The sequence below is a fragment of the Dermacentor albipictus genome, chromosome 4 (genome assembly GCF_038994185.2).
Source record: "Dermacentor albipictus isolate Rhodes 1998 colony chromosome 4, USDA_Dalb.pri_finalv2, whole genome shotgun sequence".
Lineage (NCBI taxonomy): Eukaryota > Metazoa > Arthropoda > Arachnida > Ixodida > Ixodidae > Dermacentor > Dermacentor albipictus.
The window spans coordinates 143,700,135-143,954,675 of NC_091824.1; the positions used below are offsets into that span (position 1 = coordinate 143,700,135).

Genomic DNA, 254,541 nt, shown 5'->3' on the forward strand with positions numbered 1-254,541 from the left:
ATTACATAATTGGTTTTAACGAAAACTTCACGTTTGCTGCAAGTAAAATTGTGTAAGACGCCTCCGAGACAGAAAGAGAATGAAGGCAGGGGGGTTAACGAGACGCATGTCTTGGGCTTGCTGCCTTGCACGGGTGAGGGGGAAGGGATTGCAAAGAAAGAAGGAGACGAGAGGGAGAGAGAGATAAAAGGAAGGCCTGGGTATTAACCAGTCAAGAGTCCGGTTGGCTACCCGGCGCTAGGGGAAGAGAGTAGGGGAATAGAAAGAAGGGACAGAAAGAGGGATGGGGATAGAGAGATGTCCACGAACAGCACTACACAGTCAAAGGCGCTCGCTTGTACAAGCCAGACGTTCTCAGAAAGCACAAAGAGACGAGAGAAAGATAAAAAGTAATACGAGCTTCTACAGCACAGACGGTTACGAAATGCCAAAGCCTTCGCACCCCCCCCCCCCCGCAAAAAAAAGAAGAAACAGTAATAATCGTACACTCATAGGTCATTCTTCAGTTGAAGCGGAAAATTACAGAGCCTCTGTAATAAATTGTGAAAGCGTGGAATAGCACACAGCTCAAAAGCTACAGTGAGGATGATGGTAAGCTGTGTTACTTAGAAGCCTGGGCAAGCACAAATAATAGAAACGTAGGTAATAAATTACCTTGTGCTTATGCGCGCGCGGGTGTGCATGTAAAGTCTGAAAATACCGCTAAGAGGTGCTCTTGAAATAAAATGATAGTCGCCGTGAACATTAATATACAACAGGAGATGATTCTAGTAAATTTTTTTGGCTATAATGGTACTCTCGTACAACTAAGCTAAAAAACGAAGTTACTGAAGGTCAGTTTGAAGCTCGCCAACAACAACAACAACAACAAAAGCATCTCGAGCTCCCACAAAAACACAAGCTTTCCGCCGAGGTTTAAAGAATTTGAACGAGGCCGTGAAATTAACACATAACAGTGATTCATGTACTACAATGTAAAATGAATGTATTGTGTAACAATGGCATGGAAATAGCAGCAAACAGAGAGCGCTGCCATTTTTAGAGGTTTTTGTCGCTTTATCTCGGGCCTTTTCTGTCTGTATAAAGGCGAGTATTTCCACTCTGCGACAGGCGACCTTTTTTAGCGGCGTAACTGAATAATTTGCAACATCTTAGTGACTTCGAAGTTAAAAAGGTGTTTCGAAAATGTATTTCCTAAGCTCAGTTTATTATTTAAAAGCTACTAGCAGGCGATCTAAATTGTCTAAACGGCGCGTCGACTCTGTGCCCATGATTAAGCAACGATGTGCTCGACTCACAGAATCCATACGCGTTCGCTCATTGCGCAATGGGAAACAAGCTTGACATTGTGTTCACAAAATGGGCTATTTATAACAAACATCTAAAAACGTTGCAGAATGTTTTAAAGTCAGCTTTGCCGTCTTACATTTCTGCTACGAGGTGAAGCAAATGCAATAATTGTGGTGAAGCTTATTAGGAGTGAAAGAGGCTACACTTACGGGACCATGGTAAGGTTCCTTAATTATACAAGCAAGCACGTGCCGTCTCCGGTCCGAATACGAGCTCTGAAATGTCTAATAACTGCACTGGCTGCCATTCAAAGCTGTTTATGTCATTGCTGTGGTGATTTAAGCCCCTTGTTTTGGGGCGGCAAGTGCGGCTCTAGCTGTAGGAAAGTAATATATTTTTTAGCAAACTGAAGTTCATGCGGTTCATGCTTTCTGAAGTGCTGAATTTTTCTACCATAATAGCTAGGTGCAGTGAATTTTTCATTGTTAGTGACGATAGGAAAATACTGGCGATATTGGGTACGCTACGCTTCACGTGTGCCAATAACTAGGGGCACGAAGACCGGTAACTGATTAAAAGATTTAGAAAATGGCGTTCTCTGGTCCCATGTTCACAAAACTTCTCTTGGGCATGAGCGTTTCTTTATTGTCCGTCATTCGGGGACCAGCCTTTAAGGACAGCGATTGGCGTGATGACAGCACAACCATCGACATAATGGCCATTTGTTGTCGGCTCTAATGTAAAAGAGCCGCTCTGTGGATACAAATCCTGAGCCCTCATTCGCAAAACTCTAACCACGCACGAGCGTTCTGTCATTGGCGGGCGTTCGGGAGCCTGCCACGCATTTTAGCGATCGGAATGGTGACGAAACTGTCGCCGCCGCAACGGCTATACGTGAGCGGCACTTGTGTAAGATTGGCCTCACGAATAAGGAGTTGTTTTGGCAAGGAATGTATCTTTTGTGACAGCCATTGACGAGCAGTGTCGCAACCCTCTCTCCTCTCTCCTCCATCCCCCCAAACGTCCCTTGCGACAAGCAAACCATTGAGTCCCATGCAATGACTGACATGTGAGGGGATCCATCGGAAGCCCACCGTAAAGCCTTTGATGCGCGGTGCTTGCAGAGGGCTAAACCGGGAGAAATAATGCTGTGGCGTGCATGCGTTGGGGGCGCTCTGGTGTTGCACTCGAATTTGTCAGCTATCTGTGCGTAGGTCTCGATTTTGATAGGCTGCTAGCAATACAATGAATATTTTAAGTCTTTCAAAAGGAAATATTTATATTTGAGTGAAAGGTGAGAAGAGTGAGCAACAAAACCGGTACATTTTTGCTGTGAAAAGGAGGACACTGATCACAACTATACATAGCGTAACCACTGCTATAAGTTTTAAGCAAGGAAAAGTTCATCCGCTCCTTTTATCGTACTTCTCGCAATCACCAGCGACGAAAACGTGTCGATTAATACAAACACTGATCCCACTCGTCCCTGCGAAAAACGGCATCTTGGATTGCAAGGTTGTGCCACCGAGACAAAGTATAGAAAGTTGTGCATTACAGAGAGAAAGGTAAGCTGGGCGGGAAAGGCAGGAGACCATTCTGGTTTGTAACCCTGCACTGGGGAATAATGGAGCTTACCGACGAGCAATAATGATCTTTCGGCATTATTTATTTTCCTGTCGTTCGATACATTGCGCTGTCAGTACTGCAGCATGTACAGACATCACAACACTTCGAATAACACAGGAGCATGCTAAGCACGAAGGCAGTCGTGGTCAATGCGGTGAAGTAGCAAAAATACCGGGAGAGCTGCACTCATCCCAGCCTTCAGAAATCGCTCGTAACGGCTGGAAACGAAGAATGAGTGAAGTCACGAAAGCACCGCTTGACCATCTCACAAGAGTTACGGACAAACGTCGATGATTTTGAATTCCCCTCGCCTGGGATTACATCGCACGTCTAGATACAAAGCAGTAAAAACATAGGCTAAGCCAAGCGAGTGTTGCAAGATCCTTCGCATGCGTGAGCCTGTAAGCAGCCAGCGCTCAAGAAGCGCCATGCCACGAACACATAGAGGCAATAAATGGATGAATAAGAACAGGCGAAAGCAGGAGGGGAAAGAAAAAGATAGACAGACTCATATTGTGCAACCAGCAGAAAACGTGCTAAGACAAAAGCGAAACTGAGGGGAACTTAAGTTAACCTGTCTTCCCGGGCACAATGTCCAAACTGTGCAGACAGGGCGCTTGTCAGGGTCGCTGCTCATGGTCTGACAGCCATTAGTGATATGTTTTCATGCCCGTGCTATCGGTCGATGAGGGACGCCTTTTGCAAGCTTGTGCACGACCGGCACAAGAGGAGGAAGCGTGAGAAGAAACGGGCATCTCTACAAATTACGAAACGAAATGACGCGTGACGCGTACTGTGCTGTAAGCTTGCCTTTCTATAGGCTATAGCTTCATTTCGCCGTTCATCTTGCTCGCCCTCTTGCAAAAACTTCCTTGTCGAAAAACGCAGAATACAGCCGCCAATAAAAAAATAAGAAAAGCTAAGTGGCACGGAAAATAAATAACGTCAGCTGTGCTGAATGTGGCAGTGATGTGTGCGTCTGTGCATTATTGACTTGAACTATGGCACAGTTCAGCCCTTACAACTCTATAGAGATTCTAAGAAGCAACGTGAAAAATACGATTATCACGCTTAGCTTAGGCAATAGAGCTGTGCCATCTTTACGACACATTCGTGCTGTCATTGCAACTAGGGTCTGAAGTTGTAGTAGTTTCTTTTTTCGTGTTGAGGGTATAACACAACCTGCGAACTCACGCAAGGTACAGACGCCAGGCGCTCACGCTCACACGTGCATACGCACGCTAGTAAAAGAGCATGTGACTGTCCAGCCTGTCTGAGTGAGACGTCTGTAAAGCCAGACTCCAATTACGGTTTTAGATGTGCTGGCACACAGCAATCTATGATTAGGCAAACGTGGTTTGGAAAGAAACTGTATTTTTGCCGATGCCGTTTCCACCAGAAATATGGGCCCACAAAGCGGCAACGCGAAAGAATGGGTTCTTGCTCTCGCCTGATCGCCAATACCTCAATACGTGCCAAGTGTATGCTCAGTTACCTACGCGTTTACCATGGGACCGAAAAAAAAAGAAATAAAAAAAGAAAACCGGGAGTGACCAAACAACACTAGCAAAGACGAAGACGTATTTTGTGCACTTACTGCCTGGTCTTGTCCGTTTTTCTTTTCCTGTTCTTGTTTTTCTTTATTTTTATTTTTTTTTCGCGCCACCCCACGAATTCACGCAAATAAGTACCAACAAGCTCATTTTGTATCCCTGGCCCTCGTATACGGGTATTTTCGGTTATATTAATGCACAGAGAACATAAGAGCGCCTACTCTAGCCATTATCTAGCAATGCATTACCTTTGTTACCTTTAAGAATGAAGAAGGGAAGCAAAGGCAAGGAGCTTGATTAGGCTAGTCCAGTTTACTACCCTACACATGGGGAGGATGATGGGGAGTGAAAGAAATATAGAAAGAGAACACGTGAGTCCAGCTAATTCACACTAGCTAAGCAAGGTGCTGCGCAACTCCTCTCGGGCAGTGGTTTCATGCATGCAGCTTTAGCTCTGCTTCTCCTCCGTCCGAGAAGCGCTTCGCCTGTGTTACCACTGAGATCGGTCAGTCGTAAATGGGTAATCACAGAGAAGAAAAAAAAGTCAATTTTTACATTACCACTCCGGATTTGCACATGTAAATAGCCTCTTAGAATTTACTCGAAGAGCGGGCTGGCATGCCGCAACAATTTCTTTCACGGTGCATGGTCTATTCCTTTCTGCCTTTCGACCATTACGTCATCTAGTTCCATCACCCGCGGCAATTGACCCGTCAATCCTGATGCTAACGTAGGCCACTTGGACCACTGACGAAGCGCAAAAAGGAAGAGGTGGAATAGAATAAAATCTTTCTATTATTCTGACGTGGGTTTGAGTTGTCGGCAAGTATTTGAATGACATAAAAATTGGAGGCGAATGAGAAGGGAGCGCTGGCAGGTCCAACGACCTAGAACGCAATCGTTATGTTTTTTTTTTCTTTTTTGTGCCATCTTAGGGGAAAGGGATGCAGCTTCAGGGAAGGTGTTTACAGAACAGAAGTGTAAGCGGCTTATTTCAAACAGCGCTCATCGAAATTCAGAGCTGTTTTATCCTCGAAACGGGTTCATAGGGCATCGCTCTGTCTTTGCACGCGTAAAACTTGTGGGGTCGGTAGTAAAACAAGGATATTATTATTCTGCATAAGCGTAGGCGTTCGTGAGACTTTCTTTGGGGTTGCCATAATATGCTGCAACCCCCCCCCCCCCGCGCGCCGCATATTCTTTTTTTTTTTTGTGCGCTATGCACCCTGGCACATTTTGCTGACATAATTGCTGATTACATTTTTTTCTTCTACGCGAGGAGCTAGATGCTGAGCAATGCGTGTTTTGTCTGCAGCCTATTTTAAAGGACCTGCAACTAAGCACCACGCATTATAAGGCAAGCGGCGCAAAAAAAAAACACCATAATAACGGTATAATATTGTTTTACTAAGATATCCACAAATTGTTGATCGTCGCCCTTGGATAATTACATGGGTTTATTTTCTGAACTCTCAATTAGCACAAACCTAAGATACGTAAAAGGTCACTTCTTCCCCGAAATAGAAAAGAACCTTCACGAAAATCTGCTATTGCGCTTTTCAAGGTCGTAGCCAAATTATCAACGCCAGATGCTAATAAACATGGATGACCTGAGTAAAGCTTCCAAGCTTACACCTCCTGTTCTCACCTGTTAAACGCAAAGCCTGCATTCTTTTGAACAGCGCTGAATGACTGACGCACAGCTGGTAGACAGCGCAGTGAACTGCTCAGCAAAAGACAAAAGCAACCATCGAAGGTACGCACGGAACGAAGGGTTGTGCATTCAATATGGGCCTCTGTTATTCTTTTGTATTGTTCACTTATATTATTCTTCGTTTTTTTTTTAGTTTTTTTAAGCCACCGTTTGCTACTCTTCCTAAGTATATTCAACCTTCGAGCTTTCCAGCGAAGTATTACAGTAGAACCTAATTATACATAGTGACGGAAGAAAAAGTGTCGTTTTATCGGCATCTCCTTTATACACATAGTGCTCCATTTTCCATTTTAGTAACTACGATAAAGATTTTCTGATCACAGTTATTTGATTGCCGATTAAAAGATTTCAAATTTGGCTGTTTCGATAGCTGAGCATGCAAGTTCGATTGGCACTCGCCATGGTGATTGCTGCGATAGTTTGATTGGTCACCGTCAAGAAGATTCTCTTTTTCTCTTTCGCACCCTCTTTTTGTGTTTGCGGTTTCAGTTTTCTTCAATGGCGAGACTATTCATGTCGCTTCGGTTAAAGCAAATAAATTTATTGCTTTCTTCCATATATTTAATTCTTTGCTATACCCGTTAGTTCAATTAGAGCGGGTATGCAATACTGTCTAATAGGACTATAACATATTTATAGGACTATGGAAAATAGGACCCTATGCTCTAAAATACTAGAGCACATATTATTCAGTAATATTGTTCACTTTCTAGAATTTAACGCATTTTTCACATCAACGCACCATGGATTTAGGAAAACATTCTACCGTGAAAGACACCTTGTATTATTTAGGCACAATTTAAATCGTATTCGTATTCTTGATCGTTCATCTTTAGCGGATTGCATTTTTTAGACTTCGCAAGAGCGTTCCATAATCTCTTGCTTTATGAACTAAATAAACTAAACCCTGACAGTAACGTCTCGGTGTGGCGTCTATGTTTCCTTACTAATCGCATGCGATCTGTTATTACAAGCGGCTATAACTCATCGCTATAGGATATAACCTCAGGTGTGCCACAAGCATCGATGCCAGGTTGTCACTTGTTTCTTAATTATATTAACGATCCCCCTTTCTCGCTGTCCTCTAACATTCAAAAATTTTGCCGACGACTGTGTTATCTTTCGTGAAATAATTACCGCTGATGGCATTAAACATCTCGAGTCTGACCCTAATACTATAGCTAAGTGGCGCAAAGATTGGTTAAAAAAATAAGCTTTCCAAGTACGAACTGATGCGGGCATCACGAACTAATAGGACATACATGATGTTCTCCTGGGATTCGTCGACACATGTAAGTGCCTAGGTGTGCACATCGCCATTAACATAGCATGGACGGTCCACACCAGCTACGTAATTAATGCTAATAGCATACTAGACTGTCTGCGTTGTAACTTTTTTAACTGCCCCTACGTCTCTAAGCATACTACATTATAAGACACTATCACGTTCCAAGTTGGAGTATGCAAGTGCTGAGTGGAATTCTACTCAAGAGAAACTATTTAGTGCATTAGAACTTGTTCAGAATAATCCAGTTCGTTTAATTTTGTGCAACTATAATAGAACTGCAAGTATATCTTACGTGAAAACAAACTTGGCGCTCGCACCACAACCATCTCGTCGTTCACAAGTTCTACCACGACTCCACGCGGCTAGCTAATTTCTCAACGTCTCTAATTTATCATCGTTATCAAGTTGATCTTGATTAATGTAACACTAAATATTTCTTCCATTTCTTTTCACCTCACTCATCCGCTGACTGGGACCACCTTCCCGAGGAAGTTGTATCTATAAATGACAACTAACGATTTCGAGCCGCTTTAGCTAACACTGTATAATCAGAAGCCTTTGTAACGTTTATTTCTTACCTCACTATATTTTTGTTTATATATTTTCGTTTGTTTCCCGTAACCACTCCCCGCTATAATGCCTTAGGCCCTGAGTTTATAACAAGTAAATAAATAAAGTAAATAGTTATTATAATTAATTAGTTAATTAATTAATAATTATTATCGCTTTCGGTGTGCGGTAAAACGCCTTGCACTTTACTATAATCTGTGAATGTCCGGAGATGGACTAAAAAACACGTGAGTGACAAGCCTTTCAGACTAAACACGTCAAAGTTTTATCTGCGTTTTTCGTATTATCATCCAGAATAGAACACAATAAACAGCAGATTGCCGGCAAGCAGAACGAACTTGCGCAGGCGCCGCCACATAGCTCATCAAGGTTTAACCAGGGTCCTTCAAATCTGTATTAAAGGACCATGATAGTACTATGACGGTGTTGACCGCGAGAAACAGTGCATATAATTTGAAGCCATTATGGAGCAGACTAGTGCGCCGAGCGGGTCTAACTACTGAGAAAATAAAGATGCAACGAATGCTTACATAGAGACTATTACCATTGCCTCGCATATCAAGCAAACTATATTGCCTTCCTAATCGGGCCATTTTCTTATTCAGCGGGTTAAGACCTCGTATTCAAGAATTTCTAAATATTACACAAACAGAAGCGCCAACAACTCATTACGTTAGGGTTTATAGTTTCTTAAGTGGAAGGCCAATAAAATATGCAGATAACGAAAGCAGGCACGTTTTCTTTCCTTTCTTTTTTCTGTGATGCTCGGCAAACAATCTGAATGTTCTCCTTTTTATGCTGCCTTTCTTGGGTGTGAATTATTTGCAGCTTAGGCGCGATTTTCCTGATTATAAATAACATTGAAGGAAGTCGTGGTAATATAGCGTGGTTGATTCGCAGTGAGAGGATAGACTAAAAAAAAAGAAACATTCGAAAACGGCAAAACACTACCGCGAGATGACAGCGAGCAAGACTTGGTTAAGAGGATTTTCCTGCTAGGGACGCTGTGTTTACGGGGGGTAAATAATAAGGATTATTGGACCTCCCGCGTGTTTCTGAGGTCAGTCTAGAACGGTGCTAAATTAAATTCTGATAAAGGTTAGTTTCGAAAATTCGTTTCCTAGCTAGAAGTGCAACCCCTTCTGACCCGTTAAGTATGTGACGGTAGAGAGTGAGAAGGGGAAATAAGGTTGTATATGAAAATGGACTTACTCTTTGCCATTGGTATGTGACCCGGACAGCCCCGAAAGTCCTTCCGTGAGAAGGCGGAGTTCTCTGGATGCGACGGTAACTTGGGCGAAAAAAAAAATAAGAAAAATCAAGGAACTTCTCTATGGAGAAAAAACACAAGTATTACAAGAAATGCGGACACTCAATGAACAAAATCAAAATTATGCAACTCGTTACGAGATTCCCTACAAAAAGGAACGCGAGACACAACTCCCCTCTCACGCAACTATACTGGCGGCGATCTTCAAATAACACACTTTTTTTCAAGGATTCAGTTTTGTTTTTTAGGTGACCTCCTGTAGGAACAATCTGATTGCACTTTTTGACTTCTTTAGAGAAACCTACATCTTTAAGATTGTTTAAGTGGATGGCACTTTTTTCATCGGCATACGTTATTTGTAGTAAAAAGCAAAGTTGACCACTTGACCGATTGGCTTAACTGAATAATAATATCGTTTTAAACATAAAACACTATATGGCGTAACGTGTATAAAACGTACCAAGCTATGGGCAGCGGTGGCGTCGTGTGGAGGAAAGTAATTACTGAGGAAAAACTATTGTTACGTCTACAGAGTTAGTAAAGCCTTTGTAAAATGTATACGAGTATGCAATTATACGGCTAGGTACTGGCACTTTCCTGTAAACATATCTGAGCCCTGTAGTTTCACTGGCGATCCTAAACTACCACATTTTACGTCCATACTGGACGTTGAAATAACACTGCAGCAAAGGAGAAAGTTGTAGATAAGGCCTTTAGTTATTGCGGAACATTAAGGACATGTAACTTTGTGTTGGTTCAATTCTCTCACGTGTGAAATGAGTCAAACGTATTGCAGAAAGAAAGAGAGAGATCGAGATAAATCATCTGAACTCAATCCTAGTCCATCGTGTAAAAACTGTAAAATAAAGAAAAAGATGCGATGGTCGGCACCAACGGGTGTCCTTAGGTGCAGCGGTGCGAAGGCTAACGCCGCCATCGAAGATTTTCTTTCAGGACCAATGAGAATTGAATTCGAATACAAAATTTTAAGCTGCCTCCTCTTTTACCTACGCCTAATATAAAATGCCTTATTTTCATGCTCTGAATAATTTTTCATTTTCGTAAAGTGATGCAGTCTCTTCAATCTCTATCTTCCGATTTTCACTTACCTATTATACAATTTGCCCTTTTATTTTGTACTTTACTTTGACCTACCCGGTTCCTGGCCATTTCCTCAGAGTGGGCCGGTGCCACTATTTCCGATGATCTACATCTACATTATGCGGTCACCGTGTCAGTGCTGAATTTTCCCACGAATGAACAATCGAGAGGACGCCATTTTAGAACAAATAGTTACCATGTGTCGTCTTGAAAAAAATCACAATCAATCAATATATCAATAAATAAATCAGCGAAAGCCGCCTCCTGGTGCTTTTTAATGTAGCATAGATCGCCTCTTTCTTTACTGTGAAGCCCTCGAATAAAATCATGCAAAGAAATAAAGAGGCAAGATCGAGCAATACATGGGTGTATTTATTAATAAAGAGTTTATTAACATAATGATGGCTTTGTGATTTAAGTGGGAAGATGTACGCATGGAAACAAAAAGGAGAGGGACACAGTGAGGATCAGTGGGCGATGCCGAGGCCGTAGAATTCCTGCAAAAAGGCGGAGGAGGCCTGTTTCGCGGCCGTATGCGTACAGTGACTCGTGGGTGCCCCGCGCATTCATGAGCGATCAACTAAGAATGAGAGTTTGTCTGGGTATGAGCCATAGCTTGAGAGGAAGACAACAACTACAAGTCTTTATTTGCAAAAGCACAGGTAAGTGGTCCTTTCTTCATCACATCTTGTGTACGTACCTATAAAAATATGCATGTTGTTCCACGCAATGCCTCGAAGCCTGAGCACGAACTATTAATAACCATTTCACGTCAGCGTGCGTCAGTTGAATTTAGGTACAAAGAAGACGAGGGCGTCTTTCACTCAGGCCACCGCACTGAAAGCAGGGAAACCGAGGCTCGACACGCCTCCAGCGAGCTCCTGGTGAGCTCCAACCGACAGGTGAGTGTGTTTCTAAAGCTGGTACTTGAGTTCCACCTCGACTATGCGTATGTATAAGGGCGTCCATCACATGTCATCTTTTGCCTCTTAGAAACTTCAGCGAGCTCTATTCCTCTTTTGTACTCAGTCCAGGCGGACGACGCAGTGAGCGTACTTCGAGTCGATGCCGTTACTTATGGCTTTTATTGCGAAGAAAACGGCGCACCGTCTATAATTATCGTGTATAATGTCTTATGCGCACGGGGACAAGTACTGCCTCAAATTTAGATAAACGGTCGATTGTACTTCTTAAGAATCAATCTAAGCAAACAGAGCGTTGCATCTTGGACATATGTGCCATTAGGATATCCTTTGTAATGAGTTACAGTTAATAATAATAATAATAATTGGGGTTTTACGTGCCAAAACCACTTTCTGATTATGAGGCACGCCGTAGTGGAGGACTCCGGAAATTTTGACCACCTGGGGTTCTTTAACGTGCACCTAAATCTAAGCACACGGGTGTTTTCGCATTTTGCCCCCATCGAAATGCGGCCGCCGTGGCCGGGATTCGATCCCGCGACCTCGTGCTCAGCAGCCCAACACCGAGTTACAGTTAATCTACCTAAGAAGAAATTTTAATTCTATAGAGTCGGTGGCAGCTACGTGCGACCACTCAAACATACAGTAACTCATATAGTCTACATTACTATGCGTGCGTTCGTAAAGACACTACCTGATAAACAGCTGTCTCTACTGCATGGTAGCAGGCTGTAATAATAGTAATAGCGGTGTAACTACATAGCAAATGAGCTGCCGTCATACTATTACGTAACATAACATAGAATAGAGGGGCCTGATTTTTGGTTAGTCACAGCCATATGATGCCAACAGACGATGAAGCCAATGAAAGAATACGGGAAGTTATTTGTCGTTTTAATTAAAGTGTAGAAATGACGAGCTAAAGGGAAATGGAAGTGGACGAAAAAACAATTCGCCGCTGGTGGGAACTGAACCCAAAACGTCCGCATTACGCGTGCGTTGCACTACCAATTGTGATACGGCAGCGGCTGCCCCAGGTCCATGTACTTAGGTATTTATGTACGTGCACAAAATGTAACAAGATGTAACATGAGCATGAGTTAAACCAGTTTTTTCCTTCTGGTGGCTATCAGCGTTCATTTTAGAGCAGAGCTTTCTGTCGCTCTTCCCCCACTTTGCGTGGGAGGCTGTCCACCAAAGTAAGCCGGGCCTACATCAAATACAGGGTAGTCAAAGTGGTGCCTTGGTATAGGCCGGCCCTGATAAGAGTACACCGTGTGTGTGCCGTGTACACATAGCCCTCGCAAGGGCTTTAATGTGTTTTGTACCGCGGGTCGACCTTGGAGGCAGTGAAACGTCGCAGCACTCACGCGTCTCAATGCACTAACCGACAGAGTTAACGAATAAGTGCCCCCTGCAGCAAAGCTCAGGCGGTCTACCACCATGATAGGCAATATCTCCTAATATTGCCTATCATCCTCCGATGGTTCTGCCATATTTTTTTTTAATTTGCTGTGTTTTGATTTCTAGTAAGAAGGTAAGTGAAGGAACGTATTTCTGCTCTGTGAGGTTTTAATATACCTTCATAGTTCGCGCTCTTGTGCGTGGAGCGGTCGCGTGTCGGAAGCCAAGCAAGCCGAAACAAACGATTGTTGTCGCTGTTTTGATGTGCGGTCGTGCTTGGAGACGTATAATTTGTCATGATAAATGCTGGCTCTCCCGTAATTGAGAGTAGATGTAAGCATGAAATGGCTACCGGCAAAGCAGATTGAATGGAGATGAGGAGATGATACCAGCCACATCTTACACTAAGTATAGTGTATGTTCGCAACGGTAGACCACACCACACTGAACTGAACCTCCCTGCAAGTCTCGTCTTCGGCCAAACAACGATCCACGGCGCGCCGAACGCTGCTGCCGGCCTGGTCACGCAGCGTGGCGCCATCTCTTGAAGGAGGCGGCACAAAAACCGCGCCGCGGAACTCGTGGACCACTGACGTTGAAAAGGAAAGCACCAAAACATTACAATCAAGTGTATGGTGCGCTGTATCCGACTTTTGAACGTCGCTATTGGAAATGACAAAATAAACATCAGCGTACTAGAAGTTACAGCTTGAGTGATGTTGTGAACGAACATTAGGAAGAACCGGAAACATGTTTACCTTCTTTGGGAAGTAACTGGCGTATGCAATGCCGTCCTGTACAAGGGGTCGGGGGCCAGAGACCGCATATTCTTAAGTTTTGACTGGTTGCCCGGATGATCTCGTTTTGCTCTCGCAACGATGCCCGGATGTTCTCGTTCCCTTCTCGCCCCATTCTCGTCTTGAGTGCCCGAATAACCGCTCTGGATTTCGGCTCAAGGTCTCTTGAAAATCCCAGACAACGGTAGCTAAATTCATTTCATGCTTAAAACTATAAAGAGCGCCACCGCTGTTGTCGTAAGAGTGGACGACCCGGATTTGTTGGCAGCAAAGTTAATGCTCAGTGTTACTGCGAGAGATTCTTGGTGAGTGCAACGCCAACGCATGGAGGCAGTACACTGTGGCAACAGTGTTGATGGTCTTCAAGTTTCTGTTAAAGATGGTGCAACGACAACACTTGGTCACTGCGTAGAACAATCTTTGAGTGTCTGCGCATTCGAGCCCGTTTCTGCTTAGCCGACCAACTAATCGAACGGAGGTACCACGCTTTCATAGATGGCAGCGAGCACGAGAAATATCAAAACTTGACATTCGTGAACAGAAGACATGGCCGTGCCGTAGAAATAGGAAATTTTCGGGTTGATTGAGAAACCATTTGAAGCATCACGTGCGTCCGTGGACACGAGCGATATCCGTTTGAAGAGAGGGTGGAGGGAGGGTAGCTCAAATAAACGTCTCTCCATACAAGAAACATGACAGGTTGGAAAGTAAAGTTGTGCATCACCCTCAGGTTAGGCGCAAACTGAACAGAATTCGGAACAAAGCAACGAAGAACGGCACACAGACAAGACCAATGAAGTAATGACGGCCGCAAAAAGATGTGTCATTTATGAAGGTACAAAAAACACCATGACAGAACTGCAGAAAACGTGGAGCTAACAATCGTGCCTTTGTTGCAGTTTTCGAGTTTCCATGCACAACAACGAAAAAAAAAACAGGCTTGTTAAAAGTTTACGTTCTTCTTGGGAAATGCCCGGACAAGTTGTAATTTTCCTTTAGTCATGTCTTAACAAGACAGTGTGAAAATTACTGCTAGAAAGGCATTTCTTGCGCCTGGTCGACTACGCTACGGAGAAGGCTTCAGCACTGTTAGCTCCGGACTAACTAGACCTGTAAGGCGAAATAGTGCATCTTTTTCATTTAATGTCTGGAAATGTAGCCAATACTGCTATATGGAAAATACCACATGTCTGCGGCTTCTTATACAGTATAGCGCATAGTAGAATCGTATTCATCCATTCATTCACAAAACTTTATTAGAGTCCTGAGGCCCGGTCTTTTCAGACCGAGGCGGGCCGCGTCCACGTCAGCACCGTCAGGCCGAGCCTTATGGCACCGTCGTGGACCCCCTGGACAGCCCGTAGTTGACCTGGATATGAAGAGCTTGATAACATCTTGGGCCAGTAAAGCCATTCTTCGGGGTCGGCGAGAGTCGCAGGACAGCCCGCCAGCATGTGTCTGATATCAATGATACCATCGCATACGTTATATTCTTTCCTAATTCCTCTTTCGAGGTGAATTTCATTTGTGAAATACGGAGTGCGGTACGTCCCGGTTTGCAGTAAACGTAGCGTGACTGCCTGAGCTCTGTTCAGCTTTACGTGTGGCAGTGAGGATTGCCTACACCCCAAGTAGTAGTATTTAGTGATGTCGTTGTAAGTTAGTAAATGATCTTTATGCTCCCCGGAATGGTAGTGGGCGTCGGTTCGGTTCTGACCGGCACGGCAAGCAAGTCCTCGTGCCAGGTCGTTCGTCACCTCGTTGAGGTTGAGCAGAGTCTCGTCCACTTGTCCCCTATGTGCAGGAAACCATCGAATTTCAGTTTTGACAGTTTCGACCTTGTCGATAATTTTAGACGCAGTCCCAGCGACATAGCCTTTGTCAAAGCTCTTAATTGCTGCTTTGGAATAGCTATAAATGAAAGACCATTTACAGTTCCTGATGGCTAGAGCAATCGCTGTTTGCTTCGCCACCGTGGAATCCTTAGTGAAGATGGTGACGGCGTCCCGTACCTCGCCCTGGCTGTCGACCACCACGGCAGTGTAGGCCTCTCTACCTTTGACCCAGGCAGCATCTACGAGCGCCGCATGTTGTCCTAGCTGCACAATTTCTTTCAACAAAGATTTCGCTCTCGCTTTTTCCCTGCTAACATTGTGGTTGGGGGTGGTTCTGATCGCGTCTGTAAGGTCCGCGTCCGCACTCAACTCTACCTCGGCCTCCTACGGGTTCATCGATCTATTGGGGTCTGTCCCTATTGAGTATCAGCTTGCCCGCGCACTTTTTCGTCAGTCTTTCCTGCTGCACCATCTGTTGCGCTCCCGCCATCTCTTCTATCGTATTATGTACGCCTTGGTTCATGAGCTTCACGTTCGAGGTGCTGATGGGTATACCGAAGGTAGCCTTGACCAACTTTCTGATCATAGTATTGAGCTTGTTAAGCTCGGCCTGCGACCATTTAAATAGACGTGCCACGTAGGTGAAGTGACAGAGAGCGAAGGCGTGCACTAGCCTTAGAGCACTGTCCTCACCCACCCAGGCCTCTGTGTCTTTTGCTGGTTCCCCTTAGTAACCTGATGACTTGGTCCGTCTTTTTTGAAATGTGTTGAATGACATTGATATTGGTACCTCCCGCTGCTATGTGGAAGCCTAAAACTAATATTTTCGACCTGCTTGATCGCGGGTCCGTCGTGACAGCGTAAGATAATCTTAGGTTCCTCCCAGGGGACGTAGCTCGTGGGTCTTCGACCCCTGCCTCGAAGGTTTAGGACCAAAAGCTCCGACTTGCCACCGAACAGTTTAGTCCCATCTCACGTAGCGTGCTTTCCACGATGGGTATGCTCTCCTGCAGTCTGGTCTCCGTTTGGCCTACGTTACCGTTGGCGCTCCATATGGTTATGTCATCGGCGTACATTGCAAAGTGTATACCTTCTCTACTCTCCAGTTTTCTCGGGACTCTGGTCCTTGCTAGATTAAATAACATGGGCGAAAGCACGGCCCCTTGCGGGGTACTCCTATTTCCCAGGTTCATCACCGTCGATTTTAGTTCTCCTAGCGTGAGGCTCGTTTGCCTACCCCCCAGAAACGCCTTGACTACGCTGAATAGCCTGTCACCCGACCCCAGCTCGGACACGACATCGAGGATGGCCTCGTGCTCTATGCGATCAGAAGCTTTTCGACGTCTAGTCCCACAATCGCTCTCGCGTGCAACGGGCTAACTTGTATGAGCTGATCAGGAGCATGGCGTCCTGCGTCGATAGCCCGGGGCGGAAACCGATCACGTTATACGGGAGCATGTCATTTTGGTCGACGTATCTAGCGAGTCTGTTGAGAATAACGTGTTCCATAGCTTTACCTATGCACGTTGTAAGCGAGATTGAGCGTAGGTTATCTAGATGAAGCGGTTCACCCGGCTTGGGTGTGAGGATGGTGTTCGCCATCTTCCATTCCTCCTGATAGTCTCCCTTTCTCCACAACACGGTGAAATGATCCGTCAAGAATGTGATCGAGTCATCATCTAGATTCATTAACAGTTTATTAGTAATACCGTCGGGTCCAGCTACCGATCTACTAAAGAGACCATGAAGGGAGGCCCGTACCTCGCCCTCGGTGAAATCGTGGTCCATTTCCTCGCACGGTCCTCCGATGTACTCTACGCGTTCGTCGCTATCACCCGGTTGTTTGAACGGGATATATTTGTCCGCGAGCTGTCTCATGACTACCTCCCAAGTCCTGTACTGACTTACTTGATGTACTAGTTTTGTAATTGCAGTTCTCTTGTTCGGCTTAGTTTCGCTCTCGTTCAATAGATGTTTGAGGATGTTCCAACCACCCCCACGTTTGATTCTACCGTCTGCCAACTGGCAAACTTCGTCCCACTGTTGTTTCACGAGTGTTCTCGAATGCTCCTCGATCTGTCTGTTTAGCAACGCTATCTTTCTCCTGAGCTTTCGCTTCAGTCTTTGCGTTTTCCATCTTTGCAGGATGGACTATTTGGCCTCGATCAGATGCACGAGCCTACTGTCTATGCTCTCTATGTTTTCTTCGGTCTTAATTTCTTTAGTGGGCTCCCTGAGGTCCTCTTCGAGCTGGTTGACCCAGGTCTGGAAGGAATCTCTGCCCGCTTCCATCGGTTCCAATTCTAGTCTCTTCGCTCTAAATTTCCTAAAAAGGTCCCAGTCTGTGCACCGAAAGGTTCTAGTCTCTTGTTTCGGCATGCCTATACCTGTGTGTATGATATAGTGGTCGTTGCCTAAATCGGTGCCCGAGTTTTCCCAGCTAGCTTGTTTCGAGTTGACGAAAGTTAGGTCAGGTGTCAGGTCAGGTTAGGTCAGGTCAGGTCAGGTCAGGTCAGGGTCACGTGGACATGCCACAGCGGGTGGGGAAAGCCGGATCGGTGATCAGGCACAGTCCCAAGTCCGTGGCAAGGTCCCATAACCCCTCACCTTTCTTTGTATTCCAAGCCTATCCCTACGCGCTGTAGGGGGCATTAAAGTCCCCTCTGATGATGAGCCGGGAGCTTTTTGCGAGTGCCAGTGCCTTGTTGAAAAGTTCCCTAAAGCTTTGTTTCTTGTCGGTGGGACTGCCATAAATGTTTAGGCAGAAGATACTCTGCGCCCTGCCCTTGTGCATTTTGAGTACGACTTCTACTAGGGTATACTCGATTTTACTCAATCCGAGATGGATATCGTGTTCGATAACGGGTAGCTTTTTGTCAACGAGGGTTGCCGATCCCCTCCCGCAATCTTTCTCGGCATACCGATTTGTACCCGGTTAGCTTGACTTCGTCCGCTAAAGTTTCCTGCAGCATAATTACTTTTGTTTTGACCCCCAAAGATGTATTTAATTGGCGCAGCGATGCCTTTTTGTTGAAAAATCCGCGGCAACTCCGCTGATACACACTAAAACTGTGGGCGCTATTTATGATCATTGGATGGGTTAATTTTGCTATTACCAGCGATCGATCTCTTTGGAGCGCAAGGTTGTATTTTTTTTTTACATGTTCACAAGCATCTGGAAAATCAACAGGAATCCATGAAGCGTTAGCGCAAGAAATTACCAATGACAAAAACAACTTAAATTAGTTAGGACATTTCTTCTTAACCATTAAGACAGAAGGACAAAGTAATTTATTAGCCCCTGAAATGGCTATCTTGGCTGTCTGCTGGGATATTGAAGAAATAGCGTAACGAAGCCTACGAGTTCACTATTGCAAGGTTTAGTTATGATCCAACGACGTTAGTACAAGGCGAACGTTTGTTCACTTTACCGTGATATACGCACAACAAGCGGTATTTTTACAATCACACGCGCCCGCTTTACAACAGTTGCTAAGCGAAGCGTCTGTTCATTGTGCACAGATATCGAACGGGACAGCAGTTTATGTCCTGGTCACGCCTGCGAAGAAGGACTTTGATTGCCATGTATGCGTTTATAATGTCACAACGTGGGATCCTTGACGACAACCTTTGGTCGATGCAACCATAGCAATATCTCCCAACTTTGTGCTTTGAAAGCCTTAGGTTCCACAGCAGGTCGTACAGGGGCGTGCGTATTTTATATTCTGTATTCTTTTTGTATAGGTATGTTTTTGTATAGGCGGTGTAATAATGTTGTAAACTTTAAGTGCTGCGCATAACATATCATTGAGAAAGGATCAGTCGCCGGTCGATGGATTGGTGGCTGGGGCCGCCACCCACACGAAATGTCACAAAATAAATCTCCACGGACAGTGGCGACAAAGGTTGCTCTCGTTGCACGATCGCTTCCCCTTTACGCGCATTTCTCAATGCGGAGCCGCCGTAAATTATACATGCGCAAGGCATACAACACGTGCATACATAAATGCTGAACCTGTTAGAGATGACAGAGGTTATTTCTACGCAAACGTGACCTTTGTGAATACGCACGGGAATATTTCGGGAGTAGCGCTGCTGCCGCGTCTTTGGTTCATTTCTATGCATGCCATTACAGACGGCTGCCTAGAGCCATTGTTCTAAACTTCAATCAATATTTATGGAATACAAAGCTATTGGGTCTAACCAAGCTCACAAACGTAATGTGGAAGCATGATTGAAAATTTAGACCTAAACGGCCCAGAGGCCCTATGAAGTGTAGAGCTCTAAACACCTTTCATTATTTACGCACGAGCCAGTACACGGACTGTGCATGTACTACGAAGTTGCGGGAATTACCGTGAATATTTGCTTGCCCAGAATTTATTGCCATAGAGGTTGAATATTTTTTACGCTAGTCTGTTCCAGATACATTAATCGATGAAACATCGGATTAGTCACACAGAGCCCCACGCTCTCTACAAAGCGTTTCTGAATTCACGCATTGAATAATTAAGGAGACCACGCGGAGCACAGGACGCCGCTATAGACGCCGCTGTAGACACCGACTTAAGGTTGATGTATGCCCCGTTAATTTTGGGGCGCAATATAAATATCGATCACAAAAATCACTGCTGTAACAGCAGGTGGTCAGAATACCGGTGGGCATTAACGGAGACCAGCGACCACTGCGCTTGAGGTTTGAGGATAGTTCTAAGAGAGGACGCCAGCCTAGTCTGCTGACCTGGGGCTCTTTAGCGTTCACCATATTTCAGTTTGCGAGCCCCTTTGCCTTATGCTTACTTGGAAATGCAGCCTAAGCGAGCAAGCATCAAACGTCATTGCGGTTCCCAGTTGCAGCGATCTCCGGGTTAATCAATGTGGACATATGCCTGTAACAATTAAAGGACACTTAGACAGTCTTTCATCGCATTTCATGTATTTCATGTATATATCATCGTAACTGCTCCTGCTGTACAGATCCTTCAGTGCTCATCGGTGAATAATAAATCTACAACTGTCCTGTTTACTTGAGCGAGACGGTGAAGTGTGCACATAAAATTCTAGATCCAAGACAGTTGAAGGAAACAAACAAAAATCTGTGGCTCATCACAGAAACTGCCAAGCCCATGCGGGTGAAAGCCTGCTTTACAATGCTCTTTGCAACACACCTTATAGTCCCTTCGATGGATGGATTCCCTCATTGGAAGCTCCGCACCGACGCCGCTCCCATGGTAAAATTCTTCGCTAACATAGCAATGACCTTCAGAAACTGCTATGCCCCGCTGACATTACCGAAGTTTCAGAAAGAATCTTTTATCTGCTGCACGAAGACTTCTTCAATTAAATAATTGAAATTTCTGACAATTAGATTTTCCAAATTAGCATGTACCTTTTGTTTTTCGCCGTGTCATATATGTTTTGCAAATCATTATGGTTTGTACAGGTGTCACTGACCTAGCAAAGCTTTAATGAACGATAAACAAATATATTCCGCTAACCTGGTGTCTTACCATCCTGCAGCTCTCTAAATTTACTCGGGGAAAAAATATCGCTTGTTATTGGTGAAAGTGAAAGTAAAGCTTCCGTTTTTGCATTTATAGGCAACAATGCGGTTTTGAAAACGCCAGTGCAACGTCTGGCAGGGTCGTCGTAAATTCGGGAATATAACGCTAATGTTAGCTATTAACAATAACTTAGGCACTACTAGACTATGCTATTACCTAGGACGTCATGGGGAGGTGAAGAAGGGATAGAAAGTTGGTGTGAACGGGAGTTTTCGATGTTGTATCACTCGTGGTGTAAAGAGTGATCTTTAGTGGGAGTCTGCGACAGTCTAGCGGAACTTAATTCATTAGTGGCGTTTCCAAGTCACAAAGAATCAAATTCCGCGCGTGCATATAATATGTCACTATTTCCTTTAAATTAGTGAAGTTACAGGTCATATCTTCGGATTAGGAAGCACATGTGTTAAGCTAATTCGCTGCCTAAGAAACCATAGCCAACCTAAGACCGAAAAAAGGGGAAATGAAAATCATGTCAATTTTGGCGCTAACTTGAGAAAAGTAGGATCGATATGTTGATTATATGATTACACAGAGGATAATCTCCCCGAGGTGTGTTTTACTCGTCAGTTTTTCCCAGCAAACTTAGTGTCTCTGTAAACATAACATTATGATTCATTTGATAACTGCTCGGCGGCCTACGTGAAAGTGCTTAAATGCGACGTCATTCAATACCCACCTGTTCATCTGAAACTGCCGAATACTCCTGTTATATACAGTTCCTAAAATATTAATTTTGCCCTATAGGTCAAAAGTACTATAAAGTGTAACGACCTCCTTCGTTATTGGGACACTGAAAAGAATTAGGATAGTTAGAAGGGTATACCTGCACGTCCATGTGGTTGACTAAGAACGCTTGTGAACATATGACCATTGGCTTGATAAAAGCACTGAGTGGCGAACTCAGTCACCACCGGCCTTCGTGCCACCTTTTTATGCTAATACTTCTGTGTCTCTTTCACCAAATATTCGCGTGCGATTTTACAAAGGAGACAGCTTTAGCCGCTGGACATGTGTCACTGCGCATGCGCCCGAGTAGAGTACTTGGTCCACCGGGTTTGCGCAACTGAGTATGTGCCACTGTGTATGTGCCCATTCTTGACCAATACCCCAAAATGGGAATGGCAATGTGACAAGGGGTACGGAAGCTTTAAATGTATTTACTTCCTGCCGCACTTCTGCGTGTATATGCGTCTCACCAAAACTCTTCCCTCGGCAAGCTTCACATATTACCAGCATCCTCTAGGCCCACAGAGCAAACATATATAGGTCACGATGCCACGGGCGTGTCGTGCACTGCCGCTGCTAGCTGGATAACTCAAAGTTCACATCATTTAGACTAAAACATCGAGGTTTATCTTATTAATGCATTGGCATTCTTCGGGTATATGAAACGCACTTTCTGGGCGCTAGCTGTCTATGTACGTATGTATGTATGTTTTTTATCTAACCATTCTCACGCCTACCTGGGTCACTGGTATAGTTAATGGTCGAATGGGTAGCGCATCGGGTTGCTGTGCTGAGGGAACAGGGTTCAAAACCAACCATCGGGCCAACTTGGGTCACTGAGAAAGTGGCAATGAGTACATATGTGCAGCTCTTAACGAACATCGTTCATGCCAACGTGAGCCAATGTAGATGCGGGGTTGGGTAGGTACCGCTGTTCAAAGAAACTTTTTAACGCCGACTCTGTGCACTGAGTACGTGCCACTCGGTCTGTGCTGGTCTTCGATGAGCCTCTTTCATGCCAGCTTCGGTCACTGGATATGTTCCAGAAGGTGTATGCCGCTCTTCAATGAGTGCTTTGACGCCAACTTGGGTAACTAGATGTGTGTTACTGGGAATGTGCCGAAAAAGATCCCTAATGACGGCAACGACGAACAAAGATTCCTTAAATTATTTCGATGCTGATCGGAATCGAGGCCACGTCACAAGGGTCCTTCAAGGACAGCAATCCGAGGCTTTAGCAGGCTGCGCTACAAATGCACTGCGTATGTGGCGCTCTTTAATAAATGTCTCGCCAACTTAGGACACTGAGTATGCGCCACTGGATGTGCGGAAAGCCAAGCAACAATTCCGAGCGTTCACAGGCACCGGCGCGCCACGCTTCTGGTCTCGGGGGCCACGCGCGGACTTATCGATAGCGCCACGACATGGCGCAGGCTGTCCAGAAAGAAGCGGGAAACAGGAGCGCGGTTTCCGCATAACGCATTTCTCTGCGTTCGCACGCAGCGGTGCGCGATGCATCTCGGAGACCACGCGCAAGCTTCGTGACGGCGGCGCTAGATGGCACTGAGTGTTCTTAGTGAAGCGCAAAAACGGAGTCCCGCCGAAGCCCACGCGTCATACATAACTCGTTTCGATGGTGACAATACATTGTGTCGCTATAGTGATTCAATGCTAAACGCATTACCACAGACATTCATCGTGAGATGGGTTCAGTCTAATTTTTTTGTTTATCTTTCATTTGTTTCCACACTGCGAAGCTGTATACGGTGGCTGCACATTTTCCTTAAATATAGAGCGGAACGCGTTGCTATAGCCGTAAAGGTCGGTACGCGCCGGACTGACTCGTACTCGCTTTCAATTCGACGCCACCAGCAGGTCGGTGGGGGTCCGGCAGCAGCGCGATGGCGAGTATGCCGGCGATTGGCATCGACCTGGGCACGACGTACTCGTGCGCGGGCGTGTTCCGCCAGGGAAAGGTGGAGATCATCGCCAACGAGCAGGGAAACCGCACTACGCCCAGCTATGTGGCTTTCACCGATGATGAGCGCCTCATCGGCGAAGCTGCCAAGAACCAGGCGGCGCTCAACCCTACGAACACCATCTTCGGTAAGCTTTCGCGCTCAGGTCACCAACGCGCGACGTAAGCTCTACGCAAGTATTAGTTGTGCAATACTGCTGCTAGGATTTGCGTGCGAACTTGTTGTGGCCTGTATATCACCAGGCGGAACACCAATAGAATTAACGTCACAAATCTTTTCACACGCAGTGTAGATTGCAGGCATCAAGGGAAAAACACACACGCACGCACACGCACCCTGCCGCGGTGACTTAGCGGTTACGATGTTGCGCTGCTAAGCACGAGGTCACGGGATCAAATCCCGGCCGCATTTGCATTTCGATGGAGGCGAAATGCAAAAAGGCCCATGTTTCCTGAATTCGGGGCACGTTAAAGATCCCCTCATAGCCAAAATTAAAAAAAAATATGGGGTTTTACGTGCCAAAACCACTTTCTGATTATGAGGCACGCCGTAGTGGAGGACTCCGGAAATTTCGACCACCTGGGATTCTTTAACGTGCACCTAAATCTAAGTACACGGGTGTTTTCGCATTTCGCCCCCATCGAAATGCGGCCGCCGTGGCCAGGATTCGATCCCGCGACCTCGTGCTCAGCAGCCCAACACCATAGCCACTGAGCAACCACGGCGGGTCTGGCCAAAATTATTCCGGAGTCTCCCACTGCGGCGTGCACCTCATAATCAAATGGTGGTTCTGGCACGTAAAACCCCAGCATTCAACACACACACACAAACGCACACGCACACGCACCCAACACGTCTAGTTTTGCTGTATCTTCTTTTCGTGCGTTTATTCTAGTTACTATTAGGAGAAAAAACAATGCATGCGTTCAAAAAATTTAGATGTGTGGAATACGAACCTACGCTGATGCCGATGTTCTGGCCGACAGATGCGAAGCGGCTTATCGGAAGAAATTTCAATGACCCGGCGCTGCAAAATGACATGAAGCACTGGCCCTTCAAAGTGATCAACGACGGAAACAAGCCCCGGGTCCAGGTCACCTTCCAAGGCGAGACCAAGGTGTTCCACCCAGAGGAAATCTCGTCCATGATACTGTACAAGATGAAGGAGAGCGCAGAGGCCTTTCTCGGCGGGCCCGTCAAAGAGGCTGTCATCACCGTGCCGGCCTACTTCAACGACTCGCAGCGGCAGGCGACAAAGGATGCCGGAGCCATCGCAGGCCTCAAAGTGCTCCGCATTGTCAACGAACCGACAGCGGCTGCGATAGCCTACGGGCTTGACAAGGTTTGTTGCCTTTCTGCGAGATGTACGGCCACCCAATTAATAATATTAGCGTCCTTAACAATATCAGCAGGTCGGTACCTACCGCAGGGGCAGACGTGGTTGCAGTGAATGGAACGGTCTGCCGGACTACGCCGTGGCCCCCGTGCGTTTTAATGCGACCATGTATGCCCTGCCCCAAGCCACAAGGCACTGACGTGCTGTTACTGTTAATGATTGGACAACCGTGCACGCGCTGTTAGTCACTAAGGGAACACAACCGTGGCACTCGACCATTCTTGACCGCATACCAAACCTGCATCTTCATGCGGGCTTCCGTCTTGTTTAGACGAACGAGAAGGAACGCAACGTGGTCATCTTCGACCTGGGCGGCGGCACGTTCGACGTGTCCGTGCTCTGCATCGACAAGGGAACCTTCGAGGTCAAGGCCACGTCGGGCGACACGCACCTGGGCGGCGAGGACTTCGACAGCCGCATGGTGTCCTTCCTGGCGCAGGAGTTCCTGCGCAAGCACAAGAAGAACATCGAGCAGGACAAGAAGGCGCTGCGCCGCCTACGCACCGCCTGCGAGAAGGCCAAGCGCACGCTGTCGTCCTGCACGCAGGCCAGGTGAGCCACCCGCCTGCACGACTCCGAGCGACAACGTCCGGTACCACGTCGCGCAATTGTCGGCACCGAGAAGCGCGTAGATCCAAATCAGTGTTAGAACGTAGATGGCGCGACACTTGCTTGAGTTGGCGAAACAGCAGAAGCGGATGACGCGAGCGCAGTTTCGTCGCCTGTAGCTGTTAGCTTGCCTGTGTCACGTGGGCCGGAGATTGTCTGTGGACAGACAACTTTCAAATCAAGGGTCGTAAAACAGCCGAAAGCCGCGTATTTTGAATCATAACTGCATCATAACTTTCCGCGATAACTTGACTGTAATTCAACCATGCGCGTGCGTGTCACCTAGGCGAATCTCGCATTTCGCATTTCGTCCTATCTCACCGTTAGCGAGTTACAATCTTCTTTCAAATCATCAACGATCTGTCTTGCATTTCAACGCGCGCAGTCTGCGCAAACGCATGGAAGAATTGTGTAGTCTCCTTTCTACCTTCAACTTCCCATTTTCAGTCAATGGAATATCTGAAGCTTGATTGAGTGACCACGATAAACACCTTTCCTGCCTTTATACTTTTGTTGCTGAATACTCCAATCGTCTGTTGAACAACCACGGCGGAGCAGCACTATATATCCATTCTGTTATTACATAAATGCAAAACATCAGTGATATTGTGTTTAACCTGAATAATTGTGAAGATATTTGAATTGAATTAAAAAATTACTTCCTTAACGTAGCCAACTGCCAAGCCAGCTGTCCCCAGCATTGCTCTATACCGTTCACGTAAATTAAGCAACGCAAGGTGATTTATTTAGCTACTCTAATGTATCACGGAGATTGCAAAATGGCTTAAAAGCGTTTACTAGCGGCAGTGCGACTTTGCAGAGTATTGTAAGACAATAGCATCCGCTAAAATAAATTGGTTAATCAAAAAATATGACGTCTGCAGATGAAACACTGATGTCCCTTGCCTGCGAGAGTCTCCTCCGTCTTATTCAGTCGCCTCAGCCTGGTGGCTTTGGCGCCCATCCTTTTAATGACTATGTTCATTTTAGTGAACGACATCGCTAAAGTTAAAGCGCGGCATTTAATGCACCGGCAGCGATCTTCTCTCCACATAGGAACCACTAGACCACGTCCTGTTATGCAAATAATATTTTCCCATCTACATTCTTTTATCTGCGTCACACTGTTTTACCGCAAGCAAAAAGTACAATTTGGCAAATATCTCTATCCAGCATCGAGATTGACTCTCTGTGCGACGGCGTGGACTTCTACACGTCCATCTCACGAGCGCGGTTCGAAGAGCTCAACTCGGACTTGTTCCGGTCGTGCCTGGACCCGATGGAGCGCTGCCTGAACGACTCCAAGCTGAACAAGTCAGACATCAAGGACGTCGTGCTTGTAGGTGGCTCAACCAGGATTCCCAAGATACAGAGGCTCGTCCAGGACTTCTTCAACGGCAAAGAGTTGAACAAGTCCATCAACCCGGACGAAGCTGTGGCGTACGGCGCTGCCGTCCAAGCCGCCATCCTGACGAACGTCAAGACGGTCGAGCTGCAGGACCTACTGCTCCTCGATGTCACCCCTTTGTCGCTCGGCATCGAGACGGCGGGTGGAGTGATGACGGTGCTCATCATGCGCAACACCACCATACCCATCAAGAAGACCCGCATCTTCACCACATACACGGACGAGCAGCAGAGCGTGCTCATACAGGTGCCGTATAATACTTCGTGTTGTAGATGTTGCAGGCGTATGTATGATGTTGGTATAGAACCTGGCTCAATGACGTGATGAACAGCGCGACAAAAACAGAGTGCGCAGAGGAGTGTTCACTCTGTTCCCTCCTCTGTATCCTCTGTGCTTTCTGCGCTCTTATTCAAAACATTAAGTGGAATTGGGAATTATTTTTCTTTGCAATATACATTTATAAAGTCAACCAAGTGAATTCACAGGGGAACGAAAATATATAGTTCGTGTTTTACTTCAGCCCGAAAGCGTAACGGGGCGTCGTTGGCATGACGAGAAATTTTGAGCCATTTTATCATTGCGTTCACGCATTACCACCATTGATCAAATCACTTAGATACTGTAAGTAAAAGTGAGAGAAGCCGCCCTGGAGGGAATATATTGTGATGCTGTGATTAGTAATCTCCTAAGAACCCACTCGTATTGCTTAACTTCTCATGCATAAAACAACGGCATACTTTGCAAAAACCTTCAAGTCGCTTTAGATGCCATTATGTCGAGGCAGATAATCAACGGTCAATCGTTATCAATAAAAGCAATGAGGTTGAATTACAGTGGTATGAGCCCGGTTAACGCTCCAACAAAACAGCCAAGCACACTCGCACCCAAAACAACTAACCCAGCGACGGCTGATGGTTTAGGCTCTCTTTTATAGCGCACGAATCCGCGAAGACTCAGAAGAAACGTTGACAGTTTACTGAGTGTCATATTTGTCCGGCTCGCCCATTCAGGTTTCGTTGCGTTGTCACTGTTTTCGCCTACAAACACCAAATTTTGGAATTCCTTGCTGCGGTTTCATTGCGCACGCAGGTGTTCGAAGGCGAAAGGGCACTCACCAAGGATAACAACCTGCTTGGCAAGTTCGTGCTGAAGGGCATCCCACCCGCGCCGCGGGGTGTGCCGCAGATTGAAGTCACCTTCGATCTCAGCGCTGACGGCATCCTGAACGTGTCGGCTGTCGAGAAGAGCGTGGGTAAGCCCAAAAATATCACCATCACGAACGACAAGGGCCGCCTTACTTCTGACCAGATCCAGAAGATGATCAAGGAGAGCGAGAGCTACAAGGAACAGGACATCATCGAGAGGAACCGCATCGCCGCCCGAAACTCACTGGAGGGCTACCTATTTCAGGTGCGCGCAGCCGACCGTGGCTCTCTACTGTCAGAGTTTGGTGCCACGCGCCATGAACTTCGGGCTCTTGTAATCGGCACACCCAACCGATCGAACGGGCAATAATCATTTGTTAACAGGTCACTCCTGATTGAGATCACTAAAACTGTGGCGCACGAAAGGGAATATAGATGATAATAAAACAAACATCACGACTGAATTGCAGGCGACGCAGTCGGCTACTTCGACATTGTGCTACGTTCGTCATGCGTTCGCCTTTAGTCTACAGATCCCAATTCATACGAAGATCCTTCTCCACTCTGTTCATACTACACTGCAGCGCAGGCAGGCTATGCGAGAGCCGCTTTCTCTGTAAGTTGGCCCACACTCCCGATCGTCCGCACGGCGCCAGTGTAGCACGCTGCCTGATTAGCACCCTCGACGCGTTTTATATTGACCTGTTCTCTAAATACGCATCTTTGCGTGCTTTTGAATTAGCCGACGGCTGAAGCGTCCGGCCGTCGTATAAACAACACATCATGCGCACACAAGAGAGTTCTAAAAACGCCGTCAGCTGTATGTGCGCGTACACATTGTTCTTTCTTCTTCACTCTCATACCGCCTACTTTCTCGCTCTCCTCAAGTTTAGCGAGCGTTCACCCAGCTCTAGTCATTCTAACCTAAGGTCTACCATTCTTTCTCCCCTTCGCTCATTCTTTCTGGTTGGCTTTTTCCCTCGTCGCCTCACATTAGTTAACAAAACGTAAGCATCAACTTTGCCATTTGTGAAGCGTGTACGCTGCTTTCTGAATTTTCCTGATTCAGCTGCCACTTTGTCTCCCAGAATTACAATCATTTACCGCATATATTACAAAACTGCGTACCCTTGTTATGGCCGCTTACAGCAACGCACGAGCGCGTTGTGTTAACTGTCTTTGAAGCCCTTACAGTGTTAAGCGTCTACGTTTCGCAGCTGCGCACCAAGATCAAGGAGGACCCGGCCGTGAACAAAGTACTCAAGCAGCAAGAGATGGACAGCGTGCTCAAGAAAGTGGACGAGATAGAAGGGTGGCTGGAGGTCAACGCGGTGAGCTCTATTCCGCTTCGTCCGCCTTCTCGTTCTCCGCGTCTGCGCTTTCGTTTTCTTGATTTTCTTGTTTGTTTGTTGTTGTTCAGTGGTGCACCGGTGGGAACGGGGAGTTGAGGGAGATTAGTATGGGAAATTGTGGCTGACACACACACACACGCACACACACACACACACACACACACACACACACACACACACACACACACACACACACACACACACACACACATATATATATATATATATATATATATATATATATATATATATATATATATATATATATATATATAAACTAAGTAGCTAAAATCGGTAATTTGCTTGTTATATCGCAAATAAGTACAGTCGACGATATCGTCTCAGCGGTACGAATTAAGCGAAGCCCACCAGGCCAACCCCCGTGGCTGATTTGCGTCGTCCCGCAGTGAGATGACGCTGTCATGAAAAGTGACGGCAGCGGAGAGCGAATGCTTGTCTGTCTCTTGCTCCAACGAGTCGCCGAAACTCGAGATTACGCAACCTCCAATACTAAACGCGCGGGAAGACAGCTTACATGATGCCCCACCGTCTCGGCACGCGAACTCTTTGCACATGCAGTAAATTACCTCTAAAGTAGGGTGCGCGGTTGCATATATGCTCAGCCGCGCTTACAGCCATGCGCAGCCACGGTCGTAACGCGCGCCAGAAATCGCGACGCGCTCCCCCCCTCCCCCCCCCACCCCCGACCTTCCCGCGCGCTTGACCGCGTTACCACGAGCCCGCTCCCCTCCCCATCTTTCCCTTTGGTCGCACGGCAAGGCGGAACTCATGAAGCCACCATCTTCCTATCTCACCCTCGCACCCTTTCACTCGCACCTAAAGCACAAACTGCGCGGACTGCTACAGGTTCTTATCGCGCTTGGACTTTATACGGAACATAATGCCCGGCTCCACTTCAGCGGCCGCTCTTGTCGCGCTGAGCGCGATTTGAGAGGTGTGTTTGCAAGCAGCCGCTTGTAATCCATCATTTCACCATCTGCGAGCGTGGATGTTTCCATTTATTGTCTCGGCATTCCATTGCGGCGGAAGCGAAATTTCGTTATATTGAAATCGCATACACAGTTCTTTATATTGAGGTTATATATATATATATATATGTATATATATTTGGTGGAAACAGAATCCACAACCTTCGTATCAAGCGTAATGCTGACTTTGTGGATTCGCTTCCCACGGGCGACAAGTTAGCTTTTCGTCGACTTTCATTTCCCCCTGTTCTCTATTAATCTCTACATTTCAATGACCATTTTGCTTCTTTGACTTCATTGGCTACTGGCATTTGTGGTTTATTTAGATGTTTACTTAATCGAGGCTTAGGCAGGAGGACCGGCCTTTCTCAAGACTGAGTATGCTTGATACATGAGATATTTATTTATACAGGCTTAGCTATGGGCGGAGCGAAAGCGCTTCAGCAATCACTTTCGGACCGTAAGTGAAAGGAACAAGAAATTGGGCTTGCAACGGTATTTCATCAGATGTAAGAGGGATGAAAGTTGACAGGAGACATTGCGCATGCTTTCTTGAATTAAGAAAGTGGGTTTGGTTATCCAATAGACGTTCAACGAGTGCAAAGGAAAAAAGAATCAAAGCCCCTTTCTTCAAGAAAGATGGTTGAACGCGAAACTTTCTCCCAATGCCAGCTGAATCAAAGTCAAAGTCCAAAGCCAACGACCATGCAACGAACCCAAGAAATGCTCAGCGACGACTCGATGCTATGCATACGTGAGTTGATTGCTTGTTTAGGATTGTATTTTTTTAACGTTGAAGTTGAATGAAGACACATTTTGTTAAGATGCACAGCCTTTTTTTAGAACATGTAGCCGTTGATTACGCGCGCACACACGCTTTCACGGACGGCTCTACACTTGCACAGTGTTGCCTTGTGATCACTGTGGTAGATGGTCGGAGGCTCTGCCATCGTATATACATATATAACGTGACATAGCCTGCTTACGTGAGATCAATGCAGGCACGGTGTTGTGTCGTGGGTCTCTGTAGCGTCTTCAGTTTCCGCGAGTAGCTAGCATGAAACTCTCGATCCGTTTGCCGTGCTCTTTCGCCCCATCGATGTTAAGGTGGATCGGCGACCGCACAGGAGGATCGGCGTATTATGTGGCGTTAGGGTCTTCATCGCTTCTGCCAGGAACGTTTACGCCTCACAACGAGACGTGTTCGGTCTGATGTACACGCTGACGATCACAAAACCAGTAGGCATCTCAACTGCACAAGCGTTTCCCACATGGCTCACTGCATGCCGTTGCCGATACACGGGATCTGCCTTGCGATCACAATCGCGCTTACGTTCGCGTACGGCAGCCTCTTCTGGCGTGCGCTGCACCCGCGGCCTACCCATGGTGACGGCCGGAAATGCATTGCGTGACGCGCGTAATGTAATGCAGATATATACAGTTCGTCTGGGTAGCGTGGCATTGAACCATCTTTCGTTAAAAAATGGGCTTTGATTTTTTGTTTCCAGATCCTAAGACGAGCCCGTGTTCACGCGCACTTGCTGTCTCCGATGAGCAGGGAAGCTCAGTCAATCGCGACAGGGGTAGTGTCATGGCCGGCATACGCAACTTGTGCTTCCAGTGAACTTCGTGCGCATGCGCTACTCTTGCTGAGCTCCTCGCTTCGCGCAGCTATCAGGCACTGACCGAGCGGCTAGTCGACGCTGGCGCGGTACTGCGAGTGTAAATTATAGTGTTCTATGCAGATGCGTGAGTTGGCTTTCCTGCAGTGCGTTTTCTGCGCTAACGGACGAGTCAGTAAGACATACAAAGCTTCGCTTTAAAAAGGTGGGCCAATCAGACGTCCCCTTCACGAAGTGTGTGTTCTTCAAGGTGAGTGCGTTGTACTGCGACGAAGTATACAACAAGCGGCAGTTAGCATGCAATCTTCGTCTTGATGTCGCTGTCGTTGACTGTGTCGTTATGCTTGGTCGCCATCGTCATTGTCGCCGAGTAGTCGTCGTCATGCCTGCACCTCAGTCCTTGTACACTGTTGGGAGAGTCTGCACAGCAGTTCAGGAGTTTCGCACTAATTTGGAGCGTTGGCGAGAGCCGGAGGGGAAGGTGGCGTAGTTGTAGAGCTCTCATCCGGAGAAGTCGCTGAAGTCTGATGATATATTTTTATATAATATTTCGACAGAAACCATCTCAGGAAAACCGCCGACGTTAATGCGACTAGCATTGAAGCAATGTAACGACACGCCGCATTGTCACCGCCGATACGCACTTGTATGAGGCGTCTACTTGCGCCGTGTAGCGGTACCGGGTCGAAGTACACGTGTGGCGCGAGTTTGAATGTACAGGGTGTTTCAGCTAACCTTAGCCAGACTTAAAAAACATGCCGATACACTCTAAGGTGACGCGAGCAAATGCATGTTGCTCACTTTTGTATGTAGTATGTCAAGCTAGTTTTTTAATTTTGTTTATTTAGGCAATTAGTCAAGATTAATTACCCTAACTTCTGAAGCAACGAAGCTAGGGAAAAAATTCCAACTAGAAAGTTGCAGGACAGTTTTAAAAACGTCCGAATAAACAGTTTCTATCTTTCTATCTATTAAATATCATTGTTTTTCAGCGTAGTGCGGATTCCCGCAAAAAAAAAAAAAGACCACGCGACATGCCTGCTTGCGCCTCGTTATTGCAATGCTCCCAAGCGTTCCGCGCACAAACGAACATAGCACTTAGCCGGGTGTGCTGCCGCTGCATCTGCTTATCGCTATCATGAACAGCCGCGAGGTGTAGGGGTTGAGGGACGGACTTCGCGGATGAAAACCAAACTTGGGAGGATTTATTCTACATTATGTACAGGGAGGTGGGCGACAATTAACAGTAGTACAGTCATTACGGGCCGGCAGCAACTCGGACGCTGCGGCCCGCGGCAAGAAGTTCGAGAGAGGTGAATCAGGGAATCAGGGCATGTCGCAGAATGCTCAGGTCTCTCTGGAAGGCTTCTTATAAACCCTTCGAGCACTGGAAGTCACGTCATGTTCGACCAATAGGAGAGTCCGCTCCGATGACGCCACTTTCCGCCAATGGTAGGCGCCCGTGTCGCGGTGTCACACCTGGCGGCTCTCTGCGGTCTTGCCTCGCAGACCGGCAATGCACTTCTAACGAGGAAAAGGAGGGGGGGCGCTCATGCTCCATTGTACGAGTGCCCCCTTCTAATCCCGGCGGCGCACGAACTTGTTGGCACGTGAACTTGTTGCCTTAAACTTGTTTGCTCGGCCGCTCCTCTGGAATGCGCTTTCCTGCTTCTGCATTCCTCAATTAGCTGTGCTGCAATCCGATGTGGTCTGGGGAACTCGAAGTAATCGCAGGAAACAGCTCCATATCTAACAGCTCGTCCTCGCCCCGGTTGTTCTGAATGGCCGGTGAACTCAATTCGCTGGCCATGAGGAACGCTGAAAGAAGCTGCAGGGTACTGGGGTCGAGCCTCGTTTGACAACCCTCGGGATCCTGGGCCCTGGAGAACATACGTCAAACAAACCAAACAACACAGCGCTGCACCACGCGTAAGCGCAGGCTCTTCACCCCTGACTCGCCAGGCTATTACTGAGTCAAAATCAACCCTGATCTTTTAGTTGCGGAATTTTGACAAAGCAGTTCCAACTACCCTTCCAAACAGCTATCCATTTCTCCTTGATTGCCGATAAGACCAGAGTACTATTGTTGTTGCAAAACAAAAGGGTCGTTGACGATGCAAACAACAAATGAAAACAGCCGAACATAACTTAAGTGGTCTAACTACACGAACAGCATGTTTCCAATCTATCGCAGTGGCGTACTTATCGCACGTAATGATGCCACTGAACAATCTGGTCAACCTCACAAGTACGTAATCACAAGCGCACTAGCCTTGTGGTCACTAAACAGAACGCGTACTTGCGTTGTAGGCAAACTTTTCATTCACGCTTACTCACGTTTCTTTCCTGAAAGTCCTACAGGACACGTGACATAAACGAACAATTAAACTTGCGGGACTTACACACTCCGCAGAACTCTTAAAATAATGCGTCTTTTAATAACTCGTTCCACGCATACTTACTAAAGAAGTCAGAATACGGCTGCCCTCCACACACACTAGCAACCCAGTCATAAAGTCTGCTTCCTTCCGTCCACACAGGACACGCGCTAAAGGAACTAAAAACGCTTCTCCGTGCAAATCATGCACTCACTTAAAAACTACGCGCTTAACCTTAGAAAATTCAAAAACGCTTAAAAAGAAAGAAAGTTAAATAACACACGCGCGTTACGATAGGCCTCTCAACAATAACCTTGACCCTCAGGTTACTCACACACACAAAAAAGCCTATCTACTTATTAGTGAGCATCTCGCGAGACTACATGTTTACTTAAAACGCATCTTTCAAATCTCGAGCTTCTCAAACGAAAACACAAACAAAGCTCATACCTTTACCTTGAAAGAAATCCTAGTCTCAAATCGCGAAAACTTTCCGATGCTCAAAAATAAAAAACGAACACACTTCGTTTCTACGGAAGCTCTCTTGACCTCCCTTCCAAACGCTTACGTCTGACTCATACTTTGAGTCGAACCCGCGGTGGGCGTGGTCTCAAAGCTACTCTGGCTACGGAGGAACAACAAAAGGGCTGACTCACTATCAGCTCCTTCAAGACGTTACAGTCTCCTGGCAATTTGCGTCCCCGCGCCCCGCTTTCAACACAAACTCGATTGACCGCGTCGCTATTCCCCACCTGGTCTCGTCCTGCCACCTTGCGTTTCTTCGAACTGCACGCTGAGCTTTGAAAAGAACTACGGAACGACGAGGAGTTTAACTGTCCCGTGCCCTTTGTCCGCGTCCGCGCAGAACATGCTTCGCGGTCCCCCTTTGACCGGTGGCTCGAACGTTTTCGATGCGTCAACATCGTCCGTGACGACCGCACCTTCTTCCTCGCGCCCTGCCCTTTTGGGTTTCTCGCCATTTTTGGCGGCGCTACATTAGTTACCGACTTTCGGTCTCTACCGCGCTTCTTTTTACGGCGCTTTCTCTTCGCACTCACTTTCATGTCGCCTTCTCGTGCCTCGTGCTGGCCGGTACACATTTCGTCGGCCCGGATCGGTCTCTTACCCGCACAGTCTGATTGATTTTCCTTTAAATCAACATTCTCTCTGCCTCGACTGGCGGACAGCTCAACCGACTCTGGCACAATGCAGCAGGCTTTACTCGAGTTAGACAACTCGCACTCTTGCGAACTGCCCTCTACTACATTGCCCAGCTCACGCTGTGAATCGGCACACAGCCCGTCGGTATCGAACGCTGTCTCACGCGCACAGTCCGAATGATTAATAACTGAATCATCCCTATCTAGGCTATCTAGACTGGCGGAGAGCCGCACCGATCCCTGAACAATGCAGTTGTTCTCTCGTGGACTACGGAGGTCGCCATCCCGACAACTACTCTCAACTGCATCGTCCAGTTCGCACCTCACTTCTGCACGCAGATCTGACCTGACATGGGTGCCCGCTTCTGTCGGGTCAGAAGTACCCTTTGCTTCGCTAGCAACCTCGCTAACATTACCAGCGACGCACACACGCGGTAACTGTGCCAATTTGTTCGCAGCTGGCCTAGCTGTCTCCACAGTCATCTGTTGGCACAGCACCTCGTCGCTCTCCTTGCGGCCTTTAACGGCCTCTGTTGCCACTAAGGCATCGTTAGCAGCTAGCCTTTTCCCTTCACTTATGAATCTGCAGCTAATCTCACAGGCACTACTCTTCTCGTCGGCTTTTGGCGAAAGTCCGCCAGACACTTCCTCATTCTTTCGCTCTGTATTACCTACAGAATTCTCAGACAGCCGTTGTGTCTGTGCCAATAACTGATCACAATACTGTATATCTTTGATCAGTGCTGCCTTCTCTCTCTCATACTTTTGCTCACGCTCAAGCTTACGTTCCTGATACTCACGTTCGCGTTCATTCTCACGTTCGTGACGCTGACACCTAAGAGTAAGTTCTTGAAGCTCCTGCTTCCGTTCATTCTCGCGTTCTTCACGCTTAAGCTCACTCCTAAGTTCACGACGCTCCCGCAAACGTACACGACGCACACGCTCCCGTGGCTCCTGTATCACCTCCCAAGCAAGCTCAATGCTTTTATCATAATTGCCACTATCTTCAATCGCCTTTATGATAGCTGGCGTTTTCATCCGTTCGTCCGCCTCAACTCCCAAATCGTCGCACACCAACAACAAGTCCAACCTCGTCAATCTTCTAAGATCCATGGCAGCTGCCCCGACAGGTGGTTAGAACTGTTTTCCTTAATTAATTTGTGCAAACACACAATGCAACAAACTCCCGATTCCCAGAACTATCCAAATTGAACACACAACCTTTGAGTCTGGCGAATCATAAGGAAAAAAACCACGCGCTCACTTACGGTTGCAGCACCCTGCCATCCGGTTCATTCGTCCGCTGTTCCCGGTTCCTCCGGACTCCCTGGGTCGAAGGCTCGCTCCTTCTTCGCTACTCCCAGTTTCTTCGGACCTCTTTCGACGAAGGCTCTCTCTTCTTCGCTCTTCCCGGTTCCTTAGGGTCTCTCTCGACGAAGGTTGATACGTAGCGCTGCCACCAGCTGATGCATTCGGAGGCGATCCTACCGCTGCCAACCAGATGTAGGGGTTGAGGGACGGACTTCGCGGATGAAAACCAAACTTGGGAGGATTTATTCTACATTATGTAGAGGGAGGTGAGCGACAATTAACAGTAGTACAGTCATTACGGGCCGGCAGCAACTCGGACGCTGCGGCCCGCGGCAAGAAGTTCGAGAGAGGTGAATCAGGGAATCAGGGCATGTCCCAGAATGCTCAGGTCTCTCTGGAAGGCTTCTTATAAACCCTTCGAGCACTGGAAGTCACGTCATGTTCGACCAATAGGAGAGTCCGCTCCGATGACGCCACTTTCCGCCAATGGTAGGCGCCCGTGTCGCGGTGTCACACCTGGCGGCTCTCTGCGGTCTTGCCTCGCAGACCGGCAATGCACTTCTAACGAGGAAAAGGAGGGGGGGCGCTCATGCTCCATTGTACGAGTGCCCCCTTCTAATCCCGGCGGCGCACGAACTTGTTGGCACGTGAACTTGTTGCCTTAAACTTGTTGGCTCGGCCGCTCCTCTGGAATGCGCTTTCCTGCTTCTGCATTCCTCAATTAGCTGTGCTGCAATCCGATGTGGTCTGGGGAACTCGAAGTAATCGCAGGAAACAGCTCCATATCTAACAGAGGGAAGCACATCGCTGGTGTAAATCGCAAAGCCACGCCTTCGTCACTGCCCTGTCGCCATTTAAGCGGCAGCACGCCCTGCTAGATGCTATGTTCGTTTATAAGGGGAGAGTTTAGGAGCGCTGCAATCACGGCGTGCAAGCGGGTATGTCACGTGGTATTTTTTTGTATTTCGCGAGAATCCGCAGCAAGCTGAAAAACACTAGTACTTGATAGAAAGTTAGAAACTACCTAATCGGACGTTTCGCAAAGCGCTCTACAACTTTCTAATTGGAAGTGATTGCCTAACTTCGTTGCGTCACAAGTTGGCTAATTAAACATGACTAACTATATAATTAAGCAAAATGCAAAAAAATAGCGTGACACACTTCATACAAAAATGATCAACGTGCATTTGATCGCGTCGTTTAGAGTGCATCGGCATATCTTTAAGCTCTGGCCTAAAGTTAGCTGAAACACCCTGTATATACAGACACGATTGTCTGAATATATATAGACGCAGCTTCGATTCCACCCAGTAGCTCAAGTTGGCGTGGAAAATGTTAATTGAAGAGAAGCACATACTCCGTGGCCCATAGCCAGTGATCCAAGTTGGCGTGAAAGAGGTCAGATACAGACAATACCTACACTTTGGTGAACTTCCCAAAGAATGCTGACCGCATTGATAAGTACGACAGCTGTCGACGCGATCTGTTTTGCAAAGTTTTGACAGACTGAAAGGCACTTGCGCAGGACTGTATGCTCGACTGTTTCAGGTATACCCTGGTGGCACTAATTTTGGCTCAGCCACGCTCAGACGGGAACAGCTCCTTCAATGAATGATTTATTGCGAAGTTACGAACGGGAGCGACTGTAATGGAATCAGTGGCTTCCAAGCGTAGCTCTTGAAAGGATCAGATTTGAAGTTCAGAAAGAGCGCCGAGGCGAGGCATGGTGGTAGATGATGACGATGACGACGACGACGAGGACCTTGCGACATGCTCCTTGAATCGGGGCGGCGACAAGTAGTGACCTAGACTGGATCCGAGGGCGGGAAGTTCTTATTACAGTTTAGCATTCTGCTCATCTGCTTTACCTTGTAAAGCCTGTGAAGACCCCATTCCCATTTCTTCTTTGCCTAAATGTTTCGAGCATTTTCTAACGGCAGACATATGGCTGTGCGTTCGTTATCAATGTTTTAGACCGTTGTTGTATCCTCACACGCGCTTGTGCAATTTTGTTTCCTCGCAGAAATCTACCAGGGACGAGTTTGAAAACAAAAAGAAAGAGATGGAGACGATGTGGGAGCCTCTCCTCTTGCGTGTCAATGCCAGCACGCAAGGAGGAAGCTTGAACACTGAGTAGGACGACGAGAAAGACGCATTCTAAATATTTGCGCATAATTAAATTTGCTTTAGGTATTGTATCCACCTGCGCTTGAAATACTACTGTTACATTTCGATGATAGCAAAATACGTTCTAACAGATACATACAGCCACATTCGCGCCTTCGCTAAATAACTCTTATGCATATTATTGTCATAGATTGTCATAGAATATCCCATATTGATTTCAGTTGGCTCTATATACTAAATGAAAGAATTTGTGGTTGTCTCTCCCAGAGTTGTAATGAGTGCTTGTAGCCAACTTGTGAGAGGTATCAATAAAGTTGTGCTAAGACCTCTTTGCAGAAGTTTCTATATAGAGAGCGTCTGAAAAATTTCGCATGCACAACACACAGAACATTTAACGGCATAATGTGATTGGGCGTACGGGGTCAGTGGCACAAACTCGTGCTTGCAACGACACTGAATACCTGCTCGTGTAACAACGCGGTGCTCCGACTAATCAGCGTATATACAGGGTGCCCTATCATTACCGAAACTTTGAAGAAAAAATGCCATGTAGCTGGACAGAACAAGGGTAATGTTGTTTGACGTCGCTTGGAGATACACAAATTATTTTTTCATTCCGCCTAATTAGATAATTAGCCTTAAATAACTAATCAACCTCTCGAATATTATAGTGAAATGAAAAGTGTCAAAAGTGGACATCGACATGAAAAACTCCCGATACAGCTTTATGTTGCTCAATACGTGCTACATGAAAGTGTTCTTCCGATTCTGAAAGAAGCCCGCAAATGCACTCAAAATTACCGCGCGACTGGCCGCTCGAGACACTTTGCGATGTGTTATGAAGCTTTCTGTTACAATCAGGTACGCCAGTATTCATGAAGTATGCATTGAAATGTTCAGCCAGATCTGTGCCAGTAACACGGTGACCGCTTACCGTAATACTTTCTGTAGTAAAGTGTTTCTTGTCGCGACCCGGAACGGTGCTTACCACTTTCCATGCAGCATCTGGGCGTTTCTTAGTGATATCTGTGAAAAATGAGTGATAATAGATAATTTTCGACCACCTTAACTCACTGTTCAGTTCGTTTCGCAGCCCCTTAAATTCTTTCAGCGGCGACGGGCATCGTACGCACGGGAAATGATGATACATATTATAAACCGTGAAGCCTTCTCAATTTTTGAAAGAGCAAGGCACTCTGACGGTAAACGTGTCATTACCTCTTTCCACCCCACATGCCCACCCATCCTCAAAACATGCCCTCAGCCTGGCAGCTCGCGTTCATTACGAACAAAACTGGTGATATTAAACCCCCAGGTCCGGTCATAATTTTCCTTATGTTCATGCTATTTAATTTTCTTTTATTTGATTTAAGGTCAGCGTTCTGCTTTTATTCCCACTATGCCCTTACTTTCGGACCAGACGAGATTTCGTCAAACTCTTGATTTCATTCAGCTATTTTATTTCTGTTGCTATTTCGGCTCTGCACGGTATGCAGCGGGCTCTTAGATACAGCGCCGTAGCCTTCATTAATCTTTATTGTACGAGTGTCTGAGGTTACAGAAATAGAAACCAAACAATCCAAAGCGTGTTTTGGTATCTTCTTATTACGGACACTGAATTTGTGTTTCGTCAGTCCGTCCAGAGCAACATAACCGTGAACTTCATTTGCCGGCTGTCCTTTTATGTTAGTAACATTTTCTTGTCTGCGCGATTTCTCTTGCTTTACGTGGTGGTCATTGCAAACATCTGTCACGTGCAGGTGACACTGAATACCCGTTTCATGCTGCTACTATATATATGTATGTACATATACCACAGGGCAAAACGAAACCGAAGGGGGGAAAATCGGCCAAGTCATCATGAGTGGAATGAGAACAATAAACCGGACATCAAAGGTTTCCACTTACGTGGCCATCTCGAGAGGAAACTGTTGTCCAATCCATTTACACATCGATTTTCTCCTAGACAATACTACAGTATTCTTTTTCTTTATACCGCGCACAGACTGCTTCAGGAGAAATAGTACTGTCAAGAATATGAACAGAAACATATATCAGGTGCGCATAATAGCGGCTGACGAGTAGCATCATTTAAGAAATTCTTGTCAAGCAACAGGTCGCATAAGTATTGCAAAATTGTATGGCTCGTCAACAGTACCAAAGCATTGTGCAAATTTCAGCACTCTTTCTCTAGACAGTGCAGATGAGGTGTGTAACGAAATGTAACTATACATGTTTAAGCTATAATACTTACTACACACAGGGCTAACAAACAAGCCTCGTGTTTCGTAGCCCACAGTGTCCACAAATAAAACATTTAGTTATGGTAAAGCCTACCACTGCATGTCACAGCGAGGTGAACTGAGAAGCGCTCTTGTATGTTCATGTTGTGCTGAGAACAATATATAACGAGTGGCTAGAACATCGAGTTTTTCATTCCGAGTTAACCAAACACAAGCCTCGCCTGCAGCAGCTCAGTCGCCATGGGAACGGTGGGGCCGAGCGGCTTCGGATGAACGCAAACTTCGGACTGAACGCAGACTTCAGATGGACACTTGGTTGACTCGGCTTGGCTGTTCCTCGCCAAAAAAGAATGAAAAAATACGCCGTTACAACGCGTTCGCGCCATATCGTAATAGACGTTCTCATATGGTGAGCTCCTTCACGCCGAGATCTCAAGACTGTTCGGGAGATCTGCTGTCACTTGTTGCCACTGTCGTGTAAGCACAAGAACAGCGATCATATGCAAGCGTTGAGAACCTCGAAGACAATTCGGTCATGCTCACTTCACGAGCGACTTTCATAGTGACAGGTTTTTTTTTTCCCTATTTTTCTGCCATCTTTCCTTTTCCTTCTTTTTTCTTTAGTAGACAGAAGTACATTGAAGAACAATTGTCTAAACGGCAAGGTATGGCTTCAGCTTCAGCTGTCGTGTCGCATAAAAGGAACTACCGTGACCGTAGCCGCATTCGACACTATCACAATATGGCTAAAATGCGACGTGGTCGCATTGAAGTCATATCAATGCACGCCCTCTTCACTACCACACGGAACGCTCTAAAAGTATGATAGTTTACAAACTATGGCACAGTAAGAAGGCACAGTAAAAATGGCGTAGTAATATCTTTACTTAAAGGAAACCAAGAAAGAAAGACAAAGGGAGTGATGTCAGTCAAGATTTCTTGGATTTATTACTTTTTTTCTTATTTCGCCCTGCGCGTCGGTTACCTTGAGTGGAGAAGTACTGCGCCGTCCTGCCAACCTTAAAATCCTTTACGCGTGAAAATTGAGAGCGCATAGGAAAAGAAAGTCCCACATTTTTCATTGTGCCAAATTGGGCGTTGCACGCAAATGAGCCACCCCCGGAGTCTCACTCAGTCGCTGCGTGCTCACTGCATAGAACCTACACTGGAAAACTTAAAACACAACGCCACAGTGACCAATGACGCACGGTGCGATCAATGTTTCTTTTATTTCAGCTTTTTCTTCTTTTTTGTTTTGTAAAGCAGGCGGCGCATTTGCATGTTGAGGCCATACTCAAGGTAACCTTCTTGGAAACCTCTTCTTATCATCACCGTAAACATAAACAGCGTCTGATAACACGCGCGACGCATCATTGCTTCTCTATTATTAGAATTCTTGAGCGCTGAACACTGAAACACTAGTTGAACTTTCGCCTAGCTACAGTTTTGTTTTTCCGTTTCGCGCGACGTATAACTTCGAACGCTTACTCGTTCTCATTTTTCTAACTTTTAAGGCCCCTGCTTGCTAAGCTTTTAATAGAAACGCCAAGTTTAAGCTTCTTAAGGTTAAAAATGAGGCTCCTCGGGCGGCGACAGAGATTCGATAAAGAGCTCGTATTGCTTCCTAATCAGCCCCTGCCTGGAGTGAAATGCGTTTTTATATGAGCGGTGCGATCAATATACCGCTCCCCGCGCGACTGAAGTTCCGAAATTGGTTTTGCCTTTTTAAAGAACGGCCTGCTGCGTTATCGCACCAAACTGAGTAAACCGTAACCTCATTATCTGCACAACAAAAAAACAAGAACGAAAAATTAGCGCGCGTAATTCTCTGTTATATTCTTAACATTCAGATTAGGATCACTCGCCGGTTTATTAGTAAGACATAGGAACCGTTCCATTTGATATGAGCCACGATAAAACGCCTACAATTCCAGACACGGAATAACCGAAGGTAGATTAGACGTTTATTGAAGAAAGAGCATTGAGTTTTTTTTTTTTGTTTCTTTCCTATTAGGGGTTTTAGATGGAAAGCAAAGCTTTACCTATGAGAAACCCAGCGGGTACCCGCTGCTGCAGCGGCAAATAACCGCTCTCTCTATCGAAACAGAGAAGACGCGCGTGAAAATCCGCAAGTGTAAAGCAGTGCTCTTAAATAAAATGTGTGATCGAGAGGCGCAATTCCAACATACATACAGACAATGCGCTGCTGGCTCTAAACCTCTCATTACCACTCCGATCTCCTCCGTGTTTTTAAAGACCGAAAACGCGAAAAACGAAAATGTCTTCTAGGGCCACAATATCGGTGAGCGTGGGAGTACATTCGCGAATAAGTACAACCGCCCCTAATCCTTGCGTATAAGGAAGATAGAATTGTCCGTTCAACCAAGGTATAGCGCAGGCCTGGTTTCGATGTTCCCCTGTTTGAAATGTAAATTTGGGAACGGGGGCGTTGTCAGGCGGCATCTACTACGAGGGATGAATAACAAACTCGCCCGAGCGATGGCGGCTCATGCAGGATGCCGTAAATCGGGCCTCGACGCACCGCTCTGCGAGCCGCGCTGAGATCTAGTGAAATATTTTTCCGCAGCGGAGTACATTTCTCTTCACCGCAACTCCCGAGACAATCGTAGTAACGCCGCAATAATTCGTGTTACGCAAACCGTCTCCCTTGCAGAATCGTCATTCGGTATGCGTGAGGCCAGAACCTCCTTCTGAAATTAAGGTTTCGTAATAATTAGCGCTGTCGCAATGAAAGGAACAGCCACTGAAGACGGCGCGTTGTGCAGCCGGCAGGCTAGTATTCTGTCTTACTGCTTAGAATAGCAGAAAACACTAAGTGACTCACTTATTTTTGTCCTTGGAACTGTTTATGAGCCTACGCGACTAATATTTGTCAGAAATTATGGCTGGTCATTTTTTTTTTTTAAAGGAGCGGTCGTTGTTCCCAGAAATATTTCGAGACACGCAATCATTACTGGTAAGAAAAGTGAATCCGCCTACTCGAATAAAATTTGTCAAAAATGCTGGCCGACTTTTCAAAACAGAGTTATCATTCCTAGCACTCATTTTAGTCAAGTAAAGGCACAAGTAGAGGGCACCTTTTTCACGCAAGTCCGCTTCTGTGCCGCCTTTTAAGCATGCGTCCTATTTTTGGCAAAGTAACTAGTGAAGCGTCTAACTATTAGAAGTGTTGGAATAGTGAAGTTTTTGAACTGAACATAAATGTCATGCAAATAAAAAAGAATACACCACTTAAGTGCGAACATAGTAAATTTTGTTTTGGAATATCTGCCCTGAATCGGTACAAAATATCTGCAGAGATCCTGAGGTAAAGAAATTTATTCCCAGGTAACTAACTACAAGTTATCGTGTAACAAAAAAAACTACCCAAACAAAAGGAAGTATGCGGATTCAACGCGCATGTTGGAATCCACACGAAGCAAAGCTTAAGTAGAGCGGTTAATTATATGCTTTACCACTATGGCGGACGAGTAAAATGTCGTGATGAAAGCTGTATGCACTGTAAAGTACGATGCGTATAAAGCCAGATTTAGGAATTCTGTACCACTTCTGTCATGATGGGACATAACCATTCTGCAGAAATAGCCACGAACGGGCACACCACAAGTGGCACATATACCTAAAAGCTAAATGAAAAGTAAGTAAAGCAAATCGAACGATAGTGAAATATAGTTAATCATTATACTAACAGAATGGTGTGCTTTAGCGATATCTGAGCCGACGTTATACCTTCATGTAGGAAATAAAGATACTGGGACATGCCCATTCTGGAGGATTGGCCAAGAATCTAGTGGCACATATTCAGTGGTTAAACCAAAGAAAATGAGGTAAATCAACGAAACCGTTGAATATAATTCATCGTTCCAGTAACAAATCAGCGTGCCTTGGAGATGCCTGTGAGCCGATATTATATTTAGTAGATACTGATGGGCTAGTTGGCGAGCCATGATATCTGATGAAGCGGCGAACTTAAAACAGACAAGTTCACGCACACATGAAGGCGGACACGCACAGACGCTGGACTGCAACTACTGCTTTAATGCTCAAAGACCCGACTATCTTGAGTGTCGTTTGAGAAGCGCATGCGCTTTGACAAATCACGCCGCTACCTTTAACCTTGGTTATATCTAGGGCGCTATTCCAATTCTGCAATCAGCCCACCGCGATTGGTCAAAAATGTTTTGAGACCACCCCTACTTTACTTGTCTGTCACGCGACGTCACGAAAACCGCGATAGCTCCTCATCTGATATGACTTGTACACACTGATTATGCGTATTTGACCGAACTAAACAAAAATACTTATTTCTGATTCGACGCCTTTTGCCATTAGCCCTCGGTTATTGGTCAAACGTTTTCGGGCTGCACGAACTTCACCTGCCTCTCACGCGACGTCACAAAACCGCAAAAACTTACCGCGTCGAAGTGACGCGTACGCGTTAAAGATGCATTAATATGCCGAACAAAACTGAATTTTTTTCTGAATAGCCGCAGGCTGCCCCGTTCCTAAAGGAATAAAGGATGGTAGCCACCGATCGCTCCGGCACTGGCTACTCGCTCCTGCCGGAGAGCATGCGTTTATTTGCGTGAATAAAACTTCTTGCGTGGCCGTGTAACGTTTCAGAACTTTCGGCACGTTTACGACCTCGTTCTGCCAAGTCTTCTTTGCTGAGGATCCGTTTTAGCGTCAATCTTAAGGTTCCGTTGCATTCCGACGTGATTGTCGACGAGTCACCGCAAGCTAAGTAAGAGAAAGCGGACCAATCGAAGACGCCGGCACCACCCTCTTCATCCGGTTATCGATATTCAGTACAGTGGCTCGGCCTCATCAAATCCATCTCCACTTGAGCATGCTCCTCGCCTCTTGTGAGCCAATTAGATAAGACAAGCCGCTCAGTGCAGGCAATGTTGTTCGTTTTTCAAGCAAACAAAAGTGACTTCCTATGAACGAGGGCAGCATTTGATTGGGTTGTTCAGACAACCCTGCGGGTCACCGCCTGATGCTTGCGTCGGCGCTTACGCAAATTTGACATCAGGAGATTGGAACAAAAACATATTGGAATAGTTTTACCTTATACGGCCCCTAGAGTGGGAATTTACAAAAAAATGTCATCTTTCTCTATTTCGCTATAGAATACCAGCTTGGGCTTGTTGGTTTTCCATCCTGGTGTACAGCGTTTGTGATGTCGTCTTCTCGTCTCGTGTCTCGCCTGCGTTTTGCGCTGTTAGCACCAGATTTGTCTATTTGTTGTTCTGGGTCTTGTTCACGCCTCACTGCCGTCACAAACCACGCTATGCCACTCCTATGGGCTTCCTTCAATGGTCAAGCGGAGCAGCAATCGGTTCAGCCGTAACGTCACAGTGTCAGTTCCGCGAAACACCAAGGCGGCCACTGGTGCGGAGGCATGCTTTTGCAGCGCTCGTTTGAAACGTGTCGGTCGTTCTAAATTGAGGTTTTGAGGCAATCGAAAACTCCGAGGCACATTTTGGACCACTGACGCTTGAGAAAGGACGTCAGATTTACGACTACAACCATGTATATCGTGTCGAAGAAGTAAACAGCACGGACATCACAGCGAGTTGCTTAAAATAAATTATGTGGTTTTAGGTGCCAGAACCATGATCTGATTATGAGGCACGCCGTAGTGGGGGACTCCGGAATAAGTTGGACCACCTGGGGTTCTTTAATGTGTACTTAAATCTAACTACACGGGGGTTTTCGCATTTCACCGCCGTCGCAATTCGACCGCCGTGGCCGGGATTTGATCTCGCGACCTCGTGCTTAGCAGCCTAACACAATATCGACTAAGCAACCACCGCAGGTCGCGAAGTGTTTGTCACAACAAACCAAGCATGCTTACGACGTCGAACTCGAAGTAAGTTAACAAATCATTATTTTATGCGACTTAAGTGAGCGATTAGGGCCGTGAACGTTATTCAACTGTCATTTGTGGCTTCATTACTTGGAGCGTGCCTGGCACGTACCTCACAACTGTAGAGGCGGAATGGCAGGTAAGTGCTTTTTTCTCCGTTGACAAAGTATCTCGAACATATTCTATAGCATTGTCGCTCGGGCTCGAATGTGAGAGGGCATTACCGCTGAAGCATGATAGAGAGCAACCAGCTGAGTCTAAACAACATGACTGAATATGGGCTAGCGTGCGCGAGAGAAATGCTAATTTTCGAATACTTGACGTGTATTGCGGTGTACCGCAACCTTAGGGCCTGTTGTTCTAAGCGTGCGAAAACATCGGCACGGACGAGCCCGGTTCCAGCAGTCACGTCTTATCTTGGCGCAGGAAGAAACACAGCGCGTACAAAGCTCCAGCACGGAGCGCTTACGAAGCTAGATTTGACACATAACAACCACTGCACATTTGTTTCGGAGTAAGACAAGCTAAACAACTATATAAACTAAATTACAATAGCAGGAATCAGTTCACGCGTTTTTATGCAGTTTACGCTTTATTGTGTGTTTTTACGGATGCCACAGATTGTTTTTGTTCTTGCTTTCGCATTTACGTTTTAGTTTGTTTAACAGAAATTAGCAAGACTTACACAAACCGCGACGATCCACTTCAGCCACCGGGGTGCTTCCCCCGGTTTTGAAGAGAACATGTTAAATTTGTTGTGGTTGTGGCCCCTATTCCAGAGCTCCACTCACGAGCGGCCATCCTCCACAAGCCATGTCTCCCGCTGCCTATTCCTCATTAGTGGATGTTGGTGTATTATGGGGCTGTCTATGCGCGGATCCTTCTTTGGGCACTCTCATGTGATGTGCTTTAGTGTGGGTGTTCTGTGCAACACGGGCACTCGTCAGCGAAGCCCATGAACATGGCTAAGCAAAACGCGCCGAAAAGCGGGTGCTTGCGCTGTCACGCTTTGGTCATTGAGAATTATAAATGGGCATCGGCGGAGGACAGAACCTAACCGCTTGATGTGGATAAATTTCGGAAAACAAACTCCCCCCGAAACAAAACGAATAAACTTGAGTTTGAGAAATATGACTATGCGTAGTCGGTTTCGAGCTCCTTGCATTGGTTGTGCAGAAGAGAAGAAAAGGAAAATCTCAGAAACTTTCTAGTTTAAAGAGCCATTTGAATATGTCCAGACTATACACGTAACCCGCTGTTTCAGCGAACGTGCGCATGAAATTCTTAGCGGCCTTAAAGGTGTTCAAAATGAGCTACGTCGGGTGACCCTTCTCACTTTATGGTAGCTCGCTTGCACCATATGACGTGCTGGTATCGCCAGCATCATTTCAACGCACCATTCTCATTGAACAATGCACGACTAAGTCGTTGTTAAAGAAATCAGAAGTGTGCTGCTCCAGCTCTGGCAATTAAATCAAGCAAAAAGCACTATTTCCTGGTACGCGGATCACCCGTTCTTTCAAGGAACAGTTGTTAGGACGACGGCTGTTCTGTAAGGAAGTCTAGCACACTACAGCAGTTCACTGCAAGCTATACCATGGTACGGGTATTTAACCCTTTTGTGTTTGCACTGTTGAGGCCGCTCTTAAGGTACCCGCGCGTAAAGAAACGCGGATCATTTGGCACGTACTTTTTTTACTGCACAACAATCAGAGCCCAATATTTTACAAGGCACGGCAAAGGATGCATAGTGTGGTACTGTTAGAACCTTTAATTGGCGTCAGGAACTTGAGCTGCGTGAAGTCCACGATGTTAGATTCTACAATGAAACGTAGAGCGACCACGTGAAGTAGGCGCTGTCTTCGGATCAGGGATAGGCGTCCGCAGAGGTTTATTTACGTATGCGGATCGCCCGTTGTTGTAGCGACATTTTTAAGGGAATTCGCCATCGTGAGTCATGGTTATTGTCGGGCCATCACCATAACGATCACCCCAACCACGCTGATTATCATCGTCGTTGTCACTAACGTTGTCAAGACGCTTGCTGTTGTTTTTTCCTGGTGATTGACTATTTCGCTTGAGAAGGCTTGAGTACATAGTTTCCTTACTGTTCTTAAAAGGATAGTACGTTGAGGGAACGCTTATTTCTTTTATTTATTTCTACCATATCGTTTCCCTTCACCCGTTCCCTCGCAATCAAACTGCTTATTGTGGCGGAAGACAAGTATTGTTAACGTTTTGCTCTGCCAAATAACGCTGCACATGCTGTTTTTACATTGACCACCAATCGTGCGTCTTCTTCGTCACCGAAATAGCTTTTGCAAGCTCTGCGTTACGCCGCTGAAAAGAAGCGTGTGTTTGTGGCCTCGAACATCAACGACACGAATCACTCTGACAACTGCCAGAAAACAAAAACAAAAAAACGGAGGAAACAGCAACACGAAGTTTCAAATTCCCCTTTAGAGAGGCTCAGTCCACTGACAGTTTCTAGGACCCACTACTTCTGACAAGAAAGAGGCTCGCAGAAAAGTGGAGGCTCGAAGTGACGAACAGCGGTCGAACAAGGGATGTCGTTTGGGCCAAGCTTTGACACGGGAACTTTTCGGTGCTCCCGACGAATACAAGTCCTCTCGTCGGAAAGTTGGCTCAAACGACATCTTTTGTAGAACCACTTTTTTGGCTACTACTAAGCAGGGCCTCTCTTTGTTGGTATCGGTGAATTCGAGAACTATAGCTAAGCACGCGCGAACGCTACACGCGCTAAGCATGGTTGTCGACACAAAGTAAGAAGACGACTCGGCTTGACGCACGACCTGTGCAACAGCTTTCGGTTAAGTTGCGTCGTAAATGATGTGTGAGTCGCCGTTGTTGCCTTCGTCACGCCGTTGCCGTCGCACACGACACCGTTGCTTCTGGCGGCCTTGCAAAGCCTTCCCTCGGTCTGAAGCACCATATTTTCCCCGTAGTAGGAGTTAGCTACGAGAAGTATCAAATGCTAAGTTAAGCGGGGTGATTTTCTGCCGCCCTTACTCTCAAAGTAGGCACTTTGTTACGCAGCATCAAGTTAGAACGATGCTGTTTTACTTGCAGCCAATATTCGGAGCTATGAACATCATTAAATTTATCGTGTGCGCCAATCAGAGAAGAAATGCATCTCATGCGGCACGACGACACCCAGTAATGATTCGTGGGCCTAGGTATGTCTGTCTGTAATTAAGTGATCCCGCCTTTTCACAATGATTATTCGATTTATTGGGTCCCACTTTCGTAATGTACGATAACGCCATGTATATGTGACTTCAAGCACTGAGGAAGAGATTACTGAGCGCAGATTGTTTTTTAAAGCTCCCGCAATACGTGCGTTTAAAAAAAAAAACGGGATTGTGCGTGTTGCTCCTCTAATGTGGCTCAAAACTAGACCATCAATACGGGTGCAGGTATTGTGTAAAACGATTCGTTTCGCTGTGTCACTTATCCAAAGTTCTATAAAGATTTGTCGAGTTCGGTATAGGGGCTTTACACGATGAAGTTGGTTTCACTGAATCACCAAGATGAATACTAAGCCGACAACAACACCAAACCTGCTATACAATGCCATGTCATGCCGACTTCTTTGTCGCACTTTGTTTGTGAACATGTAGTCCTCTGTTATAAAATACATTCGACGGAGTCTGAAATCTTTATGCTGCTTTACAAACCTCGCTTTCTGTATGCACAATACAAGATAGCACAACAATGACAAGTGAAAATTACCATGCTGTTGCGCCTTTGCATATTGCAGGGGACAAAAAACGGCAAATGAGCCCAGTATTATGTTACTTAAATGTACGATTGCGTGTCACATTCAAAACATGCAAGGCTTCTGAGATTTACATTGGCTTCAAGAAAGGCAACGAATGATCGATATTGACCGAGAGAACATTCTCGCTTCGCACGCTAGCAACTAAAGCTTAAAGCGCAGGTTTGTCATTTCGCCCTTGCAAACTTGATGAAGGAATATTTTAGCCAGCTTTCAGAACTGCTCTATTCCACAAGAATATAGTAGAAGGCATGCGCTCTTGCACAAGTTTGTAATGCTATTTATTTTTTTATATGTCAGGAATGGCAGCCAGCAGAATCATAAAAAACGGGCACTTTTTGCTACGCAATTTATTTTTTCAATATAGCGATGATATACATATTTTCTTTTAATATAAAAAGTGTCCGACGTCATGAATGGTTTTGGGGGATCGCACATATATAGAAACCGAGACAGAAAAAGCAGACTCGAAAGCAGTTTAGGCAATGCTGTTAGAGCAGGCCACAAAACCTTACAATGAGGAAATAACTAGACCCGCCGTGGTCTTGCAGTGGCTTTGGTGTTGCGCTGCCGAGCGCGAGGGATGGAATCCCGGCCGCGGCAGTGGCATTTCCATGGGGGCTAAGTGCAAGAACACCCTTGTACTTAGTTTTAGGTGCACGTTAAAGAACCCCAGGTGGTCAAAATTATTCCGGAGTCACCCACTACGGCGTGCCTCATAATCATATCGAAGTTTTGGCACGTAGGACCTCATAGTTTATTTTACTAATTAGAAGCGCTTAAAAGGAGTTGCGAAGCTGCATCATACAAATGCACAGAACGCACTTTTGAGATCAACGCGCATAACTGTTCGCTACACGCGCGCAAAGTCCATAGCACGTATATTTTTGAACGGGTACGAGTCTGTGAATCACGTGACACAATAGGAAAAAGACGGAGAGTGCTCATTTGTTCTCAGGTCTCTTGTGTGTAACCAAACCTGGCCTGAAACGCCTAGACACAGGCTCGATCAAAGCATTTCCCAACAAGCTCAGTGTGCAAAACAATGTACCTAATAAAAAAGAAAAACAAAACTGCGATTAATCCCACAATCGTTAAACGTGGCCCATTGCTTCCCTTTCTTTGCACGTCAATCTTCTCGTGCTCTTTATTTGTAGCACCAGCCCTTTTCACACGTACTGCCTACCGTGCCGTTCTGCGACCTTTTTACTCCAGAACCTGTGAAAGGCAGCTGTAATGTATTCTAAAAGTGGCCTGATTTAAGAGCGGCAAAGCATTCGAATCACGCTCTCGCCAGGGTGGGAGGTCGAAAACGGCTACTAGACCGGGGCGATGATCAATATTTTCGGTGCCGGTATTCACGGGGCCGACAGTTCTTCCTTTTAATGCAAGCTGAGCCCACGAAAGCAGCTAAAAAAACTGGCCAGACAGAGGAGAACAAAGACGAAATCTTGGCTGCGAGGTAGCGGGCTTGTGATCAGCACGATCAGGTCGAAACTCGGCGGCACTGGCCTCACACTGGCGCCAGTTCCGTGCACTGATGATGGTTTGTTTCGGCTACGCTGCAGAAGTAGCCCTTCTAAACATGCAGCTTTGCAACCCATTATACCTAAGAGGTAGGGTACGCGACTGGCAAAGCCATGGTCACTGCTGTGACAGGCATACGCGAAACTTAAAATTGCAGCCGATGCATTTTTTTTTGCCCACACATGCTCATGCACACAAAAGCTTTCTGCTAGTTTACATGAATGATTGGTTCGTAGAGTTCGTAGAGTTCGTTCGCCAGCTGATGACATCATGAAAAAACAAAAAAGAGATGGACATTTCACTCCTATCCTTCTTTTTTAATCAATTTGGAAGGACAATAATGGCCTTAGAGTTGGCGCTATTGAGCCCAGTCCGAGGGAAATATCTGTGTACATATGTGTATGTATACGTATAGAAATGACAACAACGACAGAGCTACATATAGTTACTGTAAGCGCGTGTCACGACTCCACCGTTTCGTATGTTAGATGTGAGGGATTCAAATGAGGCTCTACAACGAGCGCAGCATGAGCCAGCTTCACACCGCTACCTAGATATATATTGCGTAGAGGCGAGGCGAGCTCCCCCCTTTCATGAAACGATATTCGCTTCCAGTCATAGCTGATCTATCCTAACGCGCTTTTCTACCAACCATCCAGCCACCCTTTACTTACGTCCACGTTTCGCATAATATACTTCCCTCCTACTCTTTAAATCCCGCAGCTACCTCTACGTCTGTGCTAGCCTTGCCTATTTAACGCTCAGGTGCACCCCACTGTAATGACTTCCACTACGCCCCATGGATGGATGGATGTTACGAGCGTCCCCTTTGAAACGGGGCAGTCGGTTGCGCCACCAAGCTCTTGCTATTGCACTGATAGCCTATGTCCTACCTAGGTTAAAAAAGGAAAAAAGAGAAAGAAAAACACTATGAACTCCCACAACCAAATTTTCTGATCCCCTATTGCGAACTTTGCTTTTGTACGTCTCCGTTTTTTGTCGCCTCCATACTTTTCCTCCACCAATCCTGCAATCGCCTCTTACTCCACGTAGATCCGCATTGCGCCCTCTGGCGGCGAGGAAATCATACGGCGCTGCACGCAATTCAGCTGAGGTATCGCACACGCACCACATAGCGCAGGTTCTCCTTTTCCTCACGCTCTTTCACGTAACGGTGGCAGAGAATCCCGTCGCGAAAACTTGCGCACGCTGGTCGCCGCCGCCAAACCGTGGGGCACTTTGTCAATCAATAGCGCGAGCCCCTCGGGGCGACGACAGTTATGGCGCGGGGCACTTAAGGCCAGGCGCGGCGGGCGGCCAGCCGGGCGACGTGCGAGGACCTCTTCTGCGGCTTGGCGGTACTCCCTCCCTCCGTCCCTCGACTGGAATGATCCTCTCCGGCGGGCCCCGGCTGGCACTGGACGAAAAGCGACACCACTGCGGCGGCGCCCAATTCGGAGTCCAGTCACTGCATCCGCGACGAGAGCGCCCATTGTTGGTCGCCCCGGGCGCTTGCCCGACTCCTCTGTTCCCCGACGAAGAGGCCGCGGACAGACTTACGGGACAAGTGTGCACAAGAGCTGGTACACCTAAAGGGCCCCCGAGTGCTCCGACCTACTTAAGTGTTTAGCGCCCTGCTTAACGTTGATGTGCCGTCGTGGGCGCTCTCCCACGCCGACTGAGTTCGCCGCAAAGTTCAAGGAACAAGATCTTCAAAAGGGACGCTAGAAATGTCATTGTTTTTGCGAAAGGTGGCGGGTAAAGTGGCAGCGTTAGCAGATGAAGCATCTTCCCGATAAAATGAAATGCCTAGATCACGATCTGGATGAGACACAGCGTTTCTGAATTCCAGGAAAACGCTTTTTTTCTTTTACACCTTAGTGTATGATGTCAATATTTTCTATTCCTTAGAATTATGGGATGCATAAGAGAAAGAGAGAAAGAGAAAAGCAACGAAAGATTGACTGACTGACTGACTGACTGACTGACTGACTGACTGACTGACTGACTGACTGATTGATTGATTGATTGATTGATTGATTGATTGATTGATTGATTGATTGATTGATTGATTGATTGATTGATTGATTGATTGATTGATTGATTGATTGATTGACGGACGGACGAGCATACATGAATACATACATACATACATATATAGACAGGTAGACAGACAGGACCGGACCGAACCAGAGCCGACCAGACTCAATGTTCCAGGTGTCGAAGCGCAAAGGTCCTGCGCTTACTTTCTGGGAATGTGATGTAAAAGTAACGTGAATGGAACAGTGAGGAGCAAAGGGCGTCAACCTTAAAGCACGCACCTCAGAGCGTGACTTGGTCGCATGTATTAGGTAGGCAAAATAAACCGACTCCAAGCAGGTTTACATCAAGTTTAAGAGCAGCGCCAGGCAAGCGCTTGTCGCGAAAATGCATCACTCTTAAATCTCGTCAGATCAATAACGGGAAGCCTCAAATGCGGAGGTGTTGTGTAAGCTGTAATATCACTGGTGCAGGTGTAAGGGAGGTTCGCATATGAAAGCAATCAATAAGAAAAAAAAAGCATTGCTGCAGGACGTTCCATATACTGTTTAGAGCATTCCTTTCCCGTTTTCGATATTGTTTCGCGAACCGGCTCTATGGGACGTTGCCCTTATTGCTACTGCAAATAGTGATTACATGAGCCCTCTGCTACCCGCTTAATTTCTTCTCGCTTAGCCGTGAAAAACTACTCACTGATTGAAATAAAAGCCTTTAAACTATTTTGTCTCGAGAGAGATAGTAATTGTGACGAATTGCTATGTGCGTTTCCTTGCCATGCCTTAATAAAGAAGAGCAGGTAATTGTGCTTAAACGCTTGAAGGACAGAAAGCACTTAAAACTGCGGTCTTGTTTTGCTCCGGTGTGTTCCACGATGCAGTTGTCTCTCTGACGATGAACATCAAGTTACTTGTGTTAAAAGTGCACATGTTGGGAAAATTAACAGCGTCTCTGCGAGGTTTATTAGAAATAAGATGCCAAAGCTATGGACACTATGACCCCGTGTTCGGCAGGTGACCACGGCCCTTACTCAGGCCCAATACGTTGGACATGCACCAAGCTCCAAGATGTGCCCTCGTCTTCTGCTTTCAAGGTGAATTCGAGTAGATGTGTTTTTTATCGTATCTTCAGCATTTCAGTCTGAAATAAAAGCTTATGTGACATACGACATAGAATATCAAACCATTCTAAAGCCATTTTAGAGTGATATCTATGGTTTGTCACCGCATGTGTTGCTCAATAAATGCGCGGGTAAATGCGTTCACTTATAGCTGGTATATTGCGTTTGCGGAGTGAGTATTCCCCCATATCCGTCACATTTCAGGCAGGAAAGTGTTCATTTTGGAATATATGACCTAGAAGACTTCCTTTACATGGAGTTCCTTCTGGCAACAGCTAAAATTTCTCCTGACCACCTATTCAAAACTGCCACCTACAGCTCTTACGTACCGAAGTGGTGCCATTCTCTACGATAGTCAAGAACGTCAAAGGACAAGTGACAAGGCACGCCGCACTGCGATAATCACTATGCCACGTGTTTCAGCAAAGACTTCCAACTTTCTTTTTTCAATTGCCTCTGGCTAATAGCATGATTCCAATCTATAAGTTAGTCTAGCCGAAGAGGCGGACATTACTTGCACAGAATTTTGAAAGAGATATCCCACTAATTAAAAAAATAACAATTAAGCATTTACCTAATTACCCTATCGCCCATACTGCAATGTACAAATTCTAGCTGGGGAGTTCGCAAGGCGGGTCCACTTGGAACGAATTCTCAGGATGACACAAGTATCGAGATATTCATTCCCGAACTTTGCGGAGAAATGCATTAGCGTCCCAGTTACTTTTGTGCGTCATAGCATAAAACGACCTCTTGTTAAGAAAGGAAGTGGAACGACTCAACATTTTTACCGCAAGTTTGGAGGCGCATATCTCGTAAATGGTGTCATCCACACAATTCCTCTCAAATGGATGTGCCTTCAGTCTCAACCGCTAGAATTTGTATATTGATATATTTGCTATAATGTAATTAGTTCAAAACCTGATTTGCTCATTTTTGCTAATTAGTCAGTTATGCATTTCAATTAATAATCATCTGAATATAATAACCTCTTGCATCCAAAAGTAAACACTGAGTAACTACGGCAAAATGGCAGCTTTCTTTGACATACGTCAATATGTTAGCCTATATATATATACATATATTGTTATGCATTGTTATTTCCTGGTTTAGGACCCTCGATTATTAGCTGTTTAGAAATTTATTTTGTTGCTGTGTTGAATTGCTCACCATTGATGTTATATAATATTTATATTGCTATTCAATTGCTGTTATGCTGGTACTTCCATGTGCATTTCAAAATAGAATTATTCTTCCCCATTTATGTATAATGTTCAGCTACCAGATGTTTGATTAATAGCTTCTATTATGTTGATTTGTGTTTTCCTTAACCGTAAGCCTACGGTGACATGATGTCTTGCTAATTTACTTCTCTTATGCTGATTTGTATTTTCCCGCTATTTTTATCTTAGTTGCTAATAGCACGTTCTACATGTTTATAGGTGTTCTAACAGGGAGGTGCCCCTGGCAGTATTTACTTTGGGACTTTCATTGATATTACAGTTACTTTGTAATTGTATTGATGTCATGTGTCTAATGTCTGATATTTTGTGCAAGTAATATCCGGCTCTTCAAGTAGACCAGCTCAGGGACTAGACTCGCGCTATTCGCCACAGGCAATTGTTTTTATGCGAAGCATACTAGCCGCACAACCACGCTCTTCCTGGCTGCGCCGCGCGTGGCCGCGTAGCTACCATATGACGTCATAAGAGCTGCAAAAGCGGAGGCTCAACTCGTGCGCTCGCTTGCGGCCGCGTAGCTACATAGCCGGGTCTCAGCTCGTGCGCTCGCCTGCATGAGTTGTTTCTTCGTCTAGCCGAACCAAATATAGCCAAGCAACAGCAGTTCACCAGGCTAAACAGTGGTTCAACAACTAGAATAAAGGCTAGTATGCTTCGCATCCTGGGCTTAACCTTAGATAAGCCACAGCCATTTTTTTAAATTGGAAGTGTCAGCTAAAACAGCCTATATATATATATATATATATATGTGTGTGTGTGTGTGTGTGTGTGTGTGTGTGTGTGTGTGTGTGTGTGTGTGTGTGTGTGTGTGTGTGTGTGTGTGTGTGTGTGTGTGTGTGTGTGTGTGTGTGTGTGTGTGTGTGTGTGTGTGCATGTGCGTGTGTGTACGGAGGGGGTGAAACTTCTTTTGGTACTTGTGAACTATACATACTCCATATGCTTTAGAGCGCAGCTCTTAGACACCTGTTCCTAGATTGAGCGTCGCTGTCCCTCGGTGCAACCACGCGAACGCGCTCGTGCCGCTGCTCACGCGTTCGTCGCCGCCATCTTCCACAGCTAGTTTCGATGCCGCTCATCATGCAAGCGTTCCCATACTGCCCCTCCCTCTGCGAAGGAGCTGATGGCACTGGCCCATTGCCAGTCGGTGCGGTGATTTCTGTATGGTGGCTAGAAGGGGGCAGTGCGACGGGCGGCGTATCTGCGCCGTGCGAGGTAGAGGCGCGATGAGTGATGAAATTTCCCGGCGCCGCTAGGAGCGCTGAAGCGCGCTGGTGTGCAAGGACAAGCCGCGGCGCAGCCCTTGCCAGTGTAGCGCCAGCGAGGTCTGCCGGGCAAGCGTAGGCATGTAGACCATGTAGACCGCGCTTGTTTGCACGTCGATCGTGATCGCTTGGAAGCTGGGAAGCGTCGCACATGTGCCAGTGTGATTATTTTGTGCTGCATGGTGCGTGATATTGTGCTGTTCATGTGTTATGGATTAGATTACGCGACGTGCCCTCATGGCGTCGAAAGCGCGATGTTTTGTACACGGGTGCAGAAGCGGGTACAGAACATGCAAAGCCAAGGTCTCCCTTTTTAGACCGCCTAAGGGCGCAGCTCGGCGTGGATTGTGGTCGCGACTCGCAAAACATCAAACGTGCTGACAAGGAGTCGACGACAGATTGTGCCCTTTGCGAACGGCACTTATAAATCAAGTGCATCGAAAGGACCTTTCGGCATGTGATAAAAGGGAAAGTAGTCACCAGAAAAGCAGTTTAATGCAATGCAGACAGCGCCTTCACGCAAACATTTTACAGGGGAGGCCTATTGTATCCTGGATATGAGTTAGTCACGCTCATTAAAGTGCTAGAGGATGCATTCACATTATTTTTTTCAACGGAGAAGCCTAATGCTTTCAGTGTGCGTTATTTTATGCAGTTCAACTGAGCAGTTTAACACTCCGCCAAGTGGTATGTGAGCTCCATCGCAAATACCTCACGGCCAAAATGATCCATATTGTGGTGTTAACTAGGCTGCACTTTTTCACACTGAACAAGGACAAGGCACTGCAAAGTGAGCGACAGAAACATTTGAAATTAAGGAGAATGAAGTAGAGCACACCCTCCTCTCGCGCTATCTAACAACTGGTTAGCCGGTGAAAAAACTGCACCGGAAAAATAAACAAATGTCCGGTCTGATGTATGCATGTTGATTGCTGTACTAGTAATAAAGTGTTTCCTCTCGTCTTGTGGACCTGTACAACAAAATCAGTGACGGAAATTATTTAGTGCTTGTTGAGGTTAGCCAAAGGGTCCACATATCTACCTAATTTTCTTCATAAAGCTAAAGCTTTTTAAATGACATTGTTTCACCCGCCGTGGTTGCTTAGTGGCTATGGCGTCGGGCTGCTAAGTACGAGGTCGCGGCATCGAATCCCGGCTACGGCGGCCACGTTTCGATGGGGGCGAAATGCGAAAACACCCGTGTACTTAGATTTAGGCGCACGTTAAAGAACCCCAGGTGGTCAAAATTTCCGGAGTCCCCCACTACGGCGTGCCTCATGATGAGATCGTGGTTTTGGCTGTAAAAACGATATAATTCAATTTAAAGGACATGTTGTTGGCGCATGCGGACGCAAATAGTGAACTTAACGACGAGTTGACATTATTCTCCAGTTGATTGTGTGCACTCCCGGCGTTGATTTTGTCTGTTTGCGTGTGCGATTTTCTCTGCACCCACTGGCTACATTTGCGGCACATGGCCGAAGCTGAAAGTCGGCGTTTCACGTTGCTTCTGTTCACGGTCCACGTTCACTTGCGCTGACACCATTTAACATTTTCAGAAGAAAAAAAAAACTCGTCCAGAGTGGCCTTCAAATGTGATAATCCTCCTTTTTTAAATCGCATGGCTAAATATCTCCTGCGTGATCCGGTGTTGTAAATAACGAATCTTCCCATTGTCTGGTCTGTGAAGAAATATCACCCTTCTTAATAACGCACCTATGAGCTGCAAACACTTCGTGACGTTTTCATCGCGCTTTACATTCAAAATTCAAACGCGACCTGGTAGCCGCCGTGCGCCACCCCCTTCAAAAGACGCGAAAGCTGGACACCAGCTGCAAGTAGCGCCATCTGCAACTTTCATCGCTTCTCTGTGCAGCCAACCAGTTCCCGCCCGTCACACTGCCCCCTCGAGCCACCATAATTTCGATCTCAAATTCTTTGCCTCAATAGATCGCTCGCGCCTGCGTCGTTTTCTTCTTCCACAGCTTGCTCCGATGCCACTCATCATGCTAGCGTTCCCATAGTGCCTCTCTCTCTGCGAAGGCGCTGACGGCACTGGCCCATTGCCAGTCGGTTTGGTGATTTAGGTCTCAAATTATTTACCTCAGTATACTGCGAAAAGAAGATACGTATACAGCTGCGCTTAAATTTCGCATTAGGGAGTATTGTAGTCCTCAGACATTTTTTTTTTAGTAAACATCAGTATACTTATTATGCTGCGACTACTTAAGCTTCTGCAACGCTACGGCTGCAATTAAACGCCATTGTTTCTTCCTAATACTCATAAGTTTAAGATCGACGGAGATGCTCTAACTTTTCGGATACAGGGCCGCTCACTCGTACGCGTTCGAAAAGCCTACGTTTGGTTTCGCCTAACGTGATTTTCCAGGCCGAGCCAATATTGCAGCCTAGGTCAATCTAAGCCAGTTGCGTGAGGTTAAAGCGAACGTCAACTTTCCGAACGGTTACAGGATAGCGGCCCAGGTTACAACTGCAAGACAGTTGTACCAGCAACTCTCTTGCAACAAGCAGCACCATGCCGACAAAGTCCTCTTATCGTGCATTTTTTCCATACGCTCATGGACACCGACCAAAACCATTTCGAAGGCACAACAGGAGGGGCTCGGATGGAGAAACTTGCGCTGATCCCATTGTGCAAAAAGATTTTTACGTTCTTCACAGCTGCCTTTACTTTCAGAACGCTGCATGCAAGACAAAGCAGCCATCTTGTCCCACAGCAGGCTTCATTTCGTATGTGCATTAAACGTCAAAAGGGTTCTCGAGCGGGTTGCGCCTTTTGAGCCTGTCTAAAGTGCTGCTCTCTGTGTGAGTTATCGTCACGTGATTCAATAAGACATCTCTAGTGGATGTCGACAGAAGCGTGGCCTCCGCTATATTTAGTGCCTCCCCAAGGAAGCCTCAAGGCAGCCGAGGACCGCGCGCGTGCTCTGACATGAGCGACGCAGAATGTTGATGCGAGCTTCGGGTAAGCGAAGCCCAGGGACCGCCACTGGCAACGTTTGTTCTCGGATACGGAATGCAGAGGCTGCGGCTGATGCATTCTTGTTTGAGAGGGAACCCGGTCGAGGCATAGAATGCATATGCTTTCTACTTTTCCTTTTCTTTTTTTACTTATCGTTGATTACAGTTTGAACGAGTTCTTTCTCGAAGTGCGCTTGTAATCCTTGAGATAATTCGAGTCCGTTTTCGTCAGTTCCTTGAGAGGGAAAGAAATGGAAGCTGACAAAATAAACACAATCCAAATATTTACCAGCTGAGTACCGAGCGCACTCATTTTAGAATCAAAGGAAGAAAAGAAAACTAAACAATCCTTTTTTTATATAAAACTTTAAATCATGCACACGCAGTTGAAGAAGCTTGTCTTCGCGGAACCTGTTTTAAAATGTAAGCGTAAACCTGAAGATGCATAAATGTCACCTACCGATGCACGCTCTTTCGCTCGCCCTCCCCACGTATAGGGTAGCAAATTGGACAAAGTCTATTTACGCTCGCTCTTTTTACTTCCTCCCTTCTCTATCTCTGTCTCTCTACTGAGACACTCAAAGTGGCAGTGTCCTCTCTGAACTTTACTTAGGAAGGCGAAGAAAGGGCCAGCACAGCCTAACTCTCATTATAGGTCGGTTGAGGAACGGTAGAAAGAGGCGAAACTTCCTTTTATCTTGATAGATCCTGTAATATACAACCGGATACAGCATCAAACCCTCCTTCCTGACGAGTTATTTGCTGCCTATCAAGCCGACAACAATACATGCAATGTATGTATGTATGTATGTATGTATGTATGTATGTATGTATGTATGTATGTATGTATGTATGTATGTATGTATGTATGTATGTATGTATGTATGTATGTATGTATGTATGTATGTATGTATGTATGTATGTATGTATGTATGTATGTATGTATGTATGTATGTATGTATGTATGTATGTATGTATGTATGTATGTATGTATGTATGTATGTATGTATGTATGTATGTATGTATGTATGTATGTATGTATGTATGTATGTATGTATGTATGTATGTATGTATGTATGTATGTATGTATGTATGTATGTATGTATGTATGTATGTATGTATGTATGTATGTATGTATGTATGTATGTATGTATGTATGTATGTATGTATGTATGTATGTATGTATGTATGTATGTATGTATGTATGTATAGGAACGTACGAATGTCGACACGGCGGCGTCAACGCTTTACAGTGGTTCGGGAGGAGAGTATAACGCCTGCGTCGCCGCGCGCTGTATGATGCTTTCGTAATGGCAGCTACGACGAAAAGTTTCCGGAGAGCGCTTCATTTAGTGCAGTGGCAGACTTTACAAGTACACACAGAAAAGTCCGAGCAATGTATTCCCCTTGTTTTTGAAGCCTCACGATTTCGATTACTGGTTGCTGCGTCCAACAAAATTCCCCGGGTTTCTCATTGCTGAAAACTTGACACCCAGAACTGAACCACTGAATGTAAGTGATTTATTACGACTGAATTTGGAAAGCATGCGCTTGTTTGAAACAATCGGGTACCTCAGCACTCACCCACAATTTACGCATGAACAACAACACACTCTGAGGAAAGAAATTCACCTCGTGTGCATATTTTATTAGCAAGGCGTGCATCGATGCCCAATGTTATGCACTGAAAAAGTGAAACTCATAACTACGCCCATGGAAAGGAAGAGTGGTCATTATTACGAGTGCTCGATTTGTCATGGAAAGTTGAAAAACAACAAACCTGTCTTTCTCTATTCTATCTTTTCCGCAGATTTCTAGTGATAGTCAAATATTTTGTAAGGGGCCCGGTAAAAAGAAAAAAAAAGCACGAGTTAACTTGCATTAGGGAAGTAGGGTCGGTCCACGAAAGCGGCCAGATAGTTGCCATGTAGTTATCACAGTAGTGCACCATGCGCACTACTGCAAGGGCATCGGCCCGATGCTCAAGAAGTGGTGCAAAGAGGAGGAGGAGTATGAAAAGGAAGGAAAGAAATGTAGGGAGGTCAACCAGACGTACGTCCGGTTTGCTACCCTACACAGGGGAAGGGGGTTTAAGGGAAGAAAAGAAAGAGACGGAAGCAAGAAGGTACTATCTGTGCGAGTACATGCGGATGTCCATAACTTCCTGCCTATAATCGGTCACTGAGGCCAGTCGCTTTCATGAAACGTAAAGTGGTGAAAGAGAGGCGAAAAAAAAAACGTGCTCTATGGAGATGTTCGCACATAGAACATAGGGAGAGCCACAGGAAAGACAAAAGTACAACAGAAGTGAAGCGTGCCTCAAGATACATGGACGTAACCGCATTACCTACAAATAGGAGCGCAAACATAAAAATGAAGCAATGAAAAATAATGTCACGAACGCGCACCAAATGGTTTCATGCGTACGACGTGAACTATGTCAGGCCTCGGTGGTTACCTACGCCATGCTTGTGCTACAGTGCCCAGAACGACTTCGTAGTTCACGTCACTGATGCGGCGCAGCACTTTGTATGGACCAACATCTGGCTCAGCGACTTCTCACAAAGGCCACGGCGGCGAACAGGGGTCCACACCCATGCTTGTTCTCCGGATCTGTAGCGCACTCTGGTCTGTGCCAGATGTTATAACGCCGTCCATCTGCGTACTTCTGCTGACTGATGTGCAGGCGCGCAAGCTGGCGAGTTTCCTCAGCGCGCTCAGGAAATTCTTCGGCGTCTCTACATGGAAGCATAGCGTCCAGCATCCTTTCAATTTCGTGACCGTAAAGGTGACAAAATGGTGTGAAGCGCGTTGTTACTTGTATTGCGGTATTAGACGCGAAGGTCGCATAAGGCAAGATGCGACCCCATGTTATTGTGCTGGAGGTCGATGTACATATAGATCATGTCTGCGACGGTCTTGTTTAATCGCTCTGTAAGTCCGTAGGACTGCGGATGGTAAACAGTCGTCTTTCAGGGCCCGGTGCTGTTCAATTGAAACATTTCGTCCATGAGTTGTGCGGTAAACACCGTGCCTATGTCTGTGATTACAGCGGACGAGGCACCGTGACGCAGTACAATGCGACACATGAAGAACTGCGCTACCTCAGAAACCATGGCTCGTGGGAGCGCCTATGTCTCGGCAAACCAGGTTAAATAGTCAATCGCAACAATCACCGACTTGTTGCACTCGATTGACAAAGTAAAATGCCCAAGGATGTCCCGGCCGACTTGGTCGAATGGCTCATGACGTGGTTAGATGGGTTGCGATTACCCGGCGGGCTTCACGGGCGGCGACTTTCGCCACTGACATTTACGGCAGCTTTTGACGCACTGTTTGACGTTTCCAGACAGCCCAGGCCAGTAATACATCTCGCGCACTCTGGAAATATGCCGCACTCCCAATCAGTCCACAACATGTCGCAAGCGCATTAACTGTTCGCTGTAGAACAGATATTATTCATAAGAATCATTCCCTACCAAACCGTGAATGATTCGCATTACGCAGGTGAATCTCCTTAATTGTTGTTTCTTTCTTCTCATCTTTATGCAGCTCACCTGCTGGCAAGCCACACCACCGAATATTACAGATAGTGAGAGCTGTATACCACTCTTCATCTGCTTTTCCTTTTTTTTGTATGTGTTATTCTAGTATATTGCGCTGTAACGGCGAATGCCTCGCGGCAGACGGTTTGCACAGTATTCGTAAAACGCGTGTCTCCAATCACGGTCACTGTCAACTTTTCCCTCTTCTGCCAGTTTTACCATCAACATAGCACATTCGGTCAAACATCTTTTTCGTTTACTGCTTCATCTAGTGAGACAAAACTAAAAAAATCGTAAAGGACGACACCTCTGCGTGTTTGTATCTCCACGTCGTTATTTGCATTCTTTTTTGAAACACTAAAGCGGCGCACCCAATCGAAATCGATGTACAACACAGAAATAATGAGGAGGTATGCCCCGTTGTAGCCCACAAGCTTCGGCAATGCCATTTAACATCTTGAAGCACTGACATCTGAACGAGCAAACCGACAGCAATCCCAAAAATGCATGCGGTACCAAAGAGCATCAGCGTCGGCAACGGCATTACTCTGCTGAAATACGCACCTCAGTATGAACAGGATGCTTAAGGTTAAATCGTCAGGTGCCTGAAACCAATCAACCATGTCTTACGGTACAAGCTTGCTTACCTTTTTTCTTTTGCAGAAAGCAGGTAGGGTCGTTATTACAATTTGTTTGCCCTCTCGGGAAAAGACAGAAAGCAAGAAAAAGAGGATGCGGAAGCTGGTATAAATAATGTCGATACATTTTATCGTTTTGTAATGAAGTACACGTTCTCAAAAATGGTCCTTGCTGCAGCAATATTTCTATAGAATTCGCTGAGAATACACGGAATCTATTATTTATGTTTAGCTTACCATCACTCAAATATTGCGTTAAAGTACTTTTGCTGCACAACCATGGTTGGTTTCGTTGTCGTGAGATTATTCCATTCAAAACAGGTAACATCGTTACTCGTCAGCTGTAAAAAGCTGCTGGAATGTGTAATTTCAGAAGCATTCCTTTTTACTAAATATTTAACAATATCATACGCCCTCTACTAGTGATTAAAATGAGCCTGAAACTTAGCATCTATATTTCAATGCGGAGCACCATGTCGAGAACTTGCTACCAGTTTTCATGCATGTCAAGCACCAGTCTGAGACTTACAGCGTTTCATGGTGTAAAAATCAAAGACCACTAATATAACCAATGTAGTTCACCCTCCAATCTATACCTATTGCTGTCAGATGGACTGTGTTGTTCAATATATTGAAAACTGCGCTCTGCTCAAGAGCACGAAGTATTATCTTCAGTTACACAAGGCTGTGGCCACATAGGTAGAAACACTATGCAAAAAGGCTCATGCACTTAAAGGGATACTAAAAGCAAACACTAAGACATTTTAGACCAGCAAAGTATTTTCTGAAAACTTCTCTTTTTCATAAAATTCGTGATAATAAATTAATTCTGCAAAAAAATAATGGTTAAATTTGAACTTAGTTTTTTTTTTAATTTCTCGCCAAAACACCAGCGCCGGTACTTCTTGTTGACACAAACTTCAATTTATTGTTCTTTTTTATTTAATTTTTTTTTTACATTGAAGCTGTTTAAGGCTTGGTTCTGTCAGATCTCGTTTCAATGGACACAGACGAACAAGCTATCCCCCTCTCCACCGATGACGCCTCTTTCCCAAGTTGAGTATTCTCCTCGCCTCTCCTCCTCTCTCCCGACATTGCGCAATAACGCGGCGCGCGCTCTTCGGCGGCCACCTGTGCGGCGCACAAGAGCGCGCGCCGTGATTGGCGCAGCCGCGCTACAATAAAACGTCATTGTCTCTATCCACCAATCGTGTGTGACCGTCTTTTGATCGCCGGAGACTTGGCCACGATCGGCCGCGTGCGTGGTGCGCAACAGCATGAAGTGGCCGCTGATGCGTGGCGGCACTGCGCCGTCTCCGAAGACGTGGACCAAGGGACTACGTGTGGGACGTTTCGCGATAGAAACGTTTGTGGTGCATGTCTTTAGGAAGATTAAGCCCGCCGCCAATAAATCCATCATTATCGTGGGTGATTTCAATGTCGATGTGAGCAGACGTGAGCAGAGAAAAAGGACATGGAAGCTTACCTTCATCTTGGAGCGCTTTGGCCTCAAGTGTCTCACCGATGCCCACCACTCATCAGAGATCGCACATCGACCTAACCATCGGGAAGAACATTAACACTGTGAAAGTGGAACCACTTGCGGTCTGCCAAAGTGATCACGAGGGAATGATTAAAATGGTCACGAAATAAATTATGACAACCAGAATCTTTGAGTGAATGCCTCTTTACTCGCCCAATACTATGCTCACAATAGTCCAATTCAAGGTAGCAAATCACCAACATAGAAAAACCCCAACATAGCAAAACCAACCATAGCGCCAACTTCGCTGGACATTTCTCTTCAAAGGGTGGAAGGGCTCTGAATATTTTTCGTATGTGAGTTGTCGTGCCTCTGCAGTATTCATGAAACTTGCCAAGTTCAGCCTTTGTCCTATTTGAATGCAATGTAGTCTGTCTTTACTAGCAGAAGTTTAATAGGACCGAGCAGGCTCCTTGAAGATTCAGGACGTCAGGGTGAACTGGTGCGGCAATTTCAAGGCAGCGTAGGCCATCCATTTTTATTTTTCGCGTCTTTCTCGCTTACCAAGGTTCCTCTTGCGGAAAAATATATTTTTTAGCTTTCGTTCTATATTTTTTTTTCTGGGGGGGGGGGGGGTAGCGAGGAAAGGTAGCGTAGTAAGGTACTTTAGAAATGCAGCTTAAATAGCCTAATTTTAGTGTCCCTTTAAATTCATTTTCACCGTAGGTTATCGTCAATGGCAAAAATTAATCCCGATTTCCCGTGTTCCCGTACTCACACAAATGTGTATACGTGACGACAAAGTGATTGATTGCAAGTTCCCTAGTGCTAGCGGGGGTAGACATAATGCCTCCATGGACGAAGAGGCTATCGTTTGACAGAGTGCTTTCGGTTCACTCCATCACAGAATTATGTAGTGGCCAAGGTCCCAGTTTGTGGACCAGTGGTCTGTGGACAAGTGGTCTGTTGTGCTGAGGACAGAAAATATTAAATACTGGGACCCTGTGCGTTAAGCATTCGGTATCCCGAGCAAAGTTTAAAATCGTGATATTTTTTTCTTTAGGATCAGAAAACGTAGTGTAATTTTGCAACTTATAAACCTTTCAATAAAGACACCGCAAGGAGGTCCTTTACTGAGAACGAATGTCCTGGAGAAAGATTTTCTGCGCTTAGCAAAGGTGTGAAGCAGTCCTACTGGCATTTCGCACACGCTTTGAATATATGATAAGTTTTCATAGGTTTAAAATCTTTAATTTTATTTATTGACCAACATTATTTTACAGACTACCTCTTTACATCTTCCTTCATAACTTTTCCTCCTGCTCCCTCTCTTCGGCTGCTTTAGGCTGCTGTGTTTCTTAGTCGAGTCACCATGCATCTTTGCTTTCAAGAAGAATCTCTGCTTATACGTTTCCCTCTGTACTTATATTACCCTGACAAGGTATGAGTCCATTATGTGAAGCTTACTGTACATAATCTTCATGCAATGCGTTTACAGGACCTAGTGACAGACACCGCAAATTGTTTCACTGAATCAGCCCTTTGGTAACTCATCGCTGGAGCTTGTGAAGTAGCGTAAATAAATAAATAAATAAACCATTTTTTCCCTTGAGGACCCCTGCATTAAGTTTTTCTCAATTTTCAGAGGTTTCATATTCACAGCATTATTTATTTATTTATTTATTTATTTATTTATTTATTTATTTATTTATTTATTTATTTATTTATTTATTTATTTATTTATTTATTTATTTATTTATTTATTTTCATATTAAGCGGGCCAAACTGAGCACACTTTTATATCGTGAAAGAAACTTGCAGCACAGCTGAGGTCGGTGAAATCCCAAGTAAGCGCTACTAAGCACTACATCGCTTATAATGGCAATGTATGAATGCTAAAAAAGAAGAGTAGTCTTGAAGCTAAACAAGTTATGCTTTCTGAGGGCGAGATCGCAAGAATGAGACACTTGACTTTCCCGAGTATAAGGTTTACGTCTCATTAAAATTATTGCATTTCATTGCTTGCCTAGAAGTCGCTTTCTCTATAGGCTCCATTCGTCGGCAGAATCCCTATAACTGGTTTAACTTGATGCCGTCTACTTTGCTTGATTCAGTCCAGGGGCCAGGCTAGATGCAGTCCATTTCTCTTGGACCATTTCTTCTCATTCACGTCACAGTGTCCTCGAGAGACAGGCACTAAACGAGAAATAAGTGCTTTTGTAATGTGACAGAAGTGTCCATTATGCTAATTTGCTGGAAGTTCAAGCAAGACACATGATTCCCGCGGAAGCTTCGTTTAGTTTCGTCCTCTGGGCGACGAAGACCAGGCACCCCGAATCGGCATGAGACACTGCAGCGTACCGTTCATTCTGTTATTTGAGCGCAGTTGTTAGGCGGCCGCTCCTGCCTTTCATGTCGGCGTCGTCCCTCGGCGTAGTGGAGAGAGCGAGCACAGCGGAGGATGAAAGCGCGTACGTGGAGCGTAGCGGGGGATGAAAGACGGCGAAAGATAGCGAAGAGAGCGCGAGGAGGAAAACGGAGGAGGAGGGTATGGGAAAAGCGTGAGACGAAAAGCGTAGTGGCCGCGCAAGACGGGCTCTGCGGGATGCGGCGAGCACGTGCACTGATGCCATACGCATGTATGGAAACAAAGCACTGCGTGAGCGGAGGTCTGTCTGTCTGCGGCGGCTGCTGTGAATCGCGCCCCCGCGCCACTCACGCGCTGCCTTTCGCGATCTCCCGATCTCTCGCGCCACGCCACATTTCGCTATGTTTCCATTGTGCCACACGAGACAGATTGTCCGTGCAAGCCAATATATCGCGAAATGAAAACACGTATAGAGCTGCGCTCACATTTCGCATAAAGGAGTATCGTAATCGTCGGTAATTTTTTTTTGGATAAATACAGCTCTGCGGCATGGTGTCTGCATTGGGGACGCAAATTATTGTCAAACTACGATACAGATTTTATCAATGTTGCGCTTCATAATGATATCTCTTTTCGTGAATCACTCTTTACCAATATATGTTGCACCACGGATGCTTGAATATTCAAACAGATTTTTGTCGGCTTTTCTAAAATGCTGAAACACTGCAAAACCAGCTGCAACTAAAGTTAGCGCTGATTTTAAATTGTTTGTTTGCGTCAGCGAAATGGCAAAAAATATGGTGCTGCAAAGCATGCGAACGAGATTACTGGTCCAAGTTGACGCCAGTATAACAACAACGACCACGACGACGACAACGACGATGACGACAACCACAGCTACTACAAAAACTACCGTAGCTCTTCTTTTTTCACTTGTTGTATTGGCAGCGTTTTTATGCAGGCTCTTCCGCTGTTATCAGAGAAGTGGCTGGCTCGCTCTACGTAGGCCAACATCTCCTTAAACACAGACAACAAAAAATGTAAAACGCCCGTGACAAGAAAACCAACTTCCTTTCCGCGGTGAAGTTCAACCACGAAGCTCTTCGCATTGATCTAAAATTAAAGGAAACAGGTTCCTTCGTCAAATTTACTCGGACTATTTGAAATGGTAACGCACTAACACGTAACTCTAAAGAATAAAAGAAGCCCAGGTGGATACATACAGAGAATTGAAAGGTTCACGTCTCGTGTCTGTTATTCCTATTCTGACTCTGCCCACGAGAGCCCTCGAGCATAGTCGAAAATACTAATCCATGGGAAGGTAATCCCTGGCATCCATGAAAGGAAGCAGCTTCCGCACAATAAAACGAATCGGGAATCGCAAATTTGCTAAAATAAGTCGCAAAGGTCTCATTGAATTCTGACCTCCGCGCACGTCTGCATAGGGTGCGACAATGTCCCGCGCGCCGCTCGCCGCCTTCCATCTTTCCCTCAGCCCCGCACTTCGCTCGCCACCTGTCCAGCCGCATCCCCAAAGCCTTTCCCCTGTTCCCTATTTTTCCCGCGCTGCCGTCAGTGATCCTCTCCCACGCACTGCTCCACGCGGGCCCTACAGCGGTACCACCACGTGACAAGTACGTCATCAACGGCGCGGCCAATGGCGTCGCAGCGCGACGCGCCCTCCTCCTCGATTTAGCTGGGGCTCTCGACCCGACCGTGTAGGGAAAGGGGAAGGGAATGGCGCGCGTTGGAAAAGGCGAGGGCGGCCCGAAGCAATGAAGAAGGTAACAGGCGAGCGGGAGCATCCATAAAACCAACTGAGCGAAAGGCGCGAGGGTGACCGCGGAGTTGACTTCGAGCCACAGGTTTCGACGGGACACCCCTTCACGAAAGGACCCGAACGTCGAAAGCGAGCGCGAGCGCCCGTGCACGCTTCCCCTCGACGCACAAGTGCGCGGAATAAGTGAAGCACGCATCGCGGAACTTTTTTCTCCTCCTTCTGGACACCGCACGCTCGGGTCGAGAGTCGCTGGACCGGGCCACGGAGCAGAAAGGAGCGCAATCGCACTCGCCAAAACTCTCGAGGCAGTTAGCGCGGCACTCATCTGCCGCTGTGGTTCGTCTTCTTCGGCAGGTCGGCCGGGTAACCGGAAAGGTTCAGGAGCCAAAGAGCGATTCGGGCCATAGTCTCGCGGTCGTGCACTCTAGTTGCTCGCTGCTCTCAGCAATCTCGCAACTTTTCGAAGAAAAGTGACTAGACGGGGGCTTTTCTGCGGCGTCGTTACGCGGTTGAGGCCTGATTGACCCCGTGCATTGGCGGTGACTTCCAACGAAAAAATAAGAGGAAGTCTCCGGACGCAGCGGACCACGGCTATCAACCACCTGCAGTGCACGAATCTTCGACGCAAGCCACAGCGGAGACAGCCGGAGATCACGTCAGAGGCAACCATGCTGAGAGCGAGGAGCGTCACTCTCGGCTACTCCCAATTCGTACTGGTGTTGGGTGTAACGCTACTGCTCGCAGCATCCGGTGAGTCCTGCACCGAAAGCAATTTTGTCGTATTCAATTTCATTCTTTTGTAGACTGGGTTTGCTACCTCCGTGGTCACAAATGATACATTTGGCTAAACATAAGCCTCACTCGGAGTCCATATATATTGCGGACTTCTTTGCATCAGGTATTATACGATAAAGCCTGTCAACGACATTTACATCGACGATCTTTTCTTAAAGAAAAGCACAATGCACGCAAATTCTGCAGAGCAGTAAAGGGGTGTTGCTACTAGGAACCTCAATCTACTATATTTAAGTACATGTACGAAGTTATGGAACGCACGGATGCGCTTCCAAGCAAAAGGTACAATACATATTTTAGGGTTTTATTTTTACTCTGCTTTTTTTTCTCTCTCTTTGGGGGGAGGGGGGGAGTTGAGCAACGACATTTGGACCCAAAATATTATGGACCTACATATTCGCTATCAAAAAGATTTTAAGGGCGGCGATATTGTGCAAGAAGATCAATAAAGCCTGGTGACGTTTTGCTACGGGCTAACAACACTTTGTTTCCAGCAATGATGTATAAGCTTGTGGTCACGAAAAGCGGTATGTACCGCTCACTCACGTACGTGAGTATTTTTTTTTTTCCTCTTACAAGATGCGAAATACACATGTGTAAAAACAAGGCACGAACATTGCTTCAACAATGCAACGAAAACTGATTCTATGTACCGGAATGTTGCGCGGTAAATAAATTTAGGGTGCCCCAAGCAACCAAATATCCCTTCATAACTTTTTCCGTATGACGGGGGAAAAATACAACGTACACTGTTTGGTGTAACTTTGGTGTGAAGTTCTTCCTACAATAACATTCGCTTCAGTAATTTATGGAATTTTTAAAACACGGCCTACAATCTTAGCGCAGACTTGAGATTAAGTAGAGAAATAAACTTGCCTGTTTAAATATTTATGTTTCTCCTGTAAAGCGTGCTTTTTCCTGAAGTGACACATAATGCAACAAAGCGGACTTGACAGCTGGTTTTCAGTGTGTACTCGTAGAACACCTCTTTGTACGACGCCTTAAACAAGGTTTAAGTAGTTCTGCTATAATTACTCACTTTTAATTTTCCCTTAGCTCTGTTTCCTGCCAGTTAGTGTTGCAATTGTGCGCTTATTAAATTTGTCTTGCGTCATGAGCACGGCAAGCTCGAAAACACTCTGTGTTTGAGCTCGGTAGGCCGGTCGTTCAGAACGCTGCCCCTTCCCTATTTTATGAAATAAAAAATATTACAAAGAGCAACAGAGATATTAAAACACTAAATTATGTGGTTTTATGAGCCAAAACTACGATCTGATTATGAGGCACGCCATAGTGGGGGACTCCAGAAATTTGGTCCACCTGGGGTTCTTTAATGTGCACCTAAATCTATGTAAACGGGTACTTTCGCATTTCGCCCCCATCATTGTCGGTGCGACAGGGGTTCGATCCCGTGACCTTGTGCTTAGCAACCCAACACCACAGCCATTAAGCGAGCACGGTGGGTCAGAGATATAGCAAAAAATACTGTGATTTCTATCAAGAATTTAGATAAGCTGTCTGCCACCTACTAGCTTTTCTTTCTCTGTTATTACTTTATAACTGCAGAGAGGGGGGGGGGGAGGGGGTTGTAGCAGAGGGTTCTACTATTTTGCATACATATGCAAGATTTGGAAAAATGCAGGATATTTAAGTTACCCGAAGTTTCCACGGCAATAACTGAAAACGTAGTTTGACAATGCAGGCTTCTTATACAGTAATAACTAGCTTGCTTTAAACATTTAGATGTTGAGGCTCATTTCACGCACTAGAAATTTGAGGATTCTTTCCCGGAATATGATCAAAGATAAGTGTAATTGAAAAGGAGGACTAAAACTTACCGGCTTGAGTGTTTTCCATATATTATCCATAAACATCAATATACCTGTGATTGTAAATAATTAATTGCATTTTGCATTCACAAAATGTTCTTCCAACTATTTTTACTCGGCCGTCCAAGGTAGTGATATATTTAGGAATCTGCGTTTACGGCGTTCTTCAAAAAGCACAATATAAATCTGCTTTTCAGCGTTTGTAACAACAACAAACAAAAAGGCTAAATATTAACAGCAATTAATAAAATCAGTCACAATGTTGTGACCTTGAAAGAACAGTACAGAAAAGCACAAATCACAATGTAGATGTACAATGATACTTGTATTTAGCAGTATGTACATTAGATGAAAATGAAATTTCTTACTTTTAATAGTGCGCAGTGGTGCGTGCACCACGAAAAAGAAGTATCTCGAAAACATTCACTGTTTTAGAAATATTAGCCTTCATATTAGGCCAACAATCACTGAAAAAATATTTGCTAAAGTACTGCAACGTGGTCAGACATTTTGTCGCATACTTGCTTATTTGCAATAAATTGATGAACATGTGTTAACCCGTCTCGCGTCCAAAAGAAATGCTCTCAAGGTAAAGCAATCGCCGACACATATGTAGGCAACGCAGACATAGTTGGCAACTATAGGCGTTGGTCACCATCGCATCATCGGGTAAACATCGGCAAAAAAAAAATTTTTACAGAACAAAGCACCATAACCCAGTAATACGCTTAAAACATGCTACAGGAAGCCTTCAAGGACTCCACACAGCTTCTATGTCTTATCAGTGTCAGTTGTGTAGATGACATCCCCATTTAAAGTCGTCCCAAGTGCCTTGATTCATCACTATAGCACAACACGCAAGTATATCGCATGTGAAAGGAGGGCTTTAAATATATATAAAAAATGAAGAACTCCATTATGTATTAATTAATTATTTCATTCATTCATCCATATTATTCGTCATCATGTAACACGGTTCCAGGAGCACAAACAAAATGCCACAGGAATGCAGCTTAACGGAGATATGTGCTGGATACATTAGATAATATAAACGACATCACATGTTATTGACTACAGTTAGCAAACGAGCATTTTGAAAGCTCCGTGAAATGTTCTAGAGTTATAACAGCACCGCAGGTGGCATAAGCTACATGACTATGAGTACGGTCTCTGACCACAGCCAAGAACTTCTAGTGCGATCAACCTTGCTCTAGCGATCCCGCGATAAGAACCTTGTAGCTGTCACATTGTGCTATTAGCGGTCCAAACACTAAGCAGAAATTTCAGATCAGCAGGCTTCATTCTATCAATCACGTACTAGTATCTGCAGTTGTGTTTACGAAGCACGTCCTTTAGTTCGCTGGACGGCCGTCACCAAATAAACGTTACACTGTGCCCCAATTTGGGGATTACAAGGCAGGAACATCGTTTTAGGGACGTGCACAATGTTCGCTGATAAGCGAACTAAGCCGAAGATACATACTCTTAGCAGCCGGGTACACAAACGAGATTCACACGACCTGCACACCGCACGAAATTTGGGGCAGATCGAACAATATTACGAGCGTGCTTCGAAACGTGGAACGAGTCGTGGCGGCCTTCTAGAATGTCCGTAATTAGGGCTCCGCTTTATAGCATACTTTCCTGCATTGAAGAGTAACGGCTTCTTAACGGAAGACAGATGCCGGCAGCTTGCAGGTTCACGGCTGCTTGCAGCACCCGGCACAAACACACGCGCCCCTGGCCCAGATCAAAACAAACAAGAGTGAGAAAATGTTAGACGTTAAAGGAAGAACTGGACATGTATATGCTCCCCTGAGTCTAATTCATTCATATTACTTTTTTTGCACAAATTGTAAACCACCTTCTTTTTCATTAGATAGCAGTGTCGTCATACAGAAGGGTCGAAGTGTGACAATCGGAATATTCGCTCGATTGTAATAGATATAAACTATACTTTTCTTGCTTTCCGCATTGTGTCACAAAGAATAAACACGTCAAAACATTCGACCAGAACGACGACAATGAATTTTTTTTTATTCTGGGATTTACGGCCCCAATGTTGCACAGCGGGCTCAGGGGGACGCTGTAGTGGGGGGTTCCGGAATAATTTTCGTGTACGTGTGCGTGTCATGCACGTGTACATAAAGCACGGTACGAAAACTTTATACATTCCACCCCGATCTGAATGCGGCACCGGGGGCAGGGGATCAAATCCGCGACCTCGTGCTCATCAGTGCCACGCCAAAGCCACTGAGTCACCGCGGCAGCTATGTGACAGTAATTCACGTGATAGTTATAGGGTGGCAACTGTAGGCATTGGTTATCGTCGCATCACAAAGAATAAACATATTAAAATCATTGATCAGAGTCACGACTATGACACTTTTATAATTAAAAATATTCGACTACGATGTACCATTCCTACTAGATCACTGAGAACTGTTTTCTCCAACAATGTCCGCAAAGTGACGTGCGTTTTTCTAAGGGCCAGACAATGAAATCTTCCTTACCTCAGTAAGGAAGCCTTCATTGCAGTGAGGCTACCTTATGTCACTCTGAAAGGTTCCTTACTGAGGCGCCCTCGGTGAAGGCTTCCTTGGTGCTTCCTTGGTACTTCCTCAGCATAAGAAGCCAAACAATGAAATCTTCCTTACCTCACTAAGGAAGCCTTCATTGGGGTGAGGCTACCTTATGTCACTCTGAAAGCTTCCTTACTGAGGGGCCCTCGGTGAAGGCTTCCTTGGTGCTTCCTCAGCATAAGGTAGCTCCAAAGCTACCTTCATGCGTCCTTACGCCGCTCCTGGCCCTGAACGAGCGCTTCACCTCACTGCTTAACCACGTGGCATTCGCTTGCGCATGCGCACTGTCGCCCACCTGGGGAGAAGAGCGAGCACGGTACGTCTTGCCAGGCATGTTCGTTTCAGTCACGCGTGCGGCATGCAAGCATTGCTAGGCGTTGCTAGGCGTTGCAAGACGCCGGCGTGCCAGCGTTGCTGGAGCACATCAAGTTTTGCACTGTAATGCGCAACTTTTTTTTAACTTTAGTAAACGAAACTAGAAGAAAGCGTCCACGCTTCTCTATATTAGCTATTCAATTTAAAGATTGTGCGACGATACAACATTTTTTAATAGAATAATGGTGTTCGCGGAAAGATTTGAAGAGATAATCTCGAACCCAGGCACGCGGCAACCGCTCCTTAAGTGAGGACGGGTGAACGGAGCTTTCAGAGTACGCTTGCTTCCTCTATCAGTCCTTCGCTGTAAGGAGGCCTCACGTAAGGTTAGGAAGCGCTCGAAGGAAAGGAACTAGGGGTGTGCGAATATTCGGAATTTCGAATACGAATCGAATATTTTCCATATTCGAAGCGTATTCGATTCGAGAAATGCATGTTCGGAAATTCACGAATATCCGAGGACGGCCGAATAACGGTGGAAACGGCGAATATTCGGATAGACTGCGAATAATTGAGCAATTAACCAATTGTATGCTTGCTCCGCATTCTCCTAAGAACATGTTTATTAACTGAGAACTTCGCATGATCCGCTCATTATCTGTATGCTCTGTTTCAGTCTATCTGCTTCAGGCATTTGAGACATGATCAATTTCGGTTTCTTTTTCACCAAGCTTTATAATTCCAATTATTTTGGAATGCCCCATTGCCTTGAAGGTTGCAGAGGCAACTCAGGGTTGCAAAGGCAACCCTGAGTTGCCATTATCTGTATGCTCTGTTTCAGTCTATCTGCTTCAGGCATTTGAGACATGATCAGTTTCGGTTTCTTTTTCACCAAGCTTTATAATTCCAATTATTTTTGGAATGCCCCATTGCCTTGAAGGTTGCAAAGGCAACTCAGGGTTTGCTAACATTGATTCAAAATGTATCAAGGCTCTTTGTGCGGAGTGGAAATTTGATGAAGTGGCCAGCCTAGGCATGTTTCTTGATCCGCGCTTTATGGCCACAGTTCATCAGGCATCTGGTCAGATGATCTGGCTGAAAAACCTTGTGACAAGGGAGCTCCAGGAAGCCGTCGTGGAACACCGTGGGGACACCGCCGTGCCAGCGTCGACTTCGTGTCCACTGGTGGCATCGAGTGTATGGAATGCTTTTGACGATCTAGTGATGAACAAAGAGAAGACACATTTGGCATCTGCCCCTGAGAGGGAAGTTACAGACTACGCGCAAAAGCCTCTTCTGGAAAGGGGCATGAATCCTTGTGAGTGGTGGCAGTCCATTGGCCGCTTCAGGTACCCGCTTTTAAGTGCACTCGCCCGGAAGTACTTGGCGATCCCTGCCACTTCAGTTCCTAGTGAAAGAGTCTTTTCTACCGGTAGAAATGTGACAGTGCATAGAGAGCGTTTACTTTCTGGCCATATTGAGCAGTTAATTTTCCTTCACGACAATCTGTAACAAGCGTTTTACCTGACTGAGGGCATTACCTGAGTCCGTTATCTATAATTGAGTACCTCTTTAATTTGAAGCAACCTTGTAAAATGCAATGTTATTTTTAAAAGGGTAATAAAGCTATTGTTACCTCTCTTGCAATTTTTTAATACTACACATGTATTCGATATTCGATTCGATATTCGAAGAGAGTTCTTCGTCTTATTCGTATTCGATTCGTAATCGAAAATTTCAATATTCGCACACCCCTAAAAGGAACGTTTTATTGTTTGGGCCAAGCTACCTTCATGCGTCCTTACGCCGCTCCTGGCCCTGAACGAGCACTTCGCCTCACTGCTTAACCACGTGACGTTTGCTTGCGCGTGCGGGCTGTCGCCCCCCTTCGGAGAAGCGCGAGCACGGTACGTTTTGCCAGGCACGTTCGTTTCAGTCACGCGTGCGGCATGGAAGCGTTGCTAGGCGTTGCACGACGCCGGCGTGCCAGCGTTGCTGGAGCACATCAAGTTTCGCACTGTAATGCACTGCTTCTTTAGATTTAGTAAACAAAACTAAAAAATAGCGTCCACGCTTCTCTATATTATCTCATCAACTTAGAGATTGTGCGACGATACAACCTTTTTTATTGAATAGGGGTGTTCTGGTGTTCGCCTAAAGCTTTTAAGAGATAATCTCGAACCCAGGCATGGCGGCAACCGCTCCTTACGTGAGGACAGGTGAAGGGAGCTTTCAGAGTATGCTTGCTTCCTCCATCGGTCCTTCGCTGTAAGGAGGCCTCACGTAAGGTTAGGAAGCGCTCGAAGGAAAGGAACGTTTCATTGTTTGGGCCTGAGAGCAAATGAAAAAGCAGGCTGCAGTGCATACCACGGCTCTGCATCTTCTCTATTTCGGCAACGAGATTTCATTCGTGGTCGCAATCGTAAATCGAAAACGCTCGATATCGTTGTGTGCTTAGGTTGTCTGAGCTTTTAATCGCCGAAAGGCGGTGGGACCAGTTCGCGGCTTTGTAGCCGCTCCCTTGTTCAATAGAGAGACGCGCATACACTTTTATCTTCGGAATTTCTAAAGCGCAAAAAAAGAAAACGGACCCAAGCGCCTTGTCCTTTCGTTTCTCCGTCTTTCGTCTTTCTGTTGCGCTTTAAGAGTTCCAATGATGAATGTCAAACAGCCATCCCGCCAGCACATCTCGTTGCACTATTACCGCTATCTCTCTCTCTCTTTCTCTCTTTATTTTCCAACCTCTCCGGGTTTGGTATGGGTTAGAGGTTTCTCGCACAATAGGCGTGCGAGCAATGCTTCAAGACCAACAATTTACTGCCAGAAGCGCCCGTCTGTTGTCCGTGATCAAACAATAAATCACGACATAAAACTTGTTCATGTAATGTCGTCTCATAAGTATCTCTAAAACACACAAACCTCTCAGTCCAACTGCGCATCGTATTCAACGGCTTATTTGATCTCATTATTATTCTTAAATTACATTCTTGGGCAACTGGGTACGTGCCACTAGTATGTGCCAGATTTGTACGCAACGAATTACATATAATTATTTACTTGTAATAAATTAAATTTTCATTCATTCGCGCCCACTGTAATTAAATTTCTCTTTTTCATTGAGCAATTGCATGTAACCAGCTATTTTATTGACGAATCAAGCTGTAAGAGGCGATGCAAAAGAACTCCTATTTGGCGGGTACGGCAGTAGGACGCCCGCCCTAGTGCCATATAGCATATTCGTAGAAGCACGAGTTCAGACAGGCAAACCCGGGGACTCAGTATTTGACTCCGCATCCTATACCGCTCCACCAGACGTGGCCGACGAACTGAACCGGCACTGGCATGTCTCAACTGCGACAGTCACTTCGGACGTTAGTGGAAGGAAATCACAGGAGGAGGATTTTTTTTTCAGCTTCTCTCTGGCCCTACCGGGAACCCCTTCCCCACACATTACAACACCATATTACAACACCACCCTTCCCACAGCACGCACATGTAATCAGTTTTCAGTGTCGCTCCTGCAGCCTTTAAGAAAAAGAAACGTTAGAAGGGAAACTACGAAAATTGTGAGCAGAAATTTTTAGTGAGGATAAACAATGCTTGAAGGATTTGCACAGGACGCACTGAACGTACCAGGCTAACTTCTTATATTTGCCTTATTTGTACAATGTATAAAAGTTCGAAAGATAGTAACGTACAAGTAATTAGTAATTAGTAAGAAGTAACGTAGAAGTAAATTAGTGACTGTATTAGATTACGTTTCTGATCGAATTGTAATTGTAGACGGTTGCTTTTTTTTTCAGAAACGTGTACAATTCCAGCATATGCCTATCCTAGGGAATAAATATGTGCCACCATGACACAAGGGTTACATATTTCTGTTCTTGCACATGTGTTATAACAGCTGTAGCTCTCTCTACGTACACCACTCATCGCCATTCTTCCCCCCTTGTAAACATCATTCATCGCCTTCAACCTCGTGACGTCGCTACGTCAACGTTTACACTGTGCGTCCGCCTAAATTGAAGTCCGGATTTCGGGACAGCTTGTGCACAATGTAGTCTATAAAGAGAAACATCGCAAGAAATTACATGTTGCATTGGGATAGGAATAAAAGCAGTCGTACGCATCACGTCCAGTTACAAAACGTTTAAATAAGCGTTTTATTGTGAAGTTTTTGTTCACATAAAGTGCAGCGTGTGGTTTGGATGTGCATAATTGCTTTTTTTTCTGGACGACCTAGTCACAGAAAGAAGCAAAGCATCCGACTGAATCACTAGTACAAAAAAAATGACATCTTTCCATGAAATCTTACTGGCTAACAAATATCGGCAAGCGCCGACATGTTGTTCCAGAGTTCTTACGATGAAATATTTGCTCAGTGAACATATCCTGCTATTTGTTCACATATAAAAATAAGAGCTTTTTTCATTATTGTCTTTGCTACGATACATAAATTCTGTTAAAAAAATGGGAGACAATTGGTCATCCTTCGTGACTTGCAGGCACCTCTGTCATCACTTCATAGTGACAACACAAATTTGCAAGACATGGCTTAGTTTACGAGACACTTAACGAACTCATAAAACAAGTGAGGGCAACCGCACAATAACGTTACAATTGACATCCAGGCCACTGCAATATTCCTGAGAATGTTGCAGCAGACGATGCAGTTGTACAAGCGCATGTTAACAACGTCACGTCTGGACTTCCTCTAACACCAGGCGAATTGCGGCACATACTGAGACAGGTCTCAGCCCACGGTTGCAGAGAGGCATGGTTTGATAAGAAATCAAAATCTTCAGATTTATATTACATGTACCCTTCGCTTCAATTTAAAATCGCATCCCTACTGGATACCACAAGAACCTTTGAAGCGTTCATCCACCGTCTGCGGCTTGGTGCCGTGTATACAAGACACTTTCTACAAAAAAATCTCAACAGTTGATAGTCCGGAATGCACTTGTGGTCACGTGGGTGAGCACATACAGGATCTTCTGGTAGAATGTCCGCGACAAGAAACACAGCGACAACGTTTACCACGCGGTTCAACGACATTGGAGCACGGGCCGTTCAGCGTCAGGAAGATCTTTATAGTCTAGGTCCGTGGCAAACACATTTGTTGCAAAGACGAGCGTTAATGGCGGTCCAAAAATTTCTAGTAGCAACGAATATTCTCGGAAACTATTGGGTAAAGTGTTTATTAGTGATAAGCTCACTATATGTGTTTATTTTGGCCCGACTTTGGCCAAATCAGTACCTGGATTCATGCACCTTCATGTGACCTTATTCTGTGTTTTCATACGTGTGCTGACTTTAGTGAAGGTATGTGGTTGGACTTTGTATTACTGCGTTTCTGAGTTGAGTTTCAGTTTTAGAGTGCTTACGTGGTTTCTCTTTCACGTCTCTAGACTTTATTATTTGTGCATCTCTATGTGAAAAGGCGTAGCCAGCACCAATTAAGGGCGCCAGCATCATCATGTAACATTTAAAAAAATGTTTCTGTAGAAAGTTTGAAGTAGATTGTATTCCAGCTACTCTACTTACATACGTTTTAAAACAAGAAATAAATAAATTTATTGAAATACCGAAAAACAAATCAGTGTAAATATGAACTGCGGAGTGAAGTTGAATTGAGCTGAGTGTTTCGACCTCCTATCCATGTCATCACGTGAATGACTTCTGCAGCAATGGCTGTAACATGACAACGTGTGCATAAAATTTGGGTAGCGAGGTGTACAGACGTTGTATATCGAGTGAAGTTGTCGTTGTGGCAGCGTTACGTTTAATTTTTTAAGCTGTTTTGCTATCAACTAATCTAAACTTACGTAACGATATAATGTTGCAGTGGTGCCCCATTTTGCTGTTCTTCAGATATTGATGTTAGTACGAGCTTTAGTAGCCAACTGAAGTAATTTTTACAGCGAAGCTGTTAGTCTCTAGTTGGCCGGGATTTTTCACGTGCGCGTGCGCGGTGCCCACACAAAAACAAATGGCAGCTAGAAGGCTTTGTGTTTGACTTTCCGCGTAAGAGAATTATGTTTTCTCGCATATTCCAATTACAATCCGAAGCTATCAGGTCTTCCAGTTGTGTGTAAGTCGTACTTTACGCATCTTCTGACGCATATTACTTTGAGAAATTCAATTAGTTCAATAGCACACTTGCGCTAGCAGGAGGACCTACAAAAATGAGGATGTACGCTGTGCTAACGCTACCGCCACCTAGCAGCCGCGCCCACTTAGACAGAGCTCAAACGGCAGCTGTCTTTCAGTTTCCGCGAAACAGAATTAGGTTCTCTGGCATATTCGAATTACAATCCGAAGCTATCATGTCTGTAGCTGGTGTGTAAGTCGTAATTTACGCATTTCTCTGGAGCGATTTACTTTTAAACATTCATTTATTTAAGTAATGCACTTGCGCTTGGCCGAGGGCCTAATATAATGAGGATGCATGCTGCACTTCTGCTCACGTGCGTGATCGCATGACGTACAGTCGCGGACAGAATATTACGGACCATGAAATCTAAGAAAAAGCTGAATATCTCCGCAACCTCACAACGCAATCTGGTATTTGCATTTTGGACCTCGACTAGAATATGCTAACAACGTTGTCGTGGGCAGTTTTACTGGTTACTGCTACAGACTGCTCGGAAACTGAACGTTTTCGGAGATCCCATGGTCCATTTTATTCTGTCCGCGACTGTACGTCGCTTGCCGTGGTCGTCGACAGCTTCGCTGTCGATGCACTTTCGCAGGATGGAATGGAGGCGGGTTTCTTAAATGAAAATGCCAGTCAAAGTCTCTGCAAGCTTCACCTGATTGTACACATTAACGCGTACGAGTCTAAAATTGGTCCCAGACACCTACGATTCATATTGCTTAGTAAAGCAGCGGCAGTTGTGCGTACTCGCCTCATGCTCGTTTATTCCGAGCTACCGCTTTATATATCTTCCCATTAATATTGCCACCGACAGGGGGGAAAAACAGCATAAAATACGGCTGGAAAACTGCTATTGGCGTTCTCTTTCATTAATGCTTATCTTCAAACAGTCATTGACATTGCGCAGTAGGGTTCTTATCGTCATTTTTTTAGTGACGTCGTGAAGCAATCACTTGTTCTTAAATAGGCAGGAATCTTAAATCTAACTTCAATTTTTTTTCCTTGTCGCTCGAATTAGGATATAGTTAATCGATACCTCCCCCATTTCCAAAAAAATATGCATACGCCCTTAGGATTTGGTCAGTGACAGCGTTTTCTTTTATAACTTATTTATTTAGTTATCGTTAATAGAGAACACGACCATTTGCCGAAACCTCCGGCCCTTTAAGCGCACACAAAACGATTTCTTCTCTCAATATAGACCCTGCGAGAACTGTGTTCTTCACTGGCTCCCGCCTTCTTTCCGGATTACCCAAGCAGCTGAAATGCTCTCGTTATTTATACACATTATTCAATAATAAAGAAAATGCATCACCTGAATTTCCTTTCAAGCGTCGTAGAAAGCGCAATCGCACGAGGCTTAAGATTCGTGCGCTTTTTTAAAAGCACTAAACGAGTCGTTTGAAGTTCAGATGTTGAAGAGAAACAAAGTCTCGCAGGCATTATTTTTTTAGCCTATTCCCCCGACGTTCAATTCTCTGGTACTTGAATCCTGACAGTGTCGTTTAGCTTGTATAAACACACAAACATACAAAGAATGTTCTTATCTTCCTCGATGGTTCAAATGGCATACTTTGGCGTTCGCTGTTCTCCCACAGTGCCTCACTCTTGTATTTTCACTCTCCTGCGAGCTCAAGTGCTCAAATCTATAATCCGCAATATTCCGTTTACTTCACTTCCACGTTTTTGCGGCAAGAGAATATTTGATTACGTTTTATTTATTTATTTATTTATTTATTTATTTATTTATTTATTTATTTATTTATTTATTTATTTATTTATTTATTTATTTATTTATTTATTTTTGCCGTAGGGGGAAGGATCAAGATTCGATCGCTCGCACAGGACACGTTCATCGAAGCGAAATCTTACACCCAAGCGATATTCCATCGGAATAGATGCTTAAACAGATCGAGCCACCACTGAAAAAACTTAACTATAATTTTCCACAAATCATTAAAACACTGAAAGGACGCTCACCTTTCTCGAATTCCCACAATTTGCATTTAAATTAGTCTTCGGAACCGTGTTTCGCTAACCTCCGCCCTAAATGCCAGGTGTGGCGGCAAAAAAAAATATAAATATTCTTCGGTATCTAGCCCGCGAAAGTGGTTCTTTTTGTTCTTGGCACGGAGTTCGTGCTAGAACCGGCGAGGCTTAGCCAGCTGCGCTGAAATCCCCTATTCGCCCATGCTGACCAACACACTGCTGACAGTCCGCATATATCTCGATAAGTGATACGGGGATATATAAATATTAGGTACTAATACGCTGTACCCAGTCTCTCTGTGTGCGCTTGAACAGGCACAGGAATTTTATCTCGCGAAGAAAAATAGGCATCCATGGAATGGCGTGAGCTCTACGACAATACCTCATCCACTGAACGCAATATTAATTATCTGCAGAAGGGAAGGTGATGGAAGGCGAGTGGCAGCAAAACTAATTAGTTCACGACGTGCGCTGATCAGAGATTTACCTAATTATTCTCGATGTAACCAAATTCGAAAACTCGCACTACGCTGTCGAAACCAGTTTGATGGAGACCTGATTAGCGTTCAAAGCCCGCCGCATTGTATCGTAGATTTAATGACTGCCTTGTCACGTTGCCCAAAGCATGTTCATATGTAAAAAGACGACCCTCTGTGCTCCGTGGAGAAGTAAATCGGCAAACGCAAAGATTTGTTTCTATTTTTATTTTTGAATAGTGTGCAACAATGTAATTAAAGACAATGAAGGATTTGTAAAATTTGATTTCCAGTATATTGCCATATATCTCATATTTATACTAAAAGTCTGTACGAGAGGAGAATATGGAACACACAAAAGAGCACAAATATTGCGGTAACTGCTCTGCACTTGATTTCGTGATTGACTTGTTGTTGGGAGCGAACGAACGAACGAACGAACGAACGAACGAACGAACGAACAAATGAATGAATGAATGAATGAATGAATGAATGAATGAATGAATGAATGAATGAATGAATGAATGAATGAATGAATGAATGAATGAATGAATGTAAATTGGACGTCGGATGACGAAAACTGAGGCGCGACAAAGCAAGTCTCACCTTCGTATCAATCTTACACGTAGCGGTTATTTGTATATGCCAACGCGCCCTGCGCATTCAAGAAACAGCGGTGGCTCCTACTACCACGTGACGGCAATGATTACCATATTAGCCAGCCGGTGTAGAACTTGTATCGTAACCGCGATGGTGAGGGTTCGACTGCCGGCGTGATCACCAGCGCACTTTTCGCATTTTCGCTTCGTTACCTCTTTAGGTGTCGGTGCCTGAAGCACAATTTTCTGTTGGTGCCGTACGTTTATCGCGTTCTCGCACGATGACTGGCGAACAAGATTTCTTGCGTACATTGGTGAGATTCAATCTCAGTGAGCAGAAAGCGAAATAACGATGCGGTCCAATATTTGCTGCTTGAAATCTGCAAATAGTAATTTTCCTCAGGTTCATACGCATAGTTGGACATCGGTTACATGCTTGAGCTTCTATAAAAAGGACAAAGAGAGTGGCAAGGCGGACTTGTTGATAGTTACGATGTTCTAGAAGTATATACCACGCACGCAGGGACGGGGAACAGACGAACCGCTGTGATCCTCGTTTACTGTCTTTGCGTGTCCCTGCTCCGGCGTGCGCTAAATTCTTATATATAAAATAACTAAAGTGAGCTTTCATTTTTTACATGTCAAGTAAACAACATTGGCACTTCTGCAAATTGGTACATGGGTACATAAGTGAACAACATTGGTACACAGTGGGTATTCCATACAGTCACGTAAGACGTGTTTCGATGTCGCTCGTCAGTTTAATACATCATACTTGGGCTCCCGCACGTTTATACAGAAAGATGATATAGAAAGAATTACACGTACAACTTTGAACGAGCGTACGCAAAGTAAAATATGAATAACACGTGAAGCAAGCATACAATTTAAAAGAAGTATCTTGACAACTTTCTACAGCATAGTCAACAAAGGCGCTGGGAGTATTTTTGGTACCTCTTTTGTAAGAGTGTTTAGAAGAAATCTAGAGCGTCCACCACGAGTCAAGGTCAGACAGACAGACAGCTCAGGTGGAGAGCTTAAATCCCGTGCTCCCTGTTGATCTATATCATCTATATAAGCCTGGCTAAGGTACAATGACTGATGAAAACTACTAAAAACTTTGCTGATTAACATTAAAGAATTGGGGGAGAAACATGGTGGAAATTTGATATCGCAGTTAAACGCGAGGTTGGAAAAATTGCCTAAAAAGATATAGTTAGAATGCATGCACGTCAAGTACAAAGTAAAAAAACCTAAAAATAAAGTTCGAGTGATTATACACTATCAGAATTTTGAAGCACGGTTGCACGATATCAAGGTTGCTAACAATTATTATTTTAAAAGATTCATGCGCCCGTTCTGAAGAACTTAGACTAACCCCGCTACAGAACGCGCACAAAGTGTGGAGCAGCTACTCCACGCTACGTCTCAGAAGGCTTTCTAGCGAGTACGCCAGAGCATTTCGCCTCTCGGGATAAAACACGTAGCATTTTACTGCTTTAAATATTTAAACGCTAGTCGTCCAAAACCACGTATTGCATGCTTTAAAAGCGGGTTTCCTCGTTCGCCTTCTTATAGCCTCTAGCGCGCAGAATTTCGAGCACGGAAAATATTTCTTTTTCTGTGATTAATCACATCTAGACTAATTATTCCTATGCCATATCTCGGAAGAGAACACGTAAATAGCTTTTTTCTTTGAAATGTTGAAACGCAAGTCCATAGAAAAATTGTTTTTTTTTCTGTAATCATTCACATCCAGACTAACTATTCACGTGAATAAAAGAACCTTGCGTGCCCTTTCTTGCGCCTGAAGAGCCGGCTGGCGGTATACATTTCCGCTCATGTTATCGCGTATTCGTAAAGTTTATTATTACATTAAGAAATCCACTAAAGAATGCTGGGTGTTCCAGTGCCGTTGCTGATCCCGTACGCAGATATGAAAAATTCACTCAACAAAAGTTGCCTGGGTATTGCGCATGAATTCATGCAGGTCCCGCGAGGATTCGTACTAAGGACTTATGCAAACATTCACGTCACTCCTGTCGGTATACGTAGCTGCGGCTAGCCGCTATATTGGCCAAAATGCGTGTCATCGGTTGCCTGGTTAATTCAGTAACCAGAATGAACACGCACGAGCAGACTTGTAGCACACCTCCTCACGTACACTAAAGACAGAGCACAAACCCTGGTCGAAGTCACGACTAAAGCACGCGATGAGTGCGTCTATGCAACTGCACCAGGCAGGGTCAAACACTTACAGGATGCGCGTCCACTAAGACGTTGAAGATTAGCTCTGTTTCAGATCGCGCCGATTAAGACGGGGCAGCACCATTGTTGGGCGCCCGCACTAGTGCACTATACGCATTTGAAATCCAGGCTGCGTTCCCAGATTCACAGAGTACTTCAATTTTTCTGACACCCCGCATTTCGGCAGCTTTGGATCTGGCCAGTACATCAAGTTCTGCTACACTAAAACGAAAAGTAACTGACGTGAACTTCTAAGCCGCCCATGCTACACGAAAATGGAACGGTCGTTCACTTGCACTGTATTAAGAAATGACGATAGGATGATTTATACAAACACCCACGTTGTTTCTCTCTTCAAAAAAAGCTGTTTTATTTCTCAGTTTTCCTATTTGAAATAGCACCAACACAACATATAAAGCCGTCGTTATTGTATGTCCCAGTTGAGAAGGAGGGTATAAATTGCAAAAAAAAATAATTTTGACGTTAAAAGCGCCATTGCACATTTTCTAATTACAAACTTTCGTGGCATATGCGCATAATGTGCCAGTGAGGGCGGCGATCATACGAAACCTCCCCTTCGGTAAACTTCGCGCAGCGAAAATCGCTCCTCGCACACTTAATTTGAGCCCCAGCTCTTTCCCGCAAACAGCCGTGTAACATGCACCGGCGGAGGCATGACGTGAACTGGCGGTATGCTAATGCCGCAAAGCAGCGCCGTACAGACATATCCTGGCACGTCGAACCACATGGCGGCTCAGCATATTAGCACGCCGTCTAAACTGACGCATCACAAAAAGGTAAACGCCAGTTGCCCTCAAGTCAATGTGTCCGGAAGAATACCTTGCGCACTTGTTAAGTCTTAGCATACGCTAATCAAAGGCGAATTTGGCAGTGCATGTAGGAGAAGTTGCAAAGTAAGTTAGTCTTGAAAATGATCTCTATCAACAGTCATATATATATATATATATATATATATATATATATATATATATATATATATATATATATATATATATATATATATATATATATATATATATATATATATATATATATATATATATATATATATATATATATATATATATATATATATATATATATATACTTGATACAGATCATTTTAAATGAGTAACTAACGAGGACAAGAAAGTAACAAACAAAAACTAAAACAGGCGCAACCACACGCAAGAAAGAAAGATACTATTTAAATGTCTTATACCTGCTCTTGCCTTCTTGAAGGTTTACTATCTTCTACACATGAACTTAAATTATTCAAAGCGCCTTAGTACTAGCATATTCAAGATCTAACAAAAGCTACGTCCGATAAAGGCCGATCCACACGACGGACCAAATTGCTCTTTTGGACCGCGGTCCACGCATCACGTGATAGGACGTCACCAGTTCGTGCGTACCGCCGTTGGCCCGCGCAAGACCGCGGCCCTCGCGGTCCAACAAAACGCCGAGGCTTTTCCCGCTTCTGTTTTGGCGGCGGACCGCATGCAAACCGCAGCGATTTTGGCTTAGCCAACGAATGTTGTCTCTAGCCACTGTATTTTCGGCTTAGTAAAAGCCAGTCAAGCCAGTCGTTTCATGTCAGCCCTTCCGCCTACACGTGCGTGCAGCAGATATATTTTTTAAACACCGTGTCCTCTTGGAGTGAGGAGGAGGTTTTTTCATTTTGTATGCCTCGTTGAGCAGTTCCCGGCTTTGTGGGACTCGAGCCGGAATGATAACAACGATAACACTCTGGCCGAGAGTGCAGCTGGTTGGTCTGCTTTGCCGTCTGCTATGGCGGTCCGCCGTGTGGATGTGCTCTGCGCCGGACCGGACCGCGGCGGGCCGTGACGTCGCATCACGTGACCGAGCGGCCCGCGGACTTGGTCCGTCGTGTGGATCGGCCTTTAGGCAGCCTATTTTATTATCCCATCAGGAAAACGAGAAGATGGCGTAGAAGGAACCAAGCATTCTCCAATCGCTTATTCCGATTCCCCAGGTAACGCTAGCTTCCTGTACATCGCGTCGAAAGTGCTGGTCACCGCGACAAGAATTAAGGTTGTAAGATTTGATGTTACATTAAGACAAAAACCGGCTCTTTCAAGGAGCAATATTGCTCATAATTCCGTGTGTGTGACATTTCCACTGTGCATAAAAGCCGCCTGTAAGGAACATAATTCTACTTAGTAACGTGCAATTGGCATTAACTATATATAGGGCTCTAGATAGTTTTGAACATAACTAAGTCCGTAGTAAAATCGTAGTTTGTCGCAACGCGAATTTCGGCTACAAGAACTCGAATGAGATGTACGAAGCTAACAAAAAAGCTTGACGCTAGAGTTGGGTTCGCAGCGGTAACAGCTCAACGGCAATATGAATACCGCGAAAGGAAAATGCTTGCCGCCTACCGCAAAAGTTCGGCTGAATAAGCGTCTGCATTGCCTCAGTAGAGAAGAAGATTCCAGCTGGAGTCTACCCAAATATTTTTTGTACTAGATGTCAACGGGGATCTAATTTCACTGACACTTACGGCCCATATGCCCGAAAGATCTTGCTTCTGTTAAATTTGGCACGCTCTAGCAAGATATTGTTTCAACAGACCACGCTAGCAAGCAAGTACGAGCGTCGCAATTTCAAGCCATCACGTCAAAGCGCCAAACCCAACAGCTACTGCGCTTGACATTATTACTTATATTGAAGGTTCCTGCAGGGAAAAGAATCACACGTGATGAAATAGAATAAAACAGAAAGAATAAGAACCCAAATGCGAGCCTCTCACGCTAAGCAAGTGTAGATAATGCGACCTTCAAACGCTCTCGTGTTGTCGCTGGCTGAAGGCAGTGTAGCGAAAATCTTTCCACCTTATAAAACCTGAAGACGTGAAGAGCAAGCACATCAGGTAAAACGAAGTGAACATTTGCCATTCCGATTGCAAATTGTTTACAAAACCAACGATGCATAGATAACTACAAGCGTAGCCCACTTAAGGCGCTGCAAGCCCACTTCGGTAAAGTTAAGCGCTCAGCAAAAATCCCTGTCATTTTACGGGGACTTCAACCGATCTACATCCAAGAGCTCTTGTGTTGATTTCCTTTTTGTTTTTGTTTTTTCTCTGTACAAGCTCTGAAGATCTCTCGTTGCTTTTCTGGCGGAACTATTTCAACGGTAATGAAAAGTAAAATGAAATGGACGAAAACTTTTCATCCGATAACACAGTTCAGTCGAGACCGGTTTAGTACACGTAAAGCAGAAAAAACGAATTTTGTTTGCTAAGCAACAAAGGAGCCGCCGTTCCTTTGAAGCCGCGAGCGTTTGTGAATAAATAACGCATGTGCACCTCGAACAACAAGACCGGCACGCGTACAATTAAAGAAGTTACAAAAATGCATGATATTGCGGGCACTTGTTTGAATGAAGTGCACCAGCTATGCCTATACACATGGTGTTTCAACAACCACTTTTTGCTTTTGTTTTGTTCTTTTTGTTTGTGGTGTTTTTTGTTTTTGATTATTTGTAGCAGGAACAAAGGAAAAGTTTGACCGACGTATTCTACACGCAGCGCTCGCGTCAAGTAGTACGCTAATCTATAAAAACATGCTACTTTCTTTGCAGCAAAATTTAAAATGTTCGTCTATTACTGAGGCGCTGTGCTTTACGAAATTAGAGGACTCTAATTGCAAACATGCAAGGTTATTTATTTTGCATTCATATCATCTCCCCCTTTGACTTTGCTTTCTGTATTTTGCCAAGTATGCACACTCGCGGCAATGAAGCAGGCAGAGAGAGGGGGAGCGAAAGAAACGAAGAGGTAAAGACGGGGAGGTTAATCAAGAACGTGCGAGGTTGGTTACTCTATACTTGGGGAGGAGGAAGAACAGATAAGAACAAAATAAAAGGTAAATAATAAACTAGCCAGTCACTGTGAACACACTTCCAGAGGAATGTCAGCTGTCACAAGCGTTCGTACAGTTCTGTTGCCTTCAATAAGTGCAACATGGCTTTTGTGGCCTTGTACATGGCAAGAACGCATAAGCCACGTCCCAGAATATTTTCTTCCGAGAGTGCTCTATTACCGAATTGCCTGAGTCTAGCTTGTAGAGCACAGTTTTGAGCGTCCAAGTATGACCAGTGAGTGGCACACAAGGTCATCTAGTGTCTCGTCGCATCGGGACTAACTGCACGCTGCACTGTCGGCCATTCCTATAAGGAAGAAATAGGCATTTGTAAATGCGACGTCAAACCCCATGTGACACACTAAAGTTGTTTCGCGACGGGAGAGTACGAGTGGCAATACAAGTCGCCAGTTGGTGTCGAAAGAAAACAAGCGTGAGCTGGTGAAAGCTGCAAATTCCATAGTAAAGGTGTGATGTGGTGAGCAAGTGACTCAAACTGTCGCGCAGCATCCGTTCTCGAGAGTGGTATAGGCACCAACTGATGGTTTTGTTGAGCTGAGCGCGCAGCTTCGTCTGCGCTGTCGTTGCCGACAATACCGCAGTGGCTCGGCAACCATTGAACCTCAATGTGATGACCCTTGACGGACGCTTGGTGATGAGCGTGCCTTATTTCGTGCGCTAGCTGCTAATGTAACTAACCCACGACGTAGGGCAAACTACAGATATTTTAGGGCTGCTTTTGGTATCGCACAACATGGCCCAACGATTTAGTGGCTGCTGGAGCACGTAATTGATTGCACCTTGACATACCGCAAGTTCTGCTGCTGTCGAAGTGGTATTGTGAGAGTATTTTAACTGCAGAAAAGACGGTGTCCGATAGAACAACCACTGCTCCGGTAGAGCTGTTGGAATTGGTGAAGCCGTCCGGGTAAATGCATATGCGGTCAAACCAAGACTCGTTTTGTAGAAGCACAGACAACCACTTCAGGACTAGTGGTGCCTTCTTAACAATCCCAGGAACTTAGAGACACACGTGAGGTTGCCGGAGACACCACAATGCCGATGTTGGGCATTTCGCAAGCCTGAAGCCAGATGTTATCGAGTCATCGTGCCTCGTCACAATACCATGTAGCATGCGCTCTTCGCACTGGCAAACCTGCTAAATGGTGCAATGGTAGCCGTGAACGGTGCCGAATCTGCGCTCTTAGCGTCTCAACGACAATATGAGCGGTGATCGGATACTTCTATGCAATGACAATCATTGCTGCTGTCGAAGAACATCCCCGCGGGAGGGCAAGGTATGTACGAAGGGCTTGGGCTTATACGCTGTGTAGTGCAAGGAGATTAGTCTTGCACACGTTGGACTACGGCCGCTAGACGCGTATAGTGTGCCGTCTGCCGGGTGTGAAGTGTAGCTCAGCGCTTCTCCGTTTCATGACGACAAACGTGGTGTTGCGGTCAGGGGCCTGTCGCAAGCGGCAGGAGTCGTGCGCTGCTGCGGCCTTTTACAATGGAAGTGCGGCGTATATATCGCGGTATTTAAACTGAAAACCATCTTCAGAGTGACAGCATAGATAGTTACAAATTTTCCAATGCAGCGGAGCTCTGTAACGTGCGAAGCTATCGCACTTGCCGTCTCCGTCAGCCGTTTGCTTCCCGGTTTGAGAAGCAATAACACAGTGTTCTTAACGCCGTTTAGTTCGGTAAGCACGTTAAACTTAACTATTCGAAGAGGAGCACAAATTCTGCACTGACAAAATATACCTTCACCAGTTATTTTAAAGCAAGAGAGGTGAAATTTGTTTTACGAAACAATATGTGTAGGTGTTCTATGCAAACGTAATTCGTGCAGACAGTATCTTTATGCCGTGGAATGTGTGGGAGAGATGACTTCGCTTGAAGGAATGTACAATCGAACAAATATGGATATCCGCACATCTAATGTCCCTGGTTTCACTTGGCTTTGTTTCTCGCTTTCTTTCTTTCTTTTTTGTTTTGTTTGCCCGTATGGGTGCTGCTATGAAAGAGACGCACACATTTGCAATATGTTGCAGACTTGTTTTTGTGAAAAATCAATTTGTTACCTTGTTCGAGGACATGTGATTAATTCCATAAGGGGAGTAACTAGTAGCACGTAAATAATTATGGTTTGGACTCTTGATAGAATCATATACGTATATCTGAATACAATAGGGTAATTCTTCGGTCGCACACGCAAGCCAGTAATACCTAGTTTTTACAGCAAACTAAAGCTTTAAGTGAAAAAAAAAACTGCATAATAGCCCTTAGAATGCATGTTTGGCGTAGCGTAAGCGTTCTTACTTTTTATGGAGTACGCTCAGGAGCCACGTTCTTGCTCTTCACAAAAAAGTACAGGCGAGCAAGGGATTATCTTCATGATATCGTTCGTAAGTTCGAGTTCGTACTGCTCACAACCGGCCACTCCTGTAAGCTTCAGATATGGAGTAAGGAATAAACATTTGCCGATGGCAGCGCTGGCAGCAGTCCTTTTAGTGCGAACCGCCACCACTGAGCTTCTAGCTGGATTTTGTGATGCTGTGGCTATTTATATTTGTCATCGCACGTAGCAAAAGCTTCCTCAAGCTTCTCATGCGGAATCATTTGGTTGACCGTTGTTGAACAGGTTCGCTTCCTCATTTGTGAACAAATCCTTATTCCCCGCCTGTACAACATGCCTCATTTCCATTCGCATCCTATAGGATTGAAGGGTGTCCAAGTTTGGCTCGCTGTCTGCTCAGGAACATTTTAGCAGCCGGAAACCCTTCGGATTCTTCTTGGTTCTTTGGGGAGAATTTTATTAGATATGCAAGCCACAGCGTCGCGTAGCATCAAAGCAGTAGTGTCACTCATTAGCCACAGATACACTCGCGGAATCTGCAGTAGCTTCCTGCTTATCTTACGTTCAATGAAATGCTCCTCGAAGTGGCATTCGCACACGATTAATTTGGCTGAAACATTTCGTCAGCACGGCAGAGAACAGGCTCAAGTTTCTCGGAAAGGTCTTGGTGTCCCGAGGTCGAAACCAGTGACATTTCCCCCCGAGGCTGGCATTTTATTACGCGAACTTATAATTCTGATCTTCCGGTTAGTTTTCTTCCTTGCAGGAACACTTTCGCTCTGTTTACGGGCCTCAGGAACTTGGGATTCTCGAATAACACCCGCAGTATTCGCATCGCTTCTTAGACGTTTAAGTATATTGCGCTAAGTCGGAGAACTATCGTGACTGCAAGCACAGCGCACTGTGACGTCAGCGCGTTAACGGAAGATATAAATGACCGCTTCCTAAAATGACTCACTGCGGCCAGATATATCACACTTCTATACACTCCCTAACCGTGATTTAACCACTTCACTTCAGGTTTTAGGGTGAAAACAATTTATTTTAAATATTAGAGCCGCACAATAGCAACAGACTGAGCAGCAGAGGAGACGCAACTCGCGACAGGCCTCCGAGCACAACGACATGCTTGCTGCGATGACGCGGAGAAGCAGCCGACTATTTCGGTCGGCCCACCTGTCCATCTAGCCACCGTAGTTGGACAAGACAGGAAGGCTGCGTCACAGAAATCAGAGGAAAAGTGGTGTGTATAGCTGTACAGTGGCGCGCATGGATGGTCCTCAACCATTTTCCAGCTATGAATTAAAACATATTATCAATGCAAATGAATTGTGACCTCGGGTATGAAACGCGGGGACTCCTGGTGAGATGACGATCCCCAATTGCAGGCAGTCGGAGTGTTAAGCCTACTTGCCAATGTTCAACACAGGGTTCATTGAAATGAAACGCGTCGGTGCGACGAAAGAGAGGTCATGAGAGGCTCGCAAACTCTAATCATGCTTTTCTTATGTGGAAATAAAATGTGATGAAATGAAGCTCTCAAGTGAAATAATTTTCGACGTCAGTCACAGAAATTCTGTTCTAAGGTGACAGAAACAAAGTACGCGCCTAAAGTTGGAGCGAATTTATTCTGTCGAACTAGGGGCCGAATTTGCGAAGCTTTTTGTTCGCAGTCTTTTTTTCATTTGCCGACAGCGTTTGCTAATGATATGTCTAACATCCGAATTGGCTGAAATTTTCTCTTGCGAATAATTCTAGCCTAAGAGCTTTTTGTGAATACTGGTCCAGCTTAGCTGAAGCTTTCAGCCGGCGCTCGGATGAAGCTCTGATCGGCAATTTCTTTCCTCAGTATTGCCCGATTAATCTTGTTCACCCACCGGACGTACGAAAACAAAGACGAGGGGAAGAATATATATATGGTAGGTCCGAGAAACAATATAGAAGTCAATACGTCAGCGAAGTATTTTTTTTTTTTCAAGATGGAAGTAGAACAACTAAAAACTCACGCGTAACCAGAAAAATAAAGGAATTAGCAAGAAGCACCCCAACGCTCGCCTAAATGAGATGTTGTATTAGGCGCTGTCTTAGCCGGCCGTCAACACAACAGGAAAAGATGAGCCGAAAACGCAGGAAAGCTTTTTGTATCGAGCACCCAGGCGTACACACGTCTTGTCATCGCAGATGAAAGCTTTACGAAAAGTCACAAGAGGACCATTTTACGGGTATTAGTCTTCCAAAACACTTTGAAGAATAAACGCGCATCAAAGAAACAACATCTATGAGAACACATCTTGCGGAACCTTGCTAGCGATGTCCGTCAGGCAGACAAAAATATAGGTAAACTGCAGTTAAGGGCTCTTTCTTGAATTTCCTTTTCGTTTGTGAAGAATGGTTTGATACGGAGGCACATCTACGAGAATATCGGCCTTCTTTTCACCTTCCTTCCGCTAGCAATCGATTTCGGTCAAATTGGAAATCTAGGCAAGTGTTGTGTCGTCGGATTCTCTGCGGACAACGATTTGTTGAATGATCAAGAGCCTGCCAACGTGAGGTGATACGAAAAACGTTCCGGCAATAAAAAGCATTTCTCAAACTAGCTAACACAATTAGTATAAAAGACATATTAATAAATGTCAGAAAGAAAAAATGGCACAAGTTGCGATTTCAACCAAATCCATGGTACACAATGACGCGCTAGGTATTAATACAAAAACATGATATCACTTTTATTAAAGAGAGTTATGAAGGCTTTTAGAGCTGATAGTTTTAGTGACGTGTTGCCCGTCGCCCGAGCAATGTTTCTACACAGAAATGACAATTGTAAAGACAACACATTTCTGACCTCAGTGCGCATCTTTGCTTCTAAACCTTAGGCGCTGTTTTAGCTGTCCCCGTTTCGTCAGCATACCGATGTGTTTAAAGCTGTCTTAGATTTCGCAAACGCACGCGCTCCTACGAAACAATCGCTCTTCTTTTACAAAGGTAAACACCCTTATCCACCTTTCACACTGGATACCAGGTGAGGCTTCCGTTGCGTTCTGCTCCAACCACCTGCAATGTCGTTTTCAGTGACAATACGCTAAAATTCAATTCCATTTATTCTTCATTACAACTTTGATTTGCTAGCCTCACAAGGGGCGACTTAACTAAAAGAACGTACACAAAAGAATGTGTTTGGTGCAGCCGTGTGTTCCGTTGAACAGTGGGTCCCGCAACCCCGCTCAGATATGAACTGATACCGGCAGGGCAGTGCCGACTCAGAGACGAAACGGGAAAAAAACGTATTTTACTAGAGGACAGTTAGTGAGAAACACTGCTCCAGTTAGCCAGCTACTGCACCCACAAGGCTATAAACCTGCTAAACAGAACTAATTTAAGGCGAATGATCGAAGGAGTAACCTGCTTCCACGCAGTAAACGAGCAGAGAGGAAAGCACAGGTTTGCAGCCGTTGTCATGACATGGTGGTCGCACTGTCGTCATTCCGTTATCGTCATGACGACATCATCGTCACCATTCCGTCGTCGTCCCGCCATATTTGTCACGATCACATCGCCGTCGGTTCATTGTCGTCCACATCGCCGTCGTTTCAGCGTGGTCACACCGTCAACGTCCCGCCACCGCTGTCTTCACGTTTTCATGTCGTCTACCAAAACACGTCGACGATAATTTGTGATGCCACCGGTAAACGGCGCCACCGATGCTAGGAGTGCACATCGTAAGTGTCGCTAGTGTGGCCACTTGATTTGCGTGGTCCGCAGAAGGCTATACGCGTACTTTGACAACCATATTGTGGCTACGGAGGTAAAGACAGGGGTCTTCACCTCCGTTTCGTCTCTCTCTTGACAATAATTTTCAGTCGTTTCTGCAAGAATTTTTTGGTATAGTCATCTTATATGAATTTACTTTATTGGAAACGTTATTTGCCCCACACATATGAGGGAGAGGATTGCTGACGAAATGTTGCAAACAATGTCACTTGATGAATATAGTAGACAGCTGAAAGGACTTGGCGGATAAAGACTGGCACGTGCTACAATTCACCACATTAGAACCGAAATCCTCAAAGAAAGAAAGAAAGAAAGAAAGAAAGAAAGAAAGAAAGAAAGAAAGAAAGAAAGAAAGAAAGAAAGAAAGAAAGAAAGAAAGAAAGAAAGAAAGAAAGAAAGAAAGAAAGAAAGAAAGAAAGAAAGAAAGAAAGAAAGAAAGAAAGAAAGAAAAGCACATACACCAGAAACTTTATGAACTTTTACACTCAAAAATAAAGATAAGGTATGCAGGCACTCTAACTTCTACGCCACCCCCGCCCGCCCTTAATTCACAACAATTATTCGATATCACACTAAAGGCACATCCCTAAAAACAAAAAACATATTCCAGAAACTACACACAGGCATGAGGACTCCTATGGTCATGGAATAGAAAATGAGGTATACAATTTCGCTAACAAGATTAGGTAGCGATCACCAACAAAACAATAAAAAGGCAGTTTGATCTTGTCTGTGTTATACGAAAAAGGACCAATACCCCGAGGGCGTTAAAAGGGAGCCTCTTAGATCAATATAAGTTTTTTTTCTTGTTTTTTCTTTTTTCTTCAGCCTTGAGCGTGCTAACCACCGGCAAAACAAACGGCGTTGCAAGTGCACCGCGCTGCGCTGGTTTTGTTTGCGCCCTACTTCCGAGTTCTTGATTTATTCTCACTCTCATTCTTTCCATAAGCTGACTTGTTGCTAAAACAACGCACTCAAGCAGACGCAGGTGTGCGATAATCCTTTGTGTGCGTGTCTCTGCATCGTCGTCTTTCCACGCTGTTTAAACTTGCGAGAATTTAAGAAAGAGACAACGCTAAATGACGTTCCAATAAGTTGTTCACTGTGTTCGGAAGTAATCCTGGCCGGAAATATAAGAGTCCGGACGATTACTTTCTTAGTAAATCTCGCGATATGGCAAGCACTTGTTGCTGTCTCGAGCAGTTCAGTACGACGGCATTCCAGTACGCGAGCTATGGGTAGACCGGTTAGCGTGGTGGTTTCGTACTTTTATCGCGAATAGCATTCTTGGTATTGTAAGGCGTGTTTTCTTTCCGGCTCTCTAGCTATCCCGCTGTCCCTCCAAAAATGTGGCCTGACCCTGAAGATAGCGTCCTCTAACCTGGGGGCCGATCCGAACGCTAGTGCAGTCCATGATATCGGTTATTCGCGTGGGTTTGGGTCATTGGGTATGTTTCGCTCTATAACGAAGGCATTTGACGATACTTGGGTCACTGTGTATGGGTCATGGTGTGAGCGTGGACGTCACGGCGGCGGCGCTAGAAGGCGAAGCGGGTCCAGAGAGAAAGCGCGAGAGAGGAGCATGACATGCAGTACGTTCCTCGTACATGACGCGTTTCGGCTATTCGCATAAATCGATAGTTATCTCGTAGATGAGTATTGCCACAATTTTGATGCAGATAGCAATCTTGGCATTGTCAGACCAGTTTTCCTAGCGTTGTCCTACTTGTCAAATTATGCTTTATGATCAATTGTGTCTCACAGAAACTCAGTACAAGGCAACAGATACTCAACGTAAACACAACATAACTTTTAAAACAACTTTTGTAAGGCATTTCGTTCTGTAATCCAGGCTGCGTTCACTTTAAGGTCTTTCGCTGTTTCGGCGATGTCACCTAAGTCTAAGAATATGTAGTTCACGTATACCTAACATCATTCCGGTGGTATCCCACCGCGAAACAGTACAGCGGAACCATCGCCTCCCCTCAGAAAAACTACTAAAAGAAGGCTTCAAGTGAAATAATTTTCCAAAAGATTCTTCCCAGCAGACATCCGATTTATCCACCATTTCTGGGATGAAACTAAACTGAAGCTTCATTAATCAGTATCGTCTGTCTTGCAAGCCTGGCGTACGTGGTTAAGGCAGGCAACAGAGTTTTGAGTTGCCCTGCGAAGTTTATTAGACTGACGCCTAAGGAAGAAAAGGGAATGTGTTATGGCTAGAAGAACAGACAAGGTCAGATGCTTTGAAGAGGCTTATTCATTGATGAATTTGTGCAAAATACGGGTAATACGCTGACTGATTCATTAGTTTAGTTAGTTAGTTAGTTAGTTAGTTAGTTAGTTAGTTAGTTAGTTAGTTAGTTAGTTAGTTAGTTAGTTAGTTAGTTAGTTAGTTAGTTAGTTAGTTAGTTAGTTAGTTAGTTAGTTAGTTAGTTAGTTAGTTAGTTAGTTAGTTAGTTAGTTAGTTAGTTAGTTAGTTAGTTAGTTAGTTAGTTAGTTAGTTAGTTAGTTAGTTAGTTAGTTAGTTAGTTAGTTAGTTAGTTAGTTAGTTAGTTAGTTAGTTAGTTAGTTAGTTAGTTAGTTAGTTAGTTAGTTAGTTAGTTAGTTAGTTAGTTAGTTAGTTAGTTAGTTAGTTAGTTAGTTAGTTAGTTAGTTAGTTAGTTAGTTAGTTAGTTAGTTAGTTAGTTAGTTAGTTAGTTAGTTAGTTAGTTAGTTAGTTAGTTAGTTAGTTAGTTAGTTAGTTAGTTAGTTAGTTAGTTAGTTAGTTAGTTAGTTAGTTAGTTAGTTAGTTAGTTAGTTAGTTAGTTAGTTAGTTAGTTAGTTAGTTAGTTAGTTAGTTAGTTAGTTAGTTAGTTAGTTAGTTAGTTAGTTAGTTAGTTAGTTAGTTAGTTAGTTAGTTAGTTAGTCTGCGTGATTGAGTGGTTGTTTGCTTGTTTGTTTGTTCAAATTTCACACGCAGTTCATGAACACTTGCCTGCAACATGCACCTCGTGAGCCACGTGTCACGACTTGCGTGTGTATTTCTCTCCCTACACCGTTACAGCCCTGCGATGCCTCTATAAGATATAAGGAGATTAATCCGGCACGGAAAGTGGGATACGAATGAGGAGATCATTACAGCCAATAAGCGCCGGCACAAAACGCTGCTCCGCTTCGAATCAATCGCCTACCGTCGTGTCATAAATTAGCGGACACGAGAAATATTTTATTGCAGCGCGCGGATATCAAACAGGGGAGACGTTCCGTCTGTTATTTTCGCTTAATAAGCGCGTGGGTACGTGCTTTGTCCTATTTACCGGTTCGAGAAGCTTTAACGAGATGTTTTCTATCCGTATTGTGCAGGCAAGCCAAAATTGATTACTAAACTCGGAGTAAACCCGTAGGCCAGCCTACAATCTGGTCAATCGATGTAAAACTATAAAGTAGAAGCTACAAGCTTGAAACTTGCAGCTCGAAACAGCCCTTGCCATACTTCACGGCTTACCAGGCTATACGAGTTGATGCATAATTTGATATGTAAAAGAAAAACGATAAAGAGAGAATGAAACACCCAGTTCACATAAAAAGCACAACAAATGATCGTATACCCATAAAAAGTTAGCTAACCTTATTAACCAGCTAGGCACGTAATTGTCGCTGGCACTTTCCACAAGCCTTCCTAAGGTCCGGTCACGATAAGAATCTACAGCATGCCACGCCGCCCACCTCATTCTGCATGATTGCATATACGTACATAATGACCTTGTAAACAGTAGACGAGAAATTATGGAATGTCCGGCCTTTATTTCTACACGTGCTGTTAGACCGCTTTGTTTTGTTTTTAATAGTCAGCCGCTGAGAACAGACTTGCAAATAAAGGCTTGAGCTGTAAAAGTATAAATCATTCCTTCGCTGCAAGAAACACGCACCTCTCATGAAGTACAATCAAACATGGCGGATGTACGTTGTAGGATAAATTAGAGAAATGCCTATTAATTAAAGAAACTGCAGTGCGACAAAAGACATATCATCTGCAAATGGGTATCACAAGGGGCTTAAGCCGATATCACAATTCTGCCAAGAAAACCATCATTTCAGGCAGCCTATTACAGTAACATGAATTTTAGTCCTTTTACTCCGTATCTCTAAGGGGGTGCATGATTTCATTGTAAGCTATCTGACGTCAAATTCCTACACATCCGTGCTCATGAGAATTATTGTCGATAGCGTTCACGTTGTGAGTCCGTCTTTCTACGGCAATATAGATTTGTAGGTGTGAAACTGTCGGTCTTACCCGTATATAGTTCGTGCCCCGAACACGACCTAGTGTACTTGCAATTAATACGTACTGCACCCGAAATATATTGGCATGAAGTTTAGCGCGCACAACAATGAACATATTTAAGAGCAGTCCCCCTACACGATGTAAAAGAGCGTTGAAGGTGCAGGAGCCTGTATAAGTTGGCGAAAAGTAGAGGCCGCCAATGGGCAAAAACCAGAAGCATCAATTCTGTAACGTAGTCGGCGCAAACATCGAGCTCAACGGGCGCGCGGTACAGCCATTATCTGCAGATAAACGGTAACGTGAGGAAAGACACGGCTAAAACATTTTGCTTTACATTACAGTGTATTGCTGACGCAATGCACTCCGGCAGTTGAAATGCAAAAAGAGTCGCAAGTCGCTTTATGTACTACTGCTTGTGCACTGAAACCAAAGAACTCATAAATCAAGACACCAAAGAAAGAAAGAAAGAAAGAAAGAAAGAAGGAAAGAAAGAAAGAAAGAAAGAAAGAAAGAAAGAAGTCATAGCAAAGGCTGGAAGGAGAGAGTTTGCGTTGTGATGCGGTATTGACTTGGTTTGTATATATAGAACCAGCAGTGTTTGGGGGAAAATGGCCTAAACAATGCCACATATTCTTTTGTGCTTCATTCTCGTCCATCGAAGTAAGCCCGCAGCTAGCTTCCACTGATAGCTTACCACCAGCAGCAGAAAGAAAAAAAAGAAAAAAGATACTGGTCAGCGGCCGCAGGAGAGAAGAAAGGAGAAAGGCGGCGTTCTTTACGCCGATACTCAGGTCTTAATGTACTGCGTGCGCACCGGCGGAGACGGTCACCCCCAGAGATTCCCCGCACACCGCGCGTGTAGCTTGCTGCGAACTGCATGTGTGTGTACGTATAAGCGCTGAGAGAACACCGGCCAGCGAGCCGGTGTATCAGCCTGCAGCCTGCTTTTCTCAGTGGGCAGGTTGCAGCCTCTGGGGATTTGGAGCTAATTTAGATCAGGGCAAACATTTGCTGCCGCACCTACCTTATATCACTCGACTAACGTTTTAGGCTTCTGTCAGCTTTTCCTTTCTCCTCCCTCCATTTTCTTCCCCCTTTTGATCACAGTCACCACGGAAGTCCGCTTTGATGTCCGGCGTGAATAAGGCCGTTCTCGCGTGAATAAGGCCGCAACAGTGAAAAAAGTGAACGCTTCGGCACATACACAAGTGAATAGGAATGCGAGTAAACACAGTTCGGTAAAGGGCGGGCGCTTTACGTTCCTTAAGCATCTCCGAGATGTGCTTGCTCGGTGGCCCCACACGCGTGAGTGCCAGCCGACACGGGAAACGCCTTGGGAATTTGGAAACTGCCAAGCTTGCATGTGCTACGTTTCTTTACCGCTTTTCCGACCCAGTTACCAAACGTTTCGAAGATTGGTAGAGTGACTTGCATTCCTGCAACTCTTTATCTTCATGTCTCTATCAATCAAATACGAGTAGAAGGGATCCATCCTGTAATAACGCTAGAATATGCCAGTATTATATGGGACCCTGTTCAGACTGGAATAATCGATAAATTAGAAAAAGTACAACGTAGAGCAGCCAGGCTTATACTTTCCAGGTATGATCGAACAGACTCTTTGTCCGAAATGCTACGACAGCTAAACTTGCCTGCGCTAGCCGAAAGACGGCGTGCAGCTCGGCTAAAATTTCTTTTTCCTCCTTAATATAAATTATTTTAACATTGACAGCATGTCACAGCTAAAAGCACAACAAGGTCGACAGTTAAGGAGAAACAAGGACGTTTTTTTTTTTAAATAACCGCAATCGCACCTAACAACCTATGCCTGCATCGGAACGTAAAAGATCCACCATAGATCTGTTTGAATCCAGAATGAACGTGTCGTGAACGCGCTGTACTATATATGTTGAGCTGCTCTTTCCCTCTCATTCTTTTACCGCTATGCCCTCGACAGTGACAAAGCTTATTTACCATATATATATATATATATATATTATTGTTGTTGTTATTGTTGTTGTTGTTGTTGTTGTTGTTGTCATACCTTCAATAGTTTCAGAGATGAATCAACCAAGTTCTCAGCGAGTCGCTTTAGGGCGTAAGCAGAAAAGCGTCCCAGACTCGTGACTACTTCGCAACTCGCACCGGAAGCCTCTCAGAGACCCCAGATCGCAAGACCACGTGAACAACGGAGCCAAGCTCCCAAAGAAAGTTAAGACCCCTGTAGTACCTCTTCGATTTTATTGCATGCAACTTTCGAGGCAAGAAAGACGAGTCCTTTCATTTGATCTTTTGCATCGCGAACATGCGAATTTTCGCGTCCCTGACGAGAAAACAATCACGTGCGTGTGATCGAGGACTAGGGAGGAGCGTCACCCAGGTTCGTGTTAAGTGCAAGGTTTGCCCTTCGTCAGAGATAACTCAAAACTTCTCTAGGCACTCAGAGAAGAAGCCCCGAGCTCGGGCCACGTGTTCCACGGTAGAAGCGGCTGATCGCAGTTTAGGTCTTGCAGCGTCAAGCTGGAGACTCGTTACGAGAAGAAGAATCCCCGCGCGTTTCTGAGACGCGAGGCGCTCAGAACTTTAATTGCGTTGGATTGCAAAGAGGATGCTCAGCGGAAACTAATTTCGTGAGCAACAAAGAATTTTAAATCTCTCACGCAGCACGCCGCTTAAATGAAGTGTGATACACGCGTTCTGACCGAAAAGCCTATGGCAGGGATATAGGATCCTTCACCCCTTGTACGTAGAAGTATACAGGCTGAGCTCCGAAACAAAGCAACGTTTGTTGCGCGTCCTGCCTGACTCGGCCTCTCGAGACTGGCCGGCCAGGCTGCGCAGTTGGGAGCCAAACGAGCGTTTAACCACGCCTGTTTGTGGGCCGTAATTTATGCTTCTCGTGCAAACGAGTGCAGCTAAGCCTTCCCCAGTGCGTTTACGCAACTGCGGGTCTTCGACACCGACGTTGAATAATGCCCAAGTTGCGGGCGTAAATTTCCCCGCGAATACATGCGGAGGCACGTCGTTGCAGCCGGCTAGCTGCCTTATGCCGCTCTTCGCCTGCACTTAAGCGAGCCGAGATGCGCTCGCAAAAGTGCACCGTTGTTTTGCGATTACCTCCCAAACTACCTCTGTTTTGTCAATGAGAGAGCGAGATGGCAAAGAGAAAACCAAAATGGACGCTATGTTTGTTTATTGTTTATTTGATACCTGCTTCGCCTTTGCTGGCATTACAGCAGGGGTGCTGCACATGGCATGGTTTGTCTGAAGCATCGCCGAGAGAAGCGACCGTATAAAATTACGAGGCATCGGAGACGTGTTTCGGTGCTTAAGCGACTAGAGCTGCGGCTGTCGGCAAGAAATGCTCAAAGTCGTGAAAGGATTGACAATAGTTTGGCCGGTTTCTGAGATAAAATGCCGCTGTTGACGTATGATAACCTAAGGCTGAAATGCAGACTAGCCATCAAGGAATTTACTACACCGCAACTCCTACCGAGCTCTCTGTTTTGTACGATGGACTCTGGGCCCGTATTCACAAGAGCTCTTACTCTGGAATTGACCGTAAGTGAAAATACCGGCTAATTCTGATGCTGGACATCTTGCCACGGGGCAGAATCAGTGAAGTGTATTTACAAGTATATACAAGTTGTAGCAGAACTACATGCACAAGATGGCTGCCCGAACTAGCCGCACGCTCTTCTCGACAAATCGTCGTCTTCGTTCATAGTCATATACTATGACTATGCCCCGCCGATCCGTAACAACATAATATAGCGTAGGCGACCAGCCAATCGCGAACAGCACTTACGAACGAAGAGCTTTGTTAGTTCGGCTCCTGATCTTTTCACAAGGAAGGCGAACCCAAAGCGTGAGCTGGAACACCACCTAGCGGCTGTCCGCTGTTCACTATCCTCCATTACATTAGTTGGCAACAATGTGGGTTAATTACAAGAGTCATGAGGGAGGTGGTGGACTAATACTGAACCAGGGAGGCAAACTCCTGTTCACCACAAGTAGAGAGTTGCCTATTAAGAAAGGGGTCAGGCAAAGATACACAACCTCTCCAGAGCTAATCCCTGCATGCTTAGAAGAGGTATTCATACCAGACTGGGAAGGCTTAGGTGTGAGGATCAACGGCGAATATATCAGCAACCTTCGGCTTGCAGATGACATTGTCCTTTTCAGCAGCATCACTGGAAACGAATTACGACAAATCATTGAGGAGCTTAACCCCCCAAAAAATGTAAAGGCCAAACCACATATGCGCTTGCCGGCGCGAAAAAGCTCGCAACCACGCACCTTGCGTTTGCTGCGCCTCGCGAGGAATGGCGTTTCGAACCTACAAGAGGCGCGCCAGCGCGTACCCACTTGGGTCATTGTTTCCGCCTTGGCAGACATCGTTTCGTATTTATGTGAGGCAGCCAGAGCACCTACATTCGTCTGAATAAGACATATGTGCTCGCGCCGCGCTTCGACGCGTAAGGTCTGTCCTGCACCATTTGCGCATGCGTGAGGCGTGCGGGCGCGAGTCATCGCGCGCCGGCAAGTGTACGTGTAGTTTGGCCTTACGAGTAGGGTTGAATAGTACGCAGAAGAAAAAGCAGTGTTCAGTAGGCCGACAAAATAACATGTATTCAGGATAGCCAATCAAACCCTAGAGTCGGTAGAGGAGTACGTTCATCTAGGTTAGTTACTCATAGGGGATCCAGAGCATGAGAAGCAAGTATACAGAAGAATAAAAATGGGATGCAGTCAATACGGCAGGCATTACCAAATCCTGACTGGGAGCTTACCCCCCCCCCCCTACATGTCGTTGAAAAGAAAAGTGTACAATCATTGCATTCTGCCGTTGCTCATATGGAGCAGAAGCTTGGAGGTTAACAAAGACGCCCGAGAACAAGTTAAAGATCGCGCAACGAGCAATAGAACTGAAAATGTTAGGCGTAACTTCAAGAGACCGGAAGAGAGCGGTGTTGACCAGAAAGAAAACGGGGATAGCCTATATTCTAGTTGACACTCAGAAAGAAATGGAGCTGGGGAGGCTATGTATTTCGTAGGGCAGATAACCGGTGGGACATTAGAGTTCCAGAATGGGTGCCAAGGGAAGGGAAGCGCAGTCGAGGACGACAGAAAGCTAGGTGGGGTGACGAAATTAGGAAATGTGCGGGTGCAAGTTGGAATCGGTTGGCACAGGCCATGGGGTAAGCGGAGATGGCCGCTAGAAGCCTTCGTCCTGCAGTGGACATAAAAACATGATGATGATCATGACGACAACGGCGACTAATGCGGAGATTAATTTGAGGTAAACCGAAATCCATGCACAAAGGCTAGCAAGCCGTCATGTTGTTTAGAATATTTTGAGAACAATTGTACTAATTTATTTACGTTTTGACATGCCACAGTGGCCATGGCGTACTGCTGTCGAACACGAAATCGCGGGCTCGACTTCCGGCAGCCGCATTTCCACGGGGGCAAAATGCAAAAACGCTCGTGTTCAGAAATTTACGTGCCCACTTTATTTACATATTGATTTTACATATTGATTTATCGCGGAGTGACGTGGACTTGCCTCGGTCGCTGTCCTCGGACAGAAACAGACAGAAGTAGCAGAAATTGCCAGGAAACATATTGTCGACGAATAGACAGAAATTGACAAATATACTGCAACATTCGCTATACCAAACAGCCGACTATCCGGAGAGATAATTAAGAAGCTTGAACTTCTTAACATCAAAAAAAGAAGGCAAGTACCTTAGGGGTGACACTACTAATGCCAATGAGTGGATTCCAGTTTTCTCTATCGCGGTGTAAGAATTCCATGCAGTGCGGGCGATTTGAACAATGTTAATGATTTGCGAAAAATAAAAGAAAGTCTATTTCGGATTTCCAACATCACTTTGAACCGCATCAGAAAATTTCCTGCGGATCGCCTTTAGTACGGTGGATGTCATTTATGAATCAGAATGCTGCTTTAATATTACCATATAACTTAAATTATTTGTACTTGACGGATTTTCAAGTAACATATAAAACCAAATTGACGACCACTAGTTTGTTTTGTGTTTGTTATTTTTTTAACTTACGCGAGTGTACACATGGTGATTATAAGGAACAGAAGATACGAAAAGATGAACGTGAGGGTGCAAAACACCGAGCTCCAGGGAGCTCTGGGTACCGCGACGGCCTTTAAGTGATATATTTGGGTTACGAGCAATTTCACTCATTAGTTCAGATGCTGGGATTCCCGCCGTCTTTTCATTTCATATATATATATATATATATATATATATATATATATATATATATATATATATATATATATATATCGTATGGAAGAAACGCAGGCGACCTTTGATCATGCCGACGCTTAGGCAACTGAAGCAGTGCACCAGCTAAGGACTGGGCACGCACACACACACACACACACACACACACACATGCACGCACGTGTGGATATATATATATATAGGTAATTTCTGCAGCTTCATCCATAAATTACGCAGCTTGCCGAGAGAGACTTTTGTTTCCTTGCGCTAAATAAAAATATTGTAGGACTGGAAATTACTGTTCAGTAAGAATAAAACTCACATAAAAGGAAATAAACTCTGAATGAGAACAAATATCCAATGCAGATGTTATCACTCTGAATCACGAAGGTTGTTACAATGTCGCAAGATAGCGGAAGGACAAGGAGGAAGCAGTAGAAGTGAAAATAAAGGTCAAGGAGATTAGACAGCCATGTAGTTCTGACGTTTTTCTTTGAAGCGATACTGTGACTTTTGAGATCACCATTGTGGTCACATACATCTTTTTTCACTGGCAAAACCGTCACGGGACGGAATAATATAACGACTATATTGCAAAGCTATTCCTATTCCTTTTCGGGCTTCGTCAACTGTCCAAGCCCCGCGGCCCATACATTATCCCAACATCGCCGATCGCCAGGTGCGGTCGGCGATAAGAACGGAGTAGAATCGAGCGAAACCAGTTGTTACACTATGCCTGCCGTTATGTTGCAATCCGATAACGTAGCATCGCGTGGCTCAAGTGTAGATAAAATTGTTACAGCCGTGCTGGAAATAGGTTTCGTGAAGACTAATCATATATTTGTCCTCAAACATCTTCCATGTAGCCAAGTCTGGTGAACTTGTTTGTGAGCAGTAAGGCTTCGAGTTACCGCTGATGCTCGCCAACCAATGCAGCCGCAGGGAGGATCGCTAGCTCGCTCTGCTCAGTAGAAGCTGCCACGCGAACAACCTTTGTTTACAAAGAATCCTTTCTTCGAGGCGGCAAAGCAACGCGATACCACATGGAGGTAAGGTCTCGAGTGTTTCCTTGTAAACTACAAAAAAGACGAACCGCAGACATGCGCCAGCGCTCGCGAGAGCGTGAGCGCATGCGCGCACACGCGTGTGCACATCAAAGAAAACCTGATGCTCTCATCCAAGATCACCTCGAGCATCAGAACAAAGACTCGGGTCGCTTGCATAGAAACAGAAACGAAGGCAAATAAACAGCACGGCCCAGAGGGAGCTTCCGTGGGATCATCTATCCAGACGGTGACCCCTTAGCTTCATAAGACACGTGCGCTGCCTTAACGCGAGCGTCTCTATTCAAGTAAACGCCTGCCTAAACACTGCAAGGATTCTCGACAACCCACAAGGCCGGACCGGCACAGAGGTAGTGGCACATATAAGTAGCGAAGCGTCATCGCCCTTCCCGGTTTTTCTCACCGCCATCGTAGTGACTTCGCGTCAAGAGATCATTCGTTGGTCATCGCGAGGGAGCCGGTGACCATCGCCGGCGGTCCGCGACGGCGGGTCATTCGATTATTCCGGCCCACTCAACCTGTAGGCGACGGCCCTTCAACGAGCGCTGAAGCCAGTGCACGCGCCATCGTGTGCCTACTCCGTGCACACAGTTGTTTAACGGCGGGCAGGCGAACCGATGACGAGGACGCATACCTTGGGAAGCGGGCGAGCAAATAGCCAGAGTGCCCTCGCACGGCCCAGCGACCACGGGGCGTCCGCTGTGCGCCCGCAGGCCGGTGTGCCCATAAGCGCCGGCACAGGGCTCGCGGGCTCGGCGCCAATCGGCGAACGGCTCTATCGGCCTCGGACCAGACGCCGCATCGAGCGCACACACGTACGCCTACGCCCGATCACAGAGGGCTTACGCGGCGACCCGTTTAAGCGAGCCGGATAGTATAGTGCAAATGCGCGCGGAGAAGCGCGGATCCGACATTCCCTTCCATTCCATTCTGCGGAGTGCTCGGACTCCTGTTTGTACACTCAGTCGTAATGTTTGAGGCTGAACACGCGCGTTTGTTTGTATGCACGTGTGGGTGAGCGCATTCGTTGGCGTTTGGGTACGTGTGCTGCGAAACACAAGCGCCGTAACGATGCGTCTAAGAGTACGTGCAGACAGCAGCGTACAGTGTACGGTGCTTTGTTCGCGCAGAACGATGCAATCACGAATCCATTGATTGAAAAAGTCTTACCTACCTGCGAGCGCATAGACGGCTGCGCAGCTCGGAACACGTGGACGATTACGAGACGCCATTTGGACGAGAAAATAAACGCGCTGCAGTTCATCTTGTGCGTATCCTTGAGCACATTTGTCTCTCTCTGTTTCGTTATCAATCGCAGTCTTTCATGTCTCGAAGATTGAAAACGAGTGCCCAGCATTAGGCGAGATATTCTTCTTCCTCCTCTACGAAGTCGCGCACCAACTGGAAAATCCCGTTGAGCTTTACAGCGCGACACGAGAATCAAAAATGAAAGCGCAACATCGAAGAGAGTTCAAGCTTACGGAAGTGCACATTCTTCTATAAATATCCGACTCGAGATTCACGCTGCATCAGCTTTTTTTATTTTATCACCAAAGAAAATAAAAGAAAGCAAGACATTCGCCACCGGTATTTACATAGTAATTGTGTTCACCGATTCTTCGTTTCGTATTTATTTGTTGTGACCTTCTAAGGTTCGTAAATTGCGGGAGTCTGCTGGTGCTGCACAATTCAGTGCTAAGGAAAGAAACCTAGCAGTTTGTAATTTTAAGTGCCGGTGCTCTCACAGCAACAAGATGAGAAACAAACACATGCACGTTACGTCTTCGGTTCCAGCATTGCAACTTCATTAGAAACATCTGACACTGGCACGAAGTTCCATTAACACTACTTTCACGGCAGTCTTCTTGCCTTTCAGTCAAACAATTTGTGTTCGCGTCACTCTCAAGGCAGAAAATTGGGTTAAGAAGTGCTTATTCACGCAAGTTTTGTGGCCGCCAATTGCACCAAATACTCTAGCTCGTATATGCAAAGTTTCAGGACACGCTTCCTCCAAAAAGAATTATTCATAGTGCTGACTGACGCAAGCCTTCCGGCTCTAAATATGTGAAAGTGATGTATTCGCAAATTGGGGCCGTAAGCCCTGCACCATGAGGTGGAAACAAAATGGAAACTGAACGAACGGTAGAAAACTTAAGGATTCTTTATCATGATCCGTTGTCACGGCGCAGAAGTCACTATTCTGTTTGTTGGAAAAACACGGGGAAAGCGGGAGATGGAAATTCAAGACGATGAGCAAAACAACAACAAGGTAAAAGCGAGAGCCAACATTTCGACAAGTCCACTTGTCGAAACGTTGGCTCCTGCTTTTACCTTGTTCTCGTTTTGCTCATATTCTATTTGTTGTCAATGTTTAGTATTCTGTATGTCATGCACAAATCTCGGGAATCAACCTGAATTAATTAATATATGCGTGCGTGCGTGCGTGCGTGCGTGCGTGCGTGCGTGCGTGCGTGCGTGCGTGCGTGCGTGCGTGCGTGCGTGCGTGAGTGAGTGAGTGAGTGAGTGAGTGAGTGAGTGAGTGAGTGAGTGAGTGAGTGAGTGAGTGAGTGAGTGAGTGAGTGAGTGAGTGAGTGAGTGAGTGAGTGAGTGAGTGAGTGAGTGAGTGAGTGAGTGAGTGAGTGAGTGAGTGAGTGAGTGAGTGAGTGAGTGAGTGAGTGAGTGAGTGAGTGAGTGAGTGAGTGAGTGAGTGAGTGAGTGAGTGAGTGAGTGAGTGAGTGAGTGAGTGAGTGAGTGAGTGAGTGAGTGAGTGAGTGAGTGAGTGAGTGAGTGAGTGAGTGAGTGAGTGAGTGAGTGAGTGAGTGAGTGAGTGAGTGAGTGAGTGAGTGAGTGAGTGAGTGAGTGAGTGAGTGAGTGAGTGAGTGAGTGAGTGAGTGAGTGAGTGAGTGAGTGAGTGAGTGAGTGAGTGAGTGAGTGAGTGAGTGAGTGAGTGAGTGAGTGAGTGAGTGAGTGAGTGAGTGAGTGAGTGAGTGAGTGAGTGAGTGAGTGAGTGAGTGAGTGAGTGAGTGAGTGAGTGAGTGAGTGAGTGAGTGAGTTCAGCTGCACAAGCAGTGCAGTGGAGTCTACAAAAACGGCAGGCATAGCTTATCTAGCATGAGTGCAGCGAGCAAGAAAAAAGTGCGCTTGCAATCAGCTTTATATTGGACTGCCACAACGAAAGCCCGTTCTCCCTCAACTTCAGACAACTCCCAAGTCACACTACCGGTTTCCTGTGCCGAAGGTAGCAGCAACGCGCTAGAACTACTTAGAAGCGGGCCCGCCGGTTTCTTCTAATCAATATGGACGTGGTGCGGGCGTGAAAAGTAAATGAGACAGTCTGTCGGCTTTAGAGATCACAGCATGCATGCGGCCGCGCCAACGCCGAAAGAGAATGCTCGTGTCACTAAAGCGTCCAACGATAAAGATGACGGAGCAGGCTTATTAAGAAACCAGACACTTCCTTAAGCTCCCGACCGCCATTTTGTGCTGCCTTTTAGAGAACGCGAACTGAGATATATACTTGAATACGATCGTCTTACAGCTTGCTCCTTTTCTACGCGATCACAGCTGCATATTCTGCTTTCTTTGAGTGTGCGCCTTCCCATGTCATCTTAAAATGATGTCCGCGCTTATCTGCTTTTATTTTTTTTTTAAAGCTCAAAGACGGTCGACGGTTTTCATGCGTTTACTTGTACGCCACAGCACGCAGGTACTTGTCTGGGTCTCTGATCAAAATTCGCGTGGGAGCTTCCTAATTTGGCAGAATGACTCGGCTCTCATAGTAGAAATGGCAGCGCTTCCTAAGTTAGAAATGGGGGGGGCGTTATTCAGGCTTTGAACTGCGATACCTGCACGATTTGTAGAATCTATGTTCATTTATTTATTTCTAATTGCACCGTTATATTTCGTTCACGGTTGTATTCCCTAGTTACTGGATACTACAGGAATGCGTTACTAAAGCAACGCTGTAAATAAACAGAGTACGCCAGGACCTTTGAGCACACAAAAGAAGGGCTCCGGTGAGAGTAAATATATGATGAGTGATCTGGCACAGTATTGAGAACATAAGTTTATCAGGAGCTCACTGTCCAATATTTATTGCTGCAATTTCCATTTTATTTTTAACTACACTATATCACGTAATCTCTCTATATTTTAGCACATGTTTTCTTCCTCTTTCACATAATAATGCGACACAATAATAAAAAAGGAGAAGAACATGTGCTAAAGGTTACTTGGATCTTCTATCACCTTTTATTCCCTTTACCTCTTTCCCCAGCAAAGGGTAGCTAGCCAGTACTTGTAATGGCTGAGCTCCCTGCCTTTCCTTCCCTCTTTTGTTTTCGCTCTCTCTCTTCTCCTCCTTTATCAAGTGTATTTCTAAAAGACGCAGGCATATTTGTCAACTGTGGCCGCTGCCAGCTCTCTTAGATTAATGAAAATGGCATCATTCGCGAGCTGCCACGGTAAAACGAAAACACGGCACATTTCAATTGACATTAAAAGAAAGACTAGTAAGATTGCAATGCGCTCAAAATTCAGTACAGAGTGTAGTTGAAATGTGCAAATTGCAGAGTACAGTAAGCACACGTAACACTGTATTTTAACACCTGAATTGAGTAGAGAGAGAAAAAAAGGCGTGTGTGGAAATGCAGGGAGGTTATGCAGAGGTATAGACCTGGTTGGAAGCACTGCACTGGGGGAAGGGGTAAGGGCAAAGAAAGGGAAAGAGCGAAGAGCGCAAATGAAGTAAACCGCGCACACAAACCAGGGGTAGCAGGCGGCGTTCTCAAAGCCTCGTACACAGGCCCCATGCACCTTAGGAACTAGTTTTCTAGTCTATCAAGCACAACATACATATCTTGCCTTTCGACGCGATAGCGCGGTAAGAAACGGAGAAGACGTAAGAATGTCTCGCCACAGCTCCTGATGTCGCACGCGCAACTGTCGACGACACCAATGAGGAAAGCATGGGAGTTGGTGAGGCGTACGACGTAGAAAAGAAAGAGCGAACAAGAACTCTCGAGTAAACATAAAAAGAACGATAGGATCCTCGTTCCAGCAGGCCTGCAGATGTGATTTTCCTTCGACAGCGGTTAGTACGAGAAGCCACAATATCAAGCTATAGGACAGTTCTAAGATTTCTAATATGAAAAGAAGTTAGGGACCATGATGTTGCCACCAAGAAATAATTCTATTTGCGGAGCCCTATCCGAACGTATCCCAGCCTGACAATGACATAAACAAAATCTCGTGCACTCGTTGGTAGACTAACTTGTGCTACACCCGCCGCGGTAGCACAGTGGATATATGGCGTTGCGTTGCCGAGCTCGACGTCACGGGTTCGAATCCTGGCCGCGGCGGCCGTATTCCGACGGGGGCTGAAAGCAAAAAGGCTCGTGTGTCGTGCATTGTGTGCAGGTTAAAGAATTCCAGGTTGCCAAAACTAATCCGCCACCACGCACCACGGCGTCTCTCATAATCAGATTGTGGCTCTGGCACGTAAAACCCCAGAATTTATTTAGGTATCTGCTGTGGGCCAGTCTTAGTCCAACATTCTAAGGAGGAAAAAACAAAGCTGTATGACGCTGCGCTCTGGTGAGACTACGGGCATCACTCCCATGTGATGTTAGCTGCGACGCTGGGTGGAAAAAGCTTGTTGCCTGTCCAGTGATCACAAGATTTAACTACTCACCAGTAACTCCCAGTTTTGATTTCTTCACCATCCCTACTACGTGACTATATATATATATATATATATATATATATATATATATATATATATATATATATATATATATATATATATATATATATATATTCAGTCATACATGCAATATAGCAGCGTGGCCAACAAACTATTTAGAATGAAAAACTACATTCTCGCGTTCAACATCCCTAAATTGCACACTGTTATGGAGGACGCCGCAGTAGCAGGCTCCGGATTTATTTTGATCGGAAATTCTACGACGCGCTCCCAAATCTAATTTATTGCAACTCGCACTCATCAAAAACCGACCACCGATGCTATTTAGTATTTCTTTTTAAGCTTCAACAGTTTCAACCATAGCGAAGGGTCTGGTAATCTAAGCATCGCTCCGCTGTAATTTCGTATCGCGATAGCAATTGCATGTACACTCCAGTCAAGTTTTCGCCGTCATCGCCTCCGTCGCCATGCTGTTCCGCGTAAAGTCCAAGTGCGATACGATCCTGACACGCCCCGCGCGCCATATGCTCGGGGTGCGAAGGAAAGCGTGCGAGTGTAGGCTGAGAAGGACGGTGGCTTGACCCACGCCGTCCTCCGGGGCGCCCTACGTTGGAGGTCGCTATAGCGGGCACTATATAATGTGATCCCCCAAAATGCTATAATAATCATAATATTTCCTATTTGTTTTCTTCTGCTTCCCTCTGTCTCGCACGTACTTCGCTATCTCACCGCCCTTAGCGATGCATTTCTCGGAATTTTAGTGATGTCTCGTGATGGAGAAGACGAATCTTGGTCCGAACGATAATGCAGAAGCAATGACAATGGAATGCTTTCTTTCATTGCAGGAAAAATAGTATCGATAAAGCATTGTCCCCTCTTAGCAAGCAACTTCATTCATTAGGTATATAAAAAGGCTATAACAAAATTTTGTGAATAAGAGAAGCAAGACAATCCACCATCCGAGAGAGCTGAAGAACGACATTTCCTTAGTGGTGTAGGACACATTAGGAACAAATACGATGATTTTGAAACTCTGCAAACTGACTAGATCGTAGGGCAATTTCAAGAAAAGACGTCCTTGGAACATGGCCCCGTGCATTCCAGGCTTGCTATCCGACGAGGAAATTGCTGCGGTTTGTGCAATCGACTGGCCCCAGTGACCGATTGCAGGTGTTATGGACAATCGCACGCGTTCGCAATGTGAGTGACTTTCTTCCCTCCCTCGCCTTTCTTTATTTTCATTCCTTAACCCCCTTCCCCTGCGTAGGATAGCAAATTGGATGCGCGTCTGGTTGACCTCCCTGCCTTTCCTTCCCTCACTCCTCCTCCTCTTTTGAAACTTTGTCACGTGGAGCGATCAATAACGTCATTCATCATCATCAACCTATTTATATATCCACTTCAGGATGAAGGCCTCTCCGAGCGATCTCCAATTACCGCTGTCTTGCGCTAGCTGATTCCAACTTGCACCTGAATATTCCCTAATTTCAACACCCCACCTAATTTTCTGGCACCCTCGACTGCGCTTCCCTTCCCTTGGCACTCATTCTGTAACTCTAGTGGTCCGCTGGTTATCTTATGCCAACTAGACTATCGGCTATCCCTGTTTGCTCTTCCATCCATACCTCTCTCTTCCTGTCTCTGAACGTTACGCCGAACATTTTTCGTTTCTTCGCTCTTTGTGCGGCCTTTAACTATTTCTCGAAGTTCTTTTTTTAACATCGAAGTTTCTGCCCCATACGTCAGCACTTTTAGATTGCGATGACTGTACAATTTTCTTTTCAACGAAACTGGCAAGGGCTCCCAGTCAGGATTTCGTAATGCCGGCCGTATGTACTACAACCCACTTTTATTCTTCTGTAAGTTTTCTTCTCATGATCAGGGTCTCCAGTGAGTAATCGACCTAGATGAACGTACACGTGCACAGGCACCAGAGGCTGACTGGCGATCATGAATACTTCTTCTCTTGCTAAGTATGGACAGCTCGGCTAGTTGGTTATGATTAGCATTGTGAAACATAGTTCCAGCGCACATTTGAACAAGGACGAGGCGTGTTGTCTTTCTCGCCTCGTCCTTGTTCAAATGTGCGCTGGAACTATGTTTCACAATGCTTCTTCTCTTGCAAGGCTAATGAACATTACCTTTGGCTTCTGCAAATTAATCTTCAACCCCACTATTACGCTTTCTAGGTTAACGTCCTCAATAATTTGTTGCAGTTCATCTCCAGTGGTGCTGAACAGGACAATGTAATCCACAAATCGAAAGTTGTTGCGATATTTGCGATATTTGCCCTTGAGCCTCGCTCCTAAGCCTGCCCAATGTAATAGCTTGAATATCTCTTTTAAACAAGCAATTAAAAGTATTGAAGAGATTCACTGCATGCTTAGAGGGAGTTTATTCATACCAAGGCGTTATTTCTTCAGAAAACCCAGAGGGACGTCGTGCCACTGTACCCGTTTTTTTTCTGATTAGCAAGTCAGAACTCAGATGCGAAAACGTACAACACTGCCACAGACATGAAAAACGAGAAAAATAAGTTTCTGCTCGGTGAAGAACATGATTCAACGCCAGTCTCCAGAAAAGACAAGGAACCGGCACAAGTAATTATCTCTCCGCCCACGCTCGAAAATTTGCGGATTTTTGTTGCATAACAGTACTGAGGTTGGAAAAAAATACCAGTAAATTTAGCATCTTCGCAGAAGGACCCCGTGGAAATGCTCAGTCCTATGTATAGATGCGGGTCAACGTCGCGACCTCGGTGAATAATGGCTTCGCTGGCTTCACTGATAAGAGAATTTACAAGCCTTTATGCAACACAAATTACATAACTTTCGAATATGAAGACGCGCAGCCTAATTAACAATACAGATAATATTTTATCCTTTCAACGAGCGTTACGATGTGCTCATTCTGGCCGCCGCTCGCAACAAGGCTAAAAGACTCAATTATGTACACTAAGCTTTTATCTCTTGCCCGTTCATATGTAGATGTAGGAGCATGGAAAGAGCAGTGGAGATAGAATTTTTTTAACAGAACAAGATTTGAATTTTGACCTAAATGGGATATCTCGGGCGATGAATCACTCTGACGAACCATAACATAAACGGGAAATGATTGAACACTTGCTGTTACAAGCTATTCACTATCGTGAAATCCCGAGAAGGAATAATATCACAAGGAGATAAGGTAAAGCTGCATAGGTACAGTTGGCGTCAAAATTTTACTGACCACGGTACGTGAAAAAAAGCTGATAATTTCCGCATCCGGTAAACGCTGCCTGGTACTCCAAATACCAGCATGAACTAGTATATGCGGCCAACATAGTTTTGTAAAGTATTACTGGCTGCGGTGATAAACTGCTTACTTGGTATGCTCAGCGCACTTAACTTGTGTAAGCTTAATGCAATCAGTGCACTAAACTGCATAATTAGTGCAAGAGCGTTATTTATAATCATAAATGGAGTAGTCTTCCCTGGAACAAGAACTGCGCTACAAAAACTAGAGCTTGGTGGCAATGTCATGGGTCAAGTCAAAATAACTTGCCTCGGGCAAAGCGTGATTGTGAAGTGTTAAATACCAGCGCGAGTTGTTTTCTTGATTACCAGAGGCAGGCAAAGAAGTCCCCTGAGAGCCATCTGCGCTACAACTAAGTGCGCGTAATGGCGAGTGAAGACCAGGCGCACAGCTGTAATATCTGGGGTAACCTTGCGTTACATCACTGGGTGCTAGACAAAAGCTGCAGTCGCCGATCTAGGTGGAGTCCAAGTGGCAATCACAGCAATTTGGATTAACAATGTGCTAAAATAGGGGCCATTTCTAGGCAGTGAAATAAATAAAATTGCAGTTTTATAATTTTAAGAGCTTGCAGGGATTGATGAGATGCTATGCACTAACGCACAACATTTCAGAGGCAGTATGACGAACACCGCCAACTTGATTGGCTAGCTTTAGCATGGCATAGCTTGAAACATTCATTGCATAATAGTTTGTTTTATTGCATGAGGCAAATGCATTCTTTTGCATTTTTTTTTTGACAATTTCATACATGTGAGGGTATTATTGGCTGTTCCAAAGCATGCAATTTATTGTAACCATTCGCTCAGAAACGCTAATTTGCTGGCCATTGTAATATAAGATATGCTGGCTATCTCATGGCATCATGAAGTATAGTGGATGAAGTATAGTGCTGACATCATGGTAGCGTGGCATGATGTGGTGTAGTGTTGTGTGGTATGGCGTCGTATATTACGATACCATATTATATGCTATGGTATTGTGTGCTGCGATACGATAGAGAGAAAAAAAGAAAAGGCAGGGAGGTCAACCAGATACGCACCACCGCTTTGCTACCCTACATACCCAGGCGAAAAGGTCTTAAGCCATGAAAAGAAAAAAAAAGAAAGAAAAAAGAAAGAATGAAAGGCGACAAAGCACTGCTAGTGCCGCATCACCTAGAGGTGCACATAGAAACTACATTCGTTCAATTATGTCTGTCGACTATAGGAACTGCGATAATGAACGTATCGCTTTCAGACCGTGCGAGACGTGCGGTCATGCTACAATATGATAGGGTACGTGATAGTACAATGGAATGCGTTAGTGTCATTCTAAGTCTGCATAAACCGACTGGGATGCCATCATATGCTTTGACATGGTATGAAACAGCAATGCATTTTTTTAACATTCACTTTCGTAACTGGTGCTTCCGTGTTACGTACACAGCGCCTACAACTTCCTCTGGTCTCATGTTGTAAGAGCTCGCGATTGAACATTAGTGTCGAGAGAATCTATATTCGCTGTCTTGAGTACACTCGTCCATTCTGTTGTTTGTGATTCGTCTAACTATAAAGACAGTTTGAACAACGTCGATTCGCTCAGGAAAACAAACAGTAAGGCTACCGAAACGAGAACAAATAGGTCAGGACAAAATTTTCTAAGCGATGAGGGAAAGCGATAGTGCTGTGTAGGGCACTTATTCTTGACGTCACAAAAAGGACGAAATCGGGAAAAAAGGAAAAGAACAGAATGAAAACGTGACGTCCACTGGCTGCGTTGCGCCAACGTCTACAGCGGTCCCTTTGTCCTGGGCCAATAGCTTCCTTCCGGCATCAGGATTAATAGTGGCTCAAATAACTCCACGTGTCCTCTTTCTTCTTGTGCGGTCTGTTTCCTTCCTCAAAGGCTACCATGGGTCTCGTCTCGCCGCCGTAACGAGCACACGGACGGGAGCGTATTGACGGCGAAGCCCACATCGTGCGATGCAGAAGCGCCTCGAGTGACGGGCTTGAGCCGAAGTAAGACTGCTGTGCCTCCTTCGCCTGAGACACTAACGCCTTAAGATTTGCCGGTTTGCTCTGATCTAGGGGGCTCCCATGACAGCACGCGGAATGACTATCGAAACCTCTTGTCTGGTTCTTCTCTCACGCTATTAGATGCGTTACTTAGCGTAGTATTACGCGTTAACATCGGAACAGATATGCTAAAAATAACGTTGCGCGAGTCGGCCTCAGATTTGTTTGATACGTTCACCGATTATCTCAGCATCCCATCTTGACGTATCTCCGCCTTAAGAATGAACTTTCTTCATAATTTCTACTGTGAGTGAGTGAGTGAGTGAGTGAGTGAGTGAGTGAGTGAGTGAGTGAGTGAGTGAGTGAGTGAGTGAGTGAGTGAGTGAGTGAGTGAGTGAGTGAGTGAGTGAGTGAGTGAGTGAGTGAGTGAGTGAGTGAGTGAGTGAGTGAGTGAGTGAGTGAGTGAGTGAGTGAGTGAGTGAGTGAGTGAGTGAGTGAGTGAGTGAGTGAGTGAGTGAGTGAGTGAGTGAGTGAGTGAGTGAGTGAGTGAGTGAGTGAGTGAGTGAGTGAGTGAGTGAGTGAGTGAGTGAGTGAGTGAGTGAGTGAGTGAGTGAGTGAGTGAGTGAGTGAGTGAGTGAGTGAGTGAGTGAGTGAGTGAGTGAGTGAGTGAGTGAGTGAGTGAGTGAGTGAGTGAGTGAGTGAGTGAGTGAGTGAGTGAGTGAGTGAGTGAGTGAGTGAGTGAGTGAGTGAGTGAGTGAGTGAGTGAGTGAGTGAGTGAGTGAGTGAGTGAGTGAGTGAGTGAGTGAGTGAGTGAGTGAGTGAGTGAGTGAGTGAGTGAGTGAGTGAGTGAGTGAGTGAGTGAGTGAGTGAGTGAGTGAGTGAGTGAGTGAGTGAGTGAGTGAGTGAGTGAGTGAGTGAGTGAGTGAGTGAGTGAGTGAGTGAGTGAGCGAGCGAGCGAGCGAGCGAGCGAGCGAGCGAGTGAGTGAGTGAGTGAGTGAGTGAGTGAGCGAGCGAGCGAGCGAATTAGTTAGTTAGTTAGTTAGTTAGTTAGTTAGTTAGTTAGTTAGTTAGTTAGTTAGTTAGTTAGTTAGTTAGTTAGTTAGTTAGTTAGTTAGTTAGTTAGTTAGTTAGTTAGTTAGTTAGTTAGTTAGTTAGTTAGTTAGTTAGTTAGTTAGTTAGTTAGTTAGTTAGTTAGTTAGTTAGTTGCAGTTTCTTGTCGTGCCTGCACATAAAAGCGTTCAACCAAGACAATGAATAAAAGGGATAACGAACACAAATTACCTAGCACATCAGCAGAAAAAGCTAACATACTGCCAGACAGTGTTATGCACTGCAATAACAAAAAATCACCAAAGAGACCTCATTCTGTTTACCCCTCTTAATAACACCCACTGTAAGCATTATGCAAATCTCAACGCAGTTATTGCTTTGTAAATTTCGGCGTTTTTCTTTAGAGACGCAGTCGAACGCCTTCATAACAAACGCCTTTATTACGAAATGACCTGTATAAAGGGGACCACGTGGCCCTGCAAGCTTTCTATCCCGCGCATTTATTGTGTGCACCACAGAACGAAAAAGTTTACAAGTTTGCCTTTTTAACAATAACCTAATATGGTCACATTTTGGCATTCTTCAGTAAAGTTATGCTAAAGTGCCTGCACGAAATTTTTGTTGTAAGTTCGCGTTGGCACATTCAAGTCTAGGTATACAGTGTCCTTTGAGACAACGACAAAGCGTCGCTGCTGGGAGCTCCAAATAAGCCTGCTGTCGCCTTCGATAATATCAAATAGGGGGCAGTCAATTACGCTGTGAAGCAGTGTGCCCAGTATGCAGTCATTGATTAAAGATCTCGTCATGTTCACATTAAATTTTCATTTGTTTCATCACGCCGTGTTTCAGCAACCAGGTGGCGAAAAATGTTCCAGCTCCCGCTGACTTCGTCACAAAGGCGTTTGACTGCATTTCTCGCACACAATCTGAACAAAATAGTTTACGATTATTGCTTGCGCTCCACTGTCGTTCCCAACGTGTAATATTTAATGAAAGACCGAACGCACATAGCCAGTGCGATTGCGTAGGTATATCGTAAACCAAGGAAAAGTGAGCACCCAGAAGAAAGGCAGGCGTTGTGAAATAGAAATAGACATAATCGAATTAAAGGGAGACAATATTAGGAGAGAAACTTTGTGGAACCTCCCTCACAGCGTGACATGCTGACTTATTGGTCTTGTGTGCGACCAGTGGTGACACTGCGAACGCCGCTACGGTGACGTCAGCAAGGGAATTCGCCGTTTTCGTCAGCTACGCTATAGGCGGAACCACTGCGTTTTCAGTCGTTCATTTCCACTCAATACGTGCTCGCCTAGTGTGGTGCTCGCAAGTCCTTGATTATATTCTTTCGAGGGTTAATTTCATAAAAGTCAGCATTATCAATCTAACAAACACCATATTTTATACGCAGCCCATTAAACGACGGCTGTCTTGGTGGAGGAGCCCAACTTCTACCTCGTGACTCAAACGCAATACCTGACTCCCAATTAGAATAATGCAAGTTTCTGAAGCTTTGAAACCGAAGCACGGTCTTACGACTCAAACCCAAAACGGTGTGTCGACTAAGCCGCGGTATAAATAAATGCGCACTATGCATATTGATTATAATTTCCTTTATTCAGTGCCAGATAATTAAAGTTTTCACATGACATAGTTCTGTTCAGAAGCACTGGATATTAAATAAAACAAATGACTAAGCACTTCAAACAGCAAAGTGCAAGGGAGGTTTGAGGATTAATACGCAAAAGACCAATTTATAGCCAGCTAAAAATTCGTTGAAGTGCCCACGGCAGCTTCTCTCAAGTTACGAGCTGCGGCTTATCGATATTTTTTAAACGAAGAAATTATGCAATAGAGAGAAAGAGAGAGGAGGAAAAACGCAGAAGTTAATCAGAGTATATCTCCAGTTGGCTACCCTGTACCGGGGAAGGGAGAAAGGGATGCGATAGATGAGAGAAAAAGAATACGAAAAGAAAAGAAACACACACATAATACAATATGCAATAAGTGCATTCTACGAATGTGAGGCTTAATCTTGGAGGTTAACAAAGGAACTTGAGCAGAAATAAGTAGCGTGTTACTCGTGATGAAGCGGGAAATTATCGGCGAAACATTTAGGAGACAGGAAATGGGCAGTGTGGTTTAGAGAAAGAATCGCAAGTAGCTGATACTTTAGTTGAGACTAGGACGAAAGATCTGGGCAGACAGTGCAACGCCCAAAGCAGGTGACCGGCGGTCTACTACAGCAACGCGCCGGATGGTAGGGAAAACCATTTCAGGGAGGCACAAGATTAGACGGATTGGCGAAGTTTGCATTGGCAAAGAGCAAAAGAAAAAGAGCGCATTCATAATTGTCATAGCAGGAGCAGTTTAACAGAGTGAAGCTCTACAAGTGAATCCATGGTCAAACAACCTAGAAATTTTTCGTACCTTATATTTCTTTGTTCTTTTTTTCAGCTTGTTTTGTTTATTTCACACATTCCTTAATGGCTGGAGCTTACTTTTGACAATTGGGATATCCGGTAATCAGGTGGTGTGTTCTCCCGCTGCTTGTCATTTTAGAAACAACACACAACGACCAGCTAGGAAATACCCCGTGTACATGACCAGCTAGGCGGTGGTAAAAGATCACGCCTGCTAAAGGCCGATCCACACGACGGACCAAGTCCGCGGGCTGATCGGTCACGTGATGCGACGTCACGGCCCACCGCGGTCCGGTCCGGCGCAGAGCACATCCACACGGCGGACCGCCATAGCAGACGGCAGAGCGGACCAACCAGCTACACTCTCGGTCAGAGTGTTATCATTGTTATCATTCCGGCTCGAGTCCCACAAAGCCGGCAACTGCTCAACGAGGCATACAAGATGAAAAAAACCTCCTCGTCACTCCAAGAGGACACGGTGTTTAAAAAATATATCTGCCGCACGTGTATGCGGAACGGCGGACTTTAAACGACTGGCTAGACTGGCTTTTGCTGAGCCGAAAACTAGATTGGATTTGGCTGAAGACACTCTGTGGCCGGACAACATTCATTGGCTAAGCCAAAATCGCTGCGGTTTGCATGTGGTCTGCCGCCAATACGGAAGCGGGAAAAGCCTCGGCGATTTGTTGGACCGCGAGGGCCGCGGTCTTGCGCGGGCCAACGGCGGTACGCACGAACTGGTGACGTCCTATCACGTGATGCGCGGACCGCGGTCCAAAAGAGCAATTTGGTCCATCGTGTGGATAGGCCTTAAGAGTACTTCCCTGCATTTTCTTTATCTGTCCCTGTCTCGCGAAGAAATGCAAATGACATGACAATAAAACTTCTTCATTTTATTGTGGCTAGGATTAAGCCTACTCCCAAGTAGCTGTAGAAAAACCACATAGAATCGGTTTCGCCTCTTTAGGTTAGCACTGCGAGCGAGCAGGCCGAATAGACGGAGACACTTGCCACGTTTTCTTCGCACTACGCGACCTCCATGGATCAAGTGCAGCAGCAGCTTGGCGCGTCCAAGATAAGGGCTTATGGGAGCGCGCAAACAATTATGCGTTCCTGCGGGTCTCCGTACCGGGGCGCCTTATAAGGAGCGTTAAAAAATAAATAACAAAAGGCAGGCGTCCTGGGCAGGAGATAACGTCGCGTCAAGACGCATTAACTCAGGTCAAATACTCTGACTTCGTTTTCTTCTCTTCTCCTGCAGCCTCGACATCACACACTCGGGTAACCAAGGTCAGAGATATGTAAAGTGCAAGGAAAGAACAATGAGCTTTAAGAATTACTCCAGGAACAGCATGAGTGCAGCCAAAGTGCATTGCAGATGCTTCTAGCGACGAGGATCTTGGTTAATGAACACTAAAATAATCAGAAGCTTAGAGACCGCATAATTTTTTTTAATTATTGGATTTTACGTGCCGAAACCACTTTCTGATTATGAGGCACGCCGTAGTGGAGGACTCCGGAAATTTTGACCACCAGGGGTTCTTTAACGTGCACCTAAATCTATGTACACGAGTGTTTTCGCGTTTCGCCCCCATTGAAATGCGGCCGCCGTGGCCGGGATTCGATCCCGCGACCGCGTAAATTTCGATGCCGCGAATTGAGATGTGAAGCTTCTTTCCCATACTGAAAGGAAAGCGCCTTCTGAAGCTGATACTCGACGAATGCCGTGTTTAAAGCTGGCGAAGCCTCCTTAAGTTAGCCATCAACTGAAGCCACCAAATAACGAACTCGATATTGATTCGCGAACTGAAGGGTATACTCTAGAGATCTCAACGTCTTCGGCGAGGAAACAGCGCTTTTTGACAGAACCAAGAGGAGACGACATTAACGACCCCTTCAAAGGACGACTTATCCTGTTCATAAAATCCCTGTTTCTTCGTCGACGTAAGTAGCAATCAGTCCAAGTTAGAACTCTGTTGACATACATCTTCATGTCAGCGAAACTTTTGTTGTTTGTTGTTGTTTTGCCTTTTCTTACCACTTTAACTAAACAATGACCGCATGTCTTACGAATATAGTACCACACGGCGCGTCGCCAGTGTGGTCCTACACTGGGGACGCGCCTACAACGAAAGAGTAATGGCATGGAAGTAAAAATAGTTCATTGTTTCTAGGTACTATCTGAAGAATGCACAAGAGAAGCCTGCGCAGCAGTGTGCCTTCTGACAATGGACGCAACCTCTACGATAATTACCTTCCAATTTGGCCGCTACCGAATCGGGGGACTGAAAGAAGAATGATTACACGGTAGGGGGGCATAATGCGCCAAAGCAGTCCGGAAAATTCAATAGCTCGTCGAAAATATGCATCGACATCCAAGAGCAGAGAGGACGTAATCCTGCAGCGGATTCCAGCTTGTGTTGTCCTCTGGCAACTAAACTGACAAGAATTCCCAGCTCTGGAGATTTCATATCGAAATGAATGTATGGCTCTCCATGATCGGTAGTTTAGGATGTTGCAAATGTGCTGTTTTGAGTAGAACTTAATTTTCTGGCTAAAACAAAATTATAGAAAATACACTTGAAGCAGGATAACCTGCCGAATGTTTTTAAAAATAGCTTTGTTTTTTAATCGAGAAGCAATATGTTTTGTAGCAGTCTGCCTTATGTACACGCAAGTGGCAGTGACTATAGACAATAAGGCAAACACAGACATGCAAACACACACACACACGCACGCACGCGCGCGCGCACACACACAATGTTTTCCGCAACCTTCGACGCTTATATTCGGCGTGACGACAAACGCCGGATATTTATGGATTACTGCATCTCAACAAACGTTGGCCTATTACTTGCCGCTGCAATCATGTTCTTACCTCGACCATCTTCACAATGGCCCGACGCACGGTTTGCAGAAGCGAGAATTACTTGCAACGCACAATTAACAATGGAAGGCATTGAATCCACCTCAGGCTCCGAGGCAGAAAGAAAGGCTTTGGCTAACGTGTATCGCGCTAATAGTTACGCCGAACGCACCCATATACACGAGAACGCTGTGGCACATAATCGTCCGGCGTCCCGCTACGCCGCTGCAATCCCAGCGCAGCATGCATGCGGCGTGCACGCCAGGCATCAATATGCTACACGCTCGGCGCTTTCTTCTTTCTGCGACGCTCGTCAAACTGCCCTCGTTGTGACGTCCATAATTAAGGGAACGGGTGGAGCCCACGTGCCGTTGGCTAACCGTTAATGATCGCCGCGCTGTGGCTGATATACTGTTACTGCCGCAAACACGACATGAAAAACAGTAACACAGAGAGAAATGAAAGCGGTTGAGATGACAGCGCTCTGAATAGTACACCGTCCTCCAGGTACCCCCCGCATGCCCTGCATTCATTTCGTCCGTGTTTCTCTCTTTTCTCTACTTATATTCTAAGAAGGGGGGAGGACAAGCTGTACTCTTTCCCAGGCAGGAGAGAAGCCGTGCTACTATGTTCCTGATGAAAGACTCTATTGTTCGCCGTAGATGCACAGCGGTCCGCCGCCTTTGTTTGCGGCTCGCGAAGATGGCAGCCTAGAGTCGGCCGCAGGGACGAACGCTGTGTAAGAACGCCTTGAAAAACGAGATGCACACCCTGATGAAGGACAGTAGTACAGGTTGAGTGCGTGCACCCGCCGAGCTGCGCTGTGCCCCCCCGAAAAATGAGGCAGTGTGGTCCCGTTGGCGCACAACAACCGAGAAGTGACACTGGTCGTACACCTGCCCGCGGCGTTGATGAACAGTTACGCTCCCGTCTGGTGATTAATGGGCAGCCATCTAGCTGGCCAGCCGAAGTCTGCTTTTATGCGAAGCATATTACGAGAGCTCAACCCAGCTCCTCAGGCGCGGCGGTGTCGCCTTGAAACCACGTGACACCGTGACGTCACGACAGAGGAGAAGTGGCTTTGGCTCAACTCTTGCAAGACGGGCTGGGTGGCAATCGAACCAGGGTCTCCGGAGTGTGGGACGGAGACGCTACCACTGAGCCACGAGTACGATGCTTCAAAGCGGTACAAAAGCGCCTCTAGTGAATGCGGTGTTGCCTTAGAAACGAGCTGTTTCTAAGGCGTGCGTCTCTTGCTCAGGCGCACATTTCGTTGCCGCGCCGAACGCTGCTTTGCTCGACGCTCACCGCGTCCAATGCGGGACGCGTAGTCGCTGCCCTGTAGCCCATTGTCTTACACCCCTTGGCGGGTCGACGGGAACGCTGTCGCGTTCCACTCTTGAAGGCGAAGCAGTAATCCATGAGTTGTTTCTTCGTCTAGCCGAACCAAATATAGCCAAGCAACAGCAGTTCACCAGGCTAAACAGTGGTTCAACAACTAAAATAAAGGCTAGTATGCTTCGCATCCTGGGCTTAACCTTACCTAAGCCACAGCCATTTTTGTCTAACAATGCAAAAGTGAAAATAAAATATTTTAACAGCCATTAATTTACTTCTAGCTTTACTTTTCTTTTTCTTGTTTGCGCTCTGGGCTACCTTATATTCATCTTTTTTAGCTCTTCCTGCAGCCGTTCTTCGACATTTCCGTCACATTCGCGGGATGCGCTCGCGGTCGATCGCTTTCGCGGTACACAAAGAATCCAAGGGAAACAAACACATAGAAAGAAGAAAAGGGAAAAGGAAATATTGTGAGCAGCGCTTCTTCATGCCATTGCTATTTTCGTGTCATGTAGCTGTCCAGCCTGTTGACAGCACGGGCAAACGAAACATTGCAACGCACACGAACTCTTCCCGCTGTATACAGGGAGGTGTCAGTATTGAGTTGCACTCCGCAGAAAAGTATACACAGAATGTAAAGATTTATCGAGCGACATGACGGATCTTACGTTACATTTTTGTAGTTTTAAACCGGCCACTCTCGCCCAGCTTCTTGAAGTATACGCCATTTGTCAAAATTTACGCGGTTCCAGCTAACATGAGAAACTGGGACAGTGACAGCTACTGCTAAGTATACCGTACGCACCAGGACAGAAAGTTGACCTAGTTGGACAACTTTGCATCCTCGACCAACAGAGTCGATTTATACGAAACAAAGTAAATAAAGGCGGTGCAGGGTGTGTCGTCTATTTGGCTCGTCGCGTCTTGGTAGATCGGTTTACCGCCACGCGATATAACGTTGGATACCCGCAAAACGGGATCGAAAAGAGTGCCCCTTTAACCTACAATGCCAAGCTGGGGTGCTATAGCGTAAAGTTATTCCAAACCTTTCTATTCCAATTCTGCAATTAGCCCTCGGCGATGGATAAGAAAATGTTTGGGTCACCTCCAATTCACCTGTCTGTCACGCGACGTCACAAAACCGCAATAGCGCCCCATCTGATATTACGTGTACCCACTCATTATGCATGATTAGACAGAACAAAATACAAATAATTATTTCTGAGTCGACGTCTTTTCCCCACTAGCCCTCTGCTTTTGGTCAGAAGATTCGGGCTGCGCCCCCTTCACCTGTCTATCACGCGACGTCACAAAACCGCGAAATATCAGAGCGTCAAAAAGACGTATACGCGTTAAATATGCATTCATATGCCGAACAAAACAGATTTTTTTTTAATAGGCGGAGACTGCCCTGTTCCGAAAGGAATAGAAGATGGCTGCCCGCCGATTGATCAGGTAGTGGCTACTCGCACTTGCCGAAGAGCATCGGTTTATTCGCGTATAATAAAACTTTTTGCGCGGCCGTATAATGTTAGCAAGCCCTTTTGGCACGTTTACGACATCGCTCTGCCAACTCTTCCTTGTTGAAGATCCGTTTTAGCGATATCCCTAACCTTCCAGTGCCCGCCACCGCGATTTTCGACCAGCCACCATAAGTTAAGTAAGGGGAAGCGAACCAATCGTTGGCTAGGCCCCATCGAAATCCTCTCCATTTGACCTGCTTCTCGCTTATGTCAGCCAATTAAAAACGAAAGACCGCTCAATATAGGTAATGTTATTCGTTTTAAAAGCAAAAAAAAAAGTGGCCTCCTATAAACGAGGGGCACGTTTGATTGGGTTGTTCAGACAACGCTGCGAGTCACCGTTTGATGCTTTCGTCGGCTGTTACTTAAATTTGACGTCGGGAGATTGGAATAAACACATATTGGAATGGTTTTACAGTATAGGGCCCCTGTACTCGTCATTGGAGGTTGTATTAATATCGCCAATGACGAGTAGCACTCGTTCAGCGCGATGTTGTGCTGAACTATTTTGTTGTAATATTAACCTCTGCATGTTTGCTGTAGTACTCGAATGTTCGCTGATGATCGTGTCATTTACCGCGCCATTACAAATTGTGATACTCAACATATCCTTCAGACAGATTTAACAGCGCTCTAAATTGGTATAGTGGTTGTCTAATGTCCCTCAATCCTGCCAAATGTAAACTCGTATCTTTCTCTCGTTGTCACAGTCCCTCTCGCTTTCATTATTGAATTTCTAACACATCGACTGAGCTAGTACAAACGTATTGTTACGGGGATGTTGGGCGTATAGAAGATTATATTTACAATATATATACAAACTGAGTCTGAGTAGTTAAGATGGCTGACCACCAACAACCCGCAACAGCCAGCGTCTCCCGATCTTCTTCTTCTTCCTCTCTTCGTTCATCCTTCCATAACAGGACCCCCGCGTGGTGAAGCGCCGTCTCGGCGCATGGTAGGCAAAAAATTGCGAGCGAAGTATGGCTTCAGCCGCGAAAAGTGGAAGACGTCAACAGGCGTCGGTCTTGAGGATGCATTAAACTGTAGCGGCACAATCTCGTAAATTACGTCGTTAACTTGGCGTAGGACTTCATAAGGCCCTGTGTAGCGAGAGAGAATCTTCTGGGAGAGGCCAACCCGACGACATGGTGACCAGAGGAGCACCCAAGCACATGGCGCGAACTTAACATCGCGATGGCAGCGGTCGTAACGCTCTTTTTGTATAGGCTGCTAGGCTAATAAACGAGATCGGACGACTTGACGTGCCATGTGAACGCGATCGATGACTTCACGAGCGTACTCAGTCGCAACATGTGGCACAGAAGGGAGGATGGTGTCAAACGGCGGTGTGGGGTCGCGACCATACAAGAAATAAAAAGGCGAATATCTTGTGGTGTCATGTCGGGACGAGTTATACGCGAACGCCACGTAAGCTAATGTGGCGTCCCAGTCGCGGTGATTGTTAGAGACGTACAACGACAGCATCTCTGTGGTTGTTCGGATGAGACGTTCCGTAAGACCATTCGTTTGTGGGTGGTAGGCGGTGGATAGCTTGTGCTCAGAGGCACAAGAGCGGAGGAGGTCGTCCACAATTCCAGATAAGAACGAGCGGCCGCTGTCTGTAACTGTCGAGGTGCACCGTGGTGGTGAATGACGTCGCGGAGGAAAAAAATCGGCGACGACTGTTGAGCAAGTAATCGGCAACGCCTTTGTTATCGCGTAGCGTGTCACGTAATCAGTAGCGATGGCGATCCACTTATTCCCTCTAGACATCGTCGGAAAAGGGCCAAGCAGGTCAAGGCCTACGCGAGACATAGGTTCAGAGAGAACTTTAATTGGATGGAGTCGTCCGACAAGTAGCAGGGGAAGTTTCTTCCGGCGCTGACACAATTCGCAAGTTGGTGCCGAAAAACCTGCACTCGCTAAGAGCGCGCGTTTTTTGGCAAGTTGCGACATAACGACGCACAGAGCGGTAGAGACCCGGCCAGAAGAACCGGCGTCGTACACGGTCGTATGTACGCAAAACGCCAAGGTGTCCGGCAGTCGGTGCGTCGTAACGTTGTTCGACGAGAGCGATGGATCGCAGATGACGAGGAAGGACAAGGAGCAACTCAGGGCCGTCAGGGTTGATATTGCGGCGGTAGAGGATGCCGTCGTGCAGAACGAACATGAGGCACGTGGCGTCAGTGCTGCCAGATTGCACTCCGGCGATGATGGACTGTAATGATTGGTCGCGTTGTTCAGCGCGCATGTCGGTCAGTCAGTAAAATACATCACGCAGGTCACCGGATCATGGGCAGCAGGATCAGGGAGTTCCAGAGGCAGTCAGCGTCCTTGTGCAGACGTCCAGACTTATAGTTGACAACAAACGAAAATCCTTGGAGCCGCAAAACCCAGCGACGAAGCCGTCCTGTCGGGTCCCGGAGGGAAGGCAGCCAGCAAAGTGCGTGGTGGTCTGTAACGACCGAAAACGTGCGGCCGTACAAATATGGTCAGAACTTGGCGACAGCCCAAACTAAAGCCAAACACTCCCGCTCGGTGATGGAGTAATTTCTCTCGCCAGGTGACAGCAGGCGACTGGCGTAAGCTATCACGCACTCGGTACCATTCTGTTGTTTAGCGAGAACAGCGCCGATGCCATGGCCGCTTGCGTCAGTGTGAACTGCGGTCTGCTCAGATGGATCAAAGTGGGCAAATATGAGAGGGGTGTGGTCAGAAATCCGACGGCAGCGGCGAACGCGTAAGCCTGCTCCGGGCCCCATGAGAATGACGTGTTCTTCTTTAGAAGATCTGTCAAGGGCCGAGCATCGGCGGCGAAGTTTTTGACTAAACGGCGAAAGTAGGAACACAGGCCGACGAAGCAGCGCATGTCAGAAGCAGAACGTCGCACAGGGAAACTGCGTACGGCGCGAACTTTTTCCGGATCTGGTTGGACACCGGATGCGTCAACTAGGTGTCCCAACACGGTAATCTGACTGCGCCCTAATTGACACTTCGAGGAGTTTAGTTGGAGGCCGGCTTTTCGGAAGACCGCAAGAATGGCAGCGAGTCGGGTAACGTGGGAGAAAAAACAATAACTTCGTCAAGGTAACAGAGACAAGTGGTCCATTCGTAGCCTCGCATAAGAGAGTCCACCATACGTTCAAGTGTCGCAGTTTCTGTGTCATCGCAATGTCAGTGCAAGGTCATACCGAAGGCTCTCACCAAGCCACATCACCCGCGTAACGAGCTGTCCAAGCGCAGCCCCTTCGCATCTGAACAGATGCGCGCGCATGTGCAATCGCTCGCCCGGGCTGGCACATGCGGCCATCATTGTACGTAGTTGACGCGGCCAACGCGCGGCGGCGTCCGCTTCTTTTTCGCTCTATGTAGCGCAACCTAGTGAACATTCTGCGCCGTGTCGCAGCATCAAGCGCAAAGGATCGCCGTAAAAGCTCGCTGCTTGTACACTTAAGGTAGACAGTTCTTCAATCAAGTATGGCGTATCAGCTGCGAATAAGGATGTTTCAAACGTCTGGCATGACCCAATTTCCAACTTTTTACAGCTCTCCGTTCACTATAATTAAATATCTGAAGTTTCGTACAGTGCCCCAAAAAAGTCTTGTCTCGTTCCCGAGTCTCGTCTTCGCTTACGAGAGCGACAAGACTCTATCTACCTTCATCGATGGCTCAATACGCCACCGGTATACAGGCGGCCCGACAGAATTTGGCACTTACCGCAAACTTGAAAAAATGGAAACAACTGCGCTTTCGCCAAGCGGCACCTCGCGGGCAACGGCGACTTGAAGAATCGGGCGCTGGCGCATTGCAATAGGACCGCAAACGCTAGGAGACCAGACAGCGAGAAAAGCGAACCTGCAGACGCCTCATCCGGTTTACCGTAGTTATCGCCATCGTAAATCACTGCTTTCCCGCTACACACCCAAACTTCCTAGCTACGCTTCCGCCCTCAGAGGCACGCCCGCCGGCGCTAGAAAAACGGAGAGACAAACGACTGCGGGAAAGCGGACCCGTGTCAGCGCATCTTCTCCCGGGCGAGAACAGAGTAACGTCCGCCCGATGCCGTCTTTCCGTACATGCTCCCATTCACTGGTCGTTATCAACTAAGCTAACTGTGATTTTACAACTACGGCTTTACAACCTTTGCTTATTTTTTTTTATGAGGTTCAGGTTCTCACAGAAGCACTCTGGGTATAGCAGACAGAAATAAAAAGACTTTTCTTCTTTACGTGTGCTAATAAAGTCTGATGGTCCTCTTGTCTGGATAAGTCATGGCTGCTTGGTTGCCACCGAACTGTGTCGGAACTGAAGCTTGCCAGCAGTGTGCAATAAAAATGAACAACCACCACCTTAAGGGGATTTTCGATGGACTTTTGAAGCGTTTCAATTGAGAGGATGTAGGTGTCGGCAGTGTTTGCGTGTGCATTTATTGCCGCAGTTCTGTATTTCGCAAATTACGCAAGTCGTGCCACATAAACCTTTCATTCATTCTTTTTTTTTTCTTTAGGCAACACAGGCAAGAGAAGTGTTGCACATTCCGGCCGCAAATCAAATGGATCTATGAGGTTCCGAAATTCCCAGATCCAGGGGAGACATTGCAAGTGTTTCGTAGGTGGATCAGTGGGTGCGTAGCAGTGGGAAGGGGACAGTGTAACGACAGCCGTTGCACAATCATTAAAGAATGTCTATAGGAGCACTCACTCAGGAGTAAAGGCGAAGACAAGAGTAGGATGGTTGCTTAGCCACGACATGCCTGTTGTGGCGAGCGACCTCAAGATTTCGTGCATCATTTTTGTTATGCTTCGTTGCCAACTTTGTCGATATCACCGATTCATGTCATGTAAACGGTAAATTTGGCATTATATTGTGTTTCGGTGGCGGCTGTCATCTCCACTAAACCAAATATGAAAAAAGTTAAAGGTGCAGTCAAGACTTACGAGATAATATTTGGGGTAAGACCATAGACTGGACCAACATGGCTGTAAGCGCCTAATGTCTCAACAGGAAAGTAAACTTGCGAGAACGTGAAAGCACAAAACACCTAACTATATTTTTCCGACGAGAAAAGAAGAACAAATCAAATCGCTGTCGTTCACTGAATGGCACTTGTCTCGACACGAGGCCGGAGGTCTATTATCCTTTCACTTAATCTAACCATTACACAAACAACAGTTGTGATTGAGAAAGCTGCGCGCCGTCTGGTAAACAGCGAGGAAAGCGTGCATACAGGAGCTTTGTCTGGCAGCACAAAATAACGCCTACATACAAGACCGATTTAGAATGCTTCGCACGCGTTGCAACGTTACCGGAGAGCACACAGAACGCCACTTGCGATGTGGCAAGCGAATAAGTCGAGTCGTCGGAAACGGAGTTAAGCGTCTGGAAGAAAAAAAAATAAAGCTGCACCGCCGGACTACGCCCACTGACAGAAGCCTTAGCCAAGCAAAAGAAGTATACAGAGTCTGGACAGACCGATGTCGTCATTCTCTATTACGACTTCCCACGCATGTGCTTGTAAATTGAAGGAAATTGTAACACACAAATCATTATGCTTTCTCAGATGTGTCATATACAAGTACTTCGCACCTGTCATTCCACCTTCACAAGCAACTCGTACACAAAACTCCTGGAGAAAGCAATCAGTGCGTGTCTGCCGCGCCGTGTTCTCAGTGTGAACAATATATCAATGCATCTACGACGGCTCTATGGCCTTCATCTCACCGATACAAGGACTGTCTACGGCGAAGCGATGTCCGCGTACCTTTGGCGTCAAATGCTACTAACACGCAGACAGCCTCATAAATGGAAACGACGCCAGAATAAATACCGACTCCCAGTGCGGAACACCATATATCTCGTTGACGGTTGGCCAGTTTTGCTCCTGCTTTTACCCAGAGAAGTTCTGCGTCATGCATGACGTGCTTTCCATATATGCAACAAGCGAAGACGAGGCCTGTGAAAGTGAACGCTACACTAGCGAAAGTTTTTCAAACCGCGAAGACCTACGCAGCACTCTTAGGCTATTGGATGCGGTTTCCGCCAAAAACACGCCCGCTCCCTTATTTATGCACGAATAAGGGCGCGCACCGCGCGTGGCCGGGTATTCTAAGTGAGCCAGAAAGCGCGAGCTCCTTCCGGAAGACGCGATAGCTTTGGGAGACGAGATTTCGAAATCCGCTCTAATGTGTCTTCGGAATGCACCGAAGAAGGAATAACATTTATATTAAGTGCCAAGTTCCGCGGCAAACTCCTTGCGTACCAAGACGAATCGTCTCGACGAAGACGAGACAGGAGGGACCGCGATAGCAGGCGTTCCACTGTTTCCTATATTAGGTTGAAGAATGAGTTAGGTATGCCGGCGATTCGAGCAGACGGTAACTGTTCACAGAGGGATTTGTTCAGTGTTTACTCTTTAGGTGCGCTGATCTCGAATATGCGGGTCACGCTTTGTTTTCCGAACGGTGCGATCGTTGCTTCCCCATATCTAACCGCGTTCCCAAAAGTGGCATTATTCAACAACACAACATTCCCTATAAGAAACATTTAACTGTATAATTAGACAATGACGTCGGAAAAAGATTTTCCTCTATACCTGAGGTTTAAGGTGGCTCTAGAGAGAGCGAAATGATGTATAAAAAGGCAGGGACGTTAACCAGTAGTAGTTGCTTTTGGTTACTCTGCACCTAGGGAAAGAGGGCACTGTTACAAAATGAAAAAGAGGGTATTAGGCGAAAGAGCTAGAGAAAAAGACGATCACAATCTAAATAAGCCGGGTACACTATACAGCAGCAGCAGGCGGCGCTCTTAAAGTCTGTCATGGAGTTCCAAATGACAATATATTCGCACTGGATGCTTTCCGCGGAGGTCTGTTTGCTCTATCTGAACACGTGGTAAGCTAATTGCACATATAAAAATGTCACGGAAAAGCTGAAACAGTAGACTACTCACATAAAAGAAAACCAAGTCTTGGCGGAGTTAACAAAACGCTTGCCTATAGTATAGCATCTATCTCATTTTCCTTTTCTTTTTTTCTTTTTGTTTGCGCAGCGAGCAAGGAAAAAATGACAGTCGAAAAAAGTGACAGTGACAGATGTGTGCAAATCCGCCTACGTAGTCGTTCTCAAGTTAAGCTCATGGCATCCACTATTTGTGCTAAGCTAGGCACCAGAACGCCGTTCTTCAAGGCACAGCCGGCTATTATTTTTAGGAAAACGGCAAAGAGATCGATACATTCACTTTACGCACGCAGCAGCAAGTGACCAACTAGCATATACTGATTGACGACCACGTTGCGTTCCTCTCAAATTTGCGACCTTTGCGAAAGATACCCACTCAGGGAAATCGATTGCTTCTAGCTGTTGTCATGATGACAAGCGAGAGGTCCTCGTGCCCTTGCCTGTCATGCTCGCGAGTGGCTCAACCACCACTAAACTTTACGACAATTCCGCTTGAAAACAATGTAATTTTCTTGCAGCAGCTAAGGTAGCAGAGGACGGAAAAGGGAAATCATTGCAAGTTTGGTCTTCTAGTTGGTACAGAGACCAAAATAGTGAGAACAGCCTTTTAATATCAGCACTCGGTATGTAACCATCGCCCGGCGGGACCTACTTGTGAGAGTTCCCCAGCGTTACTTATTCGTGCAAACTTCGTAGACCGACACTCATGTTAATACTGTGTGACATAGATTTTTGCGTAATTTTACCAACCTATCATGTGATTTTGCATAGGCAGCCTTCGGTTACGTCTTCTCCAAATCACTATTAGCATCACCATATACTGCTTTGCTCTTCCGTTCACAAATGTCTAGTGCAGGGCAGCAGGAGGGAGCACAATATGGCTTTCTTGAAAACAAAATCAGATACCTCTTCTTTGTGCATATCAGTAGCCGCCTTAATGTAAACGTTACCTAGCTACGCATTCTGTATGCAATAATCAATGAAAGGAAATAACGGGTATGCAGAGCTACGCAGTTTTGTCGAGGCACGAAGAAGTAGGAAATAAACTAACTTAATTTCACAGACAATATTGACAGCTCTCGTTCGTAAAAACAAGCGGCCGTTGTTGCTACTATTTAACAGTTAGTTGCAATTAATTCCAGTATTCAAAAACCTACATAAGAACAAGACGGAACAATGGCGTAAAAAGCGAGGTTCGCCAACTCATTGTGTGGGCCCTCAAAGGACACGGAAGCGAGTGACCACGAGAGAATGCAGCCTCGAAGACATTCCACGAGTCAATACGTGCTTCTTTGAGCACTTCTCCGGCGTGATTAGGAACAAGAAAAAGAAGGCTCAATCACATTGTTATCGCCATTACTGAAGCCACTCCGCCGCACTTGTTCAGCGTTCCTCGCTAATACGCATGGGGCCTTCTCATCTTCAGCGCGGAAGTCGGTTTAATCAGCCGGTATTTTCGGAGCCTTTGAAAAGATTGGATAAATATAGATACAAAAAGCTTGCCTTTTAAAAGAACAACGCTTCATTGTTTCCTGGAATGCGGGCGACGGGTCTAAATTAAACGAGGCAAGCAAACGGTTTCCTGTTGTTGCTGTTCTTCCTATCTTTCGAACATTTTGCCATCAAAAGAGGCATTCCTACATTGTCTCCAACGAAACTGATCATGGAGTTTGGGACGTGATAGTACATCATTGGCTGTGTCAGAGAAGAAAATTTCCGCTCGAAGCAAAAAATAGGAACGCTCACAATACGGATGGAACCTCCGAGTTTTGTTTATATTTAACATCGTCTTAACCACTGGAAAAAAGCAACACAGGGGATTTCTAGAAAAAACACTATATTAAATTCACCCTTCATTATAAAAGTAAAGAAACCTATCATAGACGTGCACGTCGCATTGAATAGCTAAAACAGCAAATAAAGAGAACCAGAACTTATGGTGTGCAAAGTCGCCCTGCGTCCATAAATCAAGCCACGGTACAAAAATATATTAGTATTATTAATAATTTCTCTTAGGTGTGCTTAACTTGGGTACTCTTATCTTCATTGTACTCTCAAGCCATTGTTACTTCAGCGTTGTAATTATTTTTTACCTTTACGTAGGTATATGAACTTCATCATTGCAGCAGGTCTCGATTCAGCCTTTGAGGACTACGGGACCTGCTTTGCTGTTCCATATTTGACAAAAATTTAACTATTATAGGATTAAATAAGATGCCAATCGTAAAGACAGTGAGTGGTGGCTTAGAGCAAGGATATTCATAATTTTTTTTTCATCGATGAGGTGAAGTAATAGTTAAGCCCACAAATCTGCGGATATGCAAAAAAAGAAGTTTGGAAAAAAACCTGCGTCTGCAAGTCACTATGGCAACTACTGAGGTGTGGAAGAGAGAGATGAACTTTATTACATAAACTGTATTGTGTAAGACGTCATCTGATAACAAAGAGGTAAATGTTTGCGAACACTGTTTACAATTTATTAAGCAACTCCTTCAAGAAGTAATTTTATATCCACGTTTTCGGCACATAACCTGAGGGACTCTCTAAACGCTCCAGCTTTTCAGTACACCACGATCGGCCGTTACCAGGCCTAGTTCTGCCAACAGTACGCAGTCAGCCATTTCAGCGTCTAAGCTCACCCCTCACACGCAGCTCACGCTGCAATACGCAGCAAGATAACCACTTCATCAGAAGAACGTGACCGGAAGTGACTGGAATTTGACCGGATTCGAGGCTAACGATTGAGTCAGACGCATTATGTTCTCGTATTGGTCTTGTATCGCGGCAGCACTTCTAGCGATGTCAAAAGGTAGCCAGACTAACTAACTGTATGAAATCGCTGGAACACAAAGTATAATGTTCTATATTATTGGCCTTAGAAGATGGAACACCTCCCCGAAGCCTAAATTAGAATCCTTATGCGTAGTAGATGGGTCCCGTACCAGACTAACCTGATCAACACCAGCTATTATGTGCGGAATCGTGCAGTCCAGTTTATCTACCCGCAGAAATCTCGTCCAACGAAGTCTCACATATCTAAAAGCCAAAGCTGGTTTACTTTGCCGCAAGATACGTAGCAAAACATCTAGACCATGCTTTTTCCAGGAATCTTATGCCCTCCTACCTATACCCTGCCACATCCTGTCATCATGCCAACCTTTCGGAGACTTCACCACAACACTCACCAAAGAGTTTTCCACCCATCACATGCATAACAGCGTATCTTATTACCCTTTTTCACACAAATGGCCAAGAACTGGACCCATCTACTGGAACGAACACCAATCGCACACTTTTCAAGACTGTCTTTGAGTCATTATTTTGATTTGATACCTGATATTAGCCACCAGTCACGCAATGCGTCACTCTGAGGAGTCTTCGACGTATTCATTATTTAAACAAATAATGTGCCAATGCCGATAATGACACGCGTATATTAATCTCTCAATAACAGGAAGGGGGGGGGGGGGGGAAGCGATAGCGCTATATTAAGAGCAGCACTGCAGTGAAAACACCGAACTGCTGAGTGCATGTTTCATCCCTATGCATGAAAGCGATTTCAATTTTTTCTATTTCATCAGTGTTATACCCAGCAAAAGTTCAGGCTGCTTATTTAAAACGCGTTAGCTGCTTGGACAACAATTTTTCACTTGAGTTTTCTTTCGTCCAAACATCCCCCTGTCAAATATATCTGTCGCTCCATTTTTAGAAGCGAATGTTGCTTGAATTCTGTCCATATTTCCTGCCGACGGCGCATTAGCTTCCTCTGATAAAACGCACTTTCCATTAAACATGAAGAAGTGCATCTCACTTATACAAAACTCTAGGGCACAATGTCGTTTGCTTTTTTTTTTCCAGTGACTACCACGTGGCACCACGTAAACAAATTAATAACGCAGAAGAGCAATGCCGCGTGTCAGAATGTTCCAGGAACATCCCAATGTCATAGAATGGGAATGTACAAAAATCACGAGAGCCTACTTGTATTACACGCTGCTCCTACCAAAAAAAAATATACTTTCCTTTCATACCACGATTATAGCAGGGGTTATTTATTTCCTTCTTTTTTTCTTTCTTATTTCTTTCTTTTCTTTTGGGGGAGGGTGCTTTTTCTTTATTTTTATTGCTCTTCTTGCCAACCACGAGAACATTCAGTGTCCTTCACGAGCCGCCTCCGCTCTGCTGCTGAACGTCTTTATTATATTTTTTTGCCTAAAAAAGCTTACTCCGAGGAATCACGCTCACCATTTATCAATGTTCTTTCAGGAATCCCAAAAGTGCTCTTCAAACAGCCCACTCGAAAACCTGCTCACATCTTTTTTTTTTGTTTTAGCACAGAAATACTGACCACACGTATGCACGCACATGCGTACGTCAGCTCACTTCTAAGGGTGATCGTATCACGCGTAGTTTTACAGAAGGCGGGAAGCAAAATATGGTCCTTTAGTGACCGCACTTAACTTTGCCTCGTGCTTCCGCGCCGCCCACCTCCTGTTTCAGAATCCTGTTCAATAATAGCATCTCTCGAGGAGAAACTTAGGAACGAGGCGGTGTTGTTTTAACCCGGTGTTCGAGCTTCCGGATGTTCGCGCAAAGGCGGAATCTGTTCGCGAATGCAGGGTAATGTATCTTTTGCCTTACAGACTATTGGGCACAAAAGTAAGAACGCCTGAGAAAGAAGGCTCCTTTATCCGATCACCTTGCTTGATTTAAAGAAAAGGAAGCAACGGCGACACGTGAACAATTTTACAGCGAAGCTGAAGATGGCTAGGGTTCCATGCATTTTTGTTCTCCGTGTGCAAAAACTATCATCATCAATGGCTCATACCCCTGTAAGCATTCATGCTCCCGTAAACAAGCAAAAATTGCAACGGTTCATAGCCCCGTAATGCAGAGGCTACAGGTACTCAGCAGAGTGAAGCGAACAGTGCTTAAATTCTTTCTAATCACGCATACAGCATAAAGAACAGCATGTCGAAAACTGTCTTCATCAATGGCTCATACCCCCGTAAGCAAGCAAAAAATGCAATGGCCCATAATCCCGTGAGGTTCATGAGTATTCACTTTGCGTGAATTAGCTGCGATGACACTACCACTGTGGTCATTGTCGATGATTTCAATGTGGGTGTGTCGGTACCAAAAAGGGAGCGGTTTACGCATACCGAGTTGCAGACATATCCTTTGCGATGGCCCACCGATCCCGCCCAACCGCCCAACCAGTGGCGTACGTGCATCGATTTGAATTTATCAAAGAATGTGATTGCAGTTGCGAGTGAAATAATGTCTACCGATCAAGACAATAAATGAGTGCGCTCACCTTTCGTCACGATAACCACCCATTAAGACAATAAATGAGTCCGCACCTTTGATAAAAATTATGTGTCACCTCCGTGTCGTGTGCTAAAAACATCTTCTCTGATTAACCACCTTCACCGAGTGGAATGGCTCGATCTTCATTTTATTTTATTATATTTTTTAAGCTTGAAGCAGTTTCTACTATAGTTTGTGAGCACGTTACCTACATCTCATACTCCTCCCCCCCCCCCTTTTTTTTATAGCAGTCTAGACGTTTGCTAGATATGATGTAGCAACGACCCAATCTTTCGCGCGTTCAGTGTAACAGGTTGGTGTGGTAAGTCGAAGTAGTTTAATCAGTAAGTCTTTTCGAAGCCTTTGAAGAGAGTGGATAAATATAAACGACCTGTTAAGCACAGGCATTGTCTAGCCGTCTAGATATCGCATTATTTATCTGTCTTTGCTGATATCCATGCAGACGCTACCAATTGGCATGTGTAGCTCACAGAAACAAATAGCAGACATTTCGAACAAGATATGGTGCAGGAAGGGCATGTTTGTAATGCAACAGAATACAACAAAACTAAAATAAATAAAATAAACCAAACTTAAACTCACTCTGTGTGGGGGGGGGGCGAGGGGGGCGAGGGGGGGGTGTAACACGCCTGCGCGGCACGCGCAGCACAGTCACAGCATAAGCTGGAGGAGCGCCCCCACAGGAGCCCATTTTCGGTTGCCCGTATTAGAGGGTTTGTACCTCGCTAGGAGGCGCCATAACGTGCACCGAAGAGTAAACACGGATATTCAGACCACGCGGTGCACATGTCGCATCTCTTTACCCGTGGTACGATACGATGCTACTTCTGCTGCTAATGGTGATCATTTATTTGCATCCCCTTCAGAACGAGGCGATGACATATAGTCGCCTATGTAGCCTCCGAGGTTGGCCAGGTCGAGCTACACGCAACTGCTACATGCAAATGCTACAGGTCCGGATACTTGGTGGAATACGACGCAACTTCAACGCAATATTTCCACCTATCGACATCGCGTGAAAAGTGTGGCACGATGCCATGCAATTGATGATGATTAGGATTTATTGGCGTCCCCTTTGGAACGGGGCGGTGACAGACAATCGAATTTCGGAGAGAGAGAGAGAATAAACTTTATTCAAGAACCCCGGTCCGGGTTCGCCCGCGTTGTTCTAGTTGTCTGCCAAGCCGAGCGTCGTGATGAGCTCGATCATGGCACTTAAGTAGTCGGAGGAGGAGTCCGCCAGCCACTCCTCAAGTGTCGTAGGTCTGTGGGTGGGTGAGAGTTTGGCAAGGCTAGCCTGAATAGCGAGACGGCTCCTTGGAGTTTTACGTGTAAAAGCCACGATTTGGTTATGAGGCACGCTGTAGTGGGGGACTCCGCGTCAATTTTGACAACCAGGGTATTTTTCACGAGCCCCCAGTGCATGGGACACGGGCGTTTTTACATTTCGCCCCCATCGCAATGCGGCCGCCGCCGCGGGGATTCGAGCCCGCGACCTCGTGCTTAGCAGTGCAACCCCATATCCACTAAGCCACCGCTGCGGTTCGGTAACAAACAGTTACCTAGCCTGCTTGATTTGATCATGTATGGCATACATGTTTTTCATTCTATGGCTTTTTCTACATCTCCTCACTCTTTTCTTTTTCTTCCTCAAGACTTATCTACCTTGTAACGCTACCTGTGCAACTGCTACATGACGTGCAACTTGACGTAATATTATGCAAATGCAACGCAAAGTGTGCACGTACCGACGCTACGCGACGCGCACCCCACATCGCGTGTCTCCTGGCGCGCTAGGGCATTTTCCCGCTACGCGCTAGCATGCGCTGGCGTGATTCAGCGGTAAATTAGCTGACACCCGCGCAGCGGGCCTGGGTTCGATCGCGGCGGGAGCTGGGGATTTTCTTTTTTTTTTCATTCTCGGCGATAGCTGCGGCGGACACCGGCGGCGGCGGACACCACAGCCAACTGAAACGGCTATTGGAATGCGTCCATAACAGCTTACGCTGTAAAACGAGCTATGCGATGTCCCCGTCTGCAAAAGGAGCCAAAAATACATCTAGATTGAAGCTTGCGGGCTTCCCCTATTTGATCAACAGCGGAAGAATACTCAGCTAGCTTTTCTTTCTGTAGGTGCTTCTTTTCCTTTTTTTTCTTCAGTAATGCCCTCGGAATCAAAAAATAAAGTTCATTCTTTTTCAGAAATGCCCAGTGAACGGAAGCAAGCAAGGCCGTCGCATTGGTTAAGCGATAAAATCGAGCACTTTACTCTTCCCACGACTACTGGAAATAACAGTTGTGAAAATAAGGACAATAAAAGCGGTGAGATTTATTAGGATATCTGTTCTTATATATGATCATTCTCCCAATATTTCTTTTTCTTTTACTTCGTTTATAGGACCTGAAAGGCGATGGTCCCGGTTTCAATCCTCGGACAAACCACGACGGCTTTTTCTTCATCTGCTAAATTTTCATTCTGAGGATCGGACCCATACGGGTTTCTTTTGTAGCTTCGAGCTTACGATAATTCTTCCTTTCATAAATTTTCACCCACCTATCTGGCTTCCGGAGAAGTAGTTTGTCATATACGCCGGTTGTCTCCGTCATTTTCTCATTGAGCTATGTTTCTCTCTCGTACACGGTGATTCAAAAACCGCTAGAAAGAAGGAGGAGGAAAAAAAAAACAAAGAAAGGAGAAGCTAGGGAGATTAAAATCGATTTTCTAGCCTACACTGGGAAACAAGGGAGAAGGGCAGGAGGACAAGAAAAAGTTGAGAGAGAGAAACAGAGAGCACATGCACATTCGATCGCAGCTATAACGACTGCCGGTGTTGCTGAACCAGTTTTCGATATCACTACGAATCTTCCCAGGCATAAGCAAGAGTTGCTTAACGGTCTCCTCCGGCAATACGAGGACTGCTTTTCGGCGTGATCAAGGATTCCACAAACACCATTTACTAAGCATCGCATAACAGAATAGTGAGCTTGAACACTCCCTCCGTACTGAGTTTTGACGTGGTAACGAGAAGCCATAAGGCAACAAGTCAATGAAATTCTGTACGGTCGCAGTGACCCCACACGATCACGGCACAGCATATATAACGTGCAGCACAGTGGACACCAATTCAGGCCACATTCGTGCGTGCCGTCCTTAAAAACTATAGCTGTGCCTTCGTCGCCCTCTCCTGCGATGGTTTATTGGGTCGGCATTCCAATATACCACAAGAGAGAGGAAGGAACGCCGTCCAAAGAGATCGTATACCTACGCTCGAACAGACAGGTTAACTGCCGCACGAAAGAAGCCTCGTCAATCTAACGTCTGTCTGTCGGCTTCCACTGGTGCGGGCGACTAATTCTGATCTACGAGGCGCCACACCAGCAGAACGGCCTGGCTGCGCTACTAGAACGGACGAGCTCGCACGGTTGTCGTCCTGCTCCCATAACACGCACACAGTCAGGTACACCAAAGCGGAAGACAGCCGCCAGGTGTAACCGAGCTTCTTGGTGATGACTACATGGCTACGCAGGACTGATAGACCTAACCAATGAGGTGTACTACGATAATTAATATCGAGAATAATCATTTGATGAAGTCACTTGAACCAAAACAAATGAGTCATGCTTGTGCTTCTAGCATTGTGCCTTGCACTCTTCTGGAGATAATTTTCGTTTCCAAGACATTCAGGTTCTATCGCAGCGCTATACAGACTACAATTATCTTCGCTCATCAGCGATGATCGAGAAGGGCTCGGTCACTAAAACCATGCAAAATGAAAGAAAGTAGCTGTTCTGTTAACATAACGTCCAAAGCAATGATGCCGACCTGACGTGGGACTGCAAGGGAACACTGTAAAAAACAGGACAAAAACAAATATAAGAAGACAGAGCCCTGCGCTTTGCCCGGTTTATGCTATTGTTTTTTTTGTTTTCTTTCATGTTTCTGATTGTAATATACGCAATGTTTAGTTTTTTATCATTCTCTTTGATGCACGCGCTTAATTGAATACAGCCGATAGTAACACAGTTGCTCGATTAGGACACTGCGCATTCTACATTTAGAACTTCCAAGTGGAGCTGAAACGTAGGCGCTACAGCGCTTGACTCAATGACTAAATACGGTAAGGCTTGATTTCGATTCTTTAGACTGCCTCACACGAGGTCAAATAGTAAGCGTACCCAAACAATTTCAGCGCTTTCCCGTAAAATGGTGTCTCACGATAGCGAAACCACCGTAGCTTCCGACACGTGAATTAGTGTGGCAGACAGCAAAGGGCATCAGTTTCAGGCAAACACGAGTGCGCGCTTGGTTTGACAAGCAAAAAAAAAAGATTGGGGAGCGTCACACACGGACGCATACCGCTTATAGCACAATGCGCTATTTTCTGAGTTAACGTTCGAAATTGTTTGAGTACGTGACAAAGCGTGAGTTAGACTCAAAGGTATGAACAGGGTCTTTCCGTATTCTTTCGTTGATGCAAAATCGAAGTTTGTCACTTATACCTTCCACCTTTTCGACAAGTTGAAGGACGTTAAGTCTGACTGAAAAACCGGAACATCACCACTCCCTAGGAAATGTCTGGAAAAATTAAATCGGCGGCCTAATTACATATAGGGCGCATTTACCTTATGTAAAGTTTGCGTGTTTCTGCAACATTTTTATGGCATATACCAGACAAAGAACGCTCTAAGTATATTCCACGATGTCACTTTCTGGCCCTACATTCAGAACAGCACAACGGCGTCACATAAAAACTTTAAGCTTATTAGACACAATGCCTTAATCGAGCAACTGCTATTACTGTTGGCTATATTTAAAAGCACCCCCCCCCCCCGACGTCGTTTTGTTTCATTATCTTTTTTTCCTTAAATTTGCTTTGTTTCCAGTCATAATGAATGCAGGCGTCCTATTTGCTTAAACGCGAATTTCTCTCTAAAGTGTGTTTGTACAGACCGCATTCTGAAGTTCTGTAGACCACGTATACCCATTGCAGGAGTGCTTTGTTTGTTAGTAATATTTCCCATCTTCACTATCTTAAAGCTATAGCTGTAAGGGTCAATTATCTTATGAAGAGTGCAAACGCGTGTTTTCGAATAACGGGTGTTGGCAATGCTTTTACATTTTGACCGACTCCACAGATGTGTAACAGTTGGCACGGTCCGTCATTCCATTTAGGATAGGCGTTGGTAAAAGCAACAACTTCGGCAGCGGAGAAACTTTAAAGCACCTCTTGTGAAGCTGCACGTCATACCAAGATCGGAGGCTCCCCTGCGGGCCACTGTTGGGAAATTAGATGGCAGGCACTTTGTCGAACACGGCCCGTACACACGAAACATTTCTTACGCATGAATTGTTTGCCATAGCAATGTTAGCCAATTCTGATGCTTGAAATATTAGCGAAGGAGGCCAGCACCTTAAAAAGGTGGGCGAATTTGACCACAGAAGATGCTAGGAGCGTGACCTCGTACGTCTGCGACGTACAACGCCACCAAAGCACGGCTGCGTTTTTTGAGATCGACATACTGAACGTTGAACGCTCGCACGTGTGTGCGCTTGCATATTGTGAACTTTTATTCGCTCCTCCTGCTCTTCTTTTGCCCCACTTTCCTCCTTTCTCAGTGCAGGGTAGCAAACCAGGCTCAGTCTGGTGAGGCCCTCGCTGCCTATCCATTGTCATTTCTTTCTTTCTTTCTTTCTTTCTTTCTTTCTTCCTTTCTTTCTTTCTTTCTTTCTTTCTTTCTTTCTCGGTGAGTTTTCGCCGTGTTTGCTTCAAAGTTAATCATCAGTTATCCTAATCAATCACGTTTTATTGGCTGGGGAAGTTGAGAGAAAATATTTCTGTCTTCACTTTCGACTTCATAGTTATGCTTGCCGCGTGCCAAGCGCCAGTGTCGCTAATGTACTTGCCATGCCATCAGTTTCACACTCCCGAACTTCCGTGCAGCTCTTTCGTTTTCTTTCTTTCTGCTCTTACTGCTGTTCTTAGCTGACTATTTGCTAATCACCAGATAGACTTATTTAGCGCACACGCCATCAGTAAGCAGCTGAGAGCTTGAAATACCAGAAGCTCCGCTTGTCGCGACCGAATATGTCCCTCTGCAGTGATCACTCTTACGATAAATTAGCTATCACCGGCTAAAATATTCAGAGTATGTTAGATATAGTGCTGGAAAAAAAGTATTCGAAAGAGGGGTTTTGGGAAAACGCGCCATTGCAACCACGCACGATACTGTCTGGCGTTGCATACGTTTTCCGCCGCTCCGACGCCGACTCTATTTCATAACGACAGATTTATGGGCCCCGACCTCGTCAAGCGAGCTCAGCTTTTGCAACGTCGCATACGAGATCCATCAGCGGCATGCGAATCAGAGCGAACGAACGCAGCCCGTGAAGCCTTGCGGCACAGCTCAATGCCACGGCCCCGGACGCTCGCCGTATGCACGCCAAAACTGCGGTCTTTGACGCGAGTCGGCCTCCGGCGGTCGTTGAATTAGCCGGCTAATTATTCGTCGACTCGCGGCGAGAGTTCGTCCATGCAGTCAGTGCGCTGCGCAAGCGATTCACTCTGGAGCTGCCACGCCGCATTTCAGATGCGAGAGTGAGTCGCTTAACGTGACCAAGTTTGAGGACCCGTCCGCCACCAAGCATGGGCCAGCGGTCGCGGACATTCGCAGCGGAATCGCGGTCATGTGAATCCGCCGAAAAAAAAAAGAACTCATTAGCATGCGATTAGCTCGAGTCGAGAATAGCATCTTCAGCGAATAGAAGCCGATATCGAGTGTCGACGCTAGTTCGCGAGGGAAGTCAATACTTTCGAGGATATGGAGCCACAGCATAAGCATACTATTGGGAGGTTAGGAGGACAAGACTGAAGGGAAACTTCCGCTTATCTGCAACTTCATAACCGCGGAAGGATTACCACCTCTCTTCCATTGAGCCAACTAGGTTTCGGCTTATGTTATGCCTCATTTACAATTGCGGTGTGCCCGAGTGCTTAGCAAACAGGACAGCTACGTTCATAGCATGGTCGACGTTGAATTGCGCGTCAGGTTGCAATCAATACCTTTTGCATGAACCTCATGCAGTTTCAGTCGCACCTTTTAGGAATATCTGCGGCCAGAGCACTGGGAGCGTCCGTATTTGGTGTCATCGCATGTGTTGAAGCTAGATCGCAGGCAGCGCCGCTGTAGCTTTGCATTATTCTATCATTGATGGGAAATGCGCGAAAGAAAAAATGTCTGAAGAATAGCAAGAATGCATGAAGAAATGTATTGTACAGCTTTCCAAATTTTCATGAGTTTATTAAAACGCCAAAATAATCAGTGTGCAGCCATAGGTCAAAAAGCCATGCCTTTTTCAATAGGATTCATTCATTCATTCATTCATTCATTCATTCATTCATTCATTCATTCATTCATTCATTCATTCATTCATTCACAATACACATTAAGGAACACACGCAATAGTACGACGGCCCTACAGGGAACCCAGTTTTTAACCATGGATGCATGTAACAATGTACCAATAGTATTGTCCTACCTCGAATGGGCATTCAAACGTGCAGCACATGGTAGAATAATTTGCTTTCCCTTGGGAAACTATGGTTTCGTACCAAATGTGGTGGAAATATTGGTATTTTAAAGTTCAGCTTTCATCTTGCACAAATTTTTGTTTACGTAATTGCAAACTTCAAGGTGCCACCCCCAAGGCCTTATAAAAACTCTTGTATTAACTTTTTTTTTTAACAGAAACGCTACTTTAGAACCTCTTGTGCACTCTCTTACCCAAATCCGGCATTCCAGATAGTAGCGGAGACTGACCACTCCATTCATTACGGAAAGCTAAGATTAAACAGGCACATCGAAAACGTACGAGAAGGGTAATTAACGCAAGACAAAGAAGGACTATCAGGAACGCACGTAATTGGTAGTTATGATGATTATGCATATGCACAAATGCACGCAGGTATACAAACAGCATGCCAACACAAATAAAATGGCCTGTACTTATCGCCACTTCAGTCATGCACATAAGTAACACCCTGAAAGATGGAAAAATTCGAAGTCTACTCTAAAACCCAAAGAACTACACCCTCTGGGAGATTTCTAACCCAAACAGAATCCGAATTCCAGAAAACTAAACACCGGGATATTTCAAGCCTCATGAAACGGTATTCAGCACAGACTTGTTTCTAGTGATTCTTAAATGAGAAACTTTGTTAACAGTCAGAATCATTATAAACTTGTATCTTTGTGGCAACCACACAAAAAAAGAGATAATAAATAGATAGAGAATCATAAAGTAGAACATATATAGACAGAATACAGAGAAGTGTAGAAACATCAACTGTTAATTTCCCGCGATTTCACCTTTGTGCTAGAGCATTCGAACTGGCATTTACCCCACACTCAATAGAGCGTTGGCGAAGCTGGGAAAGTGAGGGTAAAGAAGGGCAAGCGTCCGCTTTCTCATTCGCCCTTTGAACATCAGTGCATCGATATTTAGTACAGCAGCCCTTAGATGGCTGTCACAACATTCTCTGCAAGAGTTAATGCAGCACTGGACCATTCTGTCGCTTTTAATAAATCAGGTTAATAGAACCGAGCTTCATCGTAATCTAACCTGAGAGGTTTTCAATGCGACGCAATCACATATAAAACAAAGCGAAGTTAAAGCGAGTATCTGCAGTGACAAAACAAAATTCACCTTACCAATAAAAGATCAAACGCTGCGAGATCCAATTAACTCTTCCAATTATAACCCTTGCAATCTGGTACGGAGATGGCTGCTTGTTCGCAAACTCAATTTCTTCTCTATCGCTAATTAATCATACAGCACAGCAGCACTAAAAGCCCCTTCAACACCAAAGATCGCAGGCGGCGTCCTTTCCCATTACTTCTTTTTTTTTCATGCCGCGTCTAACAGAAGCTGAATTAATTAAGAAGCAAAATTGAATTGAAAGGGTCATCAGGTTGCAAAGACCGCCTTGCCGTTATTGTTTCAGTACATGAAAGCTAAAAAAGTTTACTAGAGACATGTAAATTGAGTTTCCGAAGAAAGCTTCTCAGCCTGTCGCTGCTTCCATGCTTCCTGACCAAGGTAAATTGGTCTTACTTGTCTCTTCACTATGTTTTCCAAATTTCTTCACAGAGCGGCTAGCGTGTATACTGCACGAAAGCGCACGAACACAAAAGCCACAAAGTGCTGTGAGAGAGATAATAACAATAAAAATGAAACATTTCAGTTTCGCTTTGCTGCATGCGCTTATACTATATGCAAGGATTTACACAAACGGGTGAAGTGTGGCAGACAAAATTCAAAAGCGATAAAAAGGGGCCGTGTTGCCAGAAGCGATATTGAAAGCGACAGCAAAGGCCTATAGCGTTGCGCTGAAGATTCTGGGATGGGTTTCCATAAGAATACGCGAGGGCGACGTGTTGACGCTACGCAGCACGCAAGGCAACTGATGCTGAGCAGCTGAAACAGTGACCTGGCAGCTATTAGGCGTCGCACTTCGCGGTGAATGGTGACGCATTGAATCGTGTCGCATTGTTAGGCTTCGCACTGCAACTGTGAACGAGGTGAGACCACAGGAGTACCTTCAGCACATGCTGCTTGAAGTGTACTGTCCATTCCGCTCCGACCACTGTATGGACCACGGTGGGGGTATGCCCACATCTGCCATTAAGCACTCTAGCGTATGGGCGCACGACGCCCTAGTGCCATCAGAGGAAGACAGAGCGCTGCCTCGAATCTGCTGCAGCAGTTGACTGAGCGGAGCATAGGAGTGCGTTCAAGATACCTCGTTTTTGCAGCCAAAGGCGCTGCGCGTCTCTGACGCCTCTAGAGATCTTCTAACCGTCCACGCACGGGCCGCTCACACGCGTTGATACCTTGAGAGCATGGCGATGGCGGCGGCTCGAGCGCACCTCGAGCGTCCCCACATTTGCAACGGCAATAAAATGTGGTGTCTGCTTTTGTCCTCTACGACGCGACACGCGTGCAAGTATCGTTTACCCGAGCGACCCACGTGCACGTTCAGACCTGCCACTAGTCTGGACTAGATAGCAGCACTCACGCTGGTAGCCTCTTAGCTAAATCGGTACAGTACCTGTATCTGCATCTAGAGGCTGCCGATTAGAGTCCAGAGTGATCCATCAACGACACCATACTATACACTGTTTCGAGTTTACAGCTTCACTTAAGTGCTTTTATCAATACTATAGTGTAATTGTTAGCAGGGACGTATAACGGACTACCGGAGTACCGGAATACCGGATGACCTGGAAGTTTGAGACTATATGTCAGTGAGATTAGCATTCTTTGTATTTTGGGTATGTTTGCGCCTAACCTCTTTCACGCTACAACTTGGACTACTGAGTATACACCACTGAGCCTGTGCCATAATAAAACACTTTGAACACTGTTTATGTGGAACCGGATATATGTGCCTCTTGGTATGTCCTCGCTATTGATATAGCACACAACTAGCATCACCGCATCCGGACCACGTGCACCTCACGCCCTACCCGTACACTACACACGGGCCAACCTGGACCACGACACCTGCGGCAGTGGGGGTCGAACCCGCCTGCCTTCCCCTCCGTAAGCTAGAGCTGGGCATCGCTTGGACACCCGCGCTTGATTGGTCACTCGTCTACAGCAGTGGTCTCACTCTTGGTAAATCCCCCAGAATGGCTATGTGGCACACATTTAAAAAACCCAATCTTTCTCCTGTACTGGGCAGAACAAAACACGCGTTCCATGGGTCCCTCAAGCACAGCAGTCCGACGCTTGAGCACGCAGCGCCACGAACGCGCTCGGGCAGCCAGGGAACAATTCAGCGTTCCAAGGCAGCGGTGCGTCATTCAACTCGGAGGCTACACACTGACGTCACGGCTGTGCCGCTAGTTTTAATTTGGTGAGAGCATCATCTTCTATATTTTTGTTCCTTTATATTGCGGCCCTTTTTGTCTAACCGTGTTTCTGTGGAGCACTGAGGCAAGTTTGCCTCCTTTTCTTACCTTGTACTGTGCTCTTAAGTATATGAGCATAGTAACGATCCCTGTCGCTCAACAAGACGTTCTCGCAGTAAAATAGTGAGCCTAGCCTACAGTTCTCGAAGGCCGCGCGGACCGGCCCCTCGGTCTTGCTGCGTTGCTTTAAAAAAGTTCGAGTATGCATTCTCAGAATAGATGCCACGCTGTTGAGATGCTGTCCGTCCTGCCTGAGGGTCCCACCCAATCTCGAGCTTGCTTACCGTGGGCACCGCGGCGATTTCAACGCCGTTCGCGCGAATTGTGGGCGTGACCAGTGCCTTTGAACCCTCCACTACCCGAATTTCTTCGAGAGCGCTGGCGAATCAATCACTGCTGCGGCGGATCTGCATCGTTGCTCGCTGACAAAACTTCGCCGGAAAAGTCTCGGGATACTTTTGTTTGCTCCTTTGTTTGCTTGCTTTGCTTGCTTCAAAATATTTTGGCTATGAAAAATAATGGCCTCAAGATTCTTCTGCCGAGAGAATTTTAAAGCGAATAGCTTTCTGCCTTTCGTCCATTTTCGTGCCCGGTGACGGTCGGTGGTCGGCAGCCGGAGGTTGGAACAAAGGAGCCGATGCAAAGAAACCACGTGTTCGCGTGCAGGGCCAAAGTCGCAGCTCTTTGAGACGTACATACTGTCCACCTATACTATCGCTACAGCTCTTCTGGTGAACGACTCAGTTCTATACGGAATTACGCAATAAAAGAACAAACGCTACGTCAATATTGTCACTGTGACAAATATATGTCGTCAAGCGCACCATTTCTTTAATAAAGCGAATAGCTTTTTTGAAGCGGTCGACTATGCGCTTACATTAACAAACACCGTTGGTGGTTTCTGCACAACTTTTTCATGTACTTCCTTTGCTAACAGTGTTGTTATGAAGGAACAAAAGTGTTCGTCGAACACTCGCGAAGCTGTTCCTCTGCGTTTCACATTATAATTCACGCCATAAGCTGCGACTCTGTACCGGCGATAGCAACCTTCCGTTTAGCGCTAACTATTGCCCTTCCATCACACTTCAATGAACGTTCTCTACCGAGTGGAATATCCATGGTGTGGGTTAAATTCACCAAGCATCACCTACTTTCTTCTTTAGGAAAAAAGCTTTTAGGAACAAAGCTCGCAGGGCTCATTGAAACGCTTTCTCGTACGCATAACTACCTTCCGACGCGTAAGCGAATAAACGAAGTTGCTGTGAGCCCTGCGTTCATCCGAGACTCGCTTTGAAACAGTCGCAATATCCGCCGAAAGGCGAAGCACCGACAACAATATCAACCGTATCAGACTATTACACTAAGGCAGGCTTCTAATCTATATAGAGTAAACATTCGCTTTCTAATTAAGCGCACATTGTGCCATGCGCCCTAAGCACACCTGAACAAGCTCCGCTTGATGACTGCGAGCATTCGAGGTCCCAACGCTCGCTTAATTTTTATTGTGATATCAATTATATGAACACTCCTCACTGCAGCGTACAGACAGCAAGTTCGCGCGGTCATCGAGTGAGATGCGTGCATGTGACACCATGCTTGTTAATTTAGTTAGTATGTCTATGTTTACAAATTCATACTGCAGCCGAAAAAACTGCTATCCTTACTTCGTATATCCGTCCACTAATTTGTTATCGCAATCGGTGCTTTGCCTTTGTTTTTGTTTTTTGTTTTTTGAGCGCCGGCAGTGGAAAGCGCGTACACTTTTCCCAAAGCGAGCGTTCCATAATGCAAAGAAGGGGTAAGACTTACAGACACGGACCCAAGAGAAGAGAAGTGGACAACACTTTTTTTGCGCCTCAGTGCTTTCTTCAGTTGATAGTCGGCGTTCGTGTTGTGCACTTCACTTATGTCCGTGTGTGCACGCCTTACCACTTCTTTGCATTATGAATCCTTATCAACTAGCTCAGCTTTCTGTTGTTCTGAGCGTTCCATGTTGTCGCTTCCTTTACAACTTCAACTTTGCCGCGCGTCCAAAACACAACAGGTCCTGTTACCTACAAGATTGAGCGCCCGGGAAGATAACGTGCATGAAACCACCAACTTTCTAGGCTGGCTTTCGCATGCTTTCCCTGGCAGTAGATCTCAACAGGCTTTGAGTGACCACGCCTCCTGAACAGGGGTGGCTCCAGGACAGGAAAATTTCGCAGTTTCCCCCTAAAGGTGAAGCACCGATTGAGATAGTTAATTATTAGGCAGCTATACGAAGTAAAGATTGTATATTTTAGCAGTGAGATAGTAATAGAAATTTGTAAACATTAGCTTAATAACTAATTTAACAAGCGTGTTCTCACGCAGGCACGGGAAAACATGATCACATCGCACTCGATGACAGCGGACACTCGCTGTCAACACGGTGCCGTGAGGAAGCGCGGCAGCAGCAGCGAGTGCATTTTCCTTCGTGCTGTCTGTCGCTTTAACGCGAACTAAGCCGTGCGAACACAGCGCACACGAAGTCATCAGACCTCGGTGCACCTAGAATCTGTGTCGACCGCAGATTGCTTTCAAGATAGGGTCCGCGCGCCGGCCGTGCTCAGCCACGCCACACGCAGCCACCGCCAGGAGTAGGACGCCCCCACCCTTGCTGCTTTGCGCGCGATTGAAGACGGCGCGCTTCCTCCCCGCCTTCCTCCCTTGCACGCGCGAGATCGCGACGCCACCCTTCTTGGTTCCCCTTTGCGCAATTTCATTCGCAGCGGCAGTTTACGACGTGCGGCCGCGATGATTGCACCAGGGCGGAACGTCACAGCGACGACGCCCTCACAGATGACGACCTCAGCGATAATGTGCCTGAAGTGTCCATATAACTGAATAAAAACTGTATCATTCGTGTGCTTATCTACCATCGTGATGCTTGCTATAGCCGCGATTGTCGCCGCTTGGCCAGAACTGTGAAAATATTAACACAGATTTATAACGTTCCTTGTGCTACAGTGTTGTCCTACGTCCGCCCTGCATATATAATTGATGACACGAAATGGATACTGCATAGATGGATGGTTTCTGCCCCAGCATAAAGAGCCTGAAAGTGATCTCTATATATTTGCGCTTTTCTAATTCTGTTACATCATAATTTTAGCTTCGTCAAGAATTCTGAAACTTAGACTTGTAGGGTTCATTTACACACATAAATCTGCAGCAATAAAAGATACAGAAGTAAAGAAGAACAGCTCATTCCTTATCCGTAAAGAATGTAAAACCTTTTGTCACGTCCGCAAAGTGAGTTGACGATGTGCCTCAGGTGATATGTGGTGCTGGGGAAATGCTAGAGGAAACCGAGCACCACGTGTTTTAAACGGAGTCTAGAGCGAGACGCTGGAGTGAGGGCGCCAAAAGAAAAGATATGGACGGGGAAAAGCAACAAGACGTTCCGATAGATACGGGGCACGTATTGCCTTCGCGGTCGTGGTCCAACTGTGCTGGTGACGCCGTATGCCGTCCCGCTGGGGTACGGGAACACAGCTTTGATGCCGGAAAGCTCGCCCAGAAGCTTGGGTGCCGCGGCGCATATGCACTAACAGGAAATGCCATGATAGAGCAAGCAATGTCCTCCTGCTAGTCGCCTACGTGACATGCACACACGACTTCCCATTCACACGGCAAGGCTTGCAAGAAACGTCCGCGTCGGCCTGTCTGCCGACAGACCTGAGGATTAGCAGTCTTTTCCGACAGCCAGCCACAGCTCAGGCGATCAATGCCTGGAGGGGATATGGATACACAATACTGTCGAGCCACACCGCAAATGCATCTCGTGTGTATTCTGCGTTCTGCATGGAAGCGAAGCTCCCTCTATACGTTCTCCGGGCCGTCAGACGTGAAGGTCGTATTCCCTGTACGATATAGAAAACGAAACTTCGTAGACAAGCCAGTCGCGGTTTAAGTCATAAGTTGCATCTGTCTTTATACTACAGCATGTTTCCTGCACTCAAATATCATCAATTACGATACGTGCATGTAACAAACCCGTCCTTGCTTCGAAGTATTAGGTAGATTATGTACGTTATGAAAAGTTTAAAGCGTTATGATCTGGAGCAGCTTGTGCGGCTAAGATGTGGCTTTAATTGAGTATGAAAACAAAAAAGTCGCCGTTTCGCCTGAAAGGGCAAGCATCGATTGCGACAGCAAGTCAGCAGACAGCCATACGAAGTAAGGATAGTAGTTTCATCGGCCTTACAATCCTTGTGAACACTCACTTACTAAATAAACTAGCGAGCAAGGTGTAAGCGCGCATAGCAAACATTATCACACTCGATTAGCGCGTACAGTCACTGTCAAAAGGCTGGCGTTAGGAAACGCGACAGCAGCAACGAGCGATATGGCCTTCGTGCTGTGTATCGATTCAACGCCAAAGTGAGCGCCGAGAACACACAGCACCCACAAAGCTACGAGTCGCCCAGGCACCTAGACTCTGCTCCCAAAAAAGATCGCTCTCATGATACGGCCGCGCGAACGCGCGCCGCCGCCACATGCGCGGATGCATCCGGAGTAGATAACCGCCACCCCCCTCCCTCCCCTGCCCTCAGTGCCTCGCAGCGTTGGGTGCCTCGCGCGCGACGAAAGACGCCGCGCGCGACGAAAGACACCGCGCTTCCTCCCGCTTTCGTCCCTCTCGCGCGGAGGAGATTGAGCCGCGATCGTCAGCTCCCCTTGCGCGTTTGCGCTCGCACACACAGCGCAGTGAGCTCGACGGCCGTGTTATCGCCTTTGGAATTTATACGGAACATCACGGCCACGCCGACGCCGACGACACAGATGCGCTAGGAGTGTCAAAAAAATTGCTATCCGAATAACAGTGATGCCGTGTCATCCAAGAATTTTTGATCGTCAGATTCTGTTCATTTCTCATAATTCGTCCCGCTGAGATTAAAAATAATACTATGAAAAGCGCACCAAAGCAAATAATCTTAGTGACAATCATTACTGCTAACATCGACGTAATTAATTAATTAGAATTACAGGATTTTTTTTTTGAAACTGTGAGTCAACATAACACTAGTATACCAAAATACAAGTGTTGTTGCTCAAGGGCTGTGCGAAGAGCTACAAAGAGCTAGAAAGAGTTGGACAACCGTTCGTGCAGAAGGGGAAGGTTGCTGTGTCTACAGCAGAAAGGCAGAAATTGAAGAACTTTGCAGAAATTCTCAGCAAAGGAGGCCTTTTATATTGAGCGCAGACATTTCAAATCACTTTTTATACTAAATAGTGCCAATATTTTGTTTAAAATATCATTTAAATGTAAAAAGCATTGTGCACATATATCTAACGGCACAGGTCAACATGGCCCCATGCAACTGTTGTCGCTTATTTCTGATAGAAAGGGCCCACAATGCCAAGAAAAGATAGAGACGGACTAAAACAGGGGTAGCAAGCCGGTGGCATGTACGAAGTTTAGGAGGCTCCCGGCAGAGGAGTTGGAGCTCCATGCTAGATAGGCCCCCGGGTCCGCTGCCCATATCCCGGCCTGTGAAAAACAGCGGTTGCGTTCCACACGCATCATTGGACAGGCCCAGATGAAGTGGCGGACGTACACCTGGTCAGCAGAGTCGTTTGCAAATGTAGTTATTTCATTGCTAGCAGTGCCCTGCCTCTTACTCCATGACCAATTTATTTCAACACTTGCAGCTATGGCGGAAACGAAAGGATTGCTATCAACTCCAGTATAAGCGCTATACTCAGCGGTGAGATCGCCACGAATACAACTACCTCTCAAATGTGCCGCATATTTTTCCCGTCTAGGTGCCCTTTTCTGATCGCTGTAGACAGCGGCGATCGTATACGCTGCAGGCATATATTGCTCACCTCGTGCCTGTCATTTCAGTACAGTTAGGCGGCGCGCCTATCGCGAGCGGCAAAGTGCATGCATTCTTTGCGAACACAACGGTGGCACATCGGAACGCCAGCACCTCGAGTGAGCGGTGGACACAGCCGAGGAGCATGTGATTTATCATGCAGGTGCATTTCCATATGGACGGTGAGCCGGAGTGAAAGGCGCAGAAACCACGACCGCCCACAGTACGCTAGCGCCCAGCAAAAGACGACAAATGCGCCACCAATATCTGCATCGTCAACGCAGGCGTTTATGATGTTCACTTTCGCTATCTTCGTTTATTTAAATGCGGCGAAGTACTTAGGCGTCATTTCTTTCTTTCCTCTTGTTCCGTCTCCAAGGAAGTGGTCTATCTAACGGGACGTCTTCCTCCTTCCTTTGTTCTCCCCGTAATTGCCTTTGGGCTGCGTCTTCTCTTCGTTTTTTCTGCATGACCTTTATTTCTGCGATTATTCGTCCCCCTACACATCCACTACATCATATACTTTCACCGCTCTAACATACGTGTGGTGTTTAGCAAGAAACATTACTTCTTGTCTGTCTGAATAACACGCTGCCCTTCTCGGTATAGCGCAGGTCTAGAAACACTGATGTCGTTGATTAGGACCTCAATTCCAGCAGTGATTCAGATACCTATTAGCTTTCCTCTAGTCTGTCACCTCGCGGCCGGTAACGAATGACTCCACTAAGTGAGACCTTAATAAATTAGAAGGACCGGCAAGGAAATGTGAGTACTGTTAGATGAACGAAGCGACGATATCAGCAAAAGGGTGGGATAGCTTGGCTGAGACCTAGGGCCCTATAACGTAAAACTATTCCAATATGTTTCTATTCCAATCTCCTGACGTCAAATTTGCGTAACCACCGACGCAAGCACCGGCCGGTCACCCGCAGGGTTGTCTGAACAGACCAATCAAACGCTATCCTCGTTCATAGGAGGTCACTTTTGTTTCCTTGAAAAACGAATAACATTGCCTATACTGAGCGGCTTGTCGTATCCAATTGGCTGACAAGAGGCGAGGAGAACGCTCAAGTGGAAAGGGATTTGATGGGGCAGAGCCAGTGCACTGAAAATCGATAACCGGATGAAGAGGGTGGTGCCGGCGTCTGTGATTGGTCGGCTTTCCCTTACTTAGCTTGCGGTAGCTGGTCGAAAATCGCGGCGGCATGCAACGGAAGCTTAAGAATGACGCTAAAAGGGACACTCAGCAAAGAAGAGTTGGCAGAATGAGGTGGTAAGCATGCCGAAAGTGTTCGAAAACGTTTTACGACCACGCAAGAAGTTTTACTATGCGCAAATACACCCATGCTCTCCGGCAGGTGCGAGTAGCCAGCACCTGAGCGATCGGCGGCAGCCATCTTTTATTCCTTTCGGAACGGGGCAGCCTGCGGCTATTCAGAAGAAAATTCAGTTTTGTTCGGCATATTAATGCATCTTTAATGCGTACACGTCACTTTGACACGGTGAGTTTTCTCGGTTTTGTGACGTCGCTTGACAGGCAGGTGAAATGGCTGCAGCCCGAAAACTTTTGACCAATAGCCGGGGGCTGATGGCGAAAAGGCATCGAATAAGAAATGACTGTTTTTCTTTTTTCTGTCAAATAATGTATAATCAGTGTGTATACATCATATCAGAAGGGGAGGTATCGCGGTTTTCGTGGCGTCGCATGACAGACAGGTGAAGTGGGGGTGGTTGAAAAAAGTTTTTGACCAATCGTGGAGGGCTGATAGCAGAATTGGAATAGAAAAGTTTGGAATAGTATTACGTTATAGCGCCCCTAGTTTGCGTGGCCTGTGAGGAATTCACTTGAAATATTAATCATACCTAGCATGATTATAGCATAATCGGCTCAGCGTCTCTTACGGCTAGTGACTACGGAGGATCGTAAGGCTTCCAAGTGGTCCAAGACTGGACGCATAAGCAAAGCCACGTAGCTGACTCTCGGGTATCTTTCCAGGTGGATAACCACGGATGTATAGAGCTTCCGCGATATACCATTGCCATTTGTAGTCGCCATTTGCTTATATTTGTTTTCACGAGCCATAGCGTTCTCTTAGACCACTCGACTTTCTCGGTGTTGAAATTTTATATTTTCTTGCAGCCCCTTTCTTGACCAATCACGTTTGTTCTTAACTCCCGACTCAACCGTCATTGGCCCTTAGAGGTTCTTGTTTTTTCACATTACGAGGACAAGCAACAATAATAAGTATTAAGTAAACATAAGAAAACTATAGGTACAAGAACTAGCTTCAACATTAGTAATTCACCATTAAAGTAATTTCACCGTTACAGTTTCCTCCCACGTTGACCGGATGGATGTTACGTAGGCGGATGCCCGAGTTCGTATTTTTTTTTTCTTTATCTTCATCTGACCAACTTGGGACACATGCTAGGTCGGGCAACTGACGTGTCCTCCTTGCTATTGCGAGAGCAGATTTTGAAAGCGCAACAACAATGTGCGCACGACAGTTGGGGTGCATCCGCATTTGCGGATGCCATGCAAGATAGTGCCCGCCTACAGCCTCACTATAGCGACCTTCCTCTTTGCTGCCAGCACGGAAACGTCTTCGGATGCGCTGATGACTTGAAGAGCAGTGTCTAACAAAAAAAAAGGTTCGTGCGATTGCGTGGCACGCGCTCGAGCAAACCGCGCCTGCACGCAAACCGGATATCTCGATCATTTCATGAGCACCGTTATTCAACAAAGAAGGAAAACAAAATACGCAGCAAGACTTGCCCCCGCGTTTGGATCGCCAGGAACAGAACGTCAACTAGACGAAGGAAGCACCCGAAGTAGGAGATGCAAAACTGTGCCATATTTTTAGACGACGCTGCGAGAACCGAGAGGAAAGAAAGCTGGAATTGTGCAGCACTAAACTTCAAAAACGATAAAAGGAATGCATGCAGAACACAGCTAGAAGATTACAAGTTCCACCCCGAGCCGAGTTGCGGAAGGAAGGTGCATACTTCGTTGGGAACATTCTGCACGCTACGTCTGCTGCTGGAAAACGACCAAATCGAGGAAGACATGCTCATCCATACCTCTCGTTCGCCAAAGAAACGGTGTGTAGAGAAGCTTCAAGGCATGCGTGATGCATTCTTTCTTGTGAAGCGCATTTAGGAGAAAGGAGACTGGGGTCCTAGTCACTCATAACGTGATGGAAGGCACACCATTATAAGAATGATATTGCCAGCTGCACGTAAGAAGGCGTACCAGGTGCGTGGGTGCAAAGAACGAGGGCACAGTGTGATCAAGGTGGTACCCCCCGTGGTACGATTTTCTAAGGAACTAATATGACACAGTCTGGGATTTAGTGGCAGAATTAAAACACGCCGAAAAAAAAGGCAAAATTGGCCCGATAGAGAGGCAGCCGGTTTCAAACTGTTCCTCGGTGAGTTCCCTGACTTCACTTACTTCTAAGCGCGATGCCTACAGCAGAAGAGTTGCTATAGTGAAAAGGCGAACGAAGTGGGCTGAAACAAAGGAAACTATAGAGAGGTCTTGTTAGAAACAGAACTGCCAGGTTCATCGGAGCATAACGAAGAGGAAAGGAATAAGGTTAAATTACGAAGACGTAGGCAGTAACAACAGCGCTGACTCGCATTTCTCACGGTAGCTGTGGGCGTCAGAAATAGGACGGCCCCTCAGTTGTGCTCGTGACCGCACTTATTTAAGGTTTGGAGCAGTGCCACACGAAAATGAATTGGTTTCTTAGAGCTCTTAGATTTCTTAGAGCTAAGAAACTCGTTTCTTAGAGCGGCCGACATTACTTCGGTTTTGAAGAGTTGCATTTCGTTGTTTGGATGCTTACCGCATAGTGCGTACTGCGTATGCAGTGTTCGCGCTCTTCCACTAACTTATTTCTTTGTTTATTGAGGTTCCCAGTCTGAATATTTGGAAAGCCACACGGAGGCGTTGACGCCTTCACGCCTGCTTGGCCACGCGATCGTACGGCAATACTTCGTTGAACACGGTCAGATTTGCAGAACGCGGAAGTGAAAGAGAGGTACGTAGCTTTAGACGATTCTACAGTCACAAAATGAGCGCGCGAGCTTACTTATAGGGGTTCGCCTTCGCCAGAAACAGTATAAACCATAAAAAGCCTAGCTCTATTAACTTTATTGGTCTGCCTCTTCAAAATTTGCTTGCTTTCGTTCTGTGCGGCCTACTGAGGCTCGAAATCCAAGAAAACACAAAGGGTTGTCGGAAAGGTGAAGACAAATGGACATTTATCGTTCCATCTTCTGCATATTTAATTTAGGTCGAGGTGAATCTAATAAGACTCGTAAGCAGTACAGCGCGCGTAAACATCGGTGAATGCGCGTTCCACAGAATATCTTACGCACGATTACGTCAAGGACAAAACTGATTGCCTGAAAATTTTCCTGTAATATATATATATATATATATATATATATATATATATATATATATATATATATATATATATATATATATATATATATATATATATATATATATATATATATATATATATATATTAATTGTTCTGCTTTGCCTTTTATTTTTCAACTGCCCGAGTGGGCATGTGACGGTCGCTGAGGGAAATGGAACCCTATGACCATTCATAAGTTTAAAGATTCACTTTACCCATTGTCACCATTGGCTCACACGTCAATTTAACGTTGTGCAGAAGCAGGCGACATGCTGTACTCGTCGCCAATATTTAAAATATATACGCAGTTAATCAATTATTCAACAGTGGAACTCGCTGGACTGTCGCAACGGTTACTGTGCGAACGAAAATTTGAGTTTGGGCGTGGTGCAGACAATGAGTTCCTGCCTTTTTCTAGAGTACGCTGTCCTGCGTGCAACACTTGGAAGTGACGACGCGCTAGAAGTGGGTAAGCATCTTTTGCTCGTGCGTTTGTAAAGCCACAGTCCCATAGTGACTTAAACAAAGTACCAAACCTGAAGCTAGCACAGGCACATCGTGCACCTGGCAATTAAGGTTTTCCTTCTCGTCCATCTGTCTTCCTTCCCTTTACTTCGAGTTTCTTTCAGCCAGAAAAAAAGAAGAAGAAAACGAATTCAAAAACAAATCTGTGCTTTTTCACCGGCGACGAGAAAATCGAATCCGAAGTTGGGGTCTCCAGTTCAAACAAACCACTGTTCGCTCGAATGCTTCGCGTTACAGCTGCCAACAGCGCATACGCAAAGAAAGAACAGAAAACGATACTTGGTGAAAAGACGACAGAAACGTGCAGAGCGGAAAAAGAGAGAAGGATGAGAAAGGGCCCCGAAAGTACGACGTGTTACAAAAGAAACAATAACGTAGAGCCTACCGGCTGTGGGGCTGTTTATTCGAGCGTTAAACCGCAACAGCTCGATGGGGAGCGACCAGCTTCTGGCGGGGAAACCGAGCGCGAGAGATCAGAGCTGGCACGTCCGTCACGTCCGCGCCAAGACACACTCGAAGACGAAGAAGAGGGAAAGTTGAAGTAAAGAAGACGCGGTAATTCTCCCGTTCCTTCGCTTACTTGCTCGGTCTCTTTCGACAGGGCCTGTTTCGACCGGCGAGACGAGCGTCTTGTTCCTCTCGGCGCCGGTTCGGCTTCGTGACTTTCAAGCACAATGAATAGAAACCCGCCTTCATGAACGCTAAAAGCCTTCTTCTGGATTCGTTCATCATCGTGGTCACTGCACGCGATTTTTCGCGAAGTACAGGAAGAAACAGAGAAACATTCTGACGCACACTTAAACTCCGTTGAGTGGCTATGAGAGAGAACGGCCACGGGTGCCTGTTTGTCTTGTAGACTGTTTTAAGTGCCCGACAAAAACAAAGCTCTCTGCTCCTTTCCTCACAATGTGTGCGCCAGTCGTCGAGATTTTTCGGCCACAATACGCTTTAAAGCAGTAGAGAGAATAGAGAACCGCTTTAATGGGGGGAAATGAAGGGTAATCTGCGCAGAATACCACGGTGAATATCAACGCGCTTTTCGATTCAAGCAGCGCCGTGAGGCGGGAATGGAAGCTTTCAGTGAAGTTGAGGGTGTAGCCCGTTGTCGAGACAGACATACAAGGGCCTGTCTTTTGATTTTAGCCACGGTTAGGTTTTCCCATGACCTTAGGGAAACAGAAACACTGCAGTCTTCAGTAGCGGCACTGTTTTTGCCCTATTGTGTAGAAGCGAAACGGTTATAAAGACGTGGAAACGCATACTCATCGCTAAACTCTGTTCCAAGCGGTCACTTGCAAAGAATTTTAAGCTGCATTTTCGGTGGGGTTAATCGAGCGTCCGTGTTTCCCGCGACCACTTGACTACTCTTTGCGTTGACTATGAAAACATTTGCAAAGCTCAAATGTTGTCGTGGCCCTTGTACTATCTTTCATGCCGTCTTCCGCACCACCACCCTTTTTCTATGCCTTTTATCTTCTTCTTTGTTCAATATATCTTTGAGATTCCACGTTTCTCTTTGTGTGCATACGTGAATGTATATATAGCCTTCAGCACTACCATCTATTTCACTGCGCCACTTCTTGCGTATTTCTCTTAGACAATGTAAAAGGCCATGGTGGAATGAAGGTGAATTTTTTTTACTGCGTTTTTAGAGTGCTCAGATCGCAAGGAAAACTGAGATAAATGACGACCTTCGCGCTGTGGCTGAGTATCATGCCCATCATTCTCCGTGAGTTCCGGGTTCTTTTCTCTGATGCATAGAGAATATATACTAAAAATATATACTAAAACAACCGAGGTCAGCAATGCGACTTTTGCTGCGAGCTGAGTGAAAAGTGGCCAGGAATCGCAAATGGTGAATATGGCGCCCGGAATCTCTCCGCACTGACGACAACAAACGAGCAAGGCTCATACACCCACTCACTGTAACTATAGCCCAGTTAATCTTTTGACTACTGCGAGTGGTGCCAATGCCTCTACAGTTACTTACATTGGCCGCTAGTACGTTTTGTGCCTGAGAGTACAGGAGGGCGAAATAAAAGATGAATTTATGCTGTTGATAGCTTTTACGAAAGTATTCGCCAGTGCAAGAGACTCTCTGCGCTTAGGGACAACCATTATGAAGATATGACGTTCAAGCACAATGATCACTCAATTTTTTTTCAGACTCTAATAGTTAAGATGCCCTCTGTACTGTCCCCATTGAGGACACAGTTTTAACCCGGCGCTCTAAATCTAACTTTTTAAATACAGACGCCACGCATTGTTTCAGTTCTGACGATCCTAAATTGTGGCATGTTCAGGCATCTATAAAGCGCTTGGATTTTGCTTTGCAATTCCTGCATTACTCATTCATTATAGCCCAAACTTGCGCAAGTACAAAACCACACTGCAAGCTTCGCGTGCTTTCCCCATACTACGCAGTTTATCTTACGCACGAGAGGGAGCGTAAGTTAAATGTACAGTTTCATATCCTCGAGCTCACCAATCAATGCTCTAAACATCACTTACAAATATATTTAGAAATTGCGGATTTTAACGATGCCTTCGCAAAATTTTGCAAACTAGCTGCTTATAATGTACGTGACGAGTTCTGTGCGTTTATGGTATATAATAAAAATTCATTAAAACACGAGGGTAGGGGCCTTGAACATTGAACATTTTTTCATTTCGTATTGGACACAAACGTGCCATTGGAAGAGGCTAACAGAGAAAGTGCAGCCAATTAGGATGTCGATTCCTCTGAATAGCATAATGTATCATACTTGAAGCGCTCAAGTTAAAGCACCAGTTTATATAAACATCACGATTACAGAACTTTATTTCTTCGAGACATGGTACACTAACGGTAGCCAACGTACGAGCACGCGAGTAATCTTTTCTTTCAGTACTACTATACTTCAGCAATAGCAACTAGCAAAGAAACCTTTCATTTACAAGAGCAGTAAACTTGCCTGCAATCATGCAACGCCAACAAGAGGCCACTAAAATTTATGAAGACAAGCAAAGCACTTTTACCTCAAGTATATCCCTGCGGTGTGACACAAAAACAACTGCATAATTTCATCCATTTTTCTTTCATCTTTTTTCATTCGTTTCACCTTCAATCAAGCAAATAACAACACTGCCGCCCACATCAATGGGTCAAGAAGAAAAGCTTCGCCAAGTCGACTTTTTTTTTTTAATCCAGAAAAGCCCACGCTCTCTTTTTTTTCTTTTTTCGCTGGTTCACTCGCCGCTGTAAGGTGTCACGTCATTAGGCACGGAGAAGAGACGTCGAGCGGAGTCGACTAACACAAATTGATCGAAACTTGTCTTCGCGCACGTGCCCACACAAGGTGAAACCAAACGAGGAGGAAGCGCTCTCGAGGATTAGAAAGAAGGGAAAGAGTTCTGGCAAGAAGCGCACCGAGACAAAGTTCGTTTCAAAGTAAACAAAACAACTGCGAAGAGAGAGCGCGCCCACCAAGACTTACGAGCCCTCGAGGGCTCGCCGCTGTAGCCCCCCTTTGAAGCCGAACCACGCCCACCAAAAGTCAAGAATACGTCCACGGCTCGGAGTGCTCATTTGGGAAGGGAAAGAAAGCAGCAAAGAAAGGAACAACGGACGCCTTCGCCGCGACTAACACAGACCTGCCGGGCCGTCTTAACGTTGTTAGCCGCGCGCACTTTTGACTCGGATCCGAGACGCCTCCGCAGCTCGCCAGACCGACACGACAACGGAAGAGGCCAGGCTTGCGCGTTGCCGCAAGTGTCGCAAGCGTCCCCATGAAGCACGCTCTTCAGGTGCAGTTCCCAGGAAGTCCTCAGCAAGACGCGTACCAAATACCGTACTGTAGAGCCTTAAGATCTGCACATTCCGAGAAGTACCTAACTGCGTTCCAGATGCCCTCTTCTGGAGCCAGTTACCTCACCATACGTGCTTTAGAGATAGAAGACAACCGAGCTAGCCATAGACACGCAGGAGATTGTTAGCGTCAACGCCACACTGCGGACATTGTCGCCGTGCTTTCTGCTAGCATGTGGTGCTCTGCTGCCTGAAATATGCATCACTGTAGCGGGGCCAGCTAGCCTGCCACCCAACGCGGTTGAACACAAGTGCGCGGCCCAACGCGACGCGCCGAGCCGTCGACGGCAGCGACAAAGCGTTGCGGAAGTTGCGAAGCGTTGTTTTATGAAGTTATCAGTGAAGTTTTCTCGTTACTCATTCAGCATTTGTAAGCAAGCGACGTATGCCCAAAATAGGGACACGACTACTACGCGTCACCCTCACAAAGTATGCACCTAAGGTCGGTATAAATCTTGAATATATGCGTAGCGTCCCTCTCGTGTTTACAAACTAGCAGAACACTCACGTGGTTCGCGGCATCTTTGTTGAAGGTCATGAAGCTTTGCTTATTGAAATTCGCAAGACTACAGAACGCTAAAGCAGGTCGAGCGTGTGGTAAAGAGAAGGTTGGCTCGAAAAACTGCAACCAAAGCTCCCAACAAACTTAAGAGAGGGGACGTGACAGCCTCAGCACAGAAAACTGTTTCCCAAATTACGAATTCACGGCTCTACAGATACATATAGCATCTGCTTCAATTTCAAACAAGCACAAAGTGCTGGTGTTGATAAGATGCATGCATCCCGCACACTGCTGAACTTTAGCCTTTGCCGGATATGAATAAAGTCACCTGATCTCTCTATGACTGACTCAGTAAACAAGGAAGAAGGATCAACTCGTACCGGAAGATGAAGGATTGTCCTTTTAAAAGCACGTCTTTTTTGGGAGACAAGTCTCTAATCCCTTCGCTGCCGCCAACTTCCTTACGCGCCGGTTAGCGGAAGCGTCCTACTTTAACAGGATTTTTTCGATAATTATTTCGCGCTAATCAGCGAAACACGTGTTCGCGTATTTACCAACATTTGGCGCTGCACTCACTTATATCGCGCTGTTAAACGCACTTTCGCCAAAATAAGTGGAATATTGCGTACCGTGACCGTCACAACAAATATCTCGAAGCGCAAGCTCTCCTAAGCATTTCAAGGAATTCACAAGGGGTTCCACCAAATACGTCCGCGTTGCAATTTAGTTATACGCGCGGGCCGCTTGACTTCCGGGATCAACACTTCAAAAACAAACGTACGGGAATTACTGCGTCTTCGCGAATATTATTTTTGCGCCTAAGGAAATAATTCAGATGGAAGCGTAGTATTCACTTCGTTGAAGCAACATCGTTGCTTTGAGGCAGAGCGCTCGGTTCTTAATACAAGTAATTTTATTGCGATAGGCGCTTTCTATCTCAAGATTATTATTATTATTATTATTATTATTATTATTATTATTATTATTATTATTATTATTATTATTATTATTATTATTATTATTATTATTATTATTATTATTATTAGACGCTAATCGCACACGCATTCAAGAACAGGGAAGAACTCACAGCAACTCTTGGGCTAACCGCGAGGGCGATGATTAACGTCACTTACGCGTTCTCGCCTAAAGGTAACAAAAGTTAAGTGAACTTCCAGAATTTTCCTCGCTGTAGCGTTCAACACGGTACATCTTTCTAACTTACTACAGCCTTTGAATCACTTCAGCAAATAAATTCCTTACCCTCTTCAAACTCTGCAAAACGAAGCTGCACAGCTTAAAGTGCAACGAACATAAGAAAGAAAGGAAGAAAGAAGGAAACTGAAACGTCTCCCTATTAGCATTTTAAGGAGCCACTAAGAAAATTGATTGATTGATTGATTGATTGATTGATTGATTGATTGATTGATTGATTGATTGATTGATTGATTGATTGATTGATTGATTGATTGATTGATTGATTGATTGATTGATTGATTGATTGATTGATTGATTGATTGATTGATTGATTGATTGATTGATTGATTGATTGATAAGAAGAATCGCATGTTTTCAAGCCGAAGACACGCTTCAATAATTTTTGACACGGTCAACATTCAGCACTCAAGACGCCTAGTGATGTTATTTAATTTTATTTTCTTGTAGAGAGAGAGAGAGAGAAGAAAATGTGGCTGGAGAAGGGCGCATCCACGCTACGGAGTGGGTACCATTCTCTTAGCACTCGTTCTACGTTTCCCGTCTTGCACTCAATGCTTCCATGCTGATATAAACGCACACACACACACCCACACAACACAAGTAATACTCAAGCTGTAGGTTTGGTTCCCGTCTTTTGGGAAGTTATTTTTTCTTATACTTTCATTTCCCTTATCATTATTATTTTTACATTCCATCTGAACGTAAGCATGAATTTCCCGTCTGCTTTCTCTGGCTTGATTGACCATTTCTTCGTGTGGTTGTGACCAGCAAAATATTCAACCCCTCGGGGATCTCCTTACGTCTATGTTTATTATTTTTCTCATTTCACAGCAGCGGAGGATACGCTCAGCGCTTCCCCATATTTCCATACGCCCTCCTTCCTCTATATTTCCTCAGAGCTAAGTGTTTGTTACTAGAACCCTTCTGAGGAAACCGCCTTCGCCTTCGAACTCCAGCTGAAAGCTCTCGACGCAGAAAACTTCGGACATGCTGCAGTCTATTTCTGGCATCAGCATCGTATTTTAGTTATGCCTATATGCTGCGCCAGAAGTCGCGACGCACGGAGGCTGATTTGCGCTAACGAAGTCACTTGAGAGCGCGCTGACCTTTCGTGTTGCGCCAAAAAAAAGTGAGAGACAACGAGGACAAACAACGGATCGTATTTCGCAGTGTGTTTGGTGGCTGACTACTGCGGTCATTTCGAACATAAGCACACATTTTTTTTTACCTTACTCTTGCCAAATCGTACCTTCTTGTTTCGAGATTTTGCACGACGCAGTACGTGATCGAACAAAGGATCCCAGATTTAGCTGAAGATGACAGCTTAGCAAGTTCGCAAGCGAGAGTATAAGTGATACCATCAAAATACTTATTAGGCATTTAATAAAAGAACGTGGAATGGTTGAACAAGCAGAGTTTTGTTTCTTGTGTTTCACAGCATTTCCAACTTCAGGACAGCGATTGTTCTCGCACGCGCGTTCTCTCTCTCTCTCTCTCTCTCTCTCTCTCTCTCTCTCTCTCTCTCTCTCTCTCTCTCTCTCTCTCTCTCTCTCTCTCTCTCTCTCTCTCTCTATCTATCTATCTATCTATCTATCTATCTATCTATCTATCTATCTATCTATCTATCTATCTATCTATCTATCTATCTATCTATCTATCTATCTATCTATCTATCTATCTATCTATCCCTCTGTGCACCTTGTTGAACGTTCTAGCCCTACCTAAGACAATATATGATTCGTGATTACATGTAGTGAAGCCATCATTGTCAGTATTTTGAAAAACTGGCGTGTTTCTTGTAACTTTCCCCAAATGCTGCACGTGGCATCGTGATTATACAACCAGCGTTTGAGTGACAACTGCGTTCTCTTATGTACACAGAGCTGCGTGTTTTATCGGAGCGGCTTATCTTACGAACACGCGAAAGAACACACAAGGCGCACCATGCTCCACATACTAAACCCTTCGCTACAACTCAGACCTCCGGCCGGACTTCACCGACGCGAAGCGTCTCTTTAGTGTCGGGTGTGGCTGGGAGCTGCCTTCACGAAAACTTACTCAGCACTAATTGGAATGACTGACAGTCCTGCATGTGATGTTTGCGGATGCGAGGCGAACGTTGACCACTTACTGTGCCACTGTCCTCGGTTTCAAGCACAAAGACTATCTTTGTCCAACACATTCAGGAAACTAGATGATCGTCCTATGTGAACAGACAGTACTAGAACACCATCCCCACCGATCATCGGCTCAGAAGGCAGTGAAGGCACGTTTGTGCTTCATGAGAACGTCTGGTTTGTGCGAGCGGCTCTGGCTCTAGTACTTTCCGTGCACGTCTCTATACCACCCTCTCTTTTCCTTCTCTCTCTTCCTCTGCTCCCTACCTCAGCGTAGGGTAACCTACGGGTCTCTTGACTGGTTAACATCCTTGACTTACTTGTATCCCTCTTTCTCTTTCTATGCTGTATATGATACATCCTACAGTATGCAAGAGTTCTTTGCCCTTTCCTCATGCGGTTAATCGGTGAGCAGACCTACATGTAAAGACAGTCCGCGAGAATGACCTTATGATGTGAAGCTGAAAAACGACCATCATGAAGATTGTGAACAGTGGATTATGGATATCAGATTTTATAAGTCGCTTTTACAGCATCTGCATGAAACGTGCCTACAAGGTTATATTTAATTTTATACTGGCGTTATGCCGCGTGGCAACCCAAGTAAACACACTTACGCACGCACGCACGCACGCACACACACGCGCACACACACACACGCGCACACACACACACACACACAGAGAGAGAGAGAGAGAGAGAGAGACTTTTTGATAATCGATACCACCAATTGCAAGAAGTAAACATCAGAAAGTACCGTGCAGAAAAGAACGGAAAGAAGGACAAATATATGTTTCTTTCGCATTAATTGAGCAACCGCGATGTCATAACCTGAGGCAGACACAGTCGCCACGAGTGCCTATAAGTAACAAAATGCTGCTCTCGGGCCATAGTCTGGCGTTTATAAATGAGCACCTGTGCCCGATGCTCAAGAAGCTTCTAGGTCAAACTGTTGCACGTAAAAAAACGGCAAAATAAAAGTAGGCCTGCACCAAAGACGGAAAAGCTTTGCTCGTAAAAATGACACGTCACGTGGACTGCGCATCACTTGCGTGAGTGACGTTGACAAAATAGAATAAACATTTTCTTGCGGTTTCGTTACGCTCAACCAAGTTCAAATTGGCAGATATTGCGGAAAATTTCCTAACTCCGCTTGATGACTGCGCGCTACACAAGACAATGAAGTGTAGCTTAATTTTCTCTCATATAAACGCACAGTCTGCACGGAACAAAAAAGATGACTTGCATACTTTGTTCTCATGTTTTAGCTTCACATATGGTGTAGTTATGATTTCTGAAACCTGGCAGCAAAATGATCACGAAGTACTTAAAGTTACTGGTTACATCTTACATTACTAAAGCCGAGAATTAAAAAGAAAAAAAAGGGTGTGGTGTTTCACTCATGGCCAAGAATTCGTTGAAATTGAATATCGTTGCTGAATACACTGAAACGACTGATGATTTTGAAATTCTAGCGGTATCAAGCGGTGACAATGTTTTTTTTTCTGTTTTATATCGTCCTCCATATGGTAATGCAACGGCCGTCCTTACGTTTCTGGATAAGCTGAGCAAATGAAATTGGATCAAACTTGTTATAGGTGGTGATACGAACATCAACTTACTACACACATCACCGAAACCGCATGACTTTCTAATGGTATTACAGCCTAATGCTTGCGCTAAAGCTATTAATGAGCCCACTCGTGTCCGAAACAACAGTGAGACCTTACTCGACCTATTCATTACAAACTACCCCATCTCCAGTTCGCTTTTGAGAGTAATTGGCGCACACATAAGTTATCACTTCCCAATATTTCTTATCACTGACCTACATAAACCGCACCGCTCATCCGATAAAGAAGAGCAAGTCTTATTTCAAGATATCAATCCGATCTCACTTGAACAATTCTGAAGTGATGTTGACAGGTCAAAAATATACCACATGGCTGATCTTGAATTAGCCTATAACTCCTTTTTACATCTATTTAAATCTAGTTACATCAGACATTTTCGAATAAAACAAGAACGCGCAACTGACAAATCCGAAAGCTTTGGATTACAAAGGGCCTTCTTTCGCAAATAAAGCAAAAAGATAGACTATATAGGATGTTTTTACGAACGAGAGATGCAAATGACTTCCAGAATTTTAAATCTTTCATGAACAAATTAAAGCATATCCTTATAGAGGTTAAAAAGCATTATATGCACAATTTATTCCATTCACATATAATGAAACGCCACGACTTCGTCTGGGAAAGGCTAAATGGCGTACTAGGGAGAGTAAACCGGACTGCGGAGCAGCCTCAAGAAATAATTCTAAATGACAGACACACTGATGTGCGGTTCCTAGCAAATTCGTTTAATGATTGTTTTGAAACATTCTATGACTATTCCATTGCTATTCGCATTTCGTGCATGGTCAGAGCGGCGCTTAGCTCGCGTTATCAAGGGGGCTTTTGTTATAAATTTGATCAGTCTGCCTTGAGAGACGGATAATAAGTGTGACGTAGAAACGAGAGGAATGAGTAGCTGCAAAGCCGCGAAACCTTCTGTTGGTGCTCCTTCCGTACCATTATCAAGGTGATGCGCTGTCTCTTCGGGTTTGCGACACGCAATGCAGTTGCTTTCAATAAGCTTGTTTGAGGGCGCTGCTTGATGGATGCGTGTGGGAGAACAGTCTAGTGGTATTTTTCATATTTCGTGAGCTTTTTTTTCCCATTCGGAGAAAAGTGTGTGTGATAAGTACGTCACTGAAAACACCGCAATTAGATGCCATTTGGGTGTGCCTACAAATGCCTCATAGATACTTTGATAAATAGGACAGTACTTCTCGAATTAGATGATTAATTATAATTGTCTGATTAAACCTCAGTAACGAAATAATTACTGGTGGCTACTCCACTGTACTGGAAACAATATGCACCAGGTTTTCTTCGAGTAACTGCTCTTTTTTAAAGTCTTGGTGCATAATAGTTGTGGCACCTTGTACAATTCACTCATTAACCGAAATGAGGCCAAGCCGGATTCACTCAAAATCAGAATAAACAGCAGTCATGCGCAGCAGCGCTTATACTCGGACTCACAGAATAGGAAAGAAAGAAAGAAAGAAAGAAAGAAAGAAAGAAAGAAAGAAAGAAAGAAAGAAAGAAAGAAAGAAAGAAAGAAAGAAAGAAAGAAAGAAAGAAAGAAAGAAAGAAAGAAAGAAAGAAAGAAAGAAAGAAAGAAAGAAAGAAAGAAAGGCTGCAATTTCGCCGGAAGGGCGAAGCAGTGTTAGGGATAGCGAAGTATACGACTATTACGCGAAGAAAGATTACATCACCGAGAGACGCAAGATTCTTGGTGGTGCGAGAGGTTTCCGGCTGTGAAACTGAACTGTGGCCTACTACTATGAGGTGTTGTAAATTTTCATACAAAGACGTCACTTCAATGATTCTTCGAGGTCACACGAAGTTTCTTCAAGTGCAAGGAATATATATAGGGTTCGGAAAGCTGGCCGGGCCCCAGCCTCCACCCCCCACCCCCTTCCGCCGGAAAAATGAAACCTTTCCGCCTATGAGGCTGCAGGTATATGGAAACCCCTTCATACTCAACGTCGCCATATTTCAGTTCAACCATGCAGATTGCTGCTAGACACTACTACTCTGGTCAGCGTACTGCCATGTTTCATGGGATGATCGATGCGTTCCGATAGGAACAATGAAAGAATCTTTTTTTTTTTCGCAATGCTTGCGGCCGATGACAAACTTGATGAGCTTTGAACCGGGCAGTGAGCTTAATAATTAAAAAAAAACACTACATGAATGATTGTGCATACAATAAATATTTATTTACTCCATAATTACGAGCACCAACTAGAACATATACAAATCATCGTCCTACTACGTCGACTTTCCTTCAGTGGAATATGCAGCGCCTTGAAATACAACCATATAGCATTGACACCTTTATCCATAATCCATCACAATCTGTGAATGTGAATCTGCGAATCTGCTATTCGTGGATGACACTAAGGTCGCATGCAAGCGATTGTCCTTTTTTTCCACTGCCGCTTCTGCAGTTTTGTTCAATTTCACATTTAAACATTTATGTTACATATTTACCCAGTTATGTCACGGAGCCTCTCTCGTTTACGAATAAATGAATTAATCGCTTTCTTCTCCCAGACAAGGCACGAACGCACCGCTTTTCTGTTTTGTAAAATTTCGTAAAACGCACTTTGCAATGCAAATAAAACCATGGAACCCTATGTGATCCATTGCCTGTTTCCGCCTGTGTGAGCGCTTGCTGTTGTCGCAATGTCGGTGAAATATGCGACGTCGGCCTTTGTATACGAACATTTCCAAACAAAAGGGCACCTTAGAGTAGCGTTACACAAACTACATGTAGATACTCAAGCCTACTTTATATTACAGCATTACGTTGTTCGTTGTAAGATCAACTGACGAAAGTAAGTATGATTCGACATGGGAAAGGATCATCGAGTAAAGGTATCATTGTGTCGTGCATTGCGTCATTTGTTCTTATTTGTCGCGGCCTCAGTTTCTGTTTGCTTTCATGCCTTAGCCTCGTGGTCGTGTACGATTCTTTTTTTTTTAGCTTGAGGTTTTATTTGCGCCAAGGCTTCAGCGAGTAAGAAACGGGCTACGCCCAGAAAACACAAAGAAGCGTCACGGCACTGAAGCACATTTCGCGAAGGCATTCTCCGAATAGTGTCGTTAGGAGCCTGCACTGCACCTTTGCTGGCATCCTCTTAGAATGACTGCAATCATGCTGAGCACGTCATTTCTTTGCATGGCTTTGCATTCGATTATCCCGAGAAACAATGTCTTTTCCCAGAAGAATAATCTGCCTTCTTCCCACATGCAATCAGCTGTAGAGGTGCGGTCAGTGTTGTTGTTGGATCGCGCTCGTTCTCGCCAAATGAGGCGCGGCATGTTCGACGGCAGATTTACAAGGCTATAGTGTCGAGGTGGCGATGTTCTTACAAACACGAAATTGTAACACTCGAAGAATAACCTGCCATTCATCTCGATTCCAAGCTTAGAAAGGAAGCTCGAACGCGGTGGTTTAGCTAACAGGAGGATACGAACCTCCTTTCCTTATTAAACGAGTGTTAACAGCAACATAGTGGACAAATGAAGAAGTGTATTGTGTTTCACGCACTCTGCATTGGAGCCTGCATAGCTGTTTATGTTGTGGATAGCTGCCTGGATCGGCTGGATAGCTGTTTGGAGATTATATTCATAATGTGCTGCAAAAAACATTTGTTCAGAATTTACATATCTGATTCGTACAACGAAGACAACATGCTGATTTAGTATAGCGCTGCAATATCAAAGGAAAATAATGTCTAGGCGTTATCAACCGATGTAGAAGCGTAGAAGCACGACATGGACATCCCCGCTGAACTCCCTCCGATCGCAGGAAGCAATCGACTCACACTGGCAGCGGATAACCGTAAAAACTGTTGTGGCCCACAGCAAGTGCCCCACGGCGAGTTGTGAAGTGAAAGAGAATGCAGTAAGCAGAGTGATATGCAAACACAGAAGCGAAGAAAAAAAAAGACAAGGCAATGAAGGTCAGCGTTTGATTGCTCTCATGAACGAATGTTTGCACGAACGACTTCGATGTCTTGGCGGAGGCGGTATGCATTCGGGTCGCCCGATCAACAAGCGCCGCATGGGGGGGCCGCCACAGAGACTGAGCGAGCGCGCGTGCTAGTGACTTCATTTATAGGGTCGCATTCATCTTGCATCATGTGATCAGCGCGAGAAGATGGCAAGCCGGCACCACTTGCTGCTGCGACCGTACTAGCGGCCGGGTGCATGACCACGTCAAATATTCAAGTCGGCGGGCGGCCACCGCGTAATGACGAGAACCCGGCTCGCCGGACGCGCGAATGCGAGTGGCACGCGTCCGTGGACAGCGCCTGACTGCTCTCTCTCTCTCTCTCTCTCTCTCTCTCTCTCTCTCTCTCTCTCTCTCTCTCTCTCTCAACTCTCTCACACGGCTCTGTTTCTGCAGCCTCTCATTTTGTTTCTTTCGTTTTACATTACTTTTCCCTCTGGTACAACCGAACAGGACAGAGAAAGTGTGGATCTTGTTTACCGGTCGGTGGCGTGACCCGAGCCCGGTGTTTGAACGGTGCAAACGCTCCGCGTGTATGGAACAAAGCACGAGCTAACCGGCCAAGCATAAGTGGGGAACGCTTTGTGCGGCGCGGTGGATAGTGCAGCGCATAACGCTGGGACAAAAGCCAGAAAGGCATCACACGACCACCCGAAAGCAAAACACATCGCAAAAAAAAGGTACTGATGGGCTAGTATGTGAGCCATGATACTGAAACAGCACATTTACATGTGACACGTACACGTACACATAGAAAGTAAATGCACAGGCGATCTGTATGTCCTTTCTATGTGTACGTGTACGTGTCAGTTAAGGAAGACGTGTTGCGTGTGCCGAAAACATACTAGTCCAAAGCTGTCAGCTCGAATCGGTATATGAAAATGCGTAGCAAAGGCTTCACGTTTGTGATGAATGTTATTTGTGCTCCCAACGAGGGCTAGGAAATCACAGACACAAGCACGAAGATTCAACTGGCTTTAATTGTAGGAATTCCCGTCGTTTTGCACATATATAAGTGTGACGTGACATGAAAGACATCATAAAATGTGCTTGTGTAGTCAACAAAACGGACTTGCACAAGTGCATTCGCAATAGCAAGATAACCAGTTAAACTATACCTAATAATTATCAGACCCAAGAAACACTTGTCGATGACCTACTCATCTATCTTTCGTGAAATTCGGCACTGTTAAGCTAACTAAATTAGCTGCAAAATAATCACTATGTTAGCCATATGATACAGAATTTGTGTTACTGGCGGCATTAAAGCTCCTCAGGGTGTATGCCTATTGGCGACATTGTTAGGAAAGATAGGCTTTAAACAAGACTTACACATCCGCCAACGTCGAACAAAACAATGGAACACAGATGAAGGAAAAAATTTAAATTGGCCACGCCTTTTGACATCACCTTTTCAGGCTTTCACGATTTCCCACGTGTAAACCATTGGTCCCATAAGTGAATGCCCGGCAGCGGTACTACTGTGACCGAATTCACAAAGCTTTTTGTTCATAGGTGCTCTTTGCCATTGGCTGGCCGTCTTCGCTAACAGTATGTCCAGCATTAGGATTGACCACAATGTTCTATAACCACCAATTCTAGAGTAAGAGCTTTTTGTGAATACAGGCCCAGTTCGTATACGAAGCAGCGCGTGGAAAATGGAGGCAGCTCCTGCCAGAACACTACGTTCACAGGGTTTAGTTCAGTTGGAAGCACTGCATGAAATGCCGATCGGATGTCATCAATCAGATCAGCCAAAATCTGCTTCAAGCGTAGCGGCAATACTCTTTCCCGTGAAAAGGCTGATGCAAGCAAACGTATTGAGAAATCTCTTAAGCTAATACACGCTTTAATGCCTGTGTGTGGTGAACCTCCTGACGCCGCTACGGTTCAAGGCCTGGCCTGCGTCTGACGGAAAGGGGAGCTTTACGGGGCTAGCCTCTCAGCCTCTCTGCTCCCCTTCCGAACCCAGCAGGGGCTTTTGAATAAATATGTTTCATCTTCCTCTCCCTGCCTTTCCACACATACTTTATATCTCTAGAAATGTATGGGACGGTCAATAGAATGTAATTGCGACCTCTCCTGTGGCCAGGTTAAGGCTAAAGTTGTTCTTTCCACGTCGGTCAACGCTGCACACTTTTGTCCACGTTTCGTCTTCCTCAGAGGCTCGTTCTAAACGCATAATCATTGTTTAATTAGTGTAATCAATACTTTTTGATAAAACAAGTTATATTTCGTGGCTTTACGTACCCAAACCATGCTTTCTGTCTAACAAGGGTGCTTCGCGATGTATCGATGCAGAATGACTCTTGGCTCCGAAATGAAAGGTTACGTTTCCAATTATCATTCACTTTCATCTCATGCGCATCGTGTCACTCTAAGCGAGAAGCTAATCGTAGTAGTAGCACATTTCCCTCGAGACCAGAATGACGCACTCCGTGTCTTGCTTCTCTATCTTACAAGCAATAGCCAAAAAAGGAAATGCCGAGCGCTGTCTATGTGGGCGTCTTGAGAAACACTATATCCTTTGCGGGAATGAAGAGGAATCAAAACATCCATTTGACTTAGATCTATCTTGACCTAAGGTATGGTCATAGTCACACTAATAAAGCTTTCTTAGAAGGTTGTCTCCGCTTTAGACCTTTGTTTCTTTCTTTGTCTCTCTTTATTTTTTTTTTTTCGTCAGACGTCGTGCAGTAGCTAACCCTCATGGAACGTAAAAGTTAAGTGAAAAAAAAAATGCACTTGTACAACTATAAACAACGCATTCCGAAGGATCACAGTCTGCGCAGAATTTATAGCGTGTCTTCCATACTTACAGACGTGTGGGCTGCAGTGTGCTAAATTTATACGACTTCACTGCATAACACCAGCATTTGTTTTAAATACAAATAATAGCACGCAAAACAGAATAAAAAGAAATCTTAGACGTGATTTTATTGGTTGAACCAACTGCAATATATGCAGCGCCGGTTGCCACTCGCGTCTTTCTGGATTTCCTGGATTTCCGAGTCGGGCTGCCTAGAATTTTCATAATGGCGGAAGCACCGAAGCACCTAGTGTACTTATAAAGTAAGCCTACACAACGGCATGAGCATAACGACGATCATTCCTGGTATAAGAATGATGCGTTCACATTTCGCCGTGCAAGAGCGGCATCGACTTAGTGTGGCTTCCGCGGAGACCATTGCAGCTTCCCGACGCTGCTTACCTCGCGCTTCCGCTCACCGGACGCTATAGAGCACGCGCCTACAACTTATGCATGAGAAAATCCTCGGCACAGTTGCGTATACGCATACCAATGGTTCGTGCGAGCCTGGCGTTAGGCTCGAAGAAAATGACACGCTCGCAATGAATATAGGTAGTCGGAAAAAGAATATCTGCGGTGTATCCGGTACGCCCAATGCATATAGAAGCGGCGAGTTCGTCCACCGGTCGTGTGCACGTGCGTAATTTCGCCAAGATATGTTAAGCATGGAGACTGTTCCACGGCTATGGTGACGCACTTCGCATTCAGGGCTAAACGTTTACTCGTTGCCTTCTCAATAGTTTTCAAGACCTCATCCACACACAGGAACACTTTTAAATTCAATGCCATTGAATTTAATTTACTGTGTTGTTGAGTGCAATAAGGATAGGAAAGAAACGATGCTCTATCCTGACCGCATCATTTCCTTCCGGCGTTATCCCGCTCAACGACACAACATGATGCACCAACTGGCCCCACAGTCAGCGATACCAATTTTGTTTTCCTTTGAGAGCATAATTTGCATACCTCAAGGACCTGTCGGTATCGTATACATACTGCAAGCTATATACAAACCTACGTCATTTGTGAGACAATACCACCAGAACTTCTAGAGGTTAAGTGCTTTCCCCGAGCTCAGCTTACTTTACTAGAGACAGGTAAACATGCACCAGGACCACTATCGCAGCTAGTACATTATTGCTCAAGCATATGGCTCATGGTATTGATAGTATTGGCTCATGGTATTGATAGTATTGCCACAGTTATCATATTGTTTCTTGTGTGCCAACATTTCGTTGGCACACAAGAAACAATATGATAACTGTGGCAGCCAGTCGTCAATAGCCTGAAGGCCCACATGCGATTATAGTTTCGGCAAGGAGGGACAACAGATTCCTTCATGTGATTGCAGTTTCTGTGTAAAAAAGATCCATTGTGTAAACAGAATCCAAGAAAGGTGATAACACCACACAGAACATCGGTAAATTATTTGTTATTTTTGTTAATGCGGAGAAATGCGAATTTACGCTACGTTAGTGCCGGCTATCACAAAAATGAATTTGTAATTAAACCAATAAAAATGGCAAAGCAACAATAAACAATGAACAAGCACCATACACATACGAAAAAAAATTACGAGGACACAGAGAATGTCTCTGCGGGCATCAGCACCGATAGCACAGTCTAGCACATATGGGAAGGTCACCTAGCACACAGGAGTGAGATTCGACAAAATTAATTTCACGTATCCATAGCACATAAAAACAACACGCCACGACATCTATACGCTAAAGAAGAAGCACAATGAAGAGAATACAACATTTTTGCCTTAAATAAGGAAGGTCACTGACTATTCAAGTTTACGTATGCGCAGTCCTAAGTGCAGGCTCACGTTCCAATAGCGCCAACGTTGTCCCTATGGCGTATTGTTTATCTTTTTTTCACTGTACTCTTGTTGCCTCCATAATGGACTGAAAGTTTCTCTGAGGCTTTAAGTGCAATGTATGAGGTCTCAATCTGACGGGGACAAAAATATTTCGCTTCCAAGCTTACACGCCGTCGCTCATCAAACTCAATTCTCCGTTAAAGCGTTCAAATGCATTGTCGAGTGATATACAGTTCCGAGCGGTACAAACGTTAGAGAAAAAGCGTCGATATTCCGATGCATAAAAGCACCACAGGTTGCATAAGTCACAGCACAGGGTGCGGCAAGACCTAAAGTAATCTAGTATTGCGCTAAAGGAAGAGTCCATACTCGTCAAGGCTCCACTAGACTTCCATTTTCGGACTGAGGTTTGTGAGAACCAGGTTTGGGTGCGCACTTTGCGACCAAAGACGTCCGACGTTTGTTTAGAAGACCGACGACTCCGCAAAGCGATTTTTTGAAACTTCTACGGCAACTTTCAAACGCCACATACTGACTGGGGCTTCATTCGCCGAACCCTGGTACTAAGTTCCGGCTCAAAACTTTTATTCTGGACTTTTATTCTACGGAGTCTCCATCATTCATGCCTTAATGTGCAACTAAGTGCGTGAGTAACATAGCCTTTTCAGGTTTCTCAACATCCTCCCAGTAAATGCGGTGCTGGGAGGTCATTCGCCAGCCCATACGCACGCAGAAAGGAATTCCTAAATCTTGTCGTGACGCGGCGATAGTCCTCACGTATGGGCCATTTCCTTTGTCCTGAGAAACCAACCAGGTTTGCGCTGTAAAACTTAACTAAAGCGTACGCCGTTTCCGATGGAACTCACAATAGACGGTGCGGAGTGTTGTACGACCGGTACCGTGCATACTAAATAAGTAGCTATGGCAAGTTGAAAAATTCGCCACGAGAGAAATTTCAGTACTGCCGTATCGTCTGCGCATATTGCAATGATAACCGAGACGGGCAGCGGTGCAATAAATAACCGCCTCTGCGCAGTAAGCCGCCTGTGTATCACGCCTAGTAGGCAATTCAAATTCACGTCGTCGCAGTCAACCCTGTGTTAACCTCTGTAAATCAATAGATTCAAATGCAAGCACACATAAAACGTATGGCACTAAGAGCCCTGTCTTCAGTGGGCTACATATAATAGGCATGCGTGCTCAAGCGGCTGCTTGAATTAATACTTCTCCGCGACGTTACGCGTGAAGTTGGCTTCACCGCGAGTTTAAGAGCCTTTTGTTATTAGATTGTTTGCTTGTTTTTATGAACATCACGTACTAAGTCCTTTCCCGTACCTAAGTACGTAAGCTCTAATTCTCTTCTCTCTCGAATTAAGAATATTCTCTCCTATGTGCGGATTAATTAAAAGCACAGCTTCTACGCTAGCACACAGTAGGCACTGGCCACAAGTTAGTCGCTCAGCGTACGCATTTCAAGTAGGTCTCATTATTCTGCGCCGATACAGTGATGCTAGGGCAGAGCAATGCGAGGTTTAATAATGCATACAGCCATCACCTGAACGAAGTATTGTGGGGATAAAATGAAAAAGAAACATATTTGCAGACTGTCGACAGAAAATAAATAATAATGAATAGATTCTTACGAATAAAGGAGCGTCAGATCAGACGGAAGACAGCATACTTGCAATGTTCCTATGACATCTCCACAAAATTCACCCTATTCATTGTCGCCAAACTAACACCCCGCTGAAGCAATAATGAGCCAAAGAACGCAGGAAATAACGAAGCACGTCGATTATATACCAGTACGTACAGCTTCTTTCAGAAAAAAATAATGATAAGCGACCAAGAGCATGAGTCTTGCGTAGTCGTATATGTTATGTGTCTCGTGACCATGAATCTCCTGTTGCTAGAGAACCCCTTAAAACGTAATTCGGAGAGTTCCGTTTTAAAGTCAAAGTGATATCGAACGCGTCAGTGTAAGCCTCTAGCATCTTCAGTAGCAGTAAAACAATACAGTCCAACTGAGTCCTTTTATATAAACGAAACGGGGGCTAACAAAGCCGGTTGACTTATAAGGCCCGAGACGCATGCCTCAAGCAATATTTTGCTAGTTGGCTTCTCCCTTTCTTCCTTCTTCTTTTTTTTTGGGGGGGGGAGGGGAGGGGAAAGGAGAGAGGGTGGGAGGCTGTGCTAATTATAATACGCGTTCAAGGAACGGGAAAGTCTGCTCCAAATATTCACAAGCCGCACAGTTCTCGTGCCAGCTTAACTTCCTGGTGAAAAATGCGCGAGTCTCTTCTACTCGCCGGGATCGCCTTGGTTTAAACTGGGTTATAGCTAGCCTGAGGCGACGGCCGCGTTGCAAGAGTGCGCCGACGCCAAGCGCAGGGCCAACACACCCGTTTGGTCCTGGAGCTGCTACTGGAGGCGGCGCAATGCCCGACGCGCCGGTGGCCCTGGGTCGTCATTTATAACGCATTCTAAAGCGTCCCATGCGACCCTGCGGGTCGTTACCCGACAGTCCCCGCGCGGTCTCCCGCACTTCGCCTAGTTCGTGGATCAAGATAACGGTAATACTTTGGCATATAGACGAGACGGTTCATTCCTTACTCAAGTAATGATGTGTGTACGCTCGTATAGCTGACTTTCTGCCCCAACTTCTTGCACAATCTTCTTGAACGAGTTGAAGAAATAGGAGATGGTAACTTAGGTGCAGAAATGTTCTACTCGGAAAATTTTTGGAAATGCTCGCTGCGAATGTATCGCCGACAATCTGCGCAACCAAAAAATTGTTAAAGGATGATAACATACGGTGATAGGAAACATGTGCTAGCAATAAAGCACTTTTCACAAACGTGCCTAGACAGTCAATATAAGGAGAAACATTATGCAGATCCAACGGACATTTTGAATCTATGTGAAGCAAAGCTTTCGCGAAGCGAGTAATTAAATTCTATAAATTCCCTCATTACATTCCTGCGTCTTTGGCGTAAAGCAAACTAGCACGAGCTACGCAATGTGACAGCTTATATATCGACTTGTATTTCTTCATTTATTATTATTCAATTGGAACGTACCGCTCCCTTCTTGATCAATCAATCCACCATGGTGGGTATATGTCATAGTATGGAAATCATCATCGCCATAGCCAACACGCCCAAAGCAACCATCCCAAAGAGCTAGTTTGCGCTGGCACGACGCGTTCGTGGCCTAGAAACGGGTGTCTAACACAGCGAAAGTACAGAACGCGTGAGTCTAAATGTCACATAAACAAATGTGCAAGGCCAACAACACCCCTTTCAAAAGTGGGAGAAAAGTTCTCGCTTCGCATTGGCTCCAGCCCACAGCGCTAGACAGAAACTCCAGCGCCGTATCTCACTTAAATTGCCTGTCCTTGTTGTAGCCTCTTTGTTCAATATTGTTATCTGTGTGATGGGTTACAAAAGAAATAGTTGACGCTGTTTTATTTCTTCAAAACAGATTTTCAACAGACTATTTATTTAACTAGCCGTAAGGAGTTGGTTAGAGATATTATTTACGTGTGCTTTTCCATGCCAGTATACCATGCTATATTTGATAATCATTAGTTGTGTGTCGAATCGTGTTAAGAAAATGTGTGTTTCTCCGTGAGCAACGCCTTTCTTCATTTTTTAACTTCATGCCTTGACGCTTCCTGGGAAGACGTACGTGGCACAAAACTCGACGATTCTTTGTTCCGTGGGGCACAAACTGCAGATTGTGCAAAAATCCAGAAACTATTCCTCGTTGCTTCAATGATCGTTGTGACGCAGTATTTTTGGTGGGATGTTCTACAGCGAACACTGAAGAAAAAATAAGACATTAATCTTATCACTATGAGATTCCTTGGGGTGACAAAAGTCCCAACTTTGCCATACGATCACATTTTTATTATTAAATGGCATAGTCTCTGGAGAGCAACAATGATAGATAGACGCAGTACCGCATCTACGGAGACCCATGTCGGCGTGAAAGAGGTTCGTTGAAGAGCGGCACATGTGTACACATTGCTACGTACTCAGTAACTCAAGTAAGTCTGACGGTTAGTTTCGAACCCCGTTCCCTCAGCACAGCAGCCCGGTGCGCTACCCATTCCACTGTGGAGTGTACCCAGTGACCCAGGGAGGCGGGAAAAAGGTTTGAGACAAACAGGCATAGCCAGCCCCCGGAAATCGCGTGAAGTACCTTAAGAATGCTAAACGCATTAAGAATACCGGCGTACCACGCATTGGGTGCATGTTAAAGAATCCTAGACGATCTTCCAGCATAGCGCGTTTCATAATCAGATCGAGTTTCTGGCACGTAAAATCTCAGAATTTACATCAAGTCTGCGCAATGCGCAGAGCAGTACACGTGTATTTACGTTGTTGCTGGCGTGTCGCCTGCAGCGTCGAAGACGACGAAGACACTGAGGGTGCTCGCTGTTGTTTCGCCTTATTTTGAAGACATGATACTGGAGGACATGACCTTGCACGCCAGTGGGTGCCCAGCCACGTCTGTTTTAGAAGAAATGAAAAAGCAGACAAATCAGCAAAAAAGGCCCATTAGTTAGGCTGACTGCCTATCTTCGTTATGTTAAGCCATGACATAAAACCCATGTTGAAGAACTTTTTACGAATTATACTCGACAACTTGAATGGACGGTTCAGTGTAGCCCTCAATCCTATGTGCAATAGAATCTGACCTAAAGTTAAAATTTTCCATAACCTTACCTACAGGCGTGCGAGCGTCTTTTTTTTTTCATCGATTCCGGCTAGGTGCTGCCTTCACCGAACACTTTTCATGTAAAGTTGAGAACGTTGTATAGTGTGCTTGCGGGAAACCAGACGAGCGCGTCTTGCATCCACTGCTTGTCCGCTGTATGCCCAGAACAGGCCAGAAGTCTATATCCAGCTTAGAACGCTGTATCAAGCTCTTCCTTTAGGAACTCGTGAACAGTGGTCCTCCCAAGGCTTTTCAAGGACAGTGTTATGCCTTAAGTGTAACAGTTTTGTTACGTGTGGCCTAGCTTCTAAGTAATCTCAGAGTACATGCGCTTGCAATTGATCAACTTTTCTTTTTACCTCAAATTAAAGTGTGACTACATCTTCCACTTTTTCTTTTCATGGAATGTTTTACTTGTTCATCAGTGGATTTATTCTCTTATTGTAAATAATTTTATTCAATTAGTCCCGGTCCGGGCAACAAACTCGGCACCACCATGTCGCCGCTGCAGTCACAGATATCGTTATTCAGACGAGTCCTCCGGAAGTTACCTAGGTAGCTTCGTGTTATACACTTGGCGTATATGTGGCAGCTGTCCAGTCCATAAATCTTCCTTCCCTTTACGGATTTCCGCGCAACTCATTCGCTCACATCACAACGACATCAAAGCGCATACTTATACCGAGCGTCAACCAACTGCCGCGTCTCTCCGACATGAGCTGCTTAATTCTGCTCTCACAGCCGATGTGAATGGAGAGCTTCCGAACATGTCCAGGTAAGTAATGAATACGTTTGCAGGATGGTGCACTCACCGAGGATAAAGTTATTGAGCGCGCAGCTGGGAGCCCGTCCTTGCCGATCTTTTTGTCGATCTTTTTGCCGCACTTACGTGCTTATAACGAACGTACTTTCTGAAGTTAGTAAACAAGCTTTTGGTTCATAATTATTGAGGCTTCATATTTTAGTAGGGCGTTCTGGCGGGCTAGTTGGTTGATAGCTTTAGACGTTTCTTATAATTGCGCGAAAAAAAACGAGGACACACAAAAAAAACGGGGACACCACGCCACGCTGCGCTCGTGGTGTAGTGTGTTTCTTGTGTCCTCATTTTTTCGCGCTGTTATAAAATACGTCTAGAGGCTTCATAAAAATCTCCAAGTTCAAGGGTGAGTTCAGCACATGACTGCGTCAATGACGAGCAGTACTCTTTCTAATATAGGGAGCCCTTTGTATAGGAGGATAATCGGCAACAGCAACACACTAAAATAAATGTCGTCAAACACACTTTTCTAAATAAAATGAGAAATTGTAGATTTTTTTTTTCTTCGCACGTTCTTTTTCATTTGCCGACTTGTCATAATCTTCTGCTTAGTCATTGGTTTGTACGTTTATAACACACCTATCGACAAATTTCAAAACTGGATTCTCGACAGGTATGTCACAATAAAACTTGAATGTATGTGAACGCCTAAATGCAAGAGAATGCATAGCTTGAAATAGTCAAACGCGTTGAAAAGGCGCATCAAATATCACAACCGAGGACAAATTTAGCAGTGCACATGCTCCTCTGAAATGGATACGTGGAAACGCCTGAGTGCGCACATACCTGCAATGCAAACTGTCTAACGTATTTTTATGTATTTACATAAAGGCATGGAGATAACGATAGGAAACGCACATATGGTATTTCACTATATGCAATGCGAATGGATATAACTTACAATTCATGCTGAACGCGTTGTAGCATACAGAACAGCCAGAGTTACTGGATTCCCCTATATTTGCTCCACTATCTTGGTGCCTTATGCCAGTATTCATGTATTATGCACGATTCATTTATTTCAATTCGAATTCATCCTTATCATACGGGCGTTCTGGGCCGGCTGACTCTGGCGGTAACAAAGGTCGGACGGCGCTCAGGCCAGTGACAAAGTGCAAAGAATAATAATACTTGAATAGAATATTTACCTTTATCTGTCCTCTGTTCGTCCTTTGGAATGCACAAAAGTTGGTACGAATAGTGATGTAACGTTGCACGTGATATCTGAACAGCCTGAGTCCAACAGCGTGGTGCAAAAAAAAAAAAACGACATTGCCACTGCAAGGGCTGTCTCTAGACGAGGCAAGTTCTGCCGTGGACATATTGAACACACACCCAACCAAGGACAAAGCGTTTCTACGAGTTACAAACGCATTGAGCGTACACAAAAGAATTCAGTTTCGTTCGCTGTTTTCGTCAGCAAAAGGCCTTTCGTCGGCATTGGTGCTGTAAATAGGAAAGAGAGACAAAAAGAAAGAGAGAGAGCGAGAGATCGAAAAGGGGCGAAGAAATGTTTGGTTTCGTTATGGCCTAATTCACCGAGGCGTGCCTCTGATAAAAGAACGTCGGCGCGGGGGAGCCACACCGAACAGTGTAATTCATTATTTCTCACTCCTTAGTGCCTACTATCCCGGAGGCGCTCGCGATAGAAGCAAATTAAGCGCACGAGAAACTAGCTCGGGTGGTTTTCTCGACAAATAAAACAGAAAAGGTGGGCGGAAACGTGATCATAATAAGTTCCAGCCTTCAACAATGAATGAGTTTCGATCGCGCCATTGTATATCGAACTCTTTCTCAGAGGTCGGAGCTTTCGCTTCTCGCCTAGAGGCGCACAATGACAAAATAAAAATTAATAAAAAAGGGGGAGGGGGGGGTGAAGTGAACGGCTGCGATCGGTGACGAAGGCACCAGAACTAGCGCGGTGGTCACGGGTACCGTGGTGGGGGGGAGGGGGGAGAGAATTTGTAGGGCGCGAAGATATAGTGGGCGGGTATGAGTGAAGCTCCCACACACAGTGACACAGCTAACTGCGCCGCTCTTCCGCCGCCGCAGATAAGTGCATTTGTCTAATTAACGGTCGCACTGATCATGGCGCGATCCCTGTGGCTGCCGACGCTGCCGCCTCGCCAAGGGTCTTTCAATTAGAAGCCTTTCGAGCCTCGTCTGTGCCCGCCGGGGCGCTTTTCAGGTTACACACTCGCTTCAAGCACGCACGCGCGCGCAGTCTTCGATCGCTGGAGCGGCCTCTTCCGAGCCAAAATTTGTCACAGCCACCGCCCCCGCGTTTTCAGCCCCGGCTGCGCGACTAGCACGTAACGCGGAGGAGGCGAGCTTTGTAACATCCTTTCTTCCTGCGTATGGAGCCGCCACGAGCACATAAAGGGATGGACCGCAGTCGCTTGTGTATGAAGTGCCTCGGTGAAGAATGCTAAACGCCGAGGGGATTGACGGTTACAGCACGAAGGTTGGAAAGTGTGGAAGGCGGCTGGTATAACCGCGCTATGATAACGCGTAGATAAGAGTGAAAAATGAGCGAGTCCATAGTGTGACGCCGTTAGTTTCTCGCGACATTTTCGATCTCTATAGTTAAGTCGACCAGGAATTCAAGTTCATGGTCGGCAAAGCTTTCGCGCACTTAGTATGTGCGCATTACACTCGCAACGCTAACCCAGGAATGCCGATCAGGAAGACCTTTCTTCTCCTGGTGAAACACTCTCTATAGACAAAAAAAAAGTTGTGAAACATATCCGCGGCTCCCTTTCCCATACGTGTGGGCACGCAGCGCATTTGAAAGCCTCAACGTATTGCTTCTAAATCGTTCACAAGTTTTTTGAATTATTTTGACACGACTGAGGATATTTCCTTTGTTAACGCACGCCCTTAACGCACGGGTGGGGTTTGGCGCTCCGCTAACATCTAAGTACCAGCCACGGCGGCCACAACGCTAACCTGCAACCTCGCATTCACTCGTCCTTTCATGCAGTTTGAATACTGTGTCACGTTGTACTTCCAACACTCACATTTATGCCTTATCAAATTACCAACCAACGATGTCATTAGTGATCCGTTGCGGAGTCGCGCAGGATATTATCTTGGGCTCTTGTGTCTCATTTCCATTCGTTCTCCACATAGCCGATAATGAAGTCATTGGCAGCCTGAACAAGCAACTTACCGAATCAAAACCTTTGTCAACTGATAAGCCATTATCAGGACGCAGATAGCCAATTTAGCGAGCGTCTGCTTCACTTGCGAGGCCTAAGAGGCCCCCCTCACTCCTATCCCCCCCCCCGCCCCCCCTGGCCCTCTCTGTGCGGGAGAAAGTAACGTCCTAGCGGTTCCATTTGCGCAACGCAGCTCCTCAGTTATATTCGTATATGGAGCCCAAACTAGACGACGATTTGGTTTGGTAAACAGCAGCGCACTTAGGCACTCTAGAGGCTCTTTCCAGCAGCCTGAATAAGAGCACCTTCGACATGGTTGAATAGTAATTTTGCGAGAATCTGCAAGAGCGCTTTGCGAGCACTTCTAAGTATGCACGTTCGCCCACTGGAAAGCGCCCTAAATGTGCATTCGCGAGACCTCACTTCGTACTTGCAGATGTCACCAAAACCAGCGCAAGTGGGCGAGAGAGTACTCTTTCAGCATTTAAATATGCAACTGCTCACGTATTGCAATTCGCTGCGAGGCAGCAAGCAAGGATTGCACACAGAAGGCGTGGTGTGCGCACAGCAGAAGGCGTGCTGTGCAAAAACAACAGTTGTGCTCGGGCCGCAGACTTTGCATGCATTAACCACTGTGGATAATTGGCTAGGAATGTGGTACAGTGAATAAATCCAACAAAATCATATGTACAAGTTTAAAAACTAACTCTCGCCGGTCCAGTTGCTTCTTGGCTGTATGTCTCCCTACGGCAGTTACAGCGCTCCACATCGAGCTCATTACAGAACGTAAGATTCTCCTGATATCCAGCCAGTCATTAGATATTCATGTGGCTTCTCATACTGCGGTAAGTTGTCCTGAATACTTTCACAGAATGCCCTTGACCCCAGTGAATCGTCGTGCTGAATTTTACGCCGTTTCAAATGTAAAAGTATCGCAAAGTCAACTCTCGTGGAAATTTAAAAAAAATAAATTATGTGGTTTTACGTGCCAAAACCATTTTCTGATTAAGGGGCACGCCGTAGTGGGGGACTCCGGAAATTTTGACCACCTGGGGTTCTTTAACGTTCACCTAAATTTAAATACACGGGTGTTTTCGCATTTCGCCCCCATCGAAATGCGGCCGCCGTGGTCAGGATTCGATCCCGCGACCTCGTCCTCAGTAGCCCTCGTGGAAATTGCTCAATGACATGAAGAGCGACAGCAACTACAAGCCTTTTATTTTCCTTGTTTTATTTTTGGACACCATAACATATATGAGTAGAGTTTGGAGCATGGATTGGTTGGTATTTGCTTGCCTTTGAAACGATACGAAAGTGAATCAAAAGTTCAGATAACGCACATGCCACATGCCACGTTAACGCGCAGTTTTGCCAAACTACGTGACCATTTTCCTAGTCTACCGAGTCATTGCTTGCGTGCGAGATAACAGCTACAGCACTTTTTAGGTTGATGCGACACAAGAACAGCGGTACGCGGCGCACCACAGCGGCTGGTGCGGACAAGGTAATATACACAGTGTTCGAGCGTCGAGCGCGGTCATAAACGCCGCATGTTGGAGGGGAAGCGTGCAAGGAACTTTACGAACCCGAACGGAGACGCCCGTCTTCCGCGTATCCCCCGGGTCTTAAAGAACTTCGCGCACGCTTCTTCTGACGCGGCAATCATGTTTCCTCAGCGCGGTCCCAGCGTGAGATCAGCAGTGCTTTCGCGCTGTCCCCGTTTTACTGTCGAATTTACCTCGCAATACGAACGCACGCCAACCGCTAAGAGCAGGAAACAGGCAGCGAAGGCATCCCCGAGCACACCACGCTTACTGCGGACACGAACATGTAATCGAGGTAATGCATAAGAGACAGCCTCCTTCAATTACACCAGGACCTCTTGCATCCAGTGAGTGGTTCGAGCACGAAAGCTCTAGTAAGTCAGGACGTCCATAAGGCTTTTGACAACGTGCTCCACGCGGCCGTGCTCGAGAGCTTAGCCATCTTACAACCCGGCGAGCGAACATACGACCATAGCAGGTCGTTCCTTAGAGCTCCCTTACAGTTCCGTCGAGCTCCCGGTAGGGAACCTTCGCTCGCCTGTAATCCGGCTCGGTGACAGAGGCACGCCGCAAGGCGCGGTCTTGTCACCATTCCTATTCAACCTAGCAATGCGCACGCCGCCTCAGAGACTGAATGAAGTCCCAGGACTCAGACACACGATATACGCCGACGACATCACGCTCTGGACATGTGAAGGGTCGGACGGCACAATTGAAGAGACGCTCCAACATGCCACCGACATCGTCGTGCGACACGTGAACACAGCGGGATTGCAGCGCTCCCAGCACAAGTCGGAACTGCTCCTGATCCGGCCGCCCAATCAAAACAAGCACAAGTAGCCCCCACCTTCATACACCTTCAACTTCGATTTCACGATTTTTAACTATACTATTGGCTTGAGTGGGTGAAAGATAACTCAGCAATTATAACTAGGTTACAAATAAAGCGGATTTAACTTCACAGAGTCTACATATACATTCAATATGATCTTGTTACGCAAGCACTTGAATGACACGGACAGCGCGGCACACGTACAAGCATAAGAAAGCACTGTTGTGTCCGGCGGCTCTTCAGAGCGGGGGATGCCACGCCGGCGACATGCAGTTGTCACGCCTTATCGTTTGCTGTTGTACCCAGCGGCTCTTTAGAGCAAAGGATGCCGCCCCGGCGACATGCAGTTGTCACGCCTCACCGTTTGCTGTTGCACCCGGCGGCTCTTCAGAGCGGGGGATGCCTCCCCGGCGACATGCAGTTGTCACGCCTTATCGTTTGCTGTTGTACCCAGCGGCTCTTCAGAGCAGGGGATGCCACCTGGCGACATGTAGTTGTCACGCCTCATCGTTTGCTGTTGTACCCGGCGGCTCTTCAGAGCGGGGGATGCCTCCCCGGCGACATGCAGTTGTCACGCCTTATCGTTTGCTGTTGTACCCAGCGGCTCTTCAGAGCGGGGGATGCCACCTGGCGACATGTAGTTGTCACGCCTCATCGTTTGCTGTTGTACCCAGCGGCTCTTCAGAGCGGGGGATGCCACCTGGCGACATGTAGTTGTCAAGCCTCATCGTTTGCTGTTGTACCCGGCGGCTCTTCAGAGCGGGGGATGCCACCCGGGCGACATGCAGTTGTCACGCCTCATCGTTTGCTGTTGTACCCGGCGGCTCGTCAGAGCGGGGGATGCCGCCCAGGCAACATGCAGTTGTCACGCCTCACCATTTGCTGTTGTACCCGGCAGCTCTTCAGAGCGGGGCATGCCACCCCGGCGACATGCAGTTGTCACGCCTCATCGTTTGCTGTTGTACCCGTCGGCTCTTCAGAGCGGGGGATACCACGTCGGCGACATGCAGTTGTCACGCCTCATCGTTTGCTGTTGTACCCGGCGGCTCGTCAGAGCGGGGGATGCCGCCCAGGCGACATGCAGTTGTCATGCCTCATCATTTACTTCAAGGCAGCTCGCTTGAAGATAACAACGTCGTCTCTCCTGATCGTCACGAAGAGCCCATCAAGGCCGTTATGGTCGGCCGTTCACTCCGCGACAAAGCTCCGTTCACTGATGAAGCAATTGTGGGAAACGAGCCGACGGCCTCGTGAAACGGGATATTGAACGCCTACGCCGGAGAAGAGGTCCGTGCAAGGCTACGATTCTTCACACCTGTCAGCCGCACAAATAGGAACGACCACGCCGGAGACGGAGTCAGCGTACGATCCCAGTTCCCCTGTTTGTGCCCAGTGATGTGCGTGTGTTTGGACAAAACTCACGTCGGAAGGAAACAGTAACAAACCTCTGGATTGGTGGGAACTGAGATCATTGGTCTCCTGACGCCGTATTTGGGGAAGTGACTGAACAATGACGACGCAGGGCATATAAAGCGGATGCACACGGCTGTGGAGGAGGGAGGGGGACACTGGGAAAAAGAGAGACACTCGGACATGCAAAGACGCTACCACAGTGTGCTCAGATAGTTGGAGCCGTATTGTAAAACTTAAACATGTACATTTTTTTAAATATAATACTTTTTTTTATTCTCTTAAACGTCGTTCGGAACACTTTCTCCCGGCAACTGGCACGACACCATCCATAGAAACTTCGTTGGCCGCACGGATCCCCGACTTCACAACAGCACATAACCCCAATCCTGAAGTCCTTATGATAGCGCAACGACGCGTTTAAAACCTTAAGTGTTAAACACCATCCGGAGCAGTATCCTAGGACTCTACTCCATCAAGGGGCGATCGCTCAGTTTGTCAGGCATGGTCGAGAGCCCTTTTTCCTAGCCACATCGTAACGGCGACTGTCGCAGATAAGGTACCTGGTCGTCTCCTCGCAGCCGCAATTTTCGCAAACATGGCTGTCCCGTCCCATTGGGATAACATGGGAGAAGCACCGCCCGGACAAGTGACGAAGTGCGAAAACGAATAAACTTGTAGTGGAACCATAGCGATTACTTCCGCTCAGTGCCATGCCACTCTTACCATCCACCGTTCACGGCCGGTTGATCCCATTGATAACACGGGTGTAGCGTTGCCCTGAGCGCTGATGAACCGCGAGAAGTACGATAAGAAACAGCATCGGAAAAGAAATATTTTCTGTATCGCGGCCCCTTTTTTGAGGTATAAGAACCTGCGGTAAAGTGCCATTACAACGTTCGTCAAACAGCTTCTTGTACAATGATGTCGCAGAAATACTCACAAATGATAGTGCATATACTACCTCCGAGTAAACATGACCGTTATAGACTACAATCACGACTGATTTCATATAGAAAGCGTTTAACGAAATTGACAACAAAATCCTTCGTCAAAAGAGTGTGATGATGTAAAGCCGCTAACGGTAAACACTCTTCTTTGCGCTCATTTCGGGAAGTTATCTTTTGAGGGGGGGGGGGGGGGAGGGGGGCGTGGCATCATACGCTGGATGACAGAGGAGCTGCAGACTTGTGTCGTCAGATGCCTTGCTCTCGTGTCTCGCGAAGTACATTTGAATGATGACACACACTAAACGGCGTGCATATATATTTTAGGTTCCTAAAGGGACACTACAGGCAAATATTAAATCAAGCTAAAGTGATAGCATAGTGCTTGAGAATCTCTAAGGCGTCAATATTATCGCGAACAGAGCCTTAATAATCGAGAAACTGAGGTAAACGCAGGACATGATTAGAGACTCCCCCGAGACATTCAAGTACTTGCCCGACGACGTAAGCACTCCTCAGCTAAATTTTGTCACTAGTACTTAACCACTCGTTGCAAAAAACAGCATTGTATTGTATTATAAGACGAAATAAAATTATACTTGTCCAGTTCTATTTCATTTTTAGAAAAAAGAACTAAGTGAAATTACCCTTAACAACGACGCCGAAAGGCTTCGTTTTCGCTCGACTCCGCGCCGCCCACGCTTTCGCGTTTCAGTAGTTTCATTATCGCGTAGTGCTGCGCTGGTTTCGCTGGCTCACGAAAATCACACACAAATTGCAAGTAGCAGAGAATTCAACTTCCATGTCACGTTGCGGGATGCCCAAACGGCCTACGCCGCTTGACCAAAAAGCAGCTGCAGCGGTGAATCCACTGGTCTGTCTTGGCTCGGTGCCGCCGTCCGCCTGGCGCCGTTTTACTCACCACGAACAAGGCCACGAACAAGCAATTCATCTGGCGCCCAACTTCCGGGAGCACATCAAGGTAGCACCTATCCCCAGAAGCATGCACCCGGAACATCATGCCGATCTTCGCCAAGCTCGCGCAAAAACTCTACGGACAAAATATGGCAGTCTCCCCGCCACACTATACACAGGTGCCGCGCAGTACCCCGAAAAAGCAGCCATGACGGCCAGCGTTGTCGACTATAACCTTCAAGAGGTGGTCTCGATGACGGTCCGCACTGCCAGCGCCCTCGTAGCGGAGGAGACAGCCATCGCCTTGGCCATCACCTCTAGTCTGACCAACGAGTACGTCACAATTATTACTGACTCCCAGGCAGCTTGACGTAGCTACGCCAGAGGCAGAATATCTTCAATCGCCCGCCGACTCCTCAAACAAGCCTCCCAATTCCCGGACGTTGAAATAGTGTGGACTCCAGGACACGTGTCCCTCCGTGAAAATTAGCGTGCGCACGCTGTAGCCCGAGCTCATGCTTCCCGGGCGCCACAAGAGAGGGATACGGCCGCATCTATGGAGCCCGTACCTTTACAATACAACGCCATACTACGACACCACAAATTGAACAGACGACAATACCCACCTCCACACAAGACCCTCTCACGTGAAGACGCCGTAACATGGCGACAAAAACAAACCAATACATACCCACATTTAAGCAGACTACACGCAATACACCTTACACTATATCCATACAAATGTCCCCTTTGTAACAACTGCGCCTCCCTATATCACGCCACATGGACGTGCCCCAACGTGAAAGCGGCCCCGCAAATACCCAACCCCACACCCGAGCAGTGGGAGGCCGTGCTGACTAGTTCGGACCCTCGTAACCAGCAGCAACTGGTGTGGCGGGCCCGGGAGACAGCAAGAGCCGCAGAAGCCCTGGACTGAGGGCGCCTCCCTCACAAGTAGAGAGACACCTGCTTGCCCTTTCCTCTTTTTCTTAATAATGTTTCTCCTCCTCCTCCTCCTCCTTACTCCCCGACGGCAGCAAAGGGTGGCGATGGCGTATGCAACGTCACCCCTTCCCGGTTGGGTTGCGGGGATTTGAATTTCGAAAGAGGTATTCGGACCCTTCAGATGCAATTTTCTCGTAAACTAAATCCTTTCTTGGCACGAAACAAGCATTCCGAGGTTTCTGGAATGGTATTTAGAATCCACGGCGACTTAGTATTTGCCTTTAGTGTCCCTGTAAGCTCTCCCAAGAGGTGCCGTGCCGCTCGAAGCGCAGCAATTTTCGGAGAGTCTCGCAAAGCTATAGATCCGCCTGCAGCCGACAACAACCTCATGAAGCAACGTCTAGTTATTTTCCAGCACCCACACATTCCGGCAGTCATGACCATTTACTGTCAGCAGATTTCTTTTATGGCGGTTATAAATGCGAAAGAAAGCTATCTGTGCTCGCAGAGGGGCTGCCAAGCAGTGCACGCTAACCTAAACGTACTGTTTTCCACCGCGACTGTATTGGCGTGACACCTAGGATTATAAAGCGACCATTGCAATTTGTTCAGGGATGTGGCGTTTTTCTCTCTCGTGAGATTTCATGCATGTTTATGAAAAAAAAAAAGGACGGCTCAGCGGGCCCCCAGACCGTGGCATTAATGAGCCACTAGGAATGTTTATAATTACCAGACGATCATGCTGTGTTGCGGGCTCGCAATTAGTTTGCGTAAAGGTTCATTATCTAACACTACTCGAACCCTCTATCAACCGCATTTCCCAAGATCGCTGTGAGTATACGTGCCGCTTACTCACGCGCTAGGGTGGCAGACAGAGATAGAGAGAGAGAAAAACATTTATTTGTATTAGGGTGTAGCAGAAAACTGAGCCTCACAATTGTTTTACTGATTCTGGTTTCTTGAGTGCACCTTTTTCAACAAGCTCAAACTTCAAAGACTTGTAACACGTAGTAACAAAGCACGTGGAAACAAGCCCGCATTTCCGACCTTATTTGGCTGCAGTGCAAAAAACAAAAAAAAGAAGTGAAAACAAGTAGACAAATTCTTTTTCATATTATTATGTGAAATACAGTAGCCGTCACCAGTAGAGGATGACTATATCTATTTCTTATATCTTTATTTGAATTTTTTAAAAAAAAACAAGATTAGAATAAGGAGACACGCACGAGCACTACTGCTACTGCTACTTTTCACTTCTGAATTGAGCGTGCGCGTTTTTAGGCAGAATGATTAGTGATAGCGATATGCTTAAGAAAATACCCGACTGTTATATTTTAAAAGGATAGGGGGAAGAAATGCTCTTACAAGACATATGAACGCTCAATTTGGTTCTATAATTCCACACTGCAGACAGCTATGCTCGAGCGTAAATATTTGAAATTACAACGACCGTCTATGTTGCCCAGTGAAGAAAACTTGTCTCACAGCTCAAGTGGCCTCGAATAACACAGTTTAATAAGAAGCGAAGTGGGTGCTTGGTACGCACATTCTCACTGCCCCTGCGATTCGCTCATCCCACACGAAAATCCACGGTTAAAGGCAGTTCACGCTGCGCCAGTTAGCCATTTAGTGTTCCCTGAAGAGCAATAAGGCGCTTTTAACGTGTAGGCATTCCAGCTCTTTACCTGCTTGGGACACGACGAATACTACACGATAAAATCCAGTCCCTGTTGTATTAGCGAGGTACATGCCACCGAAACTTCGTGTTGCCATGGTTCGTTAAAACGAGGAAACAGCGTGCTTCAGGCGCTAAGATGTCCTCTTATTCTCCAGCGACAAGTAGTATAACTACGGCGAGAACTGCTGTATAGGCAGACCTCACTAAACTTTCCCGTTGATAGCTCTAAAATTTTACTGCCGTAAAAAGAAAAAATATATCAATATAATACTTCTGTAATCCTTGACGCACAGCAAATATTAATGACTCATTACACAAAGAACGCTTGCGCACTGACAATAGCATTACCATGCACGAATAAAGCATACTCGTGTTCCTCTGCAGGCTTCCAAAAAAGAAGCAAGAAAATAATGACTTTAGTACCGCAATACGCCAAGGAGTTCCCAGTCAACTTTTCAATTCTCTTTGTTCTTTATAGAGGTTCTGTCGATCGTTTGCTAGCGAAACCGCGCCAAGTGCAGCTCACGATAAAAACATAACATAAAAGAAAAAATGAGGTTCGCTATATTTATCACAGTTGGCTTCTTCCAGCGTGGCCCCTGTCTGAGGAGAAGGATCGCAAAGGTTCATCAAAAAGCAAGAAGCTATCTTGTTATTTTTTTTTGTCTACTGACCTCACGTAATCCACAGACAAATACAACTTTGACCTTTCAGAATACGTACAGAAGAACTGCAGAAAAAATCGACATGACACCGAAGAATACTAACCTTCTGGGCACCTTGGCGTCGCCTAATGAACGGTTCCGATATTTCCAGTCTCGTCAACACAAATCAATGATCGATCGATATAAGTTCAGCAGTGTGAGAACACGCAATTGACTGACCTGACGCCGATGCTCTTTCTCCGCGTCATCACCGAAATTTTCTAGCTTTCTACTGCCAGCGGTCACGGCCACATACCGGGTGTTTCAGCGAGCACTTTCAAATCCAAAATTTAAAAAAAAATGAGGAGCCATTCCACTCTGTGAAAGTGAATGACCAGTGAAGCTGTCGCACATCATACAAACAGGGTTAGACAAGGGTAAATATATTTATTTTCATTATTTGGTAATGGCAGTGAATATAGCTTTCTGATTACTGTGGTATATACTGATTCGTTTGGTTACAATCTTGTACAGGATATGGACCAACGTTAACTCTATAAAAGACCGTTATTGAGTAGTAGAGTGACTTGTATTCGTGTGGCACTTCAAACGAAACTTTTCCAGTGCAAGCTGAGTGAACCATTTCTTGTCTGGTTTTGAAATGTCCACGTTGAAGTCTCCAACGATGATCACAGGGGTAGTGTTATCACGGCTAAACCATGCAAAGTGCGTGATTATGAATTTCTCAATATCACACTTCAGTGTGCCTGGAGATATAAGCAAACACGTTATTAGATTATGTATAATCTATGCACGTACGCCACTGAGTGGTCGATTGGGCCAGATCGGTGTGGCAACGCAAGCGGTATGTCTGCAACATGAAACGCGTAAACCACTCCCTCTTCGGTCCCGACGCATCCACATTGAAATCACCGACAACGACAACAGGGGTATAGCATCATCGCAACTAACCCACGTATAGTGAGTAGCCAAGAACCTTACAGGGCTATGAGCCACTGTATTTTTTGCTCGCTTCCGAGGGTACGAGCTATTGCTTCAGGGGGTATGAGCCACTGATGACGACAGTTTTCTACATGCTGCTCTCTGTGTTGTATTCGTGATAAGAAAAAAATGTAAGCACTGTTCGCTTCACTTTGATGAGTGCTTGTAGCGTCTGCCTGCGACATGAGCCATTGCATATTTTGCTTGCTTACGGGAGCATGAATGCTTATGTGGGTATGAGTCACTGTTTATGATACTTTTTATTCACGGTAAACAAAAATGCACGGAACCCTCGCCATATACAGCTTCACTGTAAAAGGGGACTGACAGGTGGAGTAGCACACTTGATATAAAGCTTATGCACAGGGATAAGGTGCCTCAGAAAGGCTGCCCAACATTTAAATAGGAAGGACCTATATTTGTAAAATGCGGCCTGGTCATCATCGGCAGGTTATTTTTAATGGGTTAGCAGAGCAACATCACGTGCGGTCTTTGTCAGTGGCAGCGTCAAATGACAGCGCTGCTTTTCTTTTCACTCACTCTTTGAAGCCAGCCGCCACCGACAATGACCGCGCGTGACGTCACTCCAATAACCCGTTAAAACTAACCTGCCGAGGATGACGAGGCCACCTTTGACGAAGATTGGTCCTCCTCATTTGAATAACACAATCACCTGCCACCTACCTTTCCCTGTATCTCGCACTTCCCCTTACTCCTCCTCTGCCTATGGAAATGTTGGCCGTTCTTTCTGAGGCACCTTATCCCTGTTTATAACCTGCGGCATATAGCACAATTCTAGTCCAAGAGATGGTCATCATATGTGGGCATTACTTGCACAAAATATTGAAATGTATAATTGACTAAGTAGCAAAAATTGACTAATTAAGTTTTTAACTAATTACCTTATGGCACATATTGCAATTCTCTGAAAGTATTCGCTGAAATATCCTGTATATAACCTTCTTATGTCTAATCCTGCCGAAACTCGCCTTGGGTGAATATAGACCACCCTAAGAATCTCCGTAGTCTATATATGAAAAAACTTGCATGCATTCTTATCCGCTGGAGAAAGAGAGACAGAGAGAGAAGAAACCTTTATTTAGCCGGATAATTATGTAGGGCCGGAGTACATTTCCCTACTAGTACTGGAGAGAGAGATATGCTCATTTTAGTTAGATGCTCGAATTGCTAGCCTGGCTGACGGCCGGGCATGTAAGGCGCTAGAACGGGCATGAAATCTGGTAGTTTTCCTCCGGTCAGTCAAGGAAGCATCCAAGTCAACCAGCATAAGAGGATGAATAAAATAAAGACGCGTAGTTCGTAGCATGCGCACGTGCGGCTGACAAACAAGTTTCGGAAACCAAAACGAGTCAGGCGCCTTGACCTTGTACGCCAATCCTAAGAGCTAAAGAAATAAGCGCAACCAGAGGGCGCACGGAAACCGGACGATGGGCATTCTGAGCGTTACGTGATCGTCGGATGATATAAATAAATAATACTCATGGTAACATGACGTGTTTTTGTTCTCTCATAGCTCCTTCCTTGTGCTATAGGTGCTCTGCACTTGGATGCGCAACTGCACTCGGTGTAACTTGGCTGTTCTAAATCATAATTTTCTTCACGTGTGCCGGCTATAGGCAACTGCAGTATCGGCGTCATCATGGGTTTAGCACACCCGAGTCCGGACGTTTGGACGAACTTATACTTTCAGTGCGACATCACACGACTCGGAAAGATATGCTTTACAAGGACGCAGCGTCTTCAAACAGTTTGCTACTAAACTGGACCGACTGTTCTGAGAAGGGCCGTGCAGCAGCGAATCTGTATGGACAGATGAAACGAAGTCAGTGCGCACAAAGTCACAGCTAACTCCAGCAAGTCTACACGGCCTCTTGTTGCACGCGCATCGTTCAAAAGCTTCGGAGAGGTATGCGAATCCTCCGCTTAGCCGTCCTGAGCTTTTTTATCACCAGAAAGTCTACTGCCATAACGCCACATGGCCGGGACTCGTCACTCATTATGCACAGTCCAGCTTCATGTTTTTTAAACGAAGGCTCTGTACATACATATACTATGTAAATACGTCGCTTACCTCTTTCTTTCTTTCTTTTTTTCACATCGAGTCAGTATGGCTAGCTCTCTCAAAAAGAGGCTACGTTGGTGAACTTACCTTTTGCGGTGGTATATCTGACTGCTAAATTAGGCGGTCCACTTCAAATCTGCCTTGCCTCCCTTTCACGACAGCAAAAGCGTACAAATACACCTTCTTTCATCGCAATTAATCAGAATGCTGGTATAGTTACCCTATATCTAGCCTAGCTGCACAAACTAAGATTCACCAAAGTGGCAGAAGAAAAATTATCTTTGAAGAAAACGCACTATTCATGACACTGTGCAGTTCTCCCTCACCTATGTATAGAGAATCATAAACTTCAAGAAAACGGCTATTTTCTCCTTAGTCTATTTTGCCCTCTCTTGTTTAACCAATGAAGTTGTTCCATCTGTCCATCCATCCTGTACTTATTACATTTGTTTACGAGTAAACCCTTGATAAAACTTGACCCTGTCTGCTTTCAGTCGCCACATTATGTGTGGGAAAAGAACTGAAGAAATCCCACGACTGCTTACACCGATTTCGTGCTCTAGGTCAGGGAGCTCATTCATATCACGATCGAGAAAGGTCACCGCATCATATTTCAGTGGGTTACAAGTCCCAACGGTAACACACGTAATGAGCCCACCAATAAATACTGCTCGATAAGCTCATGAAAATAGCACGCATGAATCGATACCGTTGTCACGGTAAGCTGCAGCCAGAATAATTCATTTAATGGCACGACAAATTACGTGTTCCAGTTGGCACACGCCGTTTCAAAGCAACCGAGTGGACAGCCTGGACTCTTCGCTGCAGCTTCGCATTCCAGCGAGACTTCACTGACGCTACGCTAGCCTGCTTTGTCGGCTATGCCGTACAAAAATCATTTGTCTTCCATCTTGAAATGGCTGACAACGCTGCTCGTAATGACTGGCCGCGAGAAGGCCCTCTAACACGACCGACTTTTTCGAGTTTTCTTTTTTTTTCTTTTTATGACTGTGCTGGAAATCGTGCACACAGACAATCACTCGCAGCTGTGCTAGCTCGCATTGATGACAGATAATTGTGAGAGCAAATATTTTTTTAATGCCGACCTCATGAGCTATTGCAGCAGTGATGCATTGTTTTTTTCTCTCTCTCTCTTTCTGCCTGTTTGTTTCCAGTGTTTGCTGTTTCGATCGTATGTTCCTGTAAGTCCATCGCTGCAAACCGAGGAGCGCTCATGTGGATGAATAAAAAACGCGCACCTCCCAATAACTATAAGCGCTGCTACCGAAGGTGTTCACATCGTGAACAGCGGCCGCAATGAGAACATGCGCTGTGTCAAGGTTATATTTAAGGATGGTTCCATCCAGCGCTGGGCAAAGACACTTTGCAATTGTATCATGATACGATACAAGATACCCGGGCAACAAGTATTTCAGATACAGATGCAAGACACTACTGCAGTCAGTGTATCCGACATGATACTTTCCATTTGTATCTTAAGAGACTTCGATACATTGGCAAATTTCTTATTCTAGATATATATAATGAGGTAGCAAACGCACATGCACAAAAAATGTTTGCTTGGAAATTTCTTAACTCCGACCAACTTTGGTTGATTAGAATGAAATGTGTGCTATTATCTCAAAATTTTTGTCTTTCTTGCTCAAAGTATAATATTTTCATTCCAAAACAATGTGTGAAAGCCACTAGACGCAAGGCAACCCCATTCTTGGATTCCTCAGACTTTGTAACAAAGAACGACGAAACTTCGATAACGACATTATAGCGGCATCAGAATTTGAGCGAAAGACGCCGCACGCATTGGCGTACGCAGCACATTATGGTGGCTACGAACAAGTGTCATGGCACCGACGCCACTAAAAACAAAATACAAAGAAATTAAAAGGTCGGCTGCATGCGCGCAAACGTTCGCGCGTCGGGACGGCGCGAACGCCACCACGTGACTCTGCTCCCCCAATAGGGACGCGCAGACCTCACGGCCTGCCCTCGCTGGAGGTCTCTGGCAGAAAGGTAACAAAACGTCGCTGCCTTTAGTTTTAGTCGGGTGACTTAGTGGTAGCCGTATCAGCTCGAGATGCGGAGTTCAGCTAACGTTTATAGTTTCGCATGGTGATGATGCGATAGCATTATCTTGTATCTTAAGATACACGATACATTATTTCATGTATCGGAGAGAGAGAGAGAAATGCAAATGAGAGAAAGGCAGGGAGGTTAACCGGACTTCAAACCTCCGGTTTAATACAGATGCTGATACATGTCTTGCCAGACGCATCATGATACAGATACAAGATACTGAAAGAGCATCTAAGATAGTATAGAAGATGCATCTATCTGCGATACTGCCCAGCACTGGCTCCATCCCCGCATGTGTGAAGTTCGGCCACTTCCGGCCCACAGTTCGCCCATTCATTCCAGGACCACTTCAGTACCACAAATGTCTAGAGCTTGGACACATGAAGGCCGTGTGTACAGGCTCAGTGGCGTGTGCCCGGTGTGCGAAGAACCACGCGAAAGTCACTTGCCGTGCGCTTCAACTGCTATCTTCAAGTGCTCGAAGTGCCAGAGCTCTCATGGCGCCCTTTCCAGGAGATGTCCTCAAAAAACGAACACCGCTATCCTAAAATAGATAAATGGCCACGAGAAAGTCAACATACAGAGGAGCCACTGAAGTTCTTCGGCGTCGCCGACGTCGCCACCCTACGGTCTTCCAGGCAGTCTACGGTTGGACGGAGACGTGTGCCTACGCAGTGCCTTTTACCCCTCCAGCTCCGAACGCATCTGAAGCTGAGGCTACATCAGAGACCGAAGCCGGCGAGGCCAATTGTTCGGAAAAATGGCCTGCACCATGAACCGCACAAATTGTCAAAGAATCGCAGCGCGTTGACCCTACTCTGACACGCACTACACCTACTGATAAATTACCAGTTGCAGATCGACAAGTCATGGCCGTGATTAACGGGCGCCAAGCGTGTGCTGTTAAGCAACAAGCACACGAGCGCTGTATGCGCTGTATGTACTGGATTCAATGAGTGCGGTGCTGGCATCTCCTTGAGTAGAGGAATGCTTCACAGGCTACCGCCGTTTCGTGCACCGAAAATCCAAAAGTGGCCTCATCGATTGCCAGCACAGAAGACCGTGCGCTTCCCTTGGACAACTGCCAGGGCGAACGAATGTAAACATTTTGAGCGTGTTTTTGAGCTCGCCCATGTGTTGTGGCCTCCCTGCTGGTCTGACGTTCTCTCTTCCTTTATCTTTTATCCCCGTTTTTTCGTATCCCTCAGCGTCTCATTGCCTCCCCCTTGTTATTCTCTCTCTCTCTCCCTCCATATTTTTCTTAATCTTGCTCTTCGGGTTCATTATCCGTGTAATGACTTTGACAAGTGATATTAAGGGGGAAAAGGCTTTGATAAACAAGCAACCTGATGCTTCGAACCCTGCCAGCCAATTTTCGCTTCTCGCGTGGGTGTCACCACGTAGCTTCCACTCCAATATCTGCGCACGCGTTATACGACGCCATCCAAATATGGAAATTTGCCATATATAGTCAGACTTGCGAAACAATGCTAAAAATTATGACTGAGAGGGAGCGTATAAGCATGAACCACAGAAAGGCAAACCGTTTTATAGTCATTTAAAATTCTTCCAAAGAGTGCAACTCTGTGATAATGAGTCCCACGCAGTGCGCGTAAGTATATTAAAAAATGATATTTAAGCTTTTGCGAGCACTCTCGAACTAGTACATTAGTTTCTGGTCGGCCAACCGACCAAGCCGGATTAGGTGTCCGTTCAGCTCAAAACAACGACGGTATTTTTAGCTACGGTTGCTGACGCAAAGTGATTGCCAATCTCATCTCTAGTTGCAGACTTATAAGCCTGAAAATGGAGATGCGCGAGTGTCTGTCTGAACAGGGACGAATGAGCAGGGAGTAAAGGTGGAAAAGTGGGAGTAGAAATTACATCTGCGCTCGACGTCTACCCGTCTAACGCACAACCAGTTCACAATATTCGAGTAGCCTGCAAACGACGCTACATATCTTGGGTCGCTGCCAGACGCATGTGAGAATGTCACGAGTGTACTTATTGCTCATCGCGCATTCTCAGCGTCGTTTCAAGCCACCATCTTTTCTGCTCCCAAAATTGGCCAAAATATTGTCAAACTGAGAAAAGATGACGTTGAGGCTCTAGCGGTAAGCGTCGTACATCTAGAACTGTTGTAAAGAATGTGCAAAATCATGTCCAGAATCTCTCACACACGTGAACTGGCGTTGTCCTTGCGGTCTGTCACCTGAATACACGCGGATGCGGGCGAAAGGTGTTGGCGCAGAGACAGCTCCATGCAACGCGCAAGAAGCTCTGGATTTATCTCACAAGCCAAGCCTTACCACAGGCATCCGATCTGCGCGTCTGACAGCTTCGAGTCAGAGTACATGTATGGGCACGCCGCGCTGAAGCTTTCCCCGATTGACAGCAGCGACGCAACACACAGGCGAGTGAGCGGATGAAGCAAAACTGGAGAGACGCGACTCACGTATGGGATTATACTTTTAATCGCTTATCACTATAGGTAAGAGTGCTCGACATCGGCAAATGTTTCACTATGCTGGCCGTGCTGTGATGATCAGGCATGGTAGCGCTTGAACACGGCAAAGCAAACAACCCCAAGCTTGGCCTTCAAGTTCGGCTATGTTCGGCTTGTAGCGTGGATTTTCAATGGGTTGTAGCACTGACACGAGGGATGAAGCATTGGCTCGTCTCCTTGCTTTTGAAATACTTCATTTTCAACGCGGCCCCAGCAGTGTCTGGTGTTTGCGACACTAGTGCGATAAATGAAGCAATCGCAGCGCCATCTTCCCGACGCAAGATCCCTATATATAGACCTATATTTGGGTGGCATTTCGGTCGGCCCACAATACGCGTCACGGTGTTTACAAGGCGGTTCTTTGGAGAGCGGTGCCTTTCAGAATACCTCTCGCACGTTACGAAAGGCGCTATGATGTGGGGGCCATAAACGAACGTTGTCTCCCATGTATTGCGCGGAGCTGCGAGCAGAAGGACGAAGCTGATATCCCCCTTAAAGATACGGCGCACATACGATTCAGCCGATAACCTTACAGCTCGTTCGCGCGTGTATAGCCGTGCAACATGCTTGCGGACGACTGCATCCACATATAACCGAGCACGACGACATGTAACCCTTTCGGCAGTGTGACTTCTGGAAGCACTATTTGGCGGGGTAACTGCGCCAGACATCTTTCAGCCTGTTACGGCGCATGCCTTTCGCAAGAGAACGCGCCGACATTTCGACCGCGTAAACATATAGCGTGCGCGTCAATGTGCCAGGTAACTTGGCAGGTAGCGTGGCAGATCGACGTAACACGTGCAATCACATGTTTAAAACTCAGCCATTTAACACTCTTGGTTGTTACATATTGCGGGCGCGTTTACGTGTTAGTGTCTATATATATCGAGGCGCGATAAAGCGTGGTACTTGGACTGTTCAACGCGAGTGGTCCGCAAAAATGATACCACTCTCCTATCGAAGATAAAGTGCTAATACTGGCACGGGGATTCTTTACCACCTTTTTTTTTCTTTCTGGAAGGGTCATCGGGATAGAGCAGAGAAGTTCCAAGGAGGCAGAAAAGGCACAATAGGGCCCTGTTAGCGAGGCGGGAGCAGGTCAATGACTTCAGAAAGATACGTGCCGGCAAGAGTATATTCCAAGACCCTGGCAACATGTCGCACATGAGCGCACCTGACTCCTTCATTTGCAAAATTGTTGGCAAAAGGCATCTGCTTTACGTTAGCTTTCTACAGTGCTTTGAAGCAGATACTCCCGCACGCTCACAACAGTATAGGAAACAACGTCAAAGCCCATCATGGCTATGGCTGGAAAGCTCTACAGGAAATGTCATGAAAAAATGAAGTCACGGGGTTTTACGTGGTAAAACGACGATCTGATTATGAGGCACGTCGTTGTGGGAGACTCCGGATTAATTTTGATCAACTGGGGTTCTTTAACGTGTACCTAAATCTGAGTACACGTGTTCTTTTTTTTTTTCATTTCACCCGCATCGATGTGTGGCCGGGATTTGATCCCGCGACCTCGTGCTTAGCAGCACAACATCAAAGCCACTAAGGGACCGCGGCGAGTAAATGTGATGAACAGGTGTAAATAGTTTGATTATTATTATGATTACTATTAATTTTTCAACAACGTGGCTAGCGTTAGCTGGGACAACCTATACAGGGTGTTTCTTTATCTGCGCGAAATGTTTTTTTTTTAAATATGCCTGTGGCAGTTAGCACATTTCTAACCCTTAATCTAGATTACTCGATGAGGCGGAAACAACTTCTACGAGAAATCAAAATGATTCATTGAATAATTACCATAATTACGTTAGTTAACTTTTTGATAGTTACTTCACGGGACATAGTTCATTCCACGAACTTTAGCCGGTGAGTTCGCAAGACACATCACTTGAAACAAATTCTCAGGATTCCACGAGTTTCAAGATATCAATTTTCAATGTTTCCGACCAAATACATCGGGGTTCGAGTTACTTTTGAGCTTCAATACATAAAACAGCGTTTCCTTAAAAGAGGAAGTGGAACAACAGCGCCAATTTTTACCGCAAGTTTGATGCGCATATCTCGAAACCAGTGCCATCCCCAGAATTCCTTCCAAGTTGATAGGCCTCGCATACTCACTAGCTACAATTCGCAGATAGAAATACTATGTGCCGCAATGTAAATGATTAACAATATTAATTAGAGTAATTATGTTACGCAATGGCCACCGCATTTAGTAATATAGATCAAGGGTTAGAATTGTGCTATTCGCCACAGGCAATTTTTAAAAATTTGGTGCAGCTAAGTAAACACCTTGTATATAACTGTGCCTTGTATGCGCTGAAGCACGCGTGCACGTGCGTGTGTGCGTGCGTGCGTGTGTGCGTGTGTGGGGGGGGGGCGTGTGTGTGCGCGCGCGCGCGCGCGCGTGTGTGTGTGTATGTGTGTGTGTGTGTGTGTGTGTGTGTGTGTGTGTGTGTGTGTGTGTGAGTGTGTGCGCGCGTTTGTGTGTGTGCGCGTGCGTGCGTGCGTGCGTGTGTGTGTGTGTGCGTGTGTGTGTGTGTTTGTGTGTGTGCGTGTGTGTGTTTGTGTGGGCGTGTGTACAGGCTATATCACGCTTTAAAGTGAAATCAACCGAAAATGCTATGCCGTAAGCGTTCACAAGAAACGTTCAAAATTCTCTGTTTTCGCATTACACCTCCTCAAGCCCGATTCGGAAACTGCACAACTGTACGATTGTGACTGACGCGGTCGCCATGTCCAGAAAAGAAGCGTCTGCTCATTCACACAAACGTGGTGCTACAGGTGGCTGTTTTCGATTCCCTAAAGCACACATTTACTTTCCGAAGAAAGTGTTTAACGCTCACCACACCAGCACAACCTCACGGAAATTGTTGACGCCGCGCAGTGTCGTTCGACCGAGGCACGCGATGCGACTCCAGCGGCCCCTTTTTTTTTACCGCATGCTGCTTCAGTAAACGCCTCTCCTGTGCAGCGCAGACCACCGAAACTGGGCCAACGATTTCTCGCACAAAGACCGGCAGACTTATGCCTCGCACCGGCGAGCTACTTGAGCCTTTTGTGTCGTTAGAAGAGGCTAAGCACACCGCGTCAAGCCATGCTACACCATGACCCGTTCGAAAAGGGCTTCTTCGAAGTGAGCTCTTTCAGCCACACTGCGTCTGGCGGCCGTTACAATACCGACGCCCGCGGCGCTTATAAAGCGGGAACAGGAGAACGGGCTATGAAACGACAAAAGGGACCCGCCCGTTCCGTTACCCTACTTTGAAACAAAACAGCAGCGCTTCGCCATAACGGGTTCGTCGCGTGCGGAGTATACTACAAGCTAGGCTCCGTCGCCGGCGATAACGGGACTGGCAAAGAGGCCGGAAAAGGCGGAAGGAAGAAAAGAAAAAGCGAGAAACCAATGCGTATTGATTGTGCCGCATAACGCGGCCGCGTCGTCACCGATGTGTCACTGTCGATGTGTGAAGACGCGCCGCGCCGCCGACCCGATCGTCCCGCGAGAGCGGCGCGCTGCTGATGCATCTTCGCACAAGCAGCGCCTCGAGCAGCTCGCTTACACTGCCGGAACCCAGAGGGCCGGCCTTACCCATTCATGCGGCCGTGTATGTATGTACACAGACACACACGCACACACACGTCTCCCGCCAGCGCCTGTTTACGGAACGGCTCACAAGCATTCGCGCTTACGCCAGGCCTGCGAATGCGCAGGCCACCCAGGAGCCTCTCCGTCTTCTTCAGCCTCCTTGTTACGACGCAGACAAGACGGGTATTACAAAAATCTCGGAGGCGTCGGCAAAGATTGGCTGCAACGCGCTTGTACTGCGGTGTAAACAACGGCTGTCTACGAGCCGGAGAACAACTGCAGCTCGCGACGACAACGCGGCGTCGCGGTGGGATATGGCAGCGGCATCCGCCTCCGGCGACGATAAACAGCCTCCTGACCGTCGTCCACGAAAAACGAGATTTCGGGACAAGCGTATACCTTAAGTTCTCCTATCTTGCTACGCACTGACACTTCAGTAATAAAACAGATATAAATTACGTAAGAAGGCATAATAAAGTTACGTGCGAAAACCTTGAACCTAAAACGCTCTTCTCAAAACAAGAAGGAACCGCACGCACCTCAACCAAATTATTATTATTATTATTATTATTATTATTATTATTATTATTATTATTATTATTATTATTATTATTATTATTATTATTATTATTATTATTATTATTATACGAAGGCTCCGTAGCTATTACAGGGCACTATAACCACCATTTGATTGATTGATTGATTGATTGATTGATTGATTGATTGATTGATTGATTGATTGATTGATTGATTGATTGATTGATTGATTGATTGATTGATTGATTGATTGATTGATTGATTGATTGATTGATTGATTGATTGTGTAAATACTTTATGCACTCCAAAGGAGTTAGATTATCATAAATGAATAAACCATCAAGTACAAGAGCGATACTCGCTATTTCGGGGGGGGGGGGGAAGCCACGCTGAAAATCTTTGTAAAGTACGCCTCCTGCTCATGATTACCACACTTGTCCAACAACTCAAGCACATGAGTTGCCCCTGATAACCTTACTATGAAATGCTGCGGCATATAGTTCACGGTATGTGAGCCTACTAGAGTGATGTCATGACTATGAGCTTCGTATCAGTACTTTATTTAATGGATGTTGCTTCAATCCGGAGAGAAGTGACTAGGCAGTGCAATCTGTTTTTTTTTTCACCAAATAAACACCGCGTCAGGCAGTCCTCCACCAGAATGCGTATATTGTTTTGTGTGTGTATGCTACTGTGCTTTGTGAATACGTAAGTGCGTCTGACGACCAGTCATATCCCGGTGACATTTGCTGTAACTCTACTGCACGCACCAAAGGCACTAGTGGACATTAATTTGCCTTTGGCATATATTCCACATTGGGTGCGCTGTGCGCCTTTCCATCAGAGGTCAGTAAAGGAGACGAGGCTCCTCGCATGCCTTAGCCATTAGCCCACTGCGGCTGCGGGGATTCGTAGCGGAGTGCGAAGTCAAGGTTTACTTTAGATCCGAGCGCATTATGCATGTGCATTGTGTAAGTATGTGCACTGGTGTGCCGACCAAACATCAGCCACGTCACATTTTCCGAGCTAATGGCAGGCCTCAGTGAATGTCACCGCCTTGCTGCTTGATGAACGGGTTCACTTTCTCAACCTTTTCCCACTCAGTGAGTGCAACGGTTGTCTCTTCCTGCGTGACTGTTAACCCGTTCTCTTTTTCATGATCTGCTCCATTAACTGTGAGTATCTGGCCATTACTACTGAAGTAAAACAAACGTCCGTCGGCGCTAATAGTGCAGGAAATAGAATGCGTCTATTTGCTTACCACGAATGTCAGGTAATGAGAGCGAAGAAAGGGAACACAGCCATCGGCGCTACCACTTATGTTGACACTAGCGTTAACGTGGGACGTTTGCCAGAAAACAGCAAACCACGCACCGAAACCACGACACGAATGGTTGCAAACAGTATTAGGTCAAACATTGAAGTCGGGATAAAGTTTAATGTTAAATTCGAATAATAAGTTTAAAGGGACATGGACAGTTTCTCAATGTTTTAAAATGCCGGAGAACAATTGTTTTGGAATCAGACGGTCTGTTAACGCAGTTTTTCTGTTTTGCATAGTTTTTTTCTTTGTTAAGATTTGTTTGTTTCTTTTGGTTTGTTTGTTTGTTTGTTTTGGCTTGTTTGTTTGTTTGTTTGTTTGTTTGTTTGTTTGTTTGTTTGTTTGTTTGTTTGTTTGTTTGTTTTTGTTTTTGTTTTCCTACAGGATGAATGGATGGCGACCCCTTTCAAGAGTTCTTTGAAGGCATTCCTGAGCTAGCAAAGTGTGGAGAAACACTAACAACAAACACTCCGTCAAGTTTTATTGGTATATATATATCGACTGATATAAAATTTTTAAAATATGTCGCCGACTTCTCCACAAGATTAAATCGTCGTACGAATTAAAGGACAATCTGAGGCAACCTCTCTGTACTGCTGTTAGGCAGTTCGCTACCATGCGCTGTACATTCTCTTGCGTACTTTAAAAAAAGACAAAATAGCATTTTTGCTTATTCTGACATAGGAATCGATAGGAACCGTCTTCTAATATGCACAGACAATCCCTTCCAACCAGGACACTATAAATGTTGTACGTTAGGTACGCTGTTATGCCCGTAATATGTGCGCAAATTTAAGCGAATTGGGAAAAAGGAAGCTTGTGATTGCACAGGCAAGAATTTTCATTTGGGCCGCAACTATGTATTCGTTGAACGACAACTGCATTATTCATAATAATCTGATGCGTCATCAGCCATATGCTATAACGGATTCAACGCGCGTTCGTCCCTCATATTTCCCGTTCTATGCCAAGCTTTTAGAGCTCGTTTTACGTTTCACATCCTGACCATAGATAAATTAAACTCAATTTTCATGGGCTACGTTTCACTAAAATACAACGCAATGCACAAAAGTTCAGAAAAGAAAGAACAAGCTACAATGTTCAGGTAACGTCCTTAGACTGTTCGCCTAATGTACCATCATTTTAAACTTTAGAATTGAAGCTTATGAGAGAGAATTCGGGAATGACTCTCATGTTTCTCCACTAATGAAAGTTTCTAACCGGCCATGCAGAGCCGCGATGAAAGCAACCCGATGTAATGAGGATATAAGGAGAAGAAAAAAAGCTCGAGGCTGATGCAAATAAAGTAAATTTGCGGTGCAGGAACGTAAAGATAGCAGATTCTGTACCATCCCCCCGCAAGCTAGTCTTTTATAAACCTCTCACAGGTCACTGAACCTGAAGCAATTCGAGCGATTCTTTTAATCCACTTTCCTTGCAGACAAGACAACAATCATGCCGTTCCTAAAATAAATAACGTCGCCTGCGCCTCCCTGCGTCCTACCACCGAGACAGCGCAAATGCAGGCAGGCGCTATTGAAACTGAGAGGAACTTCAATGATCGCATACCTGGGGATTAGCCCTGATCAGGAAAACGGGTTTTACGCGTGGCGGCTTTGTTGTCCGACGAGACGCTTTGAAAAACGGATGCTGCAGGCGACCGTTCGCAGGATATTTGCTTCCCCCGAGAAAAGAAGTGTAGCAACAAAGAGCGACGAACTTGCCCGAGCCAATGAAATCTCTCAAACATTCACTTGCTTCCTATCAAATACGCTTCAAAACGTGCCCTTCAATCGCGACTAAATTCTTACTGCCCCCACCCCTTTTAATACTCGTCGCGCCTTCGCAAATGATGGTCGATAGTTATTGCTCTCGAATGCCGGCGTGACGGCGCTCATGTTTGAAGTTCTATATATAAAGTAAGATCGCGTTGCACTTTCAGAAAATAACCGTTGATGGGAACGTACTAAATCGCAAAGCGGGCCAGTTTCATTCACGGCGTTTTTATTCTCTACACAGTCCGGTCAGCGCGTACTTTAAGGATGAGCTGCGGAAATCACTGACCTTAGGTTTGACAGCCGCCGTTGCTGCGGTGGGGGCATCAAAGGCGGCTTTCGTCTCGACGATAGCGACAAAAGTTGCGAGCCGGATTTCTTTTTTTTTTTATGATATGCCCGAGGCACATTATACAAATTGATAACACGGGCTTTCACGTGAATGTCTCAAAGGGGAGCTGCAGGTGTCCTAGGAAATTTAAATTTTGCTAACAGCAACGTTTCGTTTAGCGCGAAGGCGTCATGGCGCTTAGCGCGAAGGAAGCACGAACAGAGCGTTTCAGCATATTCTACAACTGCGCCTTTTCACATTCTGCAGGCGTCACACAAACATTAGCAGAGTATACGTGCTCCTGGTAAATTCGTACACGGTTGACAAAATAATTAGGAAGTGTAAGTATGAACTCAAAGTCGATGGTTTTGTTTCTCTAGCGATGACACAGGCGTCGCGCGGGTTGATTGCATGGCCAACAGACAAAGCACGCTCAATTACACAGAACCTTGCTGTTATGCTGATTAGTTGCACGCCTTAGAGGCTGGCATTATTTTCATGCACACATTCTAATGGGTTTTAAATTAAACATGCATTCGTGCACGTTTTGCTGCACGCAACTTTGTACGATGTGCAGGTGGCAAATGGCGCTACCTTGTGCGACGTGCAGTGTCACTATTTTATTAGCGTCCGATAGAAGTTGTACAAAAAAGATGTCTCCTGGCAATGCGCGCAAGGTTATGGGTGTACACTGCCCACGCAGTATACACTAGAGTCACATTAACGCAAACCTAGATAAGCCTGTGCTTTGCGCTGTCCTATGTGCTCTCTCTCTCTCTCTCTCTCTCTCTATATATATATATATATATATATATATATATATATATATATATATATATATATATATATATATATATATATATATATATATATATATATATATATATATATACCATCTCCATCTCTCATTCACCATCCCGCTCTCATGTGTAGGGTAGCAAACCAGTTAAGCTAAACTGGTTAGCCTCTCTTCCTTTCTTCGATAAGCCTATAAATCTTCGGATATGCCGCGCAATGCTCACTTGGTTTGAAATTCAATCCATGAAAAATAAAGCCCCTTAACTTCGAACCACCTATTTGGTTAAGGCGACCTTCCAGCGCCCCTCCACGGTGCCTGCTACACGGATCAGTGAGGTTTCCGGAGCAACCTCTCGCTCTGGCAAAAGGAAATTGTGTTTCTCTGTGCATAAACCACGCCAGTGTGGACAATAATGCGAAAGCATGCTGGGTTTACATTCTGGACACACTACCGGCGGAGATGTTATATCCGCCGCGGTAGCTTAGTGTCTAATGCCTTGCACTGGTAAGCTCGAGGTCGCGGGTTCGAGCCAGGCCGCGGCGGCCGCACTGCGACGGGGAGGCGCAGTGCAAGAGCGCTCGCGTACTTTATGTGCGCGTTAAAGAACCGCGGGCAGTCAAAATAATCAGGAGTCGCAGATTATGGCATACTTGACAATAAGATCGTAATTTTGGCCCGTAAAATAGCCAAATGTTTTTTTTTGTTCTTCTTTTAAATTATTTTTTCGGAGTGTTGGACGTGCCTTTGTAGGCTGACAATGCTTTCAAGCACGTGTCGAGACTTTTTATCCACTGCCCTCAATATTATTACCTTGTGACGTCGATGTTGGAAATAAAATTGAATTGAACACAAGTGGATTGAATGATAGTGAGTGCACTGCCCAGTAATCACGAGCACAAGTGGCACTCACATACGTGATGCCACCGATACTGCCCTGAATACTTTCCCACGTTAAAAAAGGAACGCACAGGATACTTGAGCAAGCTATGTGAAATGTCAGCTTGGAGATAGCGCACAGATGTGCAGTGAAGCGCCGTAAGAAAAAGTACTCAATGACTCAAACAAAAAGCATAAACGTCAGTTCCCGGGTCGATACACGGATGCAGCAACCAGAAAAGTTAATTTCTTATATTTTATTACTTCTGTGAACACAAACAACTTTTTTCCTGGTTCCTTCTAGATTGGCTGAACGCTATTCTATGTTGTGTAGTCGAAAACACCTCGAATGAAAAGAAGGCTTCAGGGACATTCTGACGTGAAGACAATGGTGTTGCATCTAATGCAACAATATGATGTGTTACTTGGTTAAGTGATAAACATGTACCGAAACCTGTGTCATCGCTAAAAAAAGAAAACTGGTCAAGTTATCGCTTCCACTTCGAGTCTGATTACTCTGTCCAGTACGCGCACGTTTAACAGGACCGCGGACAGTCTACGCCCGTCTTATCGCAATGCCTACAACATGGGATAAGACGTATAGATAACAGTGTGTTCTTTGCCATTTTCGTTTATGGTTAATCCTTTAAGGGCGAATGTTGCCTACGGGCAAGACAGCAGAAAACAGTTTGTTTACTGCCGGTTTTAGGTATTGAGTAAGAAGTTTCCGGCTAGATGTTTCTTTTGAAAGCACAGTTAGGGGGAGAAGGACCAATGCAATATCTTCGACTGCGGGGGTATCACACAGGTATCCCGCAGTGATATCACATATCGAGGAAAGGTAATGTATACCTTTGTTTCACATCCGACGAGAACTGTCTGAACAAGTTCCATAAGAAGCCATGGTATGTTTGGGGTAAAGCTCGCTTCCAGTCTTCTGTCTGGCGTTGCCCACAAGTAACAAACCAACTGCTGCAAAAGTCTCCACAAATTAGTATATTTTCACTTCATTGAATATTCTTATTCTCGAAGTATTTTACAGGTCTTATATGAAAACTAAGTATTGAAACATCTTCTTCAGGTATATTTTATGTCTGATCTTCAAGAGATAAACAAGCCGCCCGTAAAAGAGCTGTCACATCTAACGAACTTTATCTTGGTCATCTCTGTGTCCTTATTTAGTATAACCTTTTTGGCCAAAAGGGATTCCGTCAGGTACTATAACTCGACACTACTCAGGAAAGCGACACTACGAACGTTACAGGCGGCGCTTTAGTTTCGGTGTATGACAAGGGCCCATAGGTACATGGCTACGTGCAAGTACGCCGATGTCTGACTGCAGCTGGCCTTCGACACGATTAAGCTGGGAATCGTTGGCTGTCTTGGCCGCTCGGCCTTCTCCAATGAGAGTGCGCCATATATGTGCCTAACACGCGGGTTAAAAAAAATTTGTACAATTTTTGAAACGTTCACCCATATAGTGATGACGGCTATATTAAATTACTGTTCTAAACATACAGCACGCAGCGATCCACACCATGCGCGTTTGCATAGCGCCGTCGCTTGCGCTGCAGTCAGTGTTTGCGGATTACAAAATCGAACGTGCGTGGAACGCATGAAGATAGGAAGATAGGAAACGAGTCCGCGTGACAACACATGTAGTGCAGCTTGCAGAGAAGGCGCAATCACTCAACGCAAGTGCGGGGCCTCACGCATGTTGGCCCGCCCTGAAATCTGATTTTGACACACCTGTATGGAAGCTCTGTATGTATACGGGCTCGGCGAAGCTTTGCTAAGCGCGTAACTATAGTCGCAGCAATAGCTGCAACGCCGAGGTAAAGTACAGTCTTCGTCAAAAGTACACGGGCAGCTACACGCCTTCACGAGACATGTCGTGCGGTTACGCACTGGGGTTCCCGCTGCGCTCCTGACACTCCAAGCCTATGATGATGAAGTATGAGAATTCTATTCACTACCCAGGGAGGTCGACCTTATGGCATACCGCAGGAGCTTCCCTAAACAGCCTTAAAAGTTAGCATGGCGGCCGCAGGCGAAGTAGCCTATATACTCTATGACAACAAATGAACACATGTCCACGCTTTCATAATTAAAAAGGTACTTGCTTTCTCAGAGCATAGTACGGCTCTGAGAGACATCTTCCCTTTGCATAATCTTCCACGTAGATTTGGGGCCTTATTGATGGGTATATACGGGTGTAATTTAATTAATTTTAGGAGTTAAGGGCCTAACCAAGCTTTTGGCTCAACATTTAGCCCATATCATTTTCCATGATATTTTCTAAAAGGATAAACGCGAATTGTAGTGAATTGAACTGAGTTTAATTCATAAAGTCTTGTATGTTTGTAAGTCTTGGTTGCCATTGGTCAGCCGCCTTCACTAATAACCTGTGATTGGCTTGCAAGTGGTTCTACGAACAGTCTTAGAATAACAACCTTTATGTGAATATGAGCCCTGCTTATCTCCGGATATCGGGATTTATCGGTCATTCGTGAAGGGTGGATGATTTGAAAGAAATAAAGTGAGCGATTAAACTTCTTTATTTCGATACTCTATATGCAAAACCAGGAAACGAAAATATGGACAAATAGAAATAAATAAAGTATACACATATGCACGAGAAGCGAGCGATGAATCCTTACATCATACCACCCCAGTCAATTCAAGAAAAAGTTTCGTCAATAGGGCGAGTGTCAACTTCCGTATGCTTGCGGGTTTGTTTATGAAGATGATATTTGTCTATATTAGTAGAATGCTACTCCGATTTGAGGCAACTGAACGTTTCTTTCGTGTTGTTCAAAGAAGCAGCAAGCAGAACTGCGAAAAACAAAAAAAAAACGTCAGCACTTCCACAGCACGCAACCCAAATCTAGCGCGGTACGTCTTTTGTACGAACAAACCTAAGCGCAGCATACATTTCGTCAAGTCGCTCGCGACAGCTAACCGCATTATAAGAATGACAGAAAAGAACACAAGACACAACGACCTCACTCGCTAATAAGGCATTGGTTCTGTTGCTCGTGCTATTGTCTACGCAGCAGCCGCATTGTATTGCTAAATTGGGCACATTTTTTTTCCACTATGCCTAATTCTCTGAATAACAGGTAGGCTAGACTCACCATAATTGTATTCATTAGCCACTGCGCAGACTTCTTTGTCCTCTCGTTTCCGTTTGAAGGGCATGTTCGCTTCTTATTCATTTGCCAAAATCAAAGGAACGCCGCGCATAGAAACATCTTTATGCCTTGCGATTGTCTCAGAGATGCCTTAGCGTCGTACGCCTCCCCTAAAACGGCTTTTCTGAACTCGGCTTTTTCATTGAGCGTGAGTGCCGCTGAATTAGCACCTGCTTTGAATCTGCGGGCCCTGAAAAGATTACTTTGCGCAGACGGTCTTTTTTTTTTTTGTCCTCGCTTCGCAAGACTGCCAGTGAGAACAAGCCTCCCTGCAGAGTTATCGAGTAGGCGAAGTTCACTTAGCTTACGCCCCGAACAATTCTGGCATCATGTGTCTGAACGAAAATTTCATCATTCTCGAAGAAAAGTTTCACTTGGCTTGAAAAGCGCCCCGACTACGTAGATCCAAGTTATAAACCAAGGCCAACTCGTCATACAGATGATTATGGCGCATTATATTGAGCGATTGTCCCCATCACAAGAACAGACACATTGTCTCTGCTATTTTAGTCATAAACTAAGTATGCCGCTATCTTTTACCTCTAAGAAGAGTGGAACTTGTCAGTTTGCTGAAGAACGACAATATAGGCTCCTCGCGTATATTTCGACAAAAAGATGTGCTGCAAGAATGTTTCTTTTCGTGCAAACCAGCATTACGTGACTAACGGCCGTGCAGCCTGTGCGATCGAAGAACGACCCTATCATTAAAGAAAGCGGAAAACTAAGCAAGTAATGCTGTAGTGTTCTACAGGTGCTGACACAAGCTGACCAGCAAGCTTAAAGCTAAGGACATGGACACAAGTGGCTCACTACGAAGCTAAAATGTGCCGCAATTGCCTACATGTTCTCTGTGTTCATTGCGAATCAGTACAAATGGAAATATAACAGCTTCCCCTGATGGCGAGAAAAACGGCCCCAAATGATGACTCTAGAAATTGACTACATGCCCGTGTTCATTGTGAATCACTACAGATGGAAATATAACAATTTCCCCAGAGAGTGAAAAGAACGGCCCCAAATGATGACTCGAAGCGAGATGTAGGTGAGTTTAAATGCCATCGAAAAAAATTGCCAAAAGCACACGCCATGAGATAAACAGAAATAATGCGGTAGTTATCATCACAGAAACTAAAATTAATTGTACAACCTTGCATGAATCGCCAACCGTCTACATCGCAGCGGGCACGCTAACAAACAGGAATTTTAACTTGACTGGCGTGTGCTGCCGAATGCCAGGACGACAACTCAAGTATAAGCGGGTCGTGCATTGGCTTGAACAGCGGATTCGTAGAGAAATTGGTAGGACAGTGCCCATGCTTTTGACGACCGCCGGTGACGTTACAGTATAATCATTATTCAGCCTTATCAAGCGACGCTCCGTCGAACTCTTGACTACATTGCATGTAACCAAATCGATCTCACCGAAAGAACTTCCGCAACTGAAGCAAAGCGACGAGACAGGCAGTCTGACAAGTGAAGCATAGATACTTCTTTCGCAATTCTGCCATTCAGTTCCCGCGTAAATATCTATGTATAAACGACTAATACAATGAGGATATTTAATAGAAGAATGGCAATTTCAAGCACTGAAATGAAGACAACAAAAAATGTGTTTCCCTCCCGGTTCTGTCGGTAAATATGCCTTTTCCACCCTTGTAAACAAAGAAATTTACACACGAGCAGCCAAAATATTGACTCTGCGGACGCCTCTTGTTTTTCGTCGAATCTGTAGAGGTAAACATTAAGTAAATTGCTTTGTTACGTGGCGGAGCCAAGCTTGTCTCACGCCCTCGTGGCCACCGCAAAAACAAGCCGAGGGCCAGGTGCGTCAATTTCCGCCAAAGCAATCGGTGTAGCTTCCACCAATCTCGCAACGCAGTAGCGATGAACCTTCACTACATTCCGGAACAGTGGAAGCGCTCCAAACCCCAGTGTACAGCGAAGGCGGAAATTGGATTGAACTGCGCGCACCTTTGAGTCTGTCCTCCTTTGTTCAATCTTCTACTGACGCTCTGCACAAGGGCGTCAATAGGAGCCGACGCAGAGCCATCTTACTCTCCTGGTTGTCCTGTCGAGCACGACAGAGGTTCCAGCACTTGGCATTTTGCGCCCTGCTGCGAAACCTCCTCGCTGACCCGGCCGAGTTTGCTTATGCAGATGTGAAGACTGCTTGTGCAGACACCAACGCCAGGTATTCTCTCTCGCAGTAGTTTTCAATGGCTCAGCGTAGTCTGTTTACGCAGATCTAGGGATTGTTCGTGCACGTAAAGCAGTGCCAGGCATTCCATTGTACGACAGCTTAAAGTAAATTAAGTTAGATCCGCAATCTGATCATGATGCACGCCATTGTGAGGGACTCCTGGTTAATTTTGATTACCTAGGGTTCTTTAACGTGAACCTAAATATACCAACGCGAGCGTTTTTGCAAGTTGCCCCCATGAAAATGCAACTGGCGCTGCCGGGTTCTAACTCCCGACCTCAAGGTCAGCAACGCACCACCACCACCACTAAGCTTCCGCGGCGGGTGTTCCACAGCTTCGAAGCTGCAAGCAGGTACAATACTTGACAATACTTGGCCCTATTGCCTTGTATATTTATATAAATATATAACGACAATGCGTAGAAAATAGCAGCCAGCAGATTACAAAACCTTGTTTATTCTGGCTGCGTGAGCTCTGTCCTACGCTGCATCCAATGCTAACATTGGAACTAGGAAGAGAAAGGTCCTTGCACTTTTAAGCAAGGTATGTTACCCGCAAGACGTGGATGCGATCAAGTTTAAAGAATTGACATAAATCTTGCGCAATAGTTTGCGGTACGCGCGGGTCATCAAGTCCGTCTTTTTCTTAAAAAAAAAAAGCGCGCATTTTTCAAGGAACCCTTCGGATAGACTGAAACCATGAAACTACAAGTCTTTTCAACTGGCTGGGGGACATTTGCAATTGCGGTCACTTATTGCAAGCACAAGTGCAACGCTCCACTTTCAAAAGGCGATTTGACCATTTCCCACAGTGAACGCGAATTTTATTGAACGATAAGGGGTAAATAGGGGCCTGATCTTTGTTGGTCAGAATCATATGAAGTCAACAGGCAATGAATTCGAAGAAAGCATAGGGCACACAACTTGTTTTGAATTACGTAAGTGTAATAACGATAAAGTAAGGAGAAACGAAAGTGAACAAAAAGAATACAACTTGCCGAAGATGGGATCTCAACTATCACGAAAACTTGAAGCGCTATAGACACACAGCACGCAGAAAAAGAAACACACACCACACGCGTCCGCTGTGTAGCGCGTGTGATGTGTGTTCCTTTTTTGACGTCTTGTGTGTTTATAGCACTCCACGTTTTCCGAATAACGCATTGCCAACTAGCCCCCCTATCCATCTTTTTGGGATCTGAACCCGTTTTGTCGCATTACGCTTGCGATGCTCTTATCAACTGACCTACAGCGGCACCGTCTTCAGTCCGCTTTCTTGTATCCTATATGTGTACTAGACCTAGAGCCAGCGTCACAACTCATTGACATGGCGGCATATCGAGAACATCGTTTCTACGGGAGGCGTCACATAGCACGTGAGCTTTGGAGAAGGCAACAGGTCAATAAACCCTGTTGAATGAATCAACAATGAATGAATCAATGCTGCTTGAATCTAGACCCTCGCTATGTAATGAACAAGAAGAGGAACTGCCCGACTATTGTTAGTCACAATCATGTGAAGCCAACTGACAATAAAACCAAGGATACTATAGGGTCAATTACGTGCTTTAATTGAAATGTAGGAATGATACAGTAAAAGGAAATGAAAGTGAACTAAAAACAGAAACTTACTACCAGGGATACTCAAACCGACGCCTTCGCACTGTCACTTGAAAGGGAGAGAGATAGCAGACACGGGGAAGTTAAGCAGAGAATACGTATGGTCGGCATCATCTACTGAGAAAAGAAAAACTGTGTGTTAAAAATAGGCAGAAAGAAAAAAAGTCAGATGGAAAAGGAGTAGCCGGATAAGTTGGAATAGGAACGGGATAAACTGAATCCATCATTCAGAAATACCCCAAGTATAGCGTGTGTGGGCATGTGTCTATTGAAATACGGAAGCATCGTGCCACCCGAGGACACAACGGGAAGAAACGGGCGTGGTTGGATGCATGCAACGCGACGGCTTCCCTGGAACCGTCCGCGCCCTCTGAAATATGAAAGCAGCATAAAATACGACGGTGCATGGTGAATAAAAGGACACAACAAGCTCAATATTAAGGCGGTGCTTGTCCCGTCCATTTCTTCTCCTGGCGTCTTCATGTTTCGCGCTCCTTTTTTTTTTAATACATGTGTGTGTGAAATAACACATATCAGCTCGTCCACGTCGGCATGCCCCTGTGCAATCTCTGTGGGCTTTGTTTGGGCCGTAGACGGGCGGATTCTTCGTGTATAAGGTGGCAGTTGAACTTCGCATTTCCTATTGCAAGTTTCTCTCGTGTCGACGACGCCATTGGGTGACGCCGTATGTCTTGCGCTGTTTTAAATGATATCGATCATTTTTGTTTAAGCTTCTTTCTTCCCTTCAAGAAATCTGCAGAAACAAATTGATCGTTAGAAATGTGCTTTGTACACAGAGTATAAATCTCTGGTACTGACAATTAATCGTTATCGGCAACTGCTTGCCACAATGCGTAGCGTTTCTGGCAGCCCCTTGCCACATTGGGCGACGTTACGCAAAACAATGCCGGGAGTAAAAGGCGGTGCCTTCTGCTGATTCTCACATTCTCGTTGTTTTCCAGAACTCCAAACGCTACAAAGTTCCGAAGTATATTTTCGTTCCCTTATGGAAGCGTGAGCTGATTGAAAACAACTTGCTGAAGGTGGTATCTGAATTCATAAAGTCGTGCACCCCACTCCTTGAATAGCGGCATCAACAACAAGCGCGAAACGCGAGGACGCTCTGACTTGAACATGGGAGCCATATAGCATACAGGAACATCCGTGCAAAGGACCCAGCGGCACGTAAAAGACTACCCACAAATAGTTGTCGTGTGTTTCTTTAAAAAAACATTGCGCATACCCCATGTGGGCAATCGCCCACAAAGAAGGGCGCATTTGTCCGACCCACATCAAAGCCTGACTCTCTCTACCGTTTAGGGCTTTCGCTAAATGAAGTCTAGAGCCAGGCCGATCGACTAGTAGGCACGAACGGCTCCTGTCGTGTTCGTGTGAAAGCCTTGGCCATCGGCCCAGTCATGCTGAATGACCTCATCAGATCGCCAAACCGGACCCCAGTAAGTGTTTCTCATGGCTTAGTGTGTTAGACATACTTGTAACGGAGCACGCAAATATAGCGCTTGTTCTTCGTGCCCTTCCTTGCAATTGCGTTTTCTGCGCTACATTCCGCTACGAGTATCACAGGGCTCGGATATAGTTCTTCGAAGAGAGACGACGCGGGAACTTCAAGTGCTGACAGCTACTCTGCTGCCACTGTGTAGTTCAGGCATTCTGCACCAGGGGAACAGTCCCAGCTTGAGCCATTGCTCCTTCACACCCATCGTGTATGAGTCTCTGAACGCGGGCTTGTCTCTCTCTCCGCTGCAGCAGCCGGTGCGTCGTCCGAGTACAACCCGGAGGTGGCGGTGGAAGAGGTGGGTCGCCTGTTCAACCTGCTCTTCCCGCTGGTGCTGCCCGACAAGATGCCCTACACGTGGCCCCGGGGGGCGGCGGCCGCCTCGTCGGTGGACGCCTCGGACGCGGCGCTGGCCCAGGCGGCGGCCGGAGGAGGGTACGGCGGCGGCCAGCGACGGAGCCCCGACGACCCGGCGTCGCGCGCCTCGTCGCTCAACCTTCCAAAGCGGGGCGAGTCCGAGTGTCTGAGCCGCTGCATGAGCCAGCGCAAGCTGCACCCCATCCAGTGCCTCAACATATGCTGAGCCCCCGGCGGCGGCGCCACCCGCGCAGCCGCGCCCGGGGCTCTCTCTCTCTCTCTCTCCATCTCAACCAGGCGAGTGGACATTGCGCTTCGAATTTGGCAAAACGAAAGGTTTCGCAATGGCGCGCTGTTGGGCCACTAATTGGTTAGCTCAAATTGTCAGTGCCGTGAAGCATGTCGGTCCTGTGACGTATAGGGGACATGTCGGAGTGGTCTCGGCACGTAGCCTGCAGCTTCACCATTCGGCGAGACGGGAGAAACGCTTGTCTCCCAGATAGGCTCTCCGGTGACTCGTGGAGCATTACCTCATGTTTGAAATAGCGTTGTGTTATGGCCGGCACGGAACTAAAATAAAATGCAAAACGACGGAAAAAGCGCTGCTCGTGATGCCTTATCATCATGCCGTATCAGTTCTATAGCACCGCTCCTCACACATAAATCAGTGCCAACTCGCCCAGTTTACTATTCTTCTTAAGCATTACCTTCGCTAGGAAGGTCTAGATACTTCGTTCGACCAGCCTTTGACATACAGAGCCACTACCCTTTGAACGCTTACGAATAACTAGCCCAATCTACCTAAATCGGTATACCATCGCATCATGGATTGAACACCTCAATTTCGCTGCATAGAGACATTTGTCTGGCAGCCCTCTTCTTTTCCCTTCTAAAATTGTTCGTGACTCAAGTTTTATGGAGGCAATCAGCACACACTTTCGCCAAGCCACATAGTTTACCACTGTCGCTTCAGAATAGCTGGAATTTTAGAAATGACAGCTAGAAGAAACTCTGCAGGCGCAAGGGTTGCATTTTTGCTACTAACTGCCTACGCAGTATTCTACGCTATAAGTATTGAAAACGTCACGTTATAAACTGTATCAACCGTTACAGAGTAAAAATAATAACTTTTATCGTTACTATGCCCTTGCAGCTACGCATTCATTCAATAAGTTTACCTTTCGTTGAGTGGATGGCTGCATCTTGGAAAAAACACTCTTAACGAATTTACATGGTATTCCAATAAAACATTGTCTATTGTTAGTATTCAATGAGTGATAACATCTCCGTTATCTCTCTCTCTCTCTCTCTCTCTCTGTATATATATATATATATATATATATATATATATATATATATATATATATATATATATATATATATATATTCCTTCCTGCCCTGTCACTCTGGCCTTACTAGCCCGGTCACACACCACGCACCTCTCACAATGTAGTTGCCTCAGATAGATATAGAACACGTGGAATTTTGCACGTCAACGGGTATCTTTTTAACTGTTTTCATTGATTATTGAAAGAATTTGCCATTTCCATTGCGTCCTTCAGTGCTATACCCTTGAACACGTTCATGTCCTTTATTTTACACATCCGTTAATTGTTTCTTTCATTGGCGACACAAACATTTATTCCCGATCAACAACATGGTCAGACAAGAAGCCAAGATCGTCTCAGTGTTATTGTAATGGACTTGTGCAATAAATATTGCAAATGATAGATTGGGAAGTGTCAGGTGTGAACACACGGGTGGTATTTCAGCCCCATTTGGTGTACACGAAAAATGTATGCTGAAAAACTGCAGATATACCTTCAAAAATGGCGAAGGACTGAACCAGTCAAGATTACGGTCAGGTTTGGTAAACTGGAGAAGGAAGCGCAAACACTGTTAAACATTTTATTAAGGGCACAGTAGTTTGTGATTGGTAGACGACATATTTAAGCAGTGAACAAATGCATTCATCTAAGCCATTTATTTATAGCACACCCGGGACATGAGAAGAGAACCTGAAGAAAAATAAAAACGGCTCGCTACGTATTTAGCTCACACTCCAAAGTGATCAACGGCACTTTACTCATATCCTTAAAGAAAAGGTATGTATAGAATTTGAGCTCTTTTGATACTAACATATTTGTGCGAGAGTTGGAGCTGACAAAGAGACTTAAAGGAAAGCTGAGAACACCGCGGCGAGTAACGGAACGTAAAATTATAGTCACACCATTAAGAAACGAAAATACTGCATTATAGATTAGCGATAAAACACCGCTGTGCGTGCGCCGTGCACATTTGCATGGGCGCACTCTAAATATACATACACACACGGCCTAGTTGTACAGCCCCCGCCTCGGCAGCAGGAAGTAGTGGGTTCGATTTCCACCACCGCTAAGCGCCCACTGGTTCAAATGGGCACAAGCGCACCCTGGCCTGACGTTCGGCTTTCTTCGGGGTTGGCACGGCAATTAGGAAACGAGCCTGCACTAGCCTTAAGTTCCCGTCTAAACACTCGTGGGTAGCCTCGCCCTCACCCCCCTCCCCTCCCCTAAAATAAAGGAGCCTGGTGATCCCATGCCCCCATCTTACCGATAGGTGGGTGTCCCTCCAAGCGTCTTGAACTCCCGTAGTTGCCGAGCACCGGGCCAGGAGCGCGCTTGTGCCAATTTTACCGGTAGGTACCTGGCGGCAGTACTCGTCTGCCTCCAACAGCGGCAGCAAAGGGCGCTCGACTATTTCACCAAAGCTGTGGTGCGAACAGGGGCCGCCCAGAGACCCTCGCAAATCTCTATAGGGCCCCCCTTCGAGATGAGAACCCATGTAAACAACCGAGCACCAGGTCGCGGTGCATCTCGACCCATTAGAAGAAGAAAAAAACCGGCGGGTTTCCAGCGGCCCCAGAATACATACACGCACAATACATATATGCATACACACACCATAAAAATAAGAAAAGCTTATCTCGTCTCTCATACTTTGTCTGTGTGCTTTTGGCTGAGCACGTCTGTTAACCACACTGTACATTATCATCAATCGGCTTTAAGCCACGTGCAATACTTCGGTTGTGTGGGCATTCCCTGCCTTTTATTTTCAATTTCCTTTTATACAAAAATGACATCAGAATCGTTATGAACAGCAGCACTATAGCCAAGCTGTGCCTGCAAGGCTGTTCAATGGCTGTGCCAGCGAGTGGAAACCGTGGGAGATGAATGTCTCCCGTGTGCGGTTAGCTACGGAACGAACGGGCGTGTACCCCCTGGGCGCGGACGCATTTTGTCTCATTAACCTCGGTCCGAATTAGCCACACGAATCAACCCTCAATCGACTCACCCGTCTACACTCCGGCTAGGTTGCTTCGCCTATGCTTTGAATGAACTCTGTTTGTTTTTCTTTCGTGCTTTCTTTTATTGCTTTGTTCATTTATTGCGTTTCCCTCCGAGCCTCAGTGCACCTCCTCATCACTACTTTTGTCTTGCATCTCTGGTTCCTTCTTTGATGTATGCTGTTTCTCCGCTTCGAACAACGTAATTGGGGTAATTACCACGAACAGGCGTTTCCTTTCTTATCAAGTTCCCGCAACCGCGAATGAAAACGCTCCATCAATTTGTCATAATTAAGGGGCCTGAAATGGGGCCTGCCGAGGGTCAGGCTTGATGAAGTTGCGCAATAATTTAGGGCAGCGGTAATGAAAGTTTTTCACTCCCACAAGAAAAGAACTCAACAACCGGCCACCTGCTACGCGCCGTATCAGCCATTGCTCGACGAGTGCTTGCGTTGTGCGCCACACGTTCGTAGTGGCACAAGATGTTCAATGTCCTTCGACGGAAAATAAGCGCACAAGAAGACACACACGAGCAGCCGAGAAAGACACAGGACAGCGCCTGCCCTGTGTCTTTCTCGGCTGTTCGTGTGTGTCTTCCTCTGCGCTTATTTACCGTCGATCCGCAATGCATCATCTGGCCCGTATGCAGGTGTTGTTAAACTATCTTTCAGTGCCCTCTCAACCACTTCTTCGACTATACTACCGCACTCTGCCTCAGGTGGGATATGCCACAGGCTTGTTCGGACTGCGTGCAAGAGTTCAAGCGTCCCGTTCAAATACCTCAGCATTGGAAATATCTGCTGCGTCGTCATTAATGCTCCCTCCTGACTTTTAAAGCTTTGTGTAAGAGCAAGACGCACATTAGGACTAGCGTGACTGGGAGCATTCCCAAAACTTCCCAAACAAAAACAACAGGGGCATTCCGATGTCTGCCAACTGATTCAACGAAGATAATAAAGCTTCCCTAAGTCTGTGCAGGATAAGGGTAAATGAGCAATTTCTTCAGCGTGAGGTTATTACTCCGGCATCACAAAGTCTGTCACCACTATATCCCTCACAACAAGAGGAACATCGCTGCTAACACCATCACTTTGTGGCAGACATGAAGTCCCCTCTAAAACGCTCAGAAAGGCACCTCATGAAAAAAAAATGTCATTAGCCATTTTAGGGCACACTTTTGAAGTTGAATGCGGCTACCCTCCAAGGCCCCTTATGTTTACTAGAAATCTACAGATTTTAGCAGCAACTTTCCGATATCTCCTCAGGTACTATAAGTGTGTAGGAGTGTTTACACACTTGAGCGGCTACAGCGCATGGGCTGCCGGTCAACAGCATCTAGGCACTGCTTTGGTCGCGAGGCCCTACGGTAGGGAGCCCATATGCAAATTGCATATATTGGGTAGATATGCTATGCGTGCTCGGAATGCCATTCGCTGTTCATTAAGTGACTCTTCAGAAAAGCTCGGCGTGGCCGCCCAGCTGTTCAACTTTGAAAACCGGGGACTCCTCCTGACCATGCGAACGCTATACCGTAGTTGTGTGTGTGGGGCTCAACTACACAGGTCGCATGGTTAAGGAGAGTGACGCCAAACCTCCACCAACGAGCATTGCACGCTTTTTGTACAATACGAAAAAGGTCAGCTAATTTTTTTCATTCTACACCATACATGTCTTTCCCTAAAAAAACTTTTACGAGTCATTTTGCTCGTCACAACTGCAGGCCACCTATTGTTCAGGAGTCAATCTAAGATAAGTCAGTTAAAGTATGATCAATGAATCTTTCATACTTGTTTCTTACAGGTATTGCAATGAATAAAAAACGCTCTAAAGATGCACTGTGATGCAAATTGCAGTTGGAAGCACAAGCGATTTCGTGACAGAGGACAGAGGAGGCAATAGCACAAGCAGCTCAAACGCTGCTGATCACCGAGGCTCGTCTTGTTGGCAAATATCCTGAAAAAGCTGATTTGATGGATTCTGACAACGTAAACGTGCTTTGAGTTCTCGCTGAGGACCAGCAGAAGACAGGTTTCACGGCAATGACGCGCACAAAACGTGCTTAGCCCCAGACGCCATGTACACACTATTCATACATTGCTCGAGGCAACGGTAATACGAGTGATCATATTCGAAACAAGTTCGCAAAGCTTTTGGTCGTCTATTTCTTTCATAAGCAGGCATTGATATGCCCCAAATATCCACTCGGCTTACTATTTCGCAAGTACTTCGCGACGAAATTTGGTGCAAAAAAAAAATGGCGCAACCACCAGGAGATACATTATATGTACTTGAGACATGTTCCAATGAGGAAAAGTTATGAACGAAGTATTTCTGGCTCAAAGACTACAAAGCACCATCTATGCGTGCGTGACTTGTTCAAGTGGTGAGGTCGAGTTTCAGAGCATCTTGAAGCCACTATCACGGGGGAAAAATGCACGAAATACTGCGAAACGCAACCTTACTTGACAAGAGCAAACCCACATGCCGTCGCTATGGCATAACTATATGCTATTTTACCCGTGTTTTTATCATGCCAACAATAGTTTCCTTCGAACTATAATTGTACTGCCAGCGTAGTTTTTTTTTCGTATGTGGGCGATGCAGACAGTTTCTTTAGGCGAACTAAAAATTTATTCAGACTGTTTGCGCCCTGAGATTCAGCTCCATTTTTGAAACCTAGGCTCATGCGTTTCACGAACTCCCACACGGAGACACAATAAAATAACGCACAACAGTTTGGTAATCTGCGCTTGAGACGAACAGAACAGAATGTCTCCACTAACGGTAGCGAGTCACCGCAATGAATCATAAGAATTTTGTTTGATGCTGTTTACTTCGATGACCTTTCATAAGTATACAAAAGGTGTAGACAGAATTAAATTTTATGCTGTAATGTAGGCTACCACTACCATATTCTCAGGACCAAGCTAAATATGTTGGTTCGAAATATTTAGAATAATTTGAAAGCGCAGCACTTAAGCGCCCATTACTGCGGCGGGTGTCGGCGTTGTCCCTCGGCGTAACCGAGCGAACGAAGCGAACGACCACAGCGAGAGACGAAAGCGAACACGGAGTGCAGCATTAGAATAAAAGCGTTGTGCCTCACAAGGCTTGCGACGACCGTTACAAGATGGCACCAGAGCAGTGCGCCATTTAGCGCCATCGTCTGTTCACCGATGGCATGCGGCGAGCGCGACGCACGACATATGGGAGAAAACGAGCTGCATGAGCGGAGGTCTGTCTGCCGCGGCTGCTGCGTCACCCACGCGCTGCATGTCGGGATCTCCCGATTAACCAGGCAGACGCGTCACACTCTGCTCCGTTTGCAGCGCGCCGCACGAGACAGACTGTCCGCGCCAGCCAATAGTATATCGTGAAATGAAAACGCGTATATAGCTGCGCTCAAATTTCGCATTAGAGAGTATCGTAGTCATCCGTGAATCTTTTTTTTTTATGTAAAGAAAGATGCTCACCGTAATTAAAAGCTACAGATGTATGCCTGGCTTACGACCTGACATGTTACTCCAGCCATTTGGCGAGAAATGTGACGTGCGCAATGATCGAAAACACAGAGACGGCTCGTGCACCCACGAAGACGTCACATACACACTAAATCTAGTCATAAAGCCTCCTTGCAAAGGTAAAAAGCCCTGTGAACTTCTGCGTGTAACCAAAGGATACTCGCACAGCATTAGTCTTCTTTTTTCATTATCTCAGGTTCACTTATGCATATCCTACTTCATTGCCTTCCATCTACCGGCGTTGCCGTGGTGCTCAGTGTGCAAATACAGCGCTACTCGAAGACCGAGAATAAGTAAGAAGCAACGGGAACGCAACGCATGCTCCATCCGCCTACGCGCTTATATAGTTTCTCCCTCACACGAGTCAGTACTGACGCAAGTTCGCACGTGCCTCTGCATTCTATTTGAGGGACGAAATGCAGTTTCGCAACGTGCTTCCCAAGTGACCGTAGTCAAACATGAACACTTCTGTAAGAATATGCGGCAGTAAAGTATTGCACGCTTAATGCGAGGTCCAAAAAAAACCCCCACCCTAGTGATTTGCATATACTAGTTTGCTTGCTTTTATTTATTTTTTTCGTTTGCCCCAGAGAGCGGTCGAAAAAATAAAGAAACAATAATAAAGTGGCGTCGGAGAACAGAAATTATATCACTACATTCCGGTGTCGGGACATCACCGAAAAAGCCGTCCGTCAGCCAATGCTTCGTTCAATGCACTTAATTTTGTTCTCGGCTGCGAATCGACCTATCGAGTGCCAGGCACAAAAAAAAAACTTTTAAGAAAATCGCCGTTGGCGAATCGTCGCCAGCGCTGGATGCACAGAGCATGACTCGAATGTGCGACGGGCGCTGAGTGTTAGGTACGTAAGTTAACCTGATAGTAGTTCTTTCAATTTCTCTTTAGGGCGAAGCTTTCTTTGCAGCATACGGGCTGTAAAGAAAGCTTCGCCATAATAAAGATAAGCATACGGGCCGTATGGTTATCTGCAATGTAGTGTCAATGAACGGCCTTCAGTTCTGCGTAATAAATAACAATAAGTTACTGCCTAAATCGTGGCGAAACAGCGCGGATGACGCAATGTGCGAAACAGACAGCGTATTGGTGTGTTTCGCCCGCCCCGTCGTCCATGCTGTTTCGCCACAAGGAACGTAAACCAACTGCCCCAACTTACAACCCTGGTATACCTGTCACATATAAAGTCGGCTCATAAGCATCTCTAAAGCGCGCCAACCTCTTTATGAAATAGAGCTTGATATTCAACGACCTAATTATTTGATTTACTTCGATTAAGGCATTTGGTACGGGCCGCTTGGTGTGTGTTCTCTTGGCCAATCCTTCAGAATGGGCATGTTTCACTTTGACACAAGGAATATATAATCTCTAAATGCAGCCACAAGTCGCACTTTTCTGTGCACACACCTGTCATCGCCATTCTTCCCTCGTCAAGCATCACACGTCGCCTTCATCCACGCGACATTGCTGCATAGGTCTCTCACATTGTGCATCCGCACGATTTGATGTTTGCATTCCGGCCGAGCTTGTGAACGCAGTATAGGGCATAAATATAAGAACTGCGTGAGATTAAAAAAAAAGTGAAGGTGAAGGAGCAGGAGCGTAAGCACTCAGTGAGAATAAACGTTGCATGGGACGAAAGTAAATCCAGTTGTATGTATCACTGGCAGTTGTATATCATTTAATTACCCGCTTCACTAAAGCTCTGCCTCCCACAGATACCAAGAGGTGCGTTGGATATACATATTTTATTTCTTCGTCTTCATGAATATTTAACCCACAAACTCAGTTCTATGATTATCATCTCGTTATAAAAAAAATGTACTTTTTTCTTCCTTTAAAAATGAAAAAGAAAGATCGTTCACACTTAAAGCTATGTTCATTGCATATACTTTACCAAAGCCGGAATATAACGTTCTTATGTGCGTCTTCTTGGTGCATGAACAGACGAGCAAGCTTAAAGAAAGCAACCCTCCCCCCTCCCCCTGATCTGTGTTACCTGAAGTTAGTTTAAGCACTTGCACTGATGAAAGCCAGAGCCACTAAAAGTGGGGCATAGAAACAGGAAGTAAGGAGGTTGACGAAGATCACGATCGGAATGTGCACCGCTAATGTTAAGTGAAAAGGCCCAAGGCACACAGCGTAAACACTCAAAACATAGGTTTCGACGTATATCTACCACTAAGCTATGTACAAGCGTTGCTGGCCTTGCCATCTATAAGCAAATGAGCTACCAGTCAAGTGCTCGGCCGCTGTAGGACTTTAATGCGTGATACGGCGATGTCCCAATCTTTCAGGTTCTATAGGATGGCACATGAAATTTGCCGCAGCCGAAATAGTCTCGCAGCGTCCTTTTTCGGTGCTGTTGCTGCTTCAGGCTTTCAACCTAAATTTTTAATGGTGCATGCCTAAATGGTTTTTCCCTTAATAAAGTAAAATGTCGAGCCACAAGACGCTTCTAGCCGCCTACTGGGCGAGCATGTCAGCTTTATTGCATAGCCTCCGTTAGTCCATCATTGCGGCAGAGTACGCCTTCAAAACACACGTTCTCTCGGGAGCGGGCTGTCATACTAGCTTCGAGTTCCTCATATGGCGTTGTTTTTTCCTCACTCTGTTGTACGCTTGATCATTTTGCTTTTTAAAGCTTTAATTTTACACATTCACGAGTAGAGTAAAGTACGCGTAACCGCACTGCGGCGATAAGGGCGCCTTTAATATTTTCCTTGGTTATTATTATTATTATTATTACTGTTGTTGATTCTGTTAGCGTCATAGTGATAGCAAGGCAACTTGGTATGTGAGTTATAGTATTCGGGTGTTTTACGTACCAAAACCATGATTTCATTATGAGGCACGCCGCAGTGCATAGGGTACCCCAAGTTAATTTTGACCCCCAGAGGATCTTTAAGGTGCCCCAATGCACGGGACATAGCCGTTCTTACATTTCGCCCCATCTAAATGGGGTCGCCGGGGCCGGGATTTGATCCCGCGACCTCGTGCTAAGCAGCGCAACACCGTAGCGGCTAAGCCACCACGGCGGGTTGTCCTTGGGATGTTAGTGACCGCTTACCGCGGATGAGGAACGGGACGTAAAGCCGGGCCGAACATCAGGTTCGTCAAAACGACAGGGTAGTTCAACGTTCGCGTACAGCAACGCCACGCATGACGGCCTTCCCGTTAAACCGCTGGACATTTCATTAATCTCCTTCTTTCTCCCCTTCCTTTGCTCATTTTACGTTTCTATCGAACCGTTCCTTTTCCACAGGGTTGGGTACAGCAAACCGATACTCGCTTCTATAGTTACCATCCCTATAGCCTTCCCGCAATCCGTCATGACTACCGTTTGGTGGGCGACATGCAAAGAACCGAAAACACGAAATTGCGCAGTTTCACACACACACAAAAAGCGAGAACACTGGCGTCACAAAATGACGCTTAAAAATTTTAATTAAATTACGGGATTTTAGGTGCCGAAACCACTTTCTGATTATGGGGCACGCCGTAGTGGAGGACTCCGGAAATTTCGACCACCTGGGGTTCTTTAACGTGCACGTAAATCTAAGTACATGGGTGTTTTCGCATTTCGCCCCCGTCGAAATGCGGCCGCCGTGGCCGGGATTCGATCCCGCGACCTCGAGCTCAGCAGCCCAACACTATAGCCACCGAGTCACAAAACCACGCTCGAGCGACTGCGGGTTCCAGGCTCTCTAGACGACAGAAGGTGCCTTCACGCTCTGATGGGTGACGCGTTTCATTCTGGGAACAACCGGACGATGCCTTAACATTATGTTTTTTTTTTTTTTTACATCGCGGTTCTCACAGGAAACGTCGGCCTTCCTAGATGACGTCAAATACGGAAAGTGCGACAGAGAGAGATAGGACGAGAATCCGCGAGATCTAGCTATGATTTACAGCAGAAAGTTTAGCTGCCAAGTGCGTTTTTTTTTTTTACTAATTGCGCAACCAGTAAATCTACTGCGCAAACGCTGAAAGAGATCCAAACACGTAAAGTGCCGGTCTAAACTGACTTATACTTTACTGTCTTTACTAGTTTCATTTCCCTTACATGCATGTGGAGGCGCTCAATTCATCGCTCACGTGCACTTTAGCCAAAAATATAAACCCCGCGCGCGCGCGCGGAGCCCGTTCTTTTTCTTTTTTTTTAAACCAGGGAACGACCACCGGAGCGCGAACCCGGTCCATTATAATATTTCAGCGCGGCTTCTTGGCATTCCACTACTCAAGCGAAGCGCGGCGTTGTTGCTTGCTACTAACGCCACTCTCGGACGCCGGCACCGTGAAAACGGAGGCGGCCGCACTTATCGGAAGCGTGACCTGCACGCACTGCCAGGGTTTGCCGAGCGGGCAATCAATCAAGCGACCACTTTACACCGGAGCACGCCAGAAAGTCCCCAAAGAGTGCATTCTGACGTCACTACCTGCCCCTATGCGTATCCGCCATGCTTTCGAGTTGGGTTGAATCGAAGTGGTCACTGAAGAAAGGTCAAGTGAAGCTGTTTGTCAGATTTCTTAACTTTAAATATAAATGTACTGCATCGCGACATGGATGATATCTCAAGAGCCCGCATCGTTTGGGGCTCAAAAACTGTCGTTCGCAGAGAAAATAAGGCGGAACATGGGAGAGATAACCAGTAAATGCCTGATTATTGACACTTCGACTTTTTCTCTCTCCTATCCTACATTCCTTTGTTATTCGTATGAAAAATAGACTCCTATTTCTGCGCGTGCGCAAGTGTGCGTGTGTGTGCGTGCGCGTATACTTTAGTGCACGCACCTATCCCACTTATTGTTCCGCATCTGTGTTCTGCAAGGAAACGTAAAACATTTCTCTAGTTCCCTCCCTCCGTTCTTCCCTCCCTCTCATTTTTTTTTATTTTCTTCCCTTAAACGCCTTCCCCCGTGAAGGGCAGCAAACTGGACGTGCGTTGGTTGACCTTTCTACGTTTCCTTCCTTCTTTTCCATCCTCTTCCTCATCCATCTCTATTGAGTCCCGTGAACAATGCACTGATTGTGAACACTCCACAGATGCGTCAACACTCGACTGAGTCACGTGCCATGAATGCCAGAGTGAGATTCATGCAATAGGGACGCTAAGAGACATCATTTTGCAAGCGCCATATTTTCTGACAATGGTGAACGGTTACTACTCTTGTGGCAGCCACAGCATGGCTCAGATTTTGTGGTGATTCTTTCCTCGAAACATTGCCCCCCCCCCTCTTTTTTTTTCGTTGACTCTTCTAAAGCACTGCCACAATTATTGCTAGAATATCGCCGCCTTTAAAGGGAGGGGGGATGAAATTGAAAAAAAAAATCTTTACAGAACAGGGCCCCTGCGTGCCATGTGCTTAAGTTTCAGCCATTGGATGCACTATACATAACTATATAGTTTCATCAGCACCTTTGTTATAAATAGTTTCATTAGCCAACCTACCTCTACGCTACAACGGTGCTGAATTTTGTGCAGAAGTGAACATATTATAATTTATTTTGGTTTGAAAAGGCGGCCGTATAAGGCACGGGCACAAGAGCAACGAAAAGAACGCAAATTGTCAATCCCTTTGTGACCCTGTCTTGTATACACTGACTTTTCAAACGAAAATAAACCCTTATTGAATAGCTCAGTTTCGTGTTGGTTCTAAATGTATCCATCCCTTATCAGGTTATTCATAAGCAACTGCAGTGTGTGTCAGTCAACCCTGGTAGGGGTTGTTACTTGAGTTTTCGAAAATAAACAAAAACAACAATAATAATTGGCTTTAAATAGAATACGTCCAGCGAAAATTGCAAAATAAGAATAAATATAAGGGGAAGCATGTACAATGCGTAATGCCAGCGCAAGAATACAAGTTAACATAATACATATCTCCGAACAAAGGAAATAAACCAAACATTCAAATACAGTAATGTACATCGCACTAAAAACAGAACACATTTGCAAAGATATGGGAATAATGAAATATGACACGCTTACCAGCTCATGAGGACACATGAACTAAACCTGTGGCAGCCCTGCCTTTTCTCGCACTTCTAGAAATTGATCGATTGTACGCTGTTGGTGTTATAGGCCTGTTGAGGCTATAGTTAGCAGCGACGCTGTGTGTAACGGAGCTCCTTACCGTTGTTTATTTTCGCAGGTGCCCGGAACCGCACAGGAGATTGCATAGTTCAACGATTCGGACACCGCACTGAAGGGCAGCAGAGAAGAAAGATCCCAGCGCATCCCAGATCCTCCTTTCCGTGTTTCCACTCGTACCGGAGCGCAACAAATGGACGAGTTTCTGTTGTAACGACGTACCAAATACAGTGTATTGGATGAAATGATGCAAAAAAAAAGCAAAACTATCCTGACTTGTGTACAGTTATCAGCGGAATCTAGCCTAGCTTTCAGCCTCTCTCTTCTGTTGATGTCCAGAGTGTTGGTAACCAGTAGGTATACCGTTCGTATCAGCTAAGCCTTTCGGGCGGCCGAGCGCTCACTGTATGAGTATAGGCGTCAACAATCAAACAATCAGTGTTCCGTCATTGTGCGTGAAAGAGAAACCTGCTATGTGTCACGTTGTTGTTGCACAAAATTAAAATATGGTTCGTCGTTATGGGGTGGTTAGACCGATGAGTTTTCTAACCCCTTGTCGCTGTTATACTTAACGGATCCCCTGTTATCGCTCTTTAACATGCTCGTTCGGTCGATGTATCTCCGCACTCATTGCCGCGTTCGTCGTTAACTTAAGGAGCCTAAAGAGGTTGTTGCTTCCCGCGTAATCAAATCTCGAATGTTCTAAACGCAACAGTTACAGTTCACTGCGAGTGGCAGCGTTTACAGCGCAACTATTAACATGTTATAAGCGTTGATCGGCTTTCCAACAGCAGTCCTAGCATTACGAGAGGACATCACAGCCACAGCTCTACAAGAAAGCAGAAATATCGACGCCAGACGAATCGATCAACAATATCTGCTCTTGATGAGACCATCAGACTTGCGGCCCTTAACACAAAGTCTGTGAAGAAAATAATGATCAGGCTATTTCCGTTGAAGAAGGAAAATACAATGTACCTTGGTTCGAAGTATCGTAAGCATTGTGACGCACTTCCGTGGCACTGTTCGCGATATTGATAGCGATCATTATAAACGCTGTCATTTTTATTCCTGGTCAGTGTCGGCCATTGTGGAACACCGGATCAGATACTGGTAGCGCTTAAGAGGTCTCTTGACATTTCAAAGGATGGAATTCCTACATAATCACTAAGGCAAGCGCCCTTTTTTATATTGTATTCATTTGCACCTAATGGAGAGTACCTAGTTCCTTTTGTTGTTCGCGAGCCAGTGCTAAGCGTTTTGCTCACGCAGAGTACCCGATGTAGTACATGAACGCAATAACGTGCGCGTGACCCTTCCTCATCAGCACCCCCTTTTGCTTGTACTTGTTGGCCTACACGCTAAGAATTCAGCGCCTACAAAAGCAGCGTGGTCCCGGTGCTGGCATTACTCTAAGATTCATTGCCGAGCTGGCACAGTTATCGAAGTCACACTCGACTGAACACATTGAAATGAGCCGCTTATCCCGTGTAACACTTGAAGTTTTCATAAACTGCCTGCATGCATTAGATCTGAGCTAGATGTTTATTTTTATTCTATATTCCTTTTTTTCTTCTTCCCCTAGAGTAAATGCACCAGGAAAATAAAGTGAACTGAAGGTGCAGAGGCGGGCGGAAGGGGAGGGGAAAGCTATCCAAAGTGAAGTTCTTTTTTTTTTTTTCATAAAAGGAACCTGGCGCTTATGACGCATTACTTTATTTGCTTTCGCTTTCGGTACGCACGCGCCGATACAGCAGAATTAGCGACCACAACGTATACTCGAAGTTCGCAATACAGACAGACACTGGAATTCCAGTAGGATACGAACGCACCCGATTGAGCGGTGTGATCAGCCGCGGGACGACGTTGACCCCCCGGGGCGTTGATGAGCTTAGCCCGTAGCCAAATACCCTCGCGCGGCGTAGCTCGCAGACGCCGTGTACGCTGCACCGAATAGTGCTGTCTTCATCGTTCCTCGTGTTTCATCTGTCGTCAAACCACGGACAGGGCCGAGTAGATGTCGTCGCACACTTTGTGTCTCTCAGAATGAAACGCGTTGCTTCGTTCTCCCTAGAGAGCTGGGATTCTAGCATCTCGAGTGACCGTATGCGAAAAGCCCCAGGCGCCCGCGTATACTTTGAAGAGCCGGCGACGTATCCGCGACGGGTCATCCTATAGGAGACCTCCGCAAAGCGGAACTCGTCTGCCGTATTCTACAACCTTCAGTCTTTATTTAGTTTGTTTCTTCATGCTAGTATGCGACATGTCTTTCGTTTCAATAAAAACGTTATACCCAGCAAACTTCACTGTGTGTTACGAAGTCACTTCGGCGGGAAATAACTGCATGTCTGAACTAGTTGCCAGTGTTGTCCTTTCTTCAACGTTGTGCCAGTACTGTAAGAGTCCTGAAACGTCCTTATACTCTTTGACTTAGCAGTCACTGAAACTTCCAGCGCACCTAAGGATATGCGGCGCGGTTGGTGGCACTTGAGACTCCACGGTAATATGGCGGCAACGATACGTAGAAACAACGTAAGCGCCATGTATACCAGCATAAAGCATGTCTCCAATAAACGTTTAGTGGCTAAGGTGAAAGCGACAGCAGCAGTCGTCAAAAGAGTAAGGTTCGATTCATGCCAATCAGAGCAAACAAACGTCAAACAAGAAAGAGGGCATATATTATTTTGTTGTCGCACAAGCTCAACAAGAGCAACAGAAAAGCACATCTGACACACACAGCGCTGTGTGTGTCAAATATGCATTTCTGTTTTCCTTGTTCAGCTTGCTCTACAACGAAGTAAGATATGCCGTACCAACAAGCCCTTATAGCTATCCTCATCAAAGAGAGAGGGTTCAAAGGAAGGTGGAGACGAAGTGATGAACACATGAGTCGGAGATGTACTAATAGGAATTATATACGCCCTCCAGAGACATTCCATGTTCGATTACTGTGAATCCCTACTGACCTTGTTACTCAGTATGCAGCTAATTATGGCTTCCCTGCTTCTTTTCGTAACCACACAGACAGTGCGCAGTCGTTCCCTGCCACTTCCCGACAAAGCTACAGTCATAAATCCTGGTCGTCAGGATCAAAGAAACGCGAACTACAGCCCCATCCGTTGCCCAGGTATTTACCCACAGCATCTTGAAACAGCGCGTCTGCTTAGATTCGGCACATGATGTTCACTAACTAATACAGAGCGAGCAAACCTAGTTCGTTCCCGCCTTGATCTGCGTGCGCTAGGGCTCTCCGGCTGGGCATGAAGCCAGCCGGTCTGTCGTGCCGCCTAGAGAGGTTTCCTTTTGTCATTATCAGCGGGGACCCTTTTCTGGTGGGCGTCACGACGGTCGCTTGCATCACTGCCGGCCTTCATTTCCGGACGTGCGTGGCGACGGCGCTCTCTGCTCCGGCAAGCACCAAGCCGACGCATAATTCAAGCACGTTGGCCTGAGACATCTCCGTGCCGAGATACCACTGCTCGAGCGCGCAGCGATCCCCTGGAAACCTAGTTCTGGCCTGCAGACGGAGAGTCTCGAAGGAATTAAGAGACACGGTGGACCGCGGCGAGGCCATCTGCCTCTCGAGCGGCATTTATGAAGCCCTCCTGCGTATATCTTTCCGGATACTAACGCCATCGTAAGTGACCCTCGTATGGTACGCGTCATTTTATCGTTCTTATAAGTATCTTTATCTGTTCATTTTGTTCTCCGTGCTTTTAAACAGGTGCCCCGTAGAGGCAGGTCCTACACGCCTTCACACTAGCCACGCATCAGCAGAGGTTAACAGCGTTTCAAAGAACCTCAGTACAGAACTGGCTGTCTTGGCGTGATAAACCAGGAGTATGCATGATTAATAACAGTGCTGCTGCTGAATCTGCCATTCACAGTGGCAAAGAAGCGCGTAGCCAGAAAGGTTACGCCGGTGTTCTTAACTGCCGTAGTGGTCTTACAACATAACTTGCAACAGATGCAACAGCTGCAACAATGCCTGAAATGCCTTGAAAAATGAGTCAGAGCGTGTTCTCCCCGCAAGTGCAATGGTGTGGATTGAGGCGGCCGGGGTTTTGTGGTGGTTGTGCATCAAGAAGACAGCGTTGCTTTAGCGCCCTGTAAACAAATTACCACGGAGCTAAGAACTTCGTAGCGATCGCCGAGTGCGATTTCGAGAGAAACAGTCCCAGCAACGAGAAGCCGTGCTTGCAGCATCGTGCTAGTCGTGATCAGTTAAATGTGTGAGAAAACCCTCTAATATCTTACCTTGAGGCAGCACGCAACATCTTATTAGTAAGTTTATTCGCTGTATCTAGGTAATTCCATAGTCTCTTATAAGTAGACCGACTTGTCGAGTACGCATGAGAAACGCTGCCATTTTCTCACAGCGTCCTACGGGGCAATAAGGTGTTTTCTTTGTATATTATACATACGAGGAAATGTCTGACGCTAAACAGAGTGAAGAACAAAATGTTAGCTCCATGTCACGTGCGTGTATTGTGAAGCAGTCTTTATGACCAGCGGTGGCAGCGCGCACTTGGCGGCGGCCGGTTCAACAAGAGGATAAAACGAGAGCGGTTATCCTGTGGCTTGGACAAGGATGAACACTGACCCCCAATGTCATAGAGTGATAGAGGGCTTACAGAAGAAGAAACGCATCTATCAACCGCGATGAGGGCACAGACACACCTGAGGACTTTAGTATATCCTGCTCAATGTGTCACGCAGAACAAGCCGAACCAAGCATTCAAAACCTGCTTTGGGACTTTTCCACCACTCAAAATATCCGAGATAATTTTACCAGACCAAGTGGCGCAACCAACTAGATTTTCTCAGCGCCTAATCTACTGCTGGGAACGCAGAAATATCGTCTGATATCAGTATAGAAATTCGCGACAGAAACCGACCTTATCGGACCGACCTGGCTGGGCCTGAGAACCTTTAGTGTGACTACCTCAATAATCCTACGCAATAACCCCTATGCCCTATCCAGGCCATAGATCCATTCCTTCTGCAAATAAAAAGCTCATTCATTCATTCATTCATTCATTCATTCATTCATTCATTCATTCATTCATTCATTCATTCATTCATTCATTCATTCATTCATTCATACGTGTGTGCCTCACATATTTCTCAGACGGCAAAGTCTAGATATTTGGCGTACCTACAGCGTACAAAACCGACTAAGTGGCTCGTAAATCGCCACAAATCTAAATTATAGCCCAGCTTCAAACGTCGCAGAAGCCCTAAAACCCAGACATACATGCCATGCCAATATGTGGTTTCTTCAACATCTTACAAAGTTGACGTCTCGGATAAACAGCGCCGCATCTTTGCTCTCGGCGACGGATTGGTATGTACATTAAGTAAGGCTTAAGTAAGTACACATCCTTTATTATTTTTTTCCTTTTATTGCGATAGCAAATATATTCACTCCAGGCGAAATTATTGCACTCCAGATGCATTTCTCCCATCGCCGTGAGTTTTCGTATAAAATCCAAAGACTATAACACCGTCGCCACGCACCCTACACGCTGTATATGCTTGTAAAGCCTGCGAGGGGAGCAGACGATCGCGGCTCAAGCTCGCCCACGCGAAAGGGAGGTGAGCGGGGGGGAGGACGCGCGCCGTCTTCTGTCGGGTACGAGGCGCTCAACGTTGCGAGGCACCAGGGGGGAGGGGCGGGAAGAGGGGCTGCGTTCTGCTCCGGCTGCATGCAACTGTGTACGTAGCGGCTGCACGTGGTCGCGCGGCCGTCTCATGAGAGCGGTCTGCGTTTAGGGCGGAGTCTAGGCGGGTGCGTCGACGGCTCGTAGCCTTGTGCGTCCTCTGTGTTGTCGTCGCTCAGTTTTCGGTTGAGGCATAAACAGCACGAAGGTCCCTTCGCTCGCTGCTGCTGCCACGCTTAGACACGCCAGCGTTTCTACAGCGAGTGTCCGCCGCCATCGAGGCAAATGTCTCTATATTGGGTGGGAAACATCTTGCTTAGTGTGTTTAGGTTTGGGCGCCAAGCCCACCTTATATCACGTTACATAGGAATGCGTTCAGAATCAGCAATTCCTTCAAATAAAAGACCCGAGTGCGGAGCAGTGGGAGAGGGTGCTCTCCAGCAGCGACCCGAAAGTCCAGCATGGACTAGTAAGGCACGCTCGCCGAGTAGCCACCCTCAGTGGTGCCCTGGAATAGGGGCGTCGACCCTGCGCAGATGGGGAAGAAGACCGTGAAGATGGCCGACCACATCTGCCACCGCTAATTTCTACACCATTAGAGCAAATAAAGTTTTTCCTCCTCCTCCGCCGCCATCGAGCCTGCGCGCTGAAACCATGCTTGTTGATTTAGCTGGCAAGCGAATGTTTACAAGCTGATACAGCCGATGAAAGTGCTATCCTTACTTCGTGTGACTGTCTGCTAATTTGCTATCGCAAGCGATGCTTCGCCTTTCTGGCAAGACTGCGACTTCTTTCTTTTTTTCTTGTGTGAGGCCTAGCACTCTTTTCACATCATACACTGTCCCCTTCAAACGAATTTGCCTCTATACACAAACAAAGTGCGTGTTGTGATCTGCCGCGTAGCTCAGTGGTTAGTCGTTGCGCTGCTGAGCTTCAGGTCACGGATTCGATCTCGGCCGCGGCAGCCCCATTACGATGGACGCAGAATGCAAAACGCTCGTGCACAGTGCATTTAGAGTACGTTAAAGGACTCCAAGTGGATAAAATCATCTGGAATCCCCCACCACGGCGTGGATCATAATCAGATTGTGGTTTTGGCACGTAAGATCCCAGGATCTTTAAGTGTCGCTTGTGTTTAAGCATTTCTTATAATGAAATCTCAACTTTCCTGTAGGATGCACTGTGTTCATTTTGGCATCTTTGTATGCTGTCTCTGTCTTGTTCCTATTATATTGTTTTCGGCCTTTCAAGGTTTTAAATGGCCGTAAAATGATGAAGCCTAAGTGAATAAGAAAATAAGATACTCCCTCAATGCGCCAACAGAGTATTAACTTTGCACCGGACGTCATCCTCATCGAACCAGCATAGTTTGGACGAAAGAGTACGAGGGCAAGTATGAATTATCTGAGCTTCAGTTGTAATTTTTTTATATTATTGAGCAAATATCGCCTACATTGCTTTTCTACAAGGCCGCCCAAATTGTCAACACACTTTTGCTAACGATCAACAAATTATCTCGTTTAAAAAAGTGATATCGCTTAAGATGCCAGCAATAAATGCTTCGCAGTATTCATCTATTTGTCAGAATAGAATCTTCGTCTTTGTAGGGTTAAATTATGTGGCCAAACAGGCGATAGTACGATGGAGCGAGATAAAGTGGATGCTCCTATAGCTCGGAATTGAGTTTCTGGAGTCTTTCGACAGTGTAGGCGATGATGCACGGACGTACCAATGTCTCTCAAACATCCATTCATTAATTTGTCATTCATTCATTCATTCATTCATCCATTCATTCATTCATTCTGTAAAACGCCATCCGACATGTCCAAAGTGCAGGATTCAGTTATCCAGTGAGCGTCTTACCATAATAAGCGCTAGTGGCTGTTGACACTGTTTCTTCATAATGTTCCAGTAATGACACACGATACTTTAAGAAAATTGTTAGAATTATACTGTGCGGATACACGGTAAAATGTAAAGTCTATTGGTTATTATAGAAACGGCACCGCAGAAAAATACTGACACAAAATGACACGATCGCACGGCGCTTGTGTCGTTGTCTCACCCTATGTCCCTGTTTTTCTGTGGTGCATTTTCTAAACTTCACTCCATAACAACTGGCCCAACAACAGTTATTCTTGACTGCTGGTGAGGCACACGAGGACACATATGAGAGCAGAGAGTCAACTTAAATTTCAATTGATTTTAATTACAATCAACTTTACAGACCATGACTGACTCTCGAGCTTCTATGACTTGTTGTGACGTTCTATGACAGTCTATGTGGTAGCTGATTTAAGATGTTTTCATTCCACACTCTGATCTTTGCTCTCAGGATTATAGTTACGAACCCAAGCGTCGTGGACTGCAATAATTCTGCCACGATTTCGTTCGTGTTGGGGTATAATTAGAACTATCGTTTGTCCAAATGCATTCGTTTGTGCCATTGTCTGAACTGTTTCGCCATCCACCCCACACGCTTTTTTTTTAACCCGAGCTTATTTTGGACACGTCACAACGAGGGTATGCGGCGCGACAACAGCATGAAAGAAAAACGTGCGGAAAGAATGACAAACTCAGCAAAACAGTTTCGAGCTTTTAACTGCTGCAGCAGTAAAATCTCGACGAGGGAACAGGCGTCGGAGCGCGGTATTCTACATAGTTGGTGGACCACAAGCAAGCAGAATTCGGCATTAAATATCCAGAAGACGCTAAATCAAGAACACTCCCACCGCGGCTCGAGGCAGCCGCGAAGAGCTACGACCGAGACGATCAGCTCTGGGCCGTCCAGCAGGTCCTCGAGGCGCTCGAAAGGCACGGACCCAGCGAGCCGGCAACGGCGAGCGGAGACCCGCGCCGAGTAACGGCAACTTCGAGGATGACGTAGGCCCTCGTCGGGGCGCGCGAGCGCCCAACTGCAGGCATAAATAAAGTTTCTCCAATCCAATTGAAGCACTGCTGTCACCCTATGTGTCGCAACGTAGGCACTGGCCGAATAAAAGTATTTCTTACTTAGAACCTGGTTTGTTCAACTGGATCCTGACTAGCCGGAACGAGAATATTACTGCATGGTTTTCAATTTGGGCTGAATAAAATGCCAACGTCCCATTTTTTCCCGTCCAAGATGACAAAAAGGGAAAAAAATGCCGTTTATAAACAAAGACCATTTCAAGCTTCCGGTTTTTGCCAAAGAAATAGAGCTGGCAAGAAAGATGCGAGCCGCAATAGTGCGGCAACACAGAAGCTCGGACCGTACCTCATAAACGTTTTTTTTTTCTTTTTTTGCTGATGGTGCTAATGAGAACTTTATAAATCAGTTCCGCCGTAGATTGCACGATAAGATATATCTGTATAAAAAACATGCTGCCTTACTTTTACTTGAGAACGCAGAAAGTGGCGTCTCGTACGTTAAACCAAATTTAGTACACGCTAATACACGTTTGCCCTTACATCGGCACAGTAAGGCGGAACAACACGGGACCGAAAGAGCCTTTTGGGGCCGCAGGCTAACTGCTGCCAAGGCGTGTGCAAACCGCCTATAAGCAATTGCCCGTGCTTTTCCAACACACCTTCGGACCATCCTCGTCCACGTACTTATGGCAAAGTCCCGTAGCGACACGCCCAACAGCCTTTTCCCTGCACTTCGAGCTTATGTACTTACACTGCACCTCAAAGAAAGAAATGATCGTACTGAAATTCGCTCTCTACAGAGCACTAATATCATCTGAGAAAAAAAAACGTTGCACTTGCTTCAGGATACATTGCCGGTATCACTGCCTCTTTTCGTACGCCAATTGCGCGTGGGATGTGACTGACCGCACAACTCCAATTTCAACTCAGCCCGTAATGGGCATCGTCATCGTGGCGCAACGAGCCGCCCACGACGCAACCGTCTCGACTTGAAGTGAGGTCATTACGTCGTCAGCACTAAGCGTTTACGCATCACGCCTACGGCATTCCCAAGGTTCTGCCTTCTTCTACAAGGTGGCCACCTCGTTTGGATAATTTCCAAGTAGAAAGCCACTCCAGAGTGCGCGCGAGGTTTGCGGGGTAGAGAGCCCTCGCACTGCCGCCTAAGCTCCACTAACTCTGCGGCAACCATGGGTGACATTTGTGGTCACCGGTCATTCTGCAACCACTTATACATAAAGCCACGGTACCCATTTTAGTCCGTATAGATAACAGTCAACTACACACACCATGATCTGGCGCCAAGTTTTTAGTAGTAACTGCAGTTCAGAATTCAACTAGGCGTGGGGTTGCAAACAAAAAAAGGGCTAGCGTCCTTCTTTTATTTTCGCACCTCGTCGCAGCGCGGCACAACGTGTGTCCAACGTGGCTAAATGCCAGGCGCTCGCCTGCCCCCTTTCATAGCATAAACACACATAAGCAACAAGAAGCTGTCCTGACGAACGGCGCTCGGCGGCATAGTCAAGAAAGACCGGTTCCAGCTTTTTCGTAATCATTTCCTCCTGCCAATGCTAGTCACATGCTTTCTGTGTCTCCTTTGCAGCTACATTTTTAGCGCTGTATCTACACGTATATATTGTTCGCGTCAACCATTCCCTGAAGTGTCATTATACAGCGTCTTGCAGAGAGGTTTAAGAAGGCAATAAGTGTAGAGCAAACGGCTCTTGAAGTCCAACAGCGAAATCTTATATCGTTCTCTCGATGTGACGCCACAGCCATGTCATCGACGACGCAACGATGGGAAAAGTGTTACAAGCACGCACACGTCAAACGCAGTTTGAAGCAGTTTCCTTTCAACCGCGCTTTGCTTGTTTTATGCCTTTCGACATGCTGCCCAGCGGCGTGAACTCGTCGTCCTCGAGAGAAGCCCTCTTATTTCGCTCCTGAAGTATGCCAGGAATTTTCACCACGTAGCCCTAGCTGCTTCATGCGCGGCGCCACAACGCGATGCGCGTCAAGCTTCCAATATTAGGTTTTCAATATTCGACCAAATCACCAGCCTCGAACGACTCCGTGGCAAGTTTTCGACGTTTTCACTGCTCTCGCGTTCTTCAAGGGCGCAACTGTCCCACTCTTGAAGACTTAAGAAACAGCACGAGTGACTGTAAACGAAGTCCGAAGACGACAAACTGGAAACAAAGCTTCTGTGAACTACAGAAGAGTCAAAAGGCTTCGGCGCATTAAGCTAACTGCTGCTATTGGGGACGAGGAGTTACGCAGTCACCATCTGTCGGAAGCGCATCCCTTGCGTAGTATAAGGGATTACGCGGTGCGCTACTCACAGGTTTCGCTTACGGCGCTCAATAGAAACACCACGCGGTTGCCCTCCTGGGCATTTATGTTGGTGCTCTCAAAACGAAGGAAGTTTTTGAGTGTCGATATAATTATCTTGGGCAAACTGAAAGCACAGAGTCGTTTACAAACGATATCTCTTTACCGAATGCGTACAGTGAACGCCACTACGCGCGGCTGCCGTGATGGAGTCTCCCGAACCGGCTTCTTGCGTGAAAGGTAGGCAAATGCTGCAGCAAGCTATGTGAAATATGTTCTTATAGTGGGCTGTCTGTATAACCAAATGGGGTATAACAAAGTGAAGCCTCAATGGAGCGATCGCACGGGTTCACAGCAACCGACTGCGCGTCTGCATGTATGGCCACGCACAATGCTTTGATTTCGCTGTGAGCGCGTTTTCGCACCGTGCCGTGAGCTTTAGGCCACAGCATATGAGCATTTGACAGCACACTAGCAACCATTGTTGCGTGGACACTATCAGAACCGTTCAAAAATAATTTCGTTATAGAGACTTCGACGCCTACGGTGACTGTGATGTGCCGTCGCGACGATTTAATCTTTTTTGTCTTCTAAATTCTTGGACATTTCAATATTATTTCTCAAGTTTCATCGCACTGTATGTTTATCGGTCTTCTAAGCGTGCGACTTCCCTCTGCTTCTTTTTTGTAATCCAGTCCATTAATTCATAACACGAACATGACCATATGCCATGCCTTTCTTTAATGTGCGTCTTACCGCTCCTTTTCCGTTCCAGTGAACTTGCCAGTATCTAGCATCAACAAATTCATAGATCAAACCGTCCTGACATTAGGTGGGCAGCGGGCGCGGGCGAGCGTCCCAGTGCACGTTTTCTGCTACTCACCGAACATCACGCAGTCCCGGCGCCGTAGCCGAAATCTTCCTCGCGTGTGTGCTCGCTGCATACCCGAGTTGTAGCCGATGGCTGTCTACCGGTTATAAGTCTCGCCAGCCAAGCTTCACGCAGCTCCTTGCCCTGCGGCTACGTGTGAATAAGGCTGACAACGGGCTCTGTTGCGTACGTCCGGCACTGCGGCACCGAGCGGTAGCCTACCATGCTGTGCGCCTCCAAAGGCAGCCGCTACCTATTATGGTAGTTTCAGATGTTGTCAAGTTGACACCCAAGGCGGTAAAGCCTCACTACTTAATCAGAACCGCGGCTCAGGTGGGATTTTAAACTTTCGTTTTCAGCTCGCGTCGGCGCTTCCGAAGCAGCCGACGCGGCCGCTGTGTCGACGTGATCCATCATGCCACGTCACGCCGACGGTGGCGCCAGCTTTTCCAGTGGTGGAGCTCGCCCCCAATACTCCGAGGACACAAAGACCTGCAATGAGGTCCGTATTTTTAGCTTCTTTATATCCTCCGCGCGTCGTGTTTTCTTCCGAAATGCAACGCGAGTGCCAATCTCAGTTCACTGGCCTTTTCATGTAAGCAAAAAACAAAAAAACAAGAATGTCAAAGAAAAAAAAAACTAAATTTGGCAAAAGGGAGAAAAAGAAGAGAGAAACTAGAGGAGTTCAACCTCTTGTGGAATTTGGTTGGCCAGGCCGAACTTAAGAAAAGTTTGGGAGAGGCGACAGAATAGAGTGGGAAAGATGGGGGAGAATGTTCGGGAGAGAGAATAATTTGGTGCACGAAGCGAGCCTCTGACTGACGTTCGATTTGCGTTTCGCGTCATGGCAAGCGAGATAAAGATAAAAGAACAGAAAACCGCCGGTGAGAACTTTGTCAACACTTCTCCCTCCTTTAGCACGAAAGAACAAAATAATCACTTGTTCTGGGACAAAGCATTGTAAAACGCAAAGCAAAGAAGTTTCCCCTTCTGGAAGAGACGCCAACCACCCAGGTGCAGAGAGCATCCGCTGCTTTGGCAGTTAAGAGCCATCCAACCTGATTGGCGTATGCAAACGGTACACAGCCTCTTTCCCTAATTTCTCTCGGTAGATTCTCGCGAGCCGTCAGACCGGGACAACAACGGAGGCGCGTCTTAAGTGCATTCCAGAGTCTATAACTTATCCAAGATCCAAACGCCGCCAACATTGCGGAGTCGAGGAAATGCGCGCTCCTACGAAAGCTGGAATACATGTGGTAACTGCTCGTAGCTACAAACTAACGTTTACTTCTGTTTTCAGCTTACCTTCCACTTACCGGTAACCTTCTGCCTCTTTATGTGTCCACAATGTGCTTAGTGTCTGGGTAGGCTGTAATATTACGATTTACACAGTCTACATATGCGATGCCTTTGTTTTTCATACTAAACTGTAATTACAACAGGAGTTCTCTTCGAAGGGCAACAGAGGCTATACATGGCGAGTCGGCAGTTGTAATCATCCATCACGGTGCCTATCAAACACGTACCTTCGAAAAGAAAAAAGAATGAAAACAGGTACGTGTCCGTAAGATTAACGCTCCGTATTCTGTCGACGATATACAATAGCTATTATTGCGATAGCAATCATATGGACACTCCAGACGCATTTATCCCGTCTGCGTCGGCGTCGCCGTGATCTTTCGTATAAAGTCCAAGGGTGACAACACCATCGCCGAGCGCCCTATGGTGCATGTGAGAGTAAAAGCGTGCGAGGGGAGCCGACGATCACGGCTCAATATCGCGCGCGCGAAAGGGAGGAAAGCGGAGAGGAAGCGCGCAGTCTTCTGTCGCGCGCGAAGCAACGTTGCGAGGCACCGTGGGGAGAGGAGGGAGGGGGGGACGGCGTTCTACTCCGCCTGCAACTGCGTATGTGCCGGCTGCACGCGGTCACACGGCTGTATCTTGAGAGCTATCTGCGCTGAAAGCAGAGTCTAGATGCGTCGACGGCTCGTAGCCTAGTGCGTGCTGTGTGTTCCCGGCGCTCAGTTTGCATTGATACGATAGAAAACACGGTCACTTCGCTCGCTGCTGCTGCTGCGCTTCCTCGTGCCAGCATTTTGACAGCGAGTGGCCGCAGTCATCGAGTGTGATGTGATCATGTTTTCTGTGCACGCTGTCGTGAATTTAGTTAGCAAGCGAATGTGTACAAGTTGATACAGCCGATAACAGTACTATCCTTACTTCGTATGGCTTTCTGCTAATTTACTATCACAATCAATGCTTCACCTTTCGGCCAAAACTGGGGCTTTTTTGGGTTATAAGCGCAATGTCCTTTAATACAGCTCACTGTGATATTGCGAGTTTTTCGTTGCAATTGTTCAATATGACGAGTAGTAACTACGTACCTACGCAAAAAATACAAATGACACGTGTGACTGCACCACAGTTACACACATACACATTTCGCTTCAGTTTTTTTTTTTTTCGTCTCGCAAGCATTTAAGCCAGTTACACCCACTCGCATCGCGAAAAACCGGATTACGGCTTATTAAGAGCTCTCATAAACGCTTCGCTCTAGGGAACGCCCCGCACCTGTTATTGCCCTTAATGGAGCTGTCACACTTGGAGCAGCATGTTCGTGGAAGGAGATGTATGGCGGTGAAAGCTAATATCAGGTCGCCTGATCCGGTTACCCGAGCACGCACTAATCTTCTTGTCCTGCTGGTCGGCTTCCACCTGAGGTGCCCCTCTTGACAACGACCTTAGCGACTCCGACTTCGCAAGCGCCGCTCTGATGCCGGCACTTTTCCGTTTCGCACACTAACTTAATCAGCCCTTTTATATATCCAGGAATGTCAGGACACATTTGTCAAATCCTTCCATTTTTATTGTATGCGATCAGGCAGAAGGGAGATTTAATTATAAATTTGCCTGGCGTTAACATGCTGCTGTTGAATGTCCACACTGTCTAGACAGAGCTTTTAATGTTTGTGAAAAAAGGCGCACGTTTTATCAGTGAGCTGCCTGCCGGTACAGAAAACAAAACTGTTGCTAATTAGGAAAGGGGGCAGGGGGGATATTCGCACAGTTCGGTATCACGGCAAAAGGTGTTCACAAACGTCGCGTCGAGATTACTTGCGATGAAGGAAAAGAACAGCTTTAGCAAAACCATAACAAATTTCGCATGCTGCGCCACATAAACGCAAAAGATAAGTTATTTGTGGAAGCATAATTCACGACACCTCGAATACTGATGAATCATTTATCCACGCACTAAGTCTCACTCACTCACTCACTCACTCACTCACTCACTCACTCACTCACTCACTCACTCACTCACTCACTCACTCACTCACTCACTCACTCACTCACTCACTCACTCACTCACTCACTCACTCGCTCGCTCGCTCGCTCACTCACTCACTCACTCACTCACTCACTCACTCACTCACTCACTCACTCACTCACTCACTCACTCACTCACTCACTCACTCACTCACTCAGAGAGCAGTGGTGCACGGACCACCCTATGTTGCAATGTGACAGTATACCCGCCATGGTTGCTTAGTGGCTATGGTGTTGGGCTGCTAAGCCCGAGGTCGTGGGATCAAAACCCGGCCACGGCGGCCGCATTCCGATGGGGCCGAAATGCGAAAACATCAGTGCACTTAGATTTAGGTGCACATTAAGGAACCCCAGGAGGTCCAAATTTCCGGAGTCCCCCACTACGGCGTGCCTAATAATCAGATCTTGGTTTCGGCACTTAAAGCCCCATATTTTAATTAATAATGTGACAGTATACATCCGAGTTTGAACGCAACATGTCATAGCGACAAGACGCGGTGGCTCAATGACACGTTTTGGTGCTGAGAACGAGGTCACTGGTTTGATTCACGGTCGCAGCGGCCACATTCCGATGGGGGCGCAATTCAACAACCACCCTCTTAATTAGACTTACGTGCATGCAACAGAATCTGGGGCGACTCAAAAAAAATATATATTATTCCGGTCTTTTCCACTACCCGTATCTCATAACCCAGACGCTGGTTTGGGACGTTTCACTACTAAAACTAAAGATAAAAAATTCGTATTAAGAGTTGGCGAACTGTTGCTCCTCACTCTCCTAAATAAAAACACCATATTTCTGCTGAATCTTCACCACCTCAACCCTATGCCGAACTTTATGAGGTAAAACGTATTGTCGTAAATTAATTTACGGTGAAAATGGGAAGCTAGCCTACTTCTGAGCCGGTTATCCCAGAGACTTGTGATTATAAAGAAACAGTCGCACAACCATGAAATCACAATAAAAATCACCACCCAACCACTCCGTACAGATGGTTAACCAGCGAAGCTGAAACATGCGGCCCCGGTGTTTATCACTGGGTTAATGGCTTGGCAGGCTGTCAGATCCTCGGTACGCAGTTGCTGCTTGCGCTCGGCTGCACAAGTATGTTCCAGTGCCCGGGCTGCAACATCGGCACGGCTTAGACGAGCTGGTTACCGGTTGTGCTCGCGGCGTTGCTGATCGAA

The 254,541-nt window shown here is 45.9% G+C and overlaps 2 protein-coding genes across 4 annotated transcripts; both read left to right on the forward strand.

Moving 5' to 3' along the window:
• The first annotated feature begins 11,194 nt into the window (after window positions 1-11,194).
• LOC139059378 (heat shock 70 kDa protein 1B-like) lies at window positions 11,195-39,208 on the forward strand. 2 transcript variants are annotated; one of them, XM_070537698.1, is made up of 8 exons: window positions 11,195-11,314; window positions 23,534-23,767; window positions 24,627-24,982; window positions 25,308-25,588; window positions 26,819-27,299; window positions 28,143-28,463; window positions 29,416-29,529; window positions 39,034-39,208. In XM_070537698.1, exons 2-8 carry the CDS (start codon window positions 23,563-23,565, stop codon window positions 39,145-39,147), a joined length of 1,872 nt encoding a protein of 623 aa, XP_070393799.1. In that variant the 5' UTR covers window positions 11,195-11,314; window positions 23,534-23,562; the 3' UTR covers window positions 39,148-39,208. The 2 variants fall into 2 exon arrangements, with proteins under 2 accessions (XP_070393799.1, XP_070393800.1); XM_070537699.1 differs by having other exon boundaries at window positions 11,200-11,314; window positions 23,537-23,767.
• Window positions 39,209-71,110: 31,902 nt separating this feature from the next.
• LOC139059723 (uncharacterized) lies at window positions 71,111-240,546 on the forward strand. Of its 2 annotated transcripts, none has more exons than XM_070538160.1 (3): window positions 71,111-71,805; window positions 225,195-225,597; window positions 238,316-240,546. In XM_070538160.1, exons 1-2 carry the CDS (start codon window positions 71,724-71,726, stop codon window positions 225,524-225,526), a joined length of 414 nt encoding a protein of 137 aa, XP_070394261.1. In that variant the 5' UTR covers window positions 71,111-71,723; the 3' UTR covers window positions 225,527-225,597; window positions 238,316-240,546. The 2 variants fall into 2 exon arrangements, with proteins under 2 accessions (XP_070394261.1, XP_070394262.1); XM_070538161.1 differs by having other exon boundaries at window positions 225,198-225,597.
• Window positions 240,547-254,541: the final 13,995 nt, after the last annotated feature.

Bases quoted from the DNA above. Each gene is read 5' to 3' on its own strand.
- LOC139059378 (XM_070537698.1), top strand. From the start codon at position 23,563: ATGGCGAGTATGCCGGCGATTGGCATCGACCTGGGCACGACGTACTCG. The intron at 23,768-24,626 runs GTAAGCTTTCGC...TCTGGCCGACAG, and splicing joins CCCTACGAACACCATCTTCG to ATGCGAAGCGGCTTATCGGA. The intron at 29,530-39,033 runs GTGAGCTCTATT...GTTTCCTCGCAG, and splicing joins GGTGGCTGGAGGTCAACGCG to AAATCTACCAGGGACGAGTT.
- LOC139059723 (XM_070538160.1), top strand. From the start codon at position 71,724: ATGCTGAGAGCGAGGAGCGTCACTCTCGGCTACTCCCAATTCGTACTG. The intron at 71,806-225,194 runs GTGAGTCCTGCA...TCTCCGCTGCAG, and splicing joins GCTACTGCTCGCAGCATCCG to CAGCCGGTGCGTCGTCCGAG.